Genomic DNA, 288,358 nt, shown 5'->3' on the forward strand with positions numbered 1-288,358 from the left:
GTCAAAATCCAATCAAGGGAGAAAGCATTAGAGAAGCTCACAGGGCTAAAGGTGGACAAATCACCAGGACACAATGGACTGTACCCAAAGGCTTGAAAGAAAGTGGGCCCATTGGTTGAAAATTTTCAAAGCTCACTAAATTCCAGGCAGATGCCAGAAGATCAAAACCTGCCCTTCGTCAAAATGTCAAGACGACAGAAGACGGGAACTGGAGGTCATTTAGGGATTTAATAATGAACAACAAATATAATTTCTAGGTTTCTGTAATGGGGAACAAGTATCACTGCTGTGTCTTTGACACTGAGCTAGAGAACTTGGTGTGGGGCTTTCTTGGCAGCAGGGTCACTTCTGTGTGTGGGTCTGGGTCCCACACAATGGGAAGGATGTGACTGCACAGGGGAGGTTGAAGGTGAGGTTCCAGGTCAGGGTAAGGTTGGTGATCAGCAAGGATCAGCTGGCACACCTTTCCTTTCTTTAGAGTGGAGGAGGCTGATGAGGGGTTGAATTTGTTGGCATCATGGTGATGTGACACAGGTGATGGGGAACACATTCAGGGTGACACAATGAGATGGGTTTGTTCCTTTCAAGTCACCAGAGCAGAGTGTCAGGAACAGGTCATTTCACCCTGGGGCCTGTTCCACCACTGAGTACGTTCGGCACTGGTCTGTGGGCTAACCATATCTCTTCATAACTCAGCTTAACAAAAGTCAGCCAACCTCAGGTTTAAAATTAACATCTGACTCAGCCTGTTTTTTTTTAATTCAAAATAAACTTTATTCATAATAAAAGAAAATATATACAATAATAACTGTTCAAACCTTTACATTTGTGTACAGTTCAATTCTCAGTGTTACCTTTTTATATATAAAAACAGCACCGATGCCACATGTGTGGCTCCCTGGGGTGATACCCCAATCCCATATTTACAATATTTGAGCAGCTTCCTCACCTTACCCCGCCCCTCCTTCTCCTGTGGCAGAAGAACCCTAAACTGTCGTCCTTCCCACAAAGCCCTTGCGCTGGCTGCACCCAGCTTCAGTGCATCCCTCAGCACATACTCCTGCAACCTGGAATGTGCCAGTCAGCAGCATTCCCCTACGGACATCTTGCAGTGCTGGGAGACCAACAATTTTCAGGCAGACCAAAGGGCATCTTTCACCAAGTTGATGACCTTCCAGCAGCAGTTGATGTCCGTCTCTGTGTGTCCCCGGGAACAGCCCGTAGATCAGAGCGTCCTGTTATGCAGCTGCTGGGGATGAAACTTCACAAGGAACCTTGCATCTTTCGCCACACCCTCCTCACAAACTCACAGCCCGCAGAGGTGGGTGACCATCTCATCCCCAGTGCAGTCCTCCTGGGGGCAGCGTGCGCTGGGGGTGATGCCCCAACCATGCAGGACAGATTTGACTGGGAGGGCCCCTCTCACTGCCAGCCAAGTGAGGTCTTGGTGCTTGTTGGTGAGTTCTGGCGATGAGGCATTCTGCCAGATGGTCTGGACAGTCTGCTCAGGGAACCACCCCACGGTGTCCATCGAGTCCTTCTCCTGCAGTATCTGCAGGATGTTCCATGCTGACCACTTCCTGATGGACTTATGGTCCAAGGGATTGGTCTGGAAGAACTTTTCCCATGAAGGACGGGTAGTGCGGCAACACCCAGCTGACTGGGACGCCATGTGGCCACAGGGACAGGCCCATCTGTCACAACAGTCGGGACAGGTAGAATCTCGGTATGTAGTGACACTTGGTGCCCACATACTTGGGTTCCACGCAGAGCCTGATGCAGCCACAGATGAAGGTGGTCATCAGCATGAGGGTGACATTGGGGACACCTTTACCCCCATTGTCCAGGGACATGCATGGTGACCCGTCGGACCCGCTCCATCTTGGGTCCCCAGATGAACCGGAAGACAGCGCGGGTGATTTCCAAGCCAGAGGAGCGAGGAACAGGCCACAACTGCGCCAAGTACAGCAGCCCTGAGAGCACCTCACACCTGATGACCAGGTTCTTCCCAGATCGATAGGGAGCGCCGTTCCCACAGTCCCAGTTTCTGCTTCACCTTCCCAATCCGCTCCCACCAATTTTTGTTGCACGCCCCGGCCCCTCCAAACCAGATCCCCAGCACCTTCAGATAGTCAGGCCTGACGGTGAAGGGGACGTTGGATCGGTCAGGCCACTTGCCAAAGAGCACGGCCTCACTCTTTGCGCGGTTGCCTCTGGCCTGATGCCAACTCAAACTGGTCGCAGATGCTGATCAATCAGCCAACTGACCTCGGGTCTGAGCAGAAGATGGTGACGTCGCCGTCCATGTACAGGGAGGTTTTCACCAGGTGCTCTCACCTGGGTGCGAGGAAAATGACTGCGCTGCCTTTGCACATGGCCTCCCCACCGCCGGGGTAGGTTGGTGCTCGGTTCAGCCCTCTGATGCTCTCGTCCTTCCTGATGGATTCAGCAGAGGGTTCTATACAGAACAAACAAAATGGGAGAGGGCAGCCTGTTGGCATTTCCTGAAGAGCACTGTAAACCTCAGCTGCACTTTGGGTGGAGGAGTTGCCATTCACACTCACTCCTCACACCCATCGTGACCTTTTACCTCTTTGCCCCCCCCCCACCCAGCCAGCCCTCACTCCCTTCTACCTTCCCCATGTTCCTCTGCCCTCACCTCACTCTGCTCCTGGACACTGACTCCTGGTGCCTCAGACACCCTCTCCGGGGACCCAGCACCAACACTGACACTGAAGGTTGTTCACTGAAATCTAAACCACTGCCCTGTCAACAGGATGTGAAAGGCCATGATCTAGAGTCACCCAACACAGAACTGTCCACACCAACATCTCCCACCCAACACACCAATCCCACTAATCCCATCTTGTTCTCCCCATATGCCCATCAACTGTCCCCCAGATTCTACCCCTCAGCCACACACTGGGGGCAGTGTACAGTGGCCACCCATATATCTTGGGTGAGTGGAAACCAGAGCACTCAGGAATGGGAACTCCAAGGAAAGGTAGATCTGTCTTCTTGAGCTGAGCAATTGATGGCAAAATGTCTGAAACATTTCAAAGCCTGAATTAGAATCCAGCTTCCCTGGGTCATAGAGTTATAGAGTCAGACAGTACAGAACAGGCCCTTCAGCCCAACTGGTCCATACTGATCAAGATGGCAACCTGAGCTAGTCCTAATTGCTTGCATTTGGCCCATATCCCTCTGAACCTTTCCGATCCATGAATCTGTCCAAGTGTCTTTTAAATGTTGTAATGGTACCCACCTCACCCACTTCCTCTGGCAGCTTGCTCCATGTACCCACCACCCTCAGTGTGGGAAAAGTTGCCCCTCAGGTCCCCTTTAAATCTTTCCCCTCTCACCTTAAACCTGTGCCCTCTAGTTTTAGACTCCCTCACACTGGGGAAAAGACTGACCATCCACCTTATCCATGCCTCTCATGATTTTATAAACCTCTATTAGGTCACCCCTCAGCCTCCTTTGCTCCAGAGAAAACAGTCCCAGCCGGTCCAGTCTCTCCTTGTAACTCAAGCCCTTCAGTCTTGAGTCTTTTCTGACCCTCTCCAGCTCAATGGCACCCTTCCTATAGCTGGGTGACCAGAAATGCACACAATACTCCAAGTGTGGTCTCACCAACTTCTGAGTTGTGACGTTACATCCCAACACCTGTACTCAATGCCCTGGCTGATTTTGCCCAGCGTGCCATACTGTACACCTTCATCACCCTGTCTCCGTGTCACCACTTTCAGGGAACTATGTACCTGTAGCCCTGGGTCTCTCTGTTCTACACCACTCCCCTGGGCCCTGTCATTCACTGTGTAAGTCCTGCCCTGATCCAACTTCCCAAAATGCATCACTTCACACTTGGAGTTAAATTCCATGTGCCGTTCCTCCATCCACTTCCCCAGTTGATCTGGATCCTGTTCTAACCTTGTACTCTCCACCACACCAACAATTTGTGTCATCCACAAACTTACTATTCATGCCCCCTACATTCTCATCCAGATTGTTAATACAGAAGACAAACAGTGAACCCAGCACCGACCCATGACACACCACTGGTCACAAGTCTCCAGTTTGAACAACAACCCTCCACCATCCAGTCTCCTGCCACCAAGCAAATTTTGTCCAATTGGCTACTCCCCCGGATCCCATGTGATCTCACTCCACACCAGTCAACTGTGCGAGACCTTGTCAAAGGCCTTGCTAATGTTCATGTAGATAACATCTACCACCCTGTCCTTATCAACCATCTGTCACTTCAAAAAAACAGCTCAAATTCACGAGGCAATTTTCCCCACACACAAAGCCACGCTATTTCTAATCAGGCCTTGCCCTTCCAAATGCTGTTAGATCCTGTCCCGCTGAATCCCCTCCAGTGACTCTCCCACCACTGAGGTTAGGCTCACTGGCCTGTAGTTCCCTGGCTTGTCCTCACAGCTCTTCTTAAATAAGAGCACATCATGTAGCCTCCAGCCTTTCAATACCTCAACCATTGCTAAAAAAATGATGCAAATATCTCCACTGGGATCCCAGCAATTTCTTCCCAACATTCCCACAATGTCCAAGGATACACTTGGTCAGGCCTTGGGATTTATCCACCTTAATGTGCCTTTTGACTGACAGCATCTCCTTTGTAATGTGGATATAAACCAATACATCACTGTTCATTTCCATTAATTCCTTAGCTCTACGCATGGATGGCCACATTGTTCATTAAGGGGACCCTCTTTCCCTAGTTATCCTTTTGCTCTTAATATACTTATAGAATCTCTTTGGATTCTCTGACAAAGCTATCTCATGTCCTCTTTTTGTACTGATTCCTCTTAAATGTACAAATGCTGGAGACTCAGCAGGTCAGGCAGCATCTGTGGAGAGAGAAACAGTGAATGTTTCAGGTGCAGGACCCTCCATCAGACCTGGGGAGGAGCTGTGTGGTCTGGATGGTGTGTCTGGGACTGGGAAGGTCACTCACTCAGCACCGAGTCCTTCAGCCTGAGTGAGGCCATGAGTCATGCTGTTGGGATCCTTGCATTCAGTAAGGTCAGACCCAGCTGGTATGGGTTCCCAGATGCACAATATTTTTGGCATCACAATGCTTAATATGGCAGCAGAACTTCCCCAACACAGAGCCTGACCTTGAGCCCTGATGTAGACTGCAGGTTCACTGGAACAGACATTACTTCATATCTCAAAGTGCACAGAATGCTGACAGTTACAAGATCTCATGTTCCACTTCCCAAAAGCCAGCGACTGTGTGCCATGAAAGTACGAGGTGTTACAAGCCAGATTATAGGCCACTTGGCCCCTCGAGCCTGCTCTCTCAGCTGAATGGATTATAACCACAAATCTGCATTTTGCCCACCATGAACTCGAACCACCTTAATTATGGAGTAACCACCTACCTCTGCTGTAAAACATTTGATCCTGTTTCCACTGCCCCTTAAGTTAGAGTTCAAATGACTCACGACCATCTCAGTGAAGAAATTCCACCTCATCTGTCTTAGCTAGTTCTAAACAGACTCCTGATTCCAGGTTCTCCCAGAAGAGAAAACATTTATTCCACATCCAACCCATCAAGACCCCTCCAGCCAAATCATTCCATCAACCATCCCTCAGAAGACAATCTATCCCTTCCACAAATTACTCCAGTAAACCTCCAATCTTCTCCCAACACCATTACATCTTCCTTTAAATACTGTGCACCATACTCCAGGTGTGGCCTCACCAGTGCCTTGTATAATTGGAGCAAAACCTTGCTGATTGTTTCCTGTCCCTGACACCAGCCCTGTGTAAGTCATGAGCTCACCACCCAGACTGCCCCACCCTGACACCAGCCTTGTGTAAGTCATGAGCTCACCACCCAGACTGCCCCACATCCCCAAGCTGCCATCTCCCACCACGTAGATAACATGCTTCTCCATCTTTCCTGCCAAACTGGACACTCACACCCCTCATTGTTCTCCTTTTCTCAGATCTTTTCCCCACTCACTCAACTTTGCGATCTAGGCTCCTTCTGCAGCTACATATGGAGAATTAGGGAGTGGTGTTGGTGAATATTACCTTCATCACCCAGGATCTCAGAGTGGGCTTTGGGCTCAGGGTCTTGAGATGGAAAATCCCTCTACAGATCCTTGAACGACAGGATTCCCTGGGTGTCCCAGCTCCAACTTATCCTTCAACTAACATCATGGAACCTAGCTGACCTTATTGTTGCACTGCAGTTTGTGGGATCTTGCTGTTCAGTAATTATCCACATATCACGCCAACAATTAATCCACTTTCTCTTCACTTCTGTGCAGAAGATGAAGGCCCTAACTTGTCATTAGAAGGTGAGTTGAAGTCAGCCTGAGGCAGCCACCCTGAGCTGAGAGACTTCCGGTGAAACCAATGCGCAGAGATCCAGTCAGAGAATATCTGATTCAAACAGCAGTCCGAATGTGGTGGTAAGCCAATGGTCTGTGAACCCCACATGTTGAGCATGGGGCTATGGTCTGTTCTAGTGCTGGCTCTCCTCTCCTGTGTGTCCAGTGCTAGAGGTCGATTGTCCATTGCACCAATTACCCACTCTGTATCTGTACTACATCAACAATCACACTCTAAGTGTACTTCCTTGGTCACCCTAAAGCCAATAAATACAATTCTTCCGACCTTAAACAGGGCAGCCAAGATATCTGACAACTGGCAATGTTTTGGTGAACTCTCGGCCTTGGTGCAAGTGTCGCTGGTGCTTCATTGACCCAGTTGGAAGGCAAGTCCTTCAGCAATGTGACCCTCCCTCAGTACAGCACCAAGGCTCAGCCTGGACCAGGAGCTGTGCCCTGGATTGGGACTTTCCCCACAACCAGCTGAGCCAACCCGGCTCAATAAGTTCAGACCAGGAACAGAGAACAGTGGTAGTACCCACAAGGTCAGGTAGCATCTGTGAAGAAGGAATCAGAGTCAACATTTCAGGTCAAGAACCCCTCACTGGGACCGAAATGGTTGCAGAGATCAGAGGAATGTCTGTAATGGAGTGCAGACCAAAGTGTTCCAGGTAACAATGAATTTACAAAATGGTGTTGCAGACAGAACAGGAAAGAAACAGGTTGAAACAGGAAGGGGCGGGGACCAATAGAACAGAGGGGTCACCTGAAAGTCCAATGACTGCGAGGTAACCTGGCAGGAGATGAGGTGATGTTAGAGCTCACACTGGGCAGGAGAGCAGTGCAAGAGTCTGACGGAGAGGTCAGCAGGGGAGTAGGAGGGAGAACTAACATGACACAGGACTGGAAGCTCAGAGTAACCTCCACAGACGCACTCAGACAGGCCCCCTGAGCTGCAGCTGGCTTCTCCAGTGGTGCACAGCTGTACTTGTAGAAGACAATGGGAAGGGAGCTCTGGTAAACAAAGGGTTACCCTCTCTACTGGTAAGCAGCTTGAGCCACCTGCTCGTGAAATCGCAACAACATCAGCCAAGCTGACTTCAAGGCCACAAGAACTGTTGTTTTTGAGACCAACTGTGAAAGATGTGTTAACCTGTCTGGGACCAATGGTAGCGTGAGCTGGTCAAGCATACCCAAATATAGGTATGCCAGTGCAGTAGGTGGACACCCACCTGTGAACAATGTAGTTAAGTTTGTTAGCACCCTGTATTCCTTGAGTTGGGTCACGTGCAGGGGAGAGCAGCACTGCTGTTTGCTCCTCCACGTACTCCCTACTCCCACTAGCATTAAACAATAAAGAAACTTTTGTACACTCCTTGGTTCTGCTGTTTGTCTGCTTTATTACAGCGCGGGTTGACTTTAGCTGTTCTCATTCAGACCAGACATTGAACCATCACCTCCTTTGCTCTCCCAGTCAGTGTACAAAATTCCAATGCACTCCTTGGAAAAATGCAGGAAACAGAACAGTACAGCACAGGAACAGGCCCTTCGGCCCACCATGTCCCAGGCTGCATGCTCAGATCTCGTGCTGATCAGCTGGCAGAAGTATTTGTAGACATATTCAACCTCTCCCTGCTTCAATCTCAGGTTCCCTCCTGTTTTAAGGCCACTATCATCCTGGTACCAAAGAAAAGCAAGGTAACATGCCTCAATGACTACCAACCGGTGGCTCTGACATCCACCACCATGAAGTGCTTTGAGAGGTTGGTCATGGCACACATCAACTCCAGCCTACCAGACAACCTGGACCCATTGCAATTTGCCTATAGGCAAAACAGGTCTACAGCAGATGCCACCTCCCTGGCCCTACACTCAGCTCTGGAGCATCTGGACAGTAAAGACACATACGTTAGACTATTGTTTATTGACTACAGCTCTGCCTTCAATACAATTCCAAACAAGCTTGTCACCAAACTACAAGACCTAGGACTCAACACCTCTGTAACTGGATCCTTGCCTTTCTAACAAGGAGACTGCAATCAGTGAGGATAGGCAGCAATTCCTCCAGCACAATTATTCTCAACACTGGTGCCCCACAAGGCTGTGCCCTCAGCCCTCTACTCTGCTCCCTATACACTCAGAACTGTGGCCAGATTCTGCTCTAACTCCATCTACAAGTTTGCAGACGATACCACCATTGTAGGCCATATCTCAAACAGCGATGAGTTGGAGTACAGGAAGGAGATAGAGCTTAGTGGAATGGCGTCATGACAACAACCTTTCCCTCAATGTCAACAAAACAAAAGAGCTGGTCATTGACTTCAGGAAAGGGGGCAATGTACACGTACCTGTCTACGTCAATGGTGCTGAGGTCAAGAGGGTTGACAGCTTCAAGTTCCTGGGAGTGAAAATCACCAACAGCCTGTCCTGGTCAAATCACATAGATGCCACAGCCAGAAAAGCTCACCAGCACCTCTACTTCCTCAGGAGGCTAAAAAAAATTGTTTGTCCCCTTTGACTCTCACCAACTTTTACCAATGCACCATAGAAAGCATCCTATCTGGATGTATCACGGCTTGGTACGGCAACTGCTCTGCCCAGGACTGCAAGAAGCTGCAGAGAGTTGTGGACAGCCCAGCGCATCACAGACACCAGCCTCCCCTCCTTGGACTGTCTTTACTTCTTGTTGTCTTAGTGTAGCAGCCAGCATAATCAAAAACCCCACCCACCCAGGACATTCTCTCTTCTCTTCCATCAGGTAGAAGATACAGGAGCCTGAGGGCACGTACCACCAGACTTAAGGACAGCTTCTAACCCACCGTGATAAGACTTTTGAACGGTTCCCTTATACAATGAGATGGATTCTGACCTCACGATCTATCTTGTTGCGACCTTGCACCTTATTGCACTGCACTTTCTCTGTAGCTGTGACACTTTACTCTGTACTGTTATTGTTTTTACTTGTGCTACATCAATGCACTTTGTACTAACTCAATGTAACTGCACTGTGTAATGAATTGACTTGTATGATCGGTTTGTAAGACAAGTTTTTCACTGCACCTCAATACAAGTGACAATAATAAACCAACACCAATGTCTGTGCTGACCGTGATGCCAATCTTGCACATGGTCTGTATCCTCCATTCCCTGTCTGTTCATGTGTCTGTCTCAACATTGTTATTGTATCTGCCCCCACCACCCCTAGCAGCATGTTCCAGGCACCCACCACTGTGTGGGAAACTTCCCCCACCACACCACCTCCTTTAAACTTCCCCCCCTCTCACCATAAAGCTATGCACTCTATAATTTGACATTTCTACCCTGGGGAAAAGACTGACAGTCTACCCTATCTGTGCCTCTCAATTTTAAGCTTCTAGCAGGTCTCCCTCAGCCTCTTTGACTCTCCAAGTTTGTCCAACCTCATCTTAAAGCTCATACTCTCTAATCCATGCAACATCCTGGTGAACCTCTTCTGCACCCTCTCCAAAGTCTCCACATCCTTCCTGTAATGGGGTGACCAGAACTGCACACAATACTCCAAATGTGGCCTGACCAAAGTTTTATACAGCTGCAACATGATTACTTGATTTTTATACTCAATGCCCCTAACAATGAAGGCCAACATGCCGTACACCACCTTTACCGCCCTATCCACTCAGAGCTATGGACGTGCGCCAAGATCCCTTCGTACATCAATGCTCTGGAGGGTCCTGCCATTTATGGGATTCTTTCCTCTTGCATTTGACCTCCCAAAGTGCAACACTTCACACATCCAGATTATACACCATCCTCCACCCCAATTCCCAACTGACCTACACCCCACGGTATCATTTGACAACTTTCCCCACTCTCCACAGCTCCACCAATTTTCACATCATCTGCAAACTTAATCAGACCACTTACATTTTACACTTAAGTCCATGCTTCTACAAATATTTCTAAGAATCTTCTCCAATAATTTCCCTACTACTGATGTAAGACTCAGCCCCCTATACTTTCCTGGTTTGTCCTTGTTGCCCTTCTTAAACAAAGCAACATCACTGGCTATTCTCTAGTCTACTGGGACCTCACTTGTGACTACAGAGGACAAAGATCTCAGTCAAGGCCCCAGCAATCTCCTGCCTTGCTTCCCTGGGTGTCCTGGGATAGATCCCATCAGGCCCTGTAGACTTAGCTACCTTACTATTTCTCAATTCACACAACAGTTCCTCCTCCTTAATATTGACATTCCCTAGAATATCAACACACCCCTCCCTAATCTCTCCAACACCACATCCTTCTCCTTGGCAAATACTGATGCTGAGTACCCATTGAGGACCTCACCCACTCCTCTGGCTTCACAAACAAATTCCCTCCACTGCCCTTGAAATGGACCTACCCTATCCCAAGCTACACACACTGAAGGTAACAAATGACAGGATTAGAAAGATAAATAACGTCAGAGCTACCTGCACGTTCCTGTGAAGCATAAATGTAGGTGGAGTGGACAGACTGAGGTATCCTGTCCCCAGCATGGTCACTATCCCCGATCGGGACTGTTGCGATAACTCCCTTTCTTGTCATTTCTATTGAAGATGAAGCTGAGGATCTCTGGTGAGTGGACCATTAGCCCATTTACAACGGCTTGGTCCTCCAGTCCTGAATTCCAATAGTAACGACCTGTCAACCTGAGACCCACCCTGATTCCTGTCCTCAGTCTCAATGACCTCTGCCCCAGATAGTGTGTTCCACACTGAAGACAGAGAATTCCTTATTCCCCATTATAATTTCTGTTGTCTCTGCCTCCAACAGACCCGTTTATTTTTAATACACTTGACCCTTTTATAGAACTGTAGGAAAGCATAAAAAAATTAAGTTTATTCCCATAAACTTTCATCCTCTGTTAATGTTTAGCAGTGCTGCCCATCAGCCTCCCCCACTGGAAAGTCTGCACCTTGGAGAATGCAGCTCATGTTATCACTCTGGTCTTGGTGAAGTACCGAGTCTAGGACTGGGGCTCAGGCCCACAAATCTCTTGATCTGTCTGAGCCAAACTGTGGTAGGAAACAGCAAGGATGTTGTTAGTATCGAGGGGTTGTTTGCAACATCCAGTCCCTTTCCCTTACAGTTTTCTCTGATCTTAACCCACACTCTTTCCCCTTTACTGCCGATGGTGAGTGGGTCAGGTTCATTTTCTGGTTCCTCTGGTGTGTTGTAGCCCATAGGACTCAGTCACCACATCTGTGCTTCAACCTCTTCTCATGGTTCCTTACAACAAAGGAGGATGTTCAGCCCATCAAGTTTATGCCAGTCCTCACAGCAATCCCATCACTCCAAGGTCACAGAGGATCACAGGGTGAGGGAGGGGTGACCCCTGGGTCACCGGGTCAGTGATGTTGAGCCGAGTCAGGGTCAGCAGGGATCCACTTGCAACCCCAATGCAGCGCATCAGACCCGGGCAGATTCCGACTGTACTTGAGGTAGATGTGTGGAGCTCAGGAGGAAGTAACCACAGGTGGAGCAGGATGTGAAGGGGAGGAGGTCCAAGTACGGGATGACATCCATCAGACGTGCAACTCTGAAGGAAGGCGAGGCTGTCCCCAGGGCTGTTGGTGGCAACACCAGGGGTCCCCAGCAGCCATACAGGGCGAGGGTCTGAGGGACACCATGTGCATTCTCCACAGCCAGCCTCATCGCAGCTGCATCCCAAGTATCAGCTGTTAAACTCCCAGCATCATCATTCAGGGCACAGAATTCCTGAACAATTCCGATTTTGCTCCAGTTTTAAGGTTCCGTTGCTCTTGATTATCCCTCACAGCATTGCTCAATATCCTCTCCCATCAAATCCATGTCAAATCTTCCCTCAAACCTCTCAGAATTACAGTCATACAGCACAGGATGCTCTACCTTCAGCCCAACCCATCCATACCAACCAAGATCTCCGTCTAAGCTAGGCCCATATCCCTCCAAACCTTTCCTATCCATGTACCTGTCCAAGTTACTTTTAAATGTTGTTAATGTACCTGCCTCAACCACTTCCTCTGGCAGCTCGTTCCATATACAGACCACCCTCTGGGTAAAAAAGTTGCCACTCTGGTTCCAATGAAATCTCTCCTCTCACCCTAAACCTGCGCCCTCTAATTCGATTCCCCAACCCTGGGAAGACTGCATTCTGCATTCACCCTGAATCAGCAGGGTGTATGGCCTGCCCTTGTAACTCCATGAGAAGATAAACAGGAAGTGTCCTTTAATTAGAACAGTGCAACTTAACCCACTTCCCTCAATTGGGAGGATTGATGATCTGGAGGAGATTGTGCATAATGTTTCTTGAGGGAAGGTGTCATCAATTCATCTTTGATTTTATGCTCATTCTTTTTAATGTGCAGAATTCTGGATCAGTAGGCAGAAGTTGGAAACATTTCCAGCCTGTTACATGTGAGTAAAAGAATTCTCATATGATCTGTTCTGTCATCACTTTGATGGCCTGTTTGGAAGTTGAGTTTGCACATCTCCAGCCTGCACTGGCCTTTGGGGAGAGCTGTGCTGGTTTATGTTAGTCCAGTCCTCAGCTGAATGAAGCAAATCTCACACCAGTCACTGGAGGAGCAGCAGAGATCTCACTGATTTCTGGCCAACACCCCAAAGGACAGGAAAATAAAGCAAAATAAATCCAGTCTTTTATCTCATTTCTGTGTAATATGGGAAACACAGCTGTCACAACACTGACTGAAAGCTGAGAGTAGTTCACTGAGGGGAAACATGTTCCGATTGCTGGAGTTAAGGAATATGCAGTATGAACTTTCATTCTGGGTTTTAGATGTGTTCACAATTGCTGTGTGTTCCATGGTGAACATCACAACACAAACCTGAGACTTCATTAAATGCAGGAAAACCTTTTGAAGACTCTTGATAAACAAAGATCTTTCAAATGCATCAAGGAAGTTCCCAGCTTTTGCCTCTGATGGTGAGTTGTAATTTTTCCAGTACTCTCTCCCGTGCACAGGCACACAAAAACCAGAAATGTTTCAACCTCCACTTACCCGTCTGGAATTCTGCACAGTAAAAGGAATGAGCAGAACATCAAAGAAGAATTGTTCATGCCCCCACCTCAAATGTTGTGCACAATCTGACCCATCCTGGATGTCAGTGACATCAGTAAATCTGAGCTGCTGCCATCGGACGAGGGCAGGAACAATGCAGAGCGCTCTCTGGCCTGAGTCATGGGGTCAAACCTCACTCCCAGAACATCACACTTTAGGTGTTATTCCTTCAGATCAGACCTGGAGGGTGCAGGGTGTGTGGGGAGGGGCAGAGGGAGGAGGATGAGGGGTAGGGGATGAGAGGGAATGGGGATGAGGGGCAGAGGGATGATCAGGAAGGGTGCAGAGGAGGGGGTAATAGCAAGGAAGGTAAGGGGGAGGGATACAGTAGGAAGGGGTGAGGGGGAGGAGGGCAAGTGAGGTGAGGGGGAGGGATGATTAGGACATGATTGGGGGGGGGGGGGGGGGGGGGGGGGGGAGGGAGTTGACATTGTTGATCAAGCTGGACCCTTCTCCACTTTGTTCCGGAGAGTTCTAGGTCCTCCCAGTACGCAGAAGCAGTTAGGGTTACTCCACGTGTGGTTTTCTGTCCTGAACCAACAGCAGATGAGGTGTTAAACCCTGGACTTCCCCTCTGCCCACCCCAGTGTCAACACAGGGACAGGGAGCTCTCCCCATCCCCCTCAACCTATGGCACCACATCCAGCTGCCTTCATGGCTGGTTTATTGGTGAGGAACATGGAACCATTGACACCAACAGACCATTCAGCCCAGCTGTTCTGTGCTGGTGTTTGTTCCATGGGATCCTCCTCCCTCCGTTTCCCCCCCACTCAGTCAGCTTCACCTTACAATGACCACTTCCCACAGGGAGTTACATTGTCCATTCATCTAAGGGGCATTTAGACAGACATGTGAATGTGCAGGGAATGGAGGGGTATGGACCACGTGCAGGCAGAAGGGATTTAGTTTAATTTTACAGTGTTCAGCACAGATGTGGTGAGCCAAAGGGCCTGTTCCTGTGCTGTACTGTTCTGTGTTCTATTCAACAGTTTGGGTGGGTGGCAGAGGGGGGAGGAGGTGTGGGCGTTGTGGGTTATGGGGAACAGGCAGGAGAGTGGAGCTGCAGCCAAGATCAGATCAACATGAGCTATCATGTGCGCTTGCAGCTTGGGCCAAGTGGCCAGCTCCTGCTCCTCCTGATGTCTTGGGTCTGGGCAGCACCACCACCTGCAGGTTGTCTGTGGTGTCCTCATAGTCCCTCCCCCTGCACACCCACCCTCACACAGGATGACCCTTCCGCAAGTTCCTTCAGACCACTCCCGAAACAGACCCACCTGAAACCCGGTCCCATCTGTGACTGGACATTTCATGTGATGTGAAAATGAATCATCGAGTTGGAGCAACAGTACTCAGCACCCACACAGCACAAGTGATGGTATACTCCCAGACACCACACAGATACCCTGGATACTCCCAGACATTGGTCCAACCCTCACTAGTCATCCTCCTATTCTTCACATAGATGTAGAATGCCTTGGGGTTTTCCTTAATCCTACTCACCAAGGACTTCTCATGCCCCCTTCTAGCTCTCTTAAGTCCATTATTAAGCTCCCTCCTGGCTACCTTGTAAACTCTCCAGAGCCCTGTCTGATCCATGCTTTCTAAACCACAGGTAAGCTTCTTTCTTCCTCTTGGCAAGATATTCTGCATCTCTTGTCAGCCACAGTTCCTTCACTCTACCATCCTTACCCTGCCTCAGTGGGACAAACCTATCCAGAACCCCATGCAAGTATTCCTTAAACAACCTCCACATTTCTGCTGTGCACTTCCCCAAGAACATCTGTTCCCAATTTACACTCCCAAGTTCCTGCCTAATAGCATCATAATTCCCCCTCCCCTAGTTAAACACTTTCCCATATAATCTGCTCCTATCCCTCTCCAAGGCTATGGTAAAGGTCAAGGAGTTATGGTCACTATCTCCAAAATTATCTCCCACCAAGAGATCTGAAACCTGATCAGGCTCATTGCCTAGTACCAGGTCCAGTATGGCCTCTCCTCTAGTCGGCCTGTCCACATACTGCGTCAGGAATCCTTCCTGTACACACTGAACAAACTCTGCCCCATCTATCCCCTTTACACTAAGGAGGTGCCAATCAATATTAAGGAAGTTGAAATCACCCATGACAACAACCCTGTTATTTTTGCACCTCTCCAAAATCTGCCTCCCAATCTGCTCCTCAGTGTCTCTGCTGCTATTGGAGGGTCTGTAGCATACTCCCAATAGTGTGATTGCTCCCTTCCCGTTTCTGACTTCCACCCACACTGCCTCAGTGGATGATCCCTCCAGGACATCCTCCCTTTCTACAGCTGTGACATTGTCCCCGATCAGCAAAGCCACTCCCCCACCTCTTACCTCCACCCCTGTCCCTTTTGAAACATCTAAACCCTGGAATATCCAGCAGCCATTTCTGCCCTTGTGACAGCCAAGTCACTGTAATGGCCACCACATCATAGTTTCATGTACTTACCCATGCTCCAAGTACATCAGCCTTATTCCTGATACTTCTCACATTAAAGTAGACATTCAGCCCATCCAACTGACTGCAGTTTTGCCCTTTCAACTACCTATCCTTCCTCACAGTCTTTCTACACTCTGTAGACTAAATGCACCAACCTCTGACCTATTACTCTGGTTCCCAGCCCCCTGCCAAACTAGTTTAAACCCTCCCCAACAGTCCCAGCAAACCTGTCTGCAAGAATATTGGTCCCCCTCCAGTTCAGGTGTAACCCATCTCTTTTGTACAGGTCATACCTTCCCCAGAAGAGATCCCAATGATCAACAAACCTGAAACCCTGTCCCCTGCACCAGTTTCTCAGCCACACATTCATCTGCCAAAACATCCTATTCTTACCCTCACTGGCACATGGCACAGGCAGCAATCCAGAGATTACTACCCTTGAGGTCCTGCTTTTCAGTTTCCTACCTAACTCCCTATATTCCCTCTTCAGGACCTCATCTCTTTTCCTACCTATGTCATTGGTACCAATATGTACCACCACCTCTGGTTGTTCACCCTCCCCTTCAGAATGCTGTGGGCCCGATCCGAGATGTCCCTGACATCAGGGAGGCAATATACCATCCAGGAGTCTCTTTCACATCCATAGAATCTCCCATCTGCGCCCTACTATGGAATCTCCCATCTGCGCCCTACTATGGAATCTCCCATCACTACCATCAGCCTCTTCTCCCCCTTCCCTCTGCACCACATAACCTGGCTCAGTACCAGAGACCTGGTCACTGCAGCTTTCCTCTAGTAGGCCATCCCCCCAACAGTATCCAAAAGGGTATCTGTTATTGAGGGGAACAGCCACAGGGGTACTCTGCACTACCTGCCTATTCTCTGTCCTTCTGCTGACAGTCACCCAGTTACCTGCCTCCTGCAGCCTCAGTGTGACTGCTTCCCTGTAGCTCTTGTCTATGTACTCCTCGCTATCCCATAGGAGCCAAAGGTCATCCAGCTACAGCTCCAGTTCCCTAACATGGTCTGTAAGGAGCTGCAGCTGGATGCACCTTATGCAGATGTAGTTATCAGGGAGACTGGATGTCTCCCAGAACTCCCACATCTCACAAGCTGAACATACCACTGACCCTGGAGCCATTCTCACTACTCTGCACTACAGGGAACACCAAATCAAAGAAAGAAAGAAACTTACCAGAGACTTACCTTCACCTCTTCTCCCCAAAGCCTCTTGAACTAAAGCCTCAGCTCCCCACTCCGACACTAGCCCACTCACACAATAGCAGCTCCTAAAATGGCTGGTCCACTTATACTTGCCTTAACTTTATTTTCTGCTGTTAATAAGCCAATCAGCAGGTAACAATTTGCAAATGTGCCTCGTTTAGGCTCCTGCAAGGTGAAATTCACCAGCTCAGGCACAGAGACTCAGGTCTTTTCAAGCATCCCTCTCAAAATCTTGCTCCAACTTCCGACTCTGCAACAATGAGAGATGTTGCAAACTTAGCCAAAAAAAAGCATAGGTAAGGTTTAGGAAGCTGAACTTGGATGGGTCCCTTGAGGAATATAAATGAAACAGGAGAGAACTTAAACTGGGATCAGGAGGTCTAAAGGGGGCTGTGGAATGTCCTTGGTGAGTGGGATTAAAGAGAATCCCAAGGCATTGCATACAATCATTAGAAAGGAGGGTAACGAGGGAGAGGGTAGGACCACACCAGGACAAAAGAGGGAACTTCCGCCTGGAGCCGGAGGAAGTGGATGAGGTACAAAAGGGGATCACCAAAGAGAAGGACAGGGAGTACAGTGGGATTGGGAAGGGTGTGCTGATGTTCTAGGGCATGTTGATATCAGGAAGTGTTAGGGCTCCTGAAGGACATTAAGGTGGATAAGTCCCCAGGGCCTGATGGGATCTATCCCAGGTTATTGAGAGAAGCAAGAGAGGGGATTGCTGGGGCCTTGACAGAGACCTTTGTATCCTCACTAGCAACAGGTGACATCCCAGAGGACTGGAGATCAGCCAATGTTGTTCCTCAGTTTAAGAAGGGCAATAGGGACAAACCAACAAATTATAGGCCGGTGAGGATTACATCAGGGGTAGGGAAGTTACTGGAGAAGATTCTTAGGGATAGGATCTACCTGCATCTGGAAAAGCATTGACTCATTAGGGACAGTCAGCGTGGCTTTGTGCAGGGCAGGTCACGTCTTACAAACTTGACTGAGATGTTTGAGGAGGTGACGAAGGTGACTGATGAGGGCAGGGCAGTGGGGGTCGTCAGCATGGACTTTGGTGAAGCTTTTGACAAGGTCCCTCATGGTTGGCTGGTCCAGAGGATTAAGGCACATGGAATCCATGGAGACTTGGTTGATTGGATTCAAAATTAGCTTGTCCATTGAAGTCAGAGGGTGGTGGTGGAGGGTGTTCTACTGACCACAGGTCTGTGACCAGTAGTGTTCCTCAGGGATCAGTGCTGGGACCTCCACTGTTTGTCATCTACATAACTGATCTGACATAATTGTAAGTGGGCTGATTAGTAAGTTTGCAGGTGACACAAAAATTGGTGTTGTGGAAAGTGAGGAAGGTTGTCAGAGGATTCAGCAGGATAGAGACCAGTTGGAAATGTTGCAGATGGAGCTTAATCTGGACAGGTGTGAGTTGCTGCAATTCGGGAGGTCAAATGTAAGGGAAAAGTATGCAGTAAATGGCAGGACCATTAGGGTCATTGATGTACAGAGGGATCTCAGGGTGCAAGTCCACAGCTCCCTGAAAGTGGCAACACAGGTAGAAAGGGTGGTGAGGGAGATGTACCGCATACTTGTCAGGAAGTCATGTCACAGCTGTATAAAACTTTAGTTAGGCCACACTTGGAGTATTGTGTGTAGTTCTGGTTGCCTCATTATAGGAAGGATGTGGAGGCTTTGGAGATGGTGCAGAAGAGGTTCACCAGGATGCTGTCTGAGAGTTTTAGCTGTAAGGAGAGGTTGGACAGACTTGGGTTGTTTTCAGTTGATCAAGATCCCATTGCACCTTCATGTCCACTATACAACCAATTTTAGTGACATTTGCAAACTTACTAACCTTACCACCCACATTCTCATCCACATCGTTAATATAGATGACAAACAGCAGGGGACCCAGCACTGACCCTTGCAGCACACCACTGGTCAGAGGTCTGCAGTCTGATAAACAACCCCCACCCCCCCAGTCTCCTACCACCGATCCAGCGTTGCTCTCCCTGGATCCCATGGGATCTCACCTTCTGGACCAGCCTTCCATGTAGACAACATCTACTGCACTGCATTCATCTATTTTCTTGGTCACCTCTTCAAAAAACTCAAGTAAAACTATTTAAGTTCTAAAAATACATTACTCCTGTAAGCAGGATCTTGTGAACTATGGCAGCAGTAATTGTGTGGTTTGTGGAGCTTGGTGCTGAGAGGTGAGCAGACACCAACAGTCCCTGTGTCTGTGACAGGCAGGGAAGAACCACCTCCCACTCGGCATCTCCTGGCAGGAGGGTGAGGACGGAGGCCTGTGGTCTCCTCGAGGGTGGAAGGTGGTCACCCCCTCTCTCCTCCCTCCCAGCAGGGCAGAGAATTCAGCCAGGTGATCCAAAGTGCTCTGCAACTTTGCAATGCTGGAATGTAGGAATTACAGCGACCCCACAGGCAGCAAACCGGGAGTGCCGGAGTCCAGCGACGGGAAAGGCATTGTTGTTCACCAGGTGAAGCCAGAGCAGTGCCTTGGAACACCCCACCTCACGGGGAAGGCCCCGAGAGAGAGAAGTAGAGAAAGAGAGAGAGAGAGAGGAAGAGATATAGAGAGAGAGAGAGAGAGAGAGAGGGAGATAAGGAGAGAGGGAGAAGAGAGGGATGGGGGGGAGAGAGAGAGAGAGAGAGAGAGAGAGCGAAAGAGAGGGGGGGGGGAAGGGCTTCCAGGCAGCTCAGCAGTGCCCTCTACTGTACATCTGTGCTGGGCCTGGATATCTGTCTCTGTCTTTAGGTCTCTAGACGTTGACCAGACGAGGAGAGATTACCCACTGAGCTCAGACACCCAGCTGGTAGATCCCAGAAATGGGAACGTGGGGAGAATTGGTTCCAGGGAATATCCATGGGAAATGAGACTGCTCTGTGTGCAGGCAGGGACCAAATGCACCACGGTGCCTCCTGGTCATAGGGAAGGTCACCAAGGCCTGGCCCTCCTAGATCCATAGCTTGGAGTTTCTACAGTCGCTGCAAACTCTGGGGCTACATCACTGGGATCCTGCTGCTGTTTGTTCCATGATCAGTGGCACTTCACTTGATCACCCTGGTCGGAGTCACTCATCTGCCTGGGAGTCTCCATCATCACCGTCCCCTTCTCTCGCTCCATCCAGAGGGAAACGTGCACCATTCACTCCAGCCTCTGCCTCACTCTCCCCCAGCGCAGCTTCTCTCTGTGCCGGGAATCTCCCGGACAACTTCAGCAGGTGATGGCTCACTTCACGTCGAGCTGTCCGCCAACCGGCTGGGGTGCCGGGACAGAGGCAGAGAGTCATACAGCACAGAAACAGGCCCTTCGACCCAACTCAGCCATACCAACCAGGACACCTATCCCAGCTAGTCCCATTTGCCTGTGTTTGGCCCATATCCCTCTAAACCATGAACCTGGCCAAATGTATTTTAAACATTGTAATGGTACCCATCTCTACCACGTCCTCTGGCAGCCCATTCCATATACCCACCACCCTCAGTGTGAAAAGATTGCCCCTCAGGTCCCCTTTGAACCTTTCCCCTCTCACCTTAAACCTATAGGTTGGGTGGACAGGGCAAAGAGAGAGGGAAACTGATCCAAAATCACCACGTCATGTCAAGTTCCACAGGTACCCAGTGACAGGCACGCCACCTCTGTCTGCAACCCTCTCAGGACATTATCTGACAGGGGCTCTGCTCACGGACTCTGGATTACAGCCAGGGTTTCAGGACTGAATTTCAGAAACTTCCCACACTCCGAGGGTGGGAGAAGTTTAGGGTTCCCACCTGCAGACAGCAGGTGGTGTGGGATCACTCTGAGCTAACTAAAGGGGGAGAGGGGCAAAGTGTTTGGGAGAAGGTATTGAAGGGTGCGGTCTACGTCACTGATGTAGAGAACTTTTCCAGAGACTGTGTGGAAAGATCCCACGGCACAACCGGGAAGGAGGAATCCCAGACTGGACTGTTTCACGTTACATATTTGCAAGACGCAATCATTGAGTGCAAGCCCTCTCGATCTTGTCTCCGCTCAGGTTGTGTACGTGGTTATCGCCAGATTCCTACGTTACTTTTTCCTGGCAGCCTTTGCCTGGATGTTGGGGGGAAGGGTTGCAACTTTTCTTCGTCAGGAGAATGAAAGGGTTGCGATCCACCACCATCAGGAGCGTTCGCCTGTACCTGTCGGGTATCTGTTACCCACGCTGGTGGTGGGGATCTCTGCATCCATTAACCCCCATGGGTTTGGAACACCAGGATAGTGAGTGGTCCGGCCGGGGTCTCGGACCTTGGCCTCATCCAATGGTAGGACCTGTGGATGGAGAGAGGGGCGAGGGATTCCTGAAACACCCCTGAGGTGGCACTGCTGCTGAGATGTGGGGAACACAGCAGTCCGTTTGTAAGATCTAGGAAAGAATTGGGCCATTCGGCCCATCAGCTGATGTTTTTTCAACCCCATTCTCCCGTCTGCTCCCTGTAACCCTTACCCTTATGCACAGCAAGCTCCCACAAACAGTCATGTGAAAATCAGCAGCAGTTCAGGACTGATGCTGGGCATGTTCCCAGCTCTGGGTACCCCCATTCCCAAAGGTTTTCCTGATGTTACCGTCTATTGTTCGCAGAGTCCAACCTCCAACGTTTTAACAGCAAAGTCTTCAAATCAGTAGAGAGAAATAAAACACCAGAGTTGGGAAGTGCAGAGGCCGATGTTGGTGAGGTGAAGTCACAGCAGAACACCCCTGCTGATGGGACACAGGGACCAGCTGGGGCTTCCATTTTGGAAGGTGTTGAAGCCCATTTCAACATGTGGTTTGTGAAGTTCTCCCTGCAGCTTCCAACGCCGAGAGTTTTTCCAGCACTAGTGAGCCACACCTAGTTATCTAACAAGTGAGTTTGTTCGATTCATTGTCTAATGGTAGCTGGTGGAGACGCGGGCCAATTATTTTGTTGATGAATAGCCCAGTTGTTGTACTCTGTTATTGTGTCTGCAGCGAGCTTCCTGTTTAGTTAATGTAACTGTGGACTGTACGTTCTTGGGCCCCAGTCTCGCACAGTAACTTGTAAACAGCGTTATCCTAGGAGCGGGCAGCCCTCCCTCCCCAGTAGCGGTCAAAGTGGAGCATTGCATGGGGAATGAAGCAGCTGACACAATGATGCAGCTGAGGTGCAGCAAACACCGGGAAGTGACACAGGGTGATGTGGAAACTGGTTACCACAGCTCAGTCGGTGTAAAGTGATCAAAGCCAAGTAAGGCCAAACCCTCCCTTACATTTGTCTCTGGGGCTGCCTGGGACACCAATCGTTAGTGTCTGGGGAGGAGTGGGCTTCAAGGCAAAGGGGAGAACAAAGACACGTTTTATCAAGGCCCCAGATCTTTGGGTCTTTGTACATGGGGCCTGGCCCTTCTGCTTTTGTGTTTGGGACTGGTGGGGGGAATGGTCCCAGTAACCAGTCCCAGTACAGTCTGTCCACCCTGGATCCAGGCAAGAGGGGGGCAAACATCAGGCCTTGTTAACCAAACATCTGCTGCGTGGTCACACCTGATCGATCAGCCGATGCTTCAACAGGTTCTCATTGAGACGTGAATGAAGCCCACTTCAATGCTGTAGTTTGTGAAGGTCTTGCTTCACAACAGTGTGCTTGCAACACAGTGTGATCTTTTGCATCAATGTGCCACACCTTGTTCGTGGGTTTGTTATAGAGTCATAGAGTAATATAGCACAGAAACAGGCCCTCCGGCTCAACTGATCCATGCCAACCAAGGTGCCACCTGAGCTGGTCCCATTTGCCCACGTTTGGCCCATGTCCCTATAAATCTTTCCTATCCATGGACCTGCCTAAGTTTCTTCTAAACGTTGTATTTGTAGCCACCTCACCCACTTCCTCTGGCAGCTCGTTCCATGTACCCACCACCCTCAGTGTGGAAAAGTTGCCCCTCGGGTCCCCTTTAAATCTTTCCCCTCTCACCTTAAACCTGTGCCCTCTAGTTTTAGACTCCCCTACCCTGGGGAAAAGATTGTGACCACCCACCTTATCTACGCCTCTCATGATTTTATAAACCTCGACAAGGTCACCCCTCAGCCTCCTCCACTCCAGGGAAGACGGTCCCAGTCTATCTGGCCTCTCCTTGTGACTCAAGCCCTCCAGTCCTGGTAACGTCCTCGTGAATCTTTCCTGTCCCTCTCCAGCTTAATCTCATTCATTCTGTAGCGTGGTGACCAGAACTGCACACAATACTCCAGATACTCTGCCTCATTATAGGAAGGATGTGGAGGCATTGGAAAGGGTGCAGAGGAGATTTACCAGGATGCTGCCTGGATTAGAGAGTATGCATTATGAGGAGAGACTAAAGGAGCTGGGGCTTTACTCATTGGAGAGAAGGAGGATGAGGGGAGACATGATAGAGGTGTACAAAATATTAAGACGAATAGATAGAGTGGACAGCCAGCGCCTCTTTCCCAAGGCACCAATGCTCAATACAAGAGGGCATGGCTTTAAGGTAATGGGTGGGAAGTTCAAGGGAGATATCAGAGGGAGGTTTTTCACCCAGAGAGTGGTTGGTGCATGAAATGCGCTTCCTGGGGTGGTGGTGGAGGCTGATACATTGGTCAAGTTCCAGAGACTGTTAGATAAGCATACGGAGGAATTTAAGATAGAGGGATATGTGGAAGGAAGGGGTTAGATAGTCTTAGGAGTGGTTTGAAGGTCGGCACAACATGGTGGGCTGAAGGGCCTGTATTGTGCTGTATTGTTCTATGGTTCTATGTGCTCTCACCAACATCCTATGTTGCTCTAACATGACGTCCCAACTCCTGTACTCAATGCCCCGTTCGATGAAGGCCTGCGTGCTGTACACCTTCTTCACCACCCTGTCTCCCTGTGTCACCACTTTCAGGGAACTATGTACCTGTAGCCCTGGGTCTCTCTGTTCTACACCACTCCCCTGGGCCCTGTCATTCACTGTGTAAGTCCTTCCCTGGTCCAACTTCCCAAAATGCATCACGTCACATTTGTCTGAGTTAAATTCCATGTGCCGTTCCTCCATCCACTTCCCCAGTTGATCTGGATCCTGTTCTAACCTTGTACTCTCCACCACACCAACAATTTGTGTCATCCACAAACTTACTACTCATGCCCCCTACATTCTCATCCAGATAGTTGATATAGAAGACGAACAACAGTGGACCCAGCACCGACCCCTGTGGCGCACCACTGGTCACAGGTTTCCAGTCTGAACAACAACCCTCCACCAACCCCCGTCTCCTTCCACCAAGCAAATTTTGTATCCAATTGGCTACCATCCTGGATCCCATGTGAACCAGTCTATCATTCAGGACCTTGTCAACAGCCTTGCTAAAGTCCATGTGGACAACGTCTACCACCCGCCCCTCATTAACCCGCTTGGTCACCTCCTGAAAAACTCAATTAAGTTCGTAGGATGTGATTTCCCACACACAAAGCCAAGCTGACCATTCCTAATCGTCCATGATTTTCCAAATGCAGCTAGATCCTGTCTCTCAGAATCCCCTCTGGTAACCAATCACTACCTCAGAAGAGCAACACTATGACCACTTCTGAGACTTTGCACTACAATGGACTTAATATTTTTCTTTTTTTTTATTTTATTTTGTTCTAATTGTGTTCTTTCTTGTAAAAATCATGTATAATTTATATTTAATTTATGTTTTCTTGTGAATCTTGTGTCCCTGATGCTCTGTGCCTGTGATGTTGCTGCAGGAAAGTTTTTCACTGCCCCTGTGCACATATGGACTTGTGCGTCTGACAATAAACTCCACTTTGACTTTGCCTTTAACTTAGCCCCCCACTGATGCAAGGTTCATTGACCTGAAGTTCCCTGGCGTGTCCCTGCAGCTCTTCTTAAATGAAGGCATGACATTTACCACCCTCATCTCCTGTACCTCACCCGTGGCTAACGATGATACCAGCACCCCAGTACTTCCTCCCCCTGCTTCTCACAATGTCCCAGGATTCACTTGGTCGGGCCCTGGATGTTCCTCCACCTGAGACCAGCAGCATCTCCTCTTCCATAATGTCGATGTTTCAGTGCCTCACTTTTCCCTGGCTTCCAATGCTGTCCGACAACAACTCATTCCGGCACCATCATTGTCTTGTGTTCTGTTCCTTTGGCTGCACTGAGCTTCCTGAGGGCTCGGACTTGTTAAACTCATATTGTATAGGATACGATGGGACTCCTGAGTCTGACCCGTCACCCACTGCACCTCTCCTGGCAACCGTTCCTTAGGAATGCTCTCTGTCCTGCAACTTTCCTTCACTGCGGAGCTTTCTGCTCCCAATTCCACTCCCCAACTTCATACAGGACTCCAGTGCCCCCCATCCCCTCCCTCCCTTCCTCCCTCCCTCCCAACCACACTCAGGACTCCACTCTCCCTCAACACCAATGCCCAACCTCCCCCCACCCTCCCTCTGCCACTGACACAGTGCAGACCCACCCTGGGGAGTGTGATTCACTGTGAGGAGTCACCAGTGTCTCGTGCCCAGGGGCAGGGACGTCAGCTCCACTGCTGTGCCCACCCACACCAGTGCTGGGTGCGTGGGAATTCTAGACACACCCCCTTCCTCTTCAGCTGAACTCTGGGATTCCACCCCAAAGCTTTCCAAACACTTTATTTGGAATGGGATCTGTTGAACGACCTCCTGTATTTATTTAGCTCTGGGAATAATGTTTCCCCAGAACAGTGACAAAGGAAATCTGACACCAGGTAAAGAGGGAGATACCAGCAATAAAAAACAAAACGCTGGAACCTCTAGAACATTGGACATAGAACATAAAACATAGAACATAGAACAGTACAGCACAGAACAGGCCCTTCGGTCCACAATGTTGTGCCAACATAGCTAATCCCTCCTGCCTACAGAATGCCCATATCCCTCTAGTTTCCTCTCATTCATGTGCCCATCCAAGCCCCTCTTAAAAGCCCCCAATGACCTGGGTCTGGGAGTGGGTGGGAGCTGAGACTGGGGCTGGGAGTGGGTAGGAGCTGGGACCGGGGGTGGGTGGGAGCTGGGGCTGGACACATTGGGAATGTTAGCAACAATGATCGTTTCTCGAAGGAGATAGGGAACGTTGCCGCAGGAAGAGGCCGTTAACCTGTTGGGAACGTTTGGGCGATCGGTAACTGAGTTGTGCCTCTGCCTTGTCTCCACTGGTCGGATCTCTGCTGCTCCGTCAGGCAGAGGAGTTCTGTTTGTTGACCATTCTTTCTGTGGGTAAACATTTTCTAAATTCCCCTCACAGAGCCCGACACTGATTTTACAACAATCTCCCCTCACACCTGACCCCTCCCGAAAATAAAGGTTCCACCAATTCCCCTCAAAACTCTGCACAGCTCAGTCAACTGATCCGTAACCTCTATACCTCTCCCGATCCAACCTCTCCCCATAAACTCTGGGGTACCTGATATCCTGGGAGTGGATGGAGTGTAGGTGGGAACATGGTCCCAAGGCTCAGAGCCCCACCAGTACCCAATCCTCCACAGTGGTCCAACCATGAGCCATTCTCCTTACCAGAGGCCTTTAATCCAACATCCCATCAGCTTCGGCCTGACCACAGGAGTTTACGGGGCCTGTGTTTGGGCAGGGGGAGTATGAGCAGGAACAGCAATGTGTTCCTGGGCTCTGAGTGGACTGGACCCTAGTCAAGGTTAAAGGTCGACAAGCCCCAAACCTCTGAGCCCAAACCCAAGAGCACCTGCAGCTGCCGCTGAGGTCCCCCAAACCCCCAACACCCTGGGCCGTTGGAAGTCCCTGCAAGAGGAGACCTTCACTTCCCATTCCCAGGCAACACACAGCTCAGCCACAAAGCCCCAGTGGTTCAGTAACAATCAGTCACCATCATTTCACCACCACAACTTCCTCCTTTGTGTGTCACATTAGTCCCTTCCCCGGACTCAGTACCCTGTTGATGTTCTGCAGCCAATCTCTTTGGCAAGCTCACCTGCACAGCCTTATCAAACCAAGAAGGAAGACCGTGCCTTTCTATAGCTCCTCTCCCATCCACAGGGTGTGCTTTACAGTTGCCCAAGTGTTTTTGGAGTTGTTCAATGTTGTCAACCCAAGTCATCCTGGGGCTGGATGGAGCTTAGGTTGGACCATGGTCCCAAGGCTCAGAGCATCACCTGACACACAGCAAGGCCAACACACCAGCCTGGGAGTCACTGCAATGCTGACTGAAGGCCCACTGTGGGATCTTCCCATCCCTCCAGCTGTGACTTCCAGTTAGTACAGCCCACAGCCAGCTTATGAGCTCCAGTTAAACTGTGAGGCACGTATGTTTCCCTGAGCTCTTCCTACAGGGCTCACACCACCTAACCCAAGAAATCTCCAGAGCACAGGTGATGTGGGAGGAATATTCCAGAAGGAGGATAAACGTAACCCAATAAAGCAAACTACAGACCCTGGAGGTCTGAAATAAAAAAACAGAAAATGCTGGAATCCTCAGATGGTCAGACAGAGTCTGTGGAGAGGGACACAGAGGTAATGTTGACCTTTAACTCCGTTCTGTCTCCTCAGCTGCTGTCTGACCTGCTGGGTATCTTCAGTATTACTGTTTGCTGAGTACCGCTTAGTTTTGCTGTACCTGGGATGTCTGCCACCCAGGATATCAGGGCCACAGTTCACCATCACTCCTTGATGACACATCTGATAGTGAGGTCTCCCCTCTGCATTGGGGGGGGGGGTGCGGGTGGGGTTGGTGGAACCACATGTTTCGCCTCAAGACACTGGAGTGAGACTTGAACCCACAATCTCCTGACACAGGGGTGCTACCAACAAACCACAACCAACAGAGCTCCAGGTAAATTACCTTGTTCATTATTCACTTGTTGTTGATCATTATGGGAACAGCATCAGAGCTGCCTCACTGTCTGCCTCACTGTCTGCCTCACTGGCCTGCTTCATTGGCCTGCCTCACTGGCCTGCCTCACTGGCCTGCTCGGAAGCTGCCAGAAGTTGCTTTATTTTCAGATGTGTGAATAAACTTTATGAAGGTCTTCAGTTTCATGGTTTTCCCCTCACTGCCTTCCGGTGTTAAATTGTCAAACTCCCAACATGTATGGGGACAATATCCTGTAACTAGATTTATATGGACTTCAATAAGGCCTTTGATAAGTTTCCACATGGTAGGCTGCTCTGGAAGGTTAGATCGTATGGAATCCAGGGAGAGCTGACTAATTGGATCCACATTTGGCTGGATGGTGGAAAGCAGAGGGGGATGGTGGAAGGTTGTTTCTCGGACTGGAGGCCCGTGACTAGTGGTGTTTCCCCAGGGGTCGGCGCTGGGCCCATTGTTGTTTGTCATCTGTATCATCGATTTGGATAAGAATGTACAGGGCATGGTTAGTAAGTTTGCTGATGACCCTAAAATAGGTGGTATAATGGACAGTGAGGAAAGTGATCAAAAATTACAGGGGGATCTTGATCAGCTGAGTAAGTGGGCCGAGGACTGGCAAATGGAGTTTAATTTGGATAAGTGCGAGGTATTGCATTTTGGAAAGTCAAATCCGGGTAGGACATTCACAGTGAACAGCAGGGCCCTGGGGAATTTTGTAGAACACAGGGACCTTGGAGTACAAGTACATAGTTCCCTGAAAGTGGAGTCACAGGCAGACAGGGTGGCGAAGAAAGCTTTTGGCATGTTGGCCTTCATCAGTCAGGGCACTGAGTATAAAAGTTGGAAGGTCGTGGTGCTGTTGTACAGGACACTGGTGAGGCCGCACTTGGAGTATTGTGTTCAGATTTGGTCGCCCTGCTGTAGGAAAATGTTATTAAACTGGAAAGAGTGCAGAAAAGATTTACAAAGATGTTGCCAGGACTTGAGGGACTGAGTTATAGGGAGAGGTTGGACAGGCTAGGATTTTATCCTTGGAGTGCAGGAGACTGAGAAATGACCTTATAGAAGTGAATAAGATCATGAGGGGCATAGATAGGGTGAATGCACTCAGCCTTGTTCCCAGGGATGGGGAACCAAGAACTAGAGGGCATAGGCTTAAGGTAAGAGGGAAAAGATTTAATAGGAACTTGAGGATCAACTTTTTTACACAAAGGGTGGTATCTATGTGGATCGAGCTGCCAGCAGAAGGGGTTGAGGCAGGTTTTTAAAAGACAGTTGGACAGGTACATGGATTGGAAAGGTTTAGAAGGTTATGGGCCAAATGTGGGCAAATGGGACTAGCTTGGATGGGGCATGTTGGTCAGCATGGACAAGCTGGGCTGAAGGGCCTGTTTCCATGCTGTATAACTCCATGACCCCTTTACACAGAACTGGTAGGCAAAACCACGTAGCTTCTGGTAATATTTTGAAACCGTGGAAGAAAAGGGGAAGTCTGAGTTAAAAATGAAAACAACCTTTCAACCTGTGTGTCTGACACAGATTATCTGCCACAGGAACCCTTCACACCGGTGTCAGATAGTGATGGGTGTTCACTGGGCCACCACTGAAAGTATCGTTGCATCTCTTCCAGGAGCACACTGACCACTTCTGTGTCCTTGCAAACCTCCTGTCCCTTCTGATCCACAGCCACACCATGAACCTGTGTGTCCTTACAGGGAAGGGAGATTATCTGACCTCATTGTCATTAAAGAGGAAGTTGTCTGCATAAAAATGACAGCTCACTGACAACCATACCTTGAGCTTCACCAATCTCCACTTGTGCAACAGTCAGGAAGTCAAATTTAGCAATCAATGTTGCAAGTGCCGTACGACAAGGTGCTAACTCAGTTGTCACAGAGTTTGGGATTTACAGACTTCTGCTGATCAGGGGCTAAAGTGCAAACAGTGAAGGGAATGGTGGGGGCAACAGAGACACAAAGGGGTAAATCCTTAACCAGAGAGATGGAAGGGTTAGGAAACAGATGGGAAGGGAGAGTTGGAGTTTGAGACACAGATAAAGAGTAAGGGTGGTTCTACCTTGGGATGCTGGTGCCATTTAAGTGTCCCCAGGAGGCAGTGATCATTCTGCAATTGAATTTGCATTCAGTTTCAGAAGAAGGTGTCTGAGATAACTACTATAAATTTAAATAAGGGGAAATACAAGAGCAGATCTGGATAAAGTGATTTGGCAAATTAGATTAAAGGATTAGTTTATTGAGATGACCCAGAGACAGTTCCAGGGATCTTTCAGAGTACACAGAATCAAAACATTACAACAGGGAAGAAAAGTGTGATGGGTGGACCCGATCCGTAGTTAAGTACAAAAGATAGTGTCAACAGGAAGGAAAGGCCTCCAACTGCATAAATACAGACAATGGACAGAACACAAAACACAGCAAAGGATGACTAAAAGAATAATAAGGGAGGCAGAGTTAGCCAGGGATATAGGAAGATATATCAGAGTTTCTGCAGGTATTTACAAAGGGTAGCACAGTGACACAGCTGTTGCCTCACAGCTCCAGTGACCCAGGTTCACTCCCGACCTCTGGTGCCATCTGTGTGGAGTTTGCACGTTCTCCCTGTGACCCCATGGGTTTCCTCCCTCATCTCAAAGACGTGCGGGTTGGTAGGGTAATTGGCCACTGTAAGCTGCCCCTAGTGTGTAGGGGAGTGGTAAGACTATTGGTCGGGAGGGCATGAGGCAGTGGTGAGAAGGTAGGCTGCATAGGTGTCATTAGTGGAATGGGAATTGTAGGATTGTTCTCTGAGCTGGCATAGACTTGAGGGGCTGAATGGCCTTTGCTGTTATAAGGAAATATGGAAGGGGGTTGATAGGAAAATAATGAAAAGAATTCCTTTATTCAACAGGGGAGGCAGGAAACAGACATCCACAAGCCCGTCGTGGGGAAACATTGAAAGTTATTACCAAAGATGTTACAGCAGGGCACTTGGGAAAATTCAAAGTAATCAGGAAAAGTCAGGAAGGTTTTGTAAAAGGACATCATGTCTAACCAGTTCACTGGAGTTCCGATTTGCTGTGGTTCCACATCAGAATCAGCTTTATCATCACTGTCTGACATGAGGCGAAATGTGTTGTTTTGCAGCAGAAGTGTAATTGGAGTTGACAAGCTGCACCACAGGTCAATGTGGAAAATAGAAACTCAGGGTACCAGGGGTAATGCATTTCCACCGATAGAGGGTTGGCGAGGAACCAGGGACAGAAAGCTGGCACAACTGGGTCTTTCCTTGGTTGCCAAGATGTGAGGAGTGGTGTGCCACAGGGATCAGTGTCAGACACTTGGCTTCTTACAGTTTATAGAAATGTCTTAGATGAAGATACCCAAGGTATGGTCACTCAATTTGCTGATGGAAAGCAAGTTGTAAGAAGAACATAAGGAGGCGAGAGAGGGACATAGAGACGAGCGTGAGTGGGCAAAGATCTGGCAATAGAGTAAAATGTGGGGAATGTGAAACTGTCCACTTTGGTCAGGAAGATGAGAAAGAAGCCATGTTCTGGGTAGGGTGAACGACCACAGAGCTCTAAGTTGGAGTGTCCCAAAGGCAAGAATGTAGGTGCAGCAATTAATTAAGGAAGCTCACAGAAAATCACCATTTATTGCAAGGAATTGGTAATTGATCATTGGCTTATTGTTGTTACATGTACTGAGATACAGTGAAAAGGTTTTGCTTGCGTGCTGTCCAGACAGATCATGTACATAGGTACATCGAGGTAGTACAAAGGAAAACAGAGTGCAGAATATCGTGTTACAGTGACAGAGAAAGGCAGTGCAGGTAGACAACTGAATCCAAAGACAAGAGCCAGGGAGCAACAGTTAAATGACCCTTGGCTGCACCATTGGCACAGGTGGGGTGGTCGAGGCATTTCCTCACTTCCCACTGGTTGTTTCTGCCACCAAGTGGTTTCTCAGCACCTTGGGAAGACTAGAGCACCCCTCAGCACCCTTCAGCACCCTTCAGCATCCCTCAGCGCCTGTCAGAGCCCCTCAGCCCCCTCAGGACCCCTCAGCACCCTGTACAAACTTCTGCCAGCTTCCCTTGCACCACCCTTATCACCCCATCTGACACCATTGCTGACAGGATTGGCTGTAACAATGACTGTCTGATGCAACAAGCTGGAGGACCTGCAGATGTTTTCCAAACAAGAGGAGGATGTGGGCAGGGTGAGCAGGGAAAGAGGCCCCAACAGCCCTCGCCTCGAAGTGGGAGGTGCTGCATTTGAAGCAACTGATTTGGTGAGCCAACCTTCCAATAAACTCTGAGGTTGGATGTGGTTAAGCGTTCTCCTGAGCTACAGAAGTTACGAAAGGTTCACGCTTCCCTCCTGCTCCTGCCGGAACATTGCTGCAGTTCCAGATTTCTGAAGCACTTGTGAGGATCACAGTCTCACCTCTGATGTTATCTTTGGGGTGACTCAGTAGCACGGCGTTATGAAAATACTGATGTAACTCTTTCACAAAGCCACAGATCTCATTAGCTCCCGGAGTTGTTGCCTTACCGGCGGAGGAGAGGACAGAGAGATGAGGAGCGGTTACTTGACGTTCCTTGGTAAGTCAACAATCCACCAGTGTGTTTCACTGTCAGAATTTGAGACAAAATAGATGTTCTCTCCAACCACTCCCCCAACCTGTTGTTTCACTCAGTGTGTTTCAGCCTTGGGGGAGTGAAGGTGACATGTTACAGTGTCCGGAACACAAGGGGAGGAAACTGCAAAACTACACATACAAGCTGCATTTTCTCTTGGATTAAGATGTACAAACTACACGTCAAAACTCAGGCAGAGTGACTGGACAATATATCTGTGATACGTTAAGGCCTCCCTCTTGTAGCCGCTGGAACTCACTCGTTGGAAACCCTTAGCACACATTCTGACACTGTCTCCAACCTGAAACATTAACACTGCTTCTCTCTCCACAACTGCTCGCCTGACCTGCTGAGTGTTTCCAGCATTTTATTTTTTATTTCTGATTTGCAGCGTATGCAGATGTTTTGATTTTCACCCGAAGAGCAGGTTCCCAACCAAAAGAGACCAAAATATTGTGTTCAGTTCTGATCACTTCATTATAGGAAGGATGTGGAAGCTTTAGAGAGCGTGAAGAGGAGATTTACCAGGATTTTGCCTGGATTGGAGAGCATGTCTTGTGAGGATAGGTTGAGTGAGCTGGGGCTTTTCTCTTTGGAGAGGAGGAGGATGAGAGGTGAGTTGATAGAGGTGTACAAGATGATAAGAGGCATAGATCGAGTGGACAGTCAGAGACTTTTTCCCAGGGTGACAATGGCTAATACGGGGGGGGGCATAACTTTAAGGTGATTGGAGAAAGATACAAGGGATGTCAGGGGTAAGTTTTTTACACAGAGAGTGGTAGGTGTGTGGAACGCACTGCCGGCAGAGGTTGTGGGGGCAGATACATTAGGGACATTTAAGAGATTCTTAGATAGGCATATTAATGATAGAGAAATGGGGGGCTATGTGGGAGGGAAGGGGTAAATAGAGCAGGGTAAAATGTCAGCACAACATTATGGGCTGAAGGGCCTGTACTGTGCTGTACTGTTCTGTGTTCTATGACACGAGACTGCAGATGCTGGAATCCAGAGCAAGACACAATCTGCTGGAGGAACTCAGTGGGTCGAGCAGCATCGGTGGGAGGATGCAGGGTCTCGACCTGAAACATCGACAAGTTCTTCCAGCAGATTGTGTGTTGTTCCCAACCGAGGACGCAGATTTACCTCTGAAATGTGAAACATTGCTACGGTTGAAAGGGTGGAGGCTGGATAACCAGCACCATCTCTGTGCCTCTACCTTCCTGCAGCCCCACAGCCTCCTGAGACCTTGACATTCCCCAACATTCCCCACATGGAATTGGAATTGGAATTGGTTTATTATCGTCACCTGTACCAAGGTACAGTGAAAAGCTTGTCTTGCATACCGATCGTACAGATCAATTCATTACACAGTGCATTGAGGTAGTACAGGGTAAAACAATAACAGAATGCAGAATAAAGTGTTACAGTTACAGAGAATGTGCAGTGCAGGTAGACAATAAGGTGCAAAGTCATAACGAGGTAGATTGTGAGGTCAGGAGTCCATCTATCAAGGACAGCTGTCCATCCCACAGCTTCTATACAGTGGGATAGGAGGGCCTTTGAGCCTGGGGGTACGTGCTTTCAGGCTTTTGTGTCTTCTGCCTGATGGGAGAAGGGAGAAGAGAGAATGTCCGGGGTGGGTGGGGTCTTTGATTATGTTGGCTGCTTTACCGAGGCAGCGAGAAGTGTAGGCTGAGTCCATGGAGGGGAGGCTGGTTTCTGTGATGTGCTGGGCTGTGTCTCTCTGCAGTTTCTTGTGGTCCCGGGCAGAGCAGTTGCCGTGCCAAGCTGTGATGCATCCGGATAGGATGCTTTCTGTGGTGTATTGATAAAAATTGGGAAGTGTTTATTTTATGTGAATGACATTCTTCACTCATCAGGAAGAGCAATGCTGGTAAATTGTCACACATTAGTGCTATTCCAAACCCATCTTTGATTTTGAACTAGCAGTGTTTAACATTTTATCCTGTTTCCCTGTGCCAGGGATGTGTTTGTGCGGTGTCTGGGATCGGGAGAGCTCTGCACACCCGCCCGATGCTGCTGGTGAGTACAAACTTCCTGTTACGTGAATGTAGCAACAGTTCCGTCTTTAGCCGCCAGTGATTGGGGAAAAGAGGCCAGCATGTACAAACATCACAACAAACCTTGAGGTTTGACCACATTCCTGAGGGAAACAGCAGCTCACTACCTGGGCAACATGTAGTGACATTGTCCCACCATCATTCCTCTGATCCAATCACATTCCTACACAGCTCTCCTCTGCTCCAATTATCCTCACCAGCTCTTTATCCATTCCCCTCTCTGCACAATCTGTAAAATGCCGGAATAGACACCCACAGAAGGCTATTCAGCCCCTCAGATCTGTGCCAGCTGAGACATTCTCCCAACACAGCAGGTGACAGCTCTGGTATGTGCCCAAGTACCTCACCATCCAGTGAGTTCCACCCTCACCGTCTCCACTCTAATCTCTCCTCCAATCACGCTAAGTCTCACTTAGGGAGAGGGATCCTTCCCGTTTATTCCATCTAGGCCCCTCATAACTTCACACACCCCTGTTGTTTCCCCTCGGTCTCCTCTGCCCACCTTAAAAGTTTCACAAAATCACAAGATCACAAGACAAAGGAGCAGAAGCAGGCCATTCGGCCCATCGAGTCTGCTGCAAGGAAAGGGAAATAGAAATGAGAAATGGGGAATGGGGGAAGAAGAAGAAAAAAAAAACTATTCTAATCCCAATTACCGGCCTTATCCCCATATCCCTTGATATCCTGACTATTTAGATATCTATCTATCTCCTCCTTGAACACCCCCACTGATCGGGCTTCCACTGCTGTACGTGGCAAGGAGTTCCACAAATTCACCACCCTCTGGCTAAAGAAATTTTTCCTCATCTCTGTTTTGAAACTGTACCCTCTAATTCTAAGATTGTGCCCTCTGGTCCTGGACTCACCCACCAAGGGAAACAGCCTAGCCACATTTACTCTGTCCTTTCCTATCAATATTTTAAATGTCGCTATGAGGTCCCCTCTCATTCTTCTGTACTCCAGTGAGTACAGTCCAAGAGCCGACAAACGCTCCTCATACTTAAGCCCTTTCATTCCTGGAATCATCCTCGTAAATCTCCTCTGAACCCTCTCCAACGTCAACACATCCTTCCTAAGATGTGGGGCCCAAAACGGCGCACAATATTCCAAATGAGGCCTCACTAGTGCCCCGTAGAGCCTCATCAACACTTCCTTACTTTTATACACTATACCTCTCAAAATGAATGCCAACATAGCATTCGCTTTCTTTACCACCGATCCGATCTGGTGGTTAACCTTTAAGGTATCCTGCACGAGTACCCCCAAGTCCCTTTGTACTTCCGTGCTTTGGATTTTCTCTCCTCCTAGATAATAATCTGCCCGCTTATTTCTGCTTCCAAAGTGTACAACTTCACATTTCCCTGCATTGAATCTCATCTGCCATTTCCTTGCCCATTCTCCTAAACTGTCTAGGTCCCTCTGCAACCTTCCTATCTCTTCAATACTCCCTACTCCTCCCCAATACTCCCTACTCCTCATAGCTTCAGTTTTCAGGTACTGACAACGCCTTGTTCATCCTCCCTGCACCCTCTCCAGTGCAGTCACACCCTTCCTGCAGTGTGGTGAGCAGAACTGTACTCATTGCTCCAGGTCTGACCTTATGTACATGACTTTCGCAGAACCTCTCTGCCCTTGTGTTCTCTGCCCTGTCTCACACAGGCAACAGCCATTCCGTTCAGCCACAGTAATGGAAAGTGAACATGTTCAAGGTCCCTCTGTTTCTCTCCATTTGCTGTCTATACCTTGGCCTTGTTACACTTAACCCTAACCCCACACGTATACCTTCCACTTCTCTGGATTAAGCTCCACTTGCCGTCTCTCCATGTCCCACTGATCCATCGATATCCTCCTGCAGTCTGAAGCTTTCCCCTCACTGTCAACCAGATGACCATTGTTTATATAGAACATAGAACAATACAGCACAGGAACAGGCCTTTGGCCCACCAGGTATGTGCCAACCTTGATGCCAATTTAGACTAATCCCATCTACCTGCACATGGTCCGTGTCCCTCCTCTCCCGGCCTGTTCACGTGTCTGTCTAAATGCCTCTTAAACATTCCTGTCAAATCTGCTTCCACCACCTCCCACAGCAGCCTGTTCCAGCCACCCACCTCTCTCTGTGTAAACAACTTACCCCACACATCTCCTTAAAACTTTCCCCCTCTCCTCTAGTCCTCTAGTACTTGACATGTCCACCCTGAGAAAAAGGCTCCATCTATCCCATCTACGCCTCTCATCATTTTATATATTGGGTCAGTTCTATCATCTGAAAACTTTGGTCCAATGTCCCTACATCCACCTACCCAGGAGTATCCATGAGTGTCACATAGTCAGCAGGACAAGGATTGTTTGACACGTTCTGCCTGGAAATTCAGTTTCACAATGCCTTGTCCCACGGGTGACATTTGGCAGCGCCCATTTTTGGATCATCATCTCCAGTCCTGGGTCACGAGGCAAGTTTGGAATGGGAGAGCACATGCTAAAGTAATCCCCATTCACTGCTCCCTCCTGCCCAGGATCTAGTGACCTCAGCATTGTATTATTCTTTTCTTCTGGGACTTGTGTAATTGTGGATGGTACTGATCGCATCCACCGTGTTTGGGTTGATCGATGGCATCTAATCAAGCAGCTGTTTTGTCCAAGATGATGTTGAGGTCCCTGAGCATTGTTGGAGATGCACTCATCAAGTTAAGGGAGGCCACCTTACCCCTGACGAGGTTTGTAGATGTTGCAGAGACCTTGGGGTGTTGGGAGTGGTGAGGGGGGAGGGGTGGTGAGGGGGTGTCTCTCACTGCAGGAGTCTGGGTTTCCGACCTGCACTTGTAGCCACAGTATCCTTTGGTTGGTCCTGCTGACCTGGTCAGTGGTGATTGAAATTAAGCTGGAGAGGGTTCAGAAAAGATTCACCAGGATGTTGCCAGGACTGGAGGGCTGGAGTTATGAGGAGTGATGGACAGGCTGGGACTGTTTTCCCTGGAGTGAAGGAGGCTGAGGGGTGACCTTACTGAGGATGAGGGGCGTAGATGAGGTGGAGGGTCACAGTCATTTCCCCAGGGTGGGAGAGTCTAAAACTAGAGGGCACAGGTTTAAGGTGAGAGGGGAAAGTTAAAAGGGGACCTGAGGAGCAACTTTTTCACCCAGAGCATGAGTATATGGAATGAGCTGCCAGAGGAAGTGGTACATTAACACCATTTAAGGACATTTGGACAGGTACATGAATATGAAAGGCTTAGAGGGACATGGGCTAAGCACAGGCAAATGGGACTAACGCATATAGTCACCTTGGTCAGCATGGATGATTTGGGCCGAAGGGCCTGTTTCTGGACCATTTCACTCTCTAACTCAATGTTGATGACAACGTTTAGTGATGGTGATGACACTGGATGTCAAGGGAAGGTGGTTACACTACCCTCTGCTGGTCCATGTCACACGAATGTCCCTTGCCCTGCCCTGACCTGCCCTTGGCCAGCTGCTGTCTCGGTCTGGCCTCATGGTGGACCAGAGCAGTCACCAGCAGACATCCCCTCTTCTGACCACATGGTGGAAGGAAGGTCATTGATGAAGCAGCTGAAGATGATTGTGCCTGGGACACTAGCCAGAGGAACTCCTGTAATCACGTGCTGGGGTTGGGCAGTTGACCTCTGATAACCACAGCCATCTCCCTTCAGCTGAGGTGGGGATCCAATGGTTGGTGAGGTTCCTCTTGATACTCCTTGACTTCAGGTTCACCAGGAGCCATGCTCAGTCTACAGCTGCCTTGATATCAGGGTCAGTCACTCTCACCTCACCTCCAAAGTTCTGCTCTTTGCTGCGTTTGGACCAGGCTGAGATCAGGCTTGGAACAGAGTGATCCTGGTGACACTCTGGGCACCATGAGCAGGGTGTGGGTGAGTGGGTGTCACCACAGCATTGCTTGTGACATCTTCCACCAGGTTGCCTTTGACTGAGAGGACCGAGGACAGTGATGGGCAGCAAGTTGCCACTCTTGGGTAGAAGTCAGTGCTGTAGCTGAATTGGAACAACTTGGCTGGAGTGCAGCTAGTTCTGGAGTGTTGGTCTTCAGAATCACTGCCTGGTGTTGTCTGGTCCCAAAGCCTTACAGCCTCGTGTGGAGGGAATGGACTGACTGAAGAAGGGTTTCTGTAGTGGTGGGGATCTCAGGAGGAGGTAGAGATGGAGAATCTCTGCAATGCCTCTGTCTGAACGTGGCTGTCAACGTTTCAGCCTTGCCTTTCACACTCACTGCTGTGCCCTGCCATTGCTGAGGATGGGGATGGGGATGTTCTTGGACTCTCCCCTCCCACCAGCTGTGGAACTCTCCGCACTATACGTAACTGGGGTGGTTGGACTGCAGAGCTTTGATCTGATCCATTGGCTGTGAGATCACTTTGCTCCACATATTGCAAGGTGAACACATCATTCAGCCACTTTGTCCTGGGCGGAGGCTTCACTCAGCTGCCACCAGAACACCACATTCCCTTCCACACTTCCCACTGATCTAGGGTGGATCCCCTAGTTCCAGTGAGGGATACACCAGGCCGCTGCTGCTGATGGTCCTCAGTGCCTGAAGGGGGGCAATCTACAGCTGTTCTCACTCTCCCCTATTTAACACAGGTGTAAAGCACTTGAGCCGATGGAGGGCATCCTCAGTGTGGGGACGGGACAGTCTCCACGGGAGTGGGTGGTGGTCTCATGGGTGGTGAGGATGGGGTTGAGTCGGATACCCATGTGCAGATTCACTCACTCCCTGCAACAGGAGTCCTTCAGGACTCAGCCAGGTCAGCCAGCGGTGGAGTTACTGACCCTCTACTGCTGATGGGCATCGGTCCCCACCAGAGCACATTCTGTGCCCTTGCTCCTTCCCAGTGTGATTCACCGGAGGAGCACTGATCTATCAGCTGAGGATGATGGGAATGGAAGGAGGGTTCCTTGCCCATGTCTGACCTGATGACCTGAGGTTTTGTGGGATTTGAGGACTCCAAAGGGAACTCTCTTCCTCCTGTAGACCATGGTGCTGTCGGCCTTGGGATTGTGTGGGAGGAGTCCAGTCCGCTGTCGGTTAGGTCTGATTCTGTGGGCATGAGTCGGACAAGCTGCTGTGGGACCAGTGTGTGGGACACCTCTCTACCCTGACAGATGTGTGTGAGAGGACTCTGCGAAGTGGACGGGGTTCAGTGCCTGAGTCAATGTCAGGTGGCTGGTTTGATTTTATTCATTCTCTATCTTAACGAGGATTCAACAGCGGTAGAGGAAGCCGCTTGGTGAGATGGGTCTGGAGTCACATTTAGTCCAATCCAGGAATTAACTCATCAGACTTCCTCAGTCCTTCCAGGATTCCAGGATTCCCAACCATCAGGGTGAAGGAATTTGTCCTCTGCCCAGCCCCAAGTGACCACCCCTTCTCCTGGACCATTGTCAGTGGGAGTTATGGACCTGCAGCCCATGTCCGGGTGCTGCTGGAGGAGGTGAGGACAGGACCCCCTGCCTCACAGGGTAACTTGTCTTCCGCCTCACCCTCGGGTGCACGGGCAGTGTCCTGGAGAACCTTCCAGTTGTGCTAATGAGACCTCTCCCCGTTACAGAGCAGGACGTGTGTCTAACCAAATACTGTGGGCCCAATACGGAATGTCACCACGAGCTGGGAAGCTTCTACTGCACCTGTAAGGCAGGATTTTACTCCGAGTCTGGAGACAAGAAGTTTGCAGGTTCTGCAGAGTCCACCTGTAGAGGTACGATTTTTTCCATCCACCATCCTGTACTCTACACCCCCTCACCCCCGGACCTCACTATAACCCAGAGCAGGGTCCCCACCAATGGCTGTGCATGTTATTGGATCAATGTGAGGAGCAGGGAACCCCGCCTGACGTGACCCCAGTTGGGTTGAGATGTTCTGGGTCAGTTCAATACTTGACTGAGCTCATTCAGTGGAGCCTGTGAGCTGGAGCAACGTTAACCGTTCCTTCTCTAGGACTCCCACAGGATCTGATGTAAATGTGGGTTCTCATGTCAACACTCTGTCAAGGTGAATAGTGAGAGGGCTGTAGTTATGGTGACCTACCCACCACTCCTGGTATGTCACTCAACGAGTTCCCTCCAGTCAGAGCTCTCAGCTCCCCATTATGTGCCTCAAAGACAGCAAATCAGCAACAAGCCTGAGACCAGGTGGGGCAAAAATCCCAGCCTGAGGGTGAAGACCCTGGTAGTGCAGGTTTCCACAGCGGAATGCTCTCAGTAACCTGCAGTAGGAACTTCTACTCTTCAGTGTGCAGGGTGCAGGTCACACAAGTGAGGCCAGCATTTGTTAGCCATCCACATTCCCTAATTACCCTGGACCAAGGAGACCAATAAGACTGGTGGGTCAGGAGTCACATATGGGGCAGGCCTGGTGGCCTCAGCAGACTCCCTCTGCTGACAACATCAGTGAACTGGTGGGTTACTTCAATAGTTGCGCTGTCACTGTACACCTGAGACAAGCTTTTGGTCACCAGAGGAGATTCCATCCTAAGGAGCTCTCTGGGCCCTGCACCCATTGCTCCCAAGTCCCCCTGTGTGTATCTTCTTTTAATCACTTTCTAGGTGCAGGCACTAGCGGCAAGGCCAGCGGACTTTGTCCATCCCAACCTGACCTTCAGCAGGTGGGGGGGGGGGGGGGGGGGGGGAGCCATCTTCCTGAACGGTTCCAGTCCTCCTGGTGAATGTGCTCCCACAGTGCCTGGGAAGGGGGTTCCAGGACTTAGACCCAGCAATGACGAGGGACAACGATACATTTCCCAGTCAGGGTGGTGTGTAACTTGGAGAAACCTGGAGGGGTGGTGATCCCATGTGTCTGCCGCATTGGTTCATCTCATTTGTGCATTTTGGAAGACATCGAAGCCGCCTACCTCAAGTTACCAATCCAACAATAGAAACATAGAAACATAGAAAAACTACAGCACAATTCAGGCCCTTCGGCCCACAAAGCTGTGCTGAACATGTCCCTACCCTAGAAATTACTAGGCTTACTCTCAGCCCTCTATTTTATTCAGCTCCATGTACCTATCTAACAGTCTCTTGAAAGACCCTATTGTATCCGCTGAAAGACCCTATCGTATCCGCAGTCTTGGAAGTAACTAATCCCGACACTATCTCAATAACTAACCTCAAAACTATTGCAAATAACTAATCTCAGCGCTATCTCAGTAACTAATCTCAGCACTATCTGACGTAACTAATCTTCACACATGTCAGTGGACAAGTTACCCAGCAATGAACAGTAGGAAACCACTTAACACCTCAAGCCTCTTCCGTCAACCAAACAGCCCACAAAGCTGGTTACCTGTCTGGGGCTGTAGTCCCTTCACGCACTCACACATCAGCAGCCTATCATTTTCATTCTGAAATGTTCAGTTGATCCCAGCCTCAACTGTTTCTGGAAAGTTCCACCATTCTGCTGCCTTTTTTATAAGGAAATGTTTTACCTCTGTAAAGCCAGGATCTAATGTAAAGTCCTGCCCCCTTATCCCATAGGACTCCTGCCAAAGGACATTGTTTATCTCTGTTCTCTGTTCAAACCCTTTAACCATGTAAATGACAGCAGTGCTGGAGCCTGGGCTGTGACTTCTTTCCTGAAGGAACTCTTGTTACTGTGGACGTGCCTCTTCCCTCTGAGGTAGAACTTTGTGATGTGTGCTAAACGAGCTTCTGCTCGGGGTTTATAAAACTGTAAAACTTTATGGAACAAAATTCAGCATTTTCCAAGCCTCCAAACCAAACAGATCCAATCAAAAACTGCAGATGCTGTAATTCTGAAATAAAACCTGGAACCACCCAGTGGGTCGGACAGCATCTGCGGAGAGAGACAGTGAACGTTTCAGGTCAGAGGTCCAACAACAGAACTGGAAAGTCAGACTAGAAATTAGTTCCCAGCCCACCCTGCCATCTACCCCAGCCATTCACCTTCTCACGGAATGTCCCCATACAATCACAGGAGATTCAACACCTTTCACCCTTCCCCCTCCCACCATCCCGGGACCCAAACAGTACATCCAGGTGAGCAGAAATTCCGGTCTGGTGCACTGCATTTGGTGCATATGCTGTGGTCTCCTCTACATTGGAGAAACCAAACACAGATCAGGTGATCGCCTTGTTGAACACCTGCGTTCAGTCCACAGAAGTGACCCTGAGTTTTAGTTAATTCTCCTTCCCACTCCCACTGACCCATCGGTCTGTGGCTTCTTTTGCTGCTTCAGTGAGGCCTGACGTAAGCTTGAGGAACAACACCTCATCTTCAGTCTGAGCACGTTGCAGCCTTTGGAACTCAATATCGAATTCAACAATTTGCGATGTCCCATTCTCTGCTTCGATGAGAAGTGGCCGGTTCTGCTGTAGGGGTCTCCATCTGTAACAGGGACTCAGCCTTTCTCTCTCCTGACCTGCTGGGTATTTGCAGCATTCTCCATTTGTTTTCCATCTCTCTGCGCTCCACAACTTTCACCTCTCCCTTCCTTCTCTCTCTCTCGTTCCCCTTGTTACTCGTGAAGAAGACGCTCTCTAACCATTGGATTCACCGGGGCGACCCTGGCCTCACCCTGCCACAGAGATTCCCTCTGTCCTATCCACCCCCGCCCCCCACCCTCCCACACCCTCTCTGCTACTCAGCCTTTCCCAACCCTGACAAAGGACCTTCAGCCTGAAACGTTCACTCTGTTCCTCTCTCCACAAACACTGCCTAACCTGCTGGAAGTTTCCAGCATTCCCGGTTTCAGTTGTTCTAGAGGAAATGCAACAGAAGTGATCCGGCCAGATGAATCCACGGACTGTTCGTAGCATCACTGAGCACAGAGACAGGCCCTTCGGCCCACTATCCCTGATGTCCCTTGCACCCTTCTATACTAGTCCCATATACCTGCATTAGGTCGGTTGCCTTGGCGATCTTCAGTGAGGAGGATGAAGGTGTGTTGACCTCTCCCCTGTCCTGTTCCAGATTATGATGAGTGTTACACTGTTAAAACGACCTGTGGCATCAATGCCGCCTGCTACAACACGGTGGGAGGATTCTACTGCCTCTGCCACTCTGGGTTTGCTCAGGCTTCTGGCGAGACCAAATTTACTGATTACCGTGCTGGGTGTGAAGGTAAGGACAGATCCTGCTCCACTGCACACCGACATCATGCCTTCACTGGCCCACTCCTCTCGTGGGCCCACTCAAGGGGTTAATATTGTTGATGAGTGTGGTTTACCCAGTCACAACAGGTGAGCTCCAAACAGGGTTTCAGAAGATCTCCCTTCTGCAGGACACTGAGAGTTCCCTCAGGTGAGGTGTTGGAAGGAACCTCCACCTGTCCTTTCCAGTTCCCAACATTATTCCACCAAAAGGCCAGGGAAGTTCTCCCTCATGCCCTGACCAACATTTACCCCTCAGCCAGGAGCAGTAATAAAGGGCTGTGCTGCCCCATTTTCCCGGGGGGGTTGAGGAGCTGCTGTGTGTAAATCAGCCACTGTTTGCAAGCAGTGCTCGTGTTTCAGGAAGAACGAGATCGATGGTGAAGGACGTAGAACATCTGTGGGGTGAAAACCCACCAACGTTCTTCACCTGTGAATCGGGATGACAGATACTAAACGATGGCAGGTAGCACATAAAATCCCCTCATCTGACTGCAGCTGACAACCTCAGGTAAATAGGAACGGGGGAATGCATTCTGAACTCCTTCATGCCAGGTCCCTGAATATCACAACTCCAGCATCTGACTGGCTGCGTGACCCTCAACCGTGACATTTAATCTGGAATCAGAGGAACTCCGAGTGTGCAGGAATCCCTCCTGACACCAGCCCCACTTTACCAGGGTTACACCCCCACTCTGGATCCCCCACCAAATCAATTCACTTATCTTCATCTGTCAGATCAATTCCCTACATCAGCTCAATATGCTCACGTCCCCAGGGAGAACAACCTCAGTCTGTGATGTTGGTCCCCACAGTGTGCCCATGTTATCTGGCTCCAGTCTGTCCCCACCGTTCACGGAACGGACAGACTTCTGGGTGGCCACTTGGTTCAAACCCGCCTACTTTACACAACCGACAATGTTCACATTACTCAATGAGTGTTTGAGCTTTGGACACTTTTCCATGTTTAACCAGTGATGTTCTGTAATATTGTGTGTACCAAGAATTGTCAATTATTCCGACTACAAACAACCGGTGATCACAAACTCTGATGGTTTCTACCTTCCCTGTGGCCACGGAAGGGTGAACTGGACACTCTGTGACTGTCCCATTGGTGATGTGTCTCCTTCTTGCTGCAGATATCGACGAGTGTTTGCAACAGCCCTGTGCCCCCCGTGAAGTCTGCCACAACACGGAAGGGAGCTTCTTCTGTTCTCACACATCCCGGTCCGTGACCAGCAGTCTCAAAACAACTCACAGTAAGAAAAGACAATTAATTGTTCAATTGTAGTTGATGGAAAATGGAAAAATAATGCACGTGTAAGACCTGAAGATTCACAAGGCAATGATGTGGCAGCACTAGGCTTACAAAGAAAGAGAAGACTAGGAGAGAGCTGTGGGTCCCTCACAGACAGATGGGTTGCAACGGGGAACGGCAGAGGGATCCAATAACTCCTTTGTGTCTGTCTTCAAGGAAGAAGACACAAAAAAACATCCAGAACTCCTGGAGAACCAAGGGTTCATCGCAAGTGAGGCAGTGAAAGAAGTCCTGCCAGAGAGGTGAATGTCCAAACACTGATAAATCCCAAGGAGGTCACAGAGTGCTTCCCAGAGATTTGAGCAGGCAGTCTGCGGAGACAGTGGCTGCTCTGGTCAACCATCCGGAATAGCTCCTGCAGACAGAACAGGAATGAATGAAATTTCATTGTATACAAAAGGAAGGAAGAAACCCACTGTTAGTGTGTCAGTGGTAGCTGGGAAACCGCTGGAATCTATAATGAGAGGATAGCCAGACACTGGGAAAATAACAACATGATTCAACAGGGTGAACATGGATTTAACAGTGTTTAACTGATCTATTGAAGATCTTTGGGATGTATCATAGAACAGAACATAGAACATAGAACAGAACATAGAACATAGAACAGACCATAGAACATAGAACAGAACATAGAACATAGAACAGACCATAGAACATAGAACAGAACATAGAACATAGAACAGAACATAGAACATAGAACAGACCATAGAACATAGAACAGAACATAGAACATAGAACAGACCATAGAACATAGAACAGAACATAGAACATAGAACAGAACATAGAACATAGAACAGAACATAGAACATAGAACAGTATAGCACAGGAACAGGCCCTTTGACTCACCCTGTGGTGCCAAACTAATTGAACTAGTAATTAAACACCTAACTAAATTAATCCCTTCTGCCTACACAATGTCTATATCCCTCCATTCTCTGCACATTCATGTGCCTATCTAAGGGCCTCTTGAAAGCCTCATTTGTATCTGCCTCCACCCCCACCCCTGGCAGCACATTCCAGGCACCCACCACTCTGCGTAAAAAACGTCCCGCACACATCTCCTTTGAACTTTCCCCCTCTCATCTTAAATACATGCCCTCTACAGTATTAGACATTTCGACCCTGGGAAGAGGGTACCGGCTGTCTACGCTATCTATGCCTTGTGATAGCTTATAAATTGCTTTCAGGAGTAGAGTAGGAGTATCGAGTAGAGAAGGTGCTGAGAAACCAGAGGAGGAAGGTGGAGAAGATGGAGTGCAGGGAACACACTTGCGCGGACTGAGTTGATTAACTGATCATGGAATCACTTCCAGTTCACACACATTGGCAATGTTGTTCTAAATATTCTGTTGAAATATCATGATTGAAGTTCACTCATTTCTAACTCACAGGCCCATTTCTGAATTGTCTGTCTAACCTCCTGAAGAACCAATCCATCATTGACAACTGTTTCAACAAGGTACTACAGCAGATACTTCAATGTTTATTCATGGACCTTCGTCATGATGATGTGTGACTTTGACATTCCTCTGAATATCAGCACAATTAAAACCCAGTGTCAAAACCTCCCCACCATTGTAATCAATGCCATCAGCTGGAGAACGGGTCAGCAGGTCTTTGGGAGCAACTGAGAAGGACACCAGGTTAATTCCTGGGATGGGAGGGTTGTCCTGTCAAGAGAGGCTAGACAGGTTGGGTCTGTATTCCTTGGAGTTTAGAAAATGAGGGGTGAGCTTATTCAAACAAATCAGATCCTGAGGGGGCCTGACAGGGATGTTTTCACCAGTGGGAGACTCTCGAGCAAGGGGACATAGTTACAAACTGATGTAAGTAGAAATTTCTTCTGGCAGAGGAGGGTGAATCTCCTGAATTCTCTGCGCCAGTGGGTGGTGGAAGCTGACTGGAGATGGATAAATATTTGATAGGTTGAGGAATGGAGGAATATGGAGAGATGGCACAGGGGAGAAGATGGGGTCAGTGTACATCAGCCATGAACATATTGAAGAGCAAAGCAGGCTTGAGGGGCTGAGTGGCCTCCTCCTGCTCTTATTGTGTTCTAGTGAGAGAGACAGTGCCTCTCTGACTCCCTGATTGGGCACCCTGCTACATGGGGTAATGTTTGGCCAGGTTAGTCAAAGGGGATAAGACTCAAGGAAAGTCGTGTAGAGAAGTTAGGGTTACCTAACCCTAAAGTGAAGGGGAAAGTAGGACATTGGAGAGATTCAGGGAGTTGCTGAAGGCACGGCCGTGGGGAGGTCTGGGAGTAGAGTGGTGGGGAGCAGACCTCAGGTTGTAGGGCAAGATCGGGAAACAGGGGAGAGGCCATTGTGGGAACTGAAACCACAGCTGGGAATTTTTAAGGTGAGGCACCATATTATGTGGATCTGATGTTTATAAATTCTAGAAACACAGTGCACACATAGTTATGGAGCCTTACAGCAGACAGGGTCATGGGATTGTCCTGTCCACCTGAACACAGGTTGGGGTTTAACATCACCTCCAGAAGTTTGTCCCTATCTTAGTCCCAGGCCAGCACTGGAACCTGCTCACATCTGTGGAACAGACAGCAGAGCTGGGACCCTCTCCTGCCCATGGCCCATACCCTGGGATACAACGCTGCCAGTGAGACTTTTGATAACAACACTCTTTCTTCTATCCTGAAGCCAACAGCAGATCAGTTCTGTTCCCTCATCAGCTCCACCCTTACATTTGCGAAGAGGATGTGTGAACATTCTGACCGGCGCTACAGCAAAAGAACACAACCTGTTACTTTAGAAGTGAGTTTCCAAAGCACTGGAATCTTAGCTCCGAGTAAAAGCAAACTATAAACCAGGGGCCATAAATGTAAGATCCTCTGCACAGCGTCGACTGGGGAATTTGGGTAGAGAGTCCTCCCTCAGGGTGGTGGGAAGGTGGACCCCCCCCCCCCCCAGGTGCCCCAGGTGAAGCAAAGGGCAGGGATACAGTTGGAGAACTGTATGAGAGAAGGTCTTGGGTTGGAGGAGGAAGGATGAGGGGATGCTGGTATAGAGGAGGGGCTCTACACCTACATTCCGTGTATGATTCAGAGGAGCATGGTACACTGGGGAAGGATGAGAAGGAATGAATCCCGAGATATTGAGACACTGAACGTTCCATCAAGGGCCATGAGAGACGAGATGCTGGCAGGATCGATGCTGGATATCTAACACTGAGCATCAAACCAGGGTCATTGGGTCAAAACGAACAAATCCCAGTGGAACTTTGACCCAGTCATGAGGCTTTGAGGCTAGGAAGTGTGAAGGGGGAAGAAACCTTGACTTAGTCAATACCTGTCTCTCACCCACAGGACGTCACATCATTTGGAAACAAATTCATTGCCGATGGCTCTGAGGTGGAGCCTACCTCGGTCTTCCTGGATGCCATGGAGAGTTTTGCATTAGTTGCTGCACTGGCCTCACCTACTCAAGAACTGAAGCCCATTACCACCAAACACTTAGGTACAATCTACACTCCGAGCACTTCTCCAGTTGGTTATAACATGGGACACGTGTCCACATGATTCCAAAACACTCCTACTTTGTGATTGTTTTTAGAACTGACCAAAGTGACAGTGCAACCAATGGCCCCACTGGTTCCCTTCGGGACAGCTGATAACCTAAGGAAGAGCAGGGCTTCCAGTGTAGGGTCAACATTTCACCCCCCTCCCCAGCCAACAGCACTAAAACAGGCCCACTGTCTCCTCACTCTTTCTGGGAGCTTGCTGTGTAGAGATGGTCTGCCACAGTTCCTGCAGTCTACTGATACAGTCCCTCAGGATCGAGGACGATTTGCTTGCACTCCCCCTCTGCAGGCTCTGATGTTGTAGACTCTACCACAGGTGAGACGGGATGGGTGGGCAGCTTGTGAACTGCCGTTTTCTGCCACTTACCTGGGCCCAAGACATGGACTCGAGGTTCCCAGTGCCCTCCTGAACGTGTCTTCTCTTCTCTGAGCAGTCATGGGCCAGAGGTTTCCAGGAGTCAGTGGGATGTTGCATCTCTTCAAGGCTTTGAAAACCTTCCTGTTATTTCCTCTGTTCACCTGGGAATCCTGCCCTGTTACTGGGCCCAGAGTGGAGATTCTGCTTCAGCCATCTGGTACCAGGCAGTGAGGGATGTGGCCTGCCCAGTGCAGCTGGACGAGGGTGCCCAGGGACTTGGGGGGGGGTCACACCTCCTGTCAGTGGGTGCGGAGGATGTGAAGAAGTGGTGCTGGTAGTATCTCCCCAGGTGGTCCAGGTCTCAGCAGTGTGCAGGAGGGCAGGGCTTAGGGTCATGGATCACACAACATGGAACAGACTCTCGCACCCACCAGGTCTCCGCTGACCATCAAGTACCCGGCCATACTTACCAGTGTGTACCTGCGCCTGGTCCATAGCCTTCAACATTCCCACATCTCAGGGCTCGTCTCAATGCGTCCAAAGTGTTGTGTCTGCCTCTACCACCCCTCTGGCAGCGCACTCCAGGTTACAACTACCCCCGGGTGAAAAAATTATTCCTCAAATCCCCTCAGAATCTCCCACCCGTTATCTTAACCCTGCGCCGGTCCAGATGAAAGGTCTCGGCCTGAAGCACCCACTGTCCACTTCCCTCCACAGGTGCTGCCTGACCCGTTGAGTTCCTCCTTCACCTTGCTTATTGCTCCAGATTCCAGCCTCTGCAGTCTCCAGATTCCAGTGTTTCCATTAACGCCAGGAAAATGTTTCTCACTCCCTGTCCCTTCTGTGCCCCTCATAGTGTTGTACACCTCCATCTGGTCTCCCATCAGCTCCCTCTGCCCCAACAATAACACCCCCTCCACCATCCCCTCCATCTCCTATTGTCAGCACTCTTGGATCCAATTTCCTGAATTGCCCACTGGCCTTTTTACTTTAATGCCTTTCGGAATATAAATCCAGGAGGAGCGAAGGTTGTGTGTTACACGTTTCTCATTACAACACAGTGAGGTCACAGGTTGGGTTACAACAGACACAGGAAGCTCATCGCACTTCCAACTGCTGAATTCTTGTTTCACTTGAACCCCAGATGTCGATGTGCGGGTCATTAGGGTGAGTGGTCTGCGGTCCCAATCCAAGGCACCCAGGAGGATAACACTCCGAGCAAAGGAGAATACACTGGATGTTTATTTGACAACTGTGACTGGGGAGAAACTAGCAGGTACATTTTCAGCTCATTGCTTCAACATAAGGAACAAGAGCAGAAGTCGGCTTCTCGGAGAAAGTCGGGGTGGATCTGATCCGCTTCCTTGCCTGTTCCCCAGAACCCTTCCCCCTCACGGACCAAAGGCTCCGCGCTCTCTGGGGGAGGGGATTCTGAACATCAGTGACCCACAGAGAGAAGAAATTCCCCTTCAGATCCTCCTTAAATAGATGCACATTCAGGATCCTCCCACAGAGGAAGCTTCCACTCAGCACCTTCCTCATCAACCCCACAAAATGTTTTACGCTTCAGAAAGATCACCTCTCAGTCCTGTGAGTGTGGGCCCAACCTCCTAGTGCAAGAGCTCAACCCATGAACCTTCTCTCAACTGACACCAGTGCAGGTACATCCCACCTGAAATGAGAGGGCCCACACTGCGTGCCTTCCCCAGCTGTGGCCTCACTGGTGCCCTGTACTGTTGGAACAAGACTTCCTTTGGTTTTATTCTCTTTTTCTATTTTTATCCCTTTACGACAAAGACCAAAGTGCCATTGTACCTGTGCTTCTGTGTTCGGTGTCCAGGACACTCAGATCCATCTGACCTCGGAGTCTGCAGCCTTTCTCCGTTCAAACAATACTCTGCTCACAGAGTCACAGAGTGGTACAACACAGAAAGAGGCCCTTCGGCCCATCCAGTCCCTACCGATTGTCAACCACCCAGTTACACTAATCCCACCCCAACCATACACTTTATTCTCCCCACATTCGCCCAGATCCCACCCCTCACCCTCACACTGGGGACAATTCACCGGCCAATTAACCCACCGACCCCGCACATCATTGGGAGGTGGGAGGGAACTGGAGCACCCGGGGGAAACCCTGCGGTCACAGGGAGAACATGCGGACTCCACACAGACAGCACCGGAGGTCAGGATTGAACCCGGGTCTGTGCTGCTGCACTACCCGCTGCAGCCTTTCCGTCCTGGATAAGCCCATGTTTCCCCGGTTACACGTGTGGTCCTTGTTTAACCCAGCACCCTGCAGGCTCTGTGCCCCTCCCCACAACTTCTTCACGCTGTTGGCGAATCTGGTGAGACAACCTCATCCCTTCATCTGACGGAAGCAGTGTGGGTCCCACCACTGGTCGCCATGCCACCCACCCACAGCTTTTCACCCTGAAGTTTCCTGTTGATTAGCTGTGCCGACATTGTCCCCTGCACCGGGAGCTCCTACCTCATGCAGTGATACTTTGTCACACCTCATCAAATGAGACATTTGGCACAGAAACAGGCCCTTCAGCCTACCTTGTCCATGCTAACACCAAGCACCTATCCACACCAATCCCATTTACCAGCACTTGGTCAGGAGCCCTGTCTGCCTTGGCCCCTCAAGATGTGAGGGTCTTTGCCCCCACTGCCCCCTCAGGCAGTGCGTTCTCGATCCCAGCCAACCTCCCATTGAAAAGGTCCTTCCCCAGATACCCTCTGAATGTCCTACCCCTGAAACCTATGCCCTCTGAGCTTAGACACTTTGGCCACCAGGAAAGGTTTCTGGCTATCCACCCATGTCCCCGTCAGGTCCCCCTCAGCCTCTGCCACTCCAAGGAAAATAAGCACAGTCTCTCCTCATAAATGAACCATTCCTTTCCAGGCAACATCCTGGTGAATCCTCACCACACCCTCTCCGGGGGAACAACCGCCTTCAGACGGGATGGTGACCGGATCTCACACAATCCTCCAGCTGTGACCTAACCAATGTGTTGGAAGTTTGTACCTCGACTTCCCTGCCTTCTGTTGTCCTTTGGAATGCCCCTCATGCACCACTTCCCCACCCAACTGCAACAAACGTAACAAAACACAAAGTTCCTTCCACAAAACCCTGCTGACTCTATGTAATTGCATCAGGATTTACCCAATCACTTGCCCTGCTTCCTTCTAATAAATTCCAGTATTTTTCCCAGTGTCGTGGGTCAGGTCAACTAGCCAAGAGTTCCACCTTTCCGTTTCTCTCCTCGGAATGTTACAATCGCAGTTTTCCAGTCTGCGGCGACTTTTCCAAAATCACGGGAATTTGGGGAGATCCAGACAAATGCATCCACTCTCTCTGCGCTGGGGGGACTGACGCTGGCCAGGACACCATCTCCGCCCTTCTTCGGGACATTGTTTTGAGCGCAGACTGAGTTACCCGACTAGCAACCCAGGGTCCTGAGTTCAAATCCCACCGAGGAAGCGTGGGATTCAGTCAATACTCTGCTCCTAGTAATGGGAAGTGAGGATGTTGTGAAACGTCTGGTTCAGGAGCCGTCCCTCCTGCCTTGGCCTCTGTGTGACTCCTGACCCATCCACTTCAAGGGGCAGTGAGGAAGGGGCAATAACTGTTGGCCCGTCAGTGACGGCTGCCGACGACCATCTGACCTCCTCCTGGGAAGGTCCAACATCCCTCAGCCTCTTGTGTTGGAGGGACGGACACGCGTTTCCTGGTCAAACCTGATCGTCAGTGGGACGGTTCTGGGGCAGCTCAGTGGTTTCGGCACCGACCCAGTGACCAACTGACCCACCGACCCCCCGACCCACCGAACCCCGGACCCCCGACCCACTGACCCCCCCCCCCGACCCACCGAACTCCGACCCACCGACCCACCCGACTCGCCGACCCCCGACCCACCGAACCCCGAACCCCCGATTCGCCAAACCACTGACGCCCCGACTCGCCGACCCCCCGACCCACCGAATCCCGACCCGCCGACCCACCGACCCCCCCCCCCCGACTCGCCGACCCCCCGACCCACTGACCCCCCTACCCACGGACTCGCCGACCCACACACCCCGACCGCCCCCCCCCCCAACCCCCGGTGCCGATGGGTTGACGATGCACAGGTCAGGTTGAGAACCACAGGGTTTTGCTGCCCCGATGCTGACTGACCCCCTCCCCGGTACAGGAGCCGCCGTCGTTGCTTTGCTCTCCTACGCGGAGCTGCAGTCCCTGCAGACGGGGGATTTCATCGAGGAGGAGAGATCCAGACCCTTCCACCTGAGCTCAGGGGTTGTCTCCGCCGTCATCGGGAACCGGCGGGTTCACCAACTCACCGACACCGTCAACATCACCCTGAAGCACACCGAGGTTGGTGGGCTGTGTACCGTCCCGCCGGGTCAGGGGACGGGACGGGACCTCGGACTCTGGCCGGGGAACGAGCCCGGGGTTTACTCCGGACCTCTTCGCATCATCCGGGCTTCGGTTCACAAGTTTAAACGTGCACGGACCCCGTTCACACAGTGCCCCAGGTACACAGACCACACTGACCCGTACACTGACCCCATACACTGCCCACACACTGATCCACACTGACCCGTACACTGACCCCATACACTGACCCACACACTGACCCACACTGATCCATACACTGACCCACACTCCGTACTGACCCACACACTGACCCACACACTGACCCACACTGACCCGTACACTGACCCCACACTGACCCATACATTGACCCACACACTGATCCACACTGACCCATACACTGACCCACACTAACCCATAACTGACCCACACATTGACCCGTACACTGACCCCACACAATGACCCACACAGACCTGTACACTGACCCACACTGACCCCACACACTGACCCACACTGACCCGTACACTGACCCCACAACTGACCCCACACACTGACCCACACTGACTCCACACACTGACCCCACACACTGACCTGTAACTGACCTGTACACTGACCCAACACACTGACCCCCACACACAGACCCACACACTGACCCCCCACACACTGACCCCACACACTGACCCACACTGACCCATGCACTGACCCGTACACTGACCCCACACACAGACCCACACACACTGACCCCACACACACTGACCCCACACGCTGACCCCATACACTGACCCACACACACTGACCCCACACACTTACCCACACACACTGACCCCACACACTGACCCACACTGACCCATACACTGACCCGTACACTGACCCCACACACTGACCCACACTGACCCATACACTGACCCGGACACTGACCCCACACACAGACCCACACACACTGACCCCATACACACAGACCCACACACACTGACCCCACACACTGACCCACACTGACCCATACACTGACCCGTACACTGACCCCACGCACTTACCCACACACACTGACCCCACACTGACCCTCAGCCAAGGTTTAGAACCCTTATCCTTTCATTTCACCTTCCTCCACAGCCTCCACCATCCTCCGATCCGGGTCCCTTCCCGTTTTCCTCGCCTCGCCGTTGGAGTCGGTGACCCCCGTTTCCACCTGCCCAAGCTTTGGGATTCCCTGCTTTGACCTCACTCCCTTTAAGCCGACCTTTCCTCCTGCTCCGGTCCGTGTCATTTCTCGTCTCTCTGTGTCTGACCGAACGCCCGGGAGGGACGTTGGGAGGTTTCACGGCGCTGGAGGTGACATTGATCTGAACTTTGCTGCCGATGTGTGTCTTGTGCAGGATTCGGTAGCGGAAGGACAAACCTTCTGTGTTTACTGGAACCACTCAGGGCCCAGGAGTCACTGGTCACCTGCGGGATGTACAGTCATTCAGTCCAACACCACACACACCACCTGTGGCTGCCGCCACCTGTCCAGTTTCGCCATTCTCGTCTCAACCAACCAGGTACAAGCTGCCCTGACAGAGCAGGATCCCGCGGGGGCAGGGGTGCGGGCAGCGGGGTCGCCCATTTACCTACTGACCGACAACGGCTCCCCGTGCTGGACTCGGTTAACTTTGCTGCCGGTAACCCGAACACCCGGTTCTCTCCACTGCAGGAACAAGTTTCATGTCTTGTTCCCATTCCTCTGGAAAGGGCGGTGAGCTGGTTTCATCCCAGATCCCTGCCCCTTGCTCAGGAGACCCGGTGTCCACAAGGATCACATCCACACACGGCTTCCCGGTCAAGCATCGTTATATTTCCAGTCCAAGACAGCAACCTTTAGGAGACATTCAGACAGACACGTACAGGCGGGGAGTGGAAGGACACGGACCTTCTGCAGGCAGGTGGGATTAGTTAGATTGGCATCATGTTCGGCACAGACATGGTGGGCCGAAGGGCCGCTTCCTGTACTGTGCCTGTCTAAGACCACAGGTCCATGGACAGAGATGGGAACCTGGTCTGTCTGGAGGCAAGGGGCAGTGTAGCCCTCACCCAGAGCAGCACCAGTGTCCTGCTTGGTGTCAGCTATCTCCGCACAGAGCAGCAATGAAGCTCGCTCACAGAGTGACACCCGTTCCTCAGGGGGAGGCAGATGACACCCCCCCCCCCCCGGAACCCCAGGTACCAGTAAGAACCTGCCTGTCCAGGTCTGGCCCGTCTCTCCGACTTCTGGGAATCTGAAATACAATGGAAAGTGCCGAGGATGGATAGGCAGCAGATCGGGCAGCGTCTGTGGGGACATGACTGTCAGACAGCACAGAGACAGCACAGAGACAGCTCAGACCCCTTACCCCTCCTCCTCACTCCTTGCCCCTCACCTCTCACCCCTCCGGCCCAGCCTCCTGATCCCATTTACCAGCACGGTCCGTGCCATCTTCTGCCTCGGTGAGGGATCCGCTTCACCAGCCACAGCCTCTGCCTGACCCGCTGAGTCCCGCCGGGATGTTCTCCCTTCCTTCACACCTCCTTTGCTGCCTTCTCCCTCCTGAGGAAGGGGTCCCCACCCCCACCCCCCACTCCTGACTGAGATCCTGGGTGTGAGACCATGGCACGGGCATGCAGGGTAACGGGGCAGGAGGTCCAGCTCCCCTCCCTGACCGTGTGCAGTGACATCTACCCTCCGTCCCACACCCTCACCCTGCCCACTCACAGGTCCCAGGCACCGGGCACAGGGCAACAGCACCACCTGCAGGCTTCCCAAGTCACACACCCTCCTGACTGGGAATTATAGGGGCGTCCCTTCACCCTCACCAGGACTCCCTGCCCACAGCACCACGGAAACACCTTCCCCAGAAGGCCCGCAGTGATTGGGACTGGTGTCTCGCCCCCACCTCGTGGGATGACTGGGGACAGCCCTTTTGGCCCTTCCTGTCCTACCTCCGCCCCAGGAATGGGGTTTAAGGAAAGCTAGTTGGGCCAATGTTCCTTCCTGGGTGGAACCTGTGAACGGCGCCAGGGTGGGTGTAAGGAGAAGGGTTGACGTGCAGGGTGGGGGGAAGGGGGAGGGTCACTGGGCGCACTCAGTGGTGCCGAGTGTGAGGGAAGAGTTTTGTTCCAACAACCCTTGTATCCCGTGAGCCAGGAGTGGTATGAGGAGGACCAGTCTCTCACCTGGATAACGCTGGTCGGACTCAGCACATCGCTCGTGTGCCTGGCTCTCGCCATCGTCACCTTCCTGTTCTGCGTCCAGACTAAGAACCTCAACATCACCATCCACATCAACCTGTGCATCAGCATGTTCCTGGGGGAGCTCCTCTTCCTGCTCGGCATCAAGAGGACCAGCAGCAAGGTAAGGGGTCTCGGCGTGAGCCCCGGGGGCTTGGGGATGAGAAGACCATGGGTGGAGCTGGCCCAGGGGGTTCTGCAGATCAGGGGACGATGTTCTAACCGGATCTGAGGTACCTGGACAAGAAGATTGGTGTCCATGCCAGTCAGGTCACTCTGGTTCCTGGACAGGCCACTCACCTCCTGGGAGGCTCCTCAAGAGGCCTTTGTTGCTGCTGCACTCTGGTGTCGGAGGTTTCAGGTCAGGACCAGTCAACCTTCAGGGGCAAGAAACCCAGACCCTCCCGAGGACCACCTCTGTGAAACAAGTCAAGGAAGCAGCATTTTTACATCCAAACCTCCTCGAATCTTTTCTACCCGACATCGGGCTTTGCCTCTTTTTCTCTGAAATAACTCGAAACAATCTGTGGACCTTTGTCCTGTGAACCTCGCTGTCCTAGTGACCTTGTAGTCCCTGTGCTCCCTTCCGGTTCCTCACTCCCCCTCACCCCCCCCCCCCATACCCAACCCTTCACCCCTCACCCCTCCTCGTACCCAACCCTTCAACCCTCACCCCTCATCATACCCCACCCTTCACCCCTCACCCCTCCTCAATCTTCACCCTTCCCTCCTCATCCCTCACACATCACCTCTCACCCCTCCTCACCTCTCACCCCTCCTCACTCCTCACCTCTCACTCTCTCCATTCTGCCTTCCCATTGGCCGAGACACTTTGCATGCTCTAATTCCCTGTCTGAGGAGAGATGGTCGGTATCACAATGACCAACTACTGACCAACAACAAGGCTCTGGGCCACTGTGGAGCTGAGGGATCGGACCAGGTGCCCCAGCCTCCTGTTTGGTCAGGTGTAAGAGTTCAATCTGGAGGAGACGGGTGACACTCCTTACAGGTGCTCGGAGGCTCCATGAGGTCCTAGATCCCACCTGTTGATTAGGGAGACACAGCCTTCCTCCTGACCAGGTAACGGTGGATGAAGTGGCACCAGCATCTCACAGACCCAGTGAGATGGGCGGGAACGATTGTGTGGGTTGGCCATGATGGGGGTCTTGTGTTCGCACCAGTGCCTTACACCAATTCTCACAGTCTACTGGGCCCAATATTTAGCCCCTAATCAACATCTCTGGTTAGTGCTTTCCCGTTTGTGGGAGCTTGCTGTGCCCACTTCCTCAGTTAGAGCAGTGACTACCAGCCACCGTGTTCCTCTGGGCCACGGTGAAAGTTGCTGGGACAACCTGAGCTGTTCTGTTCCATGGGAACCCCAGCTGACATGGGACAGGCCCTCACAGCCTGTCCGTCCTCCAATCAGCATCGCCTCCCTGCAGGCTGAGAATTGGCCCCTGCTTGGCTCAGTGGTTGGAGCCAGGCCTTAGTTCCCTGGCTGTGGGACTTGACCCAGACAATAAATCCTGTCCTCGCAACCCCTCCCCCCCCCCTCCCCCCGCCGAGGTGAGTGTGAGTGTGGGGAGGGCGGTGGGGTGTGAGGGTCAGGGGGAATGTACCAAGGCACAGCGCTGACCCTAACCCGGGCTGTGTTGCAGGTTGTGTGTGCGCTGGTGGCGGGCTGTCTGCAGTACCTGTTCCTTGTGGCCTGCGCATGGATGTGTGTGGAGGGCATCCACCTCCATCTCATGGTCCGGAACCTCCAGAGGATCAACAATGCCGGCGTCCACAGGGCGCTGAGATGGTTCATGTACCCGTTTGCATACGGGGTGCCTGCAGTGATCGTCATTGTTTCCGTGGCAACGTACCCAGCTGGTTATGGATCACCCCTGTAGTAAGTAACTGAGGAGGTCACTGGGGTTAGGTCGTTGTCACTGGACACTCCACCCCTCACACCCTCCCTGCGGCCACATCCTGGCAGAGGCAGAAGAAGCAGGAAAATCCCAGGGCCAATAAGGAACGTGGTGTCAACAATCCCCCTCCAATCATCCTCGGGGAACTGAACCCAGTCCAAGGCTCTGACATCAGACCTCTGTGGCTACAGGAGGGGGTGCCCAAGGACTGGGGGGCTGTTGCTGTCGTGCCAAGGTTTAAAGGGGGGAAGGAGGGGTAAACCAAATGATCACAGGGCAGTCGGTGGGACTTTGATGGGCAAGTTATTGTAATCCAGCCCAAAGCACGTTGTAAACCTTCCTTTGGGACGTCATGGGCCAGTCAGCATGCGGTTTGAGTCTGGAGATGGTGATGAGGAGGCCCGATGAGGGGAGTGTGCCTGATGCAGTCTATGTGGATTTTAGTGAAGCCTTCAATGAGGTCAAAAATCCTACAAGGTCCAAGGGAGAAGGAAACGGGCTCCAACGTTAGTTCAGGGACAGGAGGGAAAGGACAAGGTTGATGTGTGTTCTTGTGGTTGGAGGGCGGTAACCAGTGGATTCCACGGAGGGGGGGGGAGGTTCGGTCCTACGTAGTAATGATATGGACGGGGGTGGGGAGAGAGGATTCAACAATTAGCCGTGTGGTTGAGAGGGAGCAGGAAAGGTTTAGACCGCCGGAGGAGAGGCGGGTCTGTGGGTGGAGGTGCAGCGAGACGTGTAAATGTCAGGTAAACGGAGGACACCGAGACCCGTGGAGGGACAGGGAACTGACACAGGGGAGATGGGACAGATCGGCCATGGTCATATTAGATGGCAGGAGGGGCTTGACGGGCCGAGTGGCCCACTGTTCCTAGTTCTTGTGTTTCTTACGTTAATGCTGGTTCTTCAATTAGTTCTCTCCTCTGTTTCAGCTGTTGGCTTTCGGTCAAGAAAGGACTTATCTGGAGTTTCATTGGCCCCATCTGCACCATCATTCTGGTAACTATGTCCTCAGACACCGGGGCTGGAAGTTAGATCTTCCTCCCGGGATCCGAACATTCTGGCCAGCGCTGCATCCCACACCAAGCAACCTGTGGTTGGCTGTATGGGCGGGGAAGGGTCACTGACACTGACAGAGACAAGGTCAGAGAAATAACGTTACCCGAACCACAACTTCAGACCCCACTGGAGGACGGTCTAAGGCGTAGTAAGTGAGAGAGAGAGAGAACTCCAATCCCACAGGCTGAGCAGAAGGACACGGGGTGACTGGAGGGTTTTACAGCGGTGACCAACTCACACCAAGAGCAAGACCGTCCTTGTGGCCAGTCCCGTCTCACGGTCAAAACAGGTGCGGGTGACATGGCCCTGGGTCCCACAGAGATGTGAGAAAGAACAGAGAACGTGGAATGGGAAGGTTTAGAAAGTTCTGGAAAGTAAACCTCACTGTTAATGAGGGAGTGAAGGACAAGTCACCATGGCAATGGCAGGGAACTAATGTGTTGGTGACGGGAGAGTTCTGGGTATATCCGGCGCAGCGCTGCCTGGAGAGAAGGAACCTGCCCCGGTCCCGGCACCGTCCACAGACCCACCCGAAACAGCCCGCTCCGGTCCGGGGCTGTGAACAGTGGGCAGTCCATGCTGGAGGTACCCGTAGGCTGGGCAGCGTCTGTGGAGAGAGAAACAGGGAATGTGTCAGGAGGAAGACCCATCATTTCCGACACTGACCCACCTGCCCTGACCCCCCCTGACCTGCTCTGACTCCACTGATCTGCCGACACCCCCGACCTGCCCTGACATCCTCCCCACCCCTCCCCCACCTGCCTTGACCGCCCGACCCCCGACCTGCCCGGCACCCCCACAGCTGGACTCCCAACATCTGCAGTTGTTGCTGGGAGAATTAACATCGGATGCTGTCGGTGGAAACCACGCCGAACGGGTGGACAGATACCCGCACCCTGACAGCGCCACTCGGGGGAGCTGAGGGGTCACGGAGCGCGGAGTCTCAGTAAATGGACGGGACGGTGAATGGGAGATAAACATTCCTCACGCAGTAAAGATCCAGTCAAAACTTGTTTGTTCTTCCAATTCCTGGCAGGATGTGAGCAGAGTTTACAACGTGCTCGGGAGGGTGTTGAATGTTCAATGGGAAACCTGCAAAGTTACACAGCATCAGTGGGAACATTTCCTGCCACCTCTCAGCTTCAGTTCGAAGCTGACACCTCCGTGCCTGATGTTCCGTACGGCCTTCCGTGGCAGACAATGGTCGGGACAGACAAAGTTGAGACACCCTTTACCCGGAGCCCCCCGGGTTCCGGAAACCCTTTACCCGGAGCCCCCCGTGTTCCGGACCCTTTACCCGGAGCACTCCGGGTTCCCATTCACTTTGCGATTTTGCTTCACGAAGGGCAGGTTCTAACTCTGAAATCCATCAAATGCAAATATTTCTGTGGACCACAGTTTGATATCTTGGCTCAGCTCACATGAGCTTGAAGTCCGGTATTTCAGAGCTGAGATCAGCAGCTGATACAATCTGAAGCTAGACAACAAGGTCAGGATGTATTTAAGGAGTTGACCCCCCCCCCCCCAACCAGTTCCCCTCCACCTGCCACGTCACAGAAATGGTCGCCCTGAGGACACCTTCTGAGACTCTGGAGGTTTGAAACCAGTTTCATATCTTCCCTGGATGAGGGAAGACGAGGGCAGCACACAGCGGAGGTGTTGACCACAGTGAGGATGAGTGGAACTCTTGGCTCTGGTGAGTGGTGAGTGCATCCAAGACCAGGCGCAAACTCCTGAATGTAGAGCAAGGCGGTCAGTGGGGGGTGTCAGGGCCAGTTCTTCACAGGAGATCTCCGGGGCAGTGCCTACAGAAAGCTGCTGATGTTCCACTGACAACCGAGGCTGGCAGATTTCTCTTACACAAAGAGTGCGAGGTGGTTAAATGGAGAGGCACGGACTAGCCGTGGTTGAGCTGAAAACCCAGATCAGGCATGTGGTCTGTTCCTGTCTCTGTGGAAGTGACTACAAGGAAAGGTCGTGTGGCCCTCATGAACAAGGCTCACTCTGTACGGAGAAGGAGGGGTGGGGGTCACTGATGCACTGACTCCTGGCTGCTGGGGTCACTGATACACTGACCCCTGGCTGCTGGGGTCACTGACACACTGAATCCTGGCCGCTGGGGTCACTGATACACTGACTCCTGGCTGCTGGGGTTACTGATACACTGAGGGGTCACTGATACCTGGTTCACAGAGGGGAAGCTGGGTAAAACAGGAGACAGTGCTGGGGTAGGGGAGAGGTGGATGGGGGAATGCTTGTGTGGAGAATAAATAGCGGGAGTTGAAGGACAGAAGGGCCAGTGTGTCCGTCACTCTAACCCACGGAATTCCCTCTCGTCCTCCCACCAGTTTAACATGGTTCTGTTTGCGGTGACCCTCTGCAAGCTGAGGGCACAGATCACCCGCCTGAACACCGAGGTCACGAAGATTAAGGACATGAGGTGAGTGGAGCCAGGGTTGTTGGGGAGCAGACGGAACCCGAGTTCTCCTCGCCACACCGACACCGTTCACTGTGCCCCTTTCTCCTCCTCCCAGGCACCAGAAGGGGTTGGGTGGAGGGAACATGGTGGGGGTGGGGACCGGCAGCGGAGTTTTGTTGGTATCAGAACCAGGTCAATGGGCTTGAATTTCAACTCGGCCAATGGATGATAGAGAGAAAACAGAGAGCGGTGAGCGCCTGGAACGGGCTGCCAGGGGTGCTGGAGGCAGATACGACAGAGGTGTTCAGGAGGGTCCTGGACAGGCACAGGAATGTGCAGAGAATGGAGGACATGGAGATTGTGCAGGCAGAAGGGATTGGTTTATTTGGGCGTTTAATTATGAGGTGAATTAGTTTGCCACAACATGGTGGGCTGAAGGGCCTGATCCTGTGCTGTACTGTTCCATGTTCCATAAAACCCAGGACACTGATTGACCCAGGAGGCAGCGGTTTAAGGTGAAGTTGAGTTTTTTGTCATTTGCACAAGTCTGCGTACAGCCCAGGCACAGAGCATCAGATCGGCAGCATTCACAGGAAAAAACGTCAATTAAACATGAATTGTACAGAACTTTTATGTGTGATCTTCCTTTTTCTTGTGAATGCTGCTTATCTGAGGAAGAGTCAGGGGATCCGAGGAAATCTGAGAAGGAATTTCCTTCACCCTGGGGTGGGGGAGGTGAGGCAGACTCATTGTCGGGGGGGGGAGGTGTGGTGATCCATTGTCTGCCTCACTGGACATCTACAACACACGACGCACACGCAAGGTTTGCGGAATCAGAGGTGACCCCTCTCATCCCTCCCACGACCTATTTGTCCCACTGCCGTCTGGAAAGCGGTACTGGAGCATCCGGGCCAGAACTACTAGACTGTACAACAGTGTTTCCCCCAGGCTGTCAGGCTCCTGAATACACCGGAGGCAGTTTCGGACAAATGCCGCGTCAAAAGTCTTGGTTTGCACAACAGCGTATAAGAACCTTGGCCGCTGCTGAACATGTTTATGCACTTAGTGCAACACACTGAGTTCCGTATTTTCTTCGTCCAGCTCGGTTTTACACTAACCCTGCACTAATTTGTATTCTGTATATACCGTTTTTTGCACTATTTGTACTTGCACAGTTTTTCTGTCTGCGTTTATTGTATGTCCTCTGTTCTATGTGTGTCCTCTGTTGTGTGAGTCTGGGGGAAACGACATTCCGTTCCTCCGTGTGTTTTTGTAGCATGTGGGTGAATGACAATAAAGTAACTTGAACTTCTCTGGGGGGGGGTGAGGCGGACCCATTGTCTGGGGGGGTAAGGCGGACCCATTGTCTGGGTGTGTGAGGCAGAGACCCTCACGACATTGAAGCCTCAGGATGAGCAGGTGAATGCCAAGGCACAGTGGGCTTTGGGCCACATGTTGGTCAGTGGGACGGGACGGGTGTAGATGGTAGGCCCGGTGTGCTGTAACGGGCTGGGCGCATCTCGTGCTGTGTGACACCACAACTCCCTGACCTCCCGTGCTCCTAAGGTTCAAACACAAGGTTACACAGAGTGGATTCGTCTGAATATGAATCCGGTGGTTTCCTGGGAACCCTGAGAGGTGCCCCATTGCATCCACTCAGGTCCGAGACCAGTATAATCTGTCAGCACACAAATTGCCAGCAGGAGTTCACTGTCCTCACCACCACCACCCCCCCCCCCCCCGCCTCACTCAGTGAGGGGACTGCAGTTATACTGCTCTCCTGTTGTTACTCCGACCATCTCTGGAGTGAGGTTTACTCACTGAACTCCGGCCGTGCGGAGGTTTACGAAACACCAACGTTTGTGTTTCCCAACCCAACAACATTGTGACCATCAGCTGGTATCTGATGTTTCACCACTTTTCCTGAGCGGTGTGGCAAGGGGTTTGGAAATCCACATCCACCCCTGAGTGTCAATGTGAAAGAGAAAGCTGCATTTCTGTAGCACCTGCCACAGCCAGTGGACGTCCTGAAGTGTCTCACAGCCGAGTCTGTGCTTCATCAGACATTGTTACTGCCGTGGCGTAGAGAGTGGTGCACAGCAAGATCCCGCAAACGTCAACATGAACATCAGCCTCATCTCCCTTGTTTGAGGGATAAATGTCGGCCACACCGAGTGGGACTCGCAGCCACCACACTGAGGGTCCAACATCTCACCGAAGATCAGCCCCTCTGACTGTGACGTTTCCCCCTCACTGGAGCGTCTGCCCAGGACGGGGTGCGCTCCCAGACTCAGGAGGACGAGGAGGGAGTTAGGAAAGGAGGGGTCATTCCTCACCTTCCTGCAGTGGTGGTTGATTTGCAGAGATTTAAACCGAGCTATAATTCCATTGGCACCATTAACGTATCCAGCTGAAGGAAACATTTGGAGCTAATCAGTGTCCTGATACAGGGTTTCGACCTGAAACGTTGACAATTCCTTCCCCCCCCCCCCCCCCCCCCACAGATGCTGCTCGACCCGCTAAATTCCTCCAGCAGATTGATTGTTGCTGCAGATTCCAACATCTGCAGCCTCTTGTGTCTGCACTGGAGCTAATCATGTCTTATTGAATTCTCCACAGAATGCTAACCCTCAAAGCCATTGCACAGGGGTTCGTCCTGGGCTGCACTTGGATTCTCAGTTTGTTCCACTTCCATGATACAACCACGGTCCTCACCTACCTCTTCACCATCATCCACAGCTTCCAGGGAACCCTTATCTTCCTCATTCTCTGCGTGCTGAATCCACAGGTAGGATTAGCCTCATTCCTTGCGGAAGGTTCCCGTTCCATTCCCGTCTCTCTCCCTGAAGAGACAGCGCAGCCCACATCACCCCCACTCGGATGGAGACCCCAGTCTGTGGGTCCAGGTCCGACCCACAGGCACCCTTCCCACAGGTTGCCAGGGTTCTAGGCTCAGAACAACCCGTCCGGAAGGAAACCTTGGAACATTATGCAGTTGGACATTGAACCCACACCTTCACCCAATCCCGAAGTTTTCTCAGCAAGGGTTTCTCTGGTTAGATTAAAATTACCCCTTTAGCAGTCTCAGAACTCTCTGACGTCATGGTGTGAGTGAGCCCTCTGATCTCCTCTCCTTCTCCTACAATCCTCATCTCTCCATTTCTCCCCCCTTTCACCCCATCCCATCCCCTCCCTCCGTTCCTCCTCCACTTCTCCTCTTTGCCCCTCTCCTCCCTTCTTCTCTCTACTCCCCCTCCCCTCCACCTCTCGCTACCCTCCCTCCCTCACCACTTTGCCCCCTGTGCTGTGGGGGGAGCCCCTGCCGTTGGGCTGATCTCTGTGCCCCCTGTGCTGTGCGGGGAGCCCCTGCCGTTGGGCTGATCTCTGTGCCCCCTGTGCTGTGCGGGGAGCCCCTGCCGTTGGGCTGATCTCTGTGCCCCCGACCCGTGTCTGCAGGTGAGGGACGGCTACCGGATCTGCTGGAAGAGAATCTACAACAACAGGAAAAAAACGAGCTTCGCAGATTCGGCCTCCAGCAGCGTGCCGATGACCGCAGCGTCGGTGAGTCCGCTGTCCGACCGCGGGGCAAGTCCTCCTCACATCCCATCACCCTCGATTCCCCCCACCAGAATAAACCTCCCGTGTGAATGTTCACGCTCGCCTTCATCGGTCGGGGCGCTGGGTCTAAGAGTTGGGAAGTCATGTTGCAGCCGGATAAAACCTGGATTAGGCAGAATTGTGCGCAGTTCTGGTCGCCCTGTTACAGGTGCGGGGGCTGTGGAAGAGGGTGCGGGAGAGGTTCACCAGGACGCTGCCTGGGTTAGAGGGCGTGAGCTATAAGGAGAGGTTGGACAGACTTGGGTTGTTTTCTCTGGAGGGGCGGAGGCTGAGCGGAGACCTGATAGAGGTTTATAAGATTATGAGAGGCACAGAGAGAGTAGACAGTCAGGGTCTTTTTTCCCGGGGTAGAAGTTGTCGAATACCAGAGGTCACGTATTTAAGGTGAGGGGGAGGGGGGCAAGTTCAAAGGAAATGTGCGGGGCAGGTTTTCTTACACAGAGAGTGGTGAGTGCCTGGAACAGGCTGCCAGGGGTGGTGGAGGCAGATACGATAGAGGCATTTAGACAGACACGTGAATCTGCAGGGAGTGGAGGGTTAGGAATCAGGTACAGCCAGTAAAGACAGTTTAATTTGGCATTGTGTTCAGCACAGACATTGTGGGCCGAAGGGCCTGTTCCTATGCTGTACTGTTTATATTCGATGTACCTGTGTCTCACCCATTGACCAGCTGGAGGAGTTTCTCTCCCATAGTCAGTGACCCCCGAGTTTAATGCAAACGTGAGGAAGCCTCAGGTGGAGGTGCCGACGTGGAATAATTGCTGTGCTGAGGGTTGTGCAGGAGGCAGGGACCAAGCTCTGCGCTGTTGAACATTCCACCTCTCAATGTGTTAAACCCAGGATCCTTCTGCTTGTTCCAACAGATATAAAAGACCGAGAGGAATGATTTGATGCAGTGCTCCTTGTGCTGTGGACGGGTCAGGACCTGATTCCTTGGCCAACATCAATGTCAGTGGTGGGGACTGTGGATGAACCCCGGCTGATGTTTCACCCTGGACCATATTTCGGAACTCCCTCTCCCCCACTGAGGCTCTTCATGAAGTGGACTTTCTAGACCAATGTTCAGTCACATTTCCCAGAACATGACTTGGTGATAAATGTACTTCCCCTGTCCGTGCTGCAATACAAAGACCTCGAAGGTTAGAGGCAGTGGAAGTGAAAGCTGTTCTAACGACATTGATGCCTGGTGTTAAACATTTGCTGATAAAAAGTTAGGCAGACCTTGGGTATGTGGGAAATGTTTACACAGAGGCAAGCTGAAAGTTTGAAGTGTTAGTATTTTAATATCTCTGCATGCCTCTCGTATTAGAAAAATAGAAACAGCAGCCAATGGTTTTATTCTGGGCCATCTTTCTGCTTTTGTTAGGGAGAGCAAATGACAGAATGTTTTGTACATTCTTCTAATGAATTGAAGATGAATTATTTTAACCCCTTGGCTCAACCCTCTGAGCTGGGAGGTTAGGGATGGACTCCAGTGACTGATGAAGTGCTGCAGTGTTTCAGGTGCTGTCTTTCTGATGATGTCAAACCAGTTCCCTACCTGCATTCCCTGAGGCACCATGTGGAAGAGAAACACATTATTCCCAACTGTCCAATACTTATCCTCATTCAACACTGGGAACAAATGGTCCACTTGTCATCCTACAGCTGCGGGTACTCTGCTTCCAATAGTGGGCAAAGCTTCACTGGGTGCAAAGCACCTTTGACCACAGAAGTCATGAAATGTGCTACAGGGAGGGGGAAACTCAGATTCATCCTTTCTACGTCTTCTCACTGAATGTGTACCGCTGCGTGTATCGTTGTATATGAAACCTACCGGATATTGAAAGGCCTGTATAGAGTGGACGTGGAGAGGATGTTTCCATCAGTGGGAGAGTCCAGGATCCGAGGGCACAGCCACAGAATAAAGGGACATCCCTTTAGAACTGGGATGAGGAGGAATTTCTTCAACCGGAGAGTGGTGAATCTGTGGAATTTGTTGCTATAGAGGGCTGTGGAGGCCAAATCATTGGGTGTATTTAAGGCAGAGATTGATGGGTTCTTGATTGGTGAGGGGATTAAGGGTTACGGGGAGAAGGCGGGAGAATGGGGTTGAGAAAATCAACCGTGATTGAATAGTGGAGCAGAATCGATGTTCTTTTTCTCATCTCAGTTCTTAAAAGTGGCACGCTAATGCATTAGTCGGCTATAAATTTAAACACCAGTGTTGGTCCATTATCGGACCGGGTTGTTAGCAGAATCTGCAGTCTACTCAGTGGGCTTTTGGAAAAAGCCCAAAGTATTACAGAAGCAACAGAAAACATGCACAAAAATAAATCTATAACTTTTTACATGTTTTCCACGCATGGTGCAGAAGTACCTGTGTTTTCTCACCAAAGGTTTCACACGTTATTGTCACTAAAAGTCACATTTCACAATCCAATAACAAGACGCTGTGAATTTCAGTGGGATGCTTCATGACACGGCAGGGGCTGGGAAACTGCAACCCAGAAATTCTGGGGCGTTGGAGCGGGACACCGAGGACCGTGTCAGAAATCACATGGCGGAGAGAGGCAGCCGATGGCCGAGAAATTTCCAGAGTGGCATGAAGTGACGCATGGATTGTTGTCCCGTTTTATTCCAGGACAAGAAATGACTTACAACCACAAAACCCTGGAAACAACAGGATGTTTGATCAGATTCCCGGGTGTGTTCCCGTGGCTGAGTCTAGGACCAGGGCCTGTGGCCTCAGGGATGGCCGTAGGCTGCTGTGGGCTGGAACGAGAAGTTTCCTCAGGTTGTGAAGTTCTCCGTCCCGAGGTCTGTGGCTGCCCACTGCAGTGGTCACGGCTGCTGGGGCACAGAGGGATGCGGGGATCAGGCGGAATCTGCAGTGAGGTGAAATCTCAACCTTGAGCAAGCCTCGGGGAGCCAAAGCGTCTCCTCTTGTGTCTTGGAATTTCATGAAGTGACCTTTCTGCTTGAGTAACAGAACTCTCAGAGTTCCTGCCGAGCCAGCCCCAGCCTTGCCTGGAAGGCAATGCTCCACCCCTCTGCTGGCCCTGGGCCAGTCCATGTCCAAGTGCAGAGGTTCCTTCCACACATTGACAGTGAGTAGCAGCAAGGCTGGCTGGGTGACTGGGACCTGTCCTTCAACAGATCAGGAGAGCCATGGACTGGGGATGGTGCAGCCTGGTGCGGGGTGAGTACCAACAGCAGGTGTTACAGAGTGCATCAACTACAAGCAAACTCTCTGCCGATAATACTGAGCCCAGCCTCTCGCCTGTCCACACCCTTCGCTAACGCTCCTTAGAGCAGATTGTCTGATCATTGACATTAGTGAGATCTTGCTGTGCACGTTAACCGCTGGATTTCCCACAGTGCAACAGCGGTGGTGCTCTGGAGGTAGTTAATGGGATGTAAATGATGCCGAGGACAGGTTGGCGTGAAACTGACGGTTACCGAGCTGGTCTTTGGCGTCTTCCTCAAACTATTAATGAAGTAGCTATTCTGTGTCTACCTGTCAACCTGACTCCGGCTCTGACATGTCCATCTGCGTTTGTCTATCCACCGCCCACTGCTCCCATCACCCGCACTGCCAGTGTACACCAGGTAACTCTCCACAGCTCACTTCCAGTGTGAGAGTCGATGGAGGTGGTCGGGCAACGAGAGGGGTGGCCGGCCGGTGACCTTGGACAGTCCCAGACTGCACCGCCCGTCCCAAGGTCTGGAGCTGTGCGGCTGGTAAACTGCCTCCACCGGTCACCCTGCTCCATGGTGGGGACGTGGCCTCTCCCACACCCGGGACATCAGCAGCGGCTGGTGACCCGTCCCGCTGTCCCAAACACCCACAATGTCCCAACAGGACTTGGTCTGAGCTCGGGGCACGTCCAGCATTCCCAGCCCAGATCCCGGAGTTCCTTCCCAAATCCTCCGGCATCTTCAGGTAAGTTTTACATTCCACCTCCTGGGGCGGATTATTTACTCTCCATCCTCACTGCCTCCTCGTTTATCCCTCCTGACCCCCTGCCTCTGCCTCTCAAACGCCGAGTGCCGCTCCACAGACGCTGCCCGAACTGCCGAGTATTTTCTGCCTGTAGCTGCCGCTTGCTGCCGTCAGCTTACGTTGGTGGCGTTACCGCTGCGGGTCAGACCTCCGCTCATCCTGTGGGACACAAGCTGTGGCACCCCGGTGATCAAAGGGAGCCACAAACTCTCAGAGTTTCTGGGACATATTATTCACCCCCCCCCCCCCCCAACTGTGGTTCCAAGTCCCAAGCACAAGTGAAGAGGAAACCTCATTGTTGGGTCCAGTTCCCCAGGGACCCGATTATTCGAGCAGCCATCTTCAGATCTAATGTGGGACGTTTTGGGTTTTGGGTCACCAGTCCTGATGAAGGGTCTTAGCCCGAAATGTCCACTGTCCATTTCTCTCCACGTTGCTCCCTGACCTGCTGAGTCCCTCCAGCGTTTTGTGTGTTGCTCCAGATGCCAACATCTGCAGAACCTCTTGTGTCTTCAGATCTAAACCAGCTGGATCCTGAGAAGAAAACACCTTTCGGCCCATCACTGGCTCCCCCTCCACATACACCTGGCCCACGGGGCAGTGCTCGGGAGAAGGGAGGCTGCCAACCCTCCATCCCAACACCAACAGTCTCATCTCCCCCCATCCCACCGCCACTCCTGGGACTGGGAATCCAACATGGGGCCCACACAACCAGTCAGTGTGCAAAGTCTCAGCACTTGCTGGGGCCGGCTAGTATCTGGGTCATCAATCTGTTCGGGGGATTTATAGTCTGAATTCTACTGGCAACAGTATTGTCAATAAAAATAACATTCCACAAAATGTCTGGGGAAGTTAGTAAAGGTGGGAACTTCCTGCTTCCTTTTATTGTTACAGAGAATTCTTTGGAAATGTGTTTTCTTAAACAGACTCTGAACAGGAGTAAAGAAATACCTGCCCCTCCCACTGGTTCTGGCACACTAGACCATGGGAGAATGATCTCCCTCTGCTTTCCAGGAGGTTGTTCCAAACAGTGAGTGGTGAGGCCATCCTGGACAAGTCTGTAACTGTAAGGGAGCAAGATGGCCCAGGGTAGGTCTGTCTAAAAACTAGCTGCCTCTTTGTGGCATTGGCAGTGCTGGGGTTTGAGATCAGAAAATGCTTTAAGACTCTAGTGGATTTGATGAGCTGTTAACCCACACAAGCTCTCCAGCCTCCAAGGTATCTGCATTCCCACTGTTCTCCGCCTCGTGATCTACCTTGAATTTCACTTCTCTAGTGGTGATGGCTGTGCCTTCAGGTACATGGGAATTCTGTCCTTGGACCTGCCCCTTCTCCCTCTCTCTGTCCCTCTCTCTCTCTCTGTCTCTCTCTCTCTCCAATTAAAATGCTCCTTAAAATATGCTGCTTTAACCAAGGAATTGAAATCGAGTTATTCCTTTCCCATTGGGTTTGTGCACGACTCAGCGCCGATGGTTCTGTTGCTGGAGGCTACACTTTGAAGCCGATTATATCACAGAAAGGGGGGAGGAGGCCATTCAACCCACCAGGTCTGTGCTGTGTCCAGGAAAGCAATCCCACCAGTCTCGTTTCCCATTTCCTTATTCCCTCTCACACCCACCAACTCCCCTTTGATTCCTTCTGGCAATACACCTACACACGGGGCAAGTCACCTACACACGGGGCAAGTCACCTACACACGGGGCAATACACTTACACACGGGGCAATACACCTACACACGGGGCAAGTCACCTACACACGGGGCAAGTCACCTACACACGGGGCAATACACTTACACACGGGGCAATACACCTACACACGGGGCAAGTCACCTACACACGGGGCAATACACCTACACACGGGGCAAGTCACCTACACACGGGGCAATACACCTACACACGGGGCAAGTCACCTACACACGGGGCAATACACCTACACACGGGGCAAGTCACCTACACACGGGGCAATACACCTACACACGGGGCAAGTCACCTACACACGGGGCAATACACCTACACACGGGGCAATACACTTACACACGGGGCAATACACCTACACACGGGGCAAGTCACCTACACACGGGGCAATACACCTACACACGGGGCAATACACCTACACACGGGGCAATACACCTACACACGGGGCAAGTCACCTACACACGGGGCAATACACCTACACACGGGGCAAGTCACCTACACACGGGGCAATACACCTACACACGGGGCAAGTCACCTACACACGGGGCAATACACTTACACACGGGGCAAGTCACCTACACACGGGGCAATACACCTACACACGGGGCAATACACTTACACACGGGGCAATACACTTACACACGGGGCAATACACCTACACACGGGGCAATACACTTACACACGGGGCAATACACTTACACACGGGGCAATACACCTACACACGGGGCAATACACTTACACACGGGGCAAGTCACCTACACACGGGGCAATACACCTACACACGGGGCAAGTCACCTACACACGGGGCAATACACCTACACACGGGGCAAGTCACCTACACACGGGGCAATACACCTACACACGGGGCAAGTCACCTACACACGGGGCAATACACCTACACACGGGGCAATACACCTACACACGGGGCAATACACTTACACACGGGGCAATACACCTACACACGGGGCAAGTCACCTACACACGGGGCAATACACCTACACACGGGGCAATACACCTACACACGGGGCAATACACCTACACACGGGGCAAGTCACCTACACACGGGGCAAGTCACCTACACACGGGGCAATACACCTACACACGGGGCAATACACTTACACACGGGGCAAGTCACCTACACACGGGGCAAGTCACCTACACACAGGGCAAGTCACCTACACACGGGGCAAGTCACCTACACACGGGGCAATACACTTACACACGGGGCAAGTCACCTACACACGGGGCAATACACCTACACACGGGGCAATACACTTACACACGGGGCAATACACTTACACACGGGGCAATACACCTACACACGGGGCAATACACTTACACACGGGGCAATACACTTACACACGGGGCAATACACCTACACACGGGGCAATACACTTACACACGGGGCAATACACTTACACACGGGGCAATACACCTACACACGGGGCAATACACTTACACACGGGGCAATACACTTACACACGGGGCAAGTCACCTACACAGAGGGCAATACACTTACACACGGGGCAATACACTTACACACAGGGCAATACACTTACACACGGGGCAAGTCACCTACACGCGGGCAATTTACAATGAACCAACGTTTGGGATGTGGGAGGAAACCAGAGCACCCGGGGGAAACCCACATGGTCACAGGGCAAATGTGCAGACTCCACACAGACAGCCCCCGAGGTGGGGATTGAACCCAGGTATCTGGAGCCAGGAGGCAGCAGTAGTAATGCAGCACCATGTCTCAGGTGTTACTTACATGTGAGGATGCTACATAAATGGAAATGGTGTTGTTGTTGGGGGTAACATCAGGTAGGCCTCCCATTCCTGGTCACCACCCCTTCCCCAACCCCTACACCCTGTCACCCCACCACATGCAGGTGACTAGAACCTTGGGAAGAAAGCGGTGGACCTGAGGAGGGGTGGTGCTGATCACCGCAATGTACCAGGGGAAAAGGGTTAACGGAAGTTAGAGAGACCGGACCTCTTCCCTCAAGGGGCAGATTGACTGAGCTGTCCAATGATTATAGGACAAGGAGAGACCACTGCCTCTCAGCGAAAATCGAAGCTGCACCATTCAGTGGGGATGGCAGGCAGTGGAAGACTGACCACAGGCCGCAGGGGTTCATGGTTCCAACAGTCAGACCGACAAGTTTGTCTCAGCTAAAGGTGAAGCAAGGTGGAGTCAAAAACAGACCAGCTGGGATCTTACCGAATGACGCAGCAAGCTTGGGCTGCTGAATGGTGTTCTCTGCTCCAGTGTTCCTGAAAGGGTCTGGAATTCTTTCGGAATAACATCACTATCAGGAACAAAGGAATGCTGGAGAACATCACCACTCCTGGGATCAAAGGTTTCCCCTCCGGTCACCCTTCACTATGTGAATGACATCACCTCTCATTCCTGCAGACTGCAGGAGTACTGACTCACATGATTCATGAAATAAAGCCTCAGACATGCTGCTGCACTGCTGCTGCCTCCTGGCTCCAGTGACCCAGGGTCAATCCCCACCTCGGGCACTGTAAGTGTGGAGTCTGCACCTTCTCCCTGTGACCACGTGGGTTTTCCCCAGGTGATCCGGTTTCCTCCCACATCCCAAAGGTTGTCCATCAGTAAATTGCCCCCTGTGTAGGTGAATTGTCGAACCATAGTGAGAATGTTAAAAGCAAGACACAGGTGGAAACTGAGCCAGTGTAATTCCAGCTCAGCGTCGAACTTCAACACCTGATTCCTTTTTATTTTGGCAGAGCTTTACTTGGGCTGTATCCTGCTCCTTCCTGTGGTTACAAGTCAGCCCTGCAGATCGGGATTCAAGCTTATGACAAATCAAGATTGCATTGGTAAGTAACATTCCCTCATTGCAATGTTTGTAATACAGGCATGTAAATCGGGAGCAGGAGTAAACCACTTGGCCGCACAAGCCTGCTCCCCTATTTAATAAGATCACAATTGTATGCTGAACAAATATAAAGGACTCTGTAATAAAAAAACAGAAACTGCCGAAAACACTCAGCAAGTGAGGCAGCATCTGTGGAGAGAGAAACGGAGTTTATGAACTGGGATATCTGGCTGCTACTGTACAAGTCGTTGGTGAGACCACACTCGGAGTATGTGTGCAGTCACCCAGCTATAGGAAGGATGTCAATAAGCTGGAGAGGGGACAGAAAAGATTCACGAGGCTGTTACCGGGACTGGAGGGGTTGAGTTACAAGGAGAGACTGGACCAGCTGGGACTGTTTCCCTGGAGTGAAGGAGGCTGACGGGTGACCTTATAGAGGTTTATAAACTCATGAGGTGCACAGATAAGGTGGGTGGTCACAGTTATTTCCACAGGGTAGGGAAGTCTAAAACTAGGTTTAAGGTGAGAGGGGAAAGATTTAAAGGAGACCTGAGGGGCAACGTTTTCACCCAGAGGGTGGTGGGTGTGTGGAACCAGCTGCCAGAGGAAGTGGTAGAGGCAGGTACAATTACAGTGTTTAAGAGACATTAGGACAGGTCCATGTTGTTGACAGAGGTGATGAGGTTGTAATCTGTGCCCTCACACCTCCCACCCCACCTACAACATATGCTCATTCTTGTTAGTTCATGACTTCAGTGACGTCTCATGTAGGCAGTAGGGTGATTACCGGGAGCCCTTGCATTAACTGGCTCCATGTTTCCTCAGGGACTGAAGATGAAGCAGTGATCCAATTGATCCTCTAAGGTGGCTGCAGGATTTGATTGCTTTGACTGAGGAAACCCGTTCCCCCAGGATGGGGGGGGGGGGGGCAGGGCAGTATTGGAGGTGTGACTCTGACACTGGAGCCAGGCTGCCTGCAATGGTCAGGGAGCCCGTCCCTACAGAGACGGCGACGAGTCTGGGAGGGGACGGCTGGAAAACTCAGAATGGGAATTGATGGAGTTTTGTTAAACCAGGGCATTGTGGGTCATGGAGACAAGGTGCATCAACGGACGAGAGATCCCAGACACAAGATGGAGGGGCAGAATGGCCAGTCCTATCCCACGCTCAAACATCTGCTCAGTTACCACTTCTTCATTTCCAAATACTAATCGAGCTGCCACCACTTACCCCTCCTCTGACACCCTGTTGCAGCTCCACAGTTACCCAAGGAGGGGAAGAAGACCCTTCTTTATCTTGCTTTCAGTTGCTTACAGAGACGGTGGCAAGGACTGACCTTGCTGCACACCAAGTTATGAAGCCACTGCAAAACTAATCTTCTTCCACGACTGCAGTTCCTTTGAGCCAAGGCTACTCTGTATCAGTAATTACTAACAACCCCCATACATAACTAAGCGTGGCAAGGTGTGTTGGATCCAGGGGTGGTTATATATTCCCTCTTGCTGCCAGCCCCAGTACCAGGTGCTCCCATCCTGCAGAGACACAGACAGGCGGACACGACCCCCTCCCCAGCCAGTAGTGTAGGTTACAGACCGACTCACAACCTTCCTCCACCTCACACACTGACAGAACTGTAGGCTTTGGGAGTGGGGTGACCAGCTGAAAGTTTCTGTCCCCAGAACGATAAACAGGCATCTGCATTCTGCAAGTCCCTTTAACCACTGGGAAGAGGTCTGGTAAACAACCCTTACAGTGACCAGAGGTACATGTGACCCAACACACGGTCCTTACAGTGACCAGAGGTACACGTGACCCAACACACGGTCCTTACAGTGACCACTGAATGTGTGACCTAGGATACATAAAAGCAAACACCAAGTCCCACTCCCATACACAAATCCCAGACCAACTGTTCAATGCAGCACAGAGGAAGTGCTGCACTATCAGATGTGGCACATTTTATAGAAGCAGGTGTACCCTGGTCTTGTGTGTCTTCTCCTGCAATGTTAATGGTACCAAAGCAACGCTAATGGGATGAGCCAGGGAGCTGAACCTGATATCCTGGCCAGCATCTGCTGTGTCTCAAAGGGCAAAGTCACCTCCTTCTGTCCCATCCAAATACTGGGTGATAACGAAGTCGTATCACAATGGTCTTTGTGGGATCTTCCTGTGTGCAAATTGATTGCTGGGTTCTCCACTCTACAAGAGTGACTCTTCAGGATATCCTGTGGCTGGGAATGATGCATTCCTTCTTGGAGATACACTGGCACAGGATAGATCTCCTCATTTGTCTCCTTTGTGCATCACTGTAGCGGTCGAAGATGGGGAACTGGCGTCCCCTTCTCAAGAGCAGCAGGGATGGGAACATAGAGTGGCCTTTCCAGAGTGACAACCTCCTGGGAATGAACTGATTTTAAGGTGCATTTACCGTTATAATGCAGTAGTCACTGACAAGACTGAGTTTTCTGTTTGTCCCAGATATCGATGAATGTGAAGATCGTCAGTTATGTGGAGCAAACACAATGTGTCAAAACACAGTAGGAAGTTACTACTGTTCCAGCATGCATGGATTCCAGTCTTATCTCAATGCTTCCCATCGGGCAGGCTATCAAGGTAAGGCTCAAGGACATGGATGGTCATTGACGGGGATCATTGCATTTTATCGCTGTTCTCAGGTCACAGGTTGGCCAAACACCAAGCTCCCCTCCTCAGTCACCCCCTCTTCCCACAGCCAACAGTCTTTCAAAATCCATGCTGGGGGTCACCAACCCTTTCCTGGGCTCTTGCTCTATACTAATGGACTTGGATGAGCTGCCTTCAGTATTAGCTCAGGAGATAGCAAGTGGTTAGGCTGAAATGGACCAGGAACCTCAACAGCCATTCTATTTCATCAGACCCCCCCCCCCCCCAGCACCTCAACAATGGGATCTCTATCCTCTCGGCTTTTCATAAGGTCCCTCAATGTCTCAAAACAACATCAACCACCCATGCACTTGAGGACTTTGCAAACTCTCCAATACCACAGTTTTAGGAACCTCACTCACAGTTTCCTGGGCTTGCTGCTCTCTATCTCTGTGACCTCCCCCTAGCTCAAACCTTGCCCCACCCCTCAGCGCACAGACTCTGGGCAACTTCCTTCCATCACCAACATAGCTGCCATGCCTTCGACCACCGACACTGTGGAACTGTCTCCCGAATCCCACTGCCTCTCGTCCTCCTTCCAGAACTTCCTTACACCCTGCCTGTGACCGAGCCTTTGGATAGCGGCTCATTTATTGGTCTGCTTTCACTGACGTGGAATACATTCGGGCATTTTATGGGATGCAGTTGTCTTGTAGATGGGATTCGTTTTGATACATCTGAAGGAGTAGAGAATGTTCTTCAATTTGAGAATGGTGTGAGCTGGAACTCGCTTCTGCACGGAATGGTTGGGACAAGGAACAGAGGGAATTTCAGGACATGGTGGGTTGGTTTTGGTGAGTCCGAGGCTGGCTAATCAGGACAAAGTTTGCTTTGAACTACCTGTAGACTCTGCCTTGTATTGCTGGGTTAACAGCTGGGAGTGTGCTGTTGTGGGATTTACACCAGAACCTCGTGGTCCCACTGCAAAGTTTCACCTGACAGGTGGTTGAAGGAGATCTCCGCAAGTCCCCAGGTCAATGCTGAGAAGCTTCACCAATGACTTGAGGGCTGCTACAAGAGGGGGAGACAGACAAACACATGAACGGAAGATGTTCACATGTTGGGTGATGAAGTGGGGGAGGTCACTCTCACCAGCACAGAACCGTACGACCCATTTCTCTGCCATTAAACACTCAGTAACACTGCCCGTGTACATCGGGTACTGATGAGTGTAGGGACCACAATGCAGGAACTGAATGATGTGGGACAAACAGATGCTGCTCCAGCACACAGGGCAGTTACTCCTGCCCCAGTAACCAGGGGTTTGAGCTGTGGGAAGAGACTCATCCCACTCGGGTGTCAAACCCACACCATCATCAACAAGGCCAGCAGTTCCACACCATCCCCCATCCAAACATTTGCCTGGGTCCCTCCACATTAACCCATCTCCCCCACCCCTCCTCATCCCCAAGCCTAGGGCTCAGTGTCACAGGGAAGGGAGATGGAGGAAGATAAACTGTTCTCTCTACGTTCGAGCAGGTGAAGAAAAGATACGGTTGAAATGCTCAAAATACTGAAGGGTTTCAGACAGAGTCGGAGAAACATCTTCCACTGTGACCGGGGACTCAGAGTGAAGGGACAGGTGGAGATGTGGAGAGTTACAGAACCAGAACCAACAGCAGCTTTCTAAACTTGTGAAGGGAGAAGTGTCAAGGATATGGGGACAAGCTGACAATGGTTGGGGATAGGGCTAATGGATTGCTTTCAGAGGGCTGTCACACACACAGTGGGTCAAATGGCCTCCTTCTTCACTGTATTCTAACATTCACTCCCTTCTCCTACAACTCATACAATCTAAAGCTATCAGCTTATTAACATTAACTTATTCTCCTCCTTTTTGTAACCTTGGTATTACACTGGATTTCTCAGTAACTAATCATCCCATTAATAATGACCCAGTGTATGATTTAAACATCAGAGACCAGAACCATTTCCTTTGTGTAAATACAGGGTGTTCCTGCTGTTGCCGTGACTCACTCAGCTGTTGGTGTCTAAAGGCCACCGTTACCTAAAACCTCACGTGTCCCAGTGTGGCCGAGTGGTCACTAAACCAGTTGTGTAAATCCTGAACTGGGCTGTGGCTTTTTCCTTTACAATTCCACAGAGGTTGCCAGTGGTGGACACACACGGCTCAGGGAACGCGCGGCGCTTGACAGACAGGACTCCACTGAGGCTGATCACGGAAACACCACAGCACCTGATCATGGAAGCATGAATATGCCTGATAACAGGAGCACACCTGAGCCAGGTAGTGGGAGCTCACCTGAGCTTGCGAGTGAGAACACATTCAACCTGATCACGGAAAGCACGCCCAAGCCTTATAATGGAAATACACCTGAGCCAGGTAATAGGAGCTCACCTGATCCTGATAACAGGAGCACACCTGAGCCTGATGCTGGAACCAGGAGCGCACCCAAGCCTGGAACCAAGATCACACCCAAGCCTGGAACCAAGATCACACCTGAGCCTGAGACCAGGAACACACCTGAGCCTGATGCTGATAATGGGAGCACACTTGAGCCTGGAACCAGGAGCACACTTGAGCCTGATGCTGATAATGGGAGCACACCTGAACCTCCACCTGAGCCTGGTAATAGAAACCTAAATGAGAAGATCATACCATTCCACTCTCCATCTGTGTGACCTCTGCACCATCAGCCTCATTTAATTCTCAGTGACAGTAAGGAAGTGAGGACACACACATTTTCTGATCATCTCTCGGCTCTCGTTACTCATTCTGTACAACTTTAATCTGTTCTGGAATTTGAATTAATCAGCACCCCCCCCCCCAATCTTCTGCTCCAAGAAAATCAAACCCAACCTCTCCAGTCTCCCCCATAACTAAAATGCTCCATCGCAGGCATTGTCCTGTGAACCTCCTCTGCACCTTCTCCAGCACAGTCACATCCTTCCTACGGCGTGGTGACCAGAACTGTACACAGATCTCCAGCTCACCAGCTGGTCACAGGTTCCAACCGAAGCAATAACCCTCCTCCATCCCCCTCCCCCTCCCCTCCATCAACCCTCCTCCATCCCCCTCCCCTCCATCAACCCTCCTCTACCTCGCCCTCCCCTCCAACAACCCTCCTCCCTCCCCTCCCCCTCCATCAACCCTCCTCCCTCCCCCTCCCCCTCCCAGCACGAAGCCATTTCCAGATGCCATCTGGACCAGTCTCCCAAGGATACTTCCACCAAACCACATCTGTGCTGTAATCCTGAGGAGCAACTCCTTCACCCAGAGGGTGGTCAGTATATGGAACGAGCTGCCAGAGGAAGTGGTTGAGGGAGGTACAATAACATTTAAATGTACTTGGACAGGTCCATGGATGGGAAAGGTTTGGAGGGATATGGGCCAAACGTGGTCAAGTGAGACTGGCTTGGATGGAACCTTAGTCAGCATGGACCAGTTGGGCCAAAGGGGCTGTTTCCATGCTGTATCACTCTGTGACTCGATCTCATTGAAGGGACTGGAGCCACAAATGGGTCCTATCTCCTTTCCTGAGGCGAAAGAACCAAAGAAAGGTTTATAACAATCGGTAGTTTCACGCTCCCCGTTAGCAAGGTTAGCTTTATAAAATAATTCCCTTAAACTCCCTGGTGCTGGGACTAAGCTCCTGTCTCTCGGCCAGTGATCCACAACACCTGAGGAATGACGTCTACCCTGCACTAACAGCCTCACCTCAGGGTGCTTCAGATTCCACAGGCAGGAGGACATGTCCTTCGGTGAAGTAAACGTTCCTTGTGCTGTTGTTTCAGAATCCAGCTCCTCTTCCACTCCACCCACTGACGTTAGGAGCCACAGCGACCCTGCTGGACAGGGGGATCTCGGTCTGACGTCAACCCTGGAACAGGTGAGCTTGTCAGGAAGACACTCCTGGTATGGTATGGTGGCACTCCCTTCACCAATGGGAGGTTAGTTGCCGCTCACTCCTGAAGCCGCTGGTTCCCTAGCTGATGATTCCTCAGTTGTGGACGTGCCCAGTAAATGTCACGGCCACTAACACTGGAACCCCACCCTGTCACTCTCCTGACTGGCACAGCAGGTCCCAACCGCAGGTCCCAACCCTTCTCATCTGTTTTTGGGGTTACTTCCCAGCCCTTTCATCCCAACCTGGCTAAGGTCATGGAATTCCTGTGTCCAACGCTATTTGCCACTGTTACCTCCAACAACTTTATCTCTGCCCAGTAGTGGACCTTGAATCGTATGTTGCACAGATGTTTCATGTCCGTTGGAGGCCGTGCCAGGGCTAAACTGAACAAGCAAATAATGAGCAGTGGGTCAGAGCAGAGGACACCACGCTGCTGGGTTCAAGAACAGCTACTTCCCTTCAACCATTCGGTTCTTGAACCAACCGGCACAACCCTGATCACTGCCTCAGTGCAGCAACACTGGGACAACTTTGATCACTTTGCACTAAGATGGAATTTGGTTCTTTCTTGTAACAATTGTATATGATTTATGTCTAATTTACGTTTTCCTTGTGAATGCTGCTTATCTGATGCTCTGTGCCTGTGATGCTGCTGCAGGTAAGTTTTTCATTGCACCTGTGCACACACGGACATGTGCATCTGATAATAAATTCGACTTTGACTCTGACTCTGACACCCACTGGTGAGCTGCTTGTCGGCACAGCTTGTGACTGACCACAGAAGGAGCTCACGAGCAGTAACAACTTGGTACATTTAAACCTCTCTCTCTCTCTCTCTCTGTCCTCAGCCAGCTTCTCCTGGGGGGCAGTTTTGTTCCATGGCAACTAACGAGAGTCGGATCTTTGATAAGTTGTGCCATAATGCCGACAACGGATTACAGTTAGAGGTGAGCAGTGACCTAGCAACTCTGAACGCTAGAATTCGGCATTAGCCACAGTGAACTGATGCCCATGATGGAAGCCGATTTGTTTTGGGAGTCTGGGGATTGAGTTCACAGAAGGAGGCCCTTCAGCCCCTTGTTTCCGTGCCAGCCCACTGGAAGGTCTTGCAACTGGTGCCACCGTGCAGCCCTTTCCCCAGGGCCACCCAATCTGCTTCCACCATCTTTGATTCCACACCAAACATTCCCCTCTCCTCACTTTGTTCCTTTTCCCAACTACCTGAGATCCGCGTCCTCACTCACCGAGACATCTGCCACTGGAAACAATTCTGCTTAAACCCCTTGTGAGGTTGACCACCCACCTCCCACCTCCCCTCAACATCCCTTCTCCAGGGAGAACAACCCCAGCTTCTCCAATCTCTCACCCCTGCTGTTATCACCCAGATATTTTGTAACTCCACACCGTCTCCAAGTCAGTAAATGTTTAAGAAAAGTATTCCCATCTCTTCCACCTACCCCACCACCAATACCCCCACCAGCCGGGGCTTCCTGCTGAGCTCTTGCTGAGGCCCAGGCATACAACTCTTGATGAATCTGACGCCTCACCACAGGGGAACCCCTCAGCCCAGAGATCCACAAACTCCATCAACTGTTGTGCCACAGTGGAGCCACTTCCATTCAGCATGGGGGGGTTTGCCACTGTTCCTCCTGGGTTATGTCAAAGCATCACCTGACAGACACCCCAAGTTAACTCTGGGGTGCTTGAACCAAAACGTGATCGGCCGTTTCCTTTTGAGAATGAGATACTATTGGGCGAGAATGTCTGAAACTGTCTCCCTGCATGGGGTGCTGAAGTTCTCTGTAGCATGAAGCAGAGTTTGAAATCTTTTGAACGGGAACATGGATGTTGACTTGAGGAAAGGCAACACTGACAATGTTGGTCGCTTGGAGACAGACCTGTTTGTGTTGTGACCTTCTCCAAGCTTCAGATGGTGCATTTTCCAGTTGGTCTCAACCCGGGGAAAGGAATCCTGGCGGATTCTCCCCTCCCTGATCCCGGGGAGAGAGGGAGGCCATTGTGGAACTGAGGTCTGAGAGCAGGCAGGAGATCGGGCGATGATCTGCCGCAGCTGGATTGTTAATGGGGTTCCAACCCTTGTGAAGCAGGAATGGTGGAGGTGATGTGTTCCCCCCACCATGGGCAGTGGACCTGCCGCCATGGGGTTGGGACAGAGACAAACAGTGGCCAAGGTGCCGGGAGAATTCCACTTCCCCCCCCCCCCAAACCGTGGCCAGGACTCTCACCTCCAACTGAAGCCACTTCTCTTGTGCAGGATGTCATCCTCTACACAACAGAGCTGCTGATGGAGGACGTCCCGCTGGTGGGAATGAGGCAGGACGAGCGGATAAACTCAGCCTCCAGTCTCCTGACGGCAGTGGAAAGGGCAGCCATCACACTGGGACTGAGCTCAGCCAAGGACAAAGTGAAGAACATCACCCACCAGGAAATAGGTAAAGACACAGCACTGGTCCCCAGCACCAAGGCAGAGGGTGACCAGGGGAGGGGGTGACCAGGGGAGAGGGTGACCAGGGAAGAGGGTGCCCCAGCACAGCGCTGGTCCCCAGCACCAGGGGAGAGGGCGACCAGGGAGGGGGTGACCGAGCACAGAGCTGGTTCCCAGCACCAGAGGAGAGCGTGACCGAGAAAACCAGGCTGCTGAAGGTCAAGCTTCCTGGCAGCAGAGTCGTCAGTCGGTTTCAGGGAGAGCTGGGTCAATTTTTCTAAAGATAAAAGTTGTGGGGCTCTGGAGATGGGGTGGGGGGAGGGGTGGGAGAGGACAACTGAAGGGCTTGTTCAAAGAGCTGGCACATGGTTGATGGGCTGAATGGCCTCCCTGTGCGTAAAATTCTAGGAAGAGAAGTGAGTGACAAACAGAGACCATTTGGGAGAGGCAGCGCCCTGTCCACTGTGTCTGACTGATCCCCTCGGGTGAGGCACTGAGAGTCAGTGTACAGGGGACTGGAAGTCAGTGTACAGGGGTTAGGGGTTCAGTGTACAGGGTTAGGGGTCAGTGCACAGGGGACCAGGGGTCAATGTACAGGGGTTAAGGGTCAGTGTACTGGGATTGGGGGTTCAGTGTACAGGGGACTGGGGGTTAGTGTACATAGGTTAGGGGTCAGTGCACAGGGGTTAGGGGTCAGTGCACAGGGGACTAGGGGTCAGTGTACAGAGTTTGGGGGTCAGTGTACAGGGGACTGAAGGTCAGTGTACAGGGGACTGTGGGGTCAGTGTACAGGGCTGGGAATGGAGCTGTACAGTGACACAGTGTGGAGGAGAGAGATGGGAATAAGGCTCAGCCCTGATCCCACCTGGACGGGAGCTGGGGTTTTTGGGAGTCACTTCATTCCTGGCATGGTTTGGTATCATTCTGCTTCTAAATGGTGGAAGGTTCTCTAAGACCAGGTGTAGCTGCTGCTAGGATGTGGGACAGATTGTCCTGGGGACAGGAGAATTTCTCATCATTGGCTTTACCCTTAGACCTGCAGGTCATTCGTGTGGACAGCAAGCCCACAGCTAACAGTGTACGACTGCAAGCCAAGGAGAACGCCCTGGATGTTTCATGGAGAACTGACACTAACACCTCTGGGAAAGGTACTGTTCCCTTCTGGACTCTCTCCTCCCTCTCCACAAGGCCCTGCCTCCGTATTTGTCCCCAACAGCCCATCCTGCCCCTTCTGAGTCTGGGTGGAGAAATCCATGTGCTCTGGCAGCAGGTCACAGCTTCACCTCCTCACACGTTTACCTGCAGCACCGCTGCTACCAGCCAGGTACGAGCAGGCTGGGCCACCCTGCACTGACGGTATGTAGGACCCACCCCCGTCACCGGTTAGTTTACCGGCTCTTTTTCATTGCTGATGTCAAGGTCACTTTATCCAGGTAACTTTGTTTACTCAATGACATTTTGTGTCCCAGAGACTCAGCGTTCTACTGGTGAATTCAACCCTCTGAGTTCCTCCTCACACAGGATAACGTGGACCATGTCTCAGACAATTTATCTCCAGAGGTTCACCGTGAAGGCAGAGGAGATTAAACCCAGAGGGGACCGGCGTAAAACTAATCCAACAGCTCTGCTCTCCAGTTCAGAAATGTCCTTCTTTGGGAACAAACTTTGCTGCAAGACCAGGACTTGTGCACTTACTGCCCACCCTACTGCCCCTGAGAAAGTGGGACTGAGCCACCTCCTTGAACCGCTGCGGTCCATGCGGGGAAGGTGCTCCCTCGCTGCTGGAGGGGACGGAGCTCCAGGGTTTAGATGATGTAAGACTGCTGATATATTTTCATGGCAGGATGGTGTGTGACATGGAGGGGAACCTGCAGGTGGTGGTGCGCCCACGTGTCTCAGAGGAGTGGGTGGGAGGATATAGATGCCTCGGTGAGCTCTTGGCACCGGTGACGGAGCCAGTGACTGGTTACAGTGGGGATGGGATCGGGTGTGTGACAGGTGCTGTGTAGAGCCCACGCGAGTTACCACCGTGCCCTGTCCAATGGCGAGTCCTTCCTCGACCTGCTGCACCTCCAGTGGTTTCTGATCGGTATCTCCTCCTGCTCCCAGGTTTTGCCGTCTTTGCTTTCATCGTGTACAACAACCTGGATCCGATCCTGCAGGGAGCACGCCACAAAGACCAGGAAAGTGGAGATCTTTACGAAGACATTCAACTCTACTCTAAAGTGGTTTCAGCTGCTCTGGAATTGTCACCCAAAACCAGCTTTTCCGTGGCTGTGAACTTTGTCTTAAAGCACAAAGAGGTTTGTGAGATCAGCGTGATTCGTTCAGTACAGCAGGAGGAACTGAGGTGTTGAACGTAATGAAATGCTCAGGACGGTTATCCCGGTCCGAGGCCCATGTGAGGGTTTAGGACAAGTGATGGAGATCTTGGCCAAAGCTGCAAGTTTTAAAGTGCAAAGTGAAAAGGGGATTATTGGATCGGGTTAAACCGAGAAACAGAGGAGACGCGGGTGGAGGGATCCAAATGCAAGGATAAAAGATTTAAACTCGTCTGTTGCCCGACCAGGTACAAAGCTGTATCGGTGAGCACACCGTGTGTGGGTGTGAGGTGGGAGACAGGTGCCAGGATTAGGGTCAGTCTAGAGGGTGGCAGGTGAGAGGGCTGACGTTGGGAATGGGTGGGGTGAGACTGGACCATTAAGACCAGTTTGTTCACTGAACCCATGGTTATGAAGGTTGAAGGACTGTGATTCCCACTGCCAGGTTCTTTACAGCAGGTCACAGAGGGGCTGAGGACAAACGCTCTTGAACCTTCCTCTCGAGCCCAACTTCAGGAGCTCCACAGGCCCAGAGTTAGCACAATGGCACCTACCTTCACATGGTGTGATTCCAAGGATATCTGAGGGATGCATGGAGAGGGTGAAATGGGTGCTATTGACATGTCAAAGCAGGGAATTACTGGGCAAATAACTCTTCCCTGTTTGCTTGTCCTACAGTGTGTTTGACCCACTGACCCCACTCAGTCTAAGGCATTCCTGCATAAGTCAAAAGCCTGTGGATTAAACCCATCCAATGAGTTAACTACATATTCCTCAACTACAGGGTCAGAAGCTGGGGCATGAAGCTGATGTCCCACTTTCTAGCTCCAAGGGGCCAGGACATAGAACTCCCCCTCACTGGACCAATGTGAGGGAGTGCAGGGAAACTCTCCCTGGTGCCTTGGCCAATGCTGGTCCCATAACTGACATCACAAAGCCAGATCGTTAACTGGCAGCACCTTGTTCTAGCCTGTTCCTTTTGGTTACTTTGCCGATCACCTTCATTCTGTGAACTCTGGCTCTTGATCCCTCCACCAATGCCAGCAGTTGCTCTCTGCTAAACCTCATGATTTTCAGTCCCTCCATCAGATCCCCTCATAGCCTCCACCGTTCGAACCCAGATTCTCCAGTCCATACACGGGACCAAAGCTCCTCATCAGTGGAATCATTCTGGGAAATCTCTTCTGCACCTCTCCACACCTTCCCTCAGGTGCAGCACCCAGACAGGACACCAAGCTCCCGTTATGACTATTAATTAATTGAATTTTAATTAACTGCATTTCGCACCCTGGCCAATGGGAATGAAGCTCACATCTCTGGACATAGAATGGTAACGGAAGCACGATCACCAACAGCAGAGCCATGGCCTGTGTCTCCACGGGAAACACCCAAGTGTTTAAAGGGCAACCTGGCAATTTGTAGGTTGTTGTTGTGTGGTGGGACCTGCAAGCTCCAATCAATAAGTAATGTTCTGTGGTTGTCTGTGGTCTAAATATCGTCCAGGAAAGTGGGAGGCTTTGCCCGATCTTCTTCAAACATGCCGCAGTATGGGATTTTAAATTCAATTAAATCAATCAGAAATAGAAGGTGTGTCCGTCGGAGGAGATAACCGGAGTATTGTGTCCAGTTCTGGGGTACACGCTGTAGGAAAGAGGCTTCAGGGTGCAGAAGAAAGTTAATGAAATAGTTCCAGGGATGTTTATCTGAGAGGGCGGATCGGGCCTCAGTCTTACCCGCCAACAGGGAGCGAGCCTTCCTCCGTGCAGGAATCTGGACGGGGTTCTAACATAACCTGTGGATCGAGGGCACTGCCGGCGGCCTTGTGTAAGTGCGGGGCTTTTGAAACATACAAGCCGCTGTCTGACTGCACCATGAAACTGTTGCTCCGCTGTCCTATTCCACCACAAGACACCACCCAAGCTGGGAGGAGATCTGACGCTGTCACGTCATGTTCCGCAGGTTGCGGCCGCTGGTGGGAGACTGTCCTGTGTGTACTGGAGTCACACGCCCACCGGGAGTTACTGGTCCACGAGTGGCTGTAGGCTGGTGCATTCCAATAGCAGCCACACCAGGTGCCAGTGTCACCACCTGTCCAGCTTTGCCATTCTGATGGCTTTCAACAAGAAGGTAGGTGTTTGTCCTTCATCCCCCAGAGCTTGAACCACGCGCGAGAACTGAGAACCAAAAGCAAGGAAGGAGTCAAAGTAACGGCCAGAGGTGCCAGGAGACACCGGGGGTTGGTGGGGGATGCACTGAGTGCTAACACAGGGTGGTTGTGTGTGGTCGGACAAGCGATGGGCGAGAGGTCATGTGCACTGCTAGCTGAGGGACAATCCACGAGGGTGGTGCAGGCAAGGTGGGTCTGACAAGCCTGGGTCAACTCTTTGGGGAGGTCAGCAGCCTCTGCGAAGACCCTGTCCCCTGTGCCACGTTCGCCCTCAAACACAGACTGAAGCAATCCCACCGGGTGGTTTCAAGCTGAGCTCGGGTACTTCCCAGTGTCCGGGTTTTATTTCTACAGAAATGCTAACAAAATATTGCCTGGGCGTTTGCCTTGTTGCTGAATGTGGGATATTGCCGTGTAGAAAGTGGTGGCAGTGTCTCCCCACCTAATCAACAGTGAGCACACTTCCGACAATAGTCCTTTCTCTGGGAGGCCCGCTGAGGGTGCGAGAGGCGCCCTTGTAGGGATGCTGTCTCGGGGAGTTCTGGGGGAGACAGGGGACCCACAGCCCTCTCCCCCCTCACACCTTACCTGAGATTCACGCGTCCTCCTGATCCTCAGCCAAAGGTGTTCCATTTCCCGGCAGGTAAATCACGCACTGAACCATCAGCAACCCTAATCCATGACTTCCTTCCACAGCTGCAGGGCTACTCCCAGGACGCCCTCTCCACCATTACCTTCATCGGGATCCCCATCTCTCTGCTCTGTCTCCTCGTGGCCCTCAGCACCTTCACCTTCTGCTCGCAGGCCAGGAACTCGGTGAGCGCCACCCACACTCAGCTGTGTCTGAGCCTCTTCCTGGCCGAGTTGCTCTTCCTGGTCGGGATCAACAGGACGGAGAACCGGGTGAGCTGCTGGGGTCGGTTTCAATGCCACCGTGTGTCCAATGTGTGTCGGCGCGGGTCAGCGTGTATGCAAAGTCTGCCTAACTAACTGGATGGTGGGACTGACCCAGGGCCCTCTGCTCTGCCTTCTTTATTACAATTTAATCAGATTATCCAACTTGTAATCAGGGAGAAGGTGCAAACTCCACACAGACAGCGCCAGAGGTCGGGATCGAACCCGAGTCGCTGGAGCCGTAAAACAGCGGCTCTACCCGCTGCGCCACTGACTCCAATCCAAGATACTAATCAACAAGAGGGTGGGATTTCAGAAGTCTCCCCCACAGCGCCTTGGATGCCGCAGGCGAGTTGGAACCTTGACTTACTGTCGGGTGAGGCAGGTGAAGGCACAGGGAACGGGCCAGCCACACACTGATGCGACGGTGGGACTGACCCAAGGGACGTCCTCCGTCCCACCTACTTTGTGACCCTCCCGTGTTTGTGTTCGTTTTGCAGGCCATGTGTGGGATTGTAGCGGGGTGCTTACATTACTTGTTCCTGGTGGCTTTCACTTGGATGAGTTTGGAGTCAACTCAGCTGTACCTGATGGTCAGGAACCTGAGGAAGATGAGGGTGCCCAATTCCAGTCAACTGGGGAAGCTCATCTACCCGCTGGGATACGGGAGCCCTGCGCTGATCGTGGCCATCTCCGCAGTGATAAACCCCAATGGATACGGATCGGAGCGAAAGTAAATGTGGTGGTGATTTACCCTTCTCTACCTCTGATAATTACTCCCAGCGGGTCCGTGCCACAAACTCTGACTCCCCATCGCCCTCCCTCAAATGGCGGGGCCAGAGCAGAGTGCTCACTTCAGAAGGAACAACCCATGTCCCGTTGAACCATTCCAGGGATAAGTGGGTCCAAGCGCAGGGCTGGGAGGTGGGAATCCTTCCCCACTGCAGCCTCGGGAGACTTTCACCCCGAGTGCGACGGGAATGGCCAAATGCTAACCAACAGCGCTCCCAATTCCTCCTGCTCAGAGTTCGATGAGTTCTAAGTACTTTCCTCAACACGTTTCTCTTTGGATTTTAGCTGCTGGTTACAGGTGGAGAACGGTTTTGTCTGGAGCTTTCTGGGACCGGTTTACTTGATCATTTTGGTAATTATTTTTTTAATTTAATTCCTGAGATTAATGATTCATTTTTCACTGAACGTCTGGTTACATTTTGCAACTACTTTTCTAGTGATAAGCCCTCCGGGAACAGGTCACCGAATGCGTCTGGTGTGCGGGATGACAGGTTGTGGTCCCGTCTCCAGAGACAGGAACACAAGAGCGAGGCTGTCGTTCCCGGGGTAGAGAGACCACTGCCCTTTAGGGAAGTTAAGCCAACAGATGCAGAAGACCCCCCAGGAAAGCAGTTTGAAGAGTCTGCCCAATACTGTCCCTCAACTAGTCACACAGCACAGATTCAGGCCCCTGGCCTATCTCACCATCTGACCCGTTCTTTTCACCTGTCGTTGGTACCAAAGTGGACCCTAATCCCTGGCACCAAGAAGGCCACACTCTATCCTGGATTCACCCGTCTATTCCCCTCACTACTGCATCCCCCACCCCCATAGCGCTGGTACATGTGCAGCTGAACCACCCACAGTGCTGTGATCTTGGGTCTGGTTGGACCCCTCAGACGCACATTCACGCCACCACTTTCCAACAGGGAGATGCACCACCTGCCTCCTTCCTCTGCTTGGTGATCACGCTCTCATTGAGCTGCAGGGCGATCACTTCTTAAGGTGTGCTGTCCGTGTACGTTTCTGCCTCACACATACAACAGTACAGCACAGAACAGGCCCTTCGGCCCACAATGTTGTGCCGACATAGCTAGTCCCTTCTACCTACAGAATGCCCATATCCCTCTATTTTCCTCTCATTCGTGTGGCCATCTAAGCCCCTCTTAAAAGCCCCCAATGAATTTGCCTCCACCACCCTATCAGGCAACGCATTCCAGGCATCCACCACTCTCTCAGTAAAAAAACGTACCCCTCATGTCTGTTCTGAATCTACCCCCCTCACCTTAAATGCATGCCCTCTGGTATTGGATCGCTCAATAATGGGAAAAAGATATTGCTTGTCGACCTGAACTAATCCCCTCATAATTTTATACACTTCCAACAGATCACCCCCCAGCCTCCGCTCCGGAGAAAAGAGCCAAAGTTTGTCCAGCCTCTCCTGATAGCACATTCCCTCTAATCCAGGCAGCATCCAAGTAAACCTCCTCTGCACCCTCTCTAAAGCCTCGACATCCTTCCTTAGTGTGGTGACTAGAATTGCATGCAATACTCTAAATGCGGCCTAACCAGAGTTCTATGGAGATGCATCATAATTTCTTGACTCCTGTACTTAGTACCTCAATTAATAAAATCAAGCGTTCCATAAGCCTTCCTTACCACCCTATCTACCTGTGTAGCCACTTTGTGAGCCATGGATTTGCACCCCAAGTTCTCTCTGATCTTCAACACTGTTAAGAGTCTTGCCCTTGAGTGTACTGCCTCTTGACATTAGTCCTACCAAGGTGCAACACCTCACATTTATCCGGGTTAAACTCCATCTGCCATTTCTCTCCCCACATCTGCAGCTGATCTACATAACGCTGTGTCCATCGCCAGTCTTCTACACTGTTCACAACTCCACCAGTCTTGGTATCACTTGCTAACTTACTAACCCATCCATCAACATACTCATCCAGGTCATTTATGTACACCACAAACAGCAGAAGTCCCAGCACAGATCCCTGCGGAACACCACTACTCACAGGTCTCCAGCCTGGATAAGTCCCTTCAACCACCACCCTCTGTCTCTGTGGGCAAGCCAGTTTTGGATCCACACAGCCAATTCTCCAATGACCCCATGCATCCCAACTTTCCTGATTAACTGATTATGTGGCACCTTGTCAAATGCCTTACTGAAGTCCATATAGATGACATCCACAGCTCTACCTTCGTCAATCTCTCTCGTCACCTTGTCAAAAAACTCAACCAGGTTAGTAAGACACGACTTGCCCCGCACAAAGCCATGCTGGCTTTCCCTAATCAAGCCATTGGATTTCAAATGCTTGTATATCCTATTTTTAAGAATTTTCTCCAGTGATTTCCCTACAACTGACATGAGACTCACTGGTCTATAGTTCCCTGGATTTTCCCTTGTTCCTTTCTTAAATAGAACAACAACAGCCACTCACCAGTCCTCTGGAACCTCACCCTTGGTCAAAGAGGACAAAAAGTTTCCGGATCGGGCCCCGGGGACTTATCCACCTTAATACTGTTTAGGAGACCTAACAGTACCTCCTCCTTGACCTCGAAATGCCCTAACATGTTTCCACCCTCAGTTCCAATTTCTGCGTCCTGCATGTCCCTTTCCTGGGTAAATACTGAAGAGAAATACTCATTCAGAACCTCACCCACATCCTCTGCATCCAAACATAGATTCCCTTCTTTATCCTTAAGTGATCCTACCATTTCCCTCATTATCTTCTTATTCCTTACAAAGGTATAGAATGCCTTTGGATTCTCCTTAATCCTACCTGCTAAGGACTTTTCATGGCCCCTCCTGGCTTTCCTAATTCCTTTCTTGAGTTCATTTCTAGCTTCTTTATAGTCCTCACGTGCTCTATCTGATCCTAACTTCCAAAGCTCTACATACTTGTCCTTGACTAAGTTCATCACTTCTCTGGACATCCAAGGTTCCAGAGGGAGGGAGGGCAGGCAGGCATATTTTCAGATGTAGGGATCCCCACAAGGCAGAGATGAGGGTGAATTTCTTCTCCCAGAGGGTCATGGCTGTCTAGGATTTGCTCTGATCTCACTGGATGGTGAAGGACGAAGGGGTTCTGTGTCCAGCTCCTCCTCCTCACGTGTTCCCTTCATAGCTCCAGAGTTGTGGCTCAGTCAGATGCTGCCCAGATGCTTGTGGTCAACGTGTAATGTTCCAACTCTCAAAGTCTGTGCCTGCCTCAAGGACAGGAATTTCACAGATGCTGAGTTAGGGTTTTTCCCTCTGCTGTTCATTCAGATTGGAGAGTTCACCACTCTTCGAGATTGTGATCAGACTTTAGCTGATCAGTGACCCCTCCTACAGACCATGACGTCCCTACAAGTCAGGAGGGATCCCAAACACACCCACACCCAACCCCGACTTAGCTAATGTACCTTCCTCTCCATCACAACATCTAAACTGTGACATAATCCAACAGGCCAACACCTTCCTCTTCACCACGACTCTCTACACCTTGAACGAAGAGCTTTCTAATCGTGACATGAAAGTGTCGAAGATTAAAGACACAAGGTAAGCTTGCCTCGATGGGTCCGGGAACCAGAAAATTACAGGCAGGCTGTTAATTTTACAGTGGTAACAGGCAGCTTATTACAAGTGGATAGTGACTGCACGATACTGTTATGCATTTCAGACTCTCACTTTGCTAAAGATATAAACGAGTTCTCTATCCGAAGCTTTGGGTTAACCAACAGTAAGTTAGCAGCTGACAAGTTTCTCTCTGTTACAGGATGCTGATATTTAAAGCCATTTCACAGGTGTTCATCCTGGGCTGCACCTGGATCCTTGGACTGTTCCACTTCCAGGAGGAAACGGTGGTGATGGCCTACCTGTTCACCATCGTCAACAGTTTCCAGGGCACCTTCATCTTCATCATCCTGTGCATCCTGAATCCCAAGGCACGTGGTATCATAGTTGAATCTTTAAGTACTTACAGTGAAAAGGAACAACTCACAACAACATCAATGGGGGAGGCATTTGACCACTTGAGTCAAACACAAATCTTTGTTTCATTCATGAGATTTTCATCTGACCCCCATCCTCCTCTATTGTGGGGAGATCTAGACTCCCTGAACAGGCTGACTCTAATTGTTCTGGATAGGATAAGATTTCTTTATTAGTCACATGTACGTTGAAACACACAGTGAAATACGTCTTTTTGCGTAGAGTGCTCTGGGGGCAGCCCGCAAGTGTCGCCACGCTTCCGGCGCCAACATAGCACGCCCACAGCTTCCTAACCTGTACGTCTTTGGAATGTGGGAGGAAACCGGAGCACCCGGAGGAAACCCACGCAGACACTGGGAGAATGTACAAACTCCTTACAGACAGTGGCCGGATTTGAACCCGGGTTGCTGGCGCTGTAAAGCGTTATGCTAACCGCTACACTACCGTGCCTGCCCTTCCATGATGCCCCATCAAAATAAATAGTTTCTCTCCACGTAGCATTTCAACTTCATTTCAATACCGATGTTTCATTAGATCCCTTAACCTTATGCATTCCAAGGAACACAATGTCATCTGCTTATCTCCAGCATCACTGTGGTGACTCTGTGCAGCAATGAACTGGAGGTTTATCCATTTTCACTGAGCCAGTGTTTCCCCTCTCAGTTGCAGAGAACTGAATGGTCCAGGAACCTGCTAAGTGGAATAGTCCTGAGATCATTTGTGCATCAGCTGTGACTCAATAGGAAGCAATCTTCCCTAATGAGCTTCAACATTCTGGTTAAAGTCTCACTCTAGAAATTTGAGTGTATAATCTGGGCTGACAGCTCAGTGTGGTACCGAGGGCATGCTGCACTATTGGAGAAGTTGTCTTTCTGCTGCGATGGTAACCCAAGTAACCGATTGTACTTTAGCTAAAAGTTAAGGGTCCCATACCATCATATCGAACCTGAGCGGATATTTTTCCCCTGGTAACCTGGACAATATTTTTGTCTCACCTACAAATAAAACACCCAAACATTGTAAATGTAACGTGCTGGTTGTAATGGGCTCCCGGAGACATCGGAGTTACAGGCTGATGTCTGGGTCTGTGACTCAAACCCTGATATCAACCATGGGCCACACTGTAAAATTGCCAACAATTTGCTATAAATTTGCTCAAACTCAGAGCGATACCAAAGTGGGAAAGGACCATTCCACCCTGTTATTCCCTGTGGAGGAGTCGGAATGTCACGCTGTGCACCACCAGCAAACATTGGAACCCAACGTTACCCATCCAAATTCTCCATGGGTCACCAACCGTTCATCAGTTTTGTTTTCTCAATCACAAACAATTTTGGTAATAACTAACAAATGAGCACAAATAGTTGATTGAGTGATTTCAGATTATCTTATTCAGGTGAAACCATTTATAAATTTCCTTTTTTAAAAAACCTTCTCTTAAGATAAGGGATGAATACCAGAAGTGGATTTTCTCCATTTGCAAGACCAGGAGGATCTTATTTGACTCTGAATCCACCAAGATGCCATTGTCAGTCACATCGGTAAGTGTGTTTGTGTTAGTGACAGTGCATCCCAAATCTCCAACCTCCACCACCAACAGATACAGGAACACCACAGCTTCCAACTCACAGCACCCCTACCTGGACACACATCATCGTCTCCTTGATAGTCACTGGGCCAAAACCCTTGTGCTTCCTTCCTCACCAAGAACTCATTCAGGACATGCACTCAGTTAGGGTCTGACACCAGCTTCCAAAGAGGCTGTCAGGAGCAGACGACTGAATTGAGAGGGAGGGGGTAGTGGTCAGAGACAGCAGTTGAGGGAGTGAGGGATATCAGGCCATTTTCATTGGGCTAGACTGCAGCATTGAGGGAAAAGGAAGGAGGGAGGACGTGATGGCTGAGAGACTCACGGCTGGGGGGATATCAGTTCAATCAGTGTAGAGTTTGCAGATTCTTCTGGTGAACATTTGGAAGAAAACCAGAATGGTGGTTAGTTGGCTGCTGTGAATTACCCCTTAGTGTAAGTAAGAGTCAAAAGAATCAAAGAGGAGCTGATGAGCATGTGTGAGAGAGAATAAGTTTCAGGGGTGCTTGGAAACAGAGGGGGCCAGGGATTGACAGGGCTGCTCCCAGGAGCTGGAATGGACCTGGTTCTCTCCTTCTGTGTCATAACAAGGAAATCAATAGTGGGAGAGGCTGTCCAAGCATGAAGGTCCAAACGGGCATCCCAGTCCAGCTTTGTACTGCTACGATCACGTTGGGCTTTACCAGGACAACAACAGGTCTAAGTTTCCCCACAGTGCCCCTTACAGAACGTTGCACAGGGAGTTCTGTCATCCTGAGCACCTCTGGTGCAGACCACATCTGGAAATGCCCAAAGTTCATGAAATGATCTGTCATATTTCACCCGACAAAAATCATTTCAGTTGCATAACATTGGGGAGAACAGCATTTTACATTAGAATTTTTCAGTAACCATGCTGGAGTTGCCTCTCTGAAGATGGTCACATTTAAACTTCTGTACACACTGTGAACATGTTCAGAACTCCAGACTAAGGCTACATTTTTCTCCACAGGAAATAGTGTGACCAGATGGAGCCAGGCGCCCCAGTTTTCTGCAGTTACCTAAAACACAAGATGTATTTCAACAAAATGTGGAGATACTACTTTCTAAAATGCCATTCATCTCCAATATCTTTTCATTCACCAGACCCACTTCCAATATCTTTCTGTCCGGTGACCACAGCAAGAAGTCCTGGAGAAGCAAGGAACAACTTTACCCTGTGGTCGACAAGAGGCCTTTTGTTGAAAGTTTATTTCACAGTTACAATCCTTTAATATTTCTACCTCCTTAAAGATAGAAGGGTATAAATTTAATTTTCTACTGATGACTTTGGGGAGAGCCAGTTAATCCCTATGGATTGTTTAGTGTAAAACAGAGTATTTCAAAGGATTGAGTATTCCTTTTCATCCAGCACATAACTCTTTTATTGTGTATAAGACATTTCAGGGCCAGTTGTAATCTATGGATCTGTTATTAGACAGTTGGTGGTTTCTTACAACATCTTCTGGGTTGGAGTTAAAGTGAAATGTGGCAACTTAATCGTAATCGCTTAAGAATGGCTATGCATGAGCAATTTAAAGTCTAACACATTGATAAAAGTATGGAACTAATTCAAAGCTGAGTGGTCTCCATTGGTGGTAATGCTCTAGTTTTCTGGTAAGTTAACAGCCCAACTCCAGTCTTCAGTACAAAATCTAGACTGCAGTGGGAAGTGCCAGGCATCTACACTCTCACAAATGGCAGTGAACCAGTACGTCAGCATTGAAAGAAGTGCTCTCTCTCTGGAGCCATATCCAAGCTCTTGTCGTCATAGAAAATAAAGCAGATACTAAAATTCTGTCAAAAAAATTGGCAGAAACACTCTGCAGGTCAGGCAGCATCTGTGGAGTGAGAAGCAAATTTAACACTTTAGGTCAGAGGAAAGCAGAGATGGGCCATCGATCTGGTGCAGCTGCAGCCTTCTCTTTCAGCACCAACATGCTGGACCTCATTATCACCAATGATGAGGTTGTTCTTGGAACCTCCTACTCCCCATTTAATTACCATAGTGATAATGTTTAAAGGGACCTGATGTGTTTCCATGCAAATTACCAAGGCCAATAGACAGATGTAACAAGCCATTGGGGAGCCAAGTGATACGGTGGTCTTTATTGCCAGAGGACGTGAAAATGTCTGTGTGATTACACAGGGCCTTGTTGAGGCCACACCTGGATCTCCCCACTCCCAGGACACACACACACACACCCCACCCCGTCTCCCCGGTCCCAGATCTACACCAATCCCATTTGCCCACATTAGGTCCATATCTACACCCTGCCTAGTTAAGCTTCTGACTAAATGCCTCTTCAATGTAGGCACTGCATCTGATTCCTCCACCTCCTCTGACAGCATGTTCCAGATATCAACCACTGTGTAAAATCTTGCCCCTCAAATCCCCTTTAAACCTCCTTCCTCGTGTCTTAAACCCACACTCTCTTGTTTTTAATACCTCTACCATGGGGTAAAGAATCTATCTACTCTATCTACACCTCTCATAAATCTTACATACCTTTATCAGGTCACCCCTCAGCCTCCTTCACTCCAGAGAAAACAAGCCCAGCCTGTCTGGTCTCCCCCCTCCCCCAGTAACTAAAGTCCTCCAATCCAGACAGCATGCTGGTGAATCTCTGCTGCACTCTCTCCTATGCAGTCCCATCCTTCCTACTGTGTGGCGACCAGAACTGCACACAGTACTCCAGCTGTGGTCTAACAAGTGTTTTGTAAAGTTCTCTGAAAAGGTCTCACGTTACTTGTGCCACTGCTTGGCATGTTATTTCTGGGATGTCCAAGGTGGCAGATTAGTGTTGGTAACCACGTTGGTACAATAATGTCACTCTGGTGTGTAGCCCAGCTTACTTTGGGATCTTTCTCCAGCACCATCACTCCAGGGCAGATATCTGAGACATAGGACACAGGTTAAAGCTTAGAACTATTAAGTCATGATTGAAGGAAAAAGGCCATTTGGCCCACCACGTCCACACCATGTAGCAGGCACCCATCTGTGTTCATCACATCTTCCAGCACTTAGCCTGCAGCCTTCAATGCCTAATTGATTCAAGTGCTTGTCTAGACACTTCTTTGATGCTGTCAGTGACTCTGCTTCCACTGCACTCTCGGGCAGTGCATCCCAGCTACTCACCATTCTCTGGGTGAGAAAGGTCCCCCTCAGATCCCTACTGAACCTCTTACACAAAATCTGTGTCTTCAATTCTTCTAATTTATTGTCATATTCATAGGATTTTAAATATCTTTTTAATTAAATTAGTTTCAAGTTTACTGCATTGGTCAGCCAGTATTTGAAATATCATAATTTGCTAGTTTTTTCAAAATAGGAACTCCTTTTTACAAAGCACCGTGCCCAAGGCTTATATATCAGTCAGGTGACCCATTCCCAACTTGTTGGTGTGGTGATGACATAGGAAAATTCAGGTTGGCTGCTCTTCAACTTCACATCCACCAAATAAGGGGGAGATCACAACCCGAGAGCACAGCTGATTCAAGCCATTTCACCACCTAAGTTACACATTCCAAATGACATTGGCCTTGCATTTGCAGATGCAACAAAGGTGAAACTAGCATTCCCTGCCATCATCATGTAATACTGACAGCAACCTTTCATTTTTCAAGTGCACAGTTGAAAACTGAAGTTGGAGTTGATTATACCTGCTTTCCAGCATGCCACCTCTGCAGCCATCTTGTATTCCTTCAGATCTAAGCTGACAACATCAGCTGGACTCATGGGTTACTTGTCCATTTCACAGGGCAGCAAGAGGTCTGGAGTCACACTTAGGTTGAACCCACTTTGGGATGATTTCCTTTCCCACAAGACACTGGTAAACCAGACCAGTGGTCATGACAATCCATACTTTCACGGTCATTATTATGTTAGCTCTTATTCTAGATTTATTTAATTAACCTAATTTAAACATCAAGAGTTCAACTCTAGGAACTAGGACTCTGGACCAATGCCCTGACCTCTGGATTGATAACCCTATAACACATTATACTACTACTTGTACGCAAAAACCAACATTAAAAAATCAGTGATTTAACCTGAACTTTTTTCTAAAAACACACTAGAATTTCTACAAAAAACATTGGAAATATTAAACCATATTTAAATACAGTGCAATAGCTTTTATAAACCACTTTGTCAGCCAATTGTTTGACCACTTTGCCAGCCAATGAGTTGACTAACAGACCTTAGTTGGTGTTTTAACTCAGTAAACAGCCTACGTATAACAGTGCACTGCAGCAGAATACAAAATCATGTTATAAAAGTATCTGCATGGTATAACAAACAAAACTCATGATTGAAATCTCAGCAGTGACTTCAAACAAAAGGTTAATTTCTCCAAAATGCTGTGAATGGAAAATAGTTACAGAGACTATGCAAAATTTGTGCCAGTCAGTAGCAACAGTGTGGGCTTTAGGTGTGGCTGATGGACGAATTGTGTGAATCATTTCCATTCCAGACTGGAATACTTGTGTTGTCGATGTAACTGCACAGCGAAGGAAATGGCAAAAGACGTTCTTCAACTAATGTGTACAACTCAGAAAATAAAAGGCAAAATCATCACCTTCTTCTTCTGCCTGGGTAACAACACCAATTGGAAAAGTAAAAGAGGGTTAAATTGAGTCCAATTAAAGGCACACTGTGTAATCTAAAGGTCCTTCAGAAAAGGCTTCTTGGCAAAGTTGGAGAGGAAGCTGAACTGAGACGGAAGATGAAATAAAAATAAACGTTCCACGTGGCCACCCAATTCCAAGCCGGATGGGACACCACACCAAAGCCTTCTCTACAGCTGTGGCTGCCCTTGTCACTGGCAGAGACGTGGGAAAGAAAGGACATCTGAGAGTGAATCATAAACAGGTCCTTGAAGCCAACTGCAAACCTTATTAAATGATTCATCACCAATTTCCTAAATATGGTACAGAAATCCTTTGAATCCATTTATCTGGAAGTAGTAGGGGCGAAGGAAAAAGAAGGAGACAAAATAAATCTCGATGTACAGGCTGTCCCCAGGTTATGAACACCTGACATACAGACATCCCTTTGTTTGAGAATCAGTCATCTGTAGGGACAGTGGTTGTTACCATATGTACAATCCAGAGACCAGAGTTCAAATCCCACCACAGCAGCTGAGGAATATAAATTCCGTTAATAGAAAATAATTTTAAAAAGAACAAATGGTATCAATGTCCGTGAACTACCCAATTGTCATAAACACCAGGTTCACTGATGTCCTTTAAGAGAGCAAATCCCAGCAATGTGGTCGGCTCTTTGTTTTCTAAAACTGACCAGCAAGCTGCTGTCAATGATGGATGTTGCTATTCAGTAAATGCTTGCTTTGCCACTGATGTCCACATACGTGGATATGAGGAGGCCTTTTATTCTCCTACAGATCCACTTCCTGCTAGTGGGTGGCAGATCAGCATTCATCAAAAAGTCACCATCCACAGCAGCTTAAGACAGTGGGGCTGTCACATCAATGCAATGAACGTGGGATGGTGGACAGACATACTGGACCTGGTGACCCAGACCTCGGATGGATCTGTGCAATTATCTCCCTGATCCCCAAATGTTTAAATTGGGGGAAGGAAAATCCCAACAAAATACGGCAATGTAGGAAAACTGTTTGTCCAGAACTTTACGCTGTTCTGCGTTAGGATGATGAACATTAGCTTGATAAATCTGACCACAAGACGAACTGGTCCCATCAGAAGCTACATCTTCATCGTGTGCAACAGTGGTGAAACACGGTAGAGATGGCCAGTCAATGAGCACCTCAGAGCCAAAGCGGCCAATTAGGAATCGATCACATGACTGATCATGTACACACACCAGAGGACATTGAGGATAAAGAGCAGGAAGTGTGGACATCAGAACAGCAATCCATCAGAATCAAGGAGTGTGTTCAGTCCAGACTGCCCAAAGAACATTTATACACAAACTATTGGTAAAGTTGGGGATGTCTGATGATATAGTTTCACTGATTTGAATGGTTTAAGTGATGCAGTTCCCCTTCTTGGTTGTGTTGTTGATTTTTTTGTCCCCAAACAATTCATTATTTTGAAAAGGTGCGCAAGACTAAACTCTCCACAAATATTCTGGCATGAATATTCTCCTGGCACGAACATTGATCTCTCCAACTTCCAGTAACCACTCCCCTGTTCTCTACCCCACCCCTTTTGTTTTCCCTCATCCCACCACCCCCCACCACCATTTCGATCTGCCCATCACCCACACATTCCTCCCTCCAGTTCCCCTCCTCACCTCCATTCCATGCTCCACTGTCCTCTTCCATCAGATTCCATCTTCTTCAGCCCTTTGTCACTTCCACCCATCACCTCCCAGTTTCTTTCATCAGTCCCACTCCTCCCCTCCCCCACCTGCCCATCTCGCCCTTCTCACCTGGATCCACCCGTCACCTGCCAGCTCTTGCTCCATCCCCTCTCCCACCGTTTTATACTGGTTATCTCACTTTTCTTTCCTTCCAATCCTGAAGAAAGCTCTCAACGTGAAACGTTGATTGTCCATTTCCCTCCACAGATGCTGCCTGACCTACTGAGCTCCTCCAGCATTTTGTGTGTTGCCTCAGGTTTCCAGCATCTGCAGTCTCTCGTGTCTCCACAAATATTACCGGCTAGGTATTGCTCAAAAGTGGCAGTTCTTTATTCTCCAGTTAATTGACCCCTTGCAAATTACCCTCCAAATAGCAAGTTTGAATCATGTCACAAGTCCATTTCTATCATCGTAAAGCATTCTGAATGAACAAGCAGATATTAAACCAGTGCTTAGTGGTCCATGACAGGAATTGCTCATGGCTTCTTTCGTAATGTTATCTTGCAAAAAAGGTACAAAACCATTTTATTACATTCTTTTACAACATTGACATTACTACCTTTCCATTTGACTTTACTGAATACCTATACATTGAATGAAAATTATCAAGCTGCAGGTTCTGGAAATCTGAAATAAAAACAAATGCTGGAAACGCTCAGCAGATCAGGCTGCATCTGTGAAGAAACACAGTTACCGACTGAAACCCTTTGGTCAGAAGTGGAAGAGAAAGAGGTTAGCTTTATGTTGTAGAGGTTGGGACAAGGGTAATGTGTTTAATGGGCAAGGGTTGCCACGGTGATACCAATCATACGACTTCAGCGAGAGGAAGTTACTGAGCAGAAATGGAAAGGGTAAAGCTGTGAGGTTGGAACTGTAGGACCAGATCTGAAGCAAGAAAACCAGTTACTGTGACAAATGAAAACCCCACAGAACTGTCCTGCTGTGATACAGAAAAGGTTAACCGAAATTGTTAAATTTTGACGAAGTGCAGAAGGCTGCAACATGCCCACTCAGGTAAGGCTGCTGGTTCACATTGGGCATTGATAGAACAGTACAGGAGGCCACAGACAGGCAGGTCAGAATGGGAGTGGGATACAAAACTACTTTCTCTCTGCTAACTTGATTTTTTTTTCCTTTGTCCCTGTTCTCAGGTGATTCTAGCCAACAAGATCAAAGACCCCTCCCACCCCAGACATTCTCTCTTCATTGCATCTCCCATCAGGCAGAAGATACAAAAGCCTGACAGCACGTACCACCAGGCTCACGGACAGCTCCTACCCCACTGTTATGAGAAGAGTTCTCTAGTATAAGATGGAGTCTTGACCTCACAATCTACCCCATTATGGCCTTGCACCTTATTGTCTGCCTGCACTGCACTTTCTGTAACTGTAACACCTTATTCTGCATTCTGTTATTGTTTTCCCTTGTACTACCTCAATGTACAGTTATAATGAAATGATCTGAATGGATAGCATGCAAAACAAAGTTTTTCACTGTATCTCAATACATGTGACAATAGTACTGAGGAACAGTGAAATTTTTTTGTTTTGCATGCCATCCAGACAGATCATTCCATACACAAGTACATCAAGGTAGTAAAAAGAAAGCAAGATGCAGAATATAGTGTTGCGGTTACAGAGAAAGTGTAGTACAGGTAGACAAATAAAGTGCAAAGGCTATGATGAGGTAGATTGGAAGATCAAGGGTTCAAAAGTTCATCTTTTAGCATACGAGAGGCCTGTTGAGTCTGATAACAGTGGGTAGAAGCTGTCCTCGAGTCTGGTGGTACAGGCAGTCCAGCTTCTGTATCTTCTGCCTGATGGGAGGGGGGAGAAGAGAGAATGACCTGGGTGGGAGGGGCCCTTGATTATGTTGGCTACTTTCCTAAGGCAGCAGGAAGTGTAGACAGAGTCACTGGAGGGGAGGTTGACAGCAATTGAACCAATTACTTCTCTTAATTAGTATGAGCGACTGCAAATAGCATACCTTGTGTAGCCCAGCGGTTGATAGATGAGATTCCAACCGTTTGATTGGGTAGTTTTTACTTAACTTATTCATTTTTCAGAATTAGCGCCTCACTGGCAAGCATTTATTGCCATTGAGAAGACACCCCCGTAAAGCACTGCAGTCCCTCAGGTGCAAGTAATTCCTCAGTGCTGTTGGGGAACAGTTCCCAGATTTTCCCCTAACTGAGCAGGCAGCCATTCAGCCCACTGCATCCATGCTGGCTCCCAGAGCAATCCCATTCCCCAGATATTTCCCTCGAACTCTCACATGCCCCACCAACCCTACCCTGATTCTCCTATCCCCATCTATACACTAGGGGCAAGTTACAGTAGCCAATTTATCTACCAACGGACATGACTAGGATGCAAGATGCAGGGGAAACACAAGGTCACAGGGAGAATGTGCAAACCCACAGACAGTATGGGAGGTCAGGACTGAACCTGAGGCACCAGCATTACCTCTGCATCCCTATGCTGCAGAAATGGGGATGTACCTTCCCAGTCAGGGTGGTGGGGGATTGGAAGTGGAAACTGCAGTTGGTTTTCCCCTGTGCTTGCTGACCTCATCCTTCTCAGCGATCAGGGTGGTGGGTTTGAGAGCTGCTATTGGACCAGCCTCAGCCACTAACTGCAGTGCATTTTGTAGATGGTTTACGCTGCAGCCATGGTACACCAATGGGACAAGGAGTGAACGTTTCCGGTGGTAGATGGTCTAGTCAATGGTGACACCATTCCCCCCTCCGGGATGTTGATGATGGGGGAGCTCGGTGACGGTAAATGCCACTTTTGACCCTATGACCTCCTGCAGCAATGTCCTGGAGCTGGGATATTGGCTTTCAAAGACTTTAAAACCATTTTCCTTTTTACAAGATTGGAGTGACAACCTCTTGAGTCCTTGAAGCCAAGACATCTTGATGCCGTGAGTTACTCTCACCTTGCCTGCCGAATTCAGCCCCATTGTTCACAGTTGGACCAAGGCCATGGTGTGGTGTGGAACACAGTGGTCCTGCCAAAACTCAAACTGAGCATTTATGTAAATGCTGTTAGGTAGCTCCCTCGATGACATCTTTCATCATTGATTGGATGTGTCCTGGCTTTTCCAGTGTGCTCAGATAAATGCCATTGATGGGAACCATCCAAGTAACCAGAATCAACGTCATCAACTCAACATGCATTTTAGCACAAAATGAAGATTTTCCAGAACTGACGTTGACTTCCAGATGATTGCAATAGGCTTCTGAACATAGTTCCAGTTAAAGCAAAACACCAATGATTGGTTAATGATGGAGGAGTTAGGAGAAGCCCTTTCACACTTCACCAATTGTCACTTTTTCCAGTTGGATTCCTGCCATTTCATTTTGGTGCTAGGTAAACACAACAGAATTCCGCTGTAATTAATTATGATGCAAAACCAAGTGCTTAAGGTGAAGAACTGGTCTGTCACCAACAGAAAGAAAACATCCTCCATCATAACCCAAGCTCAGGAGAGCTCGGTTACTTTTCCGATCCAGGGACAAGTAAAAACAATGGAAGTTAAAGTCTCAGTTATCCCATCAGTCCAGACACAGAAGGTACAAGTGCCTCTCTCTCATTCACTTTTGCCAGGATCAAAGCCAGCTTGGACTCTCAATACCTCACATGTTGGCCTTTGATATGACATGTTAAACCAAGACTCTGTGCCCAAAGCTGGCTGAACCTCACAGAAAAGTGTCTTTTGGTGTTCTACACAATATTTACCATTTAGCCAACACCAAAACAACTGATTTATTTATTTAGGAGGCCTTGCTTTTGCAAATTGGTTCCCACAGGTTTGCATAATACTTGTGACTACACTCCAATGGTTACCAATGAATGTCCAGCGCCTTTGGACATCATCAAGCCACATTAAGGCGCTTTCTTCTAGCATGTTAATCACAAATGTCATCTTTTCGATAGAATTTATATAATACGCAAGCATCTTACCACAATTAGAATCGCAACTTGGAGCAACAATAAACAGCAAAACATTAGTAACAGCAACTTTCAGCAGAATTTGAATCAAAACTCTACTTTCATTAGTTGATCAAAGGAAAACACAACAAAAGCACAGGAGTTCCCCCAAAGTTTCCTGATCAAAAGAGTGTCCCTGTTCCTCACTTGTCAAAGCAAATACAAACTCCACCATCTGGGAAATGGGGTGTGGTGTCAAGCCCCAGTTGGAAGGTAAGTGGGAATTGGTAACCGATTAAAAAAGAATCATTGCAGGTACAGTGATACTTGGTAAAAACAAAGGCAACAATTCTCCAGAACACCGCACACATCTGCATCTTGTGTTGGTCCCGATCTTTTGTTAACAGTCCAAACAGTGGCTGCTGACAAACATGGCAGAGTTTTGAGTGCACACCATATTTGGGACATGGCTCGTCTGCGCCTCACCGTTCCTTGCCTTTTCCATACCTTTTAGTTAGTGGAACCCAGAGAGTGGGCAACGCATTCCATTACTTTGCTGGTTTTCTCTCCTCCTGGTCCTTACAAGATTACATAACATCCATGGCTTATGAACCATGTGCGTCTGTTACCAGCAGTACAACACGGGCCGAAGTGCATGGTTGCAGATAGGATTGAATTTGTGTTGCCCATCTGGATCACAATGTCCACGTTACCTGTAACATACAACGTAATGAAACATTTCCTGCATTTTCTTTACTAAAGAGAATTCGTTTCCAAACAAGGGGATAAAAGACCTACTCCTGCTTCTATTTCTTATGCACTTAGTTGCCACTGACCAAGGAATCAATCATCTAGCTCCTACTTCTAGGAGTTAATTTGATTCCGTGGTTACCATGTTCCCGTTTGTGACAGTTGTACTCAAGTCTGGTGGATCATCGATCACAATGAATTAAGATGGATTTTATCCACCATCTGCACGTCTCAGTATTAATCCAATGTTTTATGGCATAAAATTGTTTTGTAGTAACCAGCATTGCTTAATAAGCTAAAGCAGGCAAGCATTATTGGTGAAAGACTTCAACGTTAAAAAGTTACTGAAGAAACTATGTTCTTCAGTTTTAAAAATTCAGCTATCCTTTTCATTTCCTTTGCTCCATCTCCTGCTGGAAGCAGCACCTGGATGTCTCCCTGTTCTGTAGCCTCTCCTCCTGTGTTCCTTCCACAAGTCCCCTGTCCAACAGCAAGTGACATCGCTTGTCTCGATCTTCTTGCATTTCCTGCTGGGTAAACTGTCTCATTGCTTCCCAAATCCTACACAACATGTCTTCCTTTTCACCCTCATTTTTCTGTTGCCTCCGGTTCCTGATTCCTTCCCAATTCTTCTGCAACCTTTTCTTTCGCTGCTCCTCCGTCTCCTGCTCGCGGCGCTTTTTAATCCCATCCCAGTTTCTGCGCAACCGGTGTTCTCGTTCTTCCTCAGTTTCTTCCTGCCGTCGGACTTTGGTCGACTCCCAGTTCTTCCGCAGTCTCTCTTGTCTCTGCTCCTGAGACTCCTGCTGCCGCCGACTTTTAATCAGTTCCCTGTTTTTGCGCAACCGTTCATCTCTCTGTTCTTCAGTTTCCATTTCACGGTATCGCTTCATAGCCTCGCGGTTTTTACGTAGCCGATTATCGCGCTGCTCGTCCGATTCCATCTGCCGGCGCACCCTCATTGCCTCTCTGTTCTTGCGCAGTCTGTCTTCTCTCTGCTCTGCCGTCTCTCCTTCTCGGTGCTTTTTCATGGCCTCCCTGTTCTTCCTCAGTTTCTCTTCTTTCTTCAAGTCCACAGCTTGTTTCTCTGCTAATAGCTCTCCGATCACTGGATCTTTCAAAACAAAAAAAAAGGCACAACAAATGATAATTAATGAGGCGACGACAGGTAGCTTTGAAACAGACATTGCTATCTTACAGATGAGATTTTGAGTCAAAACTTTGCTGTTCTGATCTGGTAACAGCTTTTAAAAAGATTTTAATAGGGGACAGAAACCAGTTATATTTTAAAGAGAGGACTGCAGAAGCACAGGGAAGTTGGATTATAATCCGTTTTTGCTGCAAATTACAAGTGTCTACATCAATAGTTATATTTGTCAATCATACCAGTAATGAAACATGCCAAAGGGAGACTAGTTATCCATGAAAGGATAGGGAAAAACACAGACACGTGCAGCTATACTGAAGGTGTGCACACAGTAGTGTTTGAGTACACATCCACAATGCCAGCTCAAAGGCTGCAACGGCTGGAATAGGGTACCCACAGCTAGGGGGGTCCTTGCAAAGGTGGATTAAGACAAAAAAAATTGAGAGAAAGAAAAACAAGATCAGTTACAATAAGAACTTTTTTTCCCACATTCTAGTACTAGTCAGCTAATGGTATTGGTTTGACTGTCAGAAAGTGTAACAGGCTGGCGTTACTGAGCCTAGGTACAATTGAACAAAGGCTGGTTGGCAAAGAGGAATTGAAAATTAATCTTTCTGCTTACGTTTTCTATTTGGTGATAAGGAGCTTATTTTATATAACTTTAAAAAATACACTACAAATGTGCAATAAGAAAACAAATTTAAATTAGTGAATGCTGCAAACATAGACAATGGAGTAACATCTGTGGGGGAGAAAGGTTGAATAAAGTACAGAATGGAACCAAAGATGTTTACGAGACTGGTTCCATTCTATACTTTACCCAACCTGGCTGCATTTTGTCTCACTCTCTGGAAGAGCCAGGCAGTTAATCTAACTTTACAGTATGTCACTTTTGCTTTGTCTTAAACTTTTAAAATCGTTTTCAACTTTCCACTCAACCTTGTCATGCTTCATAGTTTCAAATATCTGCAACTGTCCCTGGGATGACAAAAAAATACTTAAACCCCTCCTTCCATTCTTTAGGTGAAAATGCTAAATCTACGTCTTCTGATTACCCAGTGAATGTGATTCTTTTTTCTTGATCTCAAAATAAAGAGATCAATTTTAATAGAACAGTACAACACAGGAACAGGCCCTTCAGCTCACAAAGTTGTGACAAACTAATTAAACTAGTAATCCCTTCTGCCTACACAATGTCCATATCCCTCCATTCTCTGCAATATTCACATGCCCATCTAAGAGCCTCTTAAACACTTCCATCATATCTGCCTCCACCACCACCCCAGGTAGCACATTCCAGGCACCCACCACTCTGTGTAAAAAAAAGTTTGTCCCCAGCTTAACTGTCCTTGTTGTGATGAATAAAAGGGTCCACACTTGTCACTTTCCTACTGTGTCAAGGTTTTATTCTCAATGTTTACCTAACTTGGTGTTTTATTGGTTCACTCATTCACAGGATGTGGCATTATCTACAGGGTCAGCAATGCCCAACCCATCAGGCTCGACCTGTTTATGACTGTGTGGTTTCATTTCAGAGTTAACCACATTGCTGCAGGGCTGAAATTATAAATGAGCCTGACCAAGCAAAGATAGCAGACTTCATTTATTGACAGGACATTAATGACCAGTTGGGTCTTTCTAACAATTCTGCAGTTTCAAAGTCCTTACTGGTGCAACTTTTCCCAGCCCACAGAAGTTGTTTATGTTCCCCAGTTGCTATGGTGGAATTTGAACTCTGATCTCTTGATCATTCGTCCAAACTTCTAGATTACTAATCCAGTCACGTAGACAAAATGCCCCTGTATTATTAGATTTCCTGTTGTTGTTAAATTAACAATAAAGGTTATGTACAGCACAGTCCTGGGATGCTGTATCCCGTTAATGATAAGGCATAGGGCTAGGCCCACAATCTGTTGGGCCACCAGAGATATGAAAAAGATCAAAATAAGATATCTCAACACCTCCACAAGTCTGTTATAACTTATATTGGCAAGGGCCCAGTTACATTTTCCCAACAGCCTACGGAAAGACCTGCTATCCATTACCCCTTAGTAGGTATTCTAATTGATGCTAAGGCAACACTATCCAATTTGTCTCTGGCCAAAGCTGCACGGGATATTTTGCAGCACGAGTCACTGTGACCAAATTCCTATCCTATCATGACCAAACATGTGCTCCCAGGACCAATATAAACTGCCAGAAAGAAAGGCTTCATCTCAGAGAGAAGATTCCAGGGTCTGATATCAGCCTTCACACCAACCAGGCAGATAAAAGCTCCTACCTACCTTCATTCTGGAATACTATATACAAAACAATACAATGGGTTTTAGAATGGAGCAGGAGGCAAAACTGTGGCCTTAATTACGATAACAATGCAAAGCAAGCAGGGCTGGAAAGTTCCAGCTAATGATGAGCTGACTTACTTTCTAGCTTCAAGCTGAAAAGCAATATTTGCAGTAACTTGACGTCTAGTCCCCAACTTCAATCCCTTGATCTTTTCTCTACTTTTCTGCTGAATCTGAGCGTTTTGAGGCCTGATCCAGGTCTTCACTACACAACTAATACACCTACACAAAAAGGGTTGCAATTTACATTCCTTTTCAGGATCAAACTCATCTGCTCAAGATTTCAATTAACGGTGTCCTCTACCAAACAAGTAAAGAGCTGCTTGACAATATTAATAACATCAGAGCAAACAATTCTCAGTCTAAACTCGATTAGTGGATCTCAATGGTAAGAGAGCCCTGGCAAGTGGGGGGAAAAATGGGGAGGGGGAAGAACCAAAAAGAAAAAATCCAGGGTTTCATTACAGGTGGAAACTGCGTAGAAACAGGCTTATCTTCAGCTGCAGTCCCCATGTTCAAACAGCCTGCCAACATTCATTGCTATCACAAAGAATGGCCAGGTGAGCAGAAGTAATGGAGAGGAACTGTGACTCAAAGTGTACACAAGCACCATTCAGGATCAGTGGGGTAAACTAAAAGGTAAGGAAATTAAAATTCTTTAATTTAACATTCTTTAGCCAGCAAAGATTTTGGCATGTTTACAGACACACACATTGAATCTTCTTTTAAAGTGAGTGCTTTGGAATAGCAGGCAGCAAATTTGATAAAATGATAGTTTGTAAGTTTATTGAGTCAGCAAGCAGGGACTAGAAGTAAAACTGAAGAACTAAGTTTAAAGAGATGGGCAACTTGAGATCCAATCTTGGGCAGACAGCACAAGCAGAACATAAAACATTAATATTTTTAATTATTGCTCTGTCTGTAGAGGAGCTGCACAGTTGTTTGATAGTCAACATAATCAATGTAACGTACACCATCAATCAAAAATATATTTTGGAGAGTTACAGCACCCTGATCAGTTAAGGTGGGGGATGGGATGAGGAGAGGGGCCCCACTGAGAAAGCCGATATTTATTGTCACCCTTACTTACCCAAGGTGGTGATGGCAAACGTCCCTTGGGCTGCTGCAGTATGTGTGGGGAAGTCATCCCCAACAATACTGATAGTAGGGAGTACCAGGATTTTGGTACAGGAGTGCGGGGGAAGGATGATGTAGCTGCACAATAACCTGGAGGTGCCAACATTCTCAGATGCCTTGCCCTCTTAGGTGATGGAGATCCAGGACTTACAAGATACTGTTAGACCAGCACTGGTGAGTTGCTGTTGTGCACCTTGCTGACAGCACACATTATAGCCAGGATACATTAGTGGTGGAGAGAGTCAATATGTAATTTGGTGGATGGAACATCAGTCACAAGGACTGCGTTGACTTTCCAGTGTTGCTGGAACTGCACTCATTCTGGGAAACACAGAATCTTCCATCACAGTCACAATTTGCCTTGCATTGTAAATGCTTGAGAAGTCAGCTAAGGTACTCCTCACAGAATATCCAACCATTGGCAAGTTTCGTTAGACCCAATATTTGAGTGCAATTTCACACTTCATTGGGTGAAGGGCAGTAATCAATAACCAGGGGTGGTTCCCCAGGTGGATGGTAATGATATGCTGGGCCACAAGGGGGTGCTAAAGTAAAGTCTACGACTGTTGAGAGTCCACAGAGCCTCAGGACAGCCCATTCCTGAGGTGAGGGATGAGATCCAAATTCATCTTATTTAACACACTAGTTGTAAACACGCCTCATGGTAGAGTCCCCCCTTGCTGAAGGCAAGACTATCTCCATGGGACGACCTGATGGTTATTATTCCAGTCAGGGTCAATTGAACCTGCAGAATTGTATTCTCAATGCTTTTTCCAGAAGGTGCTCATCGTGGAGAAGTACAGATTTTGCAGTCGTTAAGTTTGATGGTAATCAGCAAGAAGTTTCCTTCTCAGATTTGACCAAAGGCTGAGGGTTTAAAGGGCCACTCCCTCCCTCCTGTATGTAACTGCGCTGCCACCTCCAGTGGAACTCATGGTGTTGGGATACGACAAACCTGGGGACGGTGATAGAGGCTCTGGGACCTTGGCTGTTGCTGACATCTCTCCAATATTGTCGGGGTTAACCAAGCTGTCTGTGCCTTCAACTCCAAATCAGATGCTCAGTTTCACCCAGTTTTAATTTTATTAGACTTTGTCAGAACAGTCTAATTCAATTGAGTAGTTGGGCAGGTTTAGAGGGCACTCATGAACTGAAGTCACATTCAAGGCAAAATAATGTCATGACATAAAGGGCATTAGTGAAACTTTTATTTTAAAAAACACTGGACAGTGTACTAATGGTCACAAATACTCACTTTTCATCCCAGATTTATTTGACAAACTGAATTTAAAATTTTCCAGCTCTCATGGTGTCAATTAACCATTAGCTAAACCCCTAGATTACCAGTTCACTAATATAATGACTACACTGCCAAATCCTGCAAAGTTCCACAGCTATAACCATTCTATTTTGGCCATATTAATTGTTTGTAGCAATTCTGGAGAAAAATGCATGAGGAACCTGTAGATTATGAATTACAACTGTGTTAATTAATAGATTACTAATGGAGTTGGGAATACTTAGCAAAATTGGGGAAAATTCTTTAGAATCAATAATCAAAAGTATTTTGTGAGTGTGGTCAGAGTTTGATAGCGAAGAAGTGTTATAGGAAATAGATTCAAGAGCAACTTAAGTCACTCTTCAATATCTTAAAGAACAATGTGAGTAGAAGCAGAGGGGACTAAATGGGTAGTTTATTCCAAAAGTCATCACAAACACGACAGACCAGTTGGCCTCTTTCTGTGCTGTTTGGTTCTACAAAGAAGCAATTTGGATCCCTAGGTGAAGTATGTGCTAGAGAGGTGGTTCTCCATCATGCTTATGGTTTGTTGCAGAAATTGGGAGGTCTTTGGCATTGCAACAGGCTCAGAGAGGTTCAAGAAGCACTGTAGGATTTATCAGCAGCATTTTTTACCAAATAAATGAGCCAGGATGGTGAACTGACACCACTATTCACTGATTTCAATGTACCACGTAACATGAATGAAAATATTCTTAAGATTAAATTACAACTTTTTAATTTAAATTTATTGACGTATAAAGTTACCTTGCAGTAGTGGAAGGCCTTTTAAAGACAGTTCAGTCATAGTTCTCCGGAGTTGATCCCAATCTGTAAAGATTTTGAAACAGAATACACATAGTGAAAATACTTAAATACTTGTCAAATAGCAGAAAATACTTGAGGTTCCTGGTGAACTAGCACAGTCATAAAAAGGAACATTGCTCTCACATCCTTGAATGAAGTCTCAGTATCACCACCAAAATTTAATGATTTGGTTTTGCTTTCTTACAGATCACATCAGTGCTACAACGTTGAAGTAGCTGCTAAGATTAAACTTTAAGGACAATTTAGCAGTCAGTTTATTAATTTTGCACCTTTAAGTTACAAATTTTTCCAAACGGCACTTCTTAATTAAACAAAGAAAATTAGAAGTTCAGAGAAACAAAGTTGTTAATGGTTGATAACTCTTGTCACCATGATCCACTTTGTAAATTTGTGGTTACAAGTCTTCCACATAAAAAAAATTGCAAACTTATAATAATGTCAAGAGTTGAGCTTTAATTTCTTGTGTCTTACTAACTTCCCCAAACTCTGCACAATAAAATTGCTTTGGTTATTTCTTTTTAATAAAAGCAGAAGCCACCTGTGCACTTTTCCCATCCATGCCTCCATCCCCAAAACCAACCACACTGTGCTCCAGCATTTGGTGGGTGATGGCTCTACAGTTGCTGGTAGCCCTCCAATACTGCACCCCAACTGGTATGACTTCTGGGAGGCATCAGTTTCCACTGTCATGCCCTAACTGATGTTGTATACCTTGGGTACAGAAGAGCCACAGCACTTGTGGAACCATAGCCCAGCCAGAGTCAGGCCCTGCAGGAAACAGATAGAAAATTGACAGGACAAAAAAGTTTAAAGACACAAGGTGTATCATTCCGCCTCCTTACCCCTCAGATATCAATCAGTTCTACTGCTTCAAAACTTCAAAAACCAGATCACATCTATAAAATGCACATGAAAGTCATTTGGGGAGATAAAACACAGCAAGGATACATACGACAAGTGGTAGGATACAGAGGCATGGAGCTGAACAGATTAACCATGGAGTGCACACCTGCAGATTCCCGAAAGCGACAAGCTATTTAACTGAAGCAGCATTCTGGACTTCATTAACCAAGGCATAGAACATAAGAGTAGGGAGATTATTCTTGAACTGCACAAATCATTAGTTAGGCTACAGCTAGACAATTCCACAGAGTTCTGGTCACCACATTCCAGCAACTGTGGCAGCACTAGAAAGCTCAAGGAACTACTTACAAAGATGTCGATAGGGATGAAGAATCTTAGTTACAAGAAACGATTGGGTAGTCTGGCTTCGGTTTTTTTGGAACAGAGTAGCTTGAGGTCTACATAGAGTGGACAGAAGGGCCTATTGGATACACCAGAGAAGTCCGTAACTAGGGGCACAGATTTAAGGTAACTGGTAGAAAGATTCCAAAGGGAGTTGAGGAAAATGTTTCTTTTCCCCGCACCCGGAATGCTCTGAAACTGACAGCCCAGAGGATGGTAAAAGCAGGAACCATCATGACATTTGGCACGTGCCCAGGCAAGCTCCTAATGTGTTGCAAGGTTGTAAACCAGAAGGTGGAAAGTGGCATTAGGCTGGAGATCACTTTTCCAGCAGGCACAGACAGCATGGCCTGTCAGCTATTATGTGTGCCATGAACTTCTAAGATTCATGCAACACCATGCCTAAAGCATTTACTTTTCTGCATTAGTGGGAAAAACAAAGAAGGTGGTATACAATTTACTCACTCTGCTATATAATAAAATCTAATGCCAAGGATGGTTTAATTAGCTCTATAAATACACTGGTTATACACTACAATGAACAATCAATTGGTAGAAAGCTAAAACCAGTGTTTAAATTTCTGAAGGTCTTGCACTTACATTATAAGACTTTCAAGTAGCTTGCAGCTGTTAACTATTCTTTATTCTTTGCTAGAATACATGGGATGGATCAGAACATTTGAATTCAGTTTCCGCCACTAGCTGCGATCTGTGGGATTCCACAGCTGGGAAGCTTTCTGCTGGAATCCAGTTAGTTTACCGAGCACTGTCGTATAATCTCTGGAAAAGTCATTGAAAGTGGCATCACCATTCTTCCCATCCACTAAAGGCTGACAACAGCTGCTACAGCACCATTTAAGAGCAACACATTTCCTCTACACCTCACCCAAAGACAATCACATGTGCAATTTACTGGACTTCAGGAAACATTACAGCCAACCTGATGCTATCCAAGTGCACACACAAACTCTCTTCAGGAGTCACTACAGCAACGTGAATAAGACTACTGCTTAGACAAAAAAATCCCAACCTGACTCCAATGTGTTTTCTTGATATCTGACCTGAACCTGTCAGAGTTGGGGCCCATCAGACTTGGGTCACATGGTGAGGCTCTAACCTGGAGCTGAAATCTGGTTCCCTTCTCCTAACCCAGGATGCCAACTGTAGCAGTCCAGTTCAAAATCAGCTAATTCAGCAGAGATGTTGAGCATGGAATGGTATGTATGGCTCAGATTTTGTGTACAAATTGGAGGAGGACTAAATGAGGTTAGATCAATAAACAAACTGCAGGAGGAACTCAGCGGGTCAGGCAACATCTGTGGAGGGAAATGGACTGTCAACGTTATGGATCGAGACCATTCATCTGGACTGCAGTTGAGATGAAGAGTCTCAAACCGAAGCGTCGAGTGTCCATTTCGCTCCACAGATGTTGCTCAACCCACCGAGTTCCTCCTGCAGTTTGTGTGTTGCTCCAGATTCCAGCATCTGCAGTTTCTTGTGTCTCGAGGTTAGACCAATACAAAGTGGTATGTTTCAAACTGTAGAACTTGGATCTATTAAGTCATGTTGAGTTTATTGCCATGTGCACAAGTACGGTGAGGCACAGGTACAATGAAAAACTTGCTTGCAGCAGCATCACAGGCACAAAGCCTGTAAAACGCCTCCAGTACCACCTTGAACAAAAAATCTGCACTTCTAAATTACTGACTATTTTGCACCCCATATTCCTACTATTCTGTTTTAATGTGTGCTTGAAGCTGTGTTTTTTCTTACTTGTATTTTTTGTGATTCTAAATAAGTTTATTAAAATTCATTCATTCATTATTACTTCAAATACTTTGCTTGCATCTGATCAAGTTCACCCATTAGAGGCTGTGGGACACAATGGTTTTCAAACTAGGTAATAGGAATGTATTTAAAGAATTATTCTAATCAGCATGAAGTGAACTGTACCTCATGAACTTGGCATCTCGTGACTTGCACATACAGTGAAAACATTCTTTGATAATGATTTCCTTGGAAAGCCAGCACTATTTCTCCCCCAAACCTTTACATCCCACACCACCCAGAAGAACATTAACATCTGCAGAGGAAGCTTTGAAAAAAATTACAGGTACACACTTTGCTCCAAAGTGGAATAGATTTTTACATTGTATTTAGACATTGTCAGAGATGGTTAAGGTCTTACCACAAAGAAAAGGATGTCCATTTGAAGACAGTTCATTCATAGTTCTTCAGGTATAATCCTGTTTCTACAAAGAAAAGTCCTGAAATATTATCTCTTACAATGCAAATGGCCAAAACCGGAAATAATTTTAAATAGCAACAAAATATGGATCTAAATAAAACAGAGCGCTGCGCAAGGAAGCCCTGCTTAAGAATGTGACTTTCAATGATTTAAGTTATTGACCATGTGAAGTAGTTCAATAGTACCTACACTTCAAAAGGGACATCATTGTAAAGTTCTGAAGGGCATGTTTAAGACTAAAAATAATCCCTTATATAAATGCACATTTTTTTCTTAAAGGTCACATTGCAGTGCTTTATGCTGTTACCAAGGTTCAGCTGCCTTACTTCAAGGCCATAAAATCAAACGATTAAGTAAACACTTCATATCTGAGCTGCGCTGTCACACAATGAGGAAGTTCCCATCAAAGCCATTGTGGATTTCCAGCTCTGGACATTACATGATTGGCTTTCTTTCTTTTTAAGACTGCATTATATTTTTCCTCAGTTACAAAGCAATGCCTAGAGAACAATAGATGATAACTGTGCACAAGTAGCATTTTCCTTATATTACTTGCTGGCCTGCCATTAGCATTACATAATAAATCGGATTCCAAATTAGACTTCTGAGTAATTGTACTAAAAGCCTTAAAACCCAACCTAATTAGCATTGTACGTTGCATCCCTGGTATCCAGGAATCCTGTACCATAAAAGTTAATATTTGACAAAAAATCCTTTTGTTTTGGGTTTCAAGCTTTGAGATCATCATTGAGCTAACGTAAATGGAGTGACAATTTGTTAAAGGTTGTGGAAGGTTGCCTGTGGAGAGTATAACAAGCAACATAGGACCTCAAACCACACCCTTTGTAATGTTCTTAAAACTCACTAAAATAACCAGTTCCTTTTTTGGTTAAATCCCCTTACAGGTTAAATCTCAGGCTTCCACTCAATCATCTCATTATGTCAGTTTTATCTCTGTGATCATTAGCCATTGGTTGGAAGCGCACTTACCACCAATGAATCAGCACCTGCAATGAGTGGAAGTGACAATGCCTGCTTCATCACCAGCACTGAGAGAACAGGAAGGTAATGTACAACACAAAGTTGTATGCAAAAGGCAGCAAAAACCATTAATGAACATAAAAATAAATGCAAATTATAAATTAACATAGTAGCCAGTTTTTGTTAATAAAAAAATCAACATTAGTTATAAATTAGGACCATATTGTTGAGTTTATTAAAACTCATACGCCAGTCTGACAAGCTTAACATAACTTAGTTATTACTCCTTGCATCGTACCATTCTTGTCCATTTCTGAGGACTTGGGCAATTTCTAGCACATTTTAGTCAAATCTATATAGATAAACTCATCTCAATATCATTTTCTCTTGTACTACCTCAATGCACTGATGTGATGAAATGATCTGTATGGATGGTATGCAAATCAAAGTTTTTCACTGTACCTCGGTACATGTGACAATAATAAACCAATTTAACAATTCAATTCTTAACCACCCAGTTAACAACACAGGGCATGGGCAGAAAGGTTGTAGTAACAACACAATTTGCAGTTTCCAAGTCGGAGGCAAGATAATGTTGCTGATCTTTCATGATCACTGGAACTTTCCAAAGGGCAATGTCACTGCAGGAACCCGTTCAATATGACTGACAACTCTATACTGAATTAAAGTTTTATCTTAGCATCTTTTATGAAATATCTAGAATAAATAGCAACAAGATTCCTAAGTCACCAGCTTCATTACTTGCCCTGTGCTACATCAATAGATCTTAGTTTGCACAGCAATGGGAGTTCTTAAACTAGTATTGTGAGGGAAATCCATTCAAGGATTTCTTAGTCACGGATGCCAGACCACGGCAGAATCAGGACCATTTTGATGTCCACCAAAAATCAAATCGCTTGCCAACGCCCAAAGGCAGAGGAATGTGCACCTGTGGGATTGTTCCCCAGGGCCAACACCCTTGGGAGACTTTTGTCACTTTGAAACCAAAGACCACTGTTCCCCTATGTAATGGTCAAACCACCAAAAGGGCATTTTGTACAGGAACAATCTGATGAGCTAAAAACACCAGTTTCCAGTTAAAAGGTTACAATGACTATTGCTAAAGAATGGAATTTGAAAGCAGGGCAAGAGAAAACTTAACTCCACAACTAACAACCCTACAAAGAGAGGCTGAGCAAGTACATTGGGTCCATCCATCCTGAAAGACCCCAAAATCCCTCATTGTGACATCCATTTATTTCTTAAAACAAGCCCAAATTGTCACCTCCACCAAATCATCTGAAGGAATATTTTAAGTGGCAATCATTACTAAGGTAAAAATAAAATCAGCCCAACCTCCCCCCAAGTAAATGAATAAAAACATCTGATGATAGACTTTCATCCTGTATCTGAATTTCTCTATTATTGTCCCATGTCTCTCTGATCATTACAATTTAAGTACAGAAATAACATTTTAGAATTAATGCAATACATTTTTAAAAAGTACAACTGGACTTCATTTCTATGAACATAATACACAAAAAAAGACACTTGCATGAATAAATCATAGAGGGGCAACAAAACACTGCAGAAATTTAGATTTCAGTTTAGATCATTAAAATTGTATACACAGGAAGATTATAGGGATACTTACCCTTATTGACCCAAACACAGAACATATAATTCTGGGAGATCATGCTAAAACTGTATAAAACAAGTTAGGCCACAGTATTGTCTCCATTTCTGGTTACCATGCTACAGAATGGATGTGACAGCACCAGAGAGGGTGTAGTGAAGATACAAGACGCAGGCAGGTTTAGAGAGCGTGACTAATGGAGGGAGAAAGACACAACACAGATGTGTTGAAGACCACAACCCACAAGGCTAATGACCCAAATCTAAGTAGCAGTAAACTAACTAGATCCCCTTTAGGCCAACATGGACAGTTTGGCCCCCTGTGTCCAAACATTTGACAGAGGGAGCCAAATTTGAGAGATTAGGGACTGGGCACAGTTCACAATTTCACCCAAGTCTGTGTTTCCAATTGAGGCAAAAGAAAAGGTTTTATCTCATTTTTTTTTTAAAATCCCCAAGGAACACCCTACCCGGTAAGTGGGGGAGGTGAGCTAAATACAAGAATACAACAAAGGGCACCGACTGGGGGAGAAGTGGAGCAGTGCCGACAGGGGGAGAGGGGAGAGGGAAGGGCAGCAGTGTGTGGCAGGGCTGGGGGAAAGGGGCAGGTCGTAGTATGTGGCAGGGGAGAGGGGGGTGTGCTGGGAGTGTGTGGTGGGGGAGGGGGAGGAGGAGGAGGAGGGGGAGGGGGAGGAGGAGGGGGAGGGGGAGGAGGAGGGGGAGGGGGAGGAGGAGGGGGAGGGGGAGGAGGAGGGGGAGGAGGAGGGGGGGAGGAGATGGGGAGGAGATGGGGAGGAGATGGGGAGGGGAGGAGATGGGGAGGGGAGGAGATGGGGAGGGGAGGAGATGGGGAGGGGAGGAGATGGGGAGGGGAGGAGATGGGGAGGGGAGGAGATGGGGAGGGGAGGGGAGGAGATGGGGAGGGGAGGGGAGGAGATGGGGAGGGGAGGGGAGGAGATGGGGAGGGGAGGGGAGGGGAGGAGATGGGGAGGGGAGGGGAGGGGAGGAGATGGGGAGGGGAGGGGAGGGGAGGGGAGGGGAGGGGAGGGGAGGGGAGGAGATGGGGAGGGGAGGAGATGGGGAGGGGAGGAGATGGGGAGGGGAGGAGATGGGGAGGGGAGGAGATGGGGAGGGGAGGAGATGGGGAGGGGAGGGGAGGAGATGGGGAGGGGAGGGGAGGAGATGGGGAGGGGAGGGGAGGAGAGGGGGAGGGGAGGGGAGGGGAGGGGAGGGGAGGGGAGGGGAGGGGAGGAGATGGGGAGGGGAGGGGAGGGGAGGAGATGGGGAGGAGATGGGGAGGGGAGGGGAGGGGAGGGGGAGGGGAGGGGAGGGGGAGGGGAGGGGGAGGGGAGGGGAGGGGGAGGGGAGGGGGAGGGGGAGGGGGAGGGGAGGGGGAGGGGAGGGGGAGGGGGAGGGGGAGGGGAGGGGGAGGGGAGGGGAGGGGAGGGGATGGGATGGTGGGAGGGGGGAGGGGAGGGGGGAGGGGAGGGGAGGGGAGGGGATGGGATGGTGGGAGGGGGGAGGGGATGGGGAGGAGATGGAGGGAGGGAGGGAGGGGTGATAGGAGAGGGGGAGGGGGGAGAGGGGGAGGGGGGAGAGGGGGAAAAGGAGTGTGTGGGGGTGGGGGGAAAGAGAGCCCGGGTTCGATCCCAGGCATCTCCAGCGGTCAGTACGGACGGTTTGGGCCGAAGGGCCTGTTTCCGTGTGTGTCTGTATGTGGCCGGGGGGGGGGGGGAACCGCTGCCCCACCATCGCCCTCAACCTGCGGCATCCCCCCCGCCCCCGCCCCCAGTCCCCGGTACCCCCCACCAGTCCCCCCCCCGGTACCTCCCCCCCCGGGGGCCCGGTACCTCCCCCCCCCCGGGGCCCCCCCCCCGCTGCTACAACAACAACCCCGATCCGCACCGGACCCCGGTGTACTACAACAACAACAACACCTTCCCCTCGCTCCCCCGACACCCCCTCCCTCCCCGGCCTACCCTAACCCCAGAGCACAGCGGACCCCGACGCTCCCTCGGTGCCGCTGACACCCGCCGGACGCCGAACCCCGACTCCCCTCCCTCACCTCGAAAGGGGGAAAAACAATTACCGAGCAGGCGATCAGCGCGGCCGCCTAAACGCCTGAGGCTTTGCGCAGGCGCAGAACCGGCGGGAAGGACCCGGCTGGCTGGCGGTGACGGCAGGCGGAGGGGCGGGGCCTGGGAGGCTGCGCAGGCGCGGAGCGGGAGGGGGCGGGGCGGCGGGCATGTGACGGTTGGTACGGAAGCCGGGCGGCCGGGCCGGGCGGTGCGGCGGGGCGGGGAGGATGAGCCTGGGGAAAGCGGAGCTGTGCGACAGTCTGCTGCTATGGGTGAGTGTCGGGGGCGGGGTCCCGGGGGTCCCGAGTCCCCTCCCCCGGTCCCCCCCCCCCACGGTCCCCCGGTCCCCCCCCCCCACGGTCCCCCGGTCCCCCCCCCCCACGGTCCCCCGGTCCCGCCGCTGCCGAGCTGGAGGAGGCAACAGCAACAACACGTTGCATCTACGTGGCGCCTGTAACCTCCACCTGCCGGGCCGCGGGAAGCCCCCATCCCCATAGGGGACAGGAGCGGGCCATTCGGCCCGTCGTACCGCTCCTACCCACCAGATCACAGCTGACACCGCCTCCCTCCGGTCACAGGGACGCAGCACAGCAACAGGCCCTTCGGCCCCACAGGTCTGTGCTGACCATCGCCCACACACCGGGGCCGACTCACAGCCGCCAGTTAACCCACCAAGCGGCTGCTGGGTCCGGGGGGGGGGGGGTGTGGGGGGTCCGGCTGCTGGGTCCGGGGGGGGGGGGGTGTGGGGGGTCCGGCTGCTGGGTCCGGGGGGGGGGGGGGTGTGGGGGGTCCGGCTGCTGGGTCCGGGGGGGGGGGGTGTGGGGGGTCCGGCTGCTGGGTCCGGGGGGGGGGGGTGTGGGGGGTCCGGCTGCTGGGTCCGGGGGAGGGGGGGTGTGGGGGGTCCGGCTGCTGGGTCCGGGGGGGGGGGGGTGTGGGGGGTCCGGCTGCTGGGTCCGGGGGGGGGGGGTGTGGGGGGTCCGGCTGCTGGGTCCGGGGGGGGGGGGTGTGGGGGGTCCGGCTGCTGGGTCCGGGGGGGGGGTGTGGGGGGTCCGGCTGCTGGGTCCGGGGGGGGGGGCGGGTGTGGGGGGTCCGGCTGCTGGGTCCGGGGGGGGGGGGTGTGGGGGGTCCGGCTGCTGGGTCCGGGGGGGGGGCGGTGTGGGGGGTCCGGCTGCTGGGTCCGGGGGTGGGGGGGGGGTGTGGGGGGTCCGGCTGCTGGGTCCGGGGGGGGGGCGGGTGTGGGGGTTCCGGCTGCTGGGTCCGGGGGGGGGTGGGGGGTCCGGCTGCTGTGTCCGGGGGGGGGGGGGGTCCGGCTGCTGGGTCCAGGGGGGCGTGTGGGGGGTCCGGCTGCTGGGTCCGGGGGGGTCGGGGGGTCCGGCTGCTGGGTCTGGTGGAGGGGGGGGTCCGGCTGCTGGGTCTCGGTGGGGGTTGGGGGGGAGGGGGGAGGTGTCCTAACGGCTGGTCAAAATGTTGGGCAGTCTGTGTGGGGTGGGTTAATGAACAGCTTTGGAGAAGTCTGGAGTATGATCAGGGCAGGGAATAGTTCAGGAGGCTGTATAGATGTAATGAAGTATCTGGCTTCCTTCTGACCAATACTGTTTGATTTACTGAAGATGCAGTTTTTATTAAGAGCTGTTTAGTATGATTGAAACATAAAATCTTGAAGCAGGTTGGATCTTGTAGATTAAACATTGAATATAGCTTTACAGATTTTGGGATGACATTTCAATTGCAATGAGTGTTTACTAGGTTATAGATGAAGGCCATGAGAAATGAGGTCAGTGAGGTTACAAGAGTTGCGATGGAGTTGCCAACATTTCTGCACATAACCTGGTCTGACATTTCACTTCATGGTGCATGATTGTTGTGTTCTCACAAATGCTGTCTTGTGGGGCACTGTTGAACTGAAGCCACAACTGATTCAAGTGCTTGTCACATTGTCATTTACTACGTGATGGGGCATGATGAGTCACCAGGCCTTTAGCTTATCTTCCGGGCCAAACCAGCAGAAAGCCAAATTGATCAGTTGTCTCATCTCTGTACAGTCCTGCATTACAAGATATTTCTAGACAGTGGAAGCAAGAAAGCTCAAAACTACTGGTAAACAAATGTAACCAAGTTGAAGCAAATAGCTTTGATGCACTTAAGTGGAAGCTAAACAAGCAAGTGGGGGACAAATGTGTTAGTTTAAGGTGAAGTAAGGTGGGTGTGGAGATGAAACTGTTGAGCCAAATGGCCCGTTTTTGTGTGGTGCAACTATTGTTGATGCTACAATATTGGTATTGGTTTATTATTGTCACTTGTACCGAGGTACAGTGAAAAACTTGTCTTACAAACCGATCGTACAGGTCAATTCATTACACAGTGCAGTTACATTGGGTTAGTACAGAGTGCATTGATGTAGTACAAGTAAAAACAATAACAGTACAGAGTAAAGTGTCACAGCTACAGAGAAAGTGCAGTGCAATAAGGTGCAAGGTCACAACAAGGTAGATTGTGAGGTCAGAGTCCATCTCATTGTATAAAGGAACCGTTCAAAAGTCTTATCACAGTGGGGTAGAAGCTGTCCTTAAGTCTGGTGGTACATGCCCTCAGGCACCTATATCTTCTACCCGATGGAAGAGGAGAGAAGAGAGAATGTCCCGGGTGGGTGGGTCTTTGATTATGCTGGCTGCTTCACCAAGACGATGAGAGGTAAAGACAGAATCCAAGGAGGGAGGCTGGTGTCTTTGATGTGCTGAGCTGTGTCCACAACTCTCTGCAGTTTCTTGTGGTCCTGGGCAGAGCAGTTGCCATACCAAGCCGTTATACAGCAAAGTGCTGTGAGTACTGGAGTCAGACAGCATCTGTGGAGAGAGAAGCAAAGTTAATATTTCTCATCTAATTCAGTTCATTTCTGGTGAAGGGCACAAGTAGTCCCCAGGTTACGTAAGGGTTCTGTTCCTGAGAACTGTCTGTAAGCCGATTTCTCTAAGTCAGAGATGTCCATTACCCATACCCAATCATTCTATGTATACCTGCTATAATTCCTTCATTTCACTGAATAATCACCCTCGCACTACCCATAATTAAACTAATAGAACATATACTGTATCCTGTTGTTAATGAATACCAGGGAACATATTATTACTAACTTGAAAAACGCTTTTAAAATGAATGGGAGGATTTGCATAGAGTCAGATTTCCATAAGTCAGGTTATCTGTAATGCAGGGAATCCCTATAATTGACCTGAAATGTTAACTGTTCTTTTTCTCCACAGATGCTGCAAGGCTGCTGGGTATTTTACAGCAATTTCAGTTGGCTTTAGATTGGCACTGTTTTGATTTGGATTATTAATACTAAGCCCATTTGATTGCTCTTTTAACCTTCAAATCCGCACATTCTGATTCAAGCCCTGCTCTAGGACTTGAGTTCATTATATAGGCTGCCACTTAACTTCAGAGAGAGAGAGAGATATTGGCATCCTCTGGAGGTCCCATTTGCATGTTCCAAAGATATAGATGGCTATTAAATATCCCAATGACTTGGAGCAGGGTTTTCTGCCAGAGATTCCTTCAATTTTAAAAATCTCATACTATCAAGTGAACGTGTGTCCAATGAACATTTAAATTGCTGTTTAAAGTTGATTGACAAATTATCTTCTGGTTTTCTTCATTGTATATTTTAGATGTTTGTACTGCTATAACAGTTTTACTGACAACATTTTGTTTGACTTTTTTGTTGTCTAGTAAGTTTGCAGAGGGAATGCAACTCTGTCCTGGTGTGGAGCACAAACTTTTTAAATTTGCAAATTCATAAAGTGTTTTGTAGTAGTCAATATTCTGCTGCAAAACATTTGGAGGCTTGGGACCGTGTCCAAAGAGTGCCTGCACTGGTTATCACTGCTGTGAAAAACATCAGCTTGCATTTTATGGTAGAGATTTGGAATGGGGTTTCAATCTACTGAACTCATTAACATTGTCTGCAGTGTTAGAAAAACTGTAAGGATATGTTTTCTGAATGTTCTTCCCTTTGGCGTAACATTGTACCTCTTTCATCTCTCAGCTCCAGACGTTTCACGTGCCATCACCTTGTGCCACCAAGCAACAACTGACCAGTGGAGTTGCAATCGCTCAGGTTCTTAATCATATGTAAGTTGAGTTTTGGTTGCATCACAAAGTTAACTTCTGGGAGTGAGAGTTGCTGGTGTGCAATGTTCTTGCATGTGGACTAATTATGGCTCAGTAGCTCGACAACAAGTTACCAGGGTGTAACAGGAAATGGTGGAAATCTGGAACAAAAACAGTAATGGCAGAAGAACTCAGCAGGTCAGGCAGCATCCATGGATAGAGAAACAGTCAATGCTTCAGGTCAATGACTCTTCATCAGAACTGGAAACGTGAGAAAATGAGTGTGTATTAAGTTGCAGAAAGGAGAACAGGTGGAGAGAACAGAGGGAAAATTTGTGATGGGAAGCAAATCTGTCAAAGTAAGTACTACTTTGAACACAAGCAGTTTAGAGACAGAAGGAAAAAAGAAAGAAAGGAACAAATTGAAACTGATATATCCAGCAACATCAGTGGAGAAAGAGGGAAAAGCTGTTTAGCTGAAATGGTTGAATTCAGCCTTGAATCCCGAGGGTTGTAACGTGTCCACATGGAAGGTGAGGTGCTCTGCCTCAAGCTTGTGCTGGCCTTTGTCGGGACAATGTTTAGCACTATAGTTCTGATGAAGGGTCGTTGACTCTGTTTCTCTCTCCAGGGATGCTGCCTCACCTGCTGGGTTCTTCTAGCATTTTCTGGGGTTTCTTGCTCAAGCCTGCCTTGCAACCTGGTAACATTAAAAATGTGTTTGTAGCAGTTGTATCATGAAGATTTAAAAGTTTATGTGCATTGAAGGAACAGTATTGACAACACTGTCAGCCAATAAGTTGGAGATGGCAGAGTATATAGCACAGCAAAATATCCATTGTATTGTACACGATACAGAGTTGGAGAATAGTCTATTTAAAGAGCAGAAGAAACAGAACCTGCAATATTTTTTTGCAATGAGTGCTCAGTAATCTCCCCAGAAAACTCTGCATAAAATCAATCTATCTTGCAGCATTGTGATCATTGTTTGATGGCAGAATTATCCAGTAATCTCCACTCATCTGATTATAGCATTGCCATGATGTACAGGCATGAAAGGTTTCTTTTCATACGTATCCTTGCACAGATGCTGTGTATGCAGGGTTAGAGGAAAATGAATCATTGCATCATGGTGTAGTGGTTAGCGTAATGCTATTACAGCGCCAGCAACCCGGCTTCAATTCCGGCCGCTGTCTGTAAGGAGTTTGTACGTCCTCGCCATGTCTGTGTGAGTTTCCTCCGGGTGCTCTGGTTTCCTCCCACATTCCAAAAGACGTACAGGTTATGCTTTCTTATGTTGGCGCCGGAAGAGTGGTGACACTTGCGGGTTGCCCCCAGCACATTCTCAGTAACGCAAAAAGACGCATTTCACTATGTGTTTCGATGTACATGTGACAAATAAATAAATATCATGTCTTTCACCATAATTTCCCATATCTACATTTAAAATGGAAACTTCCATGCAATTTCCTTGCACTACAGTTCTTCCCCTATTGAAAGGATGCCATTAGTTTTACATGGATAACTGCCATTGTACTGTAAGGTGGGCATGGTGGTGTGGTGGGTGGTGCTGCTGCCTTGCGGCTCCAGTGGCCTGGATTCGATCCTGTCCTCCGGTGCTGTCTGTGTGGAGTTTGCACCTTCTCTCTCTGGCTGTGTGGGTTTCGGACCTCTTATACGATAAAGATGAACACTTGATCTCCCAATCTGCCTGGCTGTGGCCCTTACACCTTATTGTCTACCTGCACTGCACTTTCTCTGTAACTGTAACACTACATTTTGTTTTTGTTCCTTTTTACTACCTTGATGTACTTATAGAATGGTCTGTCTGGATGGCATGCAAACAAAGTTTTTCGCTGGATCTCAGTACATGTGTCAATAATAAACCAATTACCAACTGTACACAGCAGAATTTATAATGGAAAACCTAGGTGGAAACCCCACTTCCTGGAGGTTTCCCTGTGGACCATGCAGCTTACCGAGTTAGAGAGATGTCAACGTTCTTTCATTGTTGTTAGGTGTAAACACTGGAACTCCATGCCCAATAACACTGGGAGTGCCTTCATCAGAAGGGCAGTAATAGTTCAAGAAGGCAGCTCACTAACAATTTCTCAAGGATAGTCAGGAAGAGCAGCAGATGCTGACTATGCCGGCAACGCCCATTCTCCAAAACATGAATTAAAGTGTGAATATATGTTTTTTTAATGTATTAATGTGTCGCTGGGTGCAGTACTGTAATAAAAACCTGATCCATGACTTGCTTTAAAGACATAAAAGGTCACATCCTAAAGTGGATTTATTCCCATCAAATGGCCCCTGAAGCCTGTTGCCTGAGGATGCCGCTGTGTGGGTTTAGAACATAGAACACTACAGCACAGTACAGGCCCTTCGGCCCACAATGTTGTGCCGACATTTTATCCCACTCTAAGATCTATCTAACCCTTCCCTCCCACATAGCCCTCCATTTTTCTATCATTCATGTGTCTATCTAAGAGTCTCTTAAATGTCCCTGATGTATCTGCCCCAACAACCTCTGCCAGCAGTGCGTTCCACACACCCACCACTCTCTGTGTAAAATAAAACACTTACCCCTGTCATCCCCCTTATACCTTCCTCCAATCACCTTAAAATTATGTCCCCTCGTGTTAGCCATAACGGAAGGGTAGAATAACTGTCAGCACATCACAGTAGTGAGATGTACTGTATAAGTGTTAGTGAATGTCCAAAACCCATAACAACAATTTGAAAAGGTAAACAAATGTATCTATACTGTGCACAGCTGTCCCATCGATTATACCCCATACTACTTCATTGCCAAAAAAACATATTCTTTTTAAAAGCTGTAAAACACCATCTGTGCTACCAGCAACACACACACAATGCTGGAGGAACTCAGCAGGTCAGGCAGCATCTATGGAGGGAAATAAACGGTCAAAGTTTCAGGTCAAGACCCAAGGGTCGACTGTTTATTTCCCTCCATAGATGCTGCCTGACCTGCTGAGTTCCTCCAGCATTTCGTGTGTCTTTCTCCAGATTCCAACATCTGCAGAATCTCTTTGGTCTCCATCTGTGTTGCCAGTGTTGACGCTTTGCAAAAGTGATGCCAGCACAAAGTAACCATCTTAAATCTGCTCTCCAACTGGAAATGGCAGGCTTGCACTGCTTGTCTTGTCAATCAGGAAATGAGATTGGTTTCCTTCACATCACGTGGTGGATTACACCATATCAGAATCGGCGTTATTATCACTGACATATGTCGTGAAATTTGTTGTTTTGCGGCAGCAGTATAGTGCAAGACATAAAAATTACTATAAGTTACAAAAATAATGCAAAAGAGGAATAACGATGTGGTATTCATGGACTGTTCAGAAATTTGATGGCGGAGGAGAAGAAGCTGTTCCTGAAATGTTGAGTGTGGGTCTTCAGGCTCTTGTACCTCCTCCCTGATGGTAGTAACATGAAGAGGACATGTCCCAGACAGTGAGGGTCCTTAATGATAGATGCCGCTGCCTTGAGGCACCGCCTCTTGAAGATGTCCTTGTTGGTGGGGAGGGTTGTGCCTATGATGGAGCTGGCTGAGTCTACAACCCTCTGCAGCCTCTTTGTGGATTATACCATATGTAACATCATATGTGGTGAATGAGGGCTTTAGAAACACTGTTTAGGAATGTAGCATGTTTATACAATATTCCAGAGTTGAACATTTATAAGTGCCTGTTAACAAAGTTCTTCAGTTTGTGAGTTCCCATTTCCTGTTGCTCAAGACTGTGTTGAATATTTCACATTCTTCTATTTGCTTCCTGTAACTGTTTTCAGTCCGTGTGTTTCTTTCCTTTAGTGATCCCTCCTGGTTTAATGAAGCCTGGTTAGGGCGCATTAAGGAAGACATCGGAGACTGGAGGCTGAAGGTATAGTGGTAAAATAAGGATGACTTTGTTCTCTCGTAGCGGAATAAGTAAATGAATAACCGTGTGTTTCAGGGTGCACTGCACAGAAGAACACAAAATAGGAGCAGGCCACAGTCATAGAGTAATACAGCATGGAAACAGGCCCATCAGCCCAACTCATCCATGGTGCCCACCAAGCTAATCCCATTTGCCCGTTTGGCCCATATCCCTCTAAATCCCTCCTATCTGTGTGCTTGTCCAAATGTCTTTTAAATATTGTTATTGTACCTGCCTCAACCACTTCCTCTGGCAGCTCGTTCCATATACCACCACCCTGAGTGTGAAGAATTTACCCCTTGGGTCCCTTTCAAATCTTTCATCTCTAACCTTAGACCTATGCCCGCTAATTTTTAGTTCCCCTTCCCTGGAAAAAGATTGTGTGCATTCACCCTATCAATACCCCTCATGATTTTATATACCTCTATAAGGTCACCCCTCAGTCTCTTGTATTCCAAGGAATAAAGTCCCAGCCTGCCCAACCTCTGCCAGTAACTTGGGCCCTCAAATCCTGGCAGCATCTTTGTAAATCTTCTCTGCACTCTTTCCAGTTTAATGATGTCTTTATGATGACTTGGCCTCTCAAGCCTGCCCTGCCATTCAGTGGGATTATGCCTGATCTACACTGGCCTCAACTCCCCTTCTGTGCCAGTTCCCCAATCCCTCAATTTCTCACCCCAATCCCTCAATTTCTCAATCTTACAAATATTTATAATTCTCCACCTAAATATCTAATGAACTGGCCTCCACCACCATTTTAGAGAAGAAATCTCTACGCACCTCAGTTTTAAATGACTGTCCTTATATTTTGTAGCTATGTTCCCTTGTTCATGACTCTCTCTCATTGGCAGAAACATCACAACACCTACCCTGCCAACCCCCTTTGGATCTTGTACATTTGAAAGCGGTCACCCCTCATTCTTCAACCCCCAAGGAATACAGACCCAAGGTGTCCAGCTGCTCTTGACAGAACAACCCTTTCATCCTCAGGAATTAGCCTGGTGAATCTCCTTCGGACTGCCTCCAGGGTTACTGTATCCTCTTTTAGATTAGGGGACCAAAACTGTGCTCAGTCTGCAGGTGAAGCCTCACCAACACCCTGTACCACTGGAACGAAACCTCCCTGTGCTTAAACTCCAACCCCTTTGCAATAAAGACCAACATGCTGTTTGCTGTCTTAACTACCTGTTAGACCAGCCTGCTAACGTGTAGTGATTCATGCACTAGAACACCTAGATCCCTCTGAAATTCACTCACCATCAGTCTCCCTCCATTTAGACAATAATCCACCTTTTGATTCCCCTTATGGAAGTGCATGACCTCACACTTCCCCACATTAACTCCATTTGCCAGGTTTTCACCCAATCACTCAGTCTATGTCTCGTTGCAGAATCACGATGTCCTCATGCACCTGTTCTTTTGTATCATTGGTAAACTTGGAAACCTTACATTTTGTTCCCTCTTCTGGGTTATTAATGTAAATAGTGAACAACTGAAGGTCAAGAACTGATCCCTGGGTACTCCACGAGTTATATCCCTCCAGCCTGAAGAGGACCCATTTACTTCAACTCTTTTCTATGAGCCGGCCAGTTTTCAATCCATTCTAACACACTTCCTCTGATACCTTGGGCTCTTAGTTTGTGCACCAGCCTCTTATGTGGCACCTTGTCAAATGCCTTTTGGAAAACTAAATACACTCCATCTACAGGTTCCACTCTATCAACTCTCCTTGTCACACCTTCAAAGAATTCAAGCTAATTTGTCAAATGTGATTTAACTTTCATAAAACCACATTGACAAGGTTTACTAACATTCAGGTTTCCTAAATGATCCTCCCTGTTATGTGAAATGAGCCCATCTGTTATCTGAGGGATATCTGCAGTGTCCTCCATGGTGAAGGCTGATACAAAAAACTGATCTAACACATCTGCCATTTCTTTATTTCCTGTTAATAATTCACCAGGCTCATTCTCTGGAGGTCCCACACCTGCCGTAGCCGCTGCCTTCCTATTTATATATCCATGGAATCTCTAACTGTTGTTTTGATATTACGTACAAGTTCTCTCTCAAAATCAATTCTCTCCCTTCTTATGAACTGTTTAGTCTTTTGCTGCTGGATCCTCAAAACTTCCCAGTCCTATGGTCTCCCACCAGCGCTGGTCACTTTGTATGCCCTACTTTTCCATTTAGCATTATCCTTCACCTCTGTTAACCACAGATTGTGTCTCTTCTCATGGAATCGCTCTTTCTAACTGGGATGGACTCCTGAGTGTTGTGGACCAGCTGCTTGAACATCTGCCACTGTTTATTTACTTACCAGTCCACCTCAGGCAACTCCACCTCCACTCCAGTGTGATTGCCCTTATTTAAGTTGAAGACTGGTTATGATCCTGTGTTGTTCATCCTCAAACTGCTTCTGGAATATTGTGGTCACTACCTCCTAGGGGATCTTTAACCACAAGATCTCTTATTAATCCTTCCTCATTACTCATAACTAAATCTGAATTAACCTGTTCCCAGATGGATTCTGTAAGATACTGCTCTAAGAAGCAATTCCTGATGTATTCCACAAATTTTCCTTCTACGATACCCTTGCCTGTTTAGTTCATCCAATCAATATGTAGATTAAAATCTCCCAAACCAATTGCAGTTCCCTTCAAACATGCCCTAGGTATTTCCCCATTTCTGCTGCACCCTATCGTAATGTAGAAGTTGTGCTGCAATTGAAACATCTGAGAAAATTTCCAGTTGTTCCAAATGATGTGTAGGTGGAACCCTGCTTTGTGCTGAACTGAGGACACAGGTCACAAAAAGGTTTCAGCAAAGAAAAGGAACAGGTACAGGTGGTTGTAACTTCTACTTTGGATCATTATGTAGCTTGCACATAGTCAAATAACTTTAGAAAATAGGAAGAGCTGGATCAAATGCTGAAGATTTACTGAAGGTTGCCTAGCATCAGTCGAGCCAAGCTATAAATCTCTATTGTTTGTAACAGAAAGAACAGAAAACATTGATTGTACCTCCCCATGTTGGTACTTTTGCCAGTGCTGACCTACCCATCTACAGCTGACAATAATGAGGATCAAAGGAGGATTTGTTTAATTGTGCAGCTGGTTTGTGTTATATTTCCTCTCTCAGACTGGAGCTGGATGCACTTTAGATTCTGTCTGCCTGCATTATGCTGCAATGTGAAGCAAGCAACTTGCAAGTAAACAGTTTGATATAAAGTTACACAACCTGATAAATCTGATCTACTTCCTTATATTTGAATTTCATTGAACTGGCTAAGAGTAAAATTCAATGTGATAAAAGATTGATTAATGATTTTCTCTCTAAATCTACTGAGAGCTAAATGAGAGATGGCAATGTTTTCATGCTGTAGAACATAATCACTTTATATGAGTGGTAGCTAATGGAGCAATGCCCTGACACAAGAATCTGGTATCTACTTCTGTTGGTTCAGTGGGTAAATGTACCAGATGGTAATGAAGAACCTGCATACATCCCGAGCCTCAGTTGGACTAGCTGATCTCAGCTGGAACTGCAATGGGTGCTACAGTTCCTGGTAAAGGGAGGAGCAGCATGGTTCGGTCCATGGCAAAGATATCAGGCTCTGGTCTGACAGCCGCTGTAACACTGCATGGTGTATTGGGAAATGTACAAGAAAGCCATCATCCTTGTTGGCCTAATCCCAATGAGTCGAAAGTATTGGGACAAAAAGGAAGAAACTTAGTTTCTTTTTACTAAATGGCTAAACTAAGCTAGCAACTGTGGGTGCAGACAATACAGTGAAGTATAATTTTGTGGCAGCAAATCAAAGCAAGCACTGTATGAACTTGAAATGTAGCTATTGCATTTGCCCTTGTTTTCTTCCTAATCCAAGAGTTAGTTATTCTTCATAGTATGGAATAAAATCAAACTCAGAATAGTGTGAAATGTATGTAATCTGCAGGAAGTCTTTCACTTATGTTTATCACTCTAAGTCAAAACTTGTTATTGATTCGAATTGATCCTATCCTGTTGATTATCAGGAGACACAATTATCTTTAACCATCCACTGAGATAAAATCAAAATGTTGGCCAATGTATTTAGGAATAGCAAGATATCTGAGCCCTGAGTAGTAATGAGGTAGGTATTTTCAATATTTGAGGCGAAAGAGGAAAGCTATTACCTACTTGATGCTGAACTTTCTCATTAATAGTGTATTTAAGGCAGAGACTGATAGGTATCTGAGTAGCCAGGGCATCAAAGGTTATGGTGAGAAGGTGAGGGAGTGGGGCTAAATGGGAGAATGGATCAGCTCATGATAGAATGGCCGACTTCTGCTCCTTTCTCTTATGGTCTAATAGAGATTGGAGTAAAATACCATTAGGCTAAAGGGTTGTAGCTCTTAAAGTGCAGACCAGGGTCTTGTACTCATTTCCCTAATTGGACTAAACAATTGCTGTTATGTGTAACCAAATGTAAAATGGCATGGAAAGGTTCATAACAAAGACTGTTGAAAATGTGTTTAGTCATGGGTTGGCATGTATTTGCAGTGTTTTTTTTAATTAATGATCTGGTACTAATAAGGGATGAATCCTATTCCTGACCACTAGCGTACCTTATGCTTGTGAGAGATTCTGACTGTTTAAATCTCTTGCAATGCAGGTAAGCAACCTGAAGAAAATCCTTCAGAGCATGTTGGAGTATTACCATGACGTAAGTACTTCCAAACCCTTATAATATTGGCTTATTTTAAGAGTATGGAAATGAGTTGAAATTTGTATTATTGCACTGCATAGCTATGCATTTTAGGTACAATGCTGGAGATGCTTTGGAAACTGGTAAAATCCCATGAAGTTACAGGACATGTCTTGCAAGGTTTTGTTTTTCTGGAAGATTTTGGACAGACTTTGAGCAGATGGTCTACAATGTGATTTGCTGCTACATCTCCTGTGCCATTTAATAAGAAAGAACTTGCAATGATGGATCACCTTGCCTGTCCTCAAAGTGCCTCACTACCAATAGACATTTTAACATAACATTTAGAATATAATCATATCTTTTCAGGTCTGTGTTATGGCGTTCTTTGTGATGACCATCTCTGTAGATCATAAATAAAAAATCTCAGTTATATGAAGGTTGATGTATCTGAGGGACACTGCCTAACACGGACAAGTGGGATTAGCGTAGATGGGTGTCACTGTTGACATGGGCAAGGAGAGCCAGAAAGGCCAGTTTCTGTGCTGTACCTTTCTATGATTCTATGTTCATAGACTTGAGAACGTGCACCTTTTCTGCAGTTATTTAGGTAAAGGTAGTTTCAAACAGCAGTTTTCATGTAAGCAAAACCTTCTTGCATGATTGCCCTGCTGTCTATCATGGAAATAATTTGAGAGGAAAGATAACATAAGGTGTTTCGTCCATCCCGTATTCAGTGCTGCTGTTTCTATTTAATTGTATTAATCGCAATTGCTTGATCTCTACATGCCTCAAGCTAGTATTGGCTTCAAGGTCACACAGTTGCCATTATTCACACTGCAGGGACACAATAAAGGTAATTTGTTTAAATGAATGAAAAATAAGAACGTAATCTGAAGCGGATCAGGGGCCAGGTGTTTAGTTGTTTTCTTAGCTCCCTCTCGCTCCTGTCTGAGAAGGTAGTCAGCAAAGGAAGGTTCCCATTGGCTTGTCGCCATGACTCAATTGGCAGCCCTCACCCCTCTGAGACAAGCAAGTTGGGTTGAATCACAATATATATGAATGGTTAATGTCAGATGTCTTCAATGCTTCTGTGCTTTTGTAGAAGGTGTTAAATGTGCAGATGGTAAACTGAGGCCCTTTCTACCTAATAAGCTTAACAAATATTGTGGCTCTATTCAAAGTTCAGGGTTTGCTCTTGAATATGGTGACCAATACTTGATCCTTAACTAACGTCACCAAAAACATCCCCTGGTGATATCGTTCATTTCCTGCTCATTCATTACAAAACTCCTCAAGAAATTTTGATGCAATATTAATGTCCTTTGTTCTGTTGAAGACAAGTATTGAGTTCTATTGATGGCCTAATGAGTTGGTAAAAGGATGGTCAAAACCAATGTCCGAGGTTCTCCTGCTGTTTATGCTAGGTTGGTTAACTTTATTATACGTGGCCTAATTACACCTCCTTGTCCATCAAAGCTAGGCAGAAGGAGATCATCCAGGGTTCCTACTACTCATTACTGCCCAATGACTGTTGAGTGGAAAACATGAGAGTATGACCATGAGGTTAGATATTAAATAATCTACCAATTCTTGCTGTGTAGTCTATTGAACAAAAAGTATAGAGTTCAACTAATGCGCTATGTAGAATTGTAACCCATCAATTCTCTAAGTAAAGGAAAAATGTTGGAAAACTAAGAGCAAATTGAAGTAGGTGGGTGGGGGCCTTACCTGTCCGTGATGGTGAGAAAATAGTGAAGATGAGAACAGTAAACCATCAAAATAAGATTTAAAAATGGTTACCAAGGGTTCCCATGTCAAGGAGCACTGGACACAACAATCCCTGTCAGCTCCGTGCATTAATATGGAACAATGCAACTTCAGAAAAATACCTTTCAAAGTTATCTTCAAGTGTTAAGGTTGAAGCAATGTTTTAGATGTGGGCAAATAAAAACTATTACTCTGAAATTGTATAATTATGGTGATTTTCACAAATTAATTTTATTTCAAAATAACTTGCTCTTCAGGTTCTGGGACAACAGATCTCGGAGTACAATTTGCCAGAGGTCAGTCTAATAGGAGAGCACTCGGATGCAGCGGAGCTTGGTCGAATGCTGCAACTTGTGCTGGGCTGCGCAGTCAGTTGTGAGAAAAAACAAGGTAGGACACCAGCATTACAGTGGATTATATTCTAGATTGTAATGTTTAGATGGCCCATTGCCGCAACGTTTGCACGTTCCTACAGATTATTATATTGTGTGTGCCACCTGACTTCAGATGTGGGTCTGATGAAAGTCTGGTTTGTTAATTAAGACGAGTTGAGCAGTATCAATCCAATTGTTAGCAGTAAAACTGTCATTGGGCACTAAGGGTTCTAAAATAGCTGCATCAGCAAGAATTTTTTTATTATCCCAGAACATGTGGTGGGATAATTAGAGCGATATATATATAGAGACATATGTGTATGTGTGTGTGTGTGTGTGTATATATTTTTTTTTCACACACACACGCATATATATATATATATATATATATCATTCTTTTCAACGTCTTGGATTGCTTGGTGATGATATCCTTAGTTCTTATAATAGAAAGTAACTTTGAACTTGTTGAAGCCATTTAAAACATTGCATGTGAATTGTGTCATTAATGGACCTTAGCATTTGATAGTACTTTAAAGGAATTTGAAACATATTTTGGAAAAAGGGATGGGAGCAACTTATGACCTTGATTCTCGAAGATGACATATTTGATTTTGGTCTGTGATTGATACTGCTACTGATTTGAATAATTGTATTTAAGTCTTTTACTGCTGCCCCTTTTGCTCTAGATCTCTGGGACTTTTCAGTCCAAGGGTCTTTCTGTATCTATAGTTAACCCATTATTTCACATTTGCAAATTTCTTTTTCCTGCCCCCACCCCAACTACCAGCCCAGAAATGGAATGCTGTGCTGTGTTGGCATGTAGCATTCCATCTTGTATCCCAGCTGCTCACTGGTATAATCCCCAGAGAGACAGTACAATTCAAATATAAGTCAGGGCCAGAATTAGAAACCTGGCCTTGAAAGGGACTTCAGTGCTTTGCTGCAGCACTTGCTACGCTGTTAATTTCTGAAATTTTTCTATCTGAGACACAATTTGAATTAATTGGTTGAGGCAAACAATGTTTTTAATATCATGACTATGTTACTCTACGAACAAAGCACTTTTCCCTTCCAGAATACATCCAGCACATCATGACACTTGAAGAATCTGTACAACATGTTGTAATGACAGCCATCCAGGAGGTAAGCAGATACAGCTCAAGGTAAAATGATTCTCTGAAACTGCCTTCATTCTGAATAGCATTTTCAAATTGCTGGCTCATTTACTTTGGAAATGAACAGGCAGAGCAAAGTCAGATGTTTCGTACTTTCAGTTTCTATCGTTCAATATCCTTTCGTTTTCTAGTCAACTCATTATTGCAATTTGGTGCAAGGCTTTGAATACCTGTATGTCTTGTCTTGTCACCCAGGGACATGGACTTGTGTTGTTTCTTCCTTAAAGTCTACTGAACTTCTATTCTGAGCCCTCACAGTTTACAGCACAGCTTCTTGTTCCAAGCCTAGTTATTCACATTATAACTAAACTGAAATCTCTGGCATACCAGGAGGAATATTTTCAGATGTTTTTAAGAATTTTTCATTGTAGAAAGTGGAAACTACTTCTGCCAACCATGTAAAGAATATTTCGGTGCTCCTATGTCATAATTTCAGCTTCCTATCTTCAATTATAAATTTTAGTACAAAAAATTATTAGTAAGTTATAGAAAAATTGAAAACCTTAAAGGTTGCAATGAGGTGCTATATTTCAACAAATTGGACAATTACAGGGCTGATGTTCCTTTAATTTTTCTTAATTTTTAAACTGAGAACACTTAATTTAAAAAAAATGCCAAGAATGAGGTGGTAGGCAAAGTAGCATTAGACTTCAGAAAGAATTTGTTTTTATCTTCTTGAGACATCCTGAATGTGCAAAGAACAAATGCAGTAGCCAGGTAAATGCACAGCAAAGCTGCACAAACAATGAGTGACCAGTAAACTGAGCTTGATGCATGTTTGTGAAGCCAAACAAGGTACTTCTCTTCTTAAAGTGATTAAATGAAAAGCAGTTAATCTGTGTATAACCCTCTTGATCATTTTCCTTGTTGCTCTGCATCTTAGTGATGATAAGTTGGGCATTCTTCTATCTTGTCTCTGTTATATTTGTCACTGCGCCATTAGTAACCACAATATTTTTCCTTGCTCTCCAGCTTTTGACCAGGGACCCTTGTGAATCAGTACAAAGCGACAACTATAGTGATGTGGATGGCCAGGTATTTATAGGGTTTGGTTATTACTATAAATCTTCCTCATTACTTAATTATAATTCAGTGAAGGTAATGTTATACGATTGACATTTACATGGGGAAAGTGGTCAAAAGTCTGTTAAATGAATTAGCACAATTTGTTAATACTAAATCCAAGTATATTTTCTGTGAGCTCTCGTTGATCTGACAGTGACTTGGTAATTGAGTCGAAATTATCAAAATAAAGCTACTGTCTTTCTTTCCAGTTGAAGAGATTCAGTTTGTGTGATGATGTGGAGTCAAGGGATGAGCTCTCTCAGCGCTGTCATGAACTGGATCTTCAGGTGTGTGTTGGACCTCTGCTAAAGTGGCAGTGGGTGAATAGATTTCAAAGTATTTGAAGGGGACCAGAAACTGAAATACAAGCAATCAAACTGTAAGCAGGATTAGGCCAGCAGCTCCTCAGACCTGCCCTACCATTTAACAAAGTGGTAGTGATCAATTCCTCGTTCTCCCATGGGAGGAGACGTCCTCCATGTTGACCCTGTAATACCCCTCACCACCTTACACATCTCAATCAAGTCACCTGTCACTCTTCCAAACTTCAGCAGGTGCTAGCCTAGACTGTCCAACCTTTCTCCATGCCCTGTATTAACGACAGTACTGCTAATCCTGCATCATCTAACCTCTGTGGGCTACCTGTTGTTTACTTAACCACCCACTCTCAGGTGAGATTGGAAATGCCAAACAACTCATCCCCATGACTTTATTTGGTTGATGTGCAGTACTTCCACCTGTCTGCAACAACTGTGAGTTGTTAGATTGTTAATCGGATAACTTCTCTTTGTTCACATAGGGTTCATAGGGCACATAGGAATCTGATCGGACATAACAACATAAGAAGTGGAAGCAGGAGTAGGCTATTCATGTCTGCTCTGCCATTCAGTAAGATTACAACTGATCTTTCTCCTAAGCGGTACATTACTGCAGCAGCCAATATCACTTCATTCCCTTAGGATCTAAAAATGCATTATCCTCTGTCCTGAGTATACTCAGCGACTGAGCTTCCACTGTCCTCTTAGGCAGTGAGTTCCATTGACTGACCATCCTTGGAAGACATTTCTTCTCATCCTGATGCTAAATTTTAGGCCCCCTATTTTGAGGTTGTGACTCCTGGCTCTGCATGTCCAGCTAGAGGAAACATCAACTCTAAAATTTTAAACTCTAAAAACTCTTTCAAAAAAAGCAGATGTGTGGCTAAGAAGGCCTGTGCATGAATAGAACATTGCACTGTAGTTTGGTTATCAAAATTGTGTTCAAAGGTGAGCAAGATGTTGTGAGATGGTAGCAGATACCTCTGCATCGTGGAGTTCTTGCCATTCAGATGATTTTTATATTTTTCCTGCAAAATGAACAATTTCACATCCTTCCCACATTAAGTGCTAGATTTTTCCCACTCCCTTAAGCCTATCCATATTCCTTTTGTAGCTCCTATATCCTCTTCACATCATGGGCAGATTTACTAACAATACTTTTGTGCCTTCATTTCAAAAGTTGCAAAAAGCTGAGACTCCAGGACTGATCCCGTGGCATACCACTCGTCACACTTTGCCAGCCAGATAGACCCATTTATAAGATATCTTTATTAGTCACGTGTACATTGAAACACACAGTGAAATGCATCTTTTGTGTAGAGTGTTCGGGAGACAGCCCACAAGTGTCACCACGCTTCCAGCACCAACATAGCATGCCCACAACTTCCTAACCCGTACGTCTTTGGAATGTGGGAGGAAACTGGAGCACCCGGAGGGAACCCACACAGACACGGGGAGAATGTACAAACTCCTCCTTACAGAGAGCAGTGGGAATTGAACCCAGGTCACTGGCACTGTAATAGCGTTATGCTAACCACTACACCCACCGTGCCTGCCTGTGAGCATGCTATTTTAACATTCTTATCAGGTGCCTGCTAGAAATTTGGATACTGTTCCCCTTTATCCACAGCACGTTATTTCAAAGAGCACCCACAACTTGATTAAACGTGATTTCCTTTCACAAAACCACACTGACTTTGCCTGATTACTTAAGTTCCTTGCTTTAATGTCTTTAATAATAACTAACATTTTCCCTGTGACAGAGGTTAAGCTAACTTGCCATTAGTTTCCTGCTCTCTCTCTCTCTCTTTTTGAATAAAGGAGTTATATTAACTATTTTCCAATTAAATGCAACTTTCCTAAACTTGAAATTTTGGGGAAAATTAAAATCAGTGCATCAATTATGTCACTAGCCAGTTTCTTTAAAACATTGCACAGCACTCCATCCATAACTGGAGACCCGGAAGTCCACAGGCTCCAACAGTTTGCTTGGTACCACTGGCCGGGTGACTGTAATTTTCCTATGTTCCTCCCTCCCTTCCGATTTCCAATTTGCAGCTTTTCTTCTGGGATGTTACCTGTCTCTTTATCAGAAGACTGATGAAAAATATCTGTTTAATTCACCTGCCATCTCCCTTTCTTCCATTATTACTTCCCCAAACTTGCTTTGTACAGGACCAACACTCATTTTGTTAACTATTCTCTTTTTGAAATATCTCTGGAAACTTCTTGATCATTTTTGCATTTCCAACTAGCTTTGTCTAGTTTACTGTTTTCCTTCATTAATTTTAGTCATTCTTTGCTTTCTGTGTTTTGTCCAACCTTCTGGCCTGCTTCCCATCTTTGTGCTATTATGTACTCTTTAGGTATGATACTGTCTTTAACTTTTTTAGCTAACGTGGATGATGAGCCCTCCTTTAGGAGTTTTTCTTTCTTGGAATGTATCTGAAAGATCTCCTTCAATGTCTCCAACTGCATCTTGATCACTTAACCTAATTTTGCCTGTTTACTTCAGCTAATTCTGCTTTCATGCCCTTATAATTGGCATTATCTTATTTAAATTAAAAATACTGGTCTTAGTCCCATTCTCTTCTCCCTCAAACTGAATGTAAGATTAAATCACGAGTGCTGCTACCTAGAGATGCCTTCCTTCTGTTGCGCAATACCATGACCAGAATAGACTGCTCACAGGTTGGCTTCAGAGTACACTGTTCTACGAAGCTACTTTGAAAAAACTTTGAATTCCAGCTATCTTTGCACATCTGATATTCAGATTTAGATATTGATTAAAATCTGCCATGATTATCTTTTTGACACACTCCCATACCTGTTCCTTTAACCACGCGGGTTCTGTAGGGGACTTCCACACCACTCCCACAAGTGACTTCTCGCCTTTTTTATTTCTCACCTCCATTCATTCTGTATCTACCTCCTGGTTTCCTGAAATTGGCCCACCCTTCTCTACTGCACCAAGATACCTATTTATTAAAATAGCTACTGCTCCACCTTTTGGTAGCTTCCTAAATATCAAACACCTTTCAGTCGTCTGGTCCTGATCTACGTTGCCTTGCAGTCATGTCTCTGTAATGGTGATTGAGTAATATTTATTACAATTTGCATTCGCAGTTCATCTGTTTTGATTCGACAACTAAGTGCTCTGAGTGCCTTTAATTTGGACCTTTTAAGTTTCTAACCTCTGGTTTAGTCTTCTGGTTTAGTCTTACATTTGTAATCTATGTCCCTTCCTGTCTTTGTCTGTTCATCATTTCCTATATTAATATCTTTCTCTCTAAACATGTCTACTATTTAATTTATTACCTCTTCCCAACATGATCCCTTGCTCCCACTATGTAGTTTAAAATCCTCTGTTGCTGAATTAGAAATGTGAGTTTGTATCCACGAGGACACAAGAAAATAGCAGGTAGGCCACCCAGCCCTCAAACCTGCCCCCACCATTTAATACAATCTGCCCCAGGCCTCAACTCTTCTTCTGTTCTTGTTCTCCATAGCCCTCGATTCCCCAGTCTTTCAAAAATTTATCTGCATCATCTTTGCCTAGCCTCCACACTCCTCCAGGGTAGTAAATTCCAGAGATTGGGCACCCTCTGCAAGAGGAAATACCTATGCTTCTCACTTTTAAATGACTGCCCCCTTGTAACTGTCCAATTGCCGTTTGATGTTCCACCACAGTCTTAGTTATCTCATGAAGTTAAACAGTGACATTCACGCAGACCCCCAAAGTGAATTCCTTGTTCTTATTCTCAAACCATGCGTTTTTACCAGTTTTCCTCATTATGGACAATTTACGTTCTGTTTAGTGACATGGGTGTGTGTAGAGTCTTCTAAGCAGAGCTGCAATTTGAATTTCTATATAAATATTGGTTAATTCCTCAATGGCAATTCTACCATTAGCAATTGATATTAAAGCCAGATACTCCACTGAGGAGATCACCAAAATGGTCTTTGCCTTGCAAGTGGTCTTGAATGGGGGAACTTTAAAGAAATTCACTGAAGGGTGCTGAAATCCTTCAAAGTAGAAGCATTTAGCAAGAAGTAGCAAGAAAAACGTTGGGGTAAATGGAGTGAAATAGCGGGTACCTAAATTTTCATTTGATTGCCATTGCAATGATAAAGTAAGCTTCATTAATTAGGGTTTATTCTGTCTGTATCACTGTATGTATTTGTAGCTTTACTCTATGGGTAAATTCCTTCTGTCTGGTGTATATAGAAGGAATCTGTCACAATGAATTACCCTTAAAGAGCATGGCATAGCATAATTAACTGACCAAAAATTGGAAAGATTATGATCAGGAAAACTGTTGCTACAGAGATCAAAGAAATTAAACTCCTAACAGCCAAAATGACTTTTTCAATTAATAGTACTTCACATGGCTAAGCACAGATGGGAAACTTCAGTTGTAGGATTGAGCTTTCTCAGTTGCTGACTCCTGTGAGGCTGTGGAGCTGTTCCTCTGCCACAAAAGGAATCAGTGGTCTTTTCTGTAGAGGACTTCCCAGTCTGTTTGATTATGAAATACTGGTATGATGCATGATCTCTGCTGTGTGAAGTAAGCTGAGTGCACAGATGGTCCAAATTCAACCTCACCTATGTGAAAGCTGGATGGTTTTAGTGAGGGGTTTCATGCTGTGAATGTGTGTTCATCCTAACTGCCCGGGCTGGGACAGGGGAACCAAATGACAACATAAGCTGCTATGCCTGTAAGTTGAATAGGGCAAGCCTGATAAGATAAAGGAGAATCCCAAGAAATTTTATATTACAAACAAAAGAATAACTAGAGAGAGAAAATAGTTTCCCTTAAGGATCAATTTGGTCATCGATGTCAGGAGATAGCAAGTTCTTAAATGAATACTAAATGTTTGTATTTACCATGGAGCAGGCTAGGACTTTATTCACTGGAGCGTAGGAGACTGAGGGTGACCTTGTAGAGGTGTACAAAAACATGAGGTGCATGGATCGAGTGAATGTACACAGTCTTTTTCCCAAGATTGAGGAATCAAGAACTGGCGGGCATAGGTTTAAGGTGAGAGGGGAAAAAGTTAATAGGAGCCTGAGGGGAAACTTCTTCACACAGAGTGGTCAGTATATGGAATGAGCTGTCAGAGGAAGTGGTTGAGGCAGGTACATTAATGATATTTAAAAGACGTTTGGACAGGTACATGGATAGGAAAGATTTAGAGGGATATGGGTCAAACTTGGGTAAATGGGACTAGCCTAGATGGGAATCTTGGTCGGCATGGACCAGTTGGGCCGAAGGCCCTGTTTCTGCGCTGTACAACTCTGACACTGTCATCTTCTTGGTAAGATATGTTCCAGAAAGTTTCAAAGTTGCCCAGGTATACACAGGATAACACATTGTTTGAGAGAATTGTGTTTGAATTGTAAACACTTGTATTTTGCATACACCATTTCCATGTAAACTTATATTTAATGATTCACAACAATAATTTGTCCAATACATTTGCTTCATAAGGGCTAACGACTAAATGACAAAAAAAAATCTGAGATCCAGATGAAGGTAAGTTTTAAAAAGTAATTCTCTAAAAATAAATCTTAACAAATGTTAAAATAAATGTTAACAATGGCACTTTAAATCTATACCTGGCTGTACAATATATTAACCTACTAGGAATTAAAATACTGCATGTGCACACTTCATTAACAATGTCACTCTAGCCCTTGGCATGGCTTTTGTAATAGAGTTTATTTTTTTACAATTGCTGCAGGTTGTTAGGTTCTGCAAAAGCAAAAATAAAAGCTACAATGTGGAATCAGGTTGCTGCGACATCTCTTGTAGTATTGACGTATATAGAAATAAAGGATGTCCTGGGCCCACGTGCAATGGGAATATCCTATTTATCTGGATTGGTCGCTTCAGCGATGACCTGTGTGGAAGACTTGCATTTGGCCTTGGTTGCTACTCGAACCAAGCTGTTAATACTGGGCCAAATGAATTTTCTTTCTGCTCCTGACTCTTGCTGCAGTTGCATTCCACTGATGATACCAGATTTCAGACATCTGAAGGAGCCTTGATAGTGACCACTACCCAGCAGCACAGAGTCTGAAATAATGGAAACCGTTGGATGCACTGAGCAGCTCAGGCAGCACCTGTGGAAAGAAAAACATTTCGGGTTCAAGGACCCTTCAGTGAAACTAGGAACTTTAAAAACTAAGTTAATTTAAAGTTGAAAGGAGGTTGGTGTTGCAGAGTGTTAATGGAGTCTAACCTGTCCACAACAAACATCTCTGTACTGGGGTCACTAGAGGACCAGGTACCTCAGTCCTACATTTTTTTTCCCTCCTACCCTCCATCTCAAAGGTGTTTGTATCAAATTTTCCCACCTCTCCTGTTAAAATCAAATAACATTATTATAGCCCCATCACCTTGGAATGAAAGGTTCACCTGTTGGGACTGAGCTGAAAATCTCTTCACTCTAAGACTTTTGAACCTTTGTATTTCTCCACGTAGAGGACTGCTCAATTTCTGCATGTAAATTTTTGGTTATCCCTGGGATTTGGAGAATAAGGGGAGTGTGCAGGAAGGTGGAGCATTAACCATCTTGTTGAATCTGCTCAAAAGGGCTGAATAGTCTAAACCTCACATTTCATTAGGGTTCTAGCATTGTGGCCATTGAGCCTGGATCCCTCTAGTCCTTTCATAGAGTTATACAGCACGGAAATAGGCCCTTTGGCCCAGCTGGTCCATGCCGACCAAGATGCCCCATCCAAGCTAGTCCCATTTGCCAGCATTTAGCCAATAACCTTCTAACCTTTCCACTCCATGTGCCTGTCCGACTGTCTTTTAAAAGTTGTTATTGTACCTGCCTCAACCACTTCCTCTGGAAGCTCATTCCATATACCCTCTGTGTATGCTTTTTTTTAAAAAAAAGGTGCCCTCAATTTGCTATTAAATCTCTCCCCTCTCACCTTCAACATATGCCCTCTAGTTCTTGATTCCCCAACCCTGGGGAAAAAGACTGAGGGCATTCACCCTATCTGTGCCCCTCATGATTTCATTCACTTGTTAAAGATCACCTCTCAGTCTCCTACGCTCTCGGGACTCATCTTGATAAGCTGCTTATTGGTCTCTAAACCAGTGATTGAGGGAGCATGTTATAATGTGAATAATTCATGAGCAGAGCTTGGGAAATAAAGAGGAAAGTTGAGAAGGAAAATCCTCTGTGCAGAGGTGGTCTGGTTCTGATTCAGAACAGCAGCTGCAGAGAAGTCGATGTGCTAGCTCTTCCTTTCTCCTCAGCTGAAAAACATACAGAAGTTTGGCAAAATTGGCTTAAATTAGAGATTTGCATTAAGAAATCAGAGCACTGTCCTGCAGGAAACTATTTGTGGCTCGTTAAGATAACGTGCAGTCTTATTAAAGTTTAAAAGTCACAAAATTATTGTTGCACGGTCCTGTTGCTTCTCTTATTGTGCTATTGCTTATGATCATTTCATTTATTTAGTACATTACACGATTGTTACTGGACTAAGAGTTATACACCAAATGATATCTTGGGACAGAGGGAGGAGGGTAAGGGACAGGTGGCCTGAATGGTTGAATGAGTAACTACACTGAAATGCCTACAGCCATCTGGTGCTGCTCTGCTTGAAGGTGAACCTGAGGATGTGAGAGGGAATTGTCTGAAAATAGAGATTATTTTACCAATGATAAACACAATTTGAACTTTTATTTCATACCACAAAAACTCAATACAGATATAACTAATTTAGAAGCACCACTGTCTGTAATAGATGCAGATATTGAAATGGTACCTTAAGCGTTTGCATTCTATACATCAGGGCAAACCATCAGGACTCTTCATGCTTCATCCTGATTTTAAAATTTGGTATGAAGAAGATATTTTTACTCCTTCTCTAGGAGACAGTTACCATATTCCTTAAAGGAGCTGAGACCACTTTGGAAGAACATGTTGATCCCCAGTGGATTTTCCTTGCACTCTTCCTCATTCCATTCAATGCTTTGACTCTTGCAGCTTTTCTCCCATAGGTTGCAACTCTTCTGGAGGAAAAGAACAGCTTATTGGTGGAGAACAAAGTTCTGCGTGAACGGATGAGCCGGTCTGACTCCCTCGAGGATTCGACCAGTGTCACCAACAAAAAACTCCTGCTGCTGCAGAGCCAGCTGGAGTTGCTGCAAGAGGAGAACTATAGGTACTTCTCTCCTTTTTTAAAAAAACAGATTCTTGAGTGTTTTGAGTACATTTAGCCAAATTGCTTCCCTGATGCAGCTCTAGAGATTTGTCTTGCAGAGGGCACTATCCCTGCAGGCAAACTGAGGTGTTTGTATTTTAAAACCTTTAACATAAAGTCGAGAGCAATTTATCTTCAGATACCAGTGCTACATGCACTTGAATAAGTCGCTTGCTCCTGTGCCAGTTACCCATTCCAGACTTAAGTGGAATTGAATATATGGAGTATAACTGGAAGCCAAAATGCTCTTATGTAATTAGTGCTAACTACCTAGCTCCTAAGTACTTTCAAAGAGAAGTCCAAAAGTTGCCTGAATAGTACAACTAAAACTTAAATATGCCCATCTTTCATCTTCCAGTCCTTCTGTTGTTAGCACAGTCCAGATTGTTATTTGCAAAACGCAGGGATACAAAGAGACGGGCTTCACCCTGGCCTGATGGCAGAGTCCTCAAAGTCCTTCCTGTTTTGCCTAGATTGGAAGCAATCAAAGATGACTTCCGTATCCGGTGTGAGGAGATGGAAAAGGAGGTGCTTGAACTGCAGCACAGGAACGATGAGCTCACCAGTCTGGCTGAGGAATCCCAGTCTCTCAAAGATGAAATGGACATATTACGGTAAGGCGGAAGGCTGTGGGCTAGCTTAAATTGAATGGGAGCCCAAACTATCACAGCTGGCATTGGCAGACCATCCTGTTGATGCACTTTTATTTCTGTGCCTACCCTAGCCAATTCGTCAATTGGCTTTAGTTTCTTTATTTATCTATGCCATGAACCATTTGGGTGAGAGGGAGGAAATGTACATTTTACCACTACATCTGCCTTTTTAACCAGATACTGAGGAACGGATAACAGCACAGACATTGATATTTTATTCTCTTGTGTTGGTGCTTTGCAGACTTTGGGGTGACAGATGTTCACATCCAAGTCATTTATATAGATAACAAATAACAAGGGTCCCAACACCAAGCCCTGCAGCAGAAGTCGGGACCCTTGTTAATCATTACTTATATGAAAGACTTGGATGCGAATGCACAAGGCTTGATCACTATATTTGTGCGTGACATGGAATTAGGAGATGTTGTTGATAGGAAGAAGGTTATCATAGGGGGATCTTGATCAATTAGGGAATTGGGCCAAGGAATGGCAAAAGGATTTCAATACAGGTAAGTATGAGGTGATGCATTTGGGAAAGTCAAACCAGCGTAGGGCTTGTACCATGAATGGTAGGGCACAAGGGAGTGTAATGGAACACAGGGACCTAGGATTACAAGTGCATAGTTCGTTGAAAGTGGCGTCATAGGTAGACAGGGTGGTAAAGGTGTTTAGCACGCTGGCCTTTGTCAGTCAAGCCATTGTGTAAATGAACTGGGACATTATGTTGCAGTTGTATAAGTCATTGGTGAGGCTGCAGTTGGAGTGCTGTCTACAGTTTTAGTCACCCTGTTAAAGGAAAGATGGGGTTAAACTGGAAAGAGTGCAGAAAAGATTTGAGGATGTTGCCAGGACTAGAGGGCCTGAGTTATAGGAAGAGGTTGGCCAGGCGAGGTCTTTATTTCCTTGGAATGTAGGAGAATGAGGGGAACCTTGTAGAAGTGTTTAAAATTATGAGGCATAGATAAAGTGGATAGGAACAGTCTTTTCCCCAGGGTAGGGGAGTCCAAAACTAGGGGGCATAGATTTAGGGTGAGAGGAGAAAGATTTAAAAGGGACCTGAGGGGCAACTTTTTCCACACAGAGTGGTGAGTATATGGAACAAGCTGCCAGAGGAAGTGGTTGATGCAGGTACAACAGTATCATTTAAGAATCAGTTGAATAGATACGTGGAGGGGCGGGGCTTGGAGGGATATGGGCTGAATGCAGGAAATTGAGACTGATTGGGTGGGCATCATGGTCAGTGTGTACTGGTTGGGCTGAAGGGCCTGTATCCGTGCTGTATTGCTCTGACTCTATGTTAATGAACATAGTAGAGACCTTGAAGTAGAAGAAAGTTTTCATGATAAGTGGCACATGTTGCTATGTGTTGTCATGCTTCTGTGCTGGTAGTCCCAGCTTCTCCCTTGTTCTTGAAATTGTTGCTCTTGCAAACTTATCTCACCCTATTGAGGGCTTTTCTGCTGATATTCACAGGCATTCTTCAGACAAAGTAAGTAAGCTTGAGGCCACTGTGGAGTCCTATAAGAGGAAGCTGGAGGATTTAGGAGACCTACGTAGACAAGTCAAGCTCCTGGAGGAGAGGAACACTGTCTACATGCAGAAGACCTTCGACTTGGAGGAGGAGCTGAAAAAAGCAAATTCTGTACGCAGCCAGCTAGAGGTTTACAAGAGACAGGTAAACATTGTTATCTCCCTTAACAGGCTTTGGCACTCTGACCCTTTCCAATCCTACACTGTACTTTGGCCCACCAAACCCACCTCCCCAACTCTTCATTCCTCCCACCAGTGGGCTTAGACCCTTTGTATATGACAACCCCAGATCTACCCTTTCATCAACTGTCAGATGGTTATCCTGACTAAGATGTTCTAGTTGATATGTGGGTTCATCCCATGGGGAGCTGGTTGTGATTGTCTATCAGCATTTTACAGAAGAGCTCTTGAACCTGCTCAATACAATTGGGTTAGTGTTTTGTTAAATTGAAGTAATGTTCTGACTTTTATTCCCCCTGCTGCCACCACACCCCTCATACCCTCCTGTGGTGTTGAAGGTCCATGAGCTTCACAACAAGCACACAGAAGAGTCGATGAAAACAGAAAAGTGGCAGTTTGAGTTCAAGCACCTGCAGGAGAAGCATGATGCACTGCTGAAAGAGAAGGAGGTAAGCCCAGAGAGCTGGATCACAGGACAGAGGCAGCCCAGGTAGAACAGCACAGCATGCCAGTTAGCGCCTGAAAGAGGAAGGCTAGAGCTTAGTGTCAAAGGTGAACAGGGTCAGGAAGATGTGTTTTGGTGAGATTTGAACTGGTAAGGATCAAGTACATGAGATCTGAGTAAGCCTTGAGGCTGACAAATTGTTGAGGTCATCATCAGTGTGCCAATCGCTTTGTTCCCTCAGTTAGATGGAAGAGATTACAGGCCACCCCTGCGTTGCAGCTACTTGGGTAACAGAAATTCGCCCTTACAGAATTCACAAATCATTACCCAAAAATCTGAGATACAGAAGACAATTCACCCTCACGGAAGCTATGTGTGGGGAAAAGCTCATGTTCCCTGACCCATACATAGATGGCACTTTAAATCTATACCTGACTGTACAATATATTAACCTACTAGGAATTAAAATACTGCATGTGCACACCTGTAACCCCCACCTGTAACACAGAAGTCACCTGTACTGTATGATGGGAAGGGTAATGCATTGGTCACTGACCAGATTTACTTCAGCCCTATTTCAGTCCAGATTTTCTTTCTGTGCCTCTGCTAATTTGCCTGTTTGAATTTGCAGAGACAGCACTTTATAAAGATCCTGTCCCAATGGCAACTTTGGGTTTTGTCTTCATTGAAAACAAGTTGACAGAATGTCCATTCTCATTGCCAAACCTAGCGAGACCCAAGAAAGGTCAAAGTTGAGTTTATTGCATAAGTACAAGTCCATGTATGTACAGGTGCAATGAAAACTTACTTGCAGCAGCATCACAGGCAGATAACATCATATAAGCAGCATTCACGAGAAAAACATAAATTAAACACAATTTTTTTTACAAGAAGGAACACAATTAGATCCAAAAAAAAGTCCATTTTAGTGCAAAGTGGTCATAGTGTAGGTAAACTCTAGTGGTTAGGGTTGTGTCAGTTGGTTCAAGAACCAAATGGTTGAAGGGAAGTAGCTGTTCTTGAACCTGGTGGTGTGGGACTTCAGGTTTCTGTACCTCCTGCCCGATGGTAGCTGTGAGAAGATGGCGTGGCCTGGATGGTGCATTCCATTTTGCAACTTCATGAATGAGTTGCAAGGAAAAGAAACTTGGTGATTGAACTTTCTGAACTGCTTTTCTGCCAAATCACACTGGGTGCGGCTGCAACTGTGACATAAAGGGCAGTGTGGAGAGTTCCTCTTCTGGTGCTACACCTACACAGCTGTTGTCCATGTTGGAAAGTAAATGTAAATCTATAAACTGCAGAGGCTGGAAATCTGAAAATAAAGCAGAAAATGCTGGAAACATTCAGTGGGTCAGACAGCATCTGTGGAAAGACAAACACAGTTAACGTTTCAGGTCCAAGAACCTTTGTTAGAACTGGGAAAGGGAGAGAACAGGTTAGTTTTAAGTTGCAGAGAGGGTGTGGGGGGTGGCTAGGACAAAGGAAATCCCCCCTGATGGGGTGCTAGGGTTGCTGTGGTGATGATATGCAGCTGATGAAGGTTGACAGGTTATTGAGGGACGTTGGGGAGAGAATGTTAAATTATACATTTGACTTCACCATTGAACACCTGATTTGAAGAATTAAAGCTAAAATGGTTTTGTTGTTGCAGCGGTTAATAGTGGAACGCGACGGCCTCAGGGAGACCAATGAAGAGCTGAGATGTGCACAGACACAGCAGAAGTTCTTGAGCAAAGCTGGTAGGTTAATATTCCACATGCCCATTGCTGCCAGCTTCTCTTGTGCTGAAGGTTGGAATTTTGGCTGCTCCTTGGGACATGTGGTTAACCTGCAGAGTTGTGTGATAACATAAGAACATAGGAGCAGGAGTCGGCCATCTGGCCCGTCGAGCCTGCTCCGCCATTCAATAAGATCACGGCTGATCTGGCCATGGACTCAGATCCACCTACCTGCCTTTTCCCCAAAACCCTTAATTCCCCTACTATGCCAAAATCCAACTGTGCCTTAAATATATTTAATGAGGCAGCCTCTACTGCTTCCCTGAGCAGACAATTCCACAGATTTACTACTCTGGGAAAAGCAGTTTCTCCTCATCTCTGTCCTAAATCTATTCCCCTGAATCTTGAGGCCATGTCCCACAGTTCTAGTCTCACCTACCAGTGGAAACAACCTTCCTACCTCTATCTTATCTCTCCCTTTCATAATTTTATATGTTTCCATAAGATCCCCTCTCATTCTTCTGAATTCCAGCGAGTATAGTCCCAGGCGACTCGACCTTTCCTCATAGGCTAACCCCCTCATCTCCGGAATCAACCTGGTGAACCTCCTCTGCAAACCCAGTATATCTTTCCGCAAGTAAGGAGACCAGAACTGCATGCAGTACTCCAGGTGTGGCCTCACCAGTACCCTGTACAGTTGCGGCATAACCTCTCTGCTCTTAAATTCAATCCCTCCAGCAATGAAGGCCAACATTCCATTTGCCTTCTTGATAACCTGTTGCACCTGCAAACAACCTTCAGCGATTCATGCACAAGCACTCCCAAGTCTGTCTGCACAACAGCATACTGCAATCTTTCACCATTTATTCTATTTATCCTTCCAAAGTGGATGACCTCGCATTTACCAACATTGTACTCCATCTGCCAGACCCTTGCCCACTCACTTAACATATCTATATCTCTCTGAAGACTGTCCGCATCCTTTGCACAATTTGCTTTTCCACTCAATTTAGTGTCATCAGCAAACTTAGATACGCTACGCTTGGTCCCCTCTTCCAAATCGTTAATGTATGTCGTTAACAGTTGTGGACCCAGCACCGACCTCTATGGCACCCCACTCACCACTGATTGCCAACTGAAGAAACACCCATTTATCCCAACTCTCTGCCTTCTATTGGTTAGCCAATCCTCTATCCATGCTAATACATTACCCCAACTCCATGCATCTTTATCTTATGGATAAGTCTTTTATGTAGCACCTTATCGAACACCTTCTGGAAATCCAAGTATACAACATCCACCTGTTCCCCTCTATCCACTGCGCTCATTATATCCTCAAAGAGCTCCAGTAAGTTTGTCAAACAGGACTTGCCCTTCCTGAATCCACGCTGTGGCTGCCTGATGGAACCACTTCTATCTAGATGTCTCTCTGTTTCTTCCTTAATGATAGCTTCAAGCATTTTCCCGACTACAGACATTAAGTTAACTGGCCTATAGTTATCTGCCTTTTGCCTACATCTTTTTTTTAAACAGTGGCATAACATTTGCTGTCTTACAACCTGCCGGGACCTGCCCAGAGTCCAGAGAATTTTGGTAAATTATCACAAACGCCTCTACTGTAACTTCTGTCATTTCTTTCATCGCATCAGGACCAGGGGACTTGTCTACCTTTAGGCCCACTAGTTTGCTCATCACTACCCCTTTAGTGACAGTGATTGTATCGAGTTCCTCGCCTCCCATCGCATCCATAACATCTCTCTTTGGCATGTTAGACATGTCCGAGGCATGTTCCAGGCCTCGGCCATTTCCACTATGCAATATTAATCCCCCTCCTCATCTTCCAAGGGACCTACGTTCACTTTAGCCACCCTTTTCTGCTTTATATAATCATAAAACTTTACTATCTGTTTATGTTTTGTGCTAGTTTACTTTCGTAATCTATCTTCCCTTATTGTTTGCTTAATGGTTCTTTGTTACTTTTTAAAGTTATCCCAATCTTCCAGTTACCCACTACTTTTGGCAACTTCATATGCATGAGCTTCCAGCTTGATGCCTTCTTTTATTTCCTTAGTTTTGCTTAGTGGCAGGCACGGTAGTGTAGCGGTTAGCGTAACGCTATTACAGTGCCAGAGACCCAGGTTCAATTCTGGCTGTTGTCTTTAAGGAGTTTGTATGTTCTCCCCGTGTCTGCGTGGGTTTCCTCTGGGTGCTTGGTTTTCTCCCACATTCCAAAGATGTATGGCTTTGTTGACGCTGGAAGTGTGGCAACACTTGCAGGCTGTCCCCAGAACACTCAACATAAAAGATGCATTTCACTGTGCATTTCGATGTACATGTGATAAATAAAGATATCTTATCCAAAGCTGGCTCTCCCCACCTTTACTGTCCTTGCTTTTAACTGGAATATACTTTTGTTGAGCACTGTGAAAAATTTCTTTGAAAGTCTTTCACTGTCCCTTCCACTGCATTTGAGACTCTTGAGTACTTTAACTGCACTGGTTAAAGAAGCAGCGGCCAAGAAGAGTGTTGACTATGAGACCAACAAAGTAACAATAGTGTTGTCCAAACAGGCAGTAGGATAAAGATTACTTTGTTTTTACTCCTCTCCTGATATCTTGCACACTTCTGTTTCAAAAAAGGTTGAATTCAAGTTAAATAGAGGCTAATTCTCGGTGGGTGTGGAGGGTGGAAATGGATTGCTTCCAATCGTTATCACATCTAGTGTCTCCATTATCATGCTGCTGTTTGCCAGGACTTGTACAAATTGCCTGCTGCATTTCCTACAGCTGTGACTACACTTCAAAAGTACTTCACTGGTTTTAAAGCATTTTGAAACATCCCAAAATATATGTGAAAGGAGCCATGTAAATGTAATTATTCTCATCCTACAGCCACTGACTAGCTTTCATTCTATTTCTTGTACTGTTCCTTATATTTTTTTGTGTAACTGCTGCTTTTGGTGTAAAATTTATGATGCAGGAAATAGGGACAGAAAATAATTATTATAATCATCTTCCCAAGTCCTAACACTGTGCATATATCACCTGCATATTCTCCTTGCTTCAGGAAACAAGAATCCAATGTTCATTCTGTGCCACTAGGACCTTAAACTGTGTGTTGCTGCAGTGTCATGTCTGCTGGTGTAAGCTCTTAACCAGGACTGCACTTTGTAAATTGGGGAATGTGTGGACATAAAAATATAATATACATGCAGTGTATCTAAGTATTGCCCTGTGTTTTGTGTTCATTTGTAGCATCTGATGAAGATTTATCAGTGGGAAATCTTGCAGCGGAGATGGTTCCTGCAGAGCTCCAGTGAGTCATTATTTCAATGTATGCCTTTCTCTAATACCAAGACCCATGCTCACTCTCCCCTAAGGTTCCAAGTTCTTCAATGGGAAATAAAGTATTTTACATTTATTTTGTCTCAATCAAAAATTGAATATTCTTTAAATTGAATGCAGCTTGAGTTTATGTAAAAAAAAATTGACATAATGCAATGATAGTTTGTAAAATTCTGATTTAAAGGCGAAATGCAAATTTCAAAATATGTTATTTTGGAAAAATTGGAAATATGACTGGTAATATTTTCTGCAGGTTTGGTAGTCTTATTGTTCTCTTCCTTCGTCTCTGCAACCTCCCACCTTACCCATTTGTTAAGGAAAAGGTTCCTAAAACAGATTTCAAATCATTTTCATTGACTGTAAAACCTTTCAGAATATTGTCACTTTGCAGGAGCTCAAGCTACTAGACTCTTCACTCCTGAAAAGAGCAATGAGGTGCATGGTCTGGTTTGGATTGCCATGGCACTAACTTGTGTCAGTAATTCTTTCAGGGAAAAAGTTATACGGCTGCAGCATGAGAACAAGATGCTGCGTGTACAGCAGGAGGAGACTCGCAAGGATCGGTTGACAGAGTTCCAGAGCGTACTGGATGAGGCCAGCAGGCACACCCACAAACTGCAGAATGAAAACAGGTTAGACAGAGTTTTGCTGACGTTTGGGAAGAGAAGCTGCACCCAGTAAGACTTGGAGACTGAGTGGCTTCCCTGATCATGTGGTTGTGTATCCAAATAGATTGGAAAAATCAACTTTATAAATGTAGGCTTTTAACCAAGAATTTCCATTTATGGGATAGGATATGTAATAAAACATCATGTTTGTTCACACCCACATTAAGAATGATTTCCATTTCATGAAGATATTCTTTGGATAAGTAAACTTCCCTGCGACAATTAATATCATGAAAATCCCTTCGTGTTCTTGCCTTTTGTAAAATCTTTGCAATTTGAGGTTTACTTTTGAATGCAGAATAGAAGTGATTTTTACCACTTGGGAAATTCACTATTTTTTATTTGGGAGGGAAGGTAAAGGACTGAAAGAAATGAACATTGGAAGTCAGTCTGACATTACTCTCCAACCAAGTGGTGCTGAAATTAAGCAGTTTACTTTTCTATCTAAATTGGAGGCATCCCAAATACAATCCAGCCTCTTGGTAGGCACTCCAGAAAACATGGGAAGGCTATGTTCTCCTCTTACCTTCTGGGTTGTCCTGTTTGATATCTGTGGGCTATAAGAAAGCACCATAGTTGTACTGAAGAATAATCTGAAGTGGCATACCAAGAATCTTCCTGAGAGTCGGTGAATCGTCCGTGGTTCCAATATGCACACCACTGAAGATAAACTCTCAAATGCTCCTGGTTTGCAGCTAAGTGAAGCTGTTGATTGCTTGTTATATTAGTTCCTCACCAATGAATTCAGAATGGTAAAGGGTGATTAAATTGAGATAAAGTACATATGGTGCCCAGAGCAAGGGGTATGAATATTACAATTAGAGCAGGGCTGCCTGGGGATAATATCAGAAGCATTGCACATAAAGGTAGTGGCAATCTGCAGTTGTCTTCCCCAAAAAGTTACTGAGGCTTCAGTAAAATTTCAAAACTGATATTGTTTATTTTCTCACAGAACCAAGGCAGGTAAATAGAGTTGAAGCACAAGATCAGCTCTAACGCTGACAGAATGCACAAGAAGTTTGATGGGTTGAATGTCCTCTTCATGTTCTATGTGCCACAGTTCTTGTTTGCAGATTGCTCCAATTAATGTTGTTAGACTTGTGTTCCCTCATGAAGCAGGGGCGATAAAACCCACCAACATTTTAAATGTTTGTATGTTAAAGAATGTATTTTTAACCTTAGTGACCAATGTGTTCCAGGTTGAACCAGCAGCAAATCACTGAGTTACGGTCTCAAGTGGAACAGCTCCAGAGGGCTCTACAGGAACAGGGAAGCAAAGCCGAAGATGTGAGTACAAATGCTGGGTAACTGTCTAATGTGGTCTGCCCAGAGAAACAAATGGATCAGTGTGAACTTAATGATGGAAGTGAAGGTGCATACTCCTTGCATGAAATATTGGAGGAAACTTGAATTGTCAAAGTCCTTCTCCCTTTGCCTGTCCATCCGTCTGTCTGTCTTGCTCCCACCAATGATCTGCTCCCTGAACATTTGTTGGTCCCATGTCTTAAGTGGCATTCAGCCTAATGTAATTCCCGGGATGAAAATAATTTTAAATGCAGCCAAGATAATGAAGCAGTCAGATTTTCCTGCTGGTAATTGCAGCTGAGGTTGTGTTGTTGAATTGATTTATTGGTGACAAATGAGCAAATGTAGACAGGAAAAGAACTGGATTTTCCCCAGCCTGCTGTCCTTCGTGTCCTTGAACAAAAATTACTGAAAGAATCTCTGCAGATACAGCAAGGTAATTTGAGTGTAAAAATAGAAACAGTTTGCTCCAATTATGTAAGTCTCTGGTGAGACTGCACTTGGAATATTATGTACAGCACCCCTCTCCCTACATAAGGAAGGAAGGAAATACTTGCAATAGAGGAACTCAGTGAAAGTTCACAGATTGATCATTAGCAGTTTGGAAACAGAGACCCAGAGAGTTTTAAAAGCAGTGCAAGCTTGGCAGAGCTTACAAAGTATGATGTCAAAGTTCGGAGGTGAATTTGGCAGAAAGCAGTTAGATGATTGGTGGGTGGTTGGTGAGTATCTTCTATTGTCTAATTTCTGCTTCATAAGTCATTAGCTCTAAGGTTAAGGAGCAGCAGGGTAGCCTGGCTGAGTGGAACATGCATCCTATGCCATGTAGGAGGGCAGTGACCTAGACATGTGCAGCCAGCTGACCTACAGGTATTGGAGCTGGAGCCACTGTGGGAACGTTGGAGATAGGGAAAACTAGAGTGCACTGGGAAGAGGTAGTGTGCACGAGCATTAGATCGCACCAGCAAGTAGAGCAGAAAAAATGAAAACATAAAATTAAAGTTGTTTATCTGAATGTACACACATTCATAATAAGGTCAACGAGCTGATGACACAAATAAAGTCTAATGGCCAATTCAGAAACAGGGTTGTGATGTGACCAAGAGTAAGACTGAGTGTTCGGGGTATTTGACATTGCAGAAGGATAGGTAGAAAGGAAAAGGAGATGATGGAGCTCTGTTAATAAAGGATGAGATCACTGATATAATGACAAATGATACTGGCTCGGAAGCTCAAGATGTAGAATAGTTCAGATGGAGATAAAATCACTGGTGAGAACAACACTTCAAGAAATAACAAGGGCTTGAAAGGAAGATACTGCTATAACCCTGGGTGAAGTTAATCATATCAATTGGAGGAATCAAGTTGGCAAGGGTAGTTTTGAGGCCAGGTCCATAGTGTATTCAGATGATTTCTTGAAGCAATACATTCAGGATCCAACTGGGGAGCAGACTATTTTAAATCTGGTATTATATAATGAGACAGGATTAATGAATCTCATTGGTAAAGGATCCCTTAGGAAGGCATGAACATACTGTAGGACAATCTCAAATTCAGTTTGAGGTAAGAAACTTGGGCCAAAATCTAATGTCCTACATTTAAGTAAAGGCAACTACAACAGCATGAGGATAAAGTTGGCAAAAGTGGACAGGGAAAATAGATTAAAGCACAAAATTGTAGATTGTCAATAACAGACGTTCAAGGAGATATTTCATAGATCTCAGTAAAGGTGAGAGGTCCTGAGAGAAGGCTGCACCGTCGGTGGCTCACTAGGGAAGTTAACAATGGTATTAGATTGAAAGAGAAGTTGGGCCAGAGATCTGGGAAACATTTTGGAAATCAGCAAAGGATGACCAAAATAAATATTTTTTAAAAAGAATGAGAATAAATTAGCAAATTATATCTAAAAACAGACAGTAAGAACTTCAAGTTTATAAAAAGGCAGCAAGTGGCTAAAGTAAACATTGGTCTTTGGATAATGAGGTGGGAATTAATAGTCAGAAATAGAGAAATGGCAGAGATTCTAAGTTATTATCTTGGATCAGTCATGTTAGAAGACACTAAAAATCTCAGTAATAATAGATAATTAGGGGCTATCGGAAAGGAGGAACTTAAAACTATCTTTCACAAGCAAAAACTACTTGGCAAACTAGTGGGCTACAGACCAACAAAGCCTCAGGTCTTAAAGGAGGTGGCTGCAAAGAGGGCGGATGTGTTGGTGTAATCTACTAAAGTTCTCTGGATTCTACAGAGACTTCAAAGGATTGGAAAACCCGAAATGTAATATAGCTATTCAAGAAAGGAGGGAGAGGGAAGGCAGGAAAATGTTGACCAGTTAGCCTAACATCTGTCATTAAGAAATCCACTATTAAGAAGGTAATAGTGTGGCATCTAGAAAGTCATAAAACAATCAAGCAGGGTCAACGTGTTTCATTAAAGGGAAATCGTGTTTGACAGATCTGCTAAGCTCCTCAAGGATGTAACAAACAGGGTGGATAAAGGGGAACCAGTAGATGTAGTGTATTTTGGATGAAGATGAGAAAATATTCCTTCTCTTGGAGGGTAGAAAATGTCTGCAATTGTCTTCCCCACAGAACTGTGGAGGCAGAGTCAATGAATATATTCAAGGCAGAGACTAACAGATATTTAAACCCTGAGGAATTTGAGGTGTATTGGGAGCAAGTGGGAAATGGTATAGAGGACAGGATTAGATCAGCCCTGATCAGTGAACAGTGAAGCTGGCTGGCCCATTCCAGCCTTTGTTTCTTGTGTTGCTACGATGGCAAGTTTGCTGTGTGAGAAGAGATGAAGCAAACTGGGCCTTTCCTCTTTTGAGTTTAGAGAAATGAGAGGTGATCTCATTGTAAGCATCTTGTGTGTTTCAGAAGTTGACAGGTTGGAAGCAGAGTTGGTTTCTCCAGCTGGGTGTCTAGAACCAAGGATCACAATCTTAAAGTGAGATGTCTATGTGGCTGTTGAGGACAGTGATGTGAAGAACTGTCCTTATCCAGTAGGTGGAATTTTCTACCAAAGAGGCCTTTAGAGCCTCAGTTGCTCTGTATTTTGAAATCAAGTGATATTAAGAGAATGGAGGGATCTGAGGTTAATGCAGGAGAGTGGTAGAGGAGCAAAGGATCAGCCATCATCTGATTGGATGGCAGAACAAGTCAAGGTGTTGAATGGCCTACCCTGATTCTACTACTTGCGCTCTTCTCCATTTTAAAGAACTGAATATTTAGTAACAACACCACTGCAGCCAGTGAGTTGGAGGAGGGGTGGAGTGTGCGACTCACAGCAAACGGTCTGTTGTACTGCAAAGAGAGTCAGTTTAGAAAGGGCCTATTTACAGAGCAGAAAAAAAATAATCAGATTTATTATTACTGACTTGTATGACCTGAAATTTGTTTTGCGGCAACACTACAGCATGAAAGCATATAAGTACTATAAATTACAAAAATAAATAAATAGTGTAAGGAAGGAAGAAGAAAAGTAGAAATTACCGCAACTCCTCCCAGTAAAAGTGGAGTATATTCCCTAGAAAAATGCAATGACTGGAGGATACGTCAATAAATTGTCCATTATATTAATGTCAGTTGCTTACAGCAGTCTGGTCATCGGGTTTGGTCAGCAGAGTAAGTATCCACTCCCCATCGCGTTGTCTGGCAATGGCATTGTCACCGTATGCAGATTTTGAAGAAAGATCGGGTTAAGTTGAATAGAACCTGAATTACTTGTGCAATCAGGTATGGAAAGAAACTTGAAAATGCAGCTATACGTGTAGCTTTTATGCCAATGTAACTTCACTGGGCAGCAATGTCATACTTTGAAAGCTGCTACTTTGTTGATGAGGGAAGGTTAAATGTAAAATGTGACACTGAGTAAAGTGGATTAATTTTGGTTGATAAATGTCTAATGTGTTTCTTTCTCTTCCCTTTTGTGTGTTCTCACCTACAATAGGCCATTGTAAGTATATCAGCAGTTAGAAATTCATCCAAAATGAGCGCACAGAAAAAACACAAATCAATTGAAAAGTTGCACAGGCTGTTGGCCCAGGGCACCACTTAAAATTGCTACATATTTTAACTTGCTGCTGTGAAATCACATTTAATTTGTCCTTTGCCTATTTAAAAGATATCACAATGAAGTGCTTCCCTTTACTTTTTTGGTTTGGATATCCTTCAACCCTTTGTAGAGTGTCGTTTTCTCCATCAAAGAATATAGAACCTTGATAATCTGGGTTCTGCAGATAACCGTATAACGCTACAGAGCCACTAAGCTCCTGTACCAGTTCACTTTATGTCAAAGAGGGAAGTGTTTCTAGAACACATTATAAATTGCCCATCTTGTATACCATCTTTTCCACTCTTAACATGGCTCCTTCCCAGGATCTTAAAATCAAAGAATTTTCCACCTTCTCCAATCTCTCTCCTTTTAATCTGCGGGCTTTTAAACCCCTGGTTTGATATTACTGGGACTGACCAAATGGTCTTTTCCAGTATTGTGCATTCTTTTGTCCCCTATGGTAAACAGTGAAAGCCATAGTGTTCAATAAAAAATGGCTATCATAATGGAGTTAAGACCATCAAACACAAAGCAACCATTATTTTATTTAACAAAAAACAGTCAACTAATATTCATGGTTGTAGACCTTGTTTGAATTAATTGAAAGTGTATGGAGAATGGTTCTGGAAGTACAAACCTGGCACTTTTCAAAGGGTTGAAGCCAACGATTCCATTCACTCCTTGTTAATAGACATGTGAGATAGTCACCAACCTTTCACTGGGCCTATTGAGATCTTGTTCACATATTTGGAGTATCTAATGGACTGTTGTGGACATAACATTAAAAGAGGATGGAACAAAGTTATTTCTTCAGATCACTTGGAGCAGTGAATCCTCTGATCTGTTTTGTAGAGGAAGCATTAGGAACTAGGATGTCAGGGTGCCTTGAATTTGGGACTTTTGAAAAATTTATATCTAGGTAAACAGAGTTAGAAAAATTTTATGGCACCCAATTAGCAATCAGGTTGAAGGTTCAAGTTGATTATAGAGTGGGCATAGTAAAATGGTTAAACAGGATTTTTGATGTAGAGCTAGGAATGAGTTAATAAGGTATTTGACAATATCTCTACTTCCCATTGGGGCAGAAAGAACTTGCATTTACATAGCACCTTGCTTGACATCAGAATACCCCAAGGTACTTTACAGCCAGATAAGCATGTTTAAAGCTCTATCATGTTATAACTCAGGAAGGTATTTTACATTGAATTCACTTGAATCTATTACAAAACAATTCTGGCCTTTCTGAGCATATTGATAATCAAGGAACCAGCTAGGGGACAGTCTATTTTGGATGTAGTATTGTGTAATGAGAAAGGGTTAATAATATTGTAGTTTTAGGAAAGAATGATCATAAATATTTAATTATACACAATTTATATAAAGATTGAAAGTGAATTAGTTTGAACTGAAATCAGTGTCTCAAGAAAAATTAATATATAAACTGCAACAAACATTGGTTCTCATCTTCCATAATTCCAAATAATCTAGAATGGTTTCCACAGACTGGAAAATAGCAAATTTAATCCCACTGCTTAAGAAAAGAAAGAAAGAGAAAACCAGGGACTACAGACAAGTTGGTCAGTGGTAAGGAACACGTTGGAATCTGTTAAGTGGTAACGGTCTTTAATAACAATGGGATTGGGCAAAGTCATCGTGGACTTGTGAAGGTGAAATGGTGTTTGACAAATCTGATGGAGATTTATAGAGCTGTATCTAGCAGAGGGGGTGAGGAGCAACTGATAGATGTAACATGCCCAAGATGCTGGAGGAACTCAGCAGGTCGGGCAGCGTCTATGGAGAGAAATCAACAGTCGATGTTTCAGGTCGAGATCCTTCATCAGGACTGGAAAGGAAGAGGGCAGAAGCCAGAATAAGAAAGTCATGGGAGGGGGAGGAGTACATGCAGGCAGGGGATAGGTGAGGGGGGAAGGTAGGAGGGTGGGGGAGGGAGGAGATGTAATAAGCTGAGAAGTGATAGGTAGAAGAGTCAAAGGGCTGAAGAAAGATGGCATGGCATTAAATTTGAACATCAAAGGCTTGTAATTCATGGAAGAAATGTTATAAAGTGAGAGCCAGCAAAGGTTGTGTAGAAGTCTGATTTTGAGACTATGGGAAATGAAGGATTTGGTCACGGGGTAATGTTTCTTTCTATTCCTTGTTGAGTTATGTCCACTACAGAAAACCAGTTGTAACTGCCATCCCACTGGCACAAAAGGGAATTGAATGGGTCTTGATTCAGATTTAAGTCTCTGTTCGAATGGACACAGAGCTCAATGGCCAAGTGAAGGACTTGAGATTTGGGGTCAGATTATCACCTGTGAAGCTTCGCTGTATTTGGGTTATGCTGCTTTTCCTAGATGTGATTAACTTTTGCAAGTGTGAAATATTTCGATGGAACTTTGATTAACAGAACAGTTGTGTTTTCCTTTTGTAGTCTTTACTCAACCTTACCTTCCTTCTCCTCCCCTTTGTTCTTCCTTGCAGTCTAATTTGCTGAAACGGAAACTGGATGAACACTTGTAAGTACAAAAGAAATCTCTTTCACACGTGTGGCCTTGCACTTATAGATAATCAAATTTGAAAACAAATATTTCTGCTAAACTATCGTCACCAGTGTCCTTCAATTAAAACCATGGCAACAAAGGTTTTGTATCTTAGAGTCATACAGTAATACAGCACAGAAACCGGCCCTTCTGCCCAACTGGTCCATGCCAATCACAGCATCCTCCCTGCTAGTCTCAGTTGCCTGCGTTCGGCCCATAACCCTGCAAGCCCCTCCTCTCCATGTACCTCTCCAAATGCCCTTTAAGTGTTGCAATTGTACCCACCTCGACCACTTCCTCTGGCAGCTCATTCACCACCCTCTGTGCAAAGAAGTTGCCTCTCGGGTCTCTTTTAAATCTCTCCCCTCTTATCTTGTATCTGTGCCCTCTAGTTATGGGTGATGATTGAAGGGGAAAAGACTGACCATCCACCTTATCCATACCCCTCATAATTTTATAAACTTTTTGAGGTCACCCCTCATTCTCCTACGCTCCAAGGAATAAAGATCCAGCGTGGCCAACCTCTCCCTATAACTCAGGCCCTCTAGTCCAGGCAACATCCTTGTAAATCTCTTCTGCACCCTCTCCAGCTTGACAACGTCTTTCCTATAACAGTGTGACCAAAACTGTGCACAGTACTTCAAGTGCAGCCTCACCAGTGTCTCGTATAACTGCAACGTGATGTCCCTGCTCTTAAATTCAGTGCCCTGACTGATGAAGACCAGCGAGCTAAACGCCGCCTTCACCACCCTGTCTACTTGCACGGCTGCTTTCAGTGAACTGTGCACTCGTACTCCCAGGTCCCTCTGTTCCACAATGCTTGTCAGTGCCCTGCCATTCACTGTACAAGTCCTACCCTGGTTTGACTGTCCAAAATGCATCACCTCACACTTATCTAAGTTGAAATCCATTTGCCATTCCTCAGCCCATCTCCCTAACTGACCAAGATCTCTCTGCAATTCATTGCGACCTGCTTCACTATCAACAAGACCCCCTAATTTAGTATCATCAGCATACTTGCTAATTGTGCCGTGTACATTCATATCCAAATCATTTACATACATAATAGCAGAAGTCCCAATACTGACCCCTGGGACACCCCACTAGTCACAGGCTTCCAGTTGGAGAATCGACCTTCAATCATCACCCTCTGCTTCCTATCACTGAGCCAATTCTGAATCCACCTCACTAACTCCCCCTGAATCCCATGCGACCTAATCTTCCAGATCAGCCTGCCATGCAGGACCTTGTCAAAGGCCTTACTAAAGTCCATATAGACAACGTACACTGCCCTACCTTCATCTATCCCTTAGTTACCTCTTCAAAAAAACTCAAAGATTCATCAGGCATGACCTCCCACAAAACCATGCTGACTGTCCCTGATCAGGCCTTGACTATCCAAGTATTTACAAGCACGTTGCCCCTGATGCCCTGTAGATGATCCTCTGCCACTTGGAAACTGCTTTGTAAGCATTGATAATGACATACCACAACACTTCGCTGTGTTGTTTCAGTTGTGATGAATATTTGGAAAGCTTTTTGAAGGAAGAATGGGTTCATTAAGATCAACAGAAGTCTTGTTTGTAGTTGCCTAAACAGATTTCAGTATTTAACCCCCCCACCAACACTGGCAAAAGTGGGGCACAACCTGTGGTATAATTGAGAACTGGTCCACCTACTCCATAGATAGAAACATCTAAGCATGTGTGGTGTTTGTAAAGAGATTAGGCTGTCTAGACTGTGGTAATTTCTTCCCACCGACGTTCTTCCAGATAGTTACATCTGTGGGTTTTAGTTTGGTTCTCCTCTGAATCCTGGCCGTTCTTCACCAAAATCACCAGCGAGCACCTTGATCAACAGGGTTTGCTGGTCTCCCCCTCCCTTGAAAAGATTTGAAGCATATTATGTAGCATGTTTTCATACAGGGATTTTGTACAGTTCAAGGAGAATATTGCATAACTCGTGTTAACTTTCTCTTATTACATTGAGGAATGAGTGGTTTTGGGCTGGGCAGAAGCTTTCACTGCATCATCACTGCCCTAGGCCAATAAATCAGCAGAATGGGAAGGTACAGGAAGGTGCTGAAGAGTTATTGTTCTCTGCTTGTTGCCCATGTCGAGCTTTGTCTTGTGTTGGTTTCTCTACATATTTGCACCACCAATATTCCATAGAACTTTATTTAAATCTCCCTGCTGTGAAAATTTAATTGTACAGGGAACCAGGCAGTTTAATTTTGGTAAAGCATACTAGTTCCTGTTCATCAGATGTGGATACTAGACACAGTCATACAGCACAGAAACAGGCCCTTCAGCCCACTGAGTCCACACTGACAATCAAGTGCCCATCCCATTTACACTGTTCCATTTTATTCTCCTTATATTCCCATTAACTCCCCCTCCCCCCAAAAATTCTACCACGCACCTACACACTGGGACCAATTGACCTACTGACTCACACATCTATGGAACGTGGGAGGAAACCGGAGCACCCGGAGGAAACCCACGTGGTCCTGGGGCAAACATGCAAACTCCACACAGACAGCACCGGAAGTCAGGATCGAACCCAGGTCGCTGGGCTGCGAGGCGGCAGCTGCACTGTGCTGCCCAATACAATGCAGCGGACAAAGAATGCTCTAGAGAAACAACTAAGCTGCTGACTTCCACAGTCAGACCAGTTTTTCTGATGCAAGTTCACCAGCCAGGGTCCAGAATCCAGTTTATTATCACTGACACATGTTGTGAAATTTGTTGTTTTGTGACTTTACCAAGACAGCGAAGTATCGTCGTGAAAGTGTTTATCCTTCCCATGCTAATTCCTGTACGAGGGAAGTTGTGCTGTTTATACAGCTGAGAATATAAACTTCCGCCTCCTGATGTGAAATCATTGGCTGATCTGGTGAACAGTCAACTCGTGCTGATGAGTATCTTGATAAAATTAACGTTCCTATTTTCCCCAACTGGTAAAGAAAATTGTTACCCCCCCCCCCATATTAAGTTCTTCCACATTGTTACAGAGAGAAGCTGCATGAAGCCCACACTGAGCTACAGAAAAAAAGAGAATACATTGATGACCTCGAACCCACAGTGGACAGCTACAGTAAGTGGTAGGACCTACTCATCACTTGTACTTGTAAAATCCCTTGGTACAACAAGACAACTTAATGCAACCACACTGTTATTTTTGGACTTTATTGACTGTTAAGTGGTGCAATGCAAGAACCATTTTGCACAAACAGTGACAGAACTGAGATAGATGGGTGAGTAGTTAATCAGTTTTGTTTTGGAACTGTTAATTGAGGAGCGTTGATGGCAGGACGTGGAGGGGAGATCCCACATTGAGGAGCGTTGATGGCAGGATGTGGAGGGGAGATCCCACATTGAGGAGCGTTGATGGCAGGACATAGAGATATCCAATTCCTCTTCAAGTGGTGCAGTGGTTACTTTGGAAACCTGGTTTGTATCACTCTCAAAAGGCAGTATTAGACTGAAGATAATAACCAGCTTGAGTCATGGACTTTGGCTGTTGCTCTCAAGTAAACCAGTTCTGTAGGTGCCTTTTGGAGGGTAAGAAATGAAAGGAAACCAGGAAGGGATTGGCAACAAATGACGTATTTGCCATGATGACCACATCCCGTGAATGAATTGAATAAAGACGTTTCTCCTGAGCCCAAAACTCCCTTTTGTAATCTTTTTTCCCTACTCTTTCATCACAAAAAGTTCAGAGGCAAAGTGAAAAGGGAAATAAGGGAAGTAAAGAGGGAGCATGAGAAATGATATAAAAGGGAATCTGAAAATATGCTGCAGGCATGTGAATAGGAAAAGGGTGTAAGAGGCGGGGAGGGGTCAATAGGAGATCAAGGTAGAGAGCGTAACAAGTGAGTACTTTGCATCGGTCTTTACCAAGAAGGATGATGGTGTGGGAGTCACGACAAATGAACAAGTGGTTGAGATTCAGAGCAGCCTAAAAATTGATAAAGTGGAGGTACTAGAAAAAGTGATCTGCAATAATGTAGATCCCTGGTCCTGGTGTGATACGGAGGGAAGTCGGGAGAAATTATAGATGCCCTTACCATAATCTTCCAAATATTGAGCAATGCCTGACAACTGAAAATTGTACATGTTACGCTCTTGTTCAAAAAAAGCACGTGGATAAATGCAGTAACGACAGAGCAGTCAGTTTAACCCAAGTCTTGGATAATGTTCCAGAAACAATAATCGGAGATGATTGCACCATGGACATCTGTAGATGGATTAGAGAAGGTCAGTGTGGATTTGTTAATGGCAATTCGTGTGTGTCTAACTTGATAAGAGTGTTTTTGAAGTAACTGAAAGGTGTGATCAGGGGAATGGGTTTGATGACAATTGGTGAGCTGTCTTGTAATAGCTTTGTCATCAAGACTGAACAGGCTTTGGCAGTGTGGATAAACTGTAAATCCAGCTCCCTTGGTACCAAACTGGCAGATTTTCTGAACTATTGGACGTTGTTATTAATACTCCAACAAATTTTTAATTTAACTTTTTGTTAGATATTATGAAGTAATATAATAAATTTGCAGTTGAATGGCAGCAAGTTTAAAGGGACTGAGCTCCGGTGAGTTCAAAGGAACACGGGAGATGGAACCAACTAAGCCAGAAACCAAACCCATTGGGACCTCCAGGAAGTTGTACAGCAGATTATTGGAGTTTTACTGTAACAGGAGACAGGAGTAGGTGGTTGTTTTTTTTGCACAAGTTGAGAAATAGCGGGCTGGATGCTGGGCTTCATAGATAGACGCATAAAGGACAAGAGCAAGGAACCGTCAACCTTCATAAGGCATGAGTTTGGCCAGAAGTGGATAATTGTCTAGTTCTGGACAACACTGTTCGGAGGCTTTAGAGAGGGTGCAGAAAAGATTTACTAATATGATTCCAGGAGCAAGAGGTGATGTGGATATACTGGAGAAGATTGGAGGATTTGTTCTTGGAACAGGACCATGCTGTGTGGCCGTGACTCTGTAACAGGAGGTGTAGACAGAGTGGGAAGAGAGGAACTGTTCCCATCGACAGATAGTTGAAGATCTAGGGGATGTAGAAGGAAGGGGAATGGCAATAGAACCAAAAGTCATGTAAGGAAGTGAAGCAAGGGAAAAGCAATTGTTTAAGGTTTGGAAAGTACTGCCGGGGGAGAAGTGGAGGCAGATTTAATTGCAGCCTTAAATGGTGCTGAAGGAGTATCTGCACAAAGAATTGGCAGGGAGTGGCAGTTCCCTGCATTAGGAACTTGAGCAAGTGGCCACATTCCATGCTGTGGTCACTCTGTGAGTCAGTAGGTTCAGCCAGTTGCACAATACAGAAGAAACTGTATCTGTGCTGCACTTCTGAACCTCAGTCCCTTGATGCACTCAAGCTTTGAAAGCCCAATCGATTCTCTTCCATTTGTAGCAGCCCGTAAGATCGATGAGCTGCAGGAGGTTTTGAAGAAGAAAGATGAGGACATGAGGGCTATGGAGGAACGCTACAAGAAGTACCTGGAGAAGGCACGGACGGTGAGTCTGCTGACTGCTACGGCTCATCATCCCTCAGTCCATGTTGCAAAGCAATTATGTTCTGGTTTAAAAGTAGATTTGCGATCTTACAAAATATCTTGGTAACTTTTAAGAATCTGTTTGCTTCATAGCTTGTAATTTAAAGCTGCTTATCATGGAATTAAGGCCAAGATACATTGAGAGGAAGATAATTTGAAAAGGTCTCTCTAATCTGAATTTCCAAACCCTTTTCAATCCTTTTGGGCACATTTAGATTATCCATAGAAAGGGTGCAAAATTCTAGAAATAAAATGCAATTGTAACATTTTGAGCATTTAACAGTAGAGAACACTTTGATCACCTGATCCAATTTTTCTTTTCCCAGGTGATTCAAACTCTCGATCCAAAACAAACTCCAGCAACTGCTCCGGAAGTTCAAGCCTTGAAAAATCAGTTGCATGAGAAAGAGGTTAAGATTCAGTTGTTAGAGGTATGGCTTTTGAGCAATAGCGTTTGAGGAGTTGAACATAGAGATTTGACATCACGTGGCTTTCAGAGGGACACGACTGATGGTTTAACACTCCTGATTACAGCGGTTTCAGACCAAATGGAGTGAATGAAAAGGAGGGAGAGGCTAATGCCAAAATAGTCTAAAGAAACAGTTGCAGATCTGAGAAGGGCTAATATGTCAGAAGGATCATCAAGTGAGGCTATGCAGATCGAAAGTTATTTTCGATCCCAAGGGACTGCCTAAAAAGGAGTAACAACATGGGTTGAATGAAAGACGTGCTGTTGTGAGTGTACCATAGACCTTCAAACAGTCAGAGGGAGATTGTGGGGCAAATTTCTAAACAAATATCTAATGCACAAAAGAACTAAGGCAGTCATAGTGGGAGATTTCAATTAATATTAATTGAGAAAGTGTAAAAAGGCGCAAATAGCACAGAATTCCCAAATTGCTTTCCGGAGAACTTCTGTAGCCACTATGTAGCAAGCCCGAGAAGGGGGAGCCATGCCATTGCGGATTTACAATTAGGGATGAAGCAGGTGAGGTGAGGAATATCAGTGGAAGAGCACTTTTGGGGTAATGGTTGTAATTCATTAAGATTTACTAAAAATTCTGGGAGAGGACAAAGGTAACTTCTAAATAGTTTTAAATAAATAATAAAAAGCCAGTTTTACTAAACTGAGAAGTAAATTCGTAAAAGTGGGATTGGAAATGGCCTGAAGCTAATCAGCCCTGCAGCAATGTGATGTGTTCAAGAAAGGTGGCAAAGGGACTGTAAGCAGGTTCCCACAAAGTAAATGGGAGGGACTGCGTGTCCAGAGACCTGTGGATCACAGGGTGTATGGAGGGCAAGGGGAGGAGACCTTAATACACCTGAAAGCCTGGAAGAGCATAGAGGTGAAATTAGGAAAGTAAAGAGAGGGTATGAGAAAATATCAGCGAGTAAAACCAAAAAAGATCCAAGGGTATCTTATAATTGCATTAAGAGCAAGAAGATAGCAAAGAAATAGACAAAGCCTATTGGGAACCTAAAAGATCACGTGTGTGGGGGTGGAGGATGAGAATAGGGCTACACCTTGTTTGTTATCTACAGCCCTCATTAACCTGGGCCACTAATCCCCATTCAACATGATCATAGCTGATCTGCCACAGGATTTGTCTCCTTATCTGTGCCATTCCCCGTGGCCATTGATTCTTGTGAATCTTTCAGACATGCATCTAGTTCCTCTTTAGCCCTAGTGACCCAGCCTCCACAGCCCTCCGGCAGAGAACTCCACATGGGAAATTGTACCCATGCACCTCAGTTTTAAATGACTTCCTCGAATCTTATAATATTTATGACACAAAAGTGCCAGGCAAGAATAACTATAATGAGGAAATTTAACCAACTACCCAAAAGTAGCAGATGTTCGACAGTAGCAGCTGGTCCACAACACTCAGCAGGAGTTTATCCCAATTAGAAAGAGCGATTCCATGAGAAGAGACACAATCTGTGGTTAACAGAGGTGAAGGATAATGCTAAATGGAAAAGTAGGGCATACAAAGTGACCAGGGCTGGTGGGAGACCATAGGACTGGGAAGTTTTGAGGATCCAGCAGCAAAAGACTAAACAGTTCATAAGGAGAGAGAAAATTGATTTTGAGAGAGAATTTGTACGTAATATCAAAACAACAGAGATTCCATGGATCTATAAATAGGAAGGCGGCGGCTACAGCAGGTGTGGGACCTCCAGAGAATGAAGCTGGTGAATTATTAACAGGAAATAAAGAAATGGCAGCTGTGTTAGATCAGGTTTTTGCATCAGCCTTCACCATGGAGGACACTGCAGATATCCCTCAGATAACAGATGGGCTCATTTCACATAACATCAAGGAACTTGTAAAAACCCAATCTCAAGGGAAAAAGCATTAGAGAAACTCACAGGGCTAAAGGCGGACAAATCATCAGGACCCGATGGACTGTACCCAAAGGCTTGAAAGAAAATGGCTACAGAGAAAGTAGGTCCATTGGTTGAAATTTTTCAAAATTCCAGAAGGATGCCAGAAGATTGGAAGACAGCCAATGTGACTCCCTTGTTCAAAATGGCAGGAAGACAGAAGGCAGGGAACGACAGGTCAGTTAGTTAACAGTTATTGTTGACAAGATGCTAGAGTCAATAATCAAAGAGGAAATAAGTAATCATTTAGACAAGCTAAATAGAATCTAACCTCCTCAACATGGTTTTAACATTAGAATATAGAACAGTACAGTACAGCACAGCAACAGGCCCTTTGCCCATCATGTCTGCTGATCATGATGCCATTCTAAACTAATCCCACCTGCCTACACGTGGTCCATGTCTCTCTATTCCATCTGTCTGTCCAACTGCTTCTTAAATGCTGCTTCCACGACCCCGGCAGCGCATTCCAGGCACCCACCATTCTCTGTGTTTTTATATATATAAAAAAAACTTGCCTCGTACATCTTTAAACTTTCCCCATCTCACCTTAAACCTATGGCCTCTACATTTGACATTTCCACCCTGGGAAAAAGACTGACTAAATATCTATTTGATGAAAGTAAATCATGTTGACAAGTTTGCCTGAATTCTTTGAGGATGTGTCAGGGAGAGTTGACAGAAGGGAACCTGTAGATGGAGTGTATTTAGATTTCCAAAAGGCATTTGACAAGGGGCCACATAAGAGGCTGGTGCACAAACTAAGAGCCCAAGAGGGACAAATTGTGTTAACGTGGATTGAAAACTGGCTGTCACATCAAAAACACAGTTGGAATTAATGAGCCCTCTTCAGGAAGGAGGCATATAAGTAGAGGAGTATACTGTGATCATTTCTTGTTTAGTATTTACACTAATGCCCTGAAGGAAGGAAAGAAATGAGAGGTTTCCAAGTTTGTTGTTGATACAAAAATGGGTAGAAGGGCATGTTGTGTTTCTGCAATGGGACATAGATAGAGTGACTGAGCAAAAACCTGGCAAATAGAGTTTAATGACAGCAGCATTTAAGATGCATTTAGACGGACATATGAACAGGCAAGAAGTAGAGTGATTCAGACAATGGCATCATGGGTCAGCACAGATGAGGTGGCCGAACAGATGAGTCTGTTCCTGTGCTCTGCTGTTCTGTTGAGACACAAGGGACTGCAGATGCTGGAATATGGAGCAACAAACAATCTGCTGGAGGAACTCTGGTTTGAGCAGCATCTGTGGGGGGAGGGGGGGGGAGGAAGGAAGGAATAGTCAATGTTTCAGGTCGAAACCCTGCATCAGGACTGTACTGTTATATGTTCTAATGTGGGGAAGTGTGAGGTCATGCACATCGGTAAGAGGAATCAAAAGGCAGATTATTATCTAAATGGAGAGAGACTGCAAGTGAGTGAAGTTCAGAGGGATCGAAGTGTTCCAATGCATGAATCACAGTGATTGCAGGCAGGTCCAACAATAATTAAGGCGGCTAATGGCATTTTTGCTTTTAATGTGAAGGGGTTGGAGTTTAGGATCAGGGAGGTTGTGTTCCAGTTGTACAGAGTGTTGCTGAGGCCACACCTGGAGAACTGTGTACGGTTGTGGCCCCCTGACCTAAAACAAATAGAGTAACATAGGAGGCAGTCCAAGGGGGAATCGCCAGCTAGTTCCTGGGGTGAGAGGTTGTCCTATCAAGCAGGGTCTGTATTCCTTGGGAGTTTGTAAGAATGAGGGATGACCTGATTCAAACACGAGATCCTCGGGGGGCGTTTGACAGGGGAGATGTTGGGATGTTTTCACTAGTGGGAGAGTCATGAACAAGGGGACCTGGTTACAGAATAAGGGGCTATTTAAAATTGGAGGAATGTCTTCTCTCAGAGGTTACTGAATCTCTGGAATTCTCGGCCCCTGAGTGTGATGAAGGCCAGATCAATAGATATAATTGAGGTGGAGGTAGATAAATATTTGAAAGATCGAGGAATTGAGGGTTATGGGGAACTGGCACAGAAGAAGAGTCGAGGCCAGCATAGATAAGCCACGATCATATTGAATGGTGGGGCAGGTTTGAGGGGCCGAGTGGTCTACTCGTGTACCCTTGTCGTTCAATAGCTTTACCATTGCTGAGTTCCCTGCCATCCATATGCTAGGGGTCACCAGAAATTCAAGTTAAATTCTCCTGACTTCTGGTTCTTCCAATTATCTCAAGTAACTAACCCCTCCTCCCCACCAACCCCCCCCACCACCCCACCTCCCCACTGTACGACATCTGGTCAGGATGAATAACACAATCTTCTGAAACTTCAATCTTTAAAGGTCAACTTTTCTTGTACTTGTTGGAAATCCTTGGAGGGATCGTGCACATTTAAAGCAGCATTTTATCTTCAGTAAATGTTTAAGTGATACAGCCCTTGTACACTGAGTTAATGACATTGAGTAGAGCTGCTGAGCAGAGCAGGCGTGATGTATCAGGAACTGCAGTGAATGCCTGGCCTTGAATGTTCTTCATTTGGGTTTTAGTTGTCACCACTGATGTGTAGCTGACTGCTGAGGACAGAATGCTTGAACTAGCATGGAGAGATTACAGAAAATGTATCAAACCTAATTAAATATTTTGCCAACTTCTGATTCTGTTTTTCCCAAAATCTCCAGAGCCTTTGGGAATAACCTGGGGTATTATCGTCACTTGTACCAAGGTCCAGTGGAAAAACTTGCCTTGCATACCGATCGTACAGGTTAATTCATTACAAAGTGTAGCTGCATTGGTTAGTACAGAGTGCATTGAGGCAGTACAGGTAAAAGCAATAACAGTGAAGTGTCACAGCTACAGAGGAAGTGCAGTGCAGGCAGACAATAAGGTACAAGGTCACAAGATGGTAGATTGTGAGGTCAGAGTCCATCTCATCGTATAAGGGAACTGTTCAATAGTCTTATCACAGTGGGGTAGAAGCTGTCCTTGAGCCTGGTGGTACATGCCCTCAGGCTCCTGTATCTTCTGCCTGATGGGAGAGGGGAGAAGGGAGAATGACCCAGGTGGGTAGGGTCTTTGATTATGCTGGCAGCTTCACCAAGGCAGCGAGAGGTAAAGATAGAATCCAAGGAGGGGAGGCTGGTTTCTGTGACATGCTGGGCTGTGTCCACAACTCTCTTCAGTTTCTTGCGGTCCTGGGCAGAGCAGTTGCCATACCAAGCTGTGATGCATCCAGATAGGATGCTTTCTATGGTGCACCGATAAAAGTTCATCCCAAAGCTGCCCCTTAACTTTGAACGTGGGCGTGCAGCTGGTGAATCTAGGTGCCTGAATTTTTATAATGCCTCTGAAACTTTCTTTACCCTTGCTATCCTGGTCTTAATCCAATGTGCCCCAATCAGAGATTTAACGTAAAACATTCCCTCTGTCTGACAACTGCTTACTCTATTTATTAGCTATGTTGACATGCATTCAAGTTCCATTAAAATGCCTTGTGAAAATCAGTATTTTTTGTGAGCCCACCAGGGTGCCTCATCCCCTGCATCATGTTACATATAATGCCACATAGTTCCATGCCATTGCCTGTGACTTGTGTGTGTGTGTGTCTGTCTGTCTGCACGTTGCCAGTGGTGTGTTGTGTCAGTGCTGTCTATGGATCTGAGACCCGATATTTGATTACTGATGTTCCAGAAGCTCTCGGCATTAGTCTGCCCACATTGGACAACAATTTGAAATTGCCTAGAGCTTTAACCTAGCAGAATGTCCGAAGAGGCTTCACTGGAGTGTATACAAAGAAGATTTAACACAAATTGCCTAAGAAAATATTAGTATGTTTAACCAAAAGCTTAAACGGACAAGTTTTTTAGGCGCATCATAATGAGAAATGTGGTAGCAATATGGACAGGTTTTAGGAACAGAATTCCAGAGCTTAGAGTTTAAGGTGTGGCCATTTCTGGTGGAGCGTTTAAATTTGGGAATGCACAAGGGCTAGATTTGGAGCTGCTGGCATTCTTTGGAGGGTTATAGGGATGGAGGGGATTATAGAGATGAGGAGTTCAAGGTCATAGATGGATTTAAAAACAAGGATGACAATCTCAAAAATCGAGGCGGTTCCACTTGGGAGCCAGTGTCGCTCAATGAACGTGAGTGGTGGGTGGTTGGGATTTAGTACAAGTTAGAATGAGCGGCAGAACCTCAGGTGATGTCTGGTTATTGGAGGGTGACCAGAAGTGTGTAGATACGGCCAAATTTGGAGGTAACGAAGGCATAGATGTTGGTATTAGCAACAGCTGCGCAGAGGCAGGCTGGAGCCAGGCAATGTCACAAAGGTATGTTTTTCAAATAACTTTGTTTCTTGTTAGAATGATTTTGAAAAAAACAAATCCCAGAGAGATCAAGAGGAGAAATTAATCATCAGTGCCTGGTACAATATGGTAAGTCCACAGTTCCACTAAAATTGTTGTCTGTCTTATTATTCTTCCCCTTAAGACTTATAAAATTATGGAGGACATTTGAAGTTCATGTATATATTGTCGTGTTACACAAGGAAATATCTCCATGTGTTTTACACTTCCAATAGTTTTAGGATACAAAGTAGATTAATAGGTGATTGTGAAAAACCAGAGAACAGAGGAAATAATCAAAATATTCGTTTCAACATTTTGTGTGTCCGTGTGACCAGGGCAGATCTGATTTTAAAATAAATCTTTTTTTGAAGGACATTAAACTGAACTATTGCTAATCCTTGCACTCCTGCCAACTGGCGTTACCCAGTGATGCCCCTAGGGGGGAGTAGTGTTGCATTTCCAGGTTTAACTTCATTGACCAAAGTTGGTCCTAAACGAATCTTGTTATTTTTAAGGATTAAATAATTTCTGCTTAAACTACTATTGTGACCATTGACTTCAAGCAAGTTTTAATTAGTAAAGATACAAAAGAAGAATTTCAAGGTTTGGTTTTAGTACAGCTAACATGGGCCAAAGGGCCTTTCTCTGCTGGCTGGGTCTGTGACTAGGTCCATGACCCTCCGTCCCTGAGCTTCCCAATAAATAAATTTGCATAAATCCAGACCCCTCTGTGTCCTGGGGAAGCCTCATAACACTTCAAAGCCAAATACATTCCACTGAAATGTATTACGTAAAATGCAGAGTGTGGGGGCAAACCATTGTTTGTTGGTTTACACATTTCGCACAAGCAACAGTCCCCTTGACTCACTTACTAACCACTAGGCACCACTTGCCCAAATTCTGTACTAATCCCGTTCCATTCTTCCTATATTCCCATCAGCTCCCCCCAGATTCTACCCCTCACCTACACACTAGGAGCAGTCTACAGCAGCCAGTTAACCTACCAATCCGCACATCTTTGGGGTGTGGGAGGAAACCGGAGCACCCAGGGGAAACCCATGTGGTCACAGAGAGAACATGCAAACTCCACACAGACAGCACCCGAAATCAGGACAGAGTCTGGGTCACTGGATCTGTAAGGCAGCGGCTGATGACCCACTGCGCTGTGCATCTGTCTTGTTTCAATTTTGTTTCAAACCTGCTTTCTTTCAACTTCTTGCTCTTTGATCTTCTATACTTCAGTTATTAATTTCATTCGGTATTCTAAAGCCTCACAATGCTGAACAACATTCTCTCATGTTCTATATTTAGGCCTGTATCTTTGTCATTTCCTCACACTCCACTATACGGGCTTCCAGGTTACGTACATGTATGACCCGACTTACAGATATCTGAATTTATGCAAATTCTCCCACACACTTTTAAAGCATTTTTCAAGCTAATAAAATGTTTCATGTTATTCATTAATGACTGGATAGAGTATACAGTATATTGCATTAGTTTAATTATTGGGAGTGTTAGAGTGAATATTCAATGAAATGAAAGAATTATAGCGGGTGTATTTAGAGAGAGGATATGGGTAGCTGTAGAAAATGGACATTTCTGACTCGTGGAGAAATCAGCTTACAGACCGTTTTTGGGCACAGACCCCTCGTGTAACCCGGGGACTGCCTGTATTCACTAATTATGTGGCTAACCATTTTGACAAAGTTGTACAGAGTGCAGATGTGGTGAATAACTGGTTAAACTCTTTGCTTTAAGAGACTACTGAGATAGCTCCCTGCTCCTCAAATAGTACCCAATAAACTGGTAAAGTCTTCAGATGTGTATCTCATCCAAAGATCGCACAGTTGACACTCCTTCATTGGAATGGCAGCCTGGAAGTTGTACTCTGCTTTCCAGAGTTTGCTTTAAACTTGTAACCTTCTGAGGCAAGACTGATAATTAAAAATAGATTAATTAATCCATTTTTTTTCAAAGTGAGGTCCCTGGGCCCAAGAGTGGGTGGGAAGGGAGTGTCGTCAGATCTGTGTATTACTCACTTTTGATGCTGTTTGCTACAAATCTCTGCACGGTTTTTCTGCCCAGTCCTCCTGCTTCACTGGTGGACAGGTGAAGATACATTGCAGTGGGGTTCATCATGTCTGCTTCCTTCTCCTGCAGGGGATGGCTCTCCACCAGAAAGTAACAGAGGAACGGTCCCGGGGTCCTGGCCAATCACTGTCGTTCCTGGCTCAGCAGAGACAAGCAACTAATGCACGGCGGGCACATCCAAAGCGGTTGCAGCAGTCCGTACTGCGATGAGTGTGGAGAGAATTACCGTACCTCAATGCAACCTTAGTCCAAAACACTGACTGTTCTATTCAAAAGATTAATGAGTTTATCATTTCCACGTCCCCACCTACCACCCTTACAAGGGTTCTCAATCAATATGTAGGAGAGTTTTATATAATAGCTCTGCCATTATAATCAGAGTGGAGATTTGGGGGTAAAATCATGGTGATCATCTCTCTGGGGAGAACTGTTCAGGGAAATCAAAAGCAATATCCTGCAGATGCTGACCATCTGAAATAAAAGCAGAGAATGTTGGAAGTGCTCAGCAATTCCAGGGAGCGTCTTCAGACGGAAATGGTTTATGTTTCAGGGCAGTGTGTTTTCATCAGGTCTGGTAATGGACCGACAGGTGACTGCACAAGCCGTGCTTTCCATGACCACTGATTTCCCCATCACTGTGTCTCTATCTTCCCTGAACTTTCTCAGAGACTGTTTGACCATTTCTCACTTCCCCCACCTCCACTACCCACCACCCTGACTGAGTCAATCCAAGTTTGCCTGGAAACGACAGAGGAATTAATTGCACACAAGGGCTGGTTATTGTTTCCCTTTCTGATAACACTAATTTGCATAGTACATTAAGTCCTTAAGCTATCTCTGTTTTCCTTCTAAGATCTGTGCTTCAGTTTAAAATGCAAAGAGTGTCTGAGTTCCATTTGGTAGCTTTGCAAAAGCAGTTGTCGGTCTGAGTGGTAACGATAGGCTGCTCAGAAACTAAAGTGGCATCATGTTTGCCCAGGATACGTGCACTTTACTGTAACCGGTTCCTGCTTGGTCTCGATTGGTGCAAACGATGAGTGTGTGTCGAACTGGAGGGGGATTTGCCCAGCCCTTTGGTTGTAATGGAATGTGCCTTTCCCTTGAATAATGTGTTTTTCTCTCTGCCTATTGCTGAAGAAATTAAACTTTTGTTTTAATGATTCTCTTGTCCTTCTGGATAATTAAGCAGAGCTGAATTTTTACTGGGCTTATCTGGCTAATTGATTTTTGTTTTTGCTGTTGCTGTGAAGTCTGTTTTCAGTACTGTAGGGGGTGGACTGTAAAACTGAACAGAAATCATTAATGGAACTGAATTCTTCAAAGAAAATATTTTAGTTTCAATTTAAACTGAATGTAACGTGCAGCTGTACTGAGGACAGCCACTAGAGAGGAATTATCAAGTCTAGATAGTACATTTGTTAAATAAAGTTTTTGTCCTTTATATGTCTATATGGGTGACTGGCTGATTATTTTCTTAAGACATGCATTGTTAATAATTGAGATGTTGTGTCGGATACTGAAATCCAATGGGGAAAGTGAACTTGTATATAAAAAAAAGTAAGAAAAATCCAATGACTTGGAATTAAAAAGAATATTGCACCCAGAAAGTTTGAAGTGTTTCGTGTCAGTAAGGGAGCTTGAGATGAAAATGTAGTCACTGATTTCTGTTGGTCTTGTAGAGTTGGAGAATGTCCACGGGAAGGAGCCTGATCACCAAGCTGTGGTCGTGTGGAGTGGCTTTGGACAGAGTTGAGGGTTTACCAACTGCCTACATCGGCCAACTGAACAAAATAAGGGGCAAGCCACCTGTTACCTTGTGTTGGTTGGTGCTGACATTGCAGGGAGTACATTTGAAATTGAATCTGAATACAATTTTGTGTTCCTCTCTTGAAATTTTTCTAAGGTAAAATTGCACTGCACTTTCAACAAAGTATAAAGCTAGAAATCTGTTTTTTTTTTAAAACCATCAAAGTAAGATCCATGTTGCAGGGTGGGGTCACAAACTGTTAACTTTTAGACTACAGCTGGTGGCCTTGGCACAGTTACAGCTGAGGTATTGCGTTCATCACAGAACGGAGCCCCTCCCCAGGGCTGTTCAAATGTGGTCTTCCAGCCTCCTCTTACTAATCCCGTCTCAAAATGCTTTCACGGCAGTGATGACCAAGGATACTGCCATTCACGGTTCTCTCTGGTTATAGGGACTGTGTGGTGGAGGTACGTGCTCCACTGTCTTTTACTGAGGTTGATGTCTTTCAGTAACCTTGCTGAAGTAGTTTTGTTCCAAATTTGCTCCAACTTGAAGCCATACTCTTGGTACAGTCCACACACCCTATGAAGCAAATGCATCTCCATGATCGTGTGTTAATGAGTCGCATAAGGCTGGGTCAATAAGTTACTGGAAGGGCAGTGTGGTGAGAGTTCCCATAAGAAAGCTAGCCATTGTGGCCACTCTCAATTTCCTGGTCCAAGTGACCAAGTGCACTTAACTGGAATTCACAAATCGCCACAGTGGGATTTCAACCCACAATCTGCACGTTGTTGGTCCAACACTAACCTCAAGGCCAATGCTGATTCTTGCCAGCTCTCCCCCACCCTCGTTCCAGGTTGGTCTTTCACAACTGGGGCTGATAGTTAGTTACCCCCATCCCCAAACAACTGCACAGGCTTGGAGTTAGGATTGTTCATTGTGGAACAGCAGAGGTTAAAATAAATGTTCTGAATCTCGTTCTACTTTAGCAAGGAGTATGTTGGACAGCGTACATAATATATGAAAACTGTTGGCTTCAAAGTGAACCTTTTCCTCTGGGTCACTTTTCTAATGTACCATGGTCTGCAACTCTGCATGTTGTTCAGCCATCTTACTGCGAGGAGCACGGATAACCTTTCAACAACCTCTAGAATATCCTGAACATTTCAGGGTTGACGGTTTGTATGCAAATTGGCCATTGGCTACAGACTTAAGTTGAGTGTTCATCAACAATTGTGTCAGGAAATGAGTCCAAGATGGGCAAATGGTTCATTGTGTAGCAGCTTAGTGAGAAAACTGAGCTTGGTTAAAGAGTGGAAGGAACAAATTCCTGATGGAAGGGAAACGTTGTTAACAGAAAGATGCATAATATCCATAAAAGTAACCACATTACACGTGATTGCCAGGGGAATCACCTAGCATTCTCACTACATTTGGCCTTAAATTATTTGGTTTATATTATTTAAACTTTATTTGTTTGTGACCAGTTACCATTGTGGTACCTGAGCATACAAAGAGTCTGATACAACAGGCAATGTAAAACCAGCACAAGCTATTGCACATAGAATTGCATTTGACAGAAAGATGCACAAGGTTCCCCTTTAAAGCAGTGATCTAAAGACATTACTGAAAGTCAACCACATTACTGAAAATTCATCCCCCAATCACTCTGATTGTAAAAGCACAACCCACCACTTACAGCAGAATTGGTTTAAGATATCAAAACACACAGTAAAATGCATCTTTTGGGTAGAGTGCTCTGGGGGCAGCCCGCAAGTGTCGCCACTCTTCTGGCACCAACATAACATGCCCACAACTTCCTAATCTGCACATCTTTGGAATGTGGGAGGAAACCGGAGCACCCGGAGGAAACCCACGCAGACACGGGGAGAACATGCAAACTCCTTACAGACAGCGGCCAGAATTGAACCTGGGTCACTGGCACTGGAATAGCGTTACGCTAACCACTACAATACTGTGCTTACTACGTGCAGTCTTTCTTCAGATACTTTGGCAGAATTAGCATGTTTTGTTTTTGTCAGTGATGAAAATTACAATTGACCTCAAGGGCTGATATTAAAGAACAACACAAGCCTTGCGGTTTTATTTTCTAAAAATGCATCCAGTTAAAACAGTGTTAACTGCTGTGCAAAGCAATCTGATTCCTGTCACTAGGATGGCTGCTTTTTATTAATTTGCAAATCAACCTGAAGGTATTTGTCTTTTTGACATCAAATGAGCTAAATTAGACTTTAATTAGTTGATGTAGTCATCTCTACTAAGGCTGAAAGGGAGTTTTCTCCTCCATTAGATTTCAGTGATGGACAACTAATCCTGGGAAAGGTGAACCTGCTTCTCTGGGTCTCCAATGAATTCATAACAATTGATTTGCTATCTGTTGCCTGCACCCTACCACTGTCCACTGTTAATATTGTACATTTAGAGAGCATCTTTCATACTGAACAGAATCAAGATCCAGAAGTTAGATCAGGTGTTATCAAGTAGATAGTTCCTGTGACTTTAAGAGGAGCATCCAAAACCTTGGTCGAAGACGTGGGTTTTAAGGAGAGTCTTAAATGCAGAGTTTGATAAGATCCTAGAGCAAAATGTCATCATGGTCTGAGCTGTAGAGTTGAGGCAGGGTTGGGTGAGATTCTGAGAAGGGGAAGGCTTAAAAGGCCATTAATGTCCATGTTTAATGAATTTCAGGTCCCCCTTTCCCATGGCCTGTTTATACAGACTAAATATGGGAAGAACAGAATTCATTCTTCAGCCATCACCCATTTACAGAGGGGAAAGATAACCTGGTGATCTGATTCATCATTTGATACCGTGTCCCTTCTGCATACCCACTACTCAAGAAGAAGTCAAAACAGTTATCAATAATTTATTCATTTTGGCAAACTACTATGACTTGTACTGAGCAGTAGATACCTTCTACCTCAATGTTTCAAAAATAGTACGAGCAGTTTGAGCAGTAGTTAATGAAATGACTTATTGATGTCGGTGTCACTAATTCTGGTGATTTGATCTGTTGCTGCATGAAATGGGCCCAATTCAGTGCAAAATGAATGGTTTTAAAAAGTTCATTGTTAAACATCTATAGTGCAGGTGTTCCAGATATGAATGTCAATGTAGAGGACATACTTTCTAATTCTGGACTATATAATAATCAGTTTCCAAATGATTCACGGGGGGGAAAGCAATATCCTGGCATTTTTTTCTTAAGGAGTTAAAATCGGAATGGATCTGCTGAGTTTCTGGAAGGAATCCCGGTTAGAATTCGGCAATGGTATAAAACCATCAATATCATTCAATAACAACACCATTGGACGCTGCTTCTCAGGATGAGCATTCACTGTAACCAACAACTGCACTCCCTCCAGAATGATCAAACTCCACAAGGATGCAGACTCGGGAAAACCTGCCATCCTACATTACAGCAGGTTTGAACTCAGACTTGAGAACTATTTCTCCTCCTTCCCCCTTCCTCAAACAAAAAGGCCCCACAGTGAATCATGTTGATGGTTTCCAGTGTTAGTTGTGTTAAATTCATTGATTATATTGGGAAAAACATGAACCTTTATAGGGAGTCCATGTCCCAGCCTCTGTGTGAATGGTTCATTTCCAAACGGGTTGTGCAGCTGGTTACATGGACCTGCCACAGAAAACATTTGGGTATTTAGAAGAGGTTGGAATGCACATCGAGTGTGGAACACGGTGGCATTAGGACTGGTACACAGGTTGTTGGGAGGTAGAGATTATACAATTGCTGTGGGCATGCTATGTTGGCGCTGGAAGCGTGGCGACACTTGTGGGCAAAAAGATGTATTTCACTGTGTGTTTCGATGTACATGTGACTAATAAAGAAATCTAAGTGACTAATAAAGGAGGAGATTACTGAACCGTTGATTAGGATCTTTGAGTCCTCGTTGTCCACAGGGATGGTACCAGAGGATTGGAGGGTGGTGAATGTTGTCCCCTTATTCAAGAAAGGTAGTAGGGAAAGTCCAGGGAATTACAGGCTGGTGAGCCTTACGTCTGTGGTGGGTAAGCTGTTAGAAAGGATTCTAAGAGAGAGGATCAATGAGCATTTAGAGACTGATTAGGGACAGCCAGCATGGATTTGTGAAAGGAAGATCTTGCCTCACAAGCCTGATAGGGTTCTTTGAGGAGGTGACCAGGAAGATTGATGAAGGTAGTGCAGTGGATGTGGTCTACATGGATTTTAGTAAGGCGTTTGACAAGGTTCCGCATGGTAGGCTTTTTCAGGTCAGAGGCCAAGGGATCCAGGGAGGCTTGGCCATGTGGATTCAGAATTGGCTTGCCTGTAGAAAGCAGAGGGTTGTGGTGGAGGGAGTGCATTCAGATTGGAGGACTGTGACTAGTGGTGTCCCGCAGGGATCGGTTCTGGGACCTCTACTTTTTGTGATATTTATTAACGACTTAGATGAGGGGGTGGAAGGCTGGGTTAGCAAGTTTGCAGATGACACAAAGATTGGTGGTGTTGTGGATAGTGTGAGGGCTGTCGAAGCTTGCAGAGGGATATTGATAGGATGCAGAGCTGGGCTGAGAGGTGGCAGATGGAGTTCAATCCATAGAAGTGTGAGGTGGTACACTTTGGAAGGACAAACTCCAAGGCGGAGTACAAAGTTGATGGCAGGATTCTGGGCAGTGTAGAGGAGCAAAGGGATCTGGGGGTTCATATCCACAGATCACTGAAAGTCACCTCACAGGTAGTTAAGAAAGCTTATGGGATGTTAGATTTCATAAGTGGGGGGGATCGAGTTTAAGAGCCGTGAAGTGATGATGCAGCTTTACAAAACACTGGTTAGGCCACACTTAGAGTACTGTGTCCAGTTCTGGTCACCTCATTATAGGAAGGATGTGGAGGCGTTGGAAAGGGTGCAGAGGAGATTTACCAGGATGCTGCCAGGATTAGAGTGTATGGATTATGAGGAGAGACTAAAGGAGCTAGGGCTTTACTCATTGGAGAGGAGGAGGATGAGGGGAGACATGATAGATGTATACAAGATATTGAGAGGAATAGATAGAGTGGACAGCCAGCGCCTCTTTCCCAGGGCACCAATGCTCAAAACAAGAGGACATGGCTTTAAGGTAATGGGTGGGAAGTTTAAGGGAGATGTCAGAGGGAGGTTTTTCACCCAGAGAGTGATTTGTGCATGGAATGCGCTGCCTGGGGTGGTGGTGGAGGCTGATACATTGGACAAGTTCAAGAGATTGTTAGATAAGCATACGGAGGAATTTAAGATGGAGGGATATGTGGGAGGAAAGGGTTAGATAGTCTTAGGCGAGGGTTGAAGGGCAGCACAGCATGGTGGGCTGAAGGGCCTGTATTGTTCTATGGTTTCGTTTGCAACGTAAATCATGAGAAAAGTAATTATTTTACTCGTTCTAAGAGCCAGTTCCATAGATTGAATAACTTCTGCCCAAAGGTAACCGTGGTGTGTAGTAATTATTGTAAGTTCAATAACTGCTCTTTTGTCAATTAATCTGCATTGTTAAATCCTCTCCCTAATGCTGTTCGGTCTGACTGTAACATCAACAGACTGTGACAGAACCACGTGATGTTACCTGTAAGTCCTACCAGAGGAAAGTTGTGGGCAACACAATCCCCAACATTTTACAGAGTCACAGCACAAATTCCCTGGCCAGGAAGTGTGACCATCTCTTGTAGTGGAACACAATTACTAGGCAGTTTCTTGCAGTCCATTGGCACCCCCATGGGTGATGAGAGAGCCCCTAACACAGTACAGTGGCACAGCTGCCTCACAGATCCAGTGACCCCTAGGTTCAATCCTGATCTTCAGCACTGTCTGTGTGGAGTCTGCACGTTCTCCATGTGACTGCATGGGTTTCCCCTGAGTGCTCCAGTTACCTCCCACATCCCAAAACCATGCAGGTTGGTAGGTTAATTGACCGCTGTAAGTTGCCTCTTAGTGTGGGTTAATGGAAAAAGAATCAGAGGGGAATTGATGGGAATGTGTGAGAGAGAATTTGCAGACTGATGGGATTGCTCCCTCAGAAGCTGCCATCAACCTGATGGGCCAAATGGCCTCCTGTGTGGTTAAAAGTATCACGCAAGTGCCTTGTGCAGTAGAATAAACCACACAACAGAGGACCGCAGTCTTCCAGCCCTTAGGGAGGCACTGTCGTTTGAACACTCAAGTTCATGTTTTTCTGGGGGGTGGGGGGGGAAGGTACAGAGAAGGGAAACAGAATTAATGCAGTATCCACGGATCCATTACTGTCAGGGTGTACTTGGGTTCTGAAAGATGAAATTTGAAACTGAATTTGTCCAGTTGAGCGTCAGGCTCCACAGAAGCCTCCTCCAACACTTCGCGTAACCTAATGAATGGAGCTATTCCTTTGATCCCAGCTTCCTCTTAAATGTGTTCAAGGATCGACGATGCATGTCATCTGGGGACTGCACTGTTTGCCAAGTACACAAGCCATCCTCAAACCACACGACAGAGCGAGGTGCTGGTAATGGGACAAAGAAATATTTAATATCGACTGATTAGCCGAGTGATTGCCAAGCTTTTTTTTATTTAGAAGTAATGCAGCCTTTCCCCAAAATCTATGCAACTTTTTTATTTGCAGCTTGTTGTTTGACCTCTACACAGAGGTGTTGGTGCTCTGTGCGGATCCTTTGTGTGCTAAGAGACTGCAGCTCCCTCAGTAACCTCTGCAGCTGTAAAAACATGAATCGAACAGTAAGTAGAACAAACACATCAGCAGACATGGTTGTTTCAAAGGGATTCGGTCTGTGAAGGTCTTCAATTTCAATCACAGCTGGAATCGATGATTTGGGAACATACTTCACTCTTGTACATGTTTGGTCCTTGGTGACTGTTGATGTCCAGAACTATATGAATCAGCACCTTAAAGCATTAATCATAATGTGTCCTGCTGGACAGTAGCAGAGTCACACTATGCACATGGAGTCTATCACAGAGACGGTGGGTGAAGCAAGTGGTCATCATGAGAGGGTTTGCGGAGCTGGGCAGCAGCAAAGCAGGCAAAGAGCTTTCAGCTTTTCATTAAGAACAGGCAGTTGGTCCAACAATGTACCCATCAAAACAAGCCCCAACCGTGCGTCAATATTGCACATGGACTTTCTGAAATGATTTTGAGACATCAGAGCACAAACCCCAAGTACTTAACATTGAAAAAAAAACTGCAGGTGCTGGAAATCTGAAGCAATGAAGAAGATGCTGGAAAACCTCAGCAGGTCAAGGGGTCCCTTCATCAGAACACGGATCCACAGATGCTGCCTGACCTGCTGAGTATTGAACCTTTGTACGGGTGTGACGTACTCAGCATCTGAGTGCACAATGTGCACGAGTCTACATGTCCAGAGTCCTGGATAGCCAGCAGTTATGGAACAGACAGCAAAATGAGTTCTGCAAAGTCCAGACACTTGCCTTCACAGCTGGGACGGTGTTTTGGACTGGTCACCTTCTCTCCCGTTAATGTGCAGCAGCTCAGACACATGCAAGGGGTTCCTCTTGTCTTGGACATCATCGCCTCGCAGAGACCGCTTGGCAACTCTCGGCCATTCGGACTTTTCACCAGGCTCCTCCTCGGCCGGGGAGAGAGACAGTAAGGGGGTGTCCATCGGCTGCTGAAGACCGTGGGCTCCTCGGTAGGTGTGGGAGCCCTCTGCGGAGGAGATGCTGCTGAGGACTGACACTGGAGGCGAAGCTGTGGGCTTCACCCAGAAAGCTGTGGGACCGGTTTCCATGACTGGGTGGCAGTGAGCAGGAGACCTCCCAGGAGCAGACTGGAACCTGCAGTCCCGCTTCTCCAGGGATTCCACCTGGCAGCCGGGTGGATCGTAGGACACTATCAGGTCCGCTCCATGTGGCGTGCCTTCCTTGGCAGGGATTGAAGAGGAACAACTGGATTCAGCCTCCAAGTTGACCTTGTCCTCCTCAGTGAGGGGAGGGGCAGACTCCCCTTTGTTCTCAGTATCCACCCTCCCGGAGCCTCGGGCTTCGGAATCCTCACTGTTGCTCTCACCAACTTGCAAGCAATTTGTCACAGACTCTTTCCTACCCGGCCAGGCATCCTCAGAGAGGAAGTGGATCTTGGTTAGAGGCTTGTGCTCTGTGTAGGTGCTGCAGGAACACACTGTGGTCTGGGTGTCCTGGCACAGGCAGCTGTACATGGAGGCATCTGAGGACACACTGTTCCTGCGTTTGAGCAGCTGAAAGGGGCGTGTGGAGCGCGGGGCATTGCCAGCGGGTGATGGGGCGCTGGGCAGCAGACGGCTGAAGAGGGGGACATGCTGTGAGTTCCCTTCCTCGATGTTCTCCTCGATCTCCTCCATCGGCTGAAAGTGCATGTCATCCTTGGAAATCCTAGGGGAGAGGGATCCGGTTACAACAGCTCATCTGTGCAAAGCTCCTCATGAGTGGTGGGCTGGCACAGCAAGATCTCACAGCTTGTAGGCAGTGGACGTGGGCATGAATGGTGGCAGCAGGACGTCCAACCCAGTGGACAGACTGGCCCTCGGTTTTGCAGCAGCTGGTGTGCTGGGGATTTGAACCCAAGACAATCTTCCCAAGTCCTGAGGACATTACTGAGGTGGTGCAGCAGGTAGTGCCGCTGCCTCACAGTTCCAGAGACCCGGGTTCGATCCCGACCTCCAGCACTGTCTGTCTATGTGGAGTTTGCATGTTATCCCTGTAACTGTGTGGGTTTCCCCCGGGTGCTCCGGTTTCCTCCCACATCCCAACGACGAGAAGGTTGGTGGGTTAATTACCCCGAGTGTGTGGGTGAGGGGTAGAATCTGGGGGAGTTGATAGGAACGTAGGGAGAATGAAATGGGATTGGTGTAAGTGGGTGGTCAATGATTGGCAATGGACTCGATGGTCTTCAAGATGCAATTACATGTGGTATATATTAGGGCAGGCACAGTAGTGTAGTGGTTAACATAACGCTATTACAGCGCCAGTGACCTGGGTTCAATTCCAGCCAGAACGGAGTTTGTATGTTCTCCCCGTGTCTGCGTGGGTTTCCTGCCACGTTCCAAAGACATACAGTTAGGAAGTTGTGGACACGCTATGTTGGCGCCGGAAGCATGACGACGCTTACGGGCTGCCCCCAGAGCACTCTACACAAAAGGTGCATCTCACTGTGTGTTTCGATGGACAAGTATCCAATCTAATCTAATTCTGATCTTAACATCAACTTCGTTGCACTTTTGCTCTTTTTCTTGTCCTTGATTGTTGCCTGAATAGAATGATTCAGGGTTACAATGGTTGAATTAGTCTCCAATCAGTTAAATTACCAACATTCTCTGTGCTGTATCTCTCTCTGCTTCTGTTACTGACTAACTCAAGCTGGTGTCCTGCTAAATAAATGGAAATAATCGTCTCCCACCATCAATGTTTGTAAAATCTGCAGGTGCTGGAAACCTGGAATAAAATCAGAAAATAATGGAAATTCTCAGGTCAGGCAGTGTCCACGGAGAGAGAAGTCCACAGTCTATCATCACCTCTCTCCACAGACGCTGCCCGACCTGATGAGGACCCTCAGCATTCCCTGTTTTTACTAAAACATTTACGTGCCTCACTGGAGGCCCCCAGAGTGTATGGTGATCAGAGTCTGGCTGATGTGGGAGGGAGCTCGTTCTTCACTAGTGCAGCAGCCTCTGCTCCTGATTTCTGATGCTCCTTCCACTGGTAAAACACCTCCTGCAACAACAGTGTATCTGCCTCCTCCAACCTGATTTCCAAGGGTCACTGGCAGTGACTCGGATCCAGTACCTGATTGCAATGACCACTGGTGTCGGTCTGTGGTGGAGGGAGAGACTCAGACCTCCGCATTCAGTGGAATCCTCACTTGTACAAGCACAGAAAAGGAGGCTTCAACCTTGGTCCCAGGTTATTCGGAGGGTATCGCCCCAACCATTACTGACACCAGCACCTTATGGTTTTTAATTCCAGATTATTTAGTCCCTGACAGTGGTGGGAGCAGAGACAAGTCCACACCGAGCACCAAGTTCCACCACCTCTACCCTTTGCTCTGACCCGCTGGAGATGGCCAACTCTGGCAGGTTTCAGCGATCACACTGAGGTGCAGCCTGGGTCTGGAGTGGCCATCACAGCTCACTGCCAGTCCCTGGCCAACACGCTGGCAGGAACTGCAGGATTAGTCCTCCAACTGGACCTCACACCTTCCCCCATGTGGGAGCAAGCTGCCACAGCGTGGCACCGCCATAGCCCCAGCGGCCGGCAGACACTAGCTCGGAGCTTCAGGTCCAAAGCTGATGCTGATCGGGAGGTCCAGCCACCACGTGGGTGCAGCTTACACACTGTTTAACCTCTGGACAAAACTGTGGTGTAGCGGGTAGTGCTGCTTCCTCACAACTCCAGAGACCCAGGTTCAATTCTGACTTCCAGTGCCGTCTGTGCAGAGTTTGCACGTTCTCCCTGTGACCGTGTGGGTTTGCCCCAGGTGCTCAGTTCCCAAAGACGTGTGGGTCAGTGTGTTAATTGGCCGCTGTGATTTACCCCACTGGCAAGAGAATCGAAGGGTGGTGGATGGGCATGTGTGAGAGAGCAGGTGACAGGGTGAATGATACTGATAGGTGCTCTCTGGAAGCTGGCGTGGACTCGATGGGCTGAATGGCCTTCCCTGGGTCATTATAAGGTCCAGTCATTTTACTGAGGTAAGAGAAGCCGGTGTAAGTGGAGTGCCACATTTCCTGTCATACAGCACAGAAACTGGCCCTTCTGCTCCTCTGGTAAATGCTGGCAGACACCCATCTTGTTGAAGACACCAAGCTCGTCCCATTTGCCTGTGTCTGGCCCATATCCCTCGCGACCTTTCCCATCCATGTACCTGCCTCAACCACTTCCTCTGACAGCTCGTTCCATGTATGCACCACCCTCGGGGTGGTAAAAGTTGCCCCTCAGGTTCCTATTAAATATTAAACCCCTCTCACCTTAAACCTGTGCCCTCTAGTTCTTGATTCCCCAACCCTGGGAAAAGACCGTGCATGTTCCCCCTATCTACTCCCCTCATGATTTTATACACCTCTATAAGATCACCCCTCAGTCTGCTACGCTCCAGGGAATGAAGTCCTCGCCTGGCCAACCTCTCCCTAGAACTCAGTCCCTCAACATCCTCGTAAATCTCCTCTGCACTCTTTCCCATGTTACTTAACTGACTGTAATTGCGTGTCGAAACATCCTAAGACTGAACGGTGTGATGTCAGTGTTACCCAGAGTGTTTCTGTTGCTTTGATCTGCATTAGTTAGGACTGGAAAGGTTAGGTCGAGCATCGCTCTGCGGGATTATCAAGTTGCAACGACTCACGTCATGTCGAATGTAGAACCCTGGAAGGACGGCTTCTGCAGCACAAACACAGTGGCAGCAGTGTACGGGGGCCGAGGGTTGGACTCGTTCCAGTACCGATCCTTTTCCATAAGAGGCAAATCCTGATACATATCGTCGACCGCCATCATTGACACCTGAATGCAACAGTCACAACTACAGTCAATGCACCCCTGCAAGAAAGGGACATCCAACTCAACCAGATGAACTGAGTCAGGGAATGGGGAGAGGGGAAGAGGAGACACAGTTAACAACGAATCTCCCGCCCGGCTCCCTCGCCTCCTCTCCTGACCACGGGCACTTGTGCCAGCGTGTGGATCCACAGGTGCCAGCAGCTCTTCAGCACCTTACTTGGCCATTCTTCAGACACAAGTCCAGGACAGGGTGTTGGCGGAATCGCTGACCAACAGGTGGAACCCAGCTGCCTTTCCTAGTCCAACTATAACATCCCCAGCCCATCTCAGCTGGGCTCAGCCCAGACCAGGGTCAAACGCAGCAGCCTCCATCACTGTGTGGTTGGTACCAGAGCCGGCCGTGTTTGTGTCCGCTCTTTATCTTCTTAACGCAAAACACAACGTACAGTAAACTCAAATGTTTGGCATCTTGTAGAGCCTCTGCAGAAGTAGAGGCCGCTGAGGTACCATCGAGATTTGATGAGTCTTTGTGCAGGGTTCATTACCTGAAAGTTCCGATCAATCAAACGGTTTGTTTCAAAATCATCATCATCTTCTCCAAAGGGATTTATTAGTTGTTCGGCCACCTGTAAACAAAGGCAGCACGTTCCGTTATATGACCGATTCCTGTGTCTTACAATCGCTGCCATCATTGAATAGATCCAGGGAGGGAAGCAGGTGCTTTGAAACACAAGTTAGTTCCCAGACAACTACAGAGCCCTTCATTCCCTCTCTCCCTGGAGCCCACTGCAGGCAACATAAGACCTAATGGTGAGGTGAGGAATGTAAAGTGATGCCGGAGAAAGAATGAGGAGAAACTGAGGAAAGTAAACAGCCAGTTGTAACGGCACAGGGACCGGCTCTGTGTGAGCACAGGTGTGTGTGTAATGGTGCAGGGACCGGCTCTGTGTGAGCACAGGTGTGTGTGTGTAAGGGTGCAGGGACCGGCTCTGTGTGAGCACAGGTGTGTGTGTAAGGGTGCAGGAGTACAGGGACTGGCTGAGTGTGCACAGATGTGTGTGTAAGGGTGCGGGAGTACAGGGACTGGCTCTGTGTGTGCACAGGTCTTTCGAGGTACCAGGATGTATTGAGAAAGTTGGCAGGAAAGTATTAGGGACCTCTGGATTCATTAATAGACATGTGGCATAGGGACCATGAGCACAGGGACCATGTTGGACCTTTGTAACAGACTGATCAGACCACAATTGGCATACTGCACCCAGTTCTGGTCACCTCGTGTTAGAGGGTGTGAAGATCGAGAGAGAGAGAATGCAGGGAAAGGTTTCCTAGACTGGTCCCGGGGTGAGGGATCTCAGCTCTGGGGCAGACTGGAGCAAACGAGGTTGTGACGGGGTTTGATTGAGGTGGACAAGGTCGTGGCTGGTGTTCAGAGGGGGAATAGAGGGAAGCTGTTCTCATTATCAATGTCCAAGGACCTGAGCACAGATTCAAACTGATGAACAAAAGATACAAGAGTGGGCAAAGAAAAAAATGTGAATGTAGTTCGGGCAAACTTTGCTTGTACACAGAATCAATTAGACTTTTCAATAGAGAATTGGAGAGAAAGTTGAGGAAAAGAATTTGTGAAGTGAAGGCAGCAGAGTGAGGCGACTTCTGGTGAACAGAGGTGTGGTGAGGAGTCTCCCTCTGTGCAGTAATGATTCTCTGTTTCTACAGAAGTCCCGTATTATCACAGAACTGTGGCTGGGATGACAGAGCAGAAAGGAAAGTCAAAGTTTTGCTGTCTTGATATTGAGCTAAATAAGGAAGGATTTCATGTCTGGGGCTTGAGAGAAAGATGGGAAGTTCAGAGCCACTGACAACATCCACAAGGTGCCAGTGAGGAGATCCTTATACAGTAATTAGTTTTCTGTTAAGCCATGTTCAGTTGAAAGGCGCATCCTCCCCCAATGCTCAACACATTCTGCACACAGTGCAATCAAAAGTTACCACCAACTTGAGCAAACTAAGAGGATGTACAAGTTACCCATGGCAAACTTACAGCCAGGTCCTTAGCTTAGACAAGGCATTAGAGGGACCTTCTGAGGAAAGGGAGTTCCAGATGTTCTGTTTCAGTATAGTTGTGATCACTGAGACATTACTCAGTGTACACCACTGCATAAGAACAGTACAGCACAGGAGCAGACCCTTCGGCCCACCATGTCTGTGCTGAACACAATGCCAAATTCTTTTCTGCCTGCACATGATCCATAACCCTCCATTCCCTGTGCATTCATGTGTCTAACTAAAAGCTTCTTAAATCCCTCTATCGTATCTGCCTCCACCACCACCCCTGGCAGCTTGTTCCAGGCACCCAACACTCTGTGTAAAAAACTTGCCCCACACATCTCCTTTGAACTTTCCCCTCTCACTGAAAATTCATGCCCTCTAGCATCAGACATTTCAACCCTGGGAAAAAGATTCTGACCGTGCACTCTATCTGTACCTCTAATAATTTTATAAACTTCTATCAGGTCTCTCCTTAGCCTCCGCCGCTCCAGAGAGGACAACCCAAGATTTTTTTGATGACTTCCAATTCAACATTAGACACACATTTAAACAACAGATTCCAAGCGGGTGACGCACCTTCAACCAACCAGCGTAGAAGAAAAACTGTAGCAGGGTGAACACGGGAACATACAAGTCGATGTCATGTCCTGCGTATCCTTGGGCAGGGTCAAGGAACTGTCGTCCAATCAGACAGGTCAGGAAGAAGCTGTACACGGCTATAGTGACAACCTACAGAGACAGGAGGGAGGATGTTCAGAGAAGGATTCCTACCTCACTGCTGTTGTGTCGAGAGACAGGCAGTGTGGTCACTCCATTCCCTCCCGGACTGCCTCCCTCCCAAGGAAACCAAGCATCACCACTGTGTATCCAGAAGGGATGAGCATCAGTGCAAGACCAGGCCTCGCGTTTCCTGGACAACAGCCGACTGTTGTAACGTGGGTCTTGATGGTGGTGGCACTTTGCAGACCCACATCCTGCAGACACCCCTTCCTCTTCCTTCACACACAAACCTTGATGTCCGAGGGAGGGTCACCAGCATTGAGCACATGTGTGGATGTTGGCCACAGACCCACCCACATTTCACATTGCAAACATGAGAACACAGGAACTGGGAGCAGGAGGAGACATGTGGCCCTTTGATCTGACCAGGGAACAAGATTATGTCTGATCATCTGCCTCAGTGCCCTTTTCCAGCACCATCTCCACATCCTGGTTCCCTTACCGATCTCCACAGCCCTCTGGGTGGTGAAGGCTACATATGGACCCTCGAACACTACAGGTCCCAGCTCACAAGCAGTATAACTCCACCTGTCAACAGCCATCCAGTAAGGAGCAAACATCACTGTGTGTGAATAACTAGGCGAGGCTGAGCAAATGATTCAACCAGAGGATCCCCACCACCAAACCCAATCCAGTCCTCGTGCCCAGGGACCTCATTCAATATATTTAAGACACAGTTGGATAGATCTTTACATAGCTGGGGAATTAGGGGTTATGGGGAAAAGGCAGGTGGGTGGAGGTGAGTCCACGGCCGGATCAGCCGTGATCTTATTGAATGGCGGAGCAGGCTCGACGGGCTAATGGCCAACTCCTGCTCCTATTTCCAATGTTCTTATGTTACCTGTGCTCCCATTCAGAGCCACTGGATGGCAACCAAGAGCAGGAACCCTGCCTCATTTCCTCCTCCATTGACCTAGAATATCCCAAGATAAACTGGAACCTACCAAAGGAGGTCAAATCTTGGACCTTCCAGGTTTGCTATTCCCTGGGTTAGTGAATGGGGAGGTGGAGGAGTTTTATATGCAAGTTCAAACACGTTTGAACATGGCTTCATAGAATTATACCGCATGGAAACAGACCCTTTGGCCCAACTCAGCCATGCTAACCAAGTTGTCTACCCAAGCTAGTCCCATATCCCTCTAAACCCTTCCTATCCATGTACCTGTCTGTATGTCTTTTAAATAATTATACCTGCCTCTACAGCTTCCTCTAACAGCTTGTTCCATACACCCACCACCCTCAGGTCCCTTTCAAATCTTTCCCCTCTGATCCCAAGCCTATGTCCTTCAGTTTTAGATCCTCCTACCCTGGGGAAAGACTGACCTCTCCTCCTGTGTTGTATGTTCTCTATGATTGTTTTTGTACATACTGCATAGCATGGATGTTCATAGGATCTCAGGAATTTATAGCATGGGAGTCTGTTTGATCTATTCTGTTCCTACGAGTCAAAGAGGAACTTTTTGCCTCACCCCATGGTCCTGTGGCTCCTGGTCCACTGCTTTACAAATTACAGCATGTCAAGTGCAACACTATTCACCTCAACTAACCTGTAACTGAGACACATTTTACAGAATCCCAATAGCCCTCTGTTATAGTGGCCAGGCAGGAGTCGGACATGATTAGGTGAATGAACCCATAGAATTACACTTATCCAACTAAACATTAGGGAATGTGTTTACTGAAAGTACCTTTCTGATAGGAGTAAGTGTTTGCTGTGCTCAGGCTCACCAACTGATTTCCAAACTCCTGCACAAGCCTTTGCTCAGAGCAGAGAGCCCTGAATTGCTCATTCTCTGTGAGCCCTCGAAAAATAACTGGCTTTGAATACGCATACCGGTGAACAAATTCAGATGTTTGCAGCACAAGTCCCAGCAGTGGTCTTACCTGTGTGTACACCAGGGGAATACTGATCCAGTCGTAGTGAAAGAGAAGGCTGCACTTTGCTCGAAAGGTATTCAGCTCCTGATGGAGAGAAGGAGACAGAACCGCAATATCAACAGGTGACTCCCACAGACGTTCAGTGCCTGGTGATCAGGGTCGGGTGTTGGGTGAGGCAGAGTCTGTGGGGATGTGAAGTACAACAGCAGGAGAGAGCAGCACCGTATCAGCTCCAGTAACCTGCTGTACTCCCGGCAGAGGACAGTGAGAACCCACCTGGGATTAGCTGTGGATTACCTGCTTCAGGTGGTTCTATGTCACCAATGGATCTCAGTGGCAGTGTCAATGGGTAGCCTAGAGAACCATTTATATTTAGTGGCCTGTCCCTCACCATTAGCTGCCTGGGACTATGGGTTCACTCCACAATGTATTGTATTAGTGTAGCACCTTAAACATCACAAGCTGCTTCACAGGAGTGCGGCCGGACAATGTGTAACGCTGAATCACAGTGTGCAACAGACGGGTGACCCAAAGCTTCTCAGGAACATCCCAAAGCCGGAGAGAGAGGTGGAGAGGTTTAGCGTGGGAGACACAGAGGCCAGTGTGAAAAATCGGAAATGCAGGAGGAGTTAGAAATGAGGGGCCGCTGCAGTTGTGTAGGGCTGGAGGGGCGAGGGGTGGGGAACAGTGGATAGGGAGAAACTGGGCAGATTCAAGGTAGCTGCTCATCACTCTCACTGGCTCAACCCTGAAACAAATCCACAAACCTCTGAGGCTCAAGTTTAATCTGTGTGTGTATTAAGTTCAGTTAGAGGCTGATTGCATCATTGAAGGAAGGTTCCCTGGTTTAGTGGCTGCTTGTAAACCCCCAGTCCTCACGTGTGGGAGGCTCTGGGGAGGTGGAGAGGACAATGAAAGGTATCAAGTAGTTGCCAACCTTCACCCAAATATAGTGTTTCAGATTTGAGGGAATACTCGTCTCCAGTGTTGATACTGACAACAGATATAAAACTGTCTTATACTAAATTTTGTCTCTTGGGGAGAGAAAGAGAAAAAATCTGACTTGACATTTTCCAGAAACATTAATATTCCCACACTATGTCCTATCCTAAATCAAAATAAATTTAAGAACAAAGTAAAGCAGTAAACCTGTCCTGGTGCTGGGAGTCAGAGGGTGGGAGTGGAGGGTATTGTTCAGACTGGAGGCCTGTGACCAGTGGTGTGCCGCAGGGATCGGTACTGGGTCCCCTGTGGTTGGTCCACTATGTTAACGATCTGGATGAGAGTGTAGTTGGCCTGGTTAGTCAGTTTGCAGTTGTCACCAACATTGGTGTTGTGGTGGAGAGTGAGCGTGGTTATTTAAGGTTACAACAGGATCCAGATCAACTGGGAAGTGGGCCGAGGAATGGCAGAGGGAACTTAACTCGGGCAAGTGTGGAGGGCTACATTTTGGGAAGTTAAACCAGGGCAGGCCTTGCAATGTTGAACAGAGAGATCGAGGGGTACCGATGCATAGTTGTCTAAAAGTGGTGACACAGGGAGACAGGGTGGTGAAGAAGGTGTTTGGCACACTGGCCTTCATTGGTCAGGGCAATGAGTACAGGAGTTGGGACATCACATTGCAACTGTACAAGTCATCGGTGACACCACACTTGGAGCATTGTGTGCAGTTCTGGTCACCCAGCTACAGGAAGGGCGTGATTAAGCCAGGGAGGAGCAGGGAAGATTCACAATGATGTTGCTGGGACTGGAGGGCTGGAGTTACAAGGAGAGACTGGACTGGCTGGGACTGTTTCCCTGGAGCGAAGGAGGCTGAGGGGTGACCTTATAGAGGTTTATAAAATCATGAGGGGCACAGATAAGGTGGATGTTTCCAGGGTGGGGGAGTCTTAAACAAGAGGGTATAGAGTTAAGGTGAGAGGGGAGGAATTTAAAGGGGACCCGAGGGTCAACATTTTCACCCAGAAGGTGGCAGGTGTATAGAACGAGTTGCCAGAGGACGTGGTAGAGGCAGGTACAATTACAGTGTTGAAGAGACATTTGGACAGGTCCATGGATAGGAAAGGTTTAGAGGGATATGGGCCAAACATGGGCAAATGGGACTAGATCAGGTAGGCAACTTGGTCGGCGTGGACCAGATGGGCAGAAGGGCCTGTTTCTGCACTTTGTAACTCCGTGAAATTACAAATGGAGACAAAAAGGGGTGAAAACTTACAGGGCTCTGGGATGAGAGCGGAGTGAGTCGGATTAATTGGGTGGCTCCTTCAAAGAGCAGGGGAAACACAATGAACAGTTCTCTGCTGACCTGGAGTGTGTTGTGAAATAAAGCTTCATCCTCTGTTCATAGAACCAAAGTTACTGACGACCCATGTTGGTTCAACTCAGCCCAAGGCTGCAGAGTGGAAAACCCATTAAAATCCCTCAACCTTTGATAGAAAACAAACAATTCGCTTTGAGGGAAGTACACTGCTGGTTCGGTCTGTGAAGGAAAAGCACAACTCTCTCTCGATCTCCCCCTCCTCTGCCTTTCCCTTCTCCCCCTCCCCTACTGTTCCGGAATGAGTCACGGGGACTCCCTGCCCCACTGTCCTGGATGTGGTCAGTCCCGTCCCCTCACATTAACCCCACAGATGGGCCAACCATGAGGGTCACTCAGCAGTAGCTTGAAGCAGGAACTCTGCCCCTTCCGTAGTCCAGGACCAACTGTGTCTAGGAGCTAGTGATCCACAGAAACACCGGCTCAGTTATAGAGTCATACAGTACGGAAACAGGCCCTTCGGCCCAACTCATCCATGCTGACCCTGTTGCCCAGTGAGCTCAACATCCTAATCAACTGAACCCCAGAAGGTGTCAAGCATTAACCCTACACCCTGCAGACAAGACAGTATGAAGGATACACGACATGCAGACTGTGTCCAGCATCAACACCTCAGCACTGATGCGGTTGAGAAGATGATGGTGAGACCGCGGTTTAATTCGGCCATTTCAGAGAGCAGATACAATTCAACCACCTTGTTGTGGCTCTGAAGTCACGTTCAGGGTAAAGACACCAAATGTCCTTCCCTGAAGAGCTTTAGCCAATCAGGTGGGTTTTTGTAAACATCTGGCTGTTTCATAATTCCCAATTATTTAATTCACAATTTAAATTCCACACCAGCTGTTGTGGGATTTGAACCAATATCTCTGGATTCTTTCCCTGGGCCCCTAAATTACTAGATCGGTATTGTAACCCCTGCACCACTACTGCCTCGTTGTAAAACATAGAAAACGGGGAGCAGGAACAAGCCATTCGGCCCTTCTCTGCCTTCCTGTGCGCATTGTCTAAGCCAGAGGATGGCTCTGGGATGCCCAGTCCCTCGGAGCCCCCTCAGCTGTGTCCAGAGTCCAGTACCTCCATCAACAACTTGAGTGCGTTGTCATCCTTTATCCGGCCTTCCTTCCGTCCCTTGGCAGCCAGGTTGGTGAACCACACGCACGGAATCCAGTACTTGTTGTAAGGGGAGTGAAGACGTTCGTACTTCTTCCGCTCGTCTCTGGTCATAAACCCTGAGAAACCAACAGGTGACTCCTCCACGTCTGACGGACCCGTCTCACTGGTCCAACACCTCGCAGTCATGCTAAACCAACCATGATCTACCTGCTAGCCCTCGTCTCTTTGGTTCCCAGATCCCTGAAATATTCCTCATGGAATCAAAGAGTAATTCAGCACGGAAACAGGCCCTTCGGCCCAACTTGTCCATGCTGACCAAGATGCCCCACCTGTATAAGGTCACCCCTCAGTCTCCAAGGAATACTGTCTGAGCCTGCCCAACCTCTCCCGATAACTCAGGCCCTCGAGTCCTGGCAGCATCTCGTAAATCCTCGTTCTCCTACAATTCCCGTTAGGAACATATCATTGAATCTGCTTCCACTGCCTCTTCAGTGCCTCCCCACAGAGGGCCCCCTCCCCCCACAGAGGGTCTCCCCTCCCCCCTCTCCCCACAGACGGTGTCTCCCCCCCACCTCCCCACAGACGGTTTCTCCCCCCCCTCTCCCCACAGACGGTGTCTGCCCCCCCTCTCCCCACAGACCTGTTGTTTGCCGGTTACCTGCCTGTTCCAGTTGGTAACAGTCTCTCCCCATCTGCTCAATCCTTGGACACCTCAGTAACTGGAGCATAGACTCTCCCCCCTCTTGTCAACGATCTGACAACGGAAAGGTCTCCAAGAACAAAGATCAAAGCAGTAGGAGACCATTCAGCCCCTTGAACCTTTCCCCGCCCTGTGCATTAACATCTGGGTTGATCAGATTTTGGCCTCAGGTCCTTCCCCGCCTGTTCCCCATAATCCTCGGCTGCCCTACTGACCACGTCCCTCTTTCCGTCTCTCCCTCGCTCCAATAACATCCTGCGAGGAGGGGCAGCTGAGGCTGACGGGACCCCAGCGATTCGATCCCTGGTCCGGCTGTCCCTCGGGCAGGGGATGGCCACCTCCCCACAGTCCCTCTCACCTGCCTCCACCACGTGGTCCATCGTGGGGAACCGCTTGATGACGGCCGTGCTGACGGAGCGCAGGATGAGCAGCGCCGAGAGGCTGGCGTACCTCATCATGGTGCGCCTCAGCATGCGTCCCCGCTCGTCCACTCCATGCACGTTCCCGGATATCACGCACATGAGCCGGTCGGGGAGCGGGATGCTGGTGTACTGGTTCCACCAGCGGTTCACCACCAGAGTCACGTAGAACCCTGAGGACAGAGCACAGCTGGGTTGAAGTTCACCGGCACCGGTGGCGTGCGGCTGTGTACAACTGCTGGCCAAACCCCACGTCTTGCTGGTGGACAACGTTCCTGCCCAACAGCTCCTCGCTCCGAGGTTTCCTGACCCAGGGAATGGCCAGTCAGCACAGTTTGCAGCAGGCATTCCCATTCCTTTGGGAGTTGAGAGCCAACATTCCCAGTGTTCCCCAGCCCAGCCCAGCCAGGTCCTGATCTCAAAAACCCAGGTGGTTCCAGGTTCTGAGAGGCGCTACGTAAATGGAAGTTGTTGTAGCTGAGCCTGTGGCCTGGAGTGACTGAAGGTCCCAAGTGTGGAGTGTGTCCCCTTAGAATGTCTCGAGAGCTTCATTCACCCCCTTTAAGCCCCCCCCTCCCCACAAGTAACCAGCACCCCCTGAACTGCAAGAGGGGCCAGAGGTTACAGAAGTGTGGTCAGCTACTAGTGGCAAGGATGAGATGTGGTGCAGGATGTGTGGGGGAGGTGGGAAAACATGACCCTTCCCCCTAACACTACAGGAGGCCATTTGGCCCATCAAGTCCATGCCAACTCTCAACAGGGCAATCCCATCAGTCCCATAGCCTGTAACCCCCACAACCTGTTCTCTCTCACTGGACCACCAACTCCCCACCAACACTTCTTCCACAAACACAGTGGCCAATTAATCCACCCGCACGTCGTTGGGACGTGGGAGGAAACCAGAGCACCCGGGGGAAACCCACGCAGTCACAGGGAGAAAGTGCAAACTCCACACAGACAGCGTCAGAGGTTGGCAGCAAACCCAGGTCTCTGGAGCTGTGGGGCAGCGGCATTACCCGCTGCACCTCTGTGCCTCTCTGTGACAGGGAGACCAACCAAGCTGTGAGACAACAGAGCCACATCTGCATGAGTTTTCAGAGGAGTGATTTGGCAGGGTTAGAAGTTAGAGGTTAGGGGTTAGAGATTAGAGATGGGGGGGGTGGTGATTGTTAAAATACAAGGAATAAGGAGAACAAGCAACGCCTCTCACCCAGAACAAAGGCCATGGGGATCAGGTTGGCATAGTGATTGCAGTACAGGGCCAGCTTCTCGAAATACCTCTTCTGGTCTTCCAGCAACAAAAACCTTCCACAGAATTTTTTTAAAATATTTAAGTTAGAAAAATGACCAAAAAAGTTGTGGAATCAACTCAAGAACTGAATTTGTTAGCAGCTTCTTACAGTTGCTCATTCAACCCATCGAACTGTTTGCTAGATTATTCCAATCCCAGTGCTCTCAGACTCAGACTCAGACTCAGACTCAGACTCAGACTCAGACTCAGACTCAGACTCAGACTCAGACTCAGACTCAGATATTTTCTTAGAGTCACAGAGTCATACAGCACGTGAACAGGACCTTCGACCCAACTCATCCATGTTGACCTACCTGAGTTAGTCCCATTGCCTGAGTTTGGCCCATGTCCCTCTAAACCTTTCCTATCCATGGACCTGTCCAAGTGTCATAAATGTTATTAACGTACCTGCCTCACCCACTTCTTCTGGCAGCTTGTTCCGTACACGGACCACTATCTGGGTGAAAAACGTATCTCTCAGGTCCCCATTAAATCTTTCCCCTCTCACCTTTAACCTGTGCCCTCTAGTTTTAGACTCCCCTACCCTGGGTTTAGAGGGATATGGGCCAAACGCGGGCAAATGGGACTAGCTTGGATGGGAATCTTGGTCAACATGGACTAGTTGGGCCGAAGGGCCTGTTTCCGTTCGATATAACGCTATGACCATCTATCCGCTTTGTGAGCAGATCTGACAGGGTCCTGATCCCAACTTGCCAAGTCACTCCAGCTGTGGCCAGGACCCCCACTGACTCGAGGTCCTGATGCTGGGGGAGAGTCAGGAGGAGAGTCCAGCATCTATGGTACATCTCAGAATGGGAAGTTCTCCAGCGTTGGAATACATACGGTTACACGGTTTGCCTGCACAAACCGAGCCACATGGTGACTCGGGGGGGAAATTATCAAATCGCGCCCAGTGTAACTTTAGAACTTCAGTGCAGACACAGAGGGAGAAGTTCTTTACACTGAAGCAACTGAAATTGGAATCAGTCCTCCAACTGAAAATACTCGTACCGCTATCTCTTCTTACAACAATCCAGCAGACAGATATACAGTCTGTATTTGTTTACAGGTTCCAAGGACTTAGTACATGGAATCAATGCAAAGCAATGGGTGTTGAAGGTTTAGAAATCACTGCTTGAACCTTGGCTGTAGTGTTGAGTGCTGTTCCTGGCACCACGTTGGGGAAGGACCTTAACACTGCAGTGGGGATTCAGAATGAGGCCCTTTAGTTATTAGAGTCATAGAGTACTACAGCACAGGTCTACAGTACTACAGCATATTGCGAGTGAAGCCAGGATTACTCCCCAGGACCAGAGGGAAAGAAGATCAAAGGTGAGACAGAATAAACAAGAGGAAGCTGTCTCCACAGGGAGACAACCAGTAACCAGAGGACACGGACTTAAGACAATTAGCAAAAACCCAGAGGGGAGGTACGAATTGTTTTATCAATATGCAGCAAACTACCAAAATCTGGAATATGTCGGTTGAAATATTGTTGGAAGCAAATCCAAGAATAACTTCCAACAAGGAACCGGATGAAATAGCTGAGAGTATTGGAGAAAGTGGAGGGAAGAGCGAGGAGGTCAAATTGGTTGGAACTTCTGTTGAGCAAAGCGACATCCCTGTGTCCAAGCGGACAATCCCTTCCCTCACTTCTGGGCTGTGGTCGGATTTTGTATGAGCCAGGGAGTGTCACAGTGATGGGAAGTTCCGCCACACCACCTAAACTAGGAACTAGTTAACAGTTGTCTCCCTTGCCCTGACTGGCACAATTTGGCTTGGGTTAATGGTTTGTTTGGGAAGGTGGATTTTATAAGGGGATCTGGGTAAGGTTAAGGGTTTCACACACAGAGTAGTTGGTGTCTGGGATGAGCTACCAGAGGAGGTGGTGGGAACAGTAACAACATTTGAATGAGCAGGGCACAGGGGTGTGTGGAATTAATGTAGGCACGTGGGATTAGTACAGATACACACGATGGTCAGCATAGACACGGTGGGCCAAAGAGCCTGTTTCTATGCTGTATAACTCTGTGACTCTATAACACAAGATCTTATTCCCAGAGTTTGGCCATTTACTGAAGAACAATCTGGGACAGAGTTAGAACACAGAACTCCAGAGATTCACGACACTCCACATAAAGAAATATTTCTCCTCAGTCCGAAACGTGTGACCCCTTCCGCTGAGACCAGGGCCCTAGTGCTGGACTTGGCCAGTGGAAGGAGCTCTCAACATCCCCGTCACCCCTCCCTGAGTCTGGTCTGACTCAGGTCACTTCATTCACCGAAACTCCAGGAAGGGCCAATCCCTCTCATCCCAGGAGTGAGTCGGGTGAATCCACACTCCGATCCACTCTCGTCCTCTTCCCCGCCCCTCGCCCCAACAATAACCAATTACATGAGGCTATTCGTCACTTCTGATTGGCTAGAGTGTGATAATTAAACTCTGTCACCTTCAGCCATTGGGCCCATGCATTCTATCTGCACCCATCAGCATCCTACACACAACCAATCACTGAGGACCCTCACCACCCGGGACACACCCTCTTCTCGTTACTACCATTGGGGAGGAGGTACAGGAGCCTGAAGACCCACACTCATTGATTCAGGAACAGCCTCTTCCCCTCTGCCATCAGATGTCTGAACGGTCCATGAACCCATGAACACCACCTCATTATTCCTCTTTTGCACTATTCATTTATTTTGTAATTTTTAGTAATTTTATGCCTTGCACTGTACTGCTGCCTCAACACAACACACTTCATATTGTATAAGTCAGTGATGATAAACCTGATTCTGATCCCAACACTGAGTGTTGGGCATGGAAGGCATCACAGCCAAGCTCAATGCTCTGGTCAGTCCTGGGATCAGGGGTTACTGTGGTGTCAGACAGCTGTGATTTAATCTCCTGAAGCTCTGCCCAGAGCAATTACAACACCCAGTCCTAATAAAAGCCAGGGTCCAAGGTCCCGCCGGTTCCCACAACATGAAGTGGTGAAGCACCAGCTGAACGTACACTTGCTGTCGGTTAACGGAGAGGAGCCGGCGGCACTGCTCTCTGCAAGGACACCTTCACTGACCTGTAGGCGATGCTCAGGATGGCGTACATGAAGGAGAAGACCAGGAATTCCTTGTAGAGCAGCTTGTAGATGCTTCCTTTCCACAGCACCAGCAGCTTGGAGAAGCTGCAGAAGCGGACATTAGCAACTCGTGCCGTGTAGGTGATGGTCATCCCCAGGACGAGCCGAGCTCTGGGCTGGAAATGCAGGGCGTCCTGGTGCAGGGGGACGGAGGGGAGTGGCACCGGTGGGAGGTGAACTCCACAACGGGTGGTGGGTTTGTGCGCTGGAGGTCCAGCCGAGGACCAGAGGGCGGACAGGAGCTGGAAAGCGTGCAGAGTTCCACCAGGAGCAGCCGAACAGCAGCTGGAGACGCCGAGGGCTTGGGAACGTCAGAGACACTGGAGAGTTCGGATACAACGTGCTCACCTCCACCTGGGCAGCTTCAGACCTGCGGAGCAACTTCAGATGGAGAGTTTGTTCTGTACACAGTGACAGCCAGTTCACCCCCACCCAGGCGAACGGGGGCCAGGGCCGGGACACTGAACACCCCCAGCGCTGCTCCTGCTCAGGGTGGAGGCGACAGGAAGCCTCCCTGGATGTGGACAGTTATGGACATCCTGGGATCCTCATGGCCAAGACCAGGACCATTCAGCAGGAAGGAGCTTGGTCTCATCCAGCACCTACATGGCCATTCGGCCCATCGAGACTATCAGCCACCCACTTGCACTCATTCTCCACACATTCCCAGCAACTCCTCCACCCCCCCCCCCCAGATCTACCCCTCACCCACATACCAGGGGGACAATTAACCCACCCACCCCGCTCTGGGGCTCCTCCCTTACCTCCTTGATCTGTCATCAGACATTGGTTCTAACATCGCCCTATGTGGTGTAGTGCTAAATTTCAGTCAATGACCCCCAGGGTGCTGCTAGTTTATGGGGGGGGGGGGGGGGGGGGGGGGGCATGGACAATGATGGCAGGATTGCAGTGACCCGGGTACAACCCTGAATCCAGTGGAGGATTGGGAGTGGTGTGAGAGCCAGCCCAGACTTGATGGGCCAAATCATCTCCTTCCATCTCAGGTGCAGTAAAAGTACAATTTTGTGTTGTTTTTAGCAAAATTCTACAACACAAATCAGCAAGATTGTGAAATGCCAGGTAGAAAATAACACTTGAATAGAACATTTAATGTAAATGTCGCGCGGTACTCGTACTCCCGCGGAATGTTATCAAACTATCCACCAGAAGATACACAATTGTCTTAATGACAACACAGGTTCCAAAGTTCAAGTGTCCATTTTCAACTGCAACCCAAACCCATATGTTTCACCCCCATCTGCCCCTCCCCACTTGCATTGTATGTTGGGCAGTGTGGGCTGTGGGGAGGGAGTAGGGGGTTACAGAGAGGTGAGATGAGGTGAAAGGGGAGGATCAGGGTAAATGCATAAGGTGTGGAACAATCTGAGGTACTGCCCTTTGGTAGAGAGGCCAGGTGTTGTTTAAACGGTGAGAGACTGAAAGGTATTGGTTTGAGAAGAACATGAGTGTCCTTGAACAGAAAACACGGACAGTTTCATGCAAGTACAGCCAGCAGTCAGGAGCGTGAGTTGGCTTTTATTCCAAGGGAATGTGAGAACGAGAGGAGCCCTGCTCCAATTATATGGGGCCTTGGTGAGGTTGCATCTGGAGTGACGTGTGCAGGTCTGGTCACCAACCCAAGGAGATACCTGCGATAGAGGGAGAACAGCGGAGGGTCACCAGTTGGTTCCCAGGAGGGTTTAAGTGGACTGAGTGTGTAGAAGGAGAGGTGATCTCAGACGTTCTACAGGACCTGACAGGGTAAATGCAGGGATAATGTTATCTGGGGTTTCAGAAAGCAGGGGTCACAATCTCACAATGGGGGATGGCCAGTGAGGACAGAGGTAAGAGACTTCTGTACCCGGACACTGGTTAGTGTTTGGGATTCTCTGCCCAGAAGGCTCAAGTATTGTCAAGGAAGAGACTGGGAGATATTTGGATATGTAGGGCTAGTGCAGGGAGGTGGTGCTGAGGTAAAAGATCAGATGTGGTCTCATTCAATAGCACAACGGGCAGAATGGCCTCGTGCTTCGTCTGCCACCAGCTCTCTCCAGAGACCCTGCAGCCTGACTGTATCCTGCAGTTCGTCATAACACGGGGGGGTGCAGCCACCCTCAATGTGGGAGACTGCAAAAGGAGAGAGGAGGGGCTGGCTGACTGAACCCTCACCCTCACCCTCACCCGCACCCTCACCCTCCAGGATCAGGGGGCGGGGGGCGAGGTCCCACCTCGGGCATCACCCCCTCCCTCCCGGCCCGCGGCCACACTGGGCACCGTCTCAACGGGACCCCAACGTCTCCCTCGCCCCACCGCCTCCACCCTCCCCTCACCCTCTCCCCTCCCCTCCCCCTCTCCCCACACCCCTCTCCCCACACCCCTCCCCCCCTCCCCACACCCCTCCCCTCCCCCCTCCCCTCCCCCCTCCCCCCTCCCCACACCCCTCCCCTCCCCCCCTCCCCCTCCGGACTGGGGGCACCTGTCAGCTGCTCCCCGGCCCAGAATCTGCAGCTCCCCCTCCCGCAGGGAGCCGGGTGGTCACCCCCACCCCACACCCCCCTCCCGACCCCCGGCACCGGGGGAGGGGGGGCTGTGCTGATGCGGCCACACCTGGTGTGAGATGTTGCCTCAGACCCCACCGAGCGGACACCCCGCGGGGAACTCGGTCCCGACACCATCGGAGGGATAGGACGAGGCCGATCGGCCCTTCCAACCTGCTCCACCCTGCTGACCCCTCACCCCGGGATCACCTCCCCGGCTCTCCCACGCTCTTTGATGCCTTTGCACCCTGAAGTTTATCCCCCTCCTCGTCCCCCTCCCACATCCTCCCCCCTCCCACATCCTCCCCCCTCCCACATCCACCGCCGTGCAGGCGAGTTCCACAGGGTGACCAATTGTCTCTTCACCCTCCCCCCACCCTCCACCCAGAGCCCCCGCCCGGTCACCGGCACCGCGACCCCCTCCCATCCCAACTCATCGTCATAGTCCACTTTGTGGGATCTTGCTGTGCACAATTTAGCTGCCGGGTTTTCCCCGATGTCGACTCCGGACCACTGAGTCACCCAGAGTGTGAGGCGCTACACCAACGCAATAACTTCCCTCCTGGGGTGGAGTGGGTGAGGGGGTGGGTCTGGGGCAGAACCTGTTGGAGGGAGTCCCCCTCACCCCCCCCCCCCCTCAGCCTCCCTCGCTCTCCCCGGACAGAGGGCAGCCCCGGACATCCCACTGAGGACAAGCGGCCGGTGCAGGGTGAGCAGGGAATGTCCTACCGTGTCCCGGTGCCTCGGCGCCGCTGCCAGCTCTGCGCTGAAGAACGCTCGCCCTCCCTATATATACCCCTCCCTGCCCGGGCCGGAGCCCAGCGGCTCCCCGGTCCTACAACCCCGCCCAGCTCCACCCGCTCAGTCCACAACCTTCCCCAGAGCAGCCGGCGAGGTCTCAGCCTCAGGCTCCAGCCCCCTGGCAAAGCTTCCTGAGACCGTGTGCTCCCCCTCCCCTCCATCCGTCTCCCCTCCCTGTCTCCCTCCCCATCTCCCCGTCCCCTATCCCCTATCCCCTTCTCCCTCTTCCCTTCTCTTTGCCTTCTTCCCCTCCCCCTCTCTCTCCCACCCCTCCCCCTCTCTCCCCTCCCTCTCCCACCCCTCCCCCTCTCTCCCCTTCTCTCCCCCTCCCTCTCCCACCCCTTCCCCTCTCTCCCCCTCCCTCTCCCACCCCTCTCCCTCGCCCCCCTCTCCCCATCTCCTTCTCTCCCTCCCTTCCCTTCCCTCTCTCCCCCTCCCCCTCTCTTTCTCCCCTCTCCCCTCCCCTTCTCTCTCCCCCTCTCTCTTTCTCCCCTCCCCTTCCCCTCTCCCCATCTCCTCTCCCTCTCTCCCTTCCCTCTCTCCCTTCCCTCTCTCCCCCCTACCTCTCTCGTCCCCCTCCCCCTTCTCCTTCTCCCGCGCAGTTCAACGCCCCACGATCCCACCACACAATGGTCACTGATTTCACCAATGGTCTGGAATTTCTCACTTTCTACCCAAACACCCCACACAATTTTAAAGGGGGAGGGGAGGACCATTTTAATCAGAGGGCAAAGTTTATTGACTGGGCCTCCTCATTCCCAAAGTTATCACCAAATAAAGTTCTTGAACAAGTTGCTGCATCGTTACCCAGAGTGTCCCCTGTTCCCCCTCCCTCCCCACCACAGTCAGCCCACATCTCACTCCTGCTAATGGAGGTAATTTAGATGTTTGGGAAATCCCTGTCAGGTAAGTTTTGTCTTGTTAATTACCCCCTTCCCCACACACTCCCTCTTCCACCCCCTGAAGCAACATTGCAGTTGGGTTAATTAGGGAATTATCCTTAAGGAGGAAGCTTCATTATCCCTGGCAATCCTTCCTCTGCCAGCTGGTTACTGCAAAGTGTTGGGAGGTTGTGATCAGCCCGAAGTGCAGAACTGGTTCACATGTATAAAGCTGGTTAACAATTAAAGGATCGGCTTCCTTTTAAATCAGATGATCACCACATCCCAAATAGGATTATCTTCTTGAAATTCAATAGCTGCTTTGGGCGACTGCCTTAGGACTACCTTAGGTGGACTGATATGAAGGTCTGAAATCCTGGAGTGGGACTCGAATGCACTGACCAAAGGCACAGGCTTGAAGTTGGAGGGAGAGAAGATGAGACACGGCAAGTAAAAAGATTTTTTATCAATGGTACAAACTACCTGGTGGTTTCCAAATGCGGTGTCCCCTTCAGGAGGCATGGGAGACACGGCAGACACAGAGACTGCAGCTGCTGGGTCAGGCAGCATGTGCGGGGCAGAGAGATGGTCAACGTTTCCGGCTGAGAACCTGCAGCGGGAAGTTTCCTACAATTGATCTCACTGAGCGTGTCCAAGTATGGCCTCCACACCTCCAGAACCCACAACCTTAATTAACTGATCATTCCTATTTGTGATGGTTAATCTCAAGGAAGGACATGCCAGAGATTGTTTAAAGTCCCGTCCTGATGCAGGGTCTTGACCGGAAACCTCAACAATCCTTCTCCCCCCACAGATGCTGCTCAACCTGCTGAGTTCTTCTAGCAGCTTGTTTGTTGCACCTCACACCTGAGCTTCTCGTTCTGCTGTGTGGAGCCGGTTGACACACAGACCAGGTCTGGTCACCAGGCAGGTCTCCACAGCCCGACTCCAAAGGTTTACCATTGGAATGAAGGCCCGATGGAGGAGTGGCCCTTCTCCCATGTTCCCACAACACCATGAGGAAAGTTCATCCAGACTGAGGATCAGAGGGATAATTGGTGCAATAAGGAACAACTAGATGTCAACAAATGTTGTGGTGGTGTTTAGGATCTTTCTGAAGGTCTGGAACATTCTGAGAGTGTCAGAATAAGAAAGTAGCCATTTGAGTCATGGAGTCACAGAGCACGGAAACAGGCCCTTTGGCCCATCTGGTCCATGCCGACCAAGATACCCATCTAAGCTAGTCCCATTTTCCTGTGTTTGGCCCATATCTCTAAACCTTTCCTATCTGTGTAGTGCCTTTCATATGTTGTTAATGTACCTGCCTCAACCACTTCCTCTGGCAGCTTGTTCCATATACCGACCACCCCTTGGGTGAAAAAATTGCCCCTCAGATTCTTATTAAATCTCTCCCCTCTCACCTTAAACCTACACCTTCTAGTTCTTGATTCCTCAACCCTGGGGAAAAGACCGTGCATTCACCTTCTCGATGCCCCTCATGATTTTATACACCTCTGTAAGATCACCCCTCATTCTCCTACATTTGAATGAAAGAAGTCCCAGCCTGCCCAACCTCTCTCCATAACTCAGTCCCTCAAGTCGCGGCAACATCCTCATAAATCTCCTCTGCACTCTTTCCAGCTCAATGGCATCATTCCTATAGCAGGGTGACCAAAACCGAACACAGTACTCCAAGCGTCCTGTACAACTGAAACATTGAGATTGAGATGAGGGGAAAACTTCTACCTCAGAGAACAGAGGAAGGTCAGTTAAAGTTCAGGTCAATAGATACTGTTACAGGGATCAAGGGGCATTGGGACCTGACAGGAGAGTGGCTGAGGTAAGGATCAGCCATGGTGTCACTGAGCTGTGCAGCATGCTCGAGAGGCCCACTTCTGCCTGTACTTTGCTCCTGTATTCTGGGTGGATGAACGAAGATCAGATAAGTGGCCTCCCCTATCTGTAACTGTTTTGTGATTGAATTGGAATTTTATCAACTTTGCTGTATGCAAATTTCTGGAAGTTGAATCACGTTTTGTGGGTTCTAAACCTCCACAACTCACATCATAGCAGGTAAACTTCATTAGAAATGGGATCCCAAAAAAACAGATGTTGACTTTCTGTCTGTGGCCATTTAGCTGTGTAGCTGATTCCTCCTTCCACTGAACTCAGCCAGGACAAGTGTGAAACAGGCAAAGCCTTCCTATTGTCCACCACACACCGCAGTGTTGTCAGATCAACCCCGACTTCACCCAGCGTCTAAGGTTTATCTCCAGTGTGTTAACTACACAAATGCTTCAGCATCATACTCAGTGGACAGAAAGAAAATTAAACCACCTCACGAGCAGTAGGTGGTTCATTCATGAAAATAAGCTCCTCCTCAAACATTTCAGTCAGTTTGAAGTAACGCCTCGCTCTTTCCCTGCTGTGGAAACCTCTGTCCCTGAGTTACCTCTTCCACACAGAACCCTTGAAAACTCAAGCTCAACAGATCCACTGTGGCAAAGCTCACAGCTGGAGCTGTTGAAACAGACTAAATCTGGAGGCAGCTCTTGTTCCTCATTCCCAATGTGGTGCTTGTATTTTCAGACTTTGGACCCCTCTCTCCCTTTGCTCTGGACTTTCTCCCACCTGTACACCAGACGTCAGGCATTCTCCTCATGTTTCTCTATACAACAGCCACTAGATGATGCTGTGGTTGACTTGTTGGCTTCACTTGACTTTGTCCGATTCCTCTCTTGACTTAGCCCTGTTTAGAAAGAATCGTGCACACACTTAAATAACATTCCAGCACCTTCCCCACAATCTCTGGGGACAGGGCTCAGGTTTGTTGAACACACCATCTCCTGTCCCTCAGGAAGGTGTGGACATACCGGCAACAGTTTCAGCCCCTTGAACCCTGTCTGCTGTACAATTGGATTGTGGCTGATCTGCATTCACCTGCTCTCACTCCCTGTCTCCTAAATCCCCCTTTAATAGAAACTTCTCTGTCCCAAACATGAATGACGACCAGGTTCTCCTCTCTGGGTTTGCTCCCAGTGACCTTGCTCAATATTTAACCTTTGCCCCTTGTTCTGGATGCCTCCCTGTCCAGACCATCGCATCCCTATACTGCAGTAACGGTATCAGTCCAACCGTCCCCTGTTGTTGAGGGATCACAAGCTTTGCCTTTCTTTTCTGTAACCTCTGAATTTGATGCCAGGTTTTTGGCCATTTGAGGCTCATGAGGTTTCAATTCCCTTCAGCCCCAGCCAGATTAACATGGGTCCTGCAGAGGCTCGGACACAAGCGGTGAAGGGACACTGGCTCTTCCAGCAGCCCCAGCCTGCTCACTGAGACAGCGTTATAATTCCCTGGGCTGGAGCCAGCATTGCTGCAGGACAGAATAAAACAAAACGTTCTCCTTGGATCCTAGCGGAGTTGGTCAGTAACTATAACCTGAACATCATTAGAGTGACAGGCAGGGAGAGGTTTATGGGAACAACTGTCTGATCGAGTTCCAGTAATTTTCCACTGTTTTGTTGCTGGTGAAACATCTCACTTAATTCGCAGGGAATGGGAAGCCACAGACTATGACTTCACTGAGCTTCCTTCCTCAGAGCGATCTCAGCGGCTGGCACAGGCAGACAGTGGCTCCCTCCTCACAACCCAGTGTGGTTTCAGAATGCCTGTAATTAAGGAGACAGACAGACAGACAGACACACACACACACACACACACATGCTCATGTACACACGCACATACACATACACAAACACACGCACGCACACACACGCACACACGCGTGCGCACACATACAAACACACACACACAGCTATAGATACACAAACACATGCACATTTTCTGTACAAGAGAACTCAACTACAGAGCGTCTGGACTTGATAAGGCAACAGATTTGTCTGCCTAAGCTGTGATAGCCAAGTTGCAGAACGTGATGACCCTATTCTCTCAACCGGCTTCATTCTCTACAATGAGCTCCGGGGATTGGGGCAGTTTTCCCTCCTGTCCACACCTTGTCTCCACCGGTCCTGAAGCTGTAACCAACAGTACACACTGCAGAGTCACTGAAATTAACAAGCTGAGAGTTTTTGTAGCGTATGATCCAGGGAATCAAGTTTCAGTCTGTTTTGACCAACTGATCATTTATTTCATCTTGTTTGTAAGACCTTGTTGTGCACAGCATGGTGTTACACTTGTCTACAGTGACTGGTCATTAAGACAAACCACAAATGTGTAAAGAACCATGATAGAGATGCATCAAGATCAATTAATTTCCTTTGCATATTTTTTGTGCACACTGCCTCCCAGCTCCAGAGCCCCGGGTTCGATCCCCACCTCAGGTGCTGTCTGTGTGGAGTTTGCACGTTCTCCCTTCCATGAGTGCTCCGGTTTCCTCCCACATCCCAAAGACAGGCTGGTAGATTAATTGGCCACTGTAAATTAACCCTTAGTGTAGGTGAGTGGAAAAAAAGTATCAAAGTGGTGTTGTTGGGCATGTGTGAGAGAGAATAATTTGCAGGGATTCAGGGAAATAAGGAGAGCAGGACAGTACCGATGGGATTGCTCTCCCAGAGCTGGTAATACCCTGATAGGCAAATGTTGTTACAAATATGGTTAGTGTGGTCTGCCTGGATTGTTTTAAATGCTTTTCGCATCTTTTCATTCTTCCTGGTTGTTTTGCCACTTTTGTTTCTCCAGCCCTGTAAACCCTGTTTAATCACTTCAGTCCAGTTTTGCCTTGACGTCCGTATGTTCCCTGTCTCATCTCCACCCTCGTTAGTATATCATTCAATGCCCCCTGCTCTCAGTCAGTACCCCCCGTTCACAGACACACTCACCAGCCAGTGATGGACCTTTGAAGCAACAAACAATCTGCTGGAGGAACTCAGCAGGTCGAGCAGCATCTGTGGGGGGGAAAGGAATTGTTAACGTTTCGGGTCAAAACCCTTCAAAAGAAGCGGATGCTGAGACTCCCTTGTAGAGATGGTCAAACATCTTCAACGTAGGAGCCCTGCAGCCTTGTTTCTATCCCATGGACTCCTCAACCTCACAAGGAGGAGCAGAGCAGCCTCGTGTGTAACGTACAATTGTAACAGTAAGGCTGGGAACCCATCTCCATCTGAGGGGTGGGACGAGGCTCAGCAATGCAATGGTGCTGTGGCTGAAGCTTTTGTTCCCAGCACCCGGAACATACTGAAGGTGCATTGCAGGAATAATTATCAAACTAAATATAATCGCATTTGGATTTAAATCAGAGGTAAAGGGTAAGGATCCAGGGTGGAGGATTTCAGAAGGCAACAGTCGATATGTCAGGGGCTAACTCGGCTGTGCAGGGTGTTCCCAGACAAGTTCTAAACTGCACACTTCGGGGAATGCCCCCTTGCCCCCTTGCCCCTTGCCCCTGTGATGAAGCAAACCGCGACACAGATCTCAGTAGGAATGGTGCATCACCTGGTGGGGAAGGTCGTGCAAGAACCACCCTGGATCCCTTCTCCTGATCAACGTGGAAGGGTTTGGATTGGAAAATTCACCCTCGGTGCTCTCTGGGTTTGACCAGCCCCATTCACCTGGGTCGGTTCATGGATGGGGAAGAGCAGGGGAGGGGGAAGGGAAGGGGGACGGGAGGAAAGGCTACCTTGAGATTGTTGCTGTGGAATGGCCACCAGAAGGAGGAACACAGAATGGACTGGAGGAGGGAGGGGGCGAAGGACAGGAGTGGCCACAGGAAGAAACAAGTGCCATCTGGGCTCCGAGCCTCAACCAGCCACAGCAGGTGCCTTCATTAGCCTGAGCAAACGGCCAGACTGGGCTGCCAATCAATGTGGGCTCCCACCAGGGGCCGATACTAATGGGACGGGGTTTTCATCACTTCGCACAAGATTAGTTTGTCTGACTAGTCAAGTTAGCAATTTCTCCTGATGACTGAGATGAAAGAGTTCGTTCCCTCAGGGACTGTGTGTGCGACAGGAGGGGGGAGAGACATGTGGAGGGAAGGGTTAAGGCTGAATTCTGACTGGCTGCCTGCACAGCTTAAAGCTTCCCGACACCTGGCACAGAGCAGTGTGTCCTACGGGGCGTCCCCAGGATCCCAGCCCTGCACTGTTACACCTGGCACAGAGCAGTGTGTCCTACGGGGCATCCCCAGGATCCCAGCCCTGCACCATTACACCTGGCACAGAGCAGTGTGTCCTACAGGGTGTCCCCAGGATCCCAGCCCTGCACCATTACACCTGGCACACAGCCAGAAGCTTTAGCTTCAAGTGTTGATAACTGAGCAGTTATCGACATTATAAACTTTTCAGAAGGTGAGTTACTTTATGGGGATTTCCTGCTCATCAGAATCGGTGGTTCGAGGGGACAGAGTTAGATGGACGAGGGCGGTTGTTTAAAACGGAGGTGTGTAGGACAGTCTTCTCACACTGGGTGGTGAACTTCTGGCATTCTCTCCCCCCCGAGGTTGATGAGGCCGGGTCACTGGAGGGATTGAAGAGGCGGTAGATACATTTCTGAAAGATTGGAGAACTGAAGGCTCTGTGGAACTGCACAGGAGGAAATTCGGGTGGAGAAGGATGTTAAGAGTGCTGAGCAGCAGCAGAGGTGAACGACACACACACTGTTCAACTGTACAGATGAACATTCAAATCAGCAGCAGGAGTAGGGGAGTAGGCCACTCAGCCCCTCAGGCCTGTTCCCCATTCAATACGGTCACGGCTGGTCTGCTTGTGACCTCCACTCCACGTGGCATCTGCCTGTGGAACGCTCACCCCTTGCTTATCATCAATCTGTCTCCCTCTGCAGGACTTGTCCAGCGCCATCCTTTGAGGAAAACATACAAGGAACAGGAACAAGAAAGGGCCACTTGGCCCTTCTAGCCCTGCTGTTCATTAGGACTAATTTCCTCCTGTGCAGTTCCACAGAGCCTTCAGTTCTCCAATCTTTCAGAAATGCATCTACTGCCTCTTCAATCCCTCCAGTGATCCGGCCTCATCAACCTCGAGGGGAGAGAATTCCAGAGGTTCACCACCCGGTGTGAGAAGAGAGTCCTACACACCTCCGTTTTAAACAACCACCCTCTTCCATCTAACTCTGTTCCCCCATTCAAGACTCTCCCACAGCTGGAAACATCTCAATACCTCCCGTAGGGTCTTACACGGTTCAATAAACTCACCCCTCATTCTCCTAAACTCCAAAAAAAACGGCTTGAACTTTTTAAGTCCTTCATAGTAGGACATCCCCCTCATCCCAGGGATTAGCTGAGTGAATCCCTTTAGGACTGCCTCCAATGCCAGGATATCCTTTCTTAAATATGGGGACCCAAACTGTGCTCAGTGCCCCAGGTGTGGCCTCACCAGTGCCTTGTACAGTGCAACAATACCTCCCAACTTCTAAACTTGCAATAAAGGCCAACATGTCACCTGCCAACTAACCTTTTGTGATTCGTGTCCAAGGACACCTCAGCCTCTCTGAACTCCACTCATTTGTAATCTCTCCATCTGGTAATCTGCCTTTTGATTCCTCCAACAGAATTTCACGACCTCATACATTCTAACGTTAAACTCCATTTTTGCTACTAAGTCAGTCTACCCCTATCCCATTGCAGAGTCTGATGTCTTCACCACAACAAGCCCTTCCACCTATTGGCATGTCATCAGCAGCCTTGGATACCCTACCCTCTGACCCACTCAGTTCCAAAGACTCACAAACCACAGAGAAACATTTCACCTCAATTTTGCCTTAAATGGGCAACCCCCTCTTGTTAAACAGTGATGCCTGGTTCGAGGTTCTTCCAGTAGGGGAAACGTCCTCTCTGCATCCATCCTGTTCATGCCTCTTAGAATCATATCGGTCTTAATCCAGAGATGTTTATTTTTTGTGCACCCTCTCTGTGATCACCACCACCCTCAGAGCTAATTCTTACTGAGTTCTGATGTCCCTGAGACAACGGATCCTGCTAAATTCTGCATTGCCAACAAAATACCTTTGTTGCCGCCAACAGAATGTAGGAAAATGAGCAGTCAATTTATGCACAACAAATTCCCAGTGACAATCGCGAGATAGGACGCGGATTAATTCTTCTGTTCTTCTAAATAAGGACCAGAGGGTCTTTTAGCTCAGAGGTTAGAAGAGGCCTCAGGTCTGGAGGATTTCCCACCTGAGCCCATTGTTGAGTTAAGGAGGTAGAGGACAAAGAGCAGCAGTCGGCCACACTCTTCCGATCCATTGGTCTTCCAATCAAAATATTCTGGCTGAAATTCCACCTCCACTTTCCCTCTCTGACTCCACTTTCCATGTGCCCAAAGATCTACTGATCTACCCCCCAACAGTGCCTCCAGAGCCCTCTGGGGAAGAGAATTCCAAAGATTCACAACCCTTCAGGTAAAGAAATTTCTCTCCATCTCAGTCCCAGATCCTATCCTGAGACAGTGCCTTTAGGTCTAGACTCTGCAATGAGGTGAAGCAGCCTCTAACCTGTATTGTGCACATTTCAGTGAGATTGTCAAATCTGGAAAAATATAGGTCCATTAACTAACTTCAGGTAGGAAGTCTTCCTCCATAAACTGAGGAAAACAAAGATGTTTCTATAACAACAGAAGCTGCTTTAATCTTTGCTCCCCTTCAAATTACAGGTTGGGGCAGTTGCTGAATGCTTGTGGTTGGGAGTAATAGAGGGTTAGGAGTGGCCTGGAGCTGTGTCTTTGTTTTTTGACCTCACTGTACCGTTAATCCAAGTGGCCACAGAGGGCCAGGTGCATTTGACCAGCCTGTGATGAGTTCACTGATCTCTGCCAGCTTTCAGATCAACACCCTTAATTATCATTAGTTACATAACAGCAGTCTCTGTGTTTCACAGGCATTCAGAGTGTGTGAAATGCTCTGAGGTGTTTCTAGAGAGGGGGAGATTCCACACTATAAACACAAGCTATTCACAGCCCGCTAGCAAGGGAAAACATCGCAGGAGCAGCTGCACCGGTCAATTAGACCCCAACTGATGGTGTCAACTCCAGCCACCTCCCTCGGTTCCTGAATGCCCCAACCGAGCAAAAACCTGACAACTTCACTTCTGAAACTTTCCTCAAGCTTCTTAGGAGGGAGAGTTCCTGGAATTCCATCAGCATTGGTGTGAAGAAAGTTCCAGAATTCCATCCGCCTTGGTGTGAGGAGATGTTTCCTGCACTCCTATGGGCTCCGACTTTATAAACTAACACAAAGTACAGCGATCCGATCAGTGACCACTTCCTCACACCAGTCGACTGGTAGATTCTAATCAGCTGGGTGACAGGACAACAGGCTTCGTTTCTGAGAAAAATATAACTTCACCATTTCAAAATATTTATTAGGCCAAAATATTGAGTCAACACCCCTCTGGTTGGTGAAGCTGTGGATTGTTGAGACGAGAGGCTGAGATTCACAGCGGTGAGGTCGGTTCCAACATTAGGCTGCAGACAGACATAATGGGTGGTTTCATTTTCTGTTTAATTGTGTTGCTTTGGGCATTCTGTTTGTAGGCTGGAGTGTCCTCACTGAGGGAGAAGCCCCCTCCACACTGGGGCAGAGTAACAATCGTGTTCTGCCCCTCATTGGGGCTGAAAGGTTTTACATCTCACAGCTTTGAGATGCCCCAAAGTTTTCAACAGCCAGTAGAGCTATACTCTTAGTTACTGGATCAGGGGGAATGAGATGGAAACTTTGGACACCGTGAGCTTCAGCGATGGAGTCTGCATCAAATGACTGATAAAGAGCAGCCAGGGCACCAGGGGAACTCTGCTGTCCTTTCACTTGTACCTCTGGCCGTGGGGATGGTGCCTGTCCTCCAGAGAGAACAGTTTAATGTTAAATAATATAACCTTGGGTCAGTCAGAGTTGAACTGTTGCATTTTGCCAGGTGACTTCATCTTTTTTGGTGATTATATTGCTTCTGAATACACCAGGAATGTGACTCATGGAGTGCACCACGAATGGGAGAAGGCAGTGCCATCGCTGTGCCTCCTCCTCATGCATCCTTGGCCAGCTTGTCTCAGTTAGTAGAGCTCAGCCTGGGGGTGCAGCACTACCATGGGATCAAAGTGGGCCTTTCAGTCCCTCTGTCTGGCCCTGCTCTCCCATGAACCCAATGGCTGATCTTCATCACAGCTTCACCCCCATCACATCTGGCTTCCTGTCCCTCCATAGCCTTTCTGCAACAGAGAAACCCTTGTTCAGCCAACAGAAGTGTTGACCTTGAACAAGCAGAGGCCCCGTTACCACCTTCCCCCAGCTCCACCTTCACAAAGTGCTGAACAGCCAATGAAACAGTCACAGCAGCAAATCTGAGCACAGCAAGCTCCCAGAAACAACAATGTGACAATACAGTTGTACAGCACAGAAACAGGCCCTTCGGCCCACCGTGTCTATGCTGACCACCATGCCTGCCTATACTAACCCCACCTGCCTGCATTGATTCCATCTCGCTCTGTGCCCGGCTCATTCAAGCACCTGTCCAGATGCCTCTTAAATGTTGTTCCTGTTCCTGCCTCCACCTCCTCCTCTGGCAGCTCGTTCCAGATACCAACTACTCTGTGTGTGAAACATTTACCCCTCAGATCCCCTTTAAACCTCCTCCCTCTCACCTTAAACCTCTGCCCTCTAGTTTTAGACTCCCTACCATCTGATTCTTTTATATGTTTTGGTTAGGAGGTAAATATTATCCAGGAGATTATTCCCAGATCTTACTTTGAATAATGATGAGTTCTTATACCCCCTCTCGAGAGGGTAGGCGGAGCCACCATATAATGTCTCTTGCAAACCGTGGTACCTGTGACACTGCAGCACTCCCACAGTATTGCATGGAGGATCGGCTGAGTTTTGTGCCCAGCTCCCTAAGATGGAACTCAACCATCACTCCCTTTGGCTCAGCTCTCGGCACTGAGCTGTAGCTCTCCCCTCATCCCCTCTGCTGAAGTACTGGGACCCTCCTCTCCACCCCTCCCTCCACATCCCTCAATCAGAACCTACCTTGAACCTTATTGTCTGCCTGCACTGCACTTTCTCCATAACTGTAACATTCTATTCTGCATTTTGTTATTGTTTTACCCTGTACTACCTCAGCACACTGTGTAATGAATTGACCTGTACGATTGGTCTGCAAAGGTTTTTCACTGGACCTCGGTACAAGTGACGATAATAAATCAATTCCAGTTCCTATCATCTTCCCCCGATTCTCCCAGCAGTCTGGGTAGTTCACAGTGGCCACGTTTTGGGATATGGGAGGAGAGCCTTGCAGTCACAAGGAGAATGAGCAAACTCCACACAGACAGCAGCTGAGGTCAGGACTGAGCCTGGGTCACTGGGGCTGTAGACCAGCAGCACCACCCGCTGATAATCACTTGTCTTTAGCTCAGTAACGTTGTGGTGACACGAGAACTGTTTTAATTTCCATCCCTCTTCTAATTTGACCTATTGATCTTTGGCTTTCTGCACCGTTTCATTGAAGCACAACGTTAGCCTGAGGAACAGCAGCTTCCTTCTGACCTGACTCACTGCTCAATCCTGAATCAACCCTTCCAATCCCCGACCGCACAGCTCCTGGATTTGTATCGTCCTCTTGCAATATTCCCTCGGTTTCCTCCTTCAGCCTCTGTCAGCCACACCACTGCTGCCTGTGTTTCCACCTCTCCTGGTCCACGCCAGTTACAGACCTTCCCTTTGTTCACTAACCGCCCCCAACCCACCACCAACTTTCTCTGCAGTTGGTAACTTTTCCCAGTTGAACAAAAAGTCATCGACCTGGAACATGAATTCTGCTTCATTCTCCACAGATGCTGCCTGACCTGCTGAGTCCAACCTGTTCTCTTTTTACTTACTTTAGGCTGTAAGACTTCAGATCAGGTTGAGTCGAGTTTATTGCCGTGTGCACAAGTAGGGTGAGGTACAGGTCCAATGAAAAACTTACTTGCAGCAGCACCACAGCACCTCATGGGTTGGGACGTGCTGAGGATGAAATCCACGCATTACACTACCAATGCCACGATTTATATCGTGACCACTAATAATACCATCAACACTAGTGACAGTGGTGCAGTAGCACGCCGGTTGCTTGCAGCACTCCCACCTGGAGACTCACTGATCCAGTGATACGAGCTCAGATCCCACTCTGGAAGGCTGAGGAACATGAATTCAGTCAGTCAAATAAATCTGGAAGTAAAAAGTCAATAAAACCTAGGGAATTATAGGATCACTATGGAAACAATAACAAGAATTCTATCAATTTGTCCTGTGTGACCACAGAGCCACCAAGGTGAGTCGTTGAGCTCAGGGGAGGACCATGGACGGACCACTACTGCTGGTTTGGCCAATGAAACCACGTTCTAAGAATGAACTTTTAAAGCTACTAACTTCTCACTCATCATCTCCCCAAGGTCCTGAAGTAGCCCGACTGTCTCAGCTGCCTGTGACGTGGCCTTGTGTACACAAGTGAGGACATTCACTAACCCAACACCTTTCTCACCTCTTGGAACTTAAACCAGGACATGCAGAGGTTTCAGTGGATTAAACATATATGTTGTGTTGTGTTTCTGTTGTGTATAAGTGTCTGTCACGTGTGATGAGCCAGGGTTTCAGCCTCTCTCAGTGTCTCACCCCTCACCTGTGGCCAGTGCTGACGGACTCTGCTCCCACTGTGCACGGTGAAGCCGTCCAGCCACTGAGTGAAGGTCGTCTGTGAGGTCCGGAGGTGGAGCAGGACACGGCAGCCGTCAGTGGGAGTCTGGTGTCGCCAAAGGTCCTCACAGAGGCAGCAAGTCAACTGGCAGCAGGTCAAGGAACTCTCATTCTCAGAGGAGCTCTCATCGAGGGTTTCTCTTCTGACTAAGGCTGTACACTCTTGCTGAAGAATTAACCTGTCCGGAGGATGATAAGGCAAGGAGGGGGAGGAGGGGGAAGGAGGGGGAGGAGGGACGGGAAGAAGATAAGGAAAGGGAAGAGGGTAAAGGATTGAGAAGTGGGAATTGTTTTAGGCTGGAGGAAGGGGTAACAGGGATTTGATGGGCTGAATGGTCTCCTTATTCTGGAAGGTCCCAGAGTCAGTTCTTGGTCTACACTCCTTGTACAACTCTCAGGTGGTGATGAACTGAGGAGGGGTGTTGTGGGGGTGCACAGGAGGACTGCAATTGGTTTAGAACCCCTGGGCCCAGAAGAACCTGTTGGGTTCATAAGAACATAAGAAATAGGAGCAGGAGTAGGCCATTGGCCCGTCGAGCCTCCTCCGCCATTCAGTGAGATCATGGCTGATCTGGCCCTGGACTCAGATCCACCTACCTGCCTTTTCCCCATAACCCTTAATTCCCCTACTGTGCAAACATCTATCTAACCGTGTCTTAAGTATATTTACTGAGGTGGCCTCTACTGCTTCCCTGGGCAGAGAATTCCACAGATTCCACTCTCTGGGAAAAGCAGTTTCTCCTCATCTCCGTCCTAAATCTATTCCCCTGAATCTTGAGGCTGCGTTCCCTGGTTCTAGTCTCACCTCCCAGTGGAATCAACCTTCCTGCCTCTATCTTATCTATCCTTTTGATAATTTTATATGTTTCTATAAGATCCCCTCTCATTCTTCTGAATTCCAGTGAGTATAGTCCCAGGCGACTCAATCTCTCCTCACAGGCTAACCCCCGATCTCCGGAATCAACCTGGTGAACCTCCTCTGCACCACCTCCAAAGCCAGTATATCCTTCCTCAAGTAAGGAGACCAGAACTGCATGCAGTACTCCAGGTGCAGCCTCACCAGTACCCTGTACAGTTGCGGCATAACCTCTCTGCTCTTAAATTCAATCCCTCCAGCAATGACGGCCAACGTTCCATTTGCCTTCTTGATAACCTGTTGCACCTGCAAACCAACCTTTTGTGATTCACGCACAACCACTCCCAAGTCCCTCTGCACAACAGCATGCTGCAATCTTTCACCATTTAAATAATAATCTGATCTTCTACTTTTCCTTCCAAAGTGGATGACCTCGCATTTACCAACATTGTACTTCATCTGCCAGACCCTTGCCCACTCACTTAACCTATCTATATCTCTCTGCAGGCTCTCTGCATCCTCTGCACAATTTGCTTTTCCATTCACTTTATTGTCATCAGCAAACTTAGGTACGCTACACTCGGTCCCCTCTTCCAAATCGTTAATGTATATCATGAACAGCTGCGGGCCCAGCACTGACCCCTGCGGCACCCCACTCACCACTGATTGACAAACAGAGAAACACCCATTTATCCCAACTCTCTGCCTTCTATTGGTTAACCAATCCTCTATCCATGCTAATACATTACCCCCAGCTCCATGCATTCTTATCTTATGGATAAGTCTTTTATGTGGCACCTTATCGAACACCTTCTGGAAATCCAAATATACAACATCCACCTGTTCCCCTCTATCCACTGCGCTCATTATATCCTCAAAGAGCTCCAGTAAGTTTGTCAAACAGGACCTGCCCTTCCTGAATCCATGCTGTGGCTGCCTGATGGAACGACTTCTATCCAGATGTCTCTCTATTTCTTCCTTAATGATAGCTTCAAGCATTTTCCCAACTACAGACGTTAAGCTAACTGGCCTATAGTTACCTGCCTTTTGCCTACATCCTTTTTTAAACAGTGGTGTGACATTTGCTGTCTTACAATCCTCCAGGACCTGCCCAGAATCCAGAGAATTTTGGTAAATTATCACTACTATAACTTACGACATTTCTTTCAGTACCCTGGGATACATTCCATCAGGACCAGGGGACTTGTCTACCTTCAGGCCTACTAGTTTGCTCATCACTACCTCTTTAATGACAGTGATTGTATTGAGGTCCTCACCTCCCATTGCATCCATAACATCTTTGGCATGTTAGATGTGTCCTCCACCATGAAGACCGATACAAAATAGTCATTCAAGGCCTTGGCCATTTCCACATTACCCAATATTAATTCCCCTTCTCATCCCTGAGCTGAGTATTCTGTGGGAACATGCTTGTTGCAATGTGGAGGATGGGATCTGGCTTCATTCTGGTGGTTTCTATGGTTGACTCACTGGGAGACATTGTGCAAGCCTCTGTGTAAGGATGCCTTACATCCTTACATCCAAGGTCCTGCAGCAGCATGTGACGGGACGGAGGGGCAGGAAATGAAAGGTGTTGTGGAGAATAAACCACCCCCAGAACAGTATGCACCTTCCTGGTCTGGGGCACTAAATGGTGGGGCCAAGCTGGTCTTGTGCACCCCCTCACTTCCAGCCATTACTGACCATACCCTCTGTTGCTTGGTACCCAAGCTCTGGAGTTCCTTCCCCAAACCTCATCACTTCTCAACCTACCTCAACCTCTTAAGATGCTCCTGCGTTGATCCCTCCCTAATATCCCTCTGTGGTGACAAATTGTATTTGATGTCATGGCTGAGAAGAGTTTACAATGTTAGAGGTTTGGTACAACTCCAGGTTGTTGCCCAGTCAAACAAACGTGAATATTGAGTTGAATGAGTTAAGATGTTTGACATTAAGGTCATCTGTAACTACCCCAGAGCCTGACGCTGCAACGTTTACACTGATGTAGTCTCCCAGCAACAGGTCATGAGTTCCAAACCTACTACGACTTCAGGCAACTTAGGCTGACTCTTCCGGTCAGTGCCAAGGGAGCCCAGCATCTCTGCTGGTGCAGTCTTTCAGGTGACTGGCTTTCACTTCTGGGTAAGTGATCCCACAGGGGACAGTGATACGGTGATTAAGTTACAGGAGTTGTCAGAGACGTAGACCACTGAAGTAAGTTTGAATCCCACCTTGGAACTGGTAGAATTTAATTCATGTGATTAAATAAATGTTTTTTTACAGTTAGTCTCAGTAACCAGAAACTACTGAATTGTAGCAACTGTCCTCCTGGTTCACTTATGTCCACCCTTAACCGTCTCTCCAGTTCTGGGACAATAAATGCTGCCACTGTCCATGGTGTTCACATCCGGTGAAGGAAGGAAAAAACTAGTTGAGTAGCAGGAAGTTGTCTGTAAAAACCTGAGATAAAGATTGGAGACAGAATGGGGATAACTAACCTGCCCTTCTTCAAAAAGAAGTTATGGATTTACATCAGTTCATGAAAACAAAGTTAGTTTTGAATTTATTAATCGAATGTGACATTACTGATCACACAGGTATTGGTTTCACATCCCTGGTTACCCCTGAAGTGAGAAGGTGGTGAAGGGAACCCCACATTGGTGGGACTGGAGGAACACCTTGGTGAGAGTGGGTAGGGATGACACACCTCCTGCTACTTTGTTCTTCCCACTGCTGAGACAAGCAATTATTTTAATCAATTTTAGTGAAGTACATGAATTGAATTTCCCAGCCATCAAGGTGAGGTTCCAAGCCCTGTCAGTGGATCAGTGGTCGACAGCACTGGCTGTTTGTCATGTAACTCCACACCTACCGCACTGTACCTGAGCACCTCACTGGAAAGACACCTCTTCCAAAAATTACCCAGGAATACTAGTCCACATTTTTATGTTCAAATCACAGGAAACTTGAACCTGGGATTGAATTCCAGTGTCCTACCCCAGGACAGGTAATCACCTGTAATCATAAAGCAAACATCATCACGTCATAACACAGCACCACGTCTCACCTGTAACCTCCTCCCAACACCAGGAATCACCTGTAACCACCTCCCAACACCATCTCTCACCTGTAACCTCCTCCCAACACCAGGAATCACCTGTAACCACCTCCCAACACCATCTCTCACCTGTAACCTCCTCCCAACATCAGATCTCACCTGTAACCACCTCCCAACACCAGGAATCACCTGTAACCACCTCCCAACACCACGTCTCGCCTGTAACCACCTCCCAACACCAGGAACCATCTGCAACCACCTCCCAACACCGGGAATCACCTGTAACCACCTCACAACATCACGTCTCACCTGTAACCACCTCCAAACAGCATGTCTCACCTGTAACCACCTCCCAAAGGCATGTCTTACCTGTAACCACCTCCCAACACTGGTAATCACCTGTAACCACCTCCCAACACCACATCTCACCTGTAACCATTTCCCAACACCACGTCTCACCTGTAACCACTTCACAACACCACATATCACCTGTAACCACCTACCAACACCGGGTCTCACCTGTAACCACCTCCCAACACCACATCTCACCTGTAACCTCCCAACACCAGGAATCACCTGTAACCTCCCAACACCAGGTCTCACCTGTAACCACCTCCCAACACTGGGTTTCACCTGTAACCACCTCTCAACACCAGGAATCACCTGTAACCACCTCCCAACACTCTCCCCCACCCCCCAGACGCTGCCTGACCTGCTGAGTATTTCCAGCATTTCCTGTTTTGTTTTACATTGCCATCACCAGCAGTGCTTTTGATTTTCACTCTCTGATCCTTCACCAACACCAAGGACGTCTCTATCTCCCGCCGGGTGGTCATTGAAAAAAACGGAGAACTTGAAAACATTTTGATTGGCAGGTTGGTTGAGGGATGAGGTCAAGGCAGATTCCCTCAACATCGTCGTCCTGTGGATGACCACTGGGACCCTTCGCTCCCACAATCCTGCTCTGATGTTCGGTGCATTTGGGGTTGTTGGTCACCTCACTGCTCTTGCTATAGGGCTAAACTGAAGACTATCACTTCCTGCCTGTGTTGCCTCTACGTCTCTCCCTTCCCCACTCTGTGCCGGGACCTCCCAGCACCAGCTTTCTGTGGCTGTTCATGTTTTGAATTTCCTCGGCTGTGTCCTTGCTAGGCTGCTTTGTGTGACTGTACCGTGGATGCACACCCTTCCCTCGGCACCTTCTGCTGTAAGGACACCTCACGGAGGCACTGGAAGTGAGAGGGAAATAACAAGACCCGCATCACTTGCAGAAACTACTGCTTAACACTCACTCTGTGTACAGGCAATCAAAGGGCACTTTGTCAACGCACAGAAAAGTGAATTATGGAAACAAATTCCATGTTTAGTCAAAATATATATTAGATGCACATCACTTCTCCCTGTCATAGGAACAAGAGCAGTGGTTCAGTGGGTAAACTAAACGAACTCTCATCCTCAATACTCAGTGTAATTGGTTAAGGCTCAGTGGTGGGAACTGAGTACAAACGTGTACAGTTTGTGACAGAACTGTTATTGCATCTGAGAAATGAGCTCAATGTTGTAGCCATGGGGATTGTTGTACTGGTTAGAAGAACTAAACATTTGTAGATGATCTTAAATAGTGGACTCACATTTCCCACCCTCAAACTGCAGGGACCTCTCCAGAACATAGAACAGTCCAGCACAGGACAGGCCATTCAGCCCACGATGCTGTGCCGATCTTGATACCAATTTATACTGAATCTTCTCCTGTATATCATCCATGTTCCCCCATTCCCTTCATATTCATGCATCTATCTAATAGCCTCTTAAACCCCACCAACTGCCTGCTTCCACAACTACCCCGGTAACCCATTCCAGGCCACACCTCTCTCTGCATAAAATATTTGCCCCTCACGTCGCCTTTAAACTTCCCCCCTCTAACCATGTCCTCTGGTGTTTGACATTTCCACCCTGGGGAACAGATTCTGACTGTCTACCCTATCAATGCCTCTCATAATTTTAAAAACCTCGATCAGCTCTCCCCTCAGCCTCTGATGCTCCAGGGAGAACATGTGGGAAAGTGTGGGACTTGCCAACACAAAGAGTGGGGGAACAGAGGGACCTGGGTGTATACTTGCATAAATCTGTACAGGAGGGTGGGATCGGGGATCCCGGAACCACAGTGGGGGGATAATGTGCTCCAAGGAATTACGTTGAACCTACATCAGGCACGAGTCAGGCCACAGCTGAATTGCTGTGTCCAATTCTCATATTTTATTGCTCTTACTTTCTTATGGCATGGGAGACCACTCGGCCCAGAAAGTTTATGCCAGCTCTCAGATCAATCCTATTCCCCCACTCATTTCCCCGTAACACATCCATCAACAGCCGCCATTCCCCTGCCAGCTACCTGCAGGTCTTTGGGACGTGGCGGGACACCAGAGCATCCAGAGGAAACCCATGTGGCCACAGGGAGAACATGCAAACACCACACAGACAGCACCAGAGGTCACCACACTTTAGGAAGGGTGTGACAACCTTCTTCCAATGTTTCAAGGACCGTGGAGAGGTCCCTGCAGTTTGTGGGTTGTAAATGAGAGCCCATTTTTTAGGAAAGGAAGGAGCTACTTATTGGTTGGCATAAAATCAATCATTGGGAAAATGTTGGAATACATCATAAAGGATGTGGTTCCAAGATAGTAATAATATGACTGACTGGAGTCAACACGGATTCATGAAAGGGAAGTCATGTTTGATCTTCTGTTTCGGTTCTTTGAGGATGAGTCCAGTAGAACGGAGGAGGGGGAAGGAGTGGGAATGCTCTGGTTGGATGACATCTAGTATCCCATACAGTAAATTGGTGAACAACGCTGGAGAACATGGGACTGAGGACAATACACTACTGTGGTCGAGAGTTGGTCAACACAGTCAGAACAGGTTGGCAGCAGTGACTGGGGAGACCACAGGCATCGGTGCTTGGACCCCAACTCACCAACGGTTTGGCTGAAGGAACCAAATGCAACCCTTCAAAGTTTGCTGATGACATGAAACTAAGAGGGAATGTGAGAAGTGGTGGAGATGTAGGCTGGCTTCAGGAGGACGCAGCCAAGCTGAGCGAGGGGACAGGTGGAGGAAAATGTGGAAAGGTGCAAGGTTTTTGTTTCAGTAGAAAAAAACCAGAAATACTGAGGTTTTTTATAACATGATGACAGACTGAGAAGTGTTGATGTTCAAAGGGACCTGGGTCATAGAGTCATAGAGCACGGAAACAGGCCCTTCGGCCCAACTGGTCCATGCCGACCAAGATTCCCATCTAAGCTAGTGCCATTTACCCATGTTTGGCCCACATCCCTCTAAACCTTTCCTATCCATGGACCTGTCCAAGTGTCTTTTAAACGTTGTTAATGTACCTGCCTCACCCACTTCCTCTGGCAGCTCGTTCCATATACATTATGCGTCCCCCTGTACAAGTCACTGAGAACCAATAGACAGGTGCAGCAAGGAATTAGGAAGGAAAGCAAGATGCCAACCTTTACTTTGACAGGATTTGGTTGCAAAAGTCTTACTATAATGATATAGGCCTTGGTGAGACCATGCCTGGAGTATTTGTACAATTACCGCCTCCCTACTGAAGAATGCAGCTTTGGTTTCTGGAGTGACTGTTCTGTAACATGCTTAGGCCTCCTCTCTGAGTGTAGAAAAATGAGAAGGCAGATCATTCCAAAGATACTAAATTCTTAGAGGAATGAACAGGTGATACAGGGGGAATACTTTCTCTAGCCAAGGATTCTAGAACCAGGGGTCACAGTCTCAAAATAAGGAGTAGGTTACTTAGGACAGGGTCAAGAAGAAATGACCACGTAAAGGGTGGTGAGGCTTTGGAACTCTCTGTCACTGGCTGCTTTCAAAACTGTGTCTATTAGATTTCTATTAAGAGAGTCAAGGAACGTGCAGGAGCTGGCACTGAGCTAGAAGCTGGGTCTTGTAACAGGTTCAGCAGGGGCCAAATAACCGACTCCTGCTCCTGTTTCTTAGAGACAGCTGGAAAAGTTGTGCTGGAAGTATTCCAGGGAGCTACAGGGTTAGAACGTGTTGTTCTTGAAGGTTGAGAGGTGGACCAGGTCCTGACTGGTTTAGAGAGGGTGACTGAGAGGGGAGCTGTTCCCACTGGGAAATAGTTTAAGGACCAGAGGGTAGAGATTTACAGTTTTGGCTAAAAGAAACAAAAGAGGAGAAACTAGTTATGAAGAAGAACCCACCATCTAGAGGTGTGCTACCAATAGAATCAATCGGTACCTTCAAGAGGAAGTTGGATAGGCATCAGTGGGAGAAGAACTTGCAGTGGGGAAAGACCAGGGACTATCAGGATTCCTCCAGTGGACTTTATGGGCTGAATGGCCTGTGCCATGACAACTCCACAATTCTAAACCTTGGGAAGTGAATTCCAGAGTGAAGTCTTTGAGGGTTGAAGGCACAGCCACCAGTGGTGGGGTGTGAGAATCAGCAAAGCACAAGGGGAACGATTTGAATCAATGCAGAGAACTCAGAGAATTGTGGAAGTGGAGGAGGGAGGAGAGATGGACGTGTTTGAAAACATGGAGGACTTTACCTTCAAGGTGTGAATGGACCAAGAGCCAGTATAGTTCCACACACACGGGGGTGATGGGTGAACACTAGGACTTGTAACACAGGATACTTTAGATGATTTCATAGAAGCCAAGTAATTGGTGCCCTGAAGTTTGCCTCTTGCCCTGGTTACAGTTGTCTGACCTTCACTATAACAAAGGTAGACTCACAACATGCAGGGGAGGTGTACACTGTCATCATGCTGAGTTGTGTTAAATACAAATAAGAGGTGAAGTGAGCTCCGACCAAAGGAAAGACTGAGTTGTTTTGTTTCCATGTGTAGTAATTACTAAGCAACACAGAGTTCCCAAAATATTGATTGTTGATTGGGGATTATCACTCAACACTTTGGAAGAAGTGTAATAATTCCACACAAAGAACCTCCCCCCACCGGCTCAGTGTAAAGTGGGGTCAGAAATGACAACGGAGGACTGGCCTTTCAACAGTTCGATTCACACTTCGGGACACGATTCAATAGGGAGAACACTGAATGTGGTGAAAGCCTCAGCCTGACAACACCAGCGTAGTGCGAAAGAAACCGGTGACTCTGACCTGTGGTACACCCATCTCCACGGTGCCCCCACTGCTGATTCACCAGCCCAGTGGGTGATAAGGTCAGGGCCAGACTGGGACAGTTCACATAGAGGGAGCAGAATGTTTAGCAACAGGAAAATATTTGCGTCTTAAACGGTTGATCAATGAAGTAAGTGGAGGTGTTGCAGCAGGAACGGCAGACTGTCCCCTCCCCGGGTAGAGCTGACACTGATGTGTGCGATAGGCTTTCCACAGCTCTCTGGCTGACTGGTCCACCAACATTCCATCCTGCACCAACTAGGAGTAGATGGAGGCCATTTGGCCCCTTCCACTGCCCTTCGAGGAAGAGTTCCAAAGACTCACTACTCTCTGGGAGAAAAGAATTACAACCCATCTCTGTCTTAAATGGGTCACTACTTATTTTCAAATAATTATCCTTAGTTAGAGTCAGAGCAACACAGCAAGGATACAGACCCTTCGGCCCATCCAGTCCATGCCAACCACGGTGCCCACCCAGCTAGTCCCAATTTCTTGCGTTCAGCCCATATCCCTCCAAGCCACGCCCCTCCATGTACCTATCCAAGTGCTTCTTAAATGATAATGTTGTACCTGCCTCACCCACTTCCTCTGGCAGCTCGTTCCATGTACTCACCACCCTCTGCGTAAAAAAGTTGCCCCTCGTCCCTTTTAAATCATCCCCCCCTCACCCTAAATCCATGACCCCTAGTTTTGGACTCCCCTACCCTGGAAAAAAGACTGTTACCGTCCACCTTATCTATGCCCCTCAGGATTTTATAATCCTCTATAAGATCACCTCCTATGCTCCAAGGAAGAAAGACCCAACCTGGCCAACCTCTCCCTATAACTCAGGCCCTTGAGTCCTGGCAACATCCTCAGAAATCTCCTCTGCACTCTTTCCAGTTTAACCACATCTTTCCTATAACACGGTGACCAAACCTGTACCCAGTGCTCCAAGTGCAGCCTCACCAATAACTTATACAACTGCAACACAATGTCCCAACTCCTATACGCAGTGCCCCGACTGATGAAGGCCAGCGTGCCAAACGCCTTCTTCACCACTTTCCAAAATGCATCACCTCACACTGATTTATATTGCGATCCATTTGCCACTCCTTGGCCCACTTCCCTAACTGATCAAGATCCCCCTTCAATCTACGATAACCTTCACTGATAGTTCATTATCAACATCTCCTAATTTTGTGTCATCCACAAACTTACCAATCAAGCCTTGTGCATTCACATCCAAATCATCCATATAAACAACAAATAACAAGGGTCCCAACACCAGCCCCTGCAGCACACCACTAGTCACCGGCCTCCATCCCGAGAAATAACTTTCAGCCATCGCCCTCTGTTTCTTACCTCCTGAGCCAATTTTGAATCCACCTAACTATCTCTCCCTGGATTCCGTGGGACCAAACCTTCCAGACCAGCCTACCATGCGGGATCTTGTCGAAGGCCTTGCTGAAGTCCAATACAGTAAAAGTATTCTTCGTTCCAGATTCTCCCACAAGAAGAAACATTCACTCCACACCCACCCTTCAACCACTCAGGATTTTATGTATCAATCAAGTTCCCTCTCAATGTTCGAAACTCCAGTAGACACAAGGACCAAACTGCTGGAAGAACTCAGCGGGTCAGGCAGCATCCACAGAGGGAAATGGACAGTCAAACGTTTCAGGTCGAGACCCTTCACCTGGACTGAGAGACATAGCTGGTATAAAGAGGAGAGGGGAAGGGGTGGAGCAAGAGCTGGCAGGTGATCGGCGGCTCCGAGGGGTGATAGGCAGATGGAGGAGGGAAGCGCAGCCCTTCGTTGCCTCCACCTATCACCTCCCAGCCGCTGTCACTATCTCCACTTTCCTGTCGACTGTCCATTTTCCTCCACAGATGCTACCTGACCCACTGAGTTTCTCCAGGTTTGTTTTTCACTCCAGATCCCAACATCTGCCGTCTTCTGTGCCTCCAGTAGATGCAAACCCCACCCATCCAACCTTTCTCGTTACTCAACCCTCCCATTCCAGGTATGTCTACCTTTGTTAAACAGTTTCCAACACAGTCAAACCTTTCCTTAAATAAGGAGCCTAATATTCAGAGTCCCCCAGGTCTGCTCCACCAACATCCCATATAACTGAAGATATACACTTGCTGGTAGGAACATTGCCTTGTGTAATTCTGGAACAGGTAGGTGGCAGGTCTCAGCTTTGATGTTACAGTCATTGTTTAATAACTTAGTTAGAATTAAACCATTATTACTCAGGAGTTATTGGATGCAGGGAAAATAAAATTAAATCGGCCATCGTTTCCATGTCTAATTTGCTCAGTTGTTGGGCAGGAAGCAATTTCTGGGCCTTAGATAAGTTGCAGAGAAAGGAAACAGCTAATCATTCAATCATGGCCCCACACTGAATGTGTGAGCCCTGCAGACCCAACACTTGCTAAACCTCCTGCAAGAAAGAAGCAGCCCAGTGTGAATTAGGGGAACAAATCTGGGACGTTCCTCTCCCAACACTCAAATCAATTCTAGGAGACACTGAACAAATATAAAATGCTAGAAACACTCAGCAGGTCAGGCAGCAACTGTGGAGGGAGAACCAGAGTTAATGTTTCAGATGGGAGACATTCATAGATGGGGCAACACTGAGGACAGGCTGGGATTCATCGTGAAGCCTTCCATGGTGAGGAAGCTCAGCTTGACTTTGCTCATGGACATTCATTGAATCAAAACTGAATTAATTCCATTTATCCAATGTCATCTCTCTAATGAAGGTTCGGACTCTCCTGGGATGGAATTCCTCTGATAGCAGCACAGTAGCAATCAGGGTATCAAACCTGGCTCACCATCTCTCCCAATCCTCTTGGATCCATTGTGTGTAAAGTGAGGGATCAATGGGCAACAGGGGTGGTGATGGACACTGTAGTCCTGGCTGAGATTCACTAGTCCAGCACAACTCTATTGGTTCACATGTTCAGACCTAGACTGGGGTAGTATAATTAGTTACGAAGACAGTTAGGGAGTAATGTTTAATTATAGGCACATATTCACAGCTTCAAACTATTAATTAAAGTAATTAAATCTCAAGTCAATAAAATCAGTACAGGGGTTACAACAGGAAACCCTGCAGACTGCGCCCTCATCAGTTGGATGGTGATATTGCAGTGTGCTTGAATCTTTTGCTTCAGGTACCGGCCCAGGCTTTGTTGGGACTTGCTGGAAGTTTAACTGTTTAAGTGCCAAGACTCTCAGTCCAGCAACCTGGGCTTGATCATGAGCTCCAGTTCTGCGTGGTGTTTGTATGTTCTCTCTGTGACTGTGTGGGTTACCTCCCACATCCCAGGGACATCCTGGTATGTTAATTGGCTGCTGTAGGGGGATGGCAGAAGAATTGGGGTATATGAGAGAATGTTGCAGGACTACAGCGAAATAAAGAGGCCTGTAGGATTGCTGTGCTGCTGGCTAGCGTGGATGATGGGCCAAATGGCCTCCTCCACCACAAATCCACATCCAAAATAGCTTGACGAGCCATGGTCTCACTGGTCTATAGGTGGGAGCCAGAGGTGGACAAGAGGTTCACTGAGATTTCTCCCGGTGTACCTATCAAGGGTTGGCTTAGATCAAGATCCCACTCCAAGTTAGACTGGCAGTTACACACCTTTCAATCCAATACAGATTTATAACTACAGGAAGAATAAGCAAATTAAACAAAATGATTTAAATGTTTTTATTATTTTACATGTTTCCGACCAATTTTATTGTTACAAATAATTCATGTCTAGTTTTAAATTTTGCTGAATGTGAGGAACATTTAAAACACCTGGAAATGTTGACAGCTGGCAAAGCTGAGAGTGAGGTCTGCTGGCCATCAGGCTGGAGCAGCAAGTTTCTGCACTGGTCCTTGGGGACATGCCCCTCGCTTCATTACCACAACCAGAAAATGCCAGAAGAGCTCAGCCGGTCAGGCAGTATTTGTGGAAAGAGAAACCTCTGGCTCAGTGACCCTTCCCCCACTTAACTGGTTTCCCTTTTCACAGCTGCTGCCTGACTGGCTGACTTCTTCCAGCATTTTGTTCTTGTTTCAGATTCCAACATTGTCAGTTATCTGTTTACCTCACTTCATTACATCGCCCACCAGCGAGTATTCAATGGCCTCATCAACAGACTCAAGACACAGAGGGCCAGCAGGATAGGGCCTTCTTTACTGGATTAAGCAACCTCAGGAGAACAGCTAGCAGGACTAGGGAATGGATGTCTTTGACTAAATATTAATTTAAAAAATACATGTCAACCTTCTTTGTTCCATCAATACTGTCTGCCCAAGGAAACTACCATGGTGTCATTTTTGTGCCAACCAGTATCATTTGCCTGATTGATTTTCTAAACTGCCACCCACCTTCTACACAGCACCCACTCAAGTCCAGGTTCTCCATATACTTCCTGAAGGATGACTCTTCACCCTCCTCCTGGTGACTCAGTTACCCAGTGATTGCTGGACGACCATTTTGTTGCTGCAGCCATGCTTTGTGCAAGGAAAGGCCTGCCTCCAGCATCAACCACCATCAGCCAATCTCCACGTTCCTCATTATTTTGTGTTGACCAATGTCCAGCATTTTCAATGGCACAGGAATGGGTGCAATGGTTGATACTTAAGATACTTTATTAGTCACATGTACATTGAAATACACAGCGATATGCATTTTTTTTTGCATAGAATGTTCTAGGAGCAGCCTGCAAGTGTCGCCATGTTTCTGGTGCTGACATAGCATGCCTACAACTTCCTAACCAATACGTCTTTGGAATGTGGGAGGAAACCCACAGACATGGTGAGAATGTATAGAATCCTTACAGACAGCAGCTGGAACTGAACCCAGGTTGCTGGCACTGTAATAGCGTTACGCTAACCACTACACTTGGATTAAATATCCCAATTTTCCTTGAAATAGTGCTGTAGAAGTTCACTTTGAATAGAATTTTAACATGTCATTTAAGACCTTAATGTTTGCACTAGATGGGCCAGGCCTAGAGGCACCTATGACTATTTCAGTCACAAGGCAGCAAGTTATTGACCTTGCCCACCCCACCCCCTCTGCCAATCACTCCTCCTCACCCATCCACCTACCAATTGCCAGCTCCTGCCCAATCCCTCCCCCTCACCTCTTTATACTAGCTCTCCCCCAACCCTGTATCTTTCAGTCTAGATGAAAAGGTCTCAACCCAAAATACTGACTGCCCATTTCTCTCCAACCCCCCCCCCCCCCCCACCACCACCAAAACAGATGCTGCCTGACCCACTGAGTTCCTCCAGCAGCTCATTTTTTGCTCCAGATTCCAGCCTCTGCAGTCTCCCATGTCTCTAAGCTACTGACCTAACTGACAGGCAGCTCACTTGGATGTTACACTGGGATGACTATGCTGGTCACTCCTACTTCAATGTGGCCCAAGCTCTAACTACCTTGAAAGGAGTGCAGCACAGAGAATGATGCCTCCCAAACAGGGAAATTAAACCAAATCAAGGTGCCCACATCCTGAAACACCAAATTTTTGGACTGATGTGAAACAGACCAAACATGTTGATCACCACACTTCACTCAGTGGGTTTTTTTGTTCTTGTTTTGGTGGCGGGGGGGGAGAAATAATTACAAACTTGAGAGAAAAAAATTCGAAGTTGTATCAAATCAACTACAACATGCAGCATCCCCTCAACATTGACAGTTCCACAAGAAGCTCCCACCTTCACACAGACTCTGCAGGAAGGAATGGTTTCCAGGTACCTTGTAGCCAGCTGAATATTAAACAGGCCACTTGGAACTTCTGTTGGTGCCACAGAGGTCACTGTCAAAGTAAAACCCTTTGTTAGCCTCATGGTACAAATGAACAGAGCTCCATTAGTGCAAAAAAAACAAAAACTAGGTTTTATTAAAGGCTTTATTGAACTGCATCTTGCACTGGTTGTCATTTGTAGCTGTTTTTTGTTAAAAACACATCTACAAAATTAAGACAATTAAAAAGGAAATTTTCCAAACAGATAGACAAACCTTTAGAGAAAGTTAGGATACCCAGGATATTTTAAATTAAAAATAACAGTTAAATCATCTAGCTTTTAGTGCACACCAAAGGAAAAGGGTATACTGCCTGAAATGGCTAGACAGCATTCCGTGCTCACTGAACACCAACTTATCATTTCCATTGTAACCAGGTTATTACATCATAAAATTAATATGTTGGATTTTTTTTAATCTCTCAATAGATTATGATCTCAGTTAGAGGCACTCATTACATGCTGCAGGATGCAACTTTGCAAAATGGAGCAAGGGGAACCAGCATTCTCCTTCAGTTGGAAGGTTTCAAGGCTCAGTATAGATTTAAGCACATATCCAGCAGAGCTGAGTCAACAGAAATTGTGGTTCAAGTAAAAAGGTTTACAAATAAAAGATTTAATCGATGTCAACCTGTAAAGGAGTCCATGGTACTAGGAATTACCAAATATCCTGGCCAATGCTGGACAACATTGACTAAAAAAAAATTTAATTGGTCACAACTCATTCATTTGGACCTTTCCACCAGTTGGACTTTGGGCTCACTAGTGGTAAGAGTACAAAGGAACGTCAGTAAGCAGATGCAAGATGCTTTGGAACTGCGTTATTTGAAAACAAGTCCACATGGTTCTCAAATGTCAGATGTCCTCCGACAATCCTTGCCGGTGCTTATGGCAATAACCAAGTCTACTTTGCTCAATAAACCATCTGAACAGGTGAATGGTGGCAGATTATTCAATTAGCAGAGTCACAACCAAGCTCAACTCTCACAAATATCCACCCCATGTAATGTCAATAGCTGGCCTCCAGGAAGAATAATTCAATGGAACATTCCCCTGCCTGGGCCTGCAGCAACATGAGCCACTCCAGTCCCTTTCACTACTGGCCTGGCTTAGCTCAGACTAAATTAGAAACTTTTGTCACAACTATGGCTAAACAACATGCTGCCATTCTCCACTAACAGAGGACATGTACAGCTCATTGTACTGCACATTGTTGAAAGCAGTGTCCTTTTCCCCAACTTCTCACATCTGCACAGTGCCCGAGTGGATTAGTGAAAGTGGATCCCAAGTACCTTATAGACGATGACTTATCGAGTTACTTTCTTGGAGATGGAAAGGCTTACACTGAGCACGAATGAAAAGGTTTTTAGAATGTGGAATGCCTTGGTAGAAGCATCTCACATTCCAAAGTATTTCAGAAGTGGATAAAAATAGTGGGACAAAAATCAAAGAGGGCACAGGAATTGAGCATCAGTGGCTTTTGCAGAGACAAGCAGTGGGCCAGAGCTCTCCTCCCTGCCAAGTAACAAGTCTCCTTCTCTCCAAAGGTAAAGATACACCAACCATTGTGTGTGATGGCCATGCAACTTCCCTTCAGCAGGCACTAACCCCCAGAAATGTCACTCTGGATCTCACTTTTAATACATATCATTTACATTAGTGGTGCAAAAGAAGATCATCACTGCTACCTTTACAATACTCCAGGGGAGGTGTAATCAGGCCCAGTAGTTGTCTGGTACCATTTTAATCCAGGGAAAAGCACAGTGCAAAAGGTGCAAAATTCAGATTCTGCACTTATATATTTCTCAGTATGAGAGAAGATCTCAAACCCTTGCAGCAGGGCAGGGAAACATCACATCTTTCATTGCATTGACAGTGTGGACTAAATGTGAACTCCAAAACTCAGACACAGCTGTTATAATATAATCTGCACATTAACCATGATCTGTAAATGCAAAATTCAGGAATACAACTTCTCTTTACACTTAGTTTTAACTATCACCAACCCTAAGCTTCCCTACACTGAAAATTAGTGTAAGCAAAACAACAAACAGTTCAACTCGTGTAGTAATACAAACTTTCCATGTTGCAATATACTAATAGTGTTAGTGTCACTACTTAAGATAACTCTTCTTGGCCAATTTATTCCCCCGATTCTGAAATACCTCAGCACTAGGATCAATCCTTGGATAGGATGCTCTTTGGGCAAATGGATTAGCAGACTCGAGTAATGGGGACAAGGCTTAAGCCAACCCAAAAGCCTCAATTATTTAAGACCTACTTCATCCCTTGATTCTACTATTCCTTAGATTTAAATGAGGCATCTCAGAATATTTTAAGTTAGTAGGAGGTTCATCAAGGAAGTTATACTTACCAAAGTACAGTAACCTATTGTAGTATTCACCCCCAGGATTACTTGGAGACGTGCAGAATGTCACAAGCTGTTGCTTCACTGCTGGGTTTGAGGAGAGGGATGCACAAAAAGAGAAAGGACAAGGTGCAGGGACCCAGCTTGTTTCCTTCCTCGAGGCTGGGGTTCAGTGTTCAGGTGCTGGGTCTACCCTATAACCAAAGTGCAATGAGTGTACAATACAGATCGAGAACTTCTAGCGTGCATAAACACGGCACCAGGGCAGCCAAAAAGGTCACTCAGTATCAAAGAATATCTGGTGTGGGATGAGAAATTTATTCTAGGTTTAAATAATAAATTTTAGATGCCAGACACTTGTCATTTGTAGCTTAAGAACAGACATTCTTAAAACAGCCAACTGTTCCTCATTATGTCCCCCCTCCATCTCATTTGGTTGATTCAAACTCATCACCCCTGCTCCCAAAGAGATCTGTTGATCCATTAGCCAGAGTACTTTACAAAAACAATCTAAAGTGGGCAAACAGCAGAGGGAGGGCAATCTGGTGCTTGAATGCATCAGTCCGATGACTTTTGGCCTCCACCTCCTCTGCAGTTGCAAAATTAAAACCCAATCCCACTCCACCTTGAACCTTTGCTGGTCCCTGTTTGGAATGAGCTTCAGGCTGCAGAGAAAATATTCAACGTTCACCTCCTGGTACTTAAACCAAATGCATTGAATTATCTCATTGCTGACAATCATTAGTTTTATCACCCAGGGGACTTAATTTGCTTTACGAGTTGCCTGTTGCCTCAGAATTACCAACTTAGTCACCACAGGCTTCACATACCCCTATGAAAATACATCTGCTGGAGAACAATTCTTTTGATTTACTGAATTTAATCTCCCACATTATGAGCTTCCATCTTCTTCTGGAGGAATACACCATTGGTGTCATTCAGCACATTCTAGCACCTTGTGTGTGCCCATTTCTCACGTATCAGACACTGTGATAGCTAACATTTGAGCCCAAAGTTGTTCACATCCATCACCCATTTTCCTGGACAGATGAGAACTATTCAGGAATAGTAGCCAATTTTTCCCCTTTCCCTACTGTGGGCATCTTCTCTGCCATGACCAGAGCAAAAATCTGAACTGTTCTTGCCAAGCCCAGGGATCAATCATACTGGGCTGAAATGGCTTATTATTTTAAACCAGTTGAGCCACTGCATGAAGTAAAGTGACATTTACCTGGCTCTCCTCTCCCCCCGCACCACCCCCCCACAACTCAAGGATCTGCATCAAGGCCAAGAACAACTCAAACACTTATCTGGCAAGTCCAATGCAGTATTATAAACATTTGAAAGTACCATTCTAGTCAGGTATTCTTAAGTTTCTTCATTAAAATTTAACAAGTCAGGAAAATAAGATTCCATAAAGCATGGGCAACAATTGCAGCAGGTCTACAAGGATGCTCAGTTAAATGCCAGGTGTACCAAAACACAAAAAGTCCTGCAACACCTTAAACAAGTAACACTGGCTAAAAAGGTGAAACTTGACAACTGAACAAAACAATCAGGTTTTCTATTGTATCCAAGGTCTACACTAGACCAAGATACCTTATGGAGGACAGTGTACCCAGAATAAGAACTGGTCTAATGTAACAGTCACAAGAAAGATTATTAAATGAGAGTATGTCCCTATATCAGGAGAAGGCTCCCACTGACATCATTAACTCTGTTGACATGTAACAAACGTAACGTGGAAAAAGTTGCTAGTGTTAAGGATTTAATGGACTAGCTTCACAATGTCGATACTGCAAATTCTCTCAACATGTCACAATTGCTTCATGGTAGAATTGCTACTTCATTTGTGAACTATGCACTTCCTTTGATGACTATTACATTAGAAGTGAAAAACTGACCCTACACTGGAGTGAAACTCCAGCTGCCATGGGGCTGCAGTGGGTCAAGTCTCAAGTCAATGGCTTACTTTAGAGGGGATAGGTAAAGACCAAAGGGGAGGAAGGCTGGTCAAAGCTGGAAAGTGATTGTGTAAAGTTTGCAAGAGCAAAGATCTAGATCAAATTTGTTTTGCTCCACAAACCCAGCTCTGACACAACCTATAGCGGCCCCGAGTAGTCAGTATTTCTCAAAATTACGTCAACAAAAAACCAAAAATCCTCACCTGGCCCAACACAATAAAATAACATCCACACATCCCCTCCCCATGCGTGTTCCTATAAACATAGTGTTAATAAATTACAAATCCTAGGTTTCCTTGCGTCAGTATTGAAACGGAATGAAGGAAGTCTGCTTCATTTACTGGGTGGCATGTAAGGTTCAAGCAAGAGCTTGGAGAAGGTATTGACTTTGTCAGTGCCCTGACTTCATGAGGTAACAGTGGGAGCTTCACGATGTGAAAATCTTCATACAGATCCTCCATCTGGAAAGAAGAAAGCAAAGCTAAAGTCATCTCCAAAAAGGCAGAAGTGCAAACAGTGAACAATCCCCAAAGGCAGAGAGCCGCAGAAAGAATGATGCACTTGATGGACTAAAACTACTGAGGAAGTCACAATTCACAAACCTAGGTAAGTACATCAAGTCACCAGGTTTATTTTGTCCAATGTACAATGGGACTTATAAAATGAAGCACAAACCTACTTTTAAATAGAATTCCACACCTTAAATTTACTCTAACAAAAGCCATCTGGTTGTATTGCTCAATGTGTAGATCACTAAGGGATGACCTAATCAAGGATAGATCAATTGATTCCAAGAGAACAAAAAATACTTCAACACTTCAAAACCCTTCCTTGAAAAAAAAACATAATATCCTCACCAACTCATGGGAATCGAGCTCAAGATTACTTGGATGGGTTGAGGAACATCTGGAAGGCACAAGTACTTCCAGGAATATCTCGGATGGGAAGCCAAGTATAAACAGCAGGAGGGTAGAACAATGTAAGCATCCCAGCCACCCACTGTCAAGTAGAATCTGTGACAGAGCCTGCAGATCCTGTGTGGATTAATCACCTCAGAATTGGGGTGCAAGTCAGTCACCCTCAATCCTAAGGGACTGTAAGAAGAATCAAGGGCAGATGATTTTGGTGGTAGTTGGTAGGTAAGCTTTTGCACTAGCACTAAATGCATGGTACTGTATCAGCACATTTCAGTTTTATTGACTTCAATAGAACCAAAGTGATGGAGCCAAGTATAAGCGACCAATACCTGTCCACACATTATCACAGGTTGCCAAAGATGAAACTTCCTAGAGACATTTCTCTGATAGGGAAAATCCAGACAAAAGCACACAATCATAAGATTAGGGCTAGCCCATGAAGGAATTAGTTTTAATCTAAAGAGTGATTAATTTCTCTTAACAACTTTATATTTTGATTTTCTCATTGGGTGCAGTCAGTCTATAATAACCTTACTATTGGCCCCATAATGAAATCCAACTTTAAGGAGAATTTAAACCAACCCAAACTTGCAGTTCAACAGTCCCAGTCACCAGTAATATTTTCTGTACATAATAGTTCACCCACAAGAAAATTCATGCCTGCTGCAGTATACCTGGTCTAGGTATACTTTGATTGGATTTTGTGCCGTGCCTCACAACATCCTACAAGGTTTCTCCCCAGGGTCTGGGAACACCAGTTGGTTTACAATAATGTTGTGGGTGTCAATTTTGCACTTTGCCAACTCCTGGATTAGTCGTTCCGTTTCATACAAGGATAGAAACTCAGCGATGCACACGCAGATAAACGTGGTCTGCTCCTGCAAGATGCAAAAACAAAGACCGTAGAAGATATCAAACTGACTGCATTATTAATACTAAAAAGAGACTAGCAGAAATAATCACATTTTATCTCAATGTAGTTTGTGTCACTTGGTCCCAACTTTCTCCTGCTTCCCTCCTGGATGTCTGTGAGTAGCACTTCTAGAGCCAAGTGTGTGTTCAGATGATTATGCACCCAAGTCCCAGTGATTATGGAACATGGTCTAGGCTGGCACTCTCTAGACTGCCCGTCCAATGCAACTCTGGGCTGCAGGCAGTCATCTTTCAGAAGAGATACCAAAACACCACTCTTGCTTTCTTAAGCAGCCACAGGAGATGCCAAGATGCTATTTTGATTCTACAATCAGTATCATCAAAACATTATCTAGTCATTACTACTCAAGTCATCTTTTTGTATTTAATTAGCAACTTTTCAGTGTAGGAAATGCTGCATTTCAAAAGTACTAATTAGTTGTAAAACACAGACATTCCGAAGGCCCAAAAGTTCTGTACAAATCCCACTTTTGTTAGGACAGATTCACAGGAATTGTGTAGTGTTGAATTATTCTGCACGGCTGAGTTATTGTGCATCATGTCAGTAACCTACATTGCAGCTAGAGGAGAATTACACTGAACAATCACAGCACCTGCTGGTTCCAGGTCTATTCAGCCTCCTTTACCTAATTAACTGCTTTTTCCTCTATTCCTTCTGTGCTTCTTGCTTCTACTTAAATGTACCTAATGCTATCCACTCAACAAAACTGTTGGAAGTAAATTCCATACTCTCTCTCTGGATAAAATAGTTTTCTTCTGAATTCCCCATTTAGGTTTTCGAGAAACAATATCCTCTCTGTTTGGTCTGCTCCACATATAGAAAACAATCAAAGGTTTTCAGAGGAAAAAAATATTCGTTATCCATCCCTGTTAGATAACCTTGGGATTTCCAGTAACATCCTCATAGATCCACATTTCCCCACCTGCAGTCCCCAGTGCATCTGTATCCCTTTTATATGACAACCTGAACAATATACTTTGATCCAACAAAACTCTGGCAGAAGTTTAGCAAATCTTCTGTACTCTGCAATGATAGCTCTCTAGAGCTGAACTTCTACATTGATAGATGGGTAGGTGAAAGTGTGCTGCCAGAGTTCACCATGCTGATATTTAATGAGTTAAGAACATATCCAGGGAACTGCAGAGTAGTCCGGTTAAGGGCAGAAGCTTCATGTTATGGCATTATTGACCCACAGCACCACCTTTTGTATTCCCAGATCCCTTTGTTCTGCACCCTATTTAGATCATTACACGAGTTATTTCTTATCAAAAGTGCAAGTGCTGAATTTATCCTTGAAATTCACTTGCCAACTTTATCTCTGATGCAAGATTATTAATATCCCGCAGTCTGTTGCAGTCCTCCTTAGTCTTAACCATCCTTAACTGGTGGTATTGGCAAATCTCAAAACTGTTCCTTAGATTCCAAAAACCAAAGTCTTCCGACAGGTCCACTTCCACCTTCTGACACTCACGGCGGCTTTTTAATCCCACTCTCTGCTTTGACTTGCAGAGCTAACCAGAACACCATGCAGATTGTTCCCCACTTCACAGACTCCAGCTTCAATCATTGGGTTATAATACTTGAGCAAAAATTTTTTGAAAATCTAATTATATCCATAACATCTTCCTTAAAGAATAAATGAGTTTCAGGAAGGCTTTTGAAGTCCATTATGATTTCTAGACCATTTTCTACTTTGGGGATTCCATTAGTTTTTCTCACTCCTGACCTCAACTCGACTACTCTGTATTTCCCTGGATATGTCCTTAACTCATTAAATATAGGCATAGTGAACTCTGGCAGCACACTTTCTTTCACCTGCCCATCTCTCAAATATCCTCCAGACAGCTACATACTGATGGAACGCAAGGATATCACTACACAGCAGAAGGGAGAAAGCCTGGTAGCTTATCAACCACCACCACTGCTCTTAAGATTAAGAAGGTCAATTGTAATACCTCATTCCTTTCCCAGACAAAATACGTCCAGCTGAGGTTAAGAGATCTCAAAACCAACACAGGGCTTAACGAACCCATTTCTTTTAGAAGGGTTATAGCCTGGATCATTCAGGGGTAAAAAAAGTGGCTTGCCTCTACATTGAACTGTGAAAAGTGAAATTGTTGGACCCACTAAGAAAATATCGTGCCATTTGTTGACATTCAATTCATTGATGTCCAACAAAACTCCCTTTTGCTGCATGTCTCTGCCCAATTTGTACCAGATTCTGGCTTAGTGCAGTGGAATCACTAATATTATTACATGTGTAAAAGAGGCCAGCAGCACTGCAGTAAACTGAAGATACCAGTTGGTGTGAATGGATTAAACACACAAGGTGTTAAGCCAAAAAGTAGTTTACAACATATACGTTGAATGATCAGTCATCCTGACAGAGCTCACTGTGTACTTTATCCTCACTGCTCTGTGACAACAAACACTGACCTCTCAGTATTGCCCAAATATTTGACACAGATGAGTAGATACAACCTTATATTCAAGGAACCAGAACCCATTGGCTCAGTGATAAGATGCATATACTTTTGTTTGAAGACAGTGAAAGGAAAGAGCTAGTGAGTGTTTATTACTGTGGTTGCAGATCTGTGTGATAAGAGCTTAAAAACAATCTACTGCCCAACTCAGATGCTTGAGATAACTCCAGTTGAACTATTAAAACTCACTGATTTAATGTTAAATTACTGGATAATTACCGGGTCTTTAAACTGCTCACTGACTGAACGAATGACGGGCAAGGTCTCTTCCAGCTTTGATGCAAGTTGATCTGCATTCATATCACCAAGTCCGAGCATACTGCACATCTGAAATGCAGGCAGATTAAATACATTGATTCTACATTCAACCTAACCAAAGGTTACAGAGATCACCAACAATGAAAGTGACAATTATTCAGAGATGTGTACAAAACAGTCACATTAGTTATTTTAATTGAAGTCACTGCATGATATTTTAGTTACAGTTAAACTGCAAGGAGTTCTAGCTACTTTCATTTTAAAATTTCATTGAATTTAATTTCATCACTTGCCAATCATTAAAAGCAGGTTTTCCAAAATGCACACCACGAGATGTGAAACTGCCAATGCATAACAGGAAAATGTAGCACCAATTATATGCTTGTTAAGGGGAATAATCGTTCTGATAACTGATGGCATCCACTCTGTTACATCACCTGATCGTCAATTTTTCCCTTTCATGACATGAAGATAATCAGTATGTCCTTAAAAGCCAACATAAGTAAAAGGTACAGATTCAGCAGCACGTTTAGCTGTTCATCGAGTGGTAGAAGACCTAACCCTCCACAAGATTAAGTGTGATTCATCTCTACCTATCTAAAGCAGAGTAATTTATCATGTTGCAGAACATCAGAAGTGCTCAGACTGCAGGAACTAAAAGGGTCACCATGCTGTTGCAACAACTTAACCAACGTTTTATATCAATTTTTAGGAGCCCTGATTAGTGCCTCAGGAACAGAATAACAGTGGAATTAAATACAGAAAAATTCAATTCCTAACTTTAATATTCAATAATCTCTCACCTAATATTTTTCCTCCTCTCTATGGAGTGAATGCTTGGTGGAATAAGGCTCCCACTGGAGCCAAGCCATCTTAGACTGCAGCTCTTCACATGTAGATACAGACAGGAGGCAACTTGAGAGCTGATGTAGTCTTTCAGGTGCAGGCTGGTGAATGGCACCAGGAGCAGAAGTCTTGTTGGATTTCATTTGCATCCATTTCCTAACCATGGATATTTAGCCCTGCTGTAGCACTCAGTAGTGGCCCGATTATATTAACGCTCTGGACCCACCCCAACCAGCCCCCATCTTTCAACTCCATTCAGGGACCTTCTGGTATACAGGCATGTGCCAGACAGCTCTGCTAAATGAAGCACCAATCTTTTTTGTTTGGCAACAATTAACAGTCATTAGCTTAACTAACTTCAAACAGATCAGTGTAGTCTACCTGAGAGATGAAAGGACTGATCTGGTTCTTAATCTGCATTAGCCTCCCGAGACCCCTCTCAACGATAGTTGGGAAATTCAAGAGTCGCAGTGTGTGCCCTGTTGGTGCCGTGTCGAACACCACCACCGAGAAATTCATGCCTTCACCAATCTGTAAATTAGATGCAAACAGTTATTTAACAGAAAGACAGTACCAAGCCAGAAAAACTAAAGTACATCTAGCAGAATAAGCAGTAGGATGGCAGTCAAGTGCACTATCCAGGTGGCTCTAACATTTGGCTTTAGATTCAGGAAACCAGCAATCTGTGCCAGAATTTTCACAAACAAGAGATAAGATTCAAGCTTAAGATCTAATACAAAACAAAAATCAGGAAGCAAAGTGTCCATCCCTGATTATAAGATGGAAGACTTATGACACAATGTGCAGCAATGAAACATGGCCCAACCTATTTATGCCAACGTTAATGATCTACTTGCAACTCCTCCCTCCCTAGTTCATCCAACACTATTAGTATATCCTATTCTCATTTTACCAACCTCTCCTCGTCCCTGCTATTTCATACCTCTACCTTTCTGGACCACATCCATATTGTTCACCTCAAGTAATTATGCTTGTAAGTTGCACATTAAAGTGGTCGAGTAGTTTCATTCTCTGCTTATACCACCAGAGACACCTCGTCCACCACTTCCCACTCCCCAACCCCACCTGCAAGTATGCATGCCTACAGTTCCAGTGGTTCAGGGGGTTTTCCCACTATTGCTTGATCAGAAATTCATTTTGATCATTGACCATTCTTTTGTCTCAAGACTTTGCTGAAAGAAGTTTAAATATTTTTCTGGTTTGAACTTCATAGAAATTAAGAGCAAAGCACACATGAATATTCTCATTGTATCCACAAGTATTCCATGCTCAAAATAGCAGAAGGATTCTTCTTTCTCATTGGCATAGTTTCTGCACCAGTTCACAATATAGGAAAGATTAACTGAGATCTACTTAGAGGTCAGAGCCCAGAATGTTCTTTCATCCAGTTAACAGGATAAATTTCAGAGATGACCAAAGCTAGAAAATGTCCCCACTCCCCAGCACATTACCTCATTACTTCAGCATAGCTCATAGCTTCATCAATGCCTGGGAATGCACTCATCGCCTCCTGCATCATCTTCTTGCCCATGCTCAACATATTATCTTCTTCGAAAAATTCATCGGGTAGTTCAGCCACACCCAAGCTTGGATCAATTTCCTGCTCAATAAACAGAAAAAATAGCCAAGCTTCAGGCTTTCATCTTTAAAACCAAACTTGTATACAATGAAATGCCACAAACCTGATTTCTTCAAATAGGAAAGAGAAAACCAGTTGAATGCTAGGAGTTCCCCACATTTGATTCCCTGCGTAATGAATTAATCAATCCCACTTGAAGTAGGGTATACTAATTGGTCTCAACACCACAGACTACATTTGGTAATGTTGCTAGAGCAAAGACAACGATGCTACTGTGTGATTCAGACAGATTTTAAGCACATAACTTGTTTGCAACCATCCTCCACTCATACTATTTCCTTCTGGAGAAGCTAAACTGCTTTCATAGGAGAAGGTGCTGCAGCTCCTGTCATAAAACTGTCTTTGATCTTCTCTTAAAATGATTATTTCCTGAGTGAATTAACTATTTGCTGTACATTAGTCTGTTTAAGTCAAGACCTATACCCCAACCCACTCCTGAATCACTGATGTTAATAGGTACCTTTTTACTTCATACAAATTAGGAGTACAAGGAAGCCACTTGGACCCTCAAACATGTCCACCCTGGAGTAAGGTTACGGCAGACCCAACTGTAACCCCAGCCCTGCATTCCCATCTACCTACAGCAGCATTTTACCTTGTTTATCAAGCATCTAGCTATCTCCAAGTAAAAGACAGAAAAGAACCATGAGTCAATTAGACATTAAGACTGATGGGAAGGTTTACTTAGTTAAGGATATCAAAGAGCAAGATGAGGCATATTAGAACATTCCTCAATCTGAATTCAATGAGCAAAGCCAAATTCATGCCAGCCAACCCCCCATTTTAATCCCATCCAGCATCATTCTGATAAAGGACACACTAGCCAAGTACAATTTTCTTCAAGACCAATACTCCAGATTGGATCTTGCCAAGACCCTAGAAGAGCAAATCTCTATTGTTAAAGAGGATTAGGGTTAGATGAAGATTGAGATAGTTACCATTTACCTAACCAATTATTTACATGTCTGACACATGCACTATTTATTAACGGTTTGAATATCACAATGATGACAATTCTCAACTCATGTATTCTGCAATGATGCACACAAATCAATGCTTCATTACAATTTATCTTCTGAAATGAACTGACATGCTTTCTAGTTTTGTATATAATATCAGCCCCATCTTTCTAAACAGGTATTCATACAATCTTTTCACATTCAACAAGTGATCGTTTCCACTAACAACCTTGCATTAAACACAAAGAAATAAAGCTAGCAAGTTTGAGTTCCATATTAATTACCCTTCTAACCTGAAGGCATGTGGCCAGACTAAAAGAGTGCAGAAACTTCGCACTCTATCTCTATCCTTTGTCCGGCTTTGCTTCTTACCCACCACCAAAAACAGTTGTGTCCAGAACTCCACACTAAACTTCCGTGCCAGCCTCTCATCCTTTTGAGTCACTCTCTTATAATCTGCCTCCTTCAAACCTTTGGTCAGTTGTCCTTTGTTTCTGTGTCAATTTTTAGCCAATTCTACGTCAATAAAGCATTTGGGAAATCTACATCATTACAAAGCTAATAAAATGCACATTGTTAAAATAAAAGATCAAAGGTCAAATGCAAGTATACAATAAATGGTAAAACCCCTAGGAACACTGATGTGCAGAAAGATCTTGGGGTGCAATTCCATAGCTCCCTGAAAGAGGCAACACAAGTAGGTAAGGTGGTAAGTGTGGCATACAGCATACTTCATCAGTCAGGGTGTTGAGTCTAAAAGTTGGGAAGTCAGCTTATTTGGAGTATTGTGTGCAGTTCTGATTGCTACATTACAGGAAGGATGTGGAGGCTTTGGGGAGGCTGCAAAAGAGATTCACCATGATGTTGCCTGGATTGGGGTGTATTGACTACAAGGAGAGTTTGGACAAACTTGGATTGTTTTCTCTGGAGTGTCAGAAGCTGAGGGGTGACTTGAGAGAGCCATTTAAATTACAAGAGGCATAGACAGGGTATGGTCAACAGCCTTTTTCCACGATGAAAAACATCAAAGACTAGAGGGCATAGGTTTAAGTGAGAGCAGGAAAGTTTAAAAGGACATATGAGAAGCAAGTTTTTTTGAAAGGTACACAGAATGGCATGTGCCTGGAATGCACTGCCAGGGGAGGGTGGTGGAAGCACATACAATGGCAACATTTAAGAAGCATTTAGACAGATACAGTGGTCAGCAGGGAATAGATGGATACAGACCATGTGCAGGCAGATGGGATGAGTTTAGTTTAGCATCATGGTCAGCGTGAAGGGCCTGTTCCTGTGGCTGTGAATCTTCTATGCAACTAAAGAGTAAAACTAGCAGTTGAGTTATGAATCAAAATGCAAATTAATATCTACTGGCAACACAAACTGAGGCACGGTGCTTCTCAATTTCCCCCTCCCCACCAAATCACCAAGGGGACCAAAATGGAGCCCATAGAAAAAGATGGCTCAGGATGGAGTGGGCAAATTTATCAAATTCTAACACAAGAGCATTTCTCCAACAATCCTCCAACCAGAATTACCTTTATACACGTTTCAAAGCTGTAACACTTTCCTCAAGATCCTTGAAATATAATATTTTAGTTCTCCATGCATCAGTAAACACTTCTAGTATAAAATGGCTGCAATATTTCTTATACATTTTGATATACTGAATTACTGAGCAAATTATGGAACACAGTTTGAACATTATCCTCTGCTTACATTTTACTTACCATAGCAAAGAGGTTGTCATAACCCTTTACTTTTGTTGGCACTTTGGAGAATTTCTGATCAAATGCATCAGAAATGTTATGGGCTGGGTCCGTGGAAATAATCAGCACAGTCTCTCGAACCTCTGACAACTGCACGGCCAAACTACAACTGTTTGGAAGGAAAAAGACTTGTAATTGTACAGCTTCATAGATTCTTCATAGAACAGTACAAGCCCGTCGGCCCACGATACTGTCCTGAACTATATGAACACCTACTCTATGAATCAATTTAAAACCTTCCCTCCTACACAGCCCATAACCCTCCATTTTTTTTACATCCATGTGCCTATCTAAGAATCTTTAAATGTCCCTATTGTATCAGCCTCTATCACCACCCCGCAGTGTGTTCTAGGCACCCACCACTGTTTAAAAACCTACCTCCTCTGACTTAAACAGATGTCCTCTGGTAATGGCCATTACCAACCTGGGGAAAAGGTGCTGGCTGTCCCACTCTATCTATGCCCCTCATGATCTATACACCTCTATCAAGTCACCTCTCATCCTGCGTCGCTCCAAAGAGAAAAGCTCTAGCTTGCTCAACCTTTCCTCATAGGACATCAGGCAGCATCTTGGTAAATCTCCTCTGCACCCTCTCTAAAACTTCCACATTCTTCCTATAATGAGGTGACCAGAACTGAACACATTACTCCAAGTGTGATCTAACCAGAGTCCTATAGAGCTGCAACATTACCTCATGGCTCTTGAACTCAATCCTCCAACTAATGAGGCCAGCACACCATACACCTTCTTAACCACCCTATCAACATGTGTGGCAACTTTAAGGGATTTATGGATTTGACCCCCAGATCCCAGTTCCTCCACACTGCTCCTGCATTAACTGTGTACTCTGCTTTCAAGTTCATTCTTCCAAATTGTATCACTTCACACTTCTCCAGATTGAACGCCATCTGCCACTTCTTTTCCCAACTCTGCATCCTGCCTATATCACGGACCTCCAGGCAGAATACTCTTCATCTACTACCACCCTCTGCCTTGTGGGGCAAGTAATTCTGAATCCATGCAGCCAAATCTCCATGGATCCCATGCCTCATGACTTTCTGGATGAGCCTACCATGGGGAACCTTGTCAAACACCTTACTAAGTCCATATACACCACATCCATCGCTCTAACCTTCATCAATTTGTTTTGTCACAGAACGAAGCAATTTTTAAACCAATGGAAACTTTCCATATAAATACACATAAGGGAGGAGAGGCAGCCTTTTATTTGCATGTATTTATTTATTTTAATACACAGTAAGTTCCCACAAACTTCAATCTGATAATGACCATACATTGTAGAAATGTGAATCGAGTTTAAAGATGTTGATCAGAGCACAGGGATTACTTCTCTGCTCTTCAGGCTGGTGCAGAAAAATCTTTAATGCCCAAATGAAAAAGCAGTGAGACCTTGGGTTAATAACATGCAAAAAGACAACATTTGCACTCAAGTGTACTTTGAATCAAAACTTTAAATTCAGATGTTGGGTGCGACCAATTGAACCTTAGCTGGCACAGTTACACCATGAACAAAGGTGATACTGTGGCAGATTTTAAGAGTCATTATTACCCCCCAGTCACACCCAGCTGATGTAATTCATGCCAACAAGCACGACCAATGCCCTCAGGAGAGTTTTCTACAATAATGGACCATGAATGCGCTGGACATAACTGCTAGATTCAAACTTGTATTTTCCTTAATCCTGGGCCTATAATGGCTTTAAGGGGTAGTTCCAATGGCTCTAGTGATTATTAATATCTCAGCCAACAAGAAACTCTCATCCAGTTCTGCATATCAAATCCTCACGAGTGGCAAATCCAATTATTTCTGGCACAAAGTCAACTTCTACTACACCACAGTCACAATGAATTTGAAATTCTAATTGAATATTTCACTAATACCCAGCTTTTGGGAGGCATACTAATGGAGGCAAAAGAAAGAATAGTGATGGAAACACTCAGCAGATCAAGTAGATCATTTGGGGCAGGGTGGGGGGGGGGGTTAGAGAGAGAAAAAAATGGACGCATGATGTCAATGAAAGGTTATCAGCTTGAAACACTGTCCATGCACGCTGCCCAATCTCACAAGTCTTTCCTTCATTTTGATTGTATTTCAGATATCCAGCATTTGCAGGGTTTTTGCCTTTACTTTCTGAAAAGAAAACTATCCTAAAGAAATTTCATCTCATATGGCTTTAAAATCTGTTGGAAGACAATGATTTCGCTTTTTTCCCTCCATAGTAATGTCAGAACCTCCAAGAACGTAATAATCAGGTGGAGGAGTAGACCATCTGACATTCAACAAGATCACAGCTGATCAACAACTTCAAATTCATTTCTTGCACTAACCCACATTCCTTAATACCCAGAAAATCAATTTCTGTTTTGAATGAACAATGACTGAGACTCCAAAGCCCTCCTAAATAGAGAATGTCAAAGATTCACCACCCTCTGCATGACTAAATTTCACCTCACCCCAGTGCTAAATGGCCTATCCTTATTCTGAAACTGTGATCCCTGGTTTTAAATCCCATGGCCAGGGGAAACATCCTTCCTGCTGAGAATTTTGTAAGTTTCAATGAGGCCAGTGAGGCCAGTTCTCATCCATCTGAACACTAGAGAATACAGGCCTAGCCTATTCAATCTAACAGCAGCAAACCATTACCCAGGAACTCATCTGATGAATCTTCATTACACTCCATGACAAATACATCAATTTTTAAACAAAACTGCCCACAAGACTCCAGGAACAGTCTCACAAAAGACACGTGTCAATAGAGGAGGACATCTTCACTCCTGAACTCAAATATGTCTGTAAAGACCAATATACTGATTGCCTTCCCGGGGAAAATAATAACTAATTCAAATGAACAACAGTCAGGTGGGCAGATTTCTTAAAGTGGCACAGTTTCAATAGAGCAATGACTTCTAATGATTAATACCACAAACTACAGATACAGCAAAGGATTGTCATTCTGTCGGGGAATAACTCGTCTTACATTAAAAATTCAGTTTGGGCCAGGTTTCAATCTAGCAGCAGCAGTCTGTATTTGTGCAATGCCTTTTAGTAGATTAAACACTCTGCCTTGAGACCCTTTATGATTAGAGGCAGAATTACCGGCCTAAGCACAGTGCAGGGCTGGGGACCGAGACCCCCCCCCCCAAGGAGGCAGAGTTACCAGCCCAGGGCTGGGGGCCGGGAGCCGGGGACGGAGAACCCCAGGAGGCAGAGTTACCGGCCCACACACGGGCCGGGGGCCGGGAGCCGGGGACCGAGACCCCAGGAGGCAGAGTTACCGGCCCAGACACGGGCCGGGGGCCGGGAGCCGGGGACCGAGACCCCAGGAGGCAGAGTTACCGGCCCAGACACGGGCCGGGGCCGGGAGCAGGGAGCAGGGAGCCGGGGACCGAGACCCCAGGACGTGCGGACACCGTGGCAGGGCCTCGGCAGCTGGAGCACCCCCGAGAGCACAGACCGGCCCAGCCCGGCCCGGCCCGGGCGCTTACCTGCAGGTGGTTTTGCCCACGCCTCCCTTGCCGCCCACGAAGATCCACTTGAGCGAGCGCTGCTCGATGATGTTGGTCAGGGTGGGCTCCAGCGGCTCCACGTCCACCGCGTCCTCGAACTCCTCGTCCGCGCCCGCCATCTTCTGCCGTCACGTGACCGGCCGGCGGGAGGAGGCGGGGGGGGGGGGGGGGGGAAGGGGACCGGGACCCTCCGGTACAAACCCCGCCGCCGGCACCGTGCGGGGGGGACGGGGACCGGGACCCTCCAGCACCGGGGGGGGGGGGGGGGGGGGGGGGGGGGACACGGGGAACCTCCGGCTCAGCCGCCAGGGCTTTAAACTAACCCCCCCCCCGACCGGAGGGCGGCACCGCTCCTCCAGCCGCGCCGACCGGGGCAGCTCCTCAGCCGCGTGGGGCCGGACATTGAAGGGTTTTGTGTTCGCGGGGGGCCGCCAGATGTTGAACGTTGAAGGGTTTTGTGTTCGCGGGGGGCGGCAGATGTTTTATTCTAAAAATAAGCAACTTGCCCCAGCCGCCTCAAGATCCATCATCCTTTGCGGGTTTTACTTTGGCCAACCTTTCCTTCACACATTGGTTCTGCGGGGTTTATTTCGCCCCAGAAACAGGTTAAACCGCCCGCCGGCGCCGCCCGGGCCGTCATTTCGAGTATTGAACGTTAATTGTCTCGGAGGCGGGCGGCGCTCCCAGCAGGCGCGGCGGCCGGGGCGGCGAAGATGGCGGAGAGGAGACGGGGCCGCGACGTCGGCGGCGGTGCGGAGCGGCGGGAGGCGGGCGGCAGCCCCGGGGGCAGCCCGGCGGCAGGTCGGGGCAACGGCGGGTGGAGCGGCGGGTCCGGGCAGCCCGGCCGACGCCCCCGACCGCACCCCCGGCGTCAACGCCTTCGCCAACGACGGCAGCTTCATGGCGCTCTTCAAGAAGATGGAGGAGGAGAAGCTGAGGCGGGAAGCGGGCGGCGGGGACACGGAGGGCGGCGCCGAGGCCGGCAGCGACGGCCGCGGCCAGGCCGGCAGGAAACCCGCGCTGAATATTGTAAGAGCGAGAGATTTGGCTCTCATTTGCCTCGGTAGCGAGTGGGGCTGGGGGTGAAGATGCCAGTGGTAACCGTGCCCACAGGGTGCCCTCCCTGCTGTCGGAGCCACAGAGACACCGCCTGCATTTCACAGCAGAAGCTGGACCTGTCACCTCCCCCCGCACACAGACACACTCTGGGGTATTAATCCAACCCTGACCCCTCTCACTAAAGCCAGTGGTGGCGTGTCAATGAAACAAGGTGCTGGAAATGGACACGGGGGTCAGAAATTGACGTACAAAGAAACAACAAACAATCTGCTGGAGGAACTCAGTATCTGTTTGGGGGGGAATTGTCGACATTTCTGGTCAACAACGTTGACAATTCCTTTCCTCCCACAGAAGCTGCTGAGTTCCTCCTGTAGATAGTTTGTTGCTCCAGATGCCAATATCTGCTGTCTCTTGTGTTCCTCTCACACACAAAAGGCTCGGTTATTGTGGAAAGCCACTTTCACAGTTCACTGGGAATGAAGGCTGAAAGGTGGGCAATGAGCTGTAGCACTAAGCAGAGGATGGGGGGTTATGTGAGACACCAATTTGAAGTCTAGGCTGATGTTTCACAGTGCTGTGCTATTGGAGATACTATTCCCCCTCACTCTTACCCCTCCCCCAACCTAATAAATGTAAGAAAAATGCAAACGGGCATATAAAACAAATGGTTTAATTTTAATGTAGTATCAGTGGAGAGAATTAGGGCTTCCCCTACTCAAGCCAGGAAGATCACAGGACAAGTTGATTTATATCTCTTTGAAGAATATTGCAGATTTTGGCTCTCTGAAATAGTCTAAATGCTGGAAGTACTTGGATCAGGCATAGAGGAAAATGTAATGTTAGGTCAGTGACCTTTTACCAGAATATTTAAAACATTGGTTATATTAATGGTGTGATGTAGAAAAATACAAACTGAATCCTAACTGAAGGATTCTCTAATTCTGAGCACCAGAATGGTAAAGGTGAGAGATATCAGTTAGGCAGAGGAGTTGAGCAAATTGTTTCCTTTGGAAGCCAAGGTTAAGAGGAGATTTTATAGAAAAGTTCAAAATTATGAAGCATATATCTATATTCAAGGAGACATTACACTGACAGCAGTACTGAATTGGACATATAATCCTGAGGAAGGAGACACAAGACACTGCAGATGCTGGAATCTGAAACAAAAAATAAACTGCTGGATAAACTGTCTGCTGGGGCAAAGGAACGGTCAATGTTTTGGGTCAAGGTCCTGCATCAGGACTGAGAGTATAGAAGGAAAATAGCAAGTTTATAGACATGAGAAGCAGGGGTGAGCTAGCCTGTGTATTTCTTTCTTGGTTTTAATTCCTAAATTGATGTACTCCCATAGAGTTTGAGGACTTTCTCCAAGAGCTGCTTGCTTTTTTTCCTGAATTGTTTAACGACTGCTGCGTTTGTAAAAACACAAACATGCCTTGACACCTTTGCTCTTTATCCCCGGAGGCTTTACCTGACATATCTGTTGATATGGTTTCGAAGATATCACTTGACCCAGCATCTTTGGGGAATAATCTGAAAATCTTGATGTGCTTCTAAATTTCACTCTTGAGTAGTCGAGACTTAATTATGCCCTATTACCCTGGAGTTCCCCAGCTCTGACCATCCTGTTGGATATCTGTTATTTTATTTATCATTATATCTATCACAGATTCCTCATCAACCTTCTAAACTCAAAGGAGTACAAGTCAGGTTTACACAACCTCTGCACAAGCTCAGTGTCATTCTGTTGAATCTTCAGTGTATAATCTTCAAATGTCATTACATCTTGTCTTCAGTTTGGTGCCTGAAACTGAGTGCAGTTTTCCAGGTGTCACTCAAAGCTCTGTACAAATGAATCCTAACTCTCAGTTTTGAGTTTCACTGCTGTGGAAGGTCTTCACTCCCTTGGATAACTTGTTGCACCTGTGTGTACCTTTCTTTATGTTCACTTGCACATTGTGGTTTATGTACATGATTACCTGAATCCGACATCACTGATTTGTGTTTGAGAAATATTGTAAGACTCGATGAAGAGGCTGTCTCTCACCATGAGGAGTATAACTTCTGCTTGATGTTAAATTTTGCCTTAAGTGACCTACCTACTAAATAGAGAATGCAGATATCTGAGGTGCAAAGTGTGTGAACATTTAAATGTTAGTTACTGGAAGTGGAACTAGCAAGTACACTGCTATCAGTGTGGTGGCTCTCTGATACTTTCAGAGCTATGTTGACTATTAGGGTGGGACCTAGAAATATGGCCTCAACAAATCTGGATCATAGACATGGAGTATCTCAGTTACAAACCTGAAGGTTCCAGTTTCTGTTAAGATTCTTTGGTATCCTCTATGTTTTAGGCAGTACATTACTCAGCCAAAAATACTCAATCACTTTGGTAATAAGTGTGTTATTAATTTAACTACTAAAATCCCCTTTTTCGTTGTATAACTAAAGTAAGCAACACCTCAAGTTTATTTCTGTTGGTGAAAGTATTGCAGGTGATTTATTGCCCAGTATTAGAACCATGGAACACTACAGCACAGAAAACAGGCCATTTGGCCCTTCTAGTCTGTGCCGGAACAGAAACCATTATTAATACCTTTGACATCTGGGTTTAAATCGAAGCCCTGGTAATAGGGAAAATCCACTTCTAGATGAAAAGATTGTATGTGAAATAGGTTAGAGCAGCCTGGGTTTCTTTAATGTCACTAAATAGTAATATTGTCCAAAGAGTAAATGAAATAGAAAGATGTAACACATACAATTTATTGTCTTTAATTTTTGGAGTGAGATACATGAACACAGGGTAAAGCTGGTGAGGTTGGGTGACTAAAGTTAAAAGGGTTCCATTCCTCAGCGTCAATCACAGTATTTGAAAAATTCAAAATTTTATACAGAAACAAGAGATTTTTTCCCCAATTCCTGATTTTTTTGCCGGCGTGGATGGGTGGCCTGAAGAAGAGAACATTCAATACCAGCCTGCTCCCTGGTTTAAATCATTTTTTTTCCACTCAGTTCATGCCGCTGTTATCAGTGTTAAGGTGTGAACAGGGGAGCCTGGTGGACTCTGTGGTAAGTGGTCACTTCAACTGGAGGTTGAAGTTGTCCGTCAATGTCTTGTGCAGCAGATTCCGGTTCTGTTGAGGATGTTGGTGTTTAGGTGTGACCTTTCTTTTCAGGGCATTTAGCCAACTGTTTGGTTGCTGGCTGAGTGTTATTTTTTCCTAAAAAGTATAAACTCTGGTCAAATGATTCTTCCCAACGGTTACTTCAAATAGAACTGTGTCCAGGCTGCTCCTGATGCCCAGTTTCTCAGGGGATTTCAGCTTCACTTAAGCATTTGGTGGATTCTTCAGACACTAAGCCACTTCTCAGTTGTCAGTATATAATTCTCTTCAGCTGCAGCAAGCATGCCATTCTTTGGTCTTTTTACATTGCATGTTGCCTTCAGGCAGTGTGGCATCTACGTACTCTCCCCATTTTTGCCTGGAAACAGAATCATTTATCCCGAAGAAGAAACAAATTCCAAACTGGGAAATTAATCTGGATATCTAGATCAGAACGGTGGCAGTATCTTAAGCACTCGAGCCCATGTAACTTTGCTTTACAGCTTCAAAAGGATTTTCTTGTGCTCTAATATGAACGTTGATGTTATTCAGCTGTTAAGTAAAGCCAAGCGATGTGATTTGACAGTATATGCCCCTGACGTGAGCACACCCGAACAATAACAAATTATTGTCCAGATTAGGGTTAAAAATTAATGAATAGACTTTTCTGAGTATATTTTTAGTTCAGACTTAAAATAATTCTAAAACTCAATTTAATTTTAATTGATTGAACTATACCATTTGGACTGGGGGCAAGAATCTATTTGTTGCATAGACTAAGATAAAGTTGAGAATTTATCAAAAGCCACATACCAAATCTCGTGTGCTCTGTATATTGTTTAAAACCCCGCATTGTCATTATCCTTTGAGGTTGTTGGTTTCTATGGTAGCTATTAACATTCTTTGATATAAATGTAGTGTAGCTGGGTGATTAATGCTGTTAAAACATTTTAGCCAGTGGTATGATTGCAGCCCGGTTAGAGTCTCATGTTCAAATGTATTCATTTACAGTGCACAGATTTCGTGCGCATTAATGGGGCATGATAAAATTGTGGAAAAAGAAGATACAGTATGTAACGTTGGAACAATGACTTGGTGTTGCATTTGATCTTCAGTGTGTGCTGCTCATCTCATCTTTACCAGCAGCTCACACCACAAATATAGTACAACCTCAACTATATCCTCCTAGATAAGGGGTAAAAAGCCAATTGGAGTAATCATTGTCAAAAACTAACTGAAAATATGAAAAAAGCTGAAAGTGACCATTGAGTTTATCCCTTCACAATGATTTATAGCATGGATTTGTTGACTGTTCAATAGAAGTAAAACAAATCCTAACAAAAACATGTAGCCATGTGAAATGGAATCTACTTGGCAGAGATTTTAAATAATTAGTCATGTGGTCCTGGCCCATTAGTGCTGAAAGTTCAAACATTGGAGTGTTTTGCATTTAACAGAATAGAAACTTCTGTGTTTTCCTTTTAGTTTTTCTGTGACCTCTATTTTGAGCCCATGATTGATCAGTAGCCAGGGTGTGATCATACCAGCCACTGATATTTTGCTTGCTAATCTAAATTATTCTTCTTGGTTATGTTCACATGTGGATTTGAATGTCTCTCTGGTTTGTGAAGTTTTTTTTAACCAAAGCTTCTGAAACCACGCCCTGGAAGAAAATTTGGAAAACAAATTAGTAAATCCTTTGAAACACTTTTTTTTAATATATTAATCAGAATAAATACTCAGAAACGCCTGCAAGTACCAATATTGGCATTGGGTACGCATTCAGCTGGATTGTTCAATAGGGTAAACATGTTCAATTTATATATTTTCTTTACAGGTTTGCTGTTCTGGAAAGTGAACTAGAGGTTACGCCTTGAAATGTGCAAATCCTCAATTTTAAGTTGTGTTTTTAAATTGGGTAGTCAGTCAGAAATTGTAGCAAGCTATAACAAGAAGTGCAGATCAAAGCAGTAGCAAAGAGCAGAAAATGCATCTACGGGGATTCATCTGTGCTGAAACAAGTAATTGTTTTTGGAAATAATGTGTTGAATAGAACCTTGCACACCTCAGCCCCACCCTGGCAGTTATTTGCTGTTTAAAGCACTTCCTTACAAACATGAAGTTGGGATTAAGGTTTTTAGAAAAAGGCAGGAGGTTCCAAGCTATCTGTTTAAGCATTGCTTATTTAAAAGGCTAGTGCCACAGATCTGTTTTAACTCTTGCAAAAGTATTCAAATCCAATTTATAATCTATGTTTTGTTGCAGGAAAACTGTTAGAAAAATATTGATAGAATTACAAATATTCATGTTACATGTCTGGCTGATTTGCCATTGCACAATTTAAAAGAGCTGTTAGTGGTCTTTAAAATGGTAACACCTGCACTGTCACTTTTGCTTTATAGGGGAGTGTAAAGAATGGCCTACCTCCGCTCACAGTAGCTTGTATACTGTATGTTAGAAGTGCGTTGAGACGTTGTCGTGGGAGATGCATTCTGTTGTGGAATGAGATCTAATTTCAGGACCCCTGTTTTATTGCATAATGGGCAGCATTGAAATTGCAGCTCCAAGCGCTCGTGTAATGGTTGCAGTCTTCTGTCCCTTACACCAGGTGGCAAAGCGGCGAGGTGGGGCAAAGCTAGCCCTCAAGACGGGAATGGTAGCCAAGAAACACAAGGCTGATGAGGAGGTAAGAATCTGAAGTTTTTTGACAGTAATTCATTATGCTTATCACAATCTTATTACTGACTTACTAAATTTTTTTTACTTCATAGAAAAATACAGTGCAGGAGCCCATTCTGCTCCCTGCCCGTGCCAGATTTCTGATAGAGCTACAAACGTATCCCACTTTGCGGCTCTTTCCCAGTGGCCTGCAACATGATTCCCTTCAAATACTTCAGCAATTTTCTTTTGAAATTCTTCCAGCTTTTCAGGCAGACCAGTCCAGTTTGCAATAACTGTTTATATATACTTTTTGAAAAAGGTGCTTCATATCACCTCTGGTGACAAAGTAATTTAAGGTAGTCAGTAGGAGGTTCAGAGGGAGAATGTTCTTTTAACTGAGTGAGGCTGGGAGTCTGGATCCCACTGCCTGAAAGGCTGGTGGAGGGAGCAGCTCTTGTATTTAAGAAGTACTTGCACTTGAAATGCCCCTTCATGTGCAGGGCTGGGATGTGGGATTACACCGGAGGATTCTTTCAGTTCGCAGGGACAAACTGGTCTGAACGACACCATTCTGCCATGAACTTCTGTGATTCTGTAGTTTTGCCAATTGGCCAAAATCCTTGTCCTCGTATTATTACCCTTCCACTAGAAACAATTTCTCTTCATTTATTCTATCAAAATCCTTCGTAATTGTGACTACCTCGATCAAATCTTTTGACCTGTTCTCTGGGAAAAATAAGTCTCTTCTTCCTGTTACCATTCCCATAAATTTCTAACGATCTATCTGGAAAGTCTCAACTTCCTAAAATATAGTGCACAGAATTGAAGTTTTTGTTCATTCATCATTGAAAACTATAATGATGTTAAATACTAAAGGAATTCCAGTATTTTTTGAACTGGCACAAGCTTGAGATTTTTGCCCTTTTTTCTATCTGAGCTTCAAAGCCATCTCTGGGCAAGGACACATCAAATGTGATGTGCTCTGGTCAAATATCTGGATTTTCTCAAAGTACGTACAAGGATGCCTTCCTGAATGAGATATTGAAAGACTGCCATGTGAAGCCATTATTGCGCCAAGCCAGTGCTTCTGGAAAAGGAGCGAAACAAAGATGAATTTGGTTTACTAAATAGCCGATGATTTTCTGTTGGAGTTGCAACAGGATTTGAATCTTTGTGTATAATGCGCAAAGGTTATCCTGCACATGCCTCCATGATGTCTGATATCTCTAGCTTCTGTTCAACACCATTGTTTAGTCTCCCTGTTTCTTTCTCTTCTCTGCCTAGGCTGAGGCACGTGGAGGAGATGCGTGGGCCAAATACATGGCAGAGGTGAAGAAATACAAAGCACATCAGTGCAGTGACGACGACAAAACCCGGCCTCTTGTTAAATAGCCTCATTTGCAGCCCATGCAGACAAGAACTGTATTATATTTTACACCGTTAAGATCAAGTCCTCAACCCATTGCCCTGACTGTACAGACAGTAAGGCCTGAAATATGTATTTATTTGAATTTGTGGTTTGAAAATGACACCTGCAAAAACATCCAATGCATTGTTTAATTTTCAACATTGTAATCCTGCCTACTTTCACAGTGATTATTAGTGTACAGTTTCCATTTTCTTCCTATCCCACATACTGTTTTCACCATACAACATAGTTTTCAGACACTTTTAATCTTTATTTTTTATAATATGCACGATATAGTTCCAGTTGTCAGTAAACAGAAAACTCCATGCATATTTGCTCTTTTGTGCCTGCAGTTATTAGCTACAGAACCGTAGCCAATTTTTGAAACGTGTATATAACATTGTATACTCTGCCAGCCTCCCCTTGGCAAGTGTATTGGCCAGGATGGGACTGGCTAGTTTGGTCTTGGGTTGGTCTGATGCTTGCCATGTTTCTTTGAGGAGCCCAGTGCCTGAGTGGTGCTGTTGGTATATTCTGTATCTCCCTTAGGCCCCCAGGGGTAAGAGGCAGTAGGAGGACTTGTTTCTTGTAGTCTGTTGTTTACACTACTAGATGTTCTGGAGGCCAGTGACCGAATCAGGTCTTGACTGGACTTCACACCGAGTTTCATCCTGGGGATGAGGTCTGTCCAGGGGACAAAGCTGAAAGTGTGACCGCCACTGTGTCCCATGACTAGATCGTCCAGTGGACCAGTCGAAGTGGCTGGTGGGTGGATGTCCCAGCACAGTTAAGGGGGACCGAGCAGTGAGAACACAGGAATTGGAGTGGGGTTAGCAAAGATTTCTCAAGTTTGCAAAACTACCTCAGATGTATTTAGTGGAACATTTTCACGTAGCTATCCATATGACCTCGCTGGGTTCCACCCAGGTAGTATTCACCTTCCAGCAGTGCAAGTAGAAGACTTGGCCTTGTTTGATGCTTGAATTTCTTTTCCCATAAATAACCACTAAGCCTGTTACATTGTTCGATGTCTTTCTGCCCGCTGATCCTGGAGAGTTCTGTGAGACTGTTCAGTCAAAATAAAATAATGGTGGAAAAAATCAGTGACTTCAGAGTGTGGGTTTGGTAATCATGTTATAGATAAGGTGTGGGGGGAGGAGAGCCAAGCTGGTGAAGCAGTTTTCCTCTGCTGGTGGCTGCTGATGGGGAGAAACTTCAGACCTTGCAGTTGGATCTGAGTCTTGTACATTCCAAAGCCATCGGGTTAGTTCCGAGCCAGGCAGGGCTCTTGCTGTCCTCTCGAACCACAAGCCATCCTTTGACATCCCTGGGACCCTTGTTTGCATGGCAGTTGATATTTCTGGTAGATGTTTGGGTGTGGAAACCATAGGTGTTTCTGAAATGGGTGTGAGGGGTAGGGAGGAATTCAGATTGGGTGTGGAGAGAGTAGAATAGAACTAGTTTGTAGAATATTACAAGTGGTTTCCAATTTAACAGTCCTTCTGATTTACGTTTCCCTTCTCTGAGTTCTATCTCCCACCCCTCAATCTTTCTAGATTTGAGCCTTTGGTTCTCGCAGATTTTCCCGATTACTCTCTCATGCTCGGGATGTGAAGTTTGCCCAGAAACGGTGAAGCTTTCTGATCTTGCCTTGCCTGGGGCCTGCCTCCTCCTGTCGGTGACAGAACTGTGTGGTGACAGGATGGCCTTCACTTCCCCACACACTGTGTTGGGGAGAACCTTCCAGCTGCTTGTTTTGACATTAAAAGCACCCACTGGGCCTCACCGGGCAGAACATTCAGTCTGATCTCTATTTTGTTGGCTGATTCCGGATTTGTTGGTTGGTACATGAAGATGGAGAATGTTCCCCCAGAGCTCCTGATCACTGGGGGTGTCTCGGTTTAAGGTGCTGGGGTGTGTTTCTGCTGTGAATGGCGGTGGCAGGACCTGCTGTGTATAGAACGGGCACTGAGATCATGTCTTTATATTGTTCCTGGGAGTGCAGACTATGGAGGCAGAGGGACGGTCGGGGCTTTGGGTTGAGACGCTCCACCTGGACCAGCCGAGAGGTTTAAGGTCTGACCCCAGGAGTCAGATTCTTACTTCCAGCCAACCCCACACAAAACTATTTAACTACATGACACCTATTATTGAACTACTTGGGTTAGCGCCGGTCTCTGTGATGGCTCCACCTCCACTTGCCTGTCCGACCTCCCATCTGCCTCCAGTTACGGAACTGTACGCTTTGGTTTTACGGGTTTTGGAATTCAGAACATGGAAAAGTACCAATGGTCACGGGTGTGATGTTAAGGGGCAGTTCCCTGCTGGAGACAGTGGGAAGGAGGTGAGGACAGGACTCGGGGAGCTGAGGTTGATCCGGATAGGGACAGGGTTAGCGCACAGATTGAGTTCAGTTCACACACAAGTGTCATGCTCTATGTATCCCGGGGCCGAGGAGATACCAGTGTCCTGTTGCTACCTTTGCCTCGATTAATTCTACGGTGCAGGAGTCGCACAACCTGCCGCCCAGCTTCACTGAAGTTTATGTAGGACTTTTCCAGATCGATAATAAGACAATAGGAGCCACTCGGCCCCTCGATCTACGCTGGTCTCAACTACTCTTCTGGCCCAGAACCCTCAATTCATCGAGCTGTCACAAAGTTATCGATCATATCTAATGACCCAGCTTCCAACACCCTCAGGGCCAGAGATTCCCCACCCACCCACCCACCCACCCACACAGTTTTAAATGCCCAGCCCTTGTTTTGTAGTTGTGTCCCCTCGATCGTGACTCTCCTACTGGTGGAAACATCCCAACACCACCCCTGTCAGGCCCTATTAGGATCTTAGGATAAGGTCACCCCTCACTCTAAACTTCAAGGAGCACAGACCCAACCTGTCCAGCCTCTTTGATGGGACAACCTCTCACCCCAGTGACTGTCCCCAGTGTTACTGAATCCTTTTTCAGGTCAGGGGACCTGAAATGTGCTCAGTCTCCAGGTGAAGCCTCACCAACACCCTGTACCACTGGAACACAACCTCCCTGTGCTTAAACCCCAACCCCTTTGCAATAAAGACCAACGTGCTGTTTGCCTTCTTAACTACCTGTTGGACCTGCCTGCTAACTTACTTGTTGAATTCATGCACTAGGACACCGAGATCCCTCTGAACTTCACTCACTTGCAGCCCCTCTCCATTTAGACAATAATCCACCTTTTGATTCCCCTTATGGAAGTGTATGACCTCACACTTCCCCACATTAACTCCATTTGCCAGGTTTTCACCCAATCCCTCACTTTATTTCTATCGACTTGTAAAATTCATTTAGTGGAAGGCAAAAATTGAACAAATTTGGTGTTAACAAGAGTTCTGAATTTAGGAACTTTCCAACCAGAAGTATTTTCTCTCTACTCACCCCATCCATTAATATCCTAAAAACAAACCATTTATATAATTCCTCCCCAGAAGGTGATATCAGAATCCAGGTAGGATACCAAACCTGCACTGCTCTCCAAGGCCAATGTTCCTTCCAAAGGCGCAGGGTCAGTGTCCCAGCCTGACTTTGAATTAGAATCATACAGCAGGGAAACAGGCCCTTTGGCCTATGCTGACCAAGATTCCCATCTAAGCTAGACCCATTTGCCTGCATTTGGCCCATATTCCTCGAAATCCTTCCGATCCGCGTACCTGTCCAAGTACCTTTTAATTGTTAATGTACCTGCCTCAACCACTTTCTTTAGCAGCTCGTTCTGTATACTGACCACCCTCTGGGTGAAAAAGTCACCCCTTGGGTTCCTATTAAATCTCTCCCCTCTCACCTTAAACCTATGCCCTATAGTTCTTGATTCCCCAACCCTGGGAAAAAGACTGAGTGCATTCACCCTATCGATGCCCCTCATGATTTTATACACCTCTATAAGATTACCTCTCAGTCTCCTATGTTCTAAGGAATAAAGTCCCAGCCTGTCCAACCTCTCCCTATAACTCAGTCCCTCAAGTCCTGGCAACATCCTTGTAAATATTTTCTGCACTTTTTCTGGTTTAAGAATATTTTTCCTATAGCAAGCTGGCCAAAACTGAACACAATACTCCAAGTGTGGCCTCACCAGCATCCTGTGCAACTGCACCATGACCTCCCAACTTTTATCCTCAATGCCCTGACTGATGAAGGCCAGCGTGCCAAAAGTCTTCTTCACCGCAGTGTCTACTTGTGACTCCACTTTCAGGGAACCATGTACGTGTACTCCAAGGTCCCTCTGTTCTACAAAACTCCCCAGGGCCCTCCCATTTACTGTGAAAGTCCTACTTGGATTTGACTTTCGAAAATTCAACACCTCACACTTAAATCCAAATTAAACTCCATTTGCCATTCCTTGCCCCACTTACTCAGCTGATCAAGATCCCCCCCCCCCCCCCTGGAATTTTTGCTAATTTTTCATCGACATAAAAATGTTAATGTTTTCACTCTACGTTTGATTGTAGATCTTTCATTTTGAATCTTTCCATTCCTGAGAATAAGCTAGCAACATCCACTACAATCCAATGACCTCAACATTGCCTCCCTTCCTGCATCTATTGTTTCATTGCCTTCGTGCTGTACATTATGACATTATACCTTCCAAGCTACCACCATCTTTTTCATGGGAGAATTCCTCATTATTATTGACGAGTCTTTGCTCCACTTCCAGTTCTCCTGCCCCCTTCCTCGTTTGTCCTCCCAGAACCTCAATAACCTTCCCATTGCATTTGCCTCTCCCCACACTGCCCCCCCAACCCTCCCCCCCCCCCCAGCATATCCAACAGGTCAATCCCCATTCCCAATGTCTGTAGCTCCAATGTGATGCCACAACTTCCCCCTCAGCATTCCCTCTGTGACTGAAAAAGTGAAATACATCTTTTAGCTCTTCAGTTTCATAATGTCTGGGATCCCAGATCCTCTTTCCCGATGAAATCAAGACAGGTGTATTTTCAGTTTAGGATTCCCTTCTCACACTGCAGCTCCTCGAGAGACCAGTTGCAGACTGGCTGACTGGTTTGGGGACCACACTATTCAGTCTCCGAATTTGCAGTCACCTGGTACTTTCTAACTCCCATTCCTAGCTTTCTGTCTTTGGCCTCCTGCACTTAGAAAGAAACCACAAATTTGCAGAAATCTTTCCAGTGTGCGTGCAACAGCTGTCCAGGCTACCTCCCCAATAAAACCACCGACAGAAAGCAGCCTGTAGGTTTATTTATTTTTAAAAAATAGACACATTTTTACATGATTTATGTAACCAGCAGCAAGTGTAAACTAAAAACATATCATTTGTACTCAAACCAAAAACACAAGAGTATTGGGCAGTTCTGGACAACAACACTTTGAAACCCAGACTGGGTGAGACATGTCTCACTCAAAGTGACGGAACTGGAACATCAGTGTTTGAGGTCTGAAGACTTTAAAATAGTGGTGGGGATTCTGGTGGTGTGGCAAGGCCTAAAGAACCATCGGTTACGTGTCTACAACCACAGCTCAGAGAGGTAATCTCCTCTAAACTCAAGTGTGCAGCCAGGAAATCGAGGTGCAGCCTATGAGAGCAGTGCTGATGAAAGTTTTGCTTCAATGTGGCTGAAGAACTGAGATAACAACACATCCTCAGTGTGGAAAGTCCTGTGTGTAAATTAAACTGCCAGCATAATGCAGTGACAATCTGCAGGAGGTAATCCTTTAGAACTAGGAGCAATTCCACAACATTGGGTTTTCAATGCTGCACATTTCTTGGCTTTTACTTCCAATTGAACGTTTAAGCCAGAAAAGTGTGAAGTGATACACTTTGGAAGATCGAATTTGAAGGCAGAATACAAGGTTAATGGCAGGACTCTTAGCAGTGTGAAGGAACAGAGGGATCTTGGGCTCCACATCCATAGATTCCCTCAAGGTTGCTGCGCAGGTTGATAGGGTTGTTAAGAAGGCATATGGTGTGTTGGCCTTTATTAGTCAGGGTATTGGGTTCAAGAGCAGCGAGGTGATGTTGCAGCTCTATAGAACTCTGGTTAGACCACACTTGGAGTATTGTGTTCAGTTCTGGTCACCTCATTATGGGAAGGACGTGGAAGCTTTAAGAGAGGGTGCAGAGGAGATTTACCAGGATGTTGCCTGGATTGGAGAGCATGTCTTATGAGGATAGATTGAGTGAGCTAGGGCTTTTCTCTTTGGAGAGAAGGAGAATGAGAGGTGATTTGATAGAGGTGATACAAGATGATAAGAGGCATAGATTGAGTGGACAGTCTGAGACTTTTTCCCAAGGTGACAATGGCTAGTACAAGGGGGCATAATTTTAAGGTGATTGGAGGAAGGTATTGGGGGGGGGGGGGGGGGGGGGGGAGAGGGAGGGGCGGGTGGAATATCAGAGGTAAGTTTTTTTTAAACAAGGAGTGTGGTGGGTGCATGGAACGCACTGCCGGCAGAGGTGGTGGGGGCAGATACATTAGGAACATCTAAGAGACTGTTAGATAGACACATGAATGATAGAGAAATGGAGGGCTATGTGGGAGGGAAGTGTTAGTTAGATCTTAGAGCAGGATAAAATGTCAGCACAACATTGTGGGCTGAAGGGCTGTAATGTTCTAAGTTTATCTCTACACAGCCACGGTTAAACCTTGGACTAATCTCCAGCCTTGGACACTTGAGCTTGCATTGGCTAAAATTAGCATGCAAAAATTTCAAAAAGTGCAGTTAATACCAGTTTTCTTTATACACTAAGTTGTTTTCTTGGTTTACATGATTTATGTCCAGCCAGGCACATCATCTAGCCAGGCAGATCAGCCTCTGTTCTGACTTAGTCAGATGATGGTAAGTTTCTGAACCCTAGGCTCAGTATCAACTGAAACTCTATTTCTATTGTTTCCACAGCCTGTTGGCACAAAAACTCACCCACATTGAATTGTGACTCCCAACCCTGTCATGATTTTCATTGTGGACTGTCCTGTCCAATAAAGAAATCCTAAGATTGCTTGCATTTCATCGTGTGCTTGGCTGGGCCGTGTGCTTGGCTGGGCCGTGTGCTTGGCTGGGCCGTGTGCTTTTATCGTGCATTCCTGGTGCTGCCATTTCCCAGGGAATAGTCTGAACCTTCCCTTTGACAGTGGAAGCTCTTTGCTAATGTTGAGTCTGCATGTAACAGACATTATGGAACAAGTCTCCCTCACAAGTGAGGGATGTGTTTTGGGAGGTGCCGTCACAAAATATAATTCAAAGTCAGACTTTCCCTCCTTTTTATGTTTCTATTATAAATCCTCGCTTAATGGGACAGCCGGTTCAGTCATTCCTGTGAGGGTGTGACTGCGGCACAGGTTTACATGGACAGACACAATTTCTCAACACGTTATTAGTTTTTAAGTTCTACATCTGCCTTACTTTCAGTCACAGACTGTGCAAGCTTACAGCAAATCCACACCCCTGTCTCCACCCCCACACACCCCCGTCCAAGTATCACATCAGCTCAGCAAGGCTTCATTTTCCATCAGGGGAGTCAGCCTGGCTTTGCTCTCTCCCACCAATGGGATCAACTTAGATCCATCTCAGGCACAGCACAAGGATAACTCTGAAGCTAAAAGCAGCTCAACTGCACATGCTTCACAAAGCAGGATTTCTAAATTAAAGAGACAGGGTGCAATCGCAGAGGATTTCAGTCTGCAGAGTTCTGAGGCAGCGCAAGGGTTACCCGGCACTTTGGAGGTTCCACCTGACGTCGTTAGGTAAAGGCACCAGCTGGTGTAGGAGCAGAGACCAGAGCATCACAGGGTGGATCACGGCTGATCTCAGCTGAGGGAGGATTCAGGGTGCTATAACTAAGCACAGTCAGCTGCTGTGGAAGTGCATTGAGGATAGAGGTGACTGCAATGCCCCACACCTATGGTCAAATAGAGACCAACAGTCACTCTCTGGGGTGGACCAATTGGAACCAGAGCCTAGTCTGAATCAATTCTAGGAGCCAGAGAACAACCAAGGGATGCCCTGCTACGACCAGAATTCTCCAAACTACACGGTGGCTGCTGGTTAACAACTGTAAGTCAGAAATAAATGCTCAACATCTGTACCTCCTGGGTGCAAATCACACCATCCTGTCAGATTATTTTAAATCTTTACATTAACACCTCCCCTAAAAATAGGAGAATTTTACACAAATGCACATGTAACAGTAAACCTGACCACATTCAGGTTTCACACTGCCTTGTCCTGGGTGCTGGGGACATCCATTGAAAGGGGTGCTCAAGGTCGCTCAGTGTACAGACCCAGAGAGACCAGGAGGGTTCCAGCTCCAAGCCCTGGGATAGTCACCATCAACTGATCTGAGAGGTACTAAGAATCTTCCAAGAATTCTGCTGCAGTCTCCAGGAAACATTCACATCCCAGGCAATAAAACATGAACATTTGAAAAACAAGATCATTCTTTAAACACTTTCTTTACAAAATCATGAAAAGTATTAGAAATGGGGTATAAATATCTGGTTGCTGGCCGGCTCTTGACCAACAGTTAAAGAGCCCGAGTGATTTGCACTGTGACAGAATTATAGATCGAGTCATACCCAGAGAACCCCTGCTATAAAGTACAAGGGTCCCCACCACACTGTCAAGTAACAGACCTTCACTCACAGCCCAGCTTCACACCTGATGGTCAGGGAGGCCAGCAGGAGGTACCACACCCACAGACACCACTGAGAGAACAGTGCAGCAGTCAACAAATGTAAGGAAAGTTTACTTCAAAATCTTTAAATGATCTACTGAAACCATCCTCCTCACATGAGGAAGAAGATTTACAGGGTAGAGGGGGAACAGCAGGAGAGGGGAAACAACTACTGACTGTCCAAGGATGATGAATTAAAAGGACAGTGAAAGAAGCTGGTCATTTGATGAATCAGGTTTCCTGCCTTTGTCACTTTCCGTGGTGGTTAATTAGCATCAAGATTCAGAAAACCTCCTACATCAACACGAGATCTCTGGAGCAAACATGCGTGGTAAATTGGGCCAATCCCTCGAAGCGTTCCACATGACTGCAGGCCAATGGCAGGCTTCTCCCAGATCTCCCGTGTGCAGAATCCAGCTGCCACAGACATCTTAGCACCCAGTGAAACCTCAGACCTTCTTTCCCACTGTTGGAAAACATCCAGAGCCTGCTGGTCAGGATCAAGGACAACAGATGCAAGAGAGGAAACACCTTCCTGCCCCAGCACAGGCTGCGGCAGATGCAGGATTCAGTAAAAGACAAAGTGTGGCTCCCTTGAAACATCTTCAACCTTTCCATCGCTCTTAAAACTATTCGCTCCCTCCTTACAGTTCCCAGCGTTCCGGCAGGAAGGTCCCGAGTTCGATTCCAACCAAGCACCAAGGAGGCTGCTCTCAGGAGCATGGGTGGGTTGCTGTAGGGAGCTCAGCAGCCTTGGGTCAGAGGGGTGCTGCTAATTCACTGACTGCTGGACAAGTGAGAGATAGCTGAAGGACAAGGCACATCACCATCTCCACGTCACATACCATCCAAGCCTGGAAATATAATGCCATCCCTGCAACACTGCGATGTTCCAGTGCAGGAAGCCCCACCTTCTCCCGTCCCAGCTCTGTGGGCTGAGGTGGCTGACGAGGTGAGTGTGCTCCCTGCAGACACTGTCACAAGAGGTGCTTGATAAGACGGGTGTGTGGACAGTTTGCTCTTCCAGTGTTTGCATTGTACTCCCGTACAGCTCCAGGGATTCAGACGTCCCAGATGCTCTTCCGCCATCTCGACTGGTCACAGGTCGGGGATTTCCATGAGTCTGTGAAGCTGCATCTTGAAGGAGATCAATCCCTTCCCAGAGCATGGAGTAGACCATCAGAGGTCTGGTGGTGAGCCGTGGTCACATCGGGGTATCGGAACAGGCTGAACACAGCAAGTCTCGGTGCCAGGGAGGTTGCCCTGGAGGAGGGTGCTGATGTTGGTTTGTTAATGAATTGGGAGGATTTTGCAGAGATAGCATTTGGGGAAGCACTTCAGTACTTTGAGGTGCCAATAATCCCCATCTCTGTTGCAGCCTGCTCGACAATGAGCCCAGTGCTTGAGGATGGAACTCTGCTTCTCTCAGCTGCTGAAGGCTGTGCACAGGTGGTGGAGTACTTCATCATCAATGACTGCCTTCGCTGAGATGTGGCTCACAACATTCGGAAAATGATCCACATCTTCCAGAGCCACAGTCAGGGAAGTGTTGTGTCGCAGGGCAGGTTGGCAGAGGATGAGGAGGCCCATTCTCTCACCGACGGTGTTGAAGGGGTCCACGGGAACTCTGAGCTCCCCTTTGGGTGTGTTACACAAGCAGTCATCTGTGTTCTGCAGTTTGGGGCTGGAACGTCCTTGGCTCTGGAGTGGAGACAACATAGGATTAAATGTTTCCCGTTTGTCCTGGAGATTAGGTCCATCCCAGCAGGAAGCTTGCAGCAGGTGAAGTACACCCACGCAGAGAGAAATGACAATGATGCAGCATCTTCACCATGCAGACTGCAGTGGTTCAAAGTAGCACCTCATCAAGGGCAGCAAACCCCGGCCCCGTCAGCAACCACATCCTGAGTTTGAAAAAGAATCAACTCCCACCAACAATCACTGCCAAGGTTCCGAGTCTGTTCAAATGACCCTTCAACTTCCCATCATCGGTGGAATCATCAACCTGCCCAGTGAAGGATTATCCAGGTTTAAACCCAGCCCACCGCCAATCACAAACCAGGGTCCCACAGCAGTTGTACAGCCGGAAGCAGCCACCGAGGTGAAGGCATCGTGGCAATTGACCACCAACAAAAGGAGGAAAATCACCCTTAAAGGTCAAAGCCAAGTTTCTGCTTTGTCCTTCAGTGAGCGAAGCCGATGGTGTGAAGGGCACCAATACCGTACGTGCAAAGAAAGCTAAAGAACCAAACGCCTTTGCGCTGTTTGAGCGGCACTCCTGCCCTCACTCTGGTTTTAATCACTTCCCTTTCTGCTGGTCAGTGTTAAGTAGAACATTTGGCCAAGTGGCAGCATCGTCAGCTGGACAAATGTACTGTCTGGTACGAACAAAAGCTATGGTTGATTTTCTGGGTGGGGTGGAGGGAGGGGTGGGAGAAGGACGACAGGATAATTCTTTGGTCTGAGTGAGTGCAAGATTTCCCCCCTTTTCACCCCAAACCGTCCACCACCCTCCCACCACCCCAGCCCTGCCCATTTCTTCACTCCTTTTGGCAGCACGACATTCAAAGTGCAGTGAGGCTTGGCGAAGCCAAGTCAGGTCAGTTGGTCTCATAGGAGGAGAGCAAGGCTGCATCCACGGGCTCCATACACGACGGGCAAGTGAAGGACCTCATGAGCCACTCGTCGATGCATTCCATGTGGTATATATGCATACACGGCAGGAACCGGATCGGATCGCCGTATACAAAGTCCATCATGCAGATCACACACCTACGGGGACAAAGAATGTACAAAAATTATTTAACTAGCATGTAGATGGAACAACAGAGAGCAGACGGTTGATGTACACAAGTGGTGGCTGGTCAGGAAGGAACAAACCAAATGATATGCTAAACAGGGCCACAGGGCAGACAGTTCTAAACCACTGGTTAGACCTGGGCTGGAGGGATGCACATGTGCACCTCTGGGCACCATGGGGAGAGCAACAAAGCCCGGAGGTGGTGCAGAGGAGATTTACTGCACCAGCCCCAGGGATGAGGCTTCAGTTATCCAGAGAGGCTGGGTCGTTCTCTGTAGATGACAGAAGTTCTGAGGGGGTGCCAGGAATAAATGTGGAGACCCTGTGACCACGGCAGGGTGGTCAGTATCCACAGAACGCAATGTTAAGTAATTAGCAAAACAGGGAATATGAGGCACTTTGATATGAAGGATTAGCCAGTTGTGATCTGAAATAACGACGAAAGCAGGGGTGGGCCACTTGGCCCCTCCCCTTCCACCTCTCCACTGTTTCCACGCTATTTCCTCGATTTCCTTTCCCCGAGTCTCAGTCTGTGGGGGACACACGGCAACTTTGGCTAGTTTCTTCCTTTGTAAACATTAATGTCTCTCATTACGATATGTCAATGCCCTACCTTCCCTCATTGGTGCTGAGTGAATCCCCAGCTCCCAGTCTGCGCTCTGTGGAACCCGACTACCTGCACGGGTCTGGATCGGGTGGGTACATTCAGGTCCGGATCAGACCAGGTAACACTGTGCCATACTGCCCAGTACTTCAGCCAGACAGGAGCAGCCGTGTTGCATTGACACGTACAGGGGGCTGACAAGGGATTTGCCCGATGGGTTGGTTACTTTCAGACAACTTCAGGGAGTTTATAGGGAACGTTGCCCAGGGTCAGGAGGCACCTCCGTGGGCATCAGTTCCAGTTGTGAGTGGGAGCCATAGACAGGCAGTGACAAGCGCTTGCTGCAGAAAGGAGCGAGTGATGTCCCTAGGCTGCAAGTGCTTTTTTTCAGGCATGGATGTTAAGTGTGACTCAGGTCAGTGTCCAGGCACAATGTCCTGCAAGTGCCTCTGGGTCAGGTCAGGTTACGTCACATCGGAACAAAGATTAAAGGTGTTCAAAATTCGGACTGGCTGAGGTTGGACCAGCTTCTAATTTTACACCTGAGCCGACTGTCAATCACAACAGATTCAAAATTACCTTCCATAGAGGCAGACAGCACACAAACAGGCCCTTCAGCCCATCCGGTCTGCCCTACCACCAACCACCCACATCCACTAATCCAATTTTATTCTCCCCACATTCCCATCAACTCCCCCCAGATTCTACCCCCCACCCACACACTGGGGGAAATTTACAGCAGTCGATGAACCTAACAACCCGCACGTCTTTGGGATGTGGGAGGAAACCAGAGCACCCGGGGGAACCCCACACAGTCACAGCGAGGACATGCAAACTCCACACAGACAGCAGCAGAGGTCAGATTGAACCCGGGTCACTAAGCTGTGAGGCAGAACACTACCCGCTGCAGCACTGTTGCTGCTCTCCACAAGGAACTGGATGTTACCCAACAGTAAACACCAGGGCTATAGATCAAAAGTCCCCCACCTACGTGCAGCCCCCTGTGCATTTTCACATGATGGAAACGTTGCTGGAAAGAGCATTAATCACCGTCCCTAACTGGCCTCAGGAGACTTGCTGAGCCATTTCACAGGAGTTATCAATGCATTACTCACAGGCTGCATTCACACTAAGGCAGGTTGTAAGCCAGTGGCAGGTTTCCAACTACAAGCTGCTCTGCAATTACTTACCTAGGCTACACCTACGGCACGTTCCAAGTCTGCAGCCTCTGCCGCCGTGTAGCACTTCAGGTAGAGCTGCTGCCCGACAAATCCAGTGACCTGGGTTCAATCCTGAGGTCTGGTGCTGTCTGCGTGGAGTTTGCACATTCTCCCTGTGACTGTATGGGTTTCCTCCCATCTCCCAAATAGTAGTGGTTAATAGGTTAATTGGCTACTGCATACTACCCCTAGTTTAGGCAGGTGGTAGGAGAACTGGGGGGAATTAATGGACATGAGAATAAGTGACAGGGAAGTAAGTGATGGAAGGGTTTAGATGGGATTGCTCTGGTAAATGGCATAGACACGATGGACCGAATGGTCTCCTTTCACATCATGATATAGGAGGAGGAGGAGGAGGAGGAGAAGGAGAGCAGGTGAACAGGAACCTGCCGACACACACCATCCTGACTTGGAAACGTACCGTTCCCTCACCATCACTGGGTCTGCAGCCGGAATCACTGCCCAACCCTACAATGGGAGCAATGCCAGGACTAAAGCAGTTCACCACCACCTCAAAGGCAGCAAGAGACCGGCCAGGAATGTCTGCAGCCCAAAAACGAATTCAATATAAATGTCCTCCCCTGTCAGTGAACCAGAGGATTGAGGCACAATCCGGTAGTTCCATGCTCAGTGATAACTCATTCAGTTAACTTAAAGTTCCCAACAACCACAGAAAAAAATAAACCCTGGGATCATCATTTGAGTAATTTAAGCACCATGCTGTTGTTACCAGGATACTCACTCCTTGATCTTCTTGTTTTGGGTTTCCCTGCCGCAGTCAAAGCTGCCCTTGGGAAGGTGCTGGATCAGGCCGAGTCTCTGTGCTATTCGAATCTGTTCCTCCTCCGTCAGCTGTGTTGCCAGGCGGGTTTGACTCGGTGTTGGGTGATAAACTGGAATTTGTGCTTGTTCCTGAAACACATGGAAATCATTTCTTGGGTATCCAGGAGTTTCAGCTGACAAGATTAAGAAGCCCATTCTGACCAAGTTGTTCATTGTTCAGTTGCTTCAGGGGTTCCACTACTCCCTGGCAGGGGGTTGGTAACCACAGGACAGGAACTTGAAGTGACTAACAGTGGGAAATTCTACTTAGTGAGTTGCCAAAACCGGAACACACAATGGAAGCAAATTCAATAACATAGCTCCAAAACAGAACAGGATAATACTTGAGCACAAAATCTCTACAGAATGCAAGGGAAGAGGAGGAGACGGGGACCAACTGCACAATGTGCTGCATCGTTCTGTAAGGTTTGTCCAAAAGCACGGCAGGCAGGAAAAGCAGTGTCTGGTTGGACATGAACCAACTAAACCACCAAGTACCCAGGGACAATCCCAGAGCTGAAATCGGGCAGAGTGTTCACTCAGCAGCCCAGGGCTAAGAAAGAGGAGGGACCATCAGTTAAATCCTGAGTAGTGTGCAGGCAGGAGTGTTACACTGGCCATGATCACAGTAACCTTCACTTCAAGGACAGCCTTAAACAGATTATTGGTGGCACTTGTCAAATTTACCCCAGAGGAAACATGGAGCAAAATATCATTAGAGCATCACACCAAACATTGAACTCAGAAACCCACATCGATTATCCGAGTTATCAGGTGTTGGGTCTCTAAACCAGCTAAAACAATGGGAATGATAAACATGGTTCAGCTAGAGACTATTAATATTACTGTTGTAAGCAGTTCTTAATGTTATTTTAACAAAGTGCTTGTAGGTAAACAAGATAATTAATAGATAAAAATAGGAAATGCTGCTCAGTAGGTCAGGCAGCATCTGTGGCTGGGTCACACTAGCCTTTTCTTTTTTATTTCAGATTTCCAGCATCTGCAGTACTTTGCTTTTGGAGCTTGCCCTGAAATCATTTCTTTCCTTATGTTTATCCTTTTGCATAAATTGTGGCTTTTCCTCTTGGGGAACATTCCCCTCTGTGTCTACCAGTTTCAGTCTCTCACAAAATGTTGCTGTTTTAACACTCTCAGCCTTGGACCAGTGAGTAACACCCGTCTCCCTAGTCACCAATTTCACAGACCCATGCATCATGATCTTAGCTGAGAATTCAGTGCGGTGCTGTGGGAGTGCAGCACTGTCAGCCCTGCCGGATTTAGGGAGATCCAAGACTAAGGCCCAGTTGCCCTCTTAGATGGGCACAATGTTCCCCGGCACTATTCTGAGCTGAGTGTTTGGAGGAAGGGGCAGGGAAGATCAAAGGAAAGCAACAAGGCTGGAAAGGATGATTTAACGAACTACCTGCACAGGAGCCACTATAATTAGTATTTGTTTCACTGGGTAAGATAATCAGAAACCTTACAGCAAGTGGAGGAGCCCTTCGTCACCAGCTGGTTAAAGGACCTATGTGTGATGCTTGGCACAACCCAGTTGCTTCATTTCGCTATCAAACCAGAGTTAAAACTGCCTTCAGTACTGAGGAACCATGTGCTATGTTAGTGGGTTCATCCCCACACGCAACAGCAGCCTTCAATCAACAGCGTGCAACACTGCAGATGCAAAAATTAGTCAAAGAACTTCCTGAACAACTCAGCCTCACCGCATTCCCCCAACACCGCCCACAGCAACCGAGTAAACAGAGCAATCAGAAGCACTTGGAACTGCTGGAGCAGTCAGTCTTCCTGGTTCCTGTGGTGCTGAGGAACGTATCAGACAACCAGCTGTGTGCGCGCGTGCAAACACACACACACACCCCCATGCACCCACACACCCACACACAGGCAGACACACACCCACACACACACACTCACACACACCCAATTTCACTCCCTTCTGCTGATCTCTGGATTACAGCTCTAAAGGCCTAGCGACCACCAGTACTTCGTTCAACGGGAAACGGTACAGCACAAACACAGGCCATCAACACTCTCCACATGCTTGGAGTGCAGCTGCAAACCCACAGAAGCTCAACAACAACACAAGAAGCTCCACAACATCCAGGACAAAATAGGCCACCTGATCCATACCCCACCCACCCCTTTAAACATCCATTCCCTCCAGCCCCAGTGCACCATGACTAGAGTACACCATCTACATTATATTCAGTATATGACTTGGACAAAAGTGAAGGTGGGTTGATTGTAAGTTTGCAGACGAGACAAAAATTAGTGGCGTTGTGGATAGTGGGGAAGGTTGTTAAAAGATTCAGCAGAATAGAGAGCGGTTGGAAATGTGGGCAGAGAAGTGGCAGATGAAGTTTAATCCGGACAAGTGTGAGGTGCTGCACTTTGGGGACTAAATAATGAGGGAAAAGTACACAGTCAATGGCAGGACCCTGAGGAGCACTGATGTACAGGCAGATCTTGTGGAGCAAGTCCATAGCTCCCTGAAAGTGACAAGTAGATAGAGTGGTAAGGAGAGCATACGGCATGCTTGCCTTCATTGGTCAGGGCATTGACTTTTAAAGTCAGGAAGTCATGTTGCAGTTGTATAAAACTTTGGTTAGGCCACATTTGGAGTATTGTGTGTAGTTCTGGTCACCCCATTACAGAAAGGATGTGGAGGCTTTGGAGAAGATGCAGAAGAGGTTCACCAGGATGTTGGCTGGATTAGAGAGTATGACCTATAAGAAATTGGACAAACTTGTATTGTTTTCTCTGGATTGCCACAGGCTGAGGGGAGACCTGACAGAAGTTTATAAAATTATGAGAGGCACAGATAGGGTAGGCAGTCAGAATCTTTTCCCCAGAGTAGAAATGTCAAATACTAGAGGACATGCATTTAACGTGAAAGAGGAAAGTTTAAAGTTGACTTGAGAGGCAAATTTTCTTTTACACGGAGAGCGGAGGGTACCTGGAACATGCTGCCGGGGAGGTGGTAGAGGCAGATGCAGTAGCAATGTTTAAGAAGCATTCAGACAGACACGTGAACCGGTGGGAATTGAAGGGTACAGATTAGTTTAAATTGGTATCATGGTCGGCACAGACGTCAGGGGCCAAAGGGCCTGTTCCTGTGCTCTACTGTACTGAGTACATTGTGCATTTTTCAAATCCATCACCCCTACTGTCAAAGAGATCATGGGCACCTGCTGGTTCCTCCAAGTTACATACAACCCTGACTGGGAAATATACTGCCATTCCTTTATTGTGGAAGAGTCTAAATCCTGACCCTCCCTACACAAGAGCACTGTGAGAGCTCCCCCACCAGAAGGGCTACAAAGGTCAAGTAGGTGGTTACCACTCACTTCCCCCAGGGCAGTGAGGGGTGGGCAATATTTATTGACCATGCACTCACAAAAAAATTTAACCCAACCAAATATTCAACCCAAATAGTTTGCAGAAACTTCCCGAAGATAATCCAGTTAAGTCCTCTTTCCCTCTCCTTGATATTCTTTCTCCTTCAATTACTTTTCTAATTCCAAGTCAACCCAACAATTGCATCAATACCCACCACCTTATCCCAAACATCCCAAATCCCAACAGCTTGTTGTATAAAAGGAATTTTTTTGCTGCCTCTGCTTCATGTGGAAATCGTTTTGATTCTCTGCCACTTAACAAATAACTTCAGCCGCTGGGAAGAGTCTCCCTTTGCTTTCTTTGTCTAAATCCCTGATTATCTTAAACCCAAAGTGCCCTGTGATGCTTTATCATGAGAACTGGCAGACAATTCCCAGTTTCCGGGTAAACAAGATTCACAGCATGGGTGGGTTTTTACTGGATAGTGATCAGGAGCCGGAATCACAGGTGGTCTCCCCTTCGCCACCCCCCTCCCCTGCCAACTGATCACACGCACCCCTCACCAATGTCGATCATTCCCCTCCCCTGCCAGTAATGTTTATAATCGCCCATCCAACCAAACCCCACCCCCGGTATGCCCAATCACCCACCCTCGTGACCCAGTGCACCCAATCACCCTTCCCCCTTCTGGCTTACCCAATTACCCTTCCCCATCAACCCCACCAACATGCCAAATCACATGCCCCTCCCTCAGCACCCACGCCCAATCACATGCCCCTCCCTCAGCACCCACGCCCAATCACATGCCCCTCCCTCAGCACCCACACCCAATCACATGCCCCCGCCCTATCAGCATGCCCAATCACTTGGCCCCAAGCCCTACACCCAAACACCTGTCCCACCCCAGCAGCATATCTCACTTACTGTGGTCTGTTCTCTGTGAGCCCTTTTCCCTTTCTGTTCCTCCCGAATCCTGATCCTTTCTTTCTTACTCTCAGCCATGTTGTGCTGTCTTCCTTTCTCCCTAGCCTGTGGCTTTTTCTGTCTCTCTTTTGTTCTTTGTGCGTGTGCGTGCGTGTGTACGTTAAGCTCTCTCTGTCCTGGTCTGGCTTTACTGCCTTGCCTTTCGGTCTTCTAAAGCCTGCTGTATTCCAACACGTAGCAATCCTTTCTGGAAAAGAAAAGCCACAAAGAGTTCAGCAGCAGGAATACCCAGGTGCCCACCCTTAGATTTAAACAACATCTTCCCTTATTAACCAGTCTATATATCTTTGTACATAAAGCCCTTCTCCCAGCAGGGCACTACATCTGTGGTTCATGGACTATATATATCCTCAACCAAAACCTCTTTCCCAGGTCTATTTATAGTCCAACCCTATACTGTGGTTAAACATCTAATTATATCCTGATCTATACCTGCGGTCCTTCAACTATTTACAAAGGCCACCCCCATATCCATGAAACATGACAAGCTGTTCCACCATGCCTCAAAGCCTCAATTCATGGTCTGCCTGACCATGTGATGTTGAATAAGCAGGCGTTTTGTGTTCCCTAGCTAAAAAAAAACCCAAGGAATGTTATAAAGGTTATCTATGAAGTACATGAAAGGGAACCCTATTAAATTTGAGCTGGAAGGTTTTCTTTTTTCTTCCTATGGGGAAGTACCACAGTACCAGCCTTGAAATCACAGGCACTGCCCCATTCCATTCCCAGATTTGTCATGAGTAAGATACTAACTTGGGTTGCAAGATTGTCCTCAACTAACGTAACACTAAATCAGTCCCAGGAGAAAAGTACGTGAATGTGGTGAGAAGTTTAGAGAATGATGGAATTGTTACCGCAGAGCATTTACCCAATGCCAGGTCTCTGTCAATCAATCCACCTGGCTTGTTCCCCAAAGCCCTGCAAAGTGTCTATCCCATTCCCTATTCAAACCAGAGAAGAAGAGACTTTTTTTTAGACTAACGAGTTGTGATCTGCAACAAAAACAAGAAACAGAAGCAGAGTGAGCCACACGCCCCTCTCCCCTGCTCCACCTTCAATGAAGTCACGGCGGATCTTTTCCCTGCACTGACCCCAGAGCCTTCGATTCCCTTAAATTTGTAAAAAGCTAGCAATCTGTCTTGAATATCTGTCAGTGACAGAGCCACCACAGCCCTCATGGGTAGACAAATCCAAAGATTCACCACTGTCTGGGTGAAGAAATTTCTTCTCATCTAGGTCCTGAATGGCCGATCCCTTAGTCTGAACCCATGACCCCTGGTTTTTGATACTCAGCCTGGGTAAACGTCTTCCCTGCAACCACCCTGCCAAGCCCCACAGCAAATTTGCTTTGTTTCATTGATATCACCTCTCATACTTTGGGCTCAGTTGCTTAATCCCTCCTCGTAGGACAGACACCCCAGGAATTAATCCTGTGAACCTTCAATGCACAACCTCAATTGCAAATCAATCCTTCCCTAGGTAGGGAAACTAGAGCTGCAGTATTGTGCATGTGTATGGTCTCGCCAGGGCCTTACAGAGGTGGAACAAAACGTACTCAATACCTCTTGCAATAAAGACTAACTTACCACAACAACATATTGCAGCCCTTGTGCCTGCTCTGGCATTCACGGCTAATCCCTAATCCCAGCACTACTCTGCACTAGCCCCTTATCCCTTGATTCACTTAAAATCAAAATCTGTCGGTCTCTGCCTTGAATATACTGAGCGACTGAGGCACCACAGCCCTTTTGGTTGAGAATTCACTATCCTCTGGCTGAAGAATTTTTTTCATTTCTCTGCTGACTGGCCAATCACTTATTTTGATCCCATTTACCTTTCTAATTGTTCCTGCCCGTTTACTTTCAGTGATCTGGGTACAAGATGTCTCGAGCCCGCTGAAAACCAACACCTTACAATCTTTAACCATTGAAAAAATACTCCACTTTGTTTTCTACCAAGGGGATAAGCCTCACATTTTTCCAAATGACATCCCCTCTGCCATTTTCTCACTGATTCACTTAGCCTGTCTCTATCCTCCAGGTCTCCCTGCATCCTCCTTATGATCCACATTGCCACCCAGCTTTGTATCATCCAGAACCTTGGATACAGTACCCCGTCTCCTTATCCAAAGTACAGATACAGATTGTGAGCAGACTGAGGCTCCACCACTGATCCCTGCAGCACCCAACCTGAATGACTCTTTTATTCCTAATCTGTTTTATGTCTGTTATCCAATCGTCAATTAACCCCAATCCATGTGCTTTCATTTTAATAACCCCTCATATGATATCTTACTGAAGACCGTCTGAAAGTCTAAATACACATCAGCTGGTTCCATTTATCTAATTCCAACCTCAAAAACCTTTGTCAAATGTGATTTCCCTTTCATGAATCCATGCAAACTCTGCCCAGTTCTATAATTATTTTACTGTTGCCCAAACAATTACATTGCACGAGAACGCTCTGGAGACATTCTGTCCAGGGTAATCCTACCCTCACTGTGTCATCAAGTGTTAAGGCTGGTGAACCAAGACATGTAGGTGGATTTAATCACCTGGGATCAAAGTGACTAGCACAACAGCCCCAAGGGGCCAAATGGCTTTCTCACACCAAGAACCTTTTAATGAGACTTTTAAGGGTTGAAAAAGCCCAAAGAACCTTATAGAGTTAATATACACAATAGAAGCAGTAGAGTCATAGAGCTGTACAACACAGAAACAATTCAACCACACCACCTATCTACACAAATCCCATCTGCCTTTATCAGACTTGTATCCCTCTGCTCCTTTCCTATCCAATCATCGGTCCAAACATGTTTTAAATATTGTAATTGTACCCGCCTCCACCACCTCCTCTGGCAGCTCCTTCCACACACCCACCACCCTCCGTGAGAAAAACCTACATCTCAGATCTCCTTTGAATTTCTCCCCCCTCACCTTAAACCTGCCCCTACAGCTCTAGACTCCCCACCCGAGGAAAAAGACTCTGATTACCTACCCCATCTATGCACCTCATCATTTTATAAACCTCCGTAAGGTCATCCCTCATCCTCCTGTGTTCCAGTGGGAATAAAACCAGCCTATCCAATGTCTCCTTATAACTACAGTCCTCTAATCCAGGTAATCTCTTCTGCATGCTTTCTGTTGCTAGTACATTCTTCCTGTTGTGTGTGACCAGAACTATACAGCCAGGCCAATGCTTTGCACATCTGCAACATGACATCCCAACTCTTATACTCAATGCCTCGGCCTTTGAAGACAAGCATTCCAAATGCCTTCTTTAAGATATCTATTTATTAGTCACACGTACATCGAAATACACAATGCGTCTTTTTGCATTACTGAGAATGTGCTGGGGCAGCCCGCAAGTGTCGCCACTCCTCTGGTGGCTACATAGCATGCCCACAGCTCCTAACCCATATGTCTTTGGAATGTGGGAGGAAACCGGAGCACCCAGAGGAAACCCACGCAGACACGGGGAGAATGTGCAAACTCCTTAGAGACAGCGGTGGGAATTGAACCCGGGTCGCTGGCGCTGTAGTAGTGTCACACTAACCACTACACTATCATGCCACCTATCCTTCACTACCCTATGCACCCCAAGGTCTCTCTGGATATCAACACTCCTAAGATCCCTCCATTTATTGTACTTATCCCGCGTATACCCCTCATACCTCCTTTGCTATTCAATAAGATCCAACAAATTCCCACATCCTTTAATATTAAAAAATCTTCTTACTCTGTGAATGAGCCTCCACAGGCCTCTGAAATAGAGAATTCCAAAAATTCATCACCCTTTGGGCGAAGAAACAACATGTCGGTGATAATAAACCTGATTCTGATTCATCTCAGTCCTGAATGGTCAATCCCTTCATTGAAGACCACAATTCAACATATTCCAACAGAGAAAGCATCAACTCCACACTTACCCTGCCAAAATCCTTAGGGATTTTATGTGTTTTAGAGAGATCACTTCTCATTCTTCCAAAATCAAGAGGTTAAAGACCTAACCTATCTTTCCCCATATGACAAACTCAGGAATCCATGTTCTGAACCTTTGCTGCACTTCCTCAGTTGCAGGTACATCCTTCCCTAGATAGGGAGACCAGGCCTGGGTGCAGACCATGGATTCCACACATCATTCTGATTGCTCAAGCACTCTTATATTTTTAAATCCATCCCTGGAAGCAGTTGACACCATAGCTCATCATCCCTTTTACTTCAAAGACAGTAGCACATGGACAATGCAAGTTCTGCTTACTAAATCCCCATAACACTGACCTGCACCTCAGAACTGTGCCCAACATTCCTGTGTTACATTTTCACTTCACTCACGCACATTTTAAATCTGTAGATATACGTAAAGGGAACGTAGATAAACATGACGGGAGAAGGGAATAGATTATGTTTAAGGAATAACGGAATGGGAAGGGCCCTATTTGGAGCATGGACCAGTTGGGGCAAAGGGTCTGTTTCTACGCCATAAATTCTGGATTCCTCCTACAAGAAAAATGTTTCTGTCTCCACCATTTCAAATCCTTTCCTATCACATCACCCACCAATCTTCCTTCCTACAAGTGTGCTCAAATCACCATCTTAAAGCCACTCCAGAGACACTTCACAAACCACAAAGTAATGAAACAATAGTACAAGGTTCCAGATAGCAAAAGAATTAAGAAGGGACTGTGTAAATATGTGAGTGTCAACAACCGATAAATGCAGCTGACTTAGTTTGAGACAGATTAACATTACGACAAATACCTCTCAAATCTGTGTCTCAGTACAGGTAATTACTGGCAAAATTCACCAGAATCTTTCCACAGTAGTTCAGGTAAACCTGGAACCCTTTAAAACATCATAAATACAGCCATTATCATTTCAGAAATTGCTCTGGCAAGCAGTCCTAGCCATCTCCATCCATTCCATTTATCCCCAGGATAATCACTGTTCAGCTCAATTCACCCCTTCCATCCCCAAAACTACAGATTCCTGCTGGAATACCACAGAGCCGATGACCATGCAAGCACCCATTCCATGTGCGCGCCTGGGCAGTGAGTGCTGACAGGCTGTTGGACTGCGGAGAGAACGGCGAGGCTTCCCTTGTCCCCATGTGCATTTTCAAGGATTTATTGGTTACAGAATAGACTCCCACTCCTTTCCTTGCAAGGGGACCTAATGCAGTACCCAGAGCCCCACGGGAATTTCTGGCTTCATGACAACACCAGCCACAAAATCACTGGAGTAGATGGAAACTTGGGATCCCTTTTAATATGTTCCACCAAATGTAGGCTGACACTTCACTGAACCAGGAGCAGTGCCCTGGAGGGAATGCTATTGTCAGAGGAAGCATCAATACAAGGCTCCTCCAACCCAGCTAAACTCTTGGTGATGCAGAAGATCCCAGCAACCATCTCAAAGAGCTTCCTTCAGAATCCAGGTTTATCCTCCAATCAACACCCGAGATTAATCAGTCATTATCCCACTGCAGGTTTCTGGGATTTACAGTTTTCAGCCTTAAGTTACTGAATACCCCTACACCTCAATCAGCATTGTACCACCATTTGAATTTGGAGCAGGAGGCCCCTCAGTCCTGCTTTGCCATTTAATAAGATTGTGGCTGATCTGATTTTAACCTCAACTCTGCATCCCCATCAATCCCCCACAACCTTTCACCCCATTGCTTGTCAAGCATCTGCCTACTTCTGCCTCAAAACATTCAAGAAGAGTTTCAAAGATTCACAGTTCTTTGGGAGGAAAAAAAAGTCACCTCATTGCTGTCTGAAATGGGCAACCCTTCAATTTCTAAATATTCCCACAAGGAGACATCCTCATCCATCCTGTCAAGTACCCCCAGGATCCTGAAGTCCAGCGTATGTGAGCCCAAAGTTTCCAGGGCTTTACATCGGCTTGGGGAGTTGCTAACATGTGAAAAGTGTTGGAGAAGTGCAAGTTCTTCACATGGTGCTCTCGATTACTTTCCCAAACCTTCTGTGGTATGCAAGTGACTGGGTTCCACTTTTTAACTTTAATTATAATTTAGGAAGTCTGCAGCTGGAGTCTTCAATAAACATTTGCATCTTTGATCTTTCTGCATTCAAGGTGCAGAGAGCTTGACCCCACATTATCTTGGTGTTACAGCCAAGCCTTCGCCAACCCTCGACTCTCCATGAGCCTAACTCGGATGCTAAGTGAAGTAAAGGTGTGAGTGGGTGCTACACTGTCAGAGGAGCCCCAGATTCCAGGGCACTGTTTCAAAGACAGCAGTGATTTAACCCCAGCCAACACTTACACCCAGACCAACTTCACACAGGCACCGGCCCTTCGGCCCGCCACGTCCATGTTGACCCTCTGCACTGATCCCTTTCACCTGGCCATGATCAGGTCATTTATTATGGGATCTTGCTGTGCAGAGAGGCCCTGCGCGGCGGCAGCGATAGGACAGCCGCCTGCCAGGCGCCAGAGTGCGCTGGAAGGGACGTGCCCGGCGGTATGCGAATGCACACTGTGTGGTTCGACCTGCCCCGGCCGCGCACCGACCTGCTCCGGTGGGGAGGCCGCGGGCGGCCTATGCAGCGCGGCCCCGAGCGCTCCGTCCGCCCCAGGCCCGGCCCCGGGCCCAGTCCCGGCGGCCCCGCCGCCCGCTCCGTCTCCGGCGTAACTCGCCGAGTCATTCAGCAGCGAGATGTCGTCGCCCGTCTGCGACTTGAAGCAGTTGCCCATTGTGGAGTCGCCAATGGAAGTTTTAATGGTTAAAGTGTGACTGAACGTCCGAGGGCCGCCGCCCGGGAGCGGACATCACCAGCGCCAGACTCCCGCCGCACCGCCCGCCGCCGCCGCCGCCACCGACCTCTCGCACTAACCTGATTCCCGCGGGGGTGGGAGGGCTGGTTGGCTGATAGACGGTCCGGTCGACCACTCCCCAGCGTCGCCGCTGCTCAATCGAAAAGACAGAGCCAATCACGAGGAGAGGGGGTGGGCGGGTTCTGCTTGTGCACCCTAACTTGCCGCTGGTTTGATGGGCGCCTGGGCCGGGTAATCCGGGCGGAGAGCTGGGAGGGGGCGGGACAGAGACGCACGCCAAAGTGACAGCGACGTCTGCCATTCACGGGGAGGCTTTCCGCGCATGCAGACCAATCAGCGTTGGGGAAAGGCGGGAGCTGTGCGGCGTGGTTGGGGGGCTGATGCCCGTCATTGTTATCAATGGGTGACGGGTGAATGGGCAACGTCAACATCATCTGGGCTGAGTCAGCAGTGCTGAACGTGCTGAGTTCAATACTGTGCTCAGCACAGGCGTTACTGCAATGTGCACTGCAAGCCTGTTATTTCTGATTTTTCTTTATTTAATTTTCTCAGGATGTAAATTGACCAATGATTGCCCATCCTTCATTGCCCTTGAGATGTTGGTGGGGAGCAACTGAGAGAACCTCTGACCTTCTGGTGAAGGTGCTCCACAGTGCCTTTGTGTTAGAATTTCCAGGAGTTAGTGCCAGCTACCAGCAGGGAACGGTGATAGATTTCCAAGTCAGGACGGTGTGTGACTCGATGCTGTTGTCATTGAGTTACACAGCATGGAAGCAGGCCCTTTGGCCCAACTCGTCCATGCTGACCAAGATGTCTATCTGAACTAGTCCCATTTGCCTGTGTTTTGCCCATATCCCTCTAGGCCTTTCCTATCCACATATCTGTCCAAATGTTTCTTAAATGTTGTAATTGTACCTGCCCCTACCACTTCCTCTGGCAGATCATTCCACCCACCCTCGGGTCCCTTTTAAACCTTTCTCCTCTCACCTTAAACCTATGCCCTCTAGTTTTATCCTCTCCTACC

At 47.1% G+C, this 288,358-nt stretch overlaps 8 protein-coding genes across 22 annotated transcripts; 4 read left to right on the forward strand and 4 right to left on the reverse strand.

The window, feature by feature from the left end:
• Positions 1 to 32,239: 32,239 nt before the first annotated feature.
• Positions 32,240 to 68,024, forward strand: LOC127584950 (adhesion G protein-coupled receptor E3-like). Of its 6 annotated transcripts, XM_052041991.1 has the most exons (18): positions 32,248 to 32,599; positions 34,619 to 34,678; positions 40,299 to 40,445; positions 43,679 to 43,828; positions 44,997 to 45,116; positions 46,570 to 46,637; positions 47,842 to 47,955; positions 48,507 to 48,657; positions 50,224 to 50,355; positions 53,276 to 53,457; positions 54,831 to 54,995; positions 56,615 to 56,821; positions 58,356 to 58,591; positions 59,543 to 59,609; positions 62,018 to 62,109; positions 64,708 to 64,876; positions 65,545 to 65,649; positions 66,570 to 68,018. In XM_052041991.1, the coding sequence occupies exons 1-18, from the start codon at positions 32,572 to 32,574 to the stop codon at positions 66,573 to 66,575; spliced, it is 2,199 nt and encodes a 732-aa protein (XP_051897951.1). In that variant the 5' UTR covers positions 32,248 to 32,571; the 3' UTR covers positions 66,576 to 68,018. The 6 variants fall into 6 exon arrangements, with proteins under 6 accessions (XP_051897956.1, XP_051897954.1, XP_051897953.1 ...); XM_052041994.1 differs by lacking the exon at positions 43,679 to 43,828 and having other exon boundaries at positions 32,242 to 32,599; positions 66,570 to 68,022; XM_052041993.1 differs by lacking the exon at positions 40,299 to 40,445 and having other exon boundaries at positions 32,242 to 32,599; positions 66,570 to 68,022.
• A 585-nt stretch (positions 68,025 to 68,609) lies between these two features.
• LOC127584948 (adhesion G protein-coupled receptor E3-like) lies at positions 68,610 to 99,688 on the forward strand. 5 transcript variants are annotated; one of them, XM_052041987.1, is made up of 17 exons: positions 68,610 to 68,887; positions 74,144 to 74,236; positions 76,714 to 76,848; positions 79,022 to 79,507; positions 80,674 to 80,768; positions 81,635 to 81,733; positions 83,062 to 83,239; positions 84,267 to 84,380; positions 85,342 to 85,535; positions 87,513 to 87,680; positions 88,417 to 88,623; positions 89,115 to 89,347; positions 89,692 to 89,758; positions 92,847 to 92,938; positions 93,156 to 93,324; positions 94,813 to 94,911; positions 95,950 to 99,688. In XM_052041987.1, exons 1-17 carry the CDS (start codon positions 68,857 to 68,859, stop codon positions 95,959 to 95,961), a joined length of 2,472 nt encoding a protein of 823 aa, XP_051897947.1. In that variant the 5' UTR covers positions 68,610 to 68,856; the 3' UTR covers positions 95,962 to 99,688. The 5 variants fall into 5 exon arrangements, 4 of the variants coding, with proteins under 4 accessions (XP_051897947.1, XP_051897946.1, XP_051897949.1 ...); XM_052041986.1 differs by having other exon boundaries at positions 96,084 to 99,688; XM_052041988.1 differs by lacking the exon at positions 68,610 to 68,887 and adding an exon at positions 70,572 to 70,780 and having other exon boundaries at positions 96,084 to 99,688.
• Positions 99,689 to 102,736: 3,048 nt separating this feature from the next.
• On the reverse strand, positions 102,737 to 120,999 carry LOC127585076 (trichohyalin-like). Of its 5 annotated transcripts, none has more exons than XM_052042231.1 (6): positions 120,832 to 120,908; positions 118,872 to 119,046; positions 116,177 to 116,240; positions 113,455 to 113,511; positions 112,684 to 112,746; positions 102,737 to 107,121 (listed from the first exon to the last, which is right to left on the reverse strand). In XM_052042231.1, exons 3-6 carry the CDS (start codon positions 116,214 to 116,216, stop codon positions 106,397 to 106,399), a joined length of 885 nt encoding a protein of 294 aa, XP_051898191.1. In that variant the 5' UTR covers positions 116,217 to 116,240; positions 118,872 to 119,046; positions 120,832 to 120,908; the 3' UTR covers positions 102,737 to 106,396. The 5 variants fall into 5 exon arrangements, with proteins under 5 accessions (XP_051898191.1, XP_051898196.1, XP_051898194.1 ...); XM_052042236.1 differs by lacking the exon at positions 113,455 to 113,511 and adding an exon at positions 114,589 to 114,768; XM_052042234.1 differs by lacking the exon at positions 113,455 to 113,511.
• An 86-nt stretch (positions 121,000 to 121,085) lies between these two features.
• On the forward strand, positions 121,086 to 178,871 carry LOC127584964 (protein Hook homolog 3-like). 2 transcript variants are annotated; one of them, XM_052042041.1, is made up of 22 exons: positions 121,086 to 121,202; positions 124,973 to 125,058; positions 128,876 to 128,945; positions 133,633 to 133,683; positions 135,693 to 135,825; positions 136,885 to 136,952; positions 137,957 to 138,019; positions 138,259 to 138,336; positions 146,394 to 146,557; positions 147,070 to 147,210; positions 148,723 to 148,924; positions 149,298 to 149,408; positions 151,059 to 151,146; positions 154,380 to 154,440; positions 154,961 to 155,101; positions 156,337 to 156,424; positions 162,989 to 163,023; positions 166,061 to 166,143; positions 168,468 to 168,571; positions 168,936 to 169,040; positions 175,348 to 175,419; positions 177,496 to 178,871. In XM_052042041.1, the coding sequence occupies exons 1-22, from the start codon at positions 121,158 to 121,160 to the stop codon at positions 177,634 to 177,636; spliced, it is 2,130 nt and encodes a 709-aa protein (XP_051898001.1). In that variant the 5' UTR covers positions 121,086 to 121,157; the 3' UTR covers positions 177,637 to 178,871. The 2 variants fall into 2 exon arrangements, with proteins under 2 accessions (XP_051898001.1, XP_051898002.1); XM_052042042.1 differs by lacking the exon at positions 138,259 to 138,336 and having other exon boundaries at positions 121,106 to 121,202.
• Positions 178,872 to 186,593: 7,722 nt separating this feature from the next.
• Positions 186,594 to 204,605, reverse strand: LOC127585019 (bestrophin-2-like). Its single transcript, XM_052042134.1, has 9 exons — positions 204,302 to 204,605; positions 201,144 to 201,238; positions 199,873 to 200,106; positions 198,776 to 198,930; positions 195,391 to 195,468; positions 193,303 to 193,455; positions 191,223 to 191,303; positions 190,526 to 190,680; positions 186,594 to 187,560 (listed from the first exon to the last, which is right to left on the reverse strand). Exons 1-9 carry the CDS (start codon positions 204,451 to 204,453, stop codon positions 186,624 to 186,626), a joined length of 2,040 nt encoding a protein of 679 aa, XP_051898094.1. The 5' UTR covers positions 204,454 to 204,605; the 3' UTR covers positions 186,594 to 186,623.
• Positions 204,606 to 238,834: 34,229 nt separating this feature from the next.
• Positions 238,835 to 254,060, reverse strand: get3 (guided entry of tail-anchored proteins factor 3, ATPase). The gene is given in 10 exon segments (XM_052041935.1): positions 238,835 to 240,902; positions 240,905 to 240,962; positions 242,093 to 242,104; positions 242,107 to 242,136; positions 242,138 to 242,296; positions 245,055 to 245,162; positions 246,321 to 246,470; positions 247,405 to 247,560; positions 250,286 to 250,433; positions 253,832 to 254,060. Coding segments are annotated over 10 exon segments (1,029 nt in total). The 5' UTR covers positions 253,972 to 254,060; the 3' UTR covers positions 238,835 to 240,834.
• Positions 254,061 to 254,126: 66 nt separating this feature from the next.
• Positions 254,127 to 263,864, forward strand: LOC127584920 (telomerase RNA component interacting RNase-like). The gene is made up of 3 exons (XM_052041936.1): positions 254,127 to 254,881; positions 260,624 to 260,701; positions 261,961 to 263,864. Exons 1-3 carry the CDS (start codon positions 254,288 to 254,290, stop codon positions 262,066 to 262,068), a joined length of 780 nt encoding a protein of 259 aa, XP_051897896.1. The 5' UTR covers positions 254,127 to 254,287; the 3' UTR covers positions 262,069 to 263,864.
• A 4,584-nt stretch (positions 263,865 to 268,448) lies between these two features.
• Positions 268,449 to 287,372, reverse strand: LOC127585028 (RING finger protein 11-like). Its single transcript, XM_052042150.1, has 3 exons — positions 287,071 to 287,372; positions 276,114 to 276,283; positions 268,449 to 273,519 (listed from the first exon to the last, which is right to left on the reverse strand). Exons 1-3 carry the CDS (start codon positions 287,251 to 287,253, stop codon positions 273,348 to 273,350), a joined length of 525 nt encoding a protein of 174 aa, XP_051898110.1. The 5' UTR covers positions 287,254 to 287,372; the 3' UTR covers positions 268,449 to 273,347.
• Between the last annotated feature and the right edge of the window lie 986 nt (positions 287,373 to 288,358).

This window comes from Pristis pectinata, chromosome 31, assembly GCF_009764475.1.
Source record: "Pristis pectinata isolate sPriPec2 chromosome 31, sPriPec2.1.pri, whole genome shotgun sequence".
In the NCBI taxonomy this organism is placed as follows: domain Eukaryota; kingdom Metazoa; phylum Chordata; class Chondrichthyes; order Rhinopristiformes; family Pristidae; genus Pristis; species Pristis pectinata.

What these genes read in the sequence shown, in the direction of transcription:
- LOC127584950 (XM_052041991.1), top strand. Translation starts at nt 32,572, where the DNA reads ATGAGGAGCGGTTACTTGACGTTCCTTG. An exon ending in ACACCCGCCCGATGCTGCTG is followed by an intron (nt 34,679 to 40,298) that starts GTGAGTACAAAC and finishes TCCCCGTTACAG; the next exon opens with AGCAGGACGTGTGTCTAACC. An exon ending in CCATCTGCACCATCATTCTG is followed by an intron (nt 59,610 to 62,017) that starts GTAACTATGTCC and finishes TCCTCCCACCAG; the next exon opens with TTTAACATGGTTCTGTTTGC.
- LOC127584948 (XM_052041986.1), top strand. Translation starts at nt 68,857, where the DNA reads ATGGACTGGGGATGGTGCAGCCTGGTGCGGG. An exon ending in CCATCGGGCAGGCTATCAAG is followed by an intron (nt 76,849 to 79,021) that starts GTAAGGCTCAAG and finishes ACAATTCCACAG; the next exon opens with AGGTTGCCAGTGGTGGACAC. An exon ending in GGATACGGATCGGAGCGAAA is followed by an intron (nt 89,348 to 89,691) that starts GTAAATGTGGTG and finishes TTTGGATTTTAG; the next exon opens with CTGCTGGTTACAGGTGGAGA.
- LOC127585076 (XM_052042231.1), bottom strand. Translation starts at nt 116,216, where the DNA reads ATGAATGAACTGTCTTCAAATGGACATCCTTTTCTTTGTG. An exon ending in GTGGCTCTTCTGTACCCAAG is followed by an intron (nt 112,747 to 113,454) that starts GTATACAACATC and finishes AAATCTTTACAG; the next exon opens with ATTGGGATCAACTCCGGAGA. An exon ending in AGGCCTTCCACTACTGCAAG is followed by an intron (nt 107,122 to 112,683) that starts GTAACTTTATAC and finishes TTGTTTTGAAAG; the next exon opens with ATCCAGTGATCGGAGAGCTA.
- LOC127584964 (XM_052042041.1), top strand. Translation starts at nt 121,158, where the DNA reads ATGAGCCTGGGGAAAGCGGAGCTGTGCGACAGTCTGCTGCTATGG. An exon ending in TCGGAGACTGGAGGCTGAAG is followed by an intron (nt 128,946 to 133,632) that starts GTATAGTGGTAA and finishes CTTGCAATGCAG; the next exon opens with GTAAGCAACCTGAAGAAAAT. An exon ending in ACCTGGAGAAGGCACGGACG is followed by an intron (nt 168,572 to 168,935) that starts GTGAGTCTGCTG and finishes TTCTTTTCCCAG; the next exon opens with GTGATTCAAACTCTCGATCC.
- LOC127585019 (XM_052042134.1), bottom strand. Translation starts at nt 204,453, where the DNA reads ATGACCATCACCTACACGGCACGAGTTGCTAATGTCCGCTTCTGCAGC. An exon ending in TCTACGCTGGTTGGTTGAAG is followed by an intron (nt 191,304 to 193,302) that starts GTGCGTCACCCG and finishes CTTTGTTTACAG; the next exon opens with GTGGCCGAACAACTAATAAA. An exon ending in TGATTGATCGGAACTTTCAG is followed by an intron (nt 190,681 to 191,222) that starts GTAATGAACCCT and finishes TGTTGCATTCAG; the next exon opens with GTGTCAATGATGGCGGTCGA.
- LOC127584920 (XM_052041936.1), top strand. Translation starts at nt 254,288, where the DNA reads ATGTTGAACGTTGAAGGGTTTTGTGTTCGCGGGGGGCGGCAGATGTTT. An exon ending in GGAAACCCGCGCTGAATATT is followed by an intron (nt 254,882 to 260,623) that starts GTAAGAGCGAGA and finishes CCCTTACACCAG; the next exon opens with GTGGCAAAGCGGCGAGGTGG. An exon ending in AACACAAGGCTGATGAGGAG is followed by an intron (nt 260,702 to 261,960) that starts GTAAGAATCTGA and finishes TTCTCTGCCTAG; the next exon opens with GCTGAGGCACGTGGAGGAGA.
- LOC127585028 (XM_052042150.1), bottom strand. Translation starts at nt 287,253, where the DNA reads ATGGGCAACTGCTTCAAGTCGCAGACGGGCGACGACATCTCGCTGCTG. An exon ending in CGGCCTCCCCACCGGAGCAG is followed by an intron (nt 276,284 to 287,070) that starts GTCGGTGCGCGG and finishes CATGTGTTTCAG; the next exon opens with GAACAAGCACAAATTCCAGT. An exon ending in CAAAACAAGAAGATCAAGGA is followed by an intron (nt 273,520 to 276,113) that starts GTGAGTATCCTG and finishes TTGTCCCCGTAG; the next exon opens with GTGTGTGATCTGCATGATGG.